The 262,489-nt window shown below is 42.6% G+C and overlaps 1 protein-coding gene across 2 annotated transcripts; it reads left to right on the forward strand.

Annotated features, from left to right (window-relative positions):
* The first annotated feature begins 12,113 nt into the window (after positions 1 to 12,113).
* On the forward strand, positions 12,114 to 199,867 carry STAC (SH3 and cysteine rich domain). 2 transcript variants are annotated; one of them, XM_069958472.1, is made up of 12 exons: positions 12,114 to 12,611; positions 72,286 to 72,562; positions 127,082 to 127,182; positions 134,852 to 134,933; positions 141,895 to 142,010; positions 164,608 to 164,686; positions 169,040 to 169,110; positions 178,450 to 178,532; positions 186,733 to 186,784; positions 188,205 to 188,342; positions 191,900 to 192,043; positions 199,785 to 199,867. In XM_069958472.1, exons 1-11 carry the CDS (start codon positions 12,504 to 12,506, stop codon positions 191,996 to 191,998), a joined length of 1,206 nt encoding a protein of 401 aa, XP_069814573.1. In that variant the 5' UTR covers positions 12,114 to 12,503; the 3' UTR covers positions 191,999 to 192,043; positions 199,785 to 199,867. The 2 variants fall into 2 exon arrangements, with proteins under 2 accessions (XP_069814573.1, XP_069814572.1); XM_069958471.1 differs by lacking the exon at positions 199,785 to 199,867 and having other exon boundaries at positions 191,900 to 198,497.
* The last annotated feature ends 62,622 nt before the right edge of the window (positions 199,868 to 262,489 follow it).

A 262,489-nucleotide genomic window follows, 5' to 3' on the forward strand; every position in this document is an offset into this window, starting at 1 on the left:
CCCCCCCCCCTTTCATAACCAGCCGGGTTAAAAACCTAACAGCAGCAGCCTAGTAATACCCTTCCCAGCCTAAAAATACTGACCTACTACCGTCCAGTCCAGGAGTGCCAATTTTGATGCTCTGGGACTACTGGCATCCCGCTCTTCCCAGTACCCCTGGTGGCATTAAGTAATTTATTTAAAAAAAAACACACACACATAGGATCCCCCCCCCCTTTCCATAACCAGCGAGGGTAAAAACCAAACAGCCACAGCCTAGCAGTACCATCGAAGGGCCATTTATTTAGGCCCTCCCCAGCCTAATAATACTAGCCTGCTGCCATCCAGTCCAGGAGCGCCCTCCAGCATAGGCATGGGAGTTACAGTCTGGAGTTACAAACTGTTGTGGCACTGCATCTGCACCAGCAAGGAAGGGGATTAAGTGCCCCCTTCCTTGCTGGGGCAGATACAGTGAGCTCTCCATGGGGTGGGGGGTGATGGTAAGGGTTACAAACGGCCGTGATTACTACGGAACTTATTTAGTGGGAACATGGCCTGTTTTCCTGACCTGTCCGGTGTGTTCCTTGGTTTTCATGATGCTGTTTGATCACTAATATTCTCCAACAAACCTCTGAAGCCTCAAAGAAATTACACACAGGTGGCCTATTGTCTACTCTAATGGTGATTGATCATACTGGATGTTATTTAGGAGTATCAGAGTATTGGGGATTTTTTTGTTGTTTACACACAGTTATTTATTTATTTTTTTACTTTTTTTTACTGTCCTTCCATTCTCTTTATTATAAAATTCAATGGACTTTTCAATTATAGACACACCCAAATGGCAATTAGTCCATCTAAACTAGAATAATGTACCAACAGCTGTCATTGCACTGACGAGCATCCAAACAGTGAATTGATGGGCATCATTTTGACCTCAAAATAACGGGTGTCATTTTTCTCTTTTCAAAAATGGACAAAAAAAACGTCATGGGAACATAGCCTATATCTGTAGTTCAAGCAGCTGCTTACACAGGGCAATGCAAACATAAGTAAGACCACTATAAAAAAAAAAGTCTCTGTTATGAAATAAGAGGAATCTTTTTATGACATTTCACATATCATACATAACTGTCACAAAACGTCTAGATTTTTTATTGTCTTGTCTGGGCTTTATCTACATTCATAACTAAACCTCTCATCTGGTAATAATTAATTTCTTTTTTTTGGATTTGAAGTCACTGGCAATCATACACACCTGACCAGTCACTGCCAATACACTATACTTTAACCCCTAGACGACCCTGGACGTAGGGTTACGTCATGGAAGTCTGTCCCCAGACGACCCATGACGTAACTCTACGTCCTGGGTGTTTCTCCCGCTATGAAGGAGGTGTTTTTCCCGCTTCATAGGAGGTGGGGGCCGGCTGCAGTGAGCAGCCGGGACCTCACCGGTAATGACACGCTGCAGCGATCGCGCTGCCGCGTGTCATCAACCCCTTAAACGCCGCCTCACCTGCCTCCATGCGGTCCGATCGGTGATCTGCTACACTGAGCCTGCACAGGCAGGCTCAATGAGCAGATCGCCGATAACACTGATCAATGCTATGCCTATGGCATAGCAATCATCAGTGTAGAAATCAAACTAGTGTATGTAAAAGTCCCCCAAAGGGACTTCAAATGTGTAAAAAAAAAAAGTTCAAAACACTATTACACTACCCCAAAACCCCTCCCCCAATAAAAGTTGAAATACCCCCCCCCTATCCTATTATATAAATAAAACATTTAAAAATAAATAAATAGATAAACATATAATATACCGTAGCGTGCGTAATTGTCCGATCTATTAAAATATAACAAGCGTCATTGTGATCGGTGAACGGCGTACACGAAAAGAGGGAAAAAAGTGCGCGGATTACCGATTTTATGTTACATTATATATTAAAAAAAATATATAAAAAGTGATCAAAACGTCCGATCTTCACAAATATGGTATTAATAAAAACTAGAGATCATGGCAGAAAAAATTACGCCCCATAAAGCCCCGTAGGTGAAAAAATAAAACCGTTATAAGCGTCACAATAGGCCCATTTTTTTAATATTTAAATGCCAAAAAAAAGGATTTCATAAAAAAATATATATATAACATTAGAGAATCTGTGTAACCTGCATATGGTTGTGTTCGGGCTGACCTATAGAATAATAGTATCATGTCGCTGTTACCATATAGTGTATTACGTAGACACAGGAACCCTCCAAACATTACCATATTGCATTCTTTTTTACAATTTCACCTATTTATATCTTCATAAATAATATATTTGGAATTCCATCATACACGTTATGGTAAAATGAATGACGCCATTACAAAGTACAACTATTCCTGTAAAAAACAAGCACTCACATGGCTTGTAGATAGAAAACTGAGAGTTCTAGAGCTCTTAGAAGGGGAGGAGGGAAAAACGAAAACACTAAGATCAAAATTTGCGCGGTCCACTGGGTCATTTTGGGCCTGGTCCTCAAAGGGTTAAGTTGTATTGGAACGTTTTCTCAAAAAACGTTTTCTCTCAGAGTTGCTAGCAGGGAATCTGGTTATGCTAGAACAATATGGGGAATACAAAACTCTTTAAAAAATAGTTTATTATTTCTTCATAGAAGCATAATTAACCAATGTTTACTTGAAAAAAAGTTGGCTTCTTCCTCCATGAAAAAAGTTGGCTTCTTCCTCCATGAAGTCCTCCTTGAAGCCAGATGGCTTTTACAAGACATGAGGCATTAAACAGAAAAAGAAAACTATGGAAAGTAAGTGCTTAGAAAAACACATAAATATAAATGTAATGAATATCAGGTATCAAACTCCAAATATATTTCACGTATCATAAAGAAAATTACATTTAGTTACTTTTCTGCTCTCTTAACACAAGTTAATTCAGTATTTGCAACTTCCTGAGCAAAGTGTACATGGTAAGAAACAGGAGAAAAGCATTCCACATACATGGATTAAGATGATGACTTGAGTGTTCCCAGAGCAGATTATGCATGCATACATTAAGGGGAATCTTACTGTAAAGTAAAGATAAATGTCAGTACACAAGTATAGTAGCAACAGAATCCGCAGCGCTTAACAATTCTGGGGGTACAAACAGAGAGAAAAAACTGACGTTACAGAGATTTACGTACAATTATCCATACATAAGGATTGAGGGCCCTGCTCGCATGCATGAGCTTACAGACTATTAGGAGGGGGTGCGAGACAAAAGGGAGGAGGGGCAAAGTGCTTGATTGTTACTATGGTCCAGCCATCTTCATAAATAGGGCAGTGCAGGTAGAGGTGGGTGAACCAGTCACCAACCAATACCTGAAGTTCTTAAGTGCATGGTGTGCTTCTGTGAGTGTGTGTGTGTGTGTGTAGGGGCGGGGGCAGTTCACAGACAAATTAAGGAACCTGATAAGCCTGCTTGAAAAGATGATTTTTGAGGGCAATCTTGATGCTTTGGGTATTGGTGGTAAGTCTGACAGTCTTGGGTAATGCATTTCATAGAACTGGTGCAGCTCGGATAAAGTCCTGAAGACAGGAGTGAGTGGTGGGGATTAAGAAGGATGTTATGCATAGGTCATTAGCAGATCATAAAGCATGTTGGTAGGACGGTAGACAGAGATGAAGGGGGAGATGTAAGCAGGGGCGTAGCTAGGATTCATGGGGCCCCATAGCAAAAAACTGTATGGGGCCCCATAAATCCTGTACGCCCCCCTGCCAAACACAGACATTGACGCACATATACACACACAGAGGCACCATTAACATATATACAGATACGCCACTGACATACACACATATATACGCTGTAATGTGATTACACTAGTACTGATGTATACTCCATGAATAGACTGTACACAGGGAAATCATTTGATTGTAATAAGAAATACTCAACCAGAAATAAAAGAAAATGCTGCAGATATTAATGGTGGGTTCTTTTATTAGAGACCAGCATTAATAGAAGCTGCTGCAGAACATCTTTGGGAGCAAACACACACATATACATCAGTGCTACAGACATTGCTGACATACACACACACACATATATAGCCACAGATACATAAACATACTGACATATAAATATATACACAGATACATATATACACACACTGACATATACATATACCCACAGATACATATATACACTCACTGACACAAATACACAGCACTTACAGCTCCCAGGCTTCCCCCTCCTCCTCCTGTAGTCTGGGCTGATCTTCACATAGGTATTGAGGACCTTTGGGTCATGTGACCCAAAGGTCCTTAATCCCTCTCCTGTGCCGTCTGGCAGGTCCTGCTCCTCTGTTCAGCCCGCTCACCCGGCACTACAGTGAGGGGGCTGAACAAGGCAAGGCTCTTCCTCTCTGGATCCCTGGGGGAGTGGGGTACCTACCATGAAGGCAGGGCAGGCTTCCTCGGGCCCCCTTCATGCAGGTGCCCCATAGCACTCGCCTTCCCTGCCTTCACTGTAGCTACGCCACTGGATGTAAGAAGGTTCAGCATTGTGGAGAGCTTTGTGGGTGAGCAGGCAGAGTTTGTATTGTATCCTGTGCTGAACAGGGAGCCAATGTAGCACAGAGGGGATTGGACGCGGCACAGCAACCTTCAACTATAAATTGCAGCCCCGTCCCTGGCTCCCCTGTTCGAGCCTCTGCATTACTATCCATATTGTGTGGTCCCAGCACACCCGTGATTCCTGCCCGTGGTTCCTGCCCATGGTTTTTGCCCGTCTCTGCTGCCTATGGTTCCTGCTGACTGTGACTATGGCTCTGGTTCCTACAGTGAGTCTATATGTGATTTTGCCTATCTATGTGTCTTCAGCTGTACCTCGCCCACCCCCCCACCCCTACCCCTGGCAGCAACCTCGGGGTCGCAGCAAGTTCAACCCACGAGCCCCCCTTACGGAGCCCCCTTAGATTTTGTTGCCTGTTGCAGCTTTTACCATCGCTGGCGGTGGTTCTGCGGATCCACTACTCCTGACGTTACAGTTATGTTGGATGAGAAAGGGGTATCAGTACTTTGTGTTGTGTACTTCAAATGTGCTGGACTGCCCACCTGATCTGATAGTATGGCCATCACCAATAGACTCTGTAGGCCAGTATTCTGCACTACATATATTACTGGTACCCTATTGAAACTTATCTGTATGCAATTATAATACTAGCATACATCTACCTCATACAAAAAGGCATAGTAATAGTATAAATGGACATTTATGATTATTTTGCTTGTGTGCAACCTCCCCTACATAACTGTGGGGCTTGTATGGTTCTGGTTCCTGATGGAAATTGGTGTTTGAACCTACCCTTGTTTCAGTAAGCATAGCCATTACATTGGATTATGAGTAGAGATAAATGAACCGAACTTCCCTAACCAAGATTCGTTACAAACTTTGCAGAAAATTCTGCGTGTGACCAAACAATATTTTTTGGAGAGTTCATAATGAGTTTGTAAAGATGGTGGCTGCACATGTCACTATAGAGTACAGTGAGAGGGTTTGTGAAAGGGATTAACCATAATGCCTTGCAGCTGGCCAATCGACTGCAAGCCATCCCCCTGCTATGTATGTATATATATATATATATATATATATATAAATATACATATATATATTGTAAGGTTTTCAGCCCTGGGATCTGGGGCAAAGTCCATTCATGAAGAGACACAGACAAGGTTGCAGTCTAAATGCGGTAACCTCCGTAGTTTTATTGGCAGCAGTGGAGGTGCAATGGAAACAGGTACAAAATAACATAAACAGTAAAATAAAAACCTGCTCGTCTGAGCACTACCTAAACAGTGTTAGTTCCCTCACTAGCACTATAGCAAACAAACACAAAACTTTGCAGGAGACACAGGTACCTTCTGTGTGCAGCTCAGCAGACAAACACTTTTCCTTGTGTAGCAGCCACACCCCTCATCCAGCTGACTAGCTGGCTCTATATAGGCTGGACAAACTGTGGCCTGGAACATGGGGAGTAGTCACCCACCCAACACTGACTACTCCCAGTAAGAACCGTCCCGGATCAGCCTTCTACAAACAGCTAAACTAACTATAAAAAGGTGTCAACCACTTACTGCAGCTAACACAGCTGAATTAGCGGTTCTTACTTTACCAAGGCCCGGTACCTCGGTAACATGAATGTAGAGAACCTAGATGGAATATATACCCCATTATATACCTTCCTAGCTGCTGTCTTACAATATACACAAAAAGATCAAGCAAAGGACAGCATCTCCAATACAAAAGTGCTCTTACTTTATTGTGCCATTTATTTTCAAGCATAAGAACATGTAATACAAATGGCCATTTTATATCACATTAACCCAATCACCAAGCAATATCAATTAAAACATAACCAATCATTACAGAGTCGACAGAGAACAACTAGTTACAAACCCATATCCAAAGATTTACCAATTATTTTAATGCAAATACCAAAAAAGAAACACTAAACCTCTAAGTAGTCACTAAACAATGAATAAACTTTATTATTAAAAGCATATACACTAATGACAATCCATGATAAATAAAAAACAATGAACCACGACTGCAAGAAATGTTAAAAACAGCAAACAAGAAAGGGGGGCAGCTACAGATGGACTATTTATAGTGCTGCTATAAATAGTTAGGCGCAAAAAAGATTACTGTCAAAAATCAGTGAGAGCTAAGGGCTATGAGGGACACATACACAATCTAACGATGTATATAAGGATCCATCAGGGAAAAGTTATGAACAACTATAAAAAAGGTGACATTATATAACGCCTGGAGTCGTGGATCCAATGAACTGTCACTAGCGATGGTGGTAACCGCACCAGGGAGCGGAGTCTAAGGGGCCGCGGGTTTTCACCAAAGCCCGCCGCAAGGCGGGATGGACTTGCTGCGGCAGGCGACCCCCAGGTCGCTACCCCTGGCTTGGTTGCTAGTGACAGCAGGCAAGGCGTAGCAGGAGCAATAGGCAGATGGTAATGCAGGAAGAGGTAAGAAGGCGTAACCGCAGGTGGCAGGCAGCACTCAGGAACAATGGGTAAGCAGCGGACAGGGACTAGGGACCGGGACTGAGGACAGGGACTAGGAACAAGGACTGAGGTCAGGAACAACAGGGAGCTGGGCCAAACGCTATGGGAAGCATGTAGAGGCTCCAACACGTGGGAGGGGGCAGGGCTGGAACTTATAGGGGAGTGATTGACACTAGAACCAATTAAGAGGCGCCCTCCTGGGCCGAAGTAGCCGCAGCGCCGGGTCCCTGCATGTGGACACTGGCTGCTGCGGAACTGGGTGAGGAGTCACAGCGGCGGTCCGGAGCGCGGGACGCCGCCGTGGCCCTAACAAATTACCTATATATATGTAAACCACAGTGACGTCCACTGAATGCCCCCGCCCCGACGCATGCTTCGGCGATGCCTTTATCGAGGAGTCTGATGCATTAACCCAATAACCGAGCAATATCAACAAGTTGTATATGCATCTAATCCTCATATCCAACCCTGCAATGGCATCCGATCCTCCCGCAACAGGACTGCACACAATCACACAGTCACAGAGGTTGCGCACTACACATAACTTGATTGGAGAATCCCAGCGTCACATGTGTTCTCCAGATAACATTAGTTTCTTTTCAACATCCCTCCTTCGTTGTCACAGAAACATAAGACACTTTCACCACATCTCGCGTGATTCTCGGAGCGCCATCTTGGTCACCAAGGTAACACATAGGACGCTGTTGACACAAATTACGTACTCTCCAATGCGCCATCTCAATCCGCAACATCTTTCAATCATTGTTTAACTACATCTGAGTTCTAAAGTCAGACAGTGTCCATGATACATCAGGAGTAACTCATACCTTCAGCAGACGCAGAAAACTGACATGTCAGTTTTTTGTGCGGGCTGATGGAAGCCCGGCCGGAGCGTAAACTATGTGTAAATGCTCCGGCCAAGATTCTATTCATGCACACACAACATATGTGTTGTATAAATGTATTTAACTTTAACTATAAATTGTGTAAACATGAACCCCACATACAGCAAAAGAGAGCACTCTGGAGTAACTTGAGTAATGGACACTAATAAAGTCAATGGGAGACTCAAGCATTTAACCAGGTGCCCCCTGCTCATCAGGGGTGATCTGAAAACCGTATCTGAAAAAAGTAATGGAAACGCCACAGAAATGGAAGGGGAACAATAGTATCACTGTTTAAAGAGGACCTGTCACTCTGCGTGCCGGGGTGACAGGCTCCCGACCCCCAGCTAGATCCCCTTATACAAACCTCATCTGGCCGAGTCCCGCTCCCGGAGGACCGAGATATACCGGTCAGAAGCCGGCACGCTGTGGGTAGAGGTCCGGCGTCCATAGAGAATGAATGGAGCCGTGCACAGATGAGTCCGGCTCCATTCATTCTCTATGGACGCGGGACCTCTCCCTACAGCGCGCGCGCCGGCTTCTGACCGGGACATCTCCGTCCCGGGACCGGCTCCAAAAGCGGGACTCGGCCAGATGAGGTCTGTATAAGGGGATCTTGCTGGGGGTCAGGAGCCTTTCACCCCGGCACGGGGGGTGACAGGTCTCCTTTAAATCTCATAGTGCCACACAAGTTGGGTGGGGTAAGGAAAGGGGTAAAAGAAATATACAAAAATTTTAACAAATAAATGTTAGTGCAAGACCCATTAGAACTCCAGCGGTATGCCATCAATGAAATACATCTACAGTATTTAAACTATGAAGTAAAGATAACAGAGAGAACAAGGCAGTTCATTTAAAAAGTCAGCGTGCAGTAAGGGCTGCTGTAATTCCTGAAGTTTATTCATAAAATTTGTGACAGTATGGGAAAATTCATTCAAAGCACTGGTAAGGATTTAGAACATACTGTATAATTAGTCAAATTAGTGCTCCTGATTTGATGTGCTCTGTGCTTTATTCGCATACTTAGCACAGTCCTAGCAGTCCTAGCATGTACCATTCCCATCCCTTTGCCCTCCCAACTTGCTGGCTAATTAAAGTAGTGTGGGGGTTCAGCTCAAAGATAGTCCTTGGGCATGGGTTCCAGTCAAACAAAAGACACTTTATTGTGTGAACTCAGTCTTACAAATAAAAATAGCTTTTCTTCAGCATAATGGAAAAAAACACTTCAAGAAAAAATACACAGTCCTTTCTCTCAGGTAAGCCAGAATAAACAAAAGGCCACGGTCTCACCGTTTAGATGCAGCAGATCCCACAGGCTTCCTTAGCCTTGCAGCTTTGCTAGCGCTCACACTATGGTTCAGTAACACACCATACCCCCCTTCTGCTCTGAACCAGCTGCCTTTTAAAGGGCTGGTAAGACCTGGGCTGGAGTATGAGAGCGACCTTCCCACCCAAGCTCTTTGGCCGCTCCATAAAAAACCCAGACCTAAACTACCAAAAAACAACCACTCAGCAACATAATGTCACTTGTGCAAACTATTGGGTTTTTTATATCACCGAGGCCAGCCACCTTGGTGACACATACCTGCCATCGACAATAGCACCTACTGCCTTTCTACAGTAGCCAAACATGCAGGGAGAAGAATTTGACCAGAGCACCATGGGGTTCTCATTCAAGCATTTTTATTGGTGCTAGACATGGGTGGTTGGGACATTTTATTAGTTTTTTTATTCAATTTTTCTATTATTTTCTATCAATTTTCTAATATTTTTTAAAGTTGTGCTCAAAAGTTTAGCTTTTTTTGTTTTTTACTTGACCATTTCTTAGAGAATATGAATGATAACACAAAAACTTTTTTTTTTCCACTCATGGTTAGTGGTTGGGTGAAGCCATTTACTGTCAAACTACTGTGTTTTTTCTTTTTAAATCATAATGACAACCAAAAACATCCAAATGACCCTGATCAAAAATTTACATACCCCAGTTCTTAATACTATGTATTGCCCCCTCTAACATCAATGACAGCTTCAAGTCTTTTGCGGTAGTTGTGTATGAGGCTCTTTGATTTCTCAGATGGTAACGCTGACCATTCTTCTTGGCAAAAAGCTACAGATTTCTGTAAATTCCTGGGCTGTCTTGCTTGAAATGGGCACAAAGAAAAAGTGATAAAAGCGGTGGCTTCCTTGGCGCAATCAGTCTGGACCAGGAGTCTGATGTCTGGATCACTGGGTCTCCTAAATGTTACCGGACAATGACTCCACGTTCTGGTGAAAGAAGTTCTTTATTTACATTCAGCTACGTGTTTCGAGGAGGCCACCCTCCTCTTCATCAGGCATGCACGCTTAAAATCTCCTCAGAGTGGCTCAATGATTCTGAGGTCAGGAGACTCAGATGGCCATTCCGGAACCTTTACTTTTTTGTGCTGTAGCCTATGACAGGTCGACTTGACCTTGTGTTTTGGATCGTTGTTATGTTGGAACGTCCAAGTACATCCCATGTGCAGCCTCCGAGCTGATGAGTGCAAATTTGCCTCCAGTATTTGCTGATAACGTGCTGCATTCATCTTTCCTTCAACTTTGACCAAGTTTCCTGTGCCTTTGTAGCACCCAGATCCCCAAAACATCAGCGATCCACCTCTATGCTTTACAGTAGGAATGGTGTTCCTTTCATCATAGGTCTTGTTGACATCTCTCCAAAAGTAACGTTTATGGTTGTGGCCAAAAAGTTTGATTTTGGTGTAATGACTCCAAATTACCTTGTTCCAGAAGTTTTGAGGCTTGTCTCTGTGCTGTTTGGCATATTGTAGGCAAAAAACTTTGTGGCATTTGTACAGTAATGACTTTCTTCTGGCGACTTGACCATGCAGCCCATTTATCTTTAAGTGCCTCCTTACTGTGCATCTTGAGGCTATGTTCCCACAGTGTGTGAGACCGGCTGTTCCGTGACCCCGGCCCGGCCGCGGAGCTCTGATGCGGGCGCATCAGCGCACGCCCGCATCACAGCTTCCCACAGCTCACAGTGAAGCAAGCGGCCGGAGCCGCTTGCTTCACTGTGTGAACTGACAGGTCTTTCTGCGGCCGGAATTCACTGAATTCCGGCCGCAGAAAACTGACCTGTCAGTTTTTTCCGGCGCCGCATGGGATCCCGGCCGGAGCGCACACGATGTGTGTACGCTCCGGCCGGGATCCCATTGAAAATAAGGCTATGTTCCACCCCTCAAAACTACGGCCGTAGTTCTGCGGCGAGAACTACAGCCATAGTTTTACGTAGTGTGAACATAGCCTGAAACAGAGAGTCCTGGATTTCAGCTGATGTTATTTGTGGGTTTTTCTTTGTTTCCAGTCCTGACTTTCCTGTAGTTTACCTCTGTGTCCAGCTATCATTTGCAGGCCATGGGGTCAATGAAGTCAGTGGTGTGTAGCAGACAGGATAATTTATGGCCACTCCATAAAATCTGCCACCCCTACAAATCTGCCGCCTGAGCAATAAACTAATTTTGCCCCATGGCAGAAACAGCCCTCCATATTCAACACTAGGCTCAGAAACAGACAGCTATGCTGTTAATGTATGGTTAGTAGCCAAACGGCTTAAGATTTCTTTTACACTGTTTCATTTCCCCCCCCCCTGGTTGCAGTTACACCACATGGGTGTAGATTGAAATTTCTGGTGTTCCAGCTATCATACAGCCCATATACTGTATGATGAGCCCGGTAAGCAAGTGACACCCAAGACTACTACACCAGGTTCTATGGTGCTCTATGCATTTACAACCACGGGCGGAAAATGTTGCTCTAAGGACGATACAAAAAAAAAAAAAAAAAAAAGTGTAAACTTTGTGTAAATGAATAATCATCTTTACCTCAATAACATCATTGTAGAATGTATAATCCCTGTTATGTCACCCATCTTATGTTTTCAGGGCATTCTATTAATATCCCCTGGTAGTTCTTCTATTCTTTCCAAGATTATACATTATCAGTGTCATTTTTGTCATTGTTTCCGCTGGTTCTGTTACTTCTCCCTTAGGCCTGTGATGATTTTTTTAACTAAAATCTTTTATGTTTAAGCAATAGAATACTGCGTGTTAGCCATCTGCGAGCCCATTCAGCACGTTTTTCTTGTGCAGTAGTAAGAAGGCAGCAACAGCAGCACATGCCTATACAAGCTATCCTAAGCTGTCTGGAAATGAGCTCCTCCTTCTCATGCTTCATGTGTAAGCAGCCCAGGCTTTCTGCTTCAGCTCACTTCTATCCTGATCACCAGGGCTGACAGCCACACTTCCATGTCCCATACCTCCAGGCTTTTTTACTATAAAGGGAGAAAACAATTCATCCACACGCTGTGCAGCCCTGCAAAAGCAATTCTAGTCAAAACACAACTTGCCTGGAAGAAGGGACATTTGCACCGGATTATTATAGGGAAATCTGTAGAATGATAAACCAAGCATTTATAAGGAACTTATCATGAAGGCATGTGCCCACAAGAGGAAAAGAAAACAGTAGCAGCCGGCGGTCAGTGAAATGCTACTTGCTCCTCCTTAACTAAAGGTGACATAGTTAATGGCCAGTACATCCTAGAGGAAATGATTCCTCCAAGCAGCACCATGGGAGACAGCGTGGAAAAGGATGATGAACTTGGAAACACTGAACAGCCTCACTCTCCAGCTTCCACCAGTAGCCAAGAATCAAAGGTATTTCCTTTTGTCTTTGGATTTGGAACTCATGACCCTACAGGTTGCTATTCTGAAAAGGGTGATAGCCAGTGCGAACAATTGTATATGTGTACTTAACCCAGTGTCTTTGACTAGCCTGTAACAATGATTTTCTCTAGAATTACCTTTAGGATATTACGTAGAGCTAGCCTTAGTCAATGAATACGTTGTAGGTTATGCTACCTATAGCATCTCTAAATACTCAACTGATGTTTCTCTTTGTAGCAACTAACACTATTATTTTATGGTATTGCCACATTAGCAGTTAATGTAATTTGTGAAATCCCTCTCTTAACAATTTAGAGCAAATCCCATGAAAAGCAGGCAGGGCTAAGGGATATAACATTTCCTAGTGCTGCCGGTGGTGATAAACTTCAGGTACTGTTTATGGCAGCCTGTGTTTAATGTAGCTATTTTACACATATGCTGCCTTGATACCCATTGGAACACAGTAACATTCTCATTAATGGTGCCTGTATTTTAATCATATTGCATACAATGAAAAGGAACCCTCAAGATTATTTTACAGTTGATTAAAGGGGGCATCTTCACTTTCTTAAAGGGGGCATTTCCAATATTAACATTATAAAAGCTATAAGTGGTAGAATGTCAGCAGTTCCATATCTTCAAATAGGGAGTGCAGAAATCCAAACTGAAAATGTATTTTACTGTATTAATATAGTTGACTTGAGCTAGAAATCTCTCTTTCTATATATATAGCAGTGCACATACATATATATATATATATATATATATATATATATATATATATATGATAATGAAAAAAAAATCAATTATGTGTGAGCAAAATCAAGGGCTATTAAATGAAACGTGAGAATAATGGAAAGCATACCTTCCCTATTTTGGAGTTCTAATTCGGAAGTTCAGGTTATTCAATTATACAGGATAGGGCTTGGAAATAAAGCGTGTAGAGCAGTCATATGCAATGCAAGGTGGAATGTTCTGTATGCCAAGGATGTTCTTGACTCCAATCAGCTTCTATGCGCAGCGATGGAGTGCTGTTATCCCACCAACCCTGACTTCATGCTGTGTGTTCATTCTTACTAGTCAGGTGCAAATGTTCGTGTTTATGTTGCCCAAACAGTACATGAGAAGGAAAAGTTCTTGGTACTAAAGGGGCAGTGGAAACATTTTGGAACAAAATCAAGTTCTGCAGTGAATGTATAAACATCACCTACTTTTTCAATAACTGTTTCAAATAATGATGTGTTCAAGGAAGGACTAAAATGTGGGCCTAATATAAGTATAAGCATAAGATAGACTTCTAAATAACGCTCGGAGTGATCAAAAACCCTTTCAAGTTCCTTCAACACTTGACCTTAATTTAACTTGATTGAGTACAAAAGTAGAATGAAAAGAAAGGATATCTAGCTCAGTAGCCGGTGACAGCAGTACAGTTTAAGGCCATGTTCCTACAACGCTTTTCTGCGGCCATTATTTGACACTCAAAATAACAGTCATTTTGAGTATCAAATAACGGCCATTGTTTAACATACTTTGGTGGCCGTTGGTCCATTATTCATGTTTAGGGTCAAGATGGACGCTTTTTAATACTCTTTTGAGTGTGGCTATTGTAAAAATTCCATTCAATGTTGTGTAAATGACGGTAAAAGAATGGTCAAAGAAACAAGTTAACATGAACACTAATTTGACTGTTGCTGCGAACAACGGCCGTTATGCAATACATTGTATGAACTGATGGCTGTTGTTCGCATTGACTTCAATGGGAAGCATTGAAGAATGAAAACACGTTCCATTATTTTAAATAAAACAGTGTGTAAACATAACCTAAAGGGAATCTGTCAGTTGCAATTCACGTTCCATAGCAACGCATTGTAGGTAATTGTTAGTTAAGGGAGACACAAAGTACCTTTCACATATGCAGATGTACTTCCAGAATGTAGAAAAATGCATTGATTGTTTACAACAAAGAGTTAAAGAGGCTTTTCCAAGTTCCCAAATAGCTGCAATCTGGAATGCTTATGATTCACCTAAACTTTCCTTTCATCTATGCATAACCTTAAGAGAATCTGTCAGCTGCAATTTACGCTCCAAACTGCCGTAACATAGGTAATGGGTAAACTCTTCTTTCATCCATGCAATGCCCATTTGCCACCCTTTGGTTGAACCCTATATATATATATATATATATATATATATATATATATATATATATATAGACAACCATTGTATATTGAAACCATTGTATGTTGAGACTAAAACTCTATGGAAAACGGGTAATAAGCAGCTAACTAACATGTATAAAGCAAGTCCTTACATACAACAGTCAGAAAGAGTGACTGGAAACTGTAAATAATTTTCTATGTACAGTAGAAGAGTGTTTTCAGGATCCTGTACAGATCATTCAGTGTCCCAGAAATATAAAATGAAGCCTGATGCCCAAAGCAGCAACTCATCCTGGCACAGGTAAAGAGCAGTACAGGACATGTACAGTAGTATCACACTGTACTGTAGAGAGGAGATACTAGACACACAGCAGTACAGGACATGTAGTATCACACTGTACTGTAAAGAGGAGATACTAGACACTACCAGCAGTACAGGACATGTAGTATCACACTGTACTGTAGAGAGGAGATACTAGACACACACAGCAGTACAGGACATGTAGTATCACACTGTACTGTAGAGAGGAGATACTAGACACACACAGCAGTACAGGACATGTAGTATCACGCTGTATTATAGAGAGGAGATACTAAACACACACACACACAACAGTACAGGACATGTAGTATCACACTGTACTGTAGGGAGGGGATCCTCAACAGCCAATCAGTGCATCCACTTCACTAATACTGGGATTTTACTAGTACTACTTATTGGTCAATCATCTAGTTTTTTTGTTTTTTTTACATGTTCTGCAGATCCTTACTGTCTATAGTATTGTATGTTGAGTTGGGTCTCAAGTTACCATGGTCGAAAAAGGAACATTGTATGTTGAAAATATTGTATCCTGAGGGACCAACCGTAATGTAAAAAAAATTGTGGATGCATATTTTTATCATGGGGTGTAAAGTGTAACATTAATCTGTCTGATATTATTATTCACACGTATTGCATTTATTAAAGGGTTTTTCTAGGCAGAATTCTTTCTTAACTAACTATTCCCATGCTGCCTTTAGAAAAAGAAGAAAAGAAAAACTTGTACTCACCTTCCACTCTCCCCACCAGCCCTTAGTACGGTGCCCTGTACTTTACTTCTTGGTGCTGGCGGTGGCAGGACAAGTTGCTGCTCAGTCACTAACTGACAGGCAGGACACAACATTCAGCCCCAAGAAGAGAAGCGCAACAGGGACCGGGTGCTATAATATAGGTTGTAAGGGAGAGAGGTTGCAGAGAAAATAATATAAAAGCCATACTCACCTAAGACGCTCCTGGGCCTTCTGTGTTGTCTTCATGTCCCCCGCTGAACACTCTGTCCACTACTTCTGAGGCAAGTTTGTCTCAGCAGTGACAGCCCGCTCAGCCAGTCACTGACTGAAACATGACAGCATCGGGGCCAGTGATTGGCTGAGCAGGCTGTCACTGCCAAAGTGAGTCTGGCTCAGGAGTAGTGGCCAGAGGGTTTAGCAGGGAACCTTAAGATGTCACAGGAGAACATCCAGGGGAGTGTGTTAGGTTAGTATGGGATTTTTATCATTTTGTCTACAACCCAAGCAAAAATTTTAAATTAACATTGTCCAGAGAAAGCCTTTAAGGTTAAGTGGAAGAAAATGCCTTGTTATAATCAAATGGAAAAGCTTTAAAAATTCCATTTGAATGTTGAAGGTATTTATTATGATTGCATCACAGAAAACTCAATCGCTGTGCTCCCACCTACATCCTAAAGTTCCATTAGGAGCATGCCTCATACAAGAGCAAGTAAAATAAAATTACATGAATAATATGCTTATGCAAATATCAATTGCATCAGTTGTAATAGCATTAATATACTAATATAACGTCATATTAGTGCTATTTTACTAAGAACACGTGACTTACCTGTTAACTCCCAAGACTATTTGAATGTGTTTCGGCACATTGTATTCTTCTAAAAATAAAAATGAAAAAAATCTTAGGGCGGATTGCAGCAAGCAGGTAGGGACAGAGGGCGGGGTTCAGCGTCAGGGCTCACTGTCTTGTATTGTCCTGCTGTCCGGTTCCTGACAACACGTTTGTTTGGTCTCTATTAACTCTGAATTCTCTAATAGTTTATTTAACAGAAAAAGGATCTTATAATCCAGACAACTAGTTATTACTCAGGGGCCCAAAATTGTAGGTCTAGGCAAAATATTAGCTTGTCTGTGAACATTCATATTTATTATGTTCTATTTAAGACTTTATTTAAAAAAAGAGACATGTACCAATCTTAGCAGGTATGAAACCAATTCTTCATAGAATCATAAGAGTTCACTGAAGTGTTGTATGTGCAGTGGTATGCCTGCAGGTTAACGGAGACAGCCTAACTAGTCCTCTTACCTAATTGGGCTGGAAGGTTGAGGGTTAGAGGTAGAGCGGTTTGATTGAGATGAGTTCTGATTACCTGATGGGTAGAAAAGCTTTTTAAAGCGCTAAAAATAGAGCTGAGTGGTTTTTATGCTTTCTTCTTATGGGCTAATAGCTTTACAAAGGAGAAACAGGTAGCTTAAACCATCTGTTTGGCAATTCCCAATATTACTTCGTTTTAATATCACTTTGCCTACAGCAACATTCTATAGAGAGTAGTAAACAGCAACCTTCATAGTTTTCAATAATGGGCAAACATAGTTTTCTTCTCTGAGTTGCATTGCTGCTACTGTATAGGTATATCTATGTCACTAGAATAATCTATCGACCAGCTGAAAATTAAATTTGCAATTACAATCAGTTTAGAGATTATTTAGTTATGTGGTTCCTGGCTCTGCTAATACTTGCAATTGAATTGTTCCACTCAGCAGATCAGAGCTGTATAATTCCTGCTCCATGGACCATTTTATTTGTCGTGTACATAGAATGATGCCCCTCAGTTCTACAATAGCAGCTGATAAGGAAGACATTGTAAACTTCTAATCTCCTGGGTTTCAGTCTGGTAGGCCATTAATATGTTGAGAGTTATTGATAAAATTGTGCTCCAGCACAGATACTGCACAATACATTGCAGCTTTTATAAGCAGTCTGAGTACAGATAGTTTGCTGACATTGTGCTTTGTAATTCATAGAAGTGCGTAACAGAATTCAAGCCATTTTAGTAAAGGGCAATTTCAGAGGTCAGTAAACCCTGAGCAGTGAGATAACACAACCTGTTTTCATGTGGCATGAAAGAAAACTGGTTGTATCTTCCTGTTAGAGGTGACATTAAAGGCATTAGAAACAGCATCACTCCTGTCCATGGGCTATGTCTGATATTCATGTGAATGGAGCTTATGTGCAATAATAGACAGAGCCCATGGAAAAAAGTGACACACATTCTTGAGAAGAAAATTATGTTTTTTGTCTCCTACTGTACATGAATTCTTGCCTCCCTGCACATGACCATGATATGGCCCTTAACAAGCTTCAAGTTGTATAAAGCTGCAATAGCATCCATAAAGGTCTATAGGTAGGGGCCATACTTTCTCTTTGCCTGCCTCTGATGTTATATGAAAGCTTTTAAATTTCATTTTCCGATTTTGTTTAGTTGTTCATCATACTTCATCTCATCCTATTAAGGAGGCTTATCTGCTGGCTTATCATAGCTGACAGCTGCATTTAAATGTCTTGTTTACACATTGCGGTGGTATAGTGGGCGTATACCCCCCCCCCCACACACACACACACACACACACACACACAATGCAATAGCAGAGGGGCAATCAATGCTAGTTACTGGGGCTCTGCGCTGATCCTGGTTTGGCAATCCATGGCTCTTGGCTCCAGCAGCTCAAAGCAATGGATCACTGATCTTATGTATAGATCATGGCACAAAAATTGACACCTCACACAGCCCTATAAAAGCATTATAAGCATGGTCATAGAGCAATATTAGGAACATTTGGTTTTTTTATAAAAGGTTTTAAGCTGTCAAATAAAATAAAAGTTATACAAGTTGCATATCGTTGTAATCATATTGACTTAAGGAATATATATGTCATTTTTAACATAGGGTAAAAGGCATTTTTTCCCCAGTTTCACTGCATATTTTATGGAAAAATTAAGGTTGTCATTGCAAAGTACAATTGGTTTTGCAATAAATTAGGGATCATGTGGGTCTCTAGGTGAAAAAATGGAAGCGCTATGACCTTTTAAACACAAATAGGAAAAAATTAAAGCAAAAACATTAAAATTGGTCTGGTCCTCAAAGGATAAATAACAATGGCTGTAATCGCGCAAATAACATCCATGATTTGTACGTAGTGTGAACCTAGCTAAACTATGCAAATCTTTACATTATATTTTTTTCCTGTCAGTTCCACTTAAAAAATTAAAAAATAAAAACTGAGCAAAAGACTGACAAAAACTATATGTGAAGTAAGCCTGAAAGCAATAATAGGTTCTCTTTATGGCTTTCACACACACAGTAAAATAAAAGATAATCAGTATTGAAGAAAAAGTAGCTGCACTCACCATTAGGGTTCAAACCCACTTGCCGGATCTGCAACGAGTCTCCTTGCTGCGTTTTTGCAGCGAGACTCGCTGCAGATCCCGGCCCTATACTTTCATTAGCAGAGAAACTTGCAGCAGGGATGTACATCCCTGCTGTGATTTTGTCTGCAGCCCGCCCCATTAACCCTCCAGCCGCTGGACATTATACATTACCGGGTCCCCGCTCCTGCTTGCTTCGGGACCCGGTAATGTATAGTCTGGCCGCCCCCCTGCTGCCCCGATCACTCCCTCAGCAGCACTGATCGCCCCCCGCAGCCCCCGGCCGCACGATCGCCCCCCGCAGCCCCCGGCCGCACGATCGCACCGCACCCCCCGCCCCGCGATCGGAGCTGCAGGGGAGCAATCAGTGCTGGGGGGGGGAAGGTGGCGATCATGCGGCCGGGGGCTGCGGGGGGCAATCGTGCGGCCAGGGGCTGGGGGATTTCGTGCGGCCGGGGGCTGCGGGGGGCGATCATGCGGCCGGGGGCTGCGGGGGGCGATCATGCGGCCGGGGGGTGCGGGGGGCGAGCATGCGGCTGGGGGCGATCGGGGCTGCAGGGGGGCGGGCAGGATATACATTACCTGATCCCGGCTCCTGCTTGCTTCGGCGGCTCCCGGCATGTCCCCGCCGCAGTGCACTGATTGGCCGGGCGGGCCGTGAAGACACCGGGAGCCCCGAAGCAAGCAGGAACGGGGACCCGGTAATGTATAATGTCCGGCGGCTAGGGGGTTAATGGGGAGGGCTGCAGACAAAATCGCAGTCTCGCTGCAAAAATCGAGTCTCGCTGCAAAAACGCAGCGAGGAGACTCGCTGCAGATCCGGCAAGTGGGTTTGAACCCTTAAGTTGATAGCACATTCCTTTATCCAAAAAGACATAAGAAGACAAGGTGCGGACAACGTGAAGGCAGACTCCGGCAAAGTGGAAATGATAGACTGTTTCGAGCTACAGGGTGCTTTCACAGACCATAGAAGGGGTCCATAGAGAATCTGGACTTTTATCTCTCTCTCGCATCACCACCATAGTGCTAGTCTACATTCTGATTTCATTCATTTACAATAAAAGAGAAACAAGACTGGCTTTTGAATGATAATAAAAAATGTGGAAACAGGTCATAAGTAATGAGCAGTTTAATTATTTATAAAATGTAGCCTGTCCGCGCTCCTAAGTATACTATCTTGCACAAACTGCAGCTTGAGATCGCACTACAAACCCCAGCATGTGTGGCATAGACTGCCTGCACTGACCTTATAGCTGAATGGTGGAGGTTATTTCAGACGGAATAATCGAGGGAAGATAATGATAATCGCTTTTGATTCCTTTTGGATACTGCAAGCTTTTCCCATGGTTTTGTAGCTCTGTCCTCCAGATCTTCCAATCCTTACGCCTTTGTATATTTATGCACTTTATTATTATTAAGTAACTTCCTAGGAAATCAGTTTAATTGTCCGATCTGTTTTCCTTTTTTAGATAAAAATGCAGAGAAACTGTTTCTGTCTAAACCGATATACACATGCATTTCTTTACCCAATTTTCTTGATTAGTTATGTTGAGATTTTTTTTTTATTCTGTAATTGTATTAAGCTGCATTCAGATAAGCATTTCTCCTTATATTTTTTTTTATATTTGCAGGTAGGTACCCTTTTCCCTACAAGGCATAACAGGGGGGTGACCTATGCATAGACTTACATTATGTTGTCAGTATGAGAACAAATGTGACAATTGGGCTCCAGGCATCTTTATGTTTGTACTTTCTGAAAAAGCAATTAAGATGCAAATAAGGTGTATTCATTTAACCTTTCATTTAATGGCTTGAATGGCACTTAGATGATAAGAATTCTGACAATGGCTGCCTATCTGTCTTGAGGTCTTATGATCCTTTGTTAAATCTACTGTCATCTTTAAATATAGGGTTCTCCTAATCAGGCAATACTTAAAGGGCAATGCTGCTGATGCTCTAATCTTATTATACGATTGTAAATTTAATGGCGGCAAATACAGGTGGTAGATCAGGAAATAAGGTAGCATAAAAATGATACACCCCCCAAATCCTCATCTGCACTTATGACCATGCCACTTGATATTCCAGCTGCCTTGTTATTTAAATTTGCGACAGCTGGAAGAAAATGTGAAGACACACTTAATGAAAACTATATCACTATGGCTGATTCAATCATCTACTCTATCCTTTATTACTAGCCATTTCCTACAGCAATATAGCATTCAATGTATTTATTTATCCCACTTAGCTCCCCGACTATAGTTGATGTAAAGCTTGTGTCCCTTTCTGTGTCTAAGCTCTTGCAGCCTTTGATGACGTTCAATCTGTGTCTTCAGAGTAAATAAAATTGATAGATGGTAGACAAAGCTCAGCTTTCCTTTTCAGGGATATTTATAGCCTGTATACTCACTTCCTTTTGCATCACAAATGTATTTTCCCCTCTGCGCACTGAACATCAAGGGGCTATGTCATCTAGTAAGTGGATGCATCAGAGAATAATGATTTCCTATTACGCTTTATCAAGTCTGGTAGGGCCGTACAGTTTTATTAAATTGACGATGACAGTACGGTCAAATTTCCATAGAGCAATCTACACCTGTAAGCCAGAGAAATCCTCTCCCTTTGATGTTTTCTGGGATTGCCATGGTAACCATTATGATGTCACAGGGAGAGAATCCACATCGTAAGTGCATAAACAGAAGAACAGATGGATTCCATGGGATGCAGCCTATGTACTGATACAAGGCATAAGTAATCTGAAGAAACACTTGCAGGCTTCCAGCCATATAGGCAAACAGATTGGGATCTGTTTTGTGTTTTCTATGTGCACATTTATTTATATGAAATACAGACCACTTTATGGAAGATGCAGAATTGACTAGTGTATTTCTGATCACATTATTGTAATTGAAATTCCATTTTTTTTTGTGTGATTACATTTGCAGCTGAAAGTGACCCTAGTCTGTCTAGGTATAGTGCTGTTAGCCCCATTCAGAGCAAATTTTCTAGTACCAGCAAAGAGGATTGATTATATTATTGCCATACATTTATCAAAGAATATACACTATACATATCATACATATTACCATTGTACTATTACTTAACAAAATCCACTGTACTGAATTCAACAATGTATAATGTTACTGCAAGAACATGTTACTACACCATGAGTACATGTTTTCACCTCATAATAATTAAATATTATAATCATTCTAGTACTGAATATATCTCAGTATACCAAAGGCAATATTACCAATATGATTGTTATACAAAGGAATAAATAATACCATGATTACATATTACCACTGTCTAATACCGCCATACTGTTACTGAATGAAAACATTATACAACCATCCAATTTTGCACAAAAAAAATCTCTTTTATGGGGGTGGTCTAGTCTAAGTACAAAGTGTAGAAAATGCTGAGTTAAGTGTCTTTTTGAAGCAGGAGCATGTACAGCAAACATGTATACATATATAGTGATGAAACAGCATACAGTCATGTCTTTTATCATGTGTTTAATGAGACAGCATTCATACAGCAAACAATACTGTATTATGTACATCCCGAAATATGGGAAGTATTGTCCAGCTCTAAAACTATTCTTGGAACTGAATACAATATAACATACAAGTACTGTACTGTACTCTGTACACCATTGTATTCTATGACTGGTATCAGCTCTATACACTATTCTATTACATCACTGGTATCAGCTCTGTACACCATTCTATTACATCACTGGTATCAACTCTATACACCATTATATTACATCACTAATATCAGCTCTGTACACCATTCTATGACATCACTTGTATCAGGTCTATACACTACTCTATTAAATGTAGTGTAGCTGTAGTGGAAGCTGCAGGAGTAGCGGTGGGCATAGCGGTTGCAGCTGTAGTGGCAGGCGGCAGAGCAGCGAGGGCCTGCTGAATGTCCTCGATCAGCTGCAGAATCTTAGGCCCACGCCCGAACACCCATTGCGGTAGGGGCGGCGAATCACGCCCTGGAGGCCGCCATAGGCCTGGAGATATGGGGCCCTTGATTAGAGTCTTTCCCCCCGGTTCAGGGTCTGGGGGCAGTGGAGGTGGCCCGTCTATAATTCGGTCATCTTCCAAAGATATGGATCCCCCGGTCGAGAAAGTGAAATTGGAGGAGCCGGAGTGATTGGGACCTGGGGAGATTCTGAGATCAGACGTGGTCTCCTCACCTACTGTAGTTATTTTAAAATTTTAAAATCTGGAAAAGTAGAATAATTCATGAGAAACCAATCTCAGAATTGTTTGGATTAGTTATAGCATCTCAGAGCTATGACATTACAGGATTCCTGCCTGAAATGGCAGCATTCAGCCAGGTGCCATCCTGTGCAAGTGCAGGATAGCCTGACAGTGATGGGCTTGGCACCGTTTTTACACCATAGGAAGGATAGGGTGTGTTAAGTTATCGTGACAGGACGAGGTGATGGAGGAAGACGATGAGATGTGTGAATAATGGCCCCAAATTAGCCTAGGAAACCAGAGTGTTGTGACCTCCATTCTTTGCTGCTGCTGCTGCACTCGGTTAGAGACACAGAGACGCAAGGAGTTGCCAACCTTCTTTTCCAGGTGGCTATGCAGAGCAAGAATTGCCTTATTAACCAATAAATGGCAACTTGCCACTCTCCATCTTGGTTGGGCACAAGCCAGCAGCTCCCTAAATGGTATGGACTGTCCTACCTGCAATGAGAGACACTACACGGACCTGGTAAGATTTAGAAATACAGGGCAATCAACTTAGCCAGTAGTCCATTTAGCTGTAGGGTAGGTGCTGACGTAGTGCTGTCTTATTGTGATGGCTTCACACTGAGACTGTTACTTCAGCAGTGGTGATCTTTTTCCGCTTTTTTTTTTTTTTTTTTTTTTTTTGCCATTTTCTCACTGGTTCTCACGGAGGAGGAAGAGGTAGATGTGGTTGACCTACTGCTTCCAACCCAAGCTGCTGATTATGACTTGCAGAGATAGGGCTGTGCAATGGTAGCTGCAGCTGTTGTTGTGTTTTTGGGCAAGAAATGGTATGAGGGTCCAAGTTCTACCAGGCAATGGGGTGGGGATATCCCATGTTCTTCCATATAGATGTTTAAGCTGGGTTTGAAACCAAAGCTGAACTACTTTATGGTCAAAGATGCGACAGACAGCATTGTGGTTTTTACGTCAATGACACATAAAAACTGCCACTGTACTGATCGCAGTGGCCGGTACTTTGTAGCAGGCTAGATTGTTTTTGAGCCCTACTGGTGCCTTTCTGAACACCAGTCTGATGACTAGCTGATGCTGCACCCTTCTCCCTTTTGCCTTTTGAACCACAAGCTCTCCTCCTAACCTGTCTTCATCCAGTCGCATGCTGTACGATCCCGTACTTTTGATGTAGTTTTCCCCACCCTTGCTCTCCTGACTGCTTTGTGGCCTATAAACCAGTGGAGTCTCAATCCTTCCTTCCAAAAGCTGACTGTCCTGACATTCTTCCAAAAGATCTTAAGGGTAGAGTGGCTGAGACTCTGGGGGGAGTGCCAGGCTTGAAAGAAGCTCTCTTGCTGATGAATCTTTCAAAGCTGACTTGTGGCCGAGACATGACAGGAGACAGGGCAGAGGAAACTTCCTACCCTTGCCAGGAATTGGTGTTGGCACTACTACGTGAGGACCTTTCTATGATTTCTGGCCCCGAGATTGACTGCTGTGGAGTTGGAACTTTGAAGCATCTTTTCCACAATACCAGCCTGGCTAGTATTGGCCTGACCGCTGGGTCTTGCTGAGACCTGCAGCCTTCACCCAAGCCTGTTCCACATCTTTAAACCCATTGAGGGGAGGTTATACTTACAGCTCCGGTCTTCTATCTTCACTATCACAACTCAGCCAATTAGTCCTTCCTCAGCGGTGAAAGTGAAGATAGACAGAAGACCAGAACAGCAAGTAAAATCCCCCCCCCCCTCCCCTACTGAGCACAGTTTGGCCTCCCAGCTGTAGAGGATTCCCATAGGTCTGGAAACCTGTAGTGAAGTATATGGAAGAAGACTTTACTCATGGTAACATTGTGGCATTGCCCAACATTAATTGTGTACGCAGATAGACAAGTGTGACACTAGGCACTAACTCTGACTTAGGCCAGCTAAGAGTTGGGTGTCACAGGAAAGTCCTGAAAAAACTTTCCTTTCTCTCCTGACTTGTCAATTTTCCCAGTCTGGATTAAGAACTAATGGCTTGGAGTGAGGCCTAGCAAGCAGAAACCTCCTTACACTACTCTGGGTAGGGCCAGACTGATTAGAACATTCTAGCCCCTCTGAAAGACGGTTGGACTTGGCTTTTAAGAGATTGGTTCTCCCCTAGGAAAGGGTTGAGCTTGAGAGATTCTTTCCTCAGAGTGCATTTTACATTAAAGCTGCCTGAGTAAGTGTCATGTCGTTGGGTATGGCGAAAAAACAACATCTTTAACCCTGTTTTAGCAGTGTTTGTCAGTAAATGACAAGTAAAATGACAATACATAAAAGAAACACAACGATACACAGACACAATTTAAGACACTTGGCAAGAGAGTTCTCAGTGGCATTACAACTTTAGACCTATAGTAGCAGGAAGACAGGTACTAGGACCAGGGCCAGCGTTAGGGGGGGGAGGGGGGCAAAGAGGGCAGTTGCCCAGGGCCCCCACCCCTCAGGGGCCCCCTACCGTTGTTAAAGCATATGTCACGGGCAGGAGCTCACAGACAGCGTCCTGCAGGCTCTGCCAGTGATCCCCGGCTGCAGCTAATTGCTGCTATCAGGGGTCACACAGAGGCAGAGCAGAGTGTACTGCGTGTGTGTGTTCCCTTAAGACCCCCCTCCCTCCCCCTCTCTCCCTCCCTCCCCCTCCCTCTCTTCCTGTATGGTCTCACCTCCGTCCTCCTGCACTGCGTGGCCTCCGTCCTCCTCCTCCTTCCGTGACTGATGTCGGGACGATGGGGGAGAAGTGTGCAGGCTGTGTGAGGATCCCAGCCTGCTGCTGCCATGGACAAGGACCACTCCTCCCAGCATGCTGCTAGAGGGAGTAAGTATACTGTACATGTAGTGTGTAATGTGTATGAATGCTATGTGTATAATGCATGAATGTAGTATGTATGACATGTCATGTGTGTAGTATATGGACCGGATGGTTTGGATTTTTGTAATGTTTTTTTCATGGATGTGTTAGTGTGTGTTTGTATGTATATGTATATATATACAGTATGTATGTATATCTGTGTGTATATATATATATATATGTATATATATATACTATATAATCCCATTGCTGTCTCAGCAGTGGCAGAAGTGTTCAGGTGAAGTCGCTGTAAGGGTATAAACATGTGTTTTATCCGCAGAAGATTTTACACTGCGAGTTTGCAGAAAAATCGCCTGCAGATTTTGCCCATTCACTTCAATAGGATGACATTCACAGTGGGATTGTCATCGTGCTGTGAGTATGTTATAGTCAGTGTTATTAACCCCCGCAGCCTGGGAACATACTGTGCCGGGTCCCCGCTCTGGCTTGCTTTGCGGGCTCCCGGAGTCTCCTGGTGCTCAGCCAATCGGTGCGGTGTGGCGGGGCAGCTGAAGTGAATGGGCAGGTATCCGGGCTGCGGGGGTTAATGGCACTGACTTTGACATACTCACAGTGGGATGACAATTCTGCTGTGAGTATGTTATCCCATTGAAGTGAATGGGAAGGTACCTGTAGTGGATTTCCCTGCGAACTTAAATCGTAAAATCTGCTGCGGATACGGTACGTGTGTTTGTACCCTCAACTGCATAGGAGCTGCAGCCATTCTCTGGTCTCATCAGTCCTATGTAATTGCTGCAGGTGACCACTGAGGGCGGTGATTGGCTGCAGCTTCTATGTATAGTGTATGATGATGTCACTAAGGTAATACGGTGTTTTATTCAGGAAAAATAAGGTAGTATTCAGTCATTGTGTGGAGGTCACCCTATGGCAGTAATATTGGTCTGTATATAGACAAGTTCGTAAGAAAAAGATGAGGGCACTCACCGCTTATGTGATCTTCTTTTATGTGATCTTCTTTTATTTCATTTCATGATCCGGTGGGTGTCTGGCATCCACGCTGAAGCCCACTATGCCCAGTAATTTATGCACGCAAAGATATGAAATGAAATAAAAAGAGATCACTTAAGCGGTGAGTGCCCTCATCTTTTTCTTACGAACTTGTCAAGTTTACATGCATCTATTGTCGTAGTGAGCACCAACCAATGATCATCGTCTAATCTCTATTCACCTGTGGGGTCCGTATATGTGGTAGCCTAAGTTGAGCAGTGCCGGTGGCTATCTGTCTTTCCAAGGGTCTGTATATAGAGTTATTATGTAGTGGTCACTCTATGACGGTAATATTGGTCTGTATACAGTTTGTTTTGGGGGTTTTATGCGGTAGTCACTCTACAGTGGTAATTTTGGTCTGTATATAGTGTGTATATAGAGTCATTATGTGGCAGTCACCCTATGGCAGTAATATTGGTCTGTATATAGAGTCATTATGTGGTGGTCACTGTATGGTGGTAATATTGGTGTTTTGGGTCATTATGTGTTGGTCATGGAGAGGTGATAATATTGTTCTTTGTGCGCGTTTTCTTCAGTAACAGTATGGAGGTAATTTTAGGTCCTGATATAGCAATATATATATTTTTTTAAACACTGCATATAAACATTTTTTGTGTGTCAGTCTTATACAACACTAGCGGCAGTCCTGGCTTGCAACCTTCTGGACTTACTGACTGTGACTAAGAGCCCTAATAATAATTGTCTGAATCAGGCCGATATCACCCATGTAATAAAGACAACTATCAGCTAAAGAACCGATCCTCAGCTGCCAGCTACATATCACTACATGTATTAGGTAACACGGCCGATGGCAATAAATGGGGGGTTAAAATAATAAAGCTATTACTTACCTGATCACAATCCCCGGTGTCCTCAGGCCTTATCTGTGCAATACCCTGGTCCCTGCAGCTGCAGCTTTCACTACTGGTCCTGTGTCTGAAGCAACAGGCCACTCAGCCTGTCTTGGCTAGTGATTTCTAAGTCAATTCAGAGATGGGACCAGAAGTGAGAGCTGCAACTAGGCTGACCAGGGTATCGCACAGACAAGGCCTGAGGACACCTGGGAATGTCATCAGGTAAGTAATAGCTTTATTATTTACTATATACAGCAAGGGCTGCATGGACATCGCTAATGATGTCCATGCAGCCCTTGCTGCACAATAATTGAGCCGTCCTATGGGTTCTGTATGCAAGATCTTCTAGATTAGTGCTAACTTCTCCAGAGTATCAGACCATGTAATACCCGAACCCGCCACAAGCAGCGGGTACCCCTGACTAAAGTGTATGGGGACCTTATATTATTGCTACAACATTTCAGCATTTGGGGCCCCACCTTCAACTTTGCCCAGGGCCACATTTAGCCTAAAACCGGCCCTGACTAGGACACTGTAGTAAGGGCTAGACAATTGGTTATCAGGTTGCATAATTGAAGGACACCTAGAGTAATTATGATTACCCTGTCATAGTGGATTGTGTTGATTCATGTGATATACTTATATAGAATTTGTTTCAGGTCGTAGTGACACAGATTAGCTTCACTAATTGTGCAATTCTTTGTTGTATTTCAATTCTCGCGCTGTTCTTGCAGCCTCTGGTGAGGGCCGGTGCAACTGTGCGACGGGACCGGCGGCCCACGGATTGGTAATCCTGGCATTACCAATCCGGGCCGGGTCACCACCTCAGGGATTTGGGGGGGTTGGGGGGGGAGATTAGGGTGATTATGCAGGAAGGAGGGGGCCAGGTGAGAGATCGGGGTGATTCTACAGGAAGGAGGGGGGCCAGGGGAGAGAATGGGGTGATTATACAGGAAGGAGGGGGGCCGGAGAGATCAGTCCCTGGCTAACTTCATACAGCAGGTGGGGGGGATGCAGAGCACTGAACCCTGATTGGGTACACGCTACCAAGCCAGTCAGGATTCAGTGCTCTGCTGCTAATAGGAGAGTCGGACGCCGGCCGGGTATAGTGACGTCACCGGACTGGAAGGACAAGAGGATCCGCGAGTCGCAGCATGGATCATCATGTGACCGGACCAGAAATCTCCTTGGGGGGCCAAAAACGGACAGGTAAGTATATTAGGAAAGGGTTAACCTTGGTTAACCCTTTCCATTGCTAATTTATTGATTTTCCCGGGAATACCCCTTTAAGTGTCAGACACCGGACAGCAGGGACATGACAAGACAGTGAGCCCTGACACTGAACCCACCAACTGTCCCTGCCTACTTGCCACAATTTGCCCTAAAATGGCAGCGAGCAACTTGGCGGCTTTCCCAGGCCTGGATACGTGAAACAAAAGACAAGACGAACAAACACAGTAAAGAATAGTCAGCAATCTGAGTCACAACAATCGGGCAGCAAAAGTACAAAATCGAAATCCAATAGGCATAGTCAGAGTAAAGGCAATGTGGAAATCAGAAATCAGCAGGTGAAGTCGGGTGTGTCCACCAAACAAAGTGAGCAGATAAACCAGTGTTCAGACACTACAAAACAAAACACAGAAACAGAATACAAGAAATCAGCGCCTTCTCAGCCACACAACACAAGCCGAGGGGCGCATCACGCTCTGCAAAGATACAATCCTGACAGTACCCCCCCTTTTATGAGGGGCCTCAGGGCCCTCACAGGACTCAACTTCACTTAGAACATTGCCATCTGACTCCCATTTATCAGAAGAAGAGCCCATGGCATGGAGAACAGGCTTACTGACAGGACGAGCAGAAGAACATGATAAATTCTCAACAGATACAGGCAAATCAGGTCCAACAGAACTAGAAATATTTATTTCGCAGGTGGGTACCTGTGCACCCAAGTGACTATCCTGGGAGTCACCTGACTGCTGATGATCCGGGAGCTGCTTTTCTTGCCGCTTGGGACGCTTGTGCAGAAACTGATGAAATGGCCACTGTCACCACAGTAATAGCATAGACCATTGTGTCTCCGATGTTCTCGCCTGGTCCTGGCGTCCAATTGTCCCAGCTGCATGGGTTTATCCTCAGGAACATCAGGGATAACAAGAGGGGTTTTGACAGCATAGGAGACAGGGGTTCTAGAAGGGTCAGAGCCTACAGTTTATGCGAATGGCCAAATTCATGGCCTGCTTAAAGGGGTTGTCCGGCGATAAAAAATTGTTCACAGAATAACACACATTACAAAGTTATACAACTTTGTAATGTATGTTATGTCTGTGAATGGCCCCCTTCCCCGTGTTTCCCCCCACCCACGCTAGACCCGGAAGTGTGGTGCATTATACTCACCGCATGTCGTGTCGTCCACGGTCTCCGATCGTCAGCAGTGACGTCTTCTTCGGGAGCTTGGCGGATCTTCCCGAGTGCCGGCCACCCTCTGCAGCGTCATCCGAAGCTCAGCCGCGATTGGCTGAGCATAACTGTGCTCAGCCAATCGCGGCTGAGCGGCTGATGACGCGGCCACGTCACGATCGGAGACCGTGGTCGGCACGCGACAGGTAATGTATAGCGCACCACACTTCCGGGTACACGGGTGGGGGTGGTGGGACACAGGAAAGGGGGCCATTCACAGACATAACATACATTACAAAGTTGTATAACTTTGTAATGTGTGTTATTCTGTGAATAATTTTTTATCGCCGGACAACCCCTTTAAGGGTGGAAGGATCTGGATGCCCTGTCCAGGCATCCTTAATGCCATCAGATAACCCCTGCTTAAATTTGCATCCGCACCACTGGCGGAACTCGGCACAATACTCCTCCACTGGTCGCTTGCCCTGTCTCAAAGTTGTCAACTGCCTCTCAGCTGCTGCTGCCCTGTCAGGGTCATCATAAAGTGATTCCAATGCCTAAAAAACTGATCCAAAGAAGATAATTCAGTGGCATCAGGAGGCAAAGAAAAGGCCCACTCCTGCGGAGGTCCTTGTAAGAGTGACATAATAATACCCACTCTCTGGCTCTCATCCCCAGAGGACCGGGGACAAAGTCTAAAAACAACTTACATCCCTCTCTGAAAATTCGAAAGGCCCTTCTATCGCCTTTGGATCTTTCAGGAAGCTGCACTGAAGGTTCTGGGTTAAAAGCAGCAGATAGAACAGCATTGTGGCCCAGGAAAGACTCTACCTGCTGCACATGTTGCGCAAGGTCAAGAACAAGCTGGTTGAGAAATTGCATTTGCTCAACCATAGCTATCATAGGGTCCTTAGCCAGGTGGAGAGAAAAAAAAAAGTAAGGCCGGTTATTCTGTCAGACACCGGACATCAGGGACAAGACAAGACAGTGAGCCCTGACGCTGAACCTATCAACTGTCCCTGCCTACTTGCCACAATCTGCCCTAAAATGACAGCGAGCGACTGGGTGGCGTTCCCTGGCCTGGATACGTGAAACAAAAGACGAACAAACACAATAAAGAATAGTCAGCAATCCGAGTCACAACAATCGGGCAGAAAAAGTACAAAATCAGAATTCAATAGGCATAGTCAGAGTACAGGCAATATGGTCAGGGGCAGGTGGCAAGCAAGGAACGATTATCGGGCGAATTTTCGCGATAACGATTGAATTCGAATGATAATCGTACGTGTAAACGCGGCGAATGATCGATAAATCGTTCATTTTGATCTTTTAACATGCTCTTAAATCGTCGTTCGTCGTTCGCAAAAAATTCGCCGATCGTTCCGTGTAAACAGTTGTTAACTGATTTTACCTATGTGTGAGATAGGCTTAAGCGATCGCAAAACGATCACAAAACGAAATTTCTGTATGATATATCGCTCCATCTAAATGCTGATCGTTTTTAAAAAAAAAACGTTATTTCAAAATCGTTAATCGTACGATCGGGCCAATTATCGCTCCGTGTAAACTTAGCATAATGGTGCGTTTACACAGGCATATTTATCTGACAGATTTTTTAAGCCAAAGCCAGGAACAGACCATAAACAGGGAACAGGTCATAAAGGAAAGACTAAGATTTCTGCTTTTTTCAAATCCATTCCTCACTTTGGCTTAAAAAATCTGTCAGATAAATCTGTCCGTGTAAACGCACCATAAGTCAATAACCAGCAATGAGTGCTCAGACCGGGGTTAGTTATATAGGAGGCCAGGGTTCTGATCCAGGACATAATTAAACCATCCCCCTGATCTCCAAGCACAGACACCTGACAACAAACACATCCACTGGCAGGAAGACCTGTCAGTCACAGCAGAACCAAAACACAGATTAACCATGACATGGCCAGACAGAAATCAGCAGGTGAAGTCGGGTGTGTCCACCAAACCAAAAGAGCAGATAAACCAGTGTTCAGACACTGCAAAACAAAACACAGAAACAGAATACAAGAATTCAGCGCCTTCTTGGCCGCACAGCACGAGCCGATGGGCAATCAGCAACAATGAATGTTTTGCTGGATAAACGGATAGCAATCCATAGATAGTCTATAAACAACAGTAGAAAATCACAAACTGTAGATTTTTAGCAGGATTCTTAGTCATGAGTTGCTGCCAAAAACTGCTCTGGAGACATGAGTTGGTGAGTATCTATGGTATGGTATACTGGTACTGAAATGGCTGGGATTGCTGGGATCTGTAGTGTGTTTGTCAGAAAAGCAGTACTGGAATGGCTAGGATTGCTGGGATCTGTAGTACTATACAGTGCCAGTCCAAGTACATTCTACAGACACATGCTTATTTGTGTAGGGTGGAGGTTGTGTAGTAGTAAAGAAAGCGTCTGGTGTCTGTGACACCTCTCACCCGTCCTGATGGAGATACAGCAGCAGAAGCGATCAGGGCCAGCCTGTGGCAATGCGTCCTTGTGTAGTGGCAGGAGCAATTCACACACTCTGCGCGGCAGCGCTCTGGATGTTCTCACCGTCTTCTTTTTGTCAGTTTCTGATGCAGCAATATTCAGGTGTAACCAGCAGTTTGTTTGGAGAAAATGGCATATGTTGAATGGGGCCCCAATGGTTAAAATGGTGTATAGGACTTGCTCTTACACATGTGTGGGAGCATAATGTTTAGCCATACGCGTTTCAGAGTGTCAGGTTCACTCCTTCATCAGTGGCACAGTACTACTACACAACCTCCACCCTAGACAAATAAGAATGTGTCTGTAGAATGTACTTGGACTGGCACTGTATAGTACTACAGATCCTAGCAATCCTAGCGATTCCAGTACTGCTTTTCTGACAAACACACTACAGATCCCAGCAATCCCAGCCATTTCAGTACCAGTATACTGACATACTACAGATACTCACCAACTCATGTCTCCAGAGCAGTTTTTGGCAGCAGCTCATGACTAAGAATCCTGCTAAAAATCTACAGTTTGTGATTTTCTACTGTTGTTTATAGACTATCTATGGATTGCTATCCGTTTATCCAGCAAAACATTCATTGTTGCTGATTGATACAAGGTTGCTACCTTGTGGAGCACAAACTGCCACAACTACGTGACTGCATCTGAACTACTCTAACCAGAAAACTCTGTGGCACTTAGCTGCCTATTATATCTATAGCTACTCTGCCTATTGCTGTTCAGACATCACCCATTACAGACTTAACCCGCAGTGCTGGTATCCAAATATTCATTTATTTATTTTCCCGCCAGGGCCCGGCAGCATTTTTACTAGTACCTTTATTGTATTTTATTGTTTCCATGATCATTATATGTGATTTTATATATTCTAATTAAATCAGCATTTTATATTGTTATTTTATTATGTTTTAATACTATATCACATTAGGCTGCTGTGACTTAGAGGACTATATAATAATTTTTGTTAACACTTCTTGGTACTCATATGCCACTATACGTAGGGGCAGACTATATTTCAACCTCAGTCATTTGCACTTAGACCTGTGAGCTGCACCACTTCCCCCTTTTCATTCTACAATCCTGACATTAACGCGATACATTTACCCACCCGTCATCCGGTAAAACTTACAAAATCAAGGGACACCACACATGTGAGTCAGACTGGATCATCTATGCTCTTTGGTGTCCGTGCTCTGCCCTTTACATAGGGCAGACCACATATGATGCCAAAACAAGATTCAATCAGCACAGGTACACCATCCGCATCCACATTAACCTGTCCCAAAGAATTTCACAGAGAGACACACCAAGAAAGTGATCTTAGAGCTATGATCCTAGATTAAATCCCTGTATCTATCAGAGGTGGGGACAGACTTGCTATATTAAAGCGTAAAGAATTGCGCTGGATCCACAAATTAGACTCCCCTAAACCTAAGTACTTAAAGTATTGCCCAGATATCTGAGGTAGGCACCAATCCTGAACCATGTCCTGTTTATTCTTTCTCTGGTCATACTGGTTCTATGTATATACATGTTTGCTCTACCTAATTACTTTTTTCTATTTTTTGGATATTCCAATCATCCTATTTGCTGTTAGAGCACATATATACCTTGCTATGAGCACATGTTACTACACTGCTTGAAAAAGCTCTTATTGAGGGAGCAAAACATTGCAGATTTTTGGGTGAAATAAACACCACACTTTTTTGAATTTATTATGGAGCCATCTTCTTGCCTTCTATATTAGAGAGAGAGAGAGAGAGAGAGAGAGAGAGAGAGATTGAACACCCTGAATCAGAACATTTCATTTTTTTACAACAGGATTTACAGGTCACCTTTCTGTGGCCCATGTGCTGCATGGCTAAACTGTATACATCCGGGGGCTCGGTTCAGACGTTGTAACTGTGCGGCTGTATTTGCGGCTGTAATTGTGCGGCGGTATTTTTGGTGGTTCGTGTGTATGCTTGGAAGTATAGGATATGCGGCTGCACAGTGCACACTATGTCTGAATCTACGGCCCTATCGTAAACGGACCTGTAAAAAATGAACAAGACCATTGTTTGCGGCTGGACATGCGGCCGAGGATTGACAGGCGGTCCGTACGGAGTACTTCAAAAATAGCCGGCAATGATGCCGAATGCCGATGCCTCTAATAGTTAATATATTAAATTACTAAAACACATTTTCTTTGCAATCAAGACACTTTCGTTGTTCAATAATTTATTTCTAACGAATCCATCATTTTGCAATTAAATATACTGTTAAAATAAATAGATATATAAATAAATGTATATTTATCTATATATTTATTTTTGACAGTATATTTAATTGCACAATGATGGATTCATTAGAATTAAATTATTGAACACCGAAACTGAATTTATTTCCACGAAAATGTGTTTTATTAATTAAATATTAATTAGTACAGGAAGCTCCATAAGCCATTAATTCATATTCCCGGCAATAGAGCATTCTGTACTAATCATCACTTTACTTTAATGAAAACATCAAATGTTTCTTCTAATTATGTTATGACAATAGCATTATTAGAAGAAACATTTAGAATTATATGTGCGCTCAGCTGATTGGCTGTTCGGCTGAGCGCACATATAATGAGCCGGTCCGCAGTACAGTCACTTCATTTTGCTGCGGACCAGCGAAGAGGACACATCGGGGTGAGTATAGAGCTCTCCCCACCCCCTCCCCTGCACTGCACCCCTCCCAGCAAGGAAGGGGGGTCACTTAACCCCTTCCTTGCTGGGATGGATGCAGTCTGACATCAGTCTGGCCCCCAGGGGGTTAAGGGGGATGCAATACATCCTCTCTTAACCCCTTGGGGGTCAGACTGTAAGCAGCGATCTGTAAAGATGCTGCATACTGTAAGGAGCACAACACCGCTCACAATGATGGGTGTTGTGCTCCTGTTTGTGTTTTTTTGTGTGTTTCTCCCTTTTTGTTTTTCAGATATCGGTATCCTGGGGATTACGTCGGATTCCATGGACTACGTCGATGACCAGCGGTTGTTGTTTTAATTTTTTTAATAAAATGGTCAATGAGGGGTGTGGGGGTGTTTTTATTTGAATAAAAAAAAATTTTAACTTGTGTGTTGTCTTTATTTCTTTACTTTATAGACTTAGTAGTGGAAGCCGTCTAATAGACGGAATCCATTACTAAGTTGGGGCCTAGTGTTAGCCGGTATAAAATGGCTAACACTAACCCCCTATTATTACCCCAGTACCCAATGCCACCAGGGGTACTGGGAAGAGCCGGGTGCCAGTGGTCCCGGAGCGTCAAAATTGGCGCTCCTGGACCGGGCGGCAGCAGGCTGGTAAGATTTAGGCTGGGGAGGGCCTAAACCAATGGCTCTTCCCACCCTGGTGTTAACAGGCTGCTGTCGTTTGGTTTTTAACCCGGCTGGTTATAAAAATAGGGGGGACCCTATGCGTTTTTTTTTTTAAATAAATAATTAAAAAAAAACGCATAGGGTCCCCCCTATTTTTATAACCAGCCGGGTTAAAAACCAAACGACAGCAGCCTGGTAACACCAGGGTGGGAAGAGCCATTGGTTTAGGCCCTCCCCAGCCTAAATCTTACCAGCCTGCTGCCGCCCGGTCCAGGAGCGCCAATATTGACGCTCCGGGACCACTGGCACCCGGCTCTTCCCAGTACCCCTGGTGGCATTGGGTACTGGGGTAATAATGGGGGGTTAGTGTTAGCCATTTTATACCGGCTAACACTAGGCCCCAACTTAGTAATGGATTCCGTCTATTAGATGGCTTCCACTACTAAGTCTATAAAGTAAAGAAATAAAGACAAGACACAAGTTTAAAAATTTTTTTATTCAAATAAAAACACCCCCACACCCCTCATTGACCATTTTATTAAAAAAATTAAAACAACAACCGCTGGTCATCGACGTAGTCCATGGAATCCGACGTAATCCCCAGGATACCGATATCTGAAAAACAAAAAGGGAGAAACACACAAAAAAAACACAAACAGGAGCACAACACCCATCATTGTGAGCGGTGTTGTGCTCCTTACATTATGCAGCATCTTTACAGATTGCTGCTTACAGTCTGACCCCCAAGGGGTTAAGGGAGGATGTATTGCATCCCCCTTAACCCCCTGGGGGCCAGACTGATGTCAGACTGCACCCATCCCAGCAAGGAAGGGGTTAAGTGACCCCCCTTCCTTGCTGGGAGGGGTGCAGTGCTGGGGAGGGGGTGGGTAGAGCTCTATACTCACCATCCGATGTCACAATGTTGTCTCTTCGCTGGTCCGCAGCACAATGAAGTCACTGTACTGCGGACCAGCTCATTATACGTGCGCTCAGCCGAACAGCCAATCAGCTGAGCGCACATATAATTCTAAATGTTTCTTCTAATAATGCTATTGTGATAACATAATTAGAAGAAACATTTGATGTTTTAATTAAAGTAAAGTGATGATTAGTACAGAATGCTCTATTGCCGGGAATATGAATTAACGGCTTATGGAGCTTCCTGTACTAATTAATATTTAATTAATAAAACACATTTTCGTTGAAATAAATACAGTTTCTTTGTTCAATAATTTAATTCTAACGAATCCATCATTGTGCAATTAATTATACTGTCAAAAAATAAATATATATGTATAAATATACATTTATTTATATATATATTTATTTTAACAATATTTAATTGCAAAATGATGGAATCGTTTACATTTAATTATTGAACAATAAAAGGGACTTTATTAGACAGAAAATGTGTTTTATTAATTCAATATATTAACCATGAGAGACATCGGCTATAGTGCAGAGGATCGCAAACCCCGGTAATAGCGATTCATGTAAACTGTGTTCCCTGCTTTCCCAGATGCATCCAGAGGTGTTTGCATCACTTTCTTAAGATTTTATTTGTTATTTTTAGTTGAACCAGATTTCCAAGTAAATGACCGTATGTTTTGAGCCGCATGTCTATTTTTTCCCACGGCCGGAGTTTCACCCGCACATTTACAGCCGCATAAAAAATACAGCCGCACAGTTACATCGTGTGAACCTAGCCTTAAACACATTTATGCTCTGTCTCCTAGGCTTCCATTTTACTGCTTTTAGGCTATGTTCCCACACAGTATTTTTGCTTAGCGCTTGCACCTACAGACCCACATGAGGCCTTACTTTTTGCAACACCGATTGTACTTTTGCAGATTGCAGAGTGCAATTGCAGACTCAATTTTTCCGTAAAGTATGCTGTGAAACCATAAAAAAAATATTTGTGCAGTAAAATAAAAAAATGTAATAAAACAGAAATTGTTTTCATTTTTGGGGGGTTTCATCTTTACACCAATAGTCCTATAGTAAAACTGACATGTTATATATGTTCAAGTCAGTACAATTGCAATGACATGTATTTTATATCACTTTTGTTTTATGTGACTGCTTTAAAAAAATGTTAACCTTTAAAAAAAAAATAAAAAAAAACACAAAATGTGTTTAAAATTGTGGTGAGTGAGGTTTAATTTTTTGTGCTGTGATCTTTTTTTCTATTGATATCTTGCTTGCGTATATGGAATTTTTGATCAGTTTTTATGACTTTTCGGAATTTGATGTGAAAAAAATCAGCAATTTTGCACTTTGGAGAGTTTTTTGCACTTACCCCGTTTGCCAAGCAAGATCAAGAATGTGATAATTTAATAGATTGGGGCAACTATGTACATGGCGATACCAAATATGTTTATTTATTTACAGTGGTATCTTAGTTCAAGAGTAACTTGGATTAAGAGCGTTTTGCAAGAAGAGCAGTTTTTCAAAATTATATCTTGGTTTAAGACCATCGCTTTGGTTCAAGAGCTCCCTGTACTGGGTGGGAGGGGGAGTGGGGGAGGGGCATGGCCTGCACAGGGTGGTCTACAGCACTGCACTCTGACTTAGGAAGTCTCCCTTACCTTCCAAATCATAGCAAATCCACTTCTGGCTGGGGCTTACATCAGGGGGCAGGACTATGGAGGTAATCTCTTCATAGCTGTAACCCCTCTCTTCCCAGACAGAGTGTTGCATTTATGTGTCCACATCATCCCTGCTCATTCCTTTATGGTCCCTGGAGTCTCTGTCAGCCTTTGTGTATCCCATTCTCTCCATTCCTGCTATAATGTGCCTGCACTCACACTTAGCTATACACACTGGCTATAATGTGCCTGCACTTACACTCAGCTATACAAACTGTAGCTATAATGTGCCTGCACTTACACTCAGCCATTCACAGTGCTGTATAGAGAAGTTTGTGTCACTGTCCTCCTGCACAGCTCTGTGATTCTCACTTTCTGATTGGTCCATGTTGAACACGCACCTTCCCCATTGCTGTCTTGTGACCACACAGACCTCTGACAGCAGACCTTCTTCTCTATTCTAGCCTGTTTTACTATGCTCCTGATTTATGGGGATCTGCAGCTCCATTCTGTACCAAACCGCTGCTGTATTTTCAGGCTAATGCACATACTATACATTACATACTCCACATGCTGATTGCTATACTGTACAGTAACTTATAATATCACACATTCATCTGTTTGTTTCATCTGTTCTACATGTTATTTAGAATAGAAAATCATTATTTTTGCGGTGTGGAACCAATTGTCTGCATATCAGTAATTTCTTATGGGAAAATTTGCTTTGGTTTAAGAGTGGATTTGGATTACAAGCACGGTCCCAAACGAATTATGCTCGTAATCCAAGGCACCACTGTATTTATTTATTTATTTATTTTTATTTATAAAATGGAAAAAGGGGGGTGATTTAAACTTTTATTAGGGATGGGGATTTTTTTATTAACAAAAAACTTTTTATTTTTTATACTTTAACTTTTAACTTTTATTATTACTGCAGTGATCTCTCATAGAGATCACTGCAGTTTACTTAATACAGTACTGATCGATAAGATCAGTGCTGTATTACTCTGGTCTGCAGCAGAACAGATCTACAAATTGCCGAGTCGGGATCAGTGTCAGTGCGATGCTGAGCCCCGGCCTGGTAAGCAGAAGGGATCACATCGTGGGGGGAGATCCCCCCACTAGACACCAGGGATAGGAGCACACAATAGATTTAAATGCAGCTGTCAGTTTTACCGCACGCGCTAATAATAACATAGTAACATAGTAAATAAGATTGAAAGAAGACAAGAGTCCATCAGGTTCAACCCAGGGAAACCCTACTGTGTTAATCCAGGGGGAAGGCAAAAACCCTTATGAGGCAGATGACAATTGCCCCATCACAGGGAGAAAATTCCTTCCCAACTCCGATGGCAATCAGAATAATCCCTAGATTAACGTATCACCAGAAATCTGAAGCCCATAACTTGTAATGTTATATTTTCCATGAAAAGCATCCAGGCCTCCCTTGAACTTATTTAATGAATCGACCATTACAACATCATGGGGCAGAGAGTTCCACAGTCTTACCGCTCGTAGAGTAAAAAACCTGCGTCAATGCTGATGGTGAAATCTTCTTTCCTCTAGACGTAGAGGATGCCCCCTTGTCATGGTCTCTGTACTGTCCATTCATATATTTGTACATTGTAATCAGATCGCCCCTAAGATGTCTTTTTTCTAGCGTGAATAACCACAAGCTTTATAACATGTCCTGGTACTGTAACACACCCATTCCCTTAATGACCTTTGTTGCCCTCCTCTGCACCCGCTCCAGTTCAGCTGTGTCCTTCTTATATACCGGTGGCCAAAACTGTACACAGTATTCCATATGGGGTCTGACCAGTGATTTATAAAGAGGCAAAACTATGTTCTCATCTTTAGCATCTATGCCTCTTTTGATGCATCCCATTATTTTATTAGCCTCGGCAGCTGCTGCCTGGCACTGATCACTAAAGTTAAGTTTACTGTCCACCAATACCCCCAGGTCCTTTTCGGAAGCAGTTTTATCTAGTGTTTTATTATTTAGCAAATAACTGTACTTATTGCAGGAGATTTATCAAAGGGTGTAAAACTTAGACTGGTGCAAACTGCCCACAGCAACCAATCACAGCTCAGCTTTCCTTTCAGCACTGCCTAAAGCTGAGCTGTGATTAATTGCTCTGGGTAGTTTGCACCAGTCTAAATTTTACACCCTTTGATAAATCTCCCCCATTGTTTCTACTACCCAAATGCATAACCTTACATTTATCCACATTAAACTACATTTGCCATTTCACTGCCCAAGCCTCCAGCTTCTCCAAATCCCTCTCTAATATGATATTGTCCTCCTCTGTGGTGATTATTTTGCCCAGTTTAGTATCATCTGCAAAAATGGAGATTCTACTCTGCAGCCCCACTACAAGATCATTAGTAAAAATATTAAAAAGAACCCAACACTGACCCCTGTGGTACCCCACTAGTAACTAAAACCCAATCTGAATATGTTCCATCAATGACCACCCTCTGTTTTCTATCACTCAGTTACTTACCAATTTGCATACGTTTTCTCCTAGTCCCAGCATCCTAATTTTGTAGATCAACCTTTCATGCGGCACAGTATCAAATGCCTTGGAAAAGTCCAGATACACAACATCCACAGACTCCCCAGGTCCATTCTATAACTGACCTCTTTATAGAAGATTCCACCATAAACTCATGGTGGTGCTGCGTTATAAGATTATTTTCATTAAGATACTCTAGTATAGCATCTCTTACAAACCCCTCAAATACTTTGCCCACTGTAGATGTTAGACTTACGGGCCTGTAGTTTCCAGGATCACTCTTTGACCCCTTTTTGAATATTGCTACTACATTAGCTATGCGCCAGTCCTGTGGAACAATCCCTGTCATTATAGAATCTTTAAATATTAGGAATAATGGTCTGTCTAACACAGTACTTAATTCTTGCAAAATAGGATGTATCTGTTCTGGGCCTGGTGACTTATGGATTTTAATGTTTTTAAGGCGTCGCTCCACTTCTTGTTGTGTTAGGCAGGTGGGATTTTTGGAAGGATTTACATTATCCCTAGTCATGTCGTCTGTTATGGGGTTCTTCTCTGTGAATACAGTGGAGAAGAATGTTTTTAGTAGATTGGCCTTTTCCTCTTTCCCCCTCCATCATTACACCCAGATTATTTTTGAGGGGACCAACATATTCAATTTTAAGTCTTTTGTTATTTATATAGGTGAAGAACATTTTAGGATTTGTTTTACTTATTGTGGCAATCCTTCTTTCTGTTGCAATTTTTGCTTCTTTTATTTGTTTTTTTACACATTCTATTCTTCTGTCTTTAGTTGCTAAATACTTCCCCACTACCATCTTGTTTTAGAAGTCTGAATGCTTGTTTCTTATCATTTATACCCCCCCCCTTTACAGCTGTAGTTAACCACATTAGATTTCTCCTATTTCTACTACTTTTATTCCCATATGGTATGTGTCGTTCACACGATTTACCCAGGATGCTCCTTAATATGTCCCATTTCTCTTGTGTACTTTTATTTCTGAAGGCATTGTCCCAGTCTATATCCCCAAGGTCCTCTCTCAGTTTTTTTGGAAATTAGCCTTCCTGAAATTTAATGTTTTTGTAGCCCCTCTACTAATCATTTTATTGAAGGATAATTGAAAACTTACTATGTTATGGTCACTATTACCTAGGTGCCCCCCCCATCTCGCCGCTCCACCTCCAGTTCCATAATCTAGCCCCAGCTCTCCATGTACTCTGTCTTCACTTTCTGTATTGTAGTTGCCCTCCCCCCCCCCCCCCCCCGGTCCCTAGTTTAAACACTCCTCCAACCTCTTAGCCATCTTCTTCTCCAGCACAGCTGCACCCTTCTTATTGAGATGCAGCCCGTCCCTACCGTAGAGCCTGTAACCAACAGAGACATTGGCCCAGTTCTCCATGAACCCAAACAGCTCTACCCTACACCACCTCTTGAGCCACTTATTTTCCTCCCTAATCTCCCGCTGTCTCTCAGGTGTGGCTCGTGGTACAGGTAATATTTCGGAAAATATCACCTTGGAGGTCCTACTTTTAAGCTTCCTGGCTAAAATCATTTTTAAGGACCCACCACCTACCTCTAACTTTATCATTGGTGCCAAGGTGCACCATGACTGCTGGGTCATCGACAGCCCTGCCCAGTAATCTGTCAACCCGATCCGCAATGTGACAAACTCGAGTGCCAGGTAGGCAACACACTATTCGACGATCCCGGTCTTTGTGACAGATTGCCTTGTCCCCCTAATGATTGAGTCCCCAACTACTATTACCTGCCTGGCCTGCCCTGCACTCCTATTTCCCACCTTACTGGAGTAGACACCCGCCTGGCTTTCAGAAGCAGTGTCCTGCTGCAGAAATGCCACCCCTGAATCAACATCCCCCTCATCTGCCAATTTGGCAAACTTGTTGGGGTGTGCCAGATCAGGACTAGCCTCCCTCACACTCTTCCCTCTACCCCGTTTTCTAACTGTCACCCAACTAGCTGCCTCTTCCTCCTGCACCTCCATGCTATCACCCTCTCCCCCATCTACCTCTTTGAGCACTTGCTTAGTGAGCAGCAGACCCCTTTCCAGTTTGCCAATGCATCTCAATCTTTGCAGCTGCTCATTTAGATCCAGGATCTTGGCTTCCAAACCAGCAACATGCACACATCTCCCACAATGGTATGCACCCTCAATCAGTTGATCAAGGATTTCATACATCGCACAAGATGTACATTGGACCACATTGTCAAACATGGAGCTAATTTTTATGGGGATATAAAGTATAAATAAAAAAACAAACAAACGACAAAAGCAAACAAACAATTTGTTCAAAAGCAAACAAATAATTTGTTTTCCTCTAAACTCCTCGAATCTAAAGTCCCAGAATATTAAAGTCCCACACAAAAACTTGCACGCTCCAAAACTAGCTCACAAATAGCAATATAAAAGAACTTAGCTGCTTCTGGCAGATAGCAGCCAGGATTGTGGCGGGTTAGATTGGGGTCGCCGCATGATCCCTCTCTGAACCCCACCCACATGAGAACTTACATTTACATTCTGTTGCGGGAAGAGGTAAAATGGCGGAAATCCAATAAATTTCGACAGTGTGAGAAGATAGCCTTTCTGTGTTTTAAATCCACTCCTCTTTTTGACTGAAAAAAAATACTGACCAAAATATAGAGCAAAAATGCTGTGTGGGAGCCTTAAAATTGATACATAGAAGCAGTAGGGTTCAACTAATATACGCCCAAATACATGAATTTCTGCTGTGCCTTAGCCAATTAAAATCCCTCTAAAATATAAAGCACCTAAATTTGTTTTATAATCTGCTTCTTAAATGCCTGAATGACAATAGTGAAAAGATTCTTGTGCGTGGGAGGCAGAAATAACTATAATGCATTGAACCTATGAAGCTTGTTATTGAAAAACTCTACTTAGAAAAACCTTTACAATCACAATAAACATCCAGGCCGGTTAGATGAGTCATTTGAGTACTTTTATATTTAGTAAACCAGTGATTTCTTTTAATATAGAAAGGAAAGAAAGTAAATCCTAATTTGATTCTTAACTGATAAAGAAAGTCTACAAATATCCTACACACAATATCACAAAACATACACTCAATATTGCAAAGTCACACCATCAACATAAAAAAACTAAACGGAATATACACATTTAAACTAAAATAATTACAGTCAGGGACAGGGGTACCCTTACTCCTTACTTTTTATTTGGGGGAAAAAAAAACAAGTTTTACTGGTTAATGAAATACTCAGTAGTAGGCAAGTATCTCAAGCAAGCTGTTCAGTAAAGCTGTTATTTCAACCGCACCCTCCTTGTCCCCCTGTTGTCTGGTTGATCATCTGCACCCACACATGAAGGGCATCCCTGCCATCATCCCAGACAGCAATAGCAGAGAGTGGGATCCCATAACTACAAGGTCCACTTCACTGACCTCTAAAACGACCAAGGACTTAGGTGCTGCCACGTCTACAGCAGACCCCCCCCCCAAGGGAGAGAGAGACATTATAGGGAAATGCCAGAGAGCAGACTACCCCCTATGGAAGCCCTCGGAAGTGTGACAAGCCAGTGAGGGTAAAAGGGGTTGTGATGCTCTACAAGCGCCTTCAACCCTCTAGCAGCTTAGTGGTGCTAATGAAATAAGACATGAAGTCCATAACAAGATCACCTTTTCAAAAAACACATTCATACACTGTAGCTGTCTGTGCACCACTGACTATCATTGGCTGTGTCACATAGCCAGTAATCATCTACATTGTTTCACTGCCAGCATAATTGAGTAATAGATCTTTTCTGGACAATATCAGTTGCAATCCATTGTGACTCATACTGCTTGTGTTTATGTTATGAAAGAGGAGCTAGCCAGGCAGATTACAGTGCATTCAGTAATGTCATTTGAGATAGATTGTATGCTTGTCCCATGTGTTAGACTATTACCAACAAGCAAACAACAGCAGACACCTTGTATAGTTCAGGGTTCAGTGAAAGTGCACCTTATTCTTCTTCCTGTGAAAAAAAGAGAAACCTGATGAATGGCTGACAAAGCAAGTATTTGCTGCCGCAATGAAAGGGGATCTCATGGCTTCAGCTCATATAACCTTTCTACTCATTAGGGACGCTCTGCAGAGAAATTAGCTCAACGTGCTTAGTTAATTCAGGAAAGGTACAAATGTCACAAACTAGCTAGTTTTTAAAGATGAAAATATTTCAGTTGAAAAGTTTTCAAATAAAGGGGTTATCCAGTGCTACAAAAACATGGCCACTTTCTTTCAGAGACAACACAACTCTTGTCTCCAGTTCAGGTGCGGTTTGCAATTGGAACTGAGCAGCAAAACCCCGCCCAAGCTGGAGACAAGAGAGGGGCTGTCTCTGGAAGAAAGTGGCCATGTTTTAGTAGTGCTGGATAACCCCTTTAAAGCTCATGGACACAGCCGTGCAATAGCTTGGTTCTATATGGAGAAGTAAGGCCTCATTCACACGTCCATAATGCAGACTGTAATTGCGGATTCATCCTTGTGGACCACACCATGCATGTGCATTCGTAGTTGTCCGCAATGCACAGACCTCTACATAGCTAGATAGAGACCTGAGTCCATACTACCTGTCCTTTGTTTGCGACAAGGATCATGGCCCTTAAACACGTATGGAAGTGTGAACAAAGCCATTCGAATGTATGGGTCCGTAGTGCAGTCCACAATTATGGGCTACATTACGGACGCGTGAATGAGGCTCAAAGCAAGAAAGGTTCTATCGTACCTACATATACCTCAGACTTCATTCAGAGGCATACAGGGTTTTTTTCTACAACATTTGAAAGAAATGTAGCAGAGAAAGAGAAAAAGTAAACAAAGTACCAGTGTGTATACATAACACTATAGGGATATTAGGCCAACGCAATATCTATATAATAAAAATGAAAGTCTGTCTGTCTGTCTGTCCCAAATAGACTTCCAAACGCCTGAACCGTTTGACCCCAAATTTGGCACACAGATACATTGGGTGCCCGGGAAGGTTATTGTGAAGGTCCCGTCCCCGCCAGATGTACAGAAGAGGAGGGGGAGGGGGAAGAGCGGCGCCCAATAGAGATGAATGGGAAAATCTCCTCACTGCACACAGGTGATATAATTAGCTGCAGCTGCCCAGCAGTTGGCAGTTGGGAGCCTTATCAACCAATAGAATTACTACTTTCACAGGGAGCTGGAATGTGAATGGTTGCTAGGGCCAGCTGCCTGACAAAAGATCCACAGAAATAACTGGTAGACCCCCTTCTCCATCTATACAGTACATGTATAAAGGACCTCCTACTCCATCTATACAGGTATACAGGGCAGTATTACCAGCTGCTGCTGCCCTAAGCACTAAACCTGAAGACGACCCATCCTCATTCACCAATTAGCATCAGGATAGGTAGGTAATAGTTCCAGACGTCACATTTAACACCGCCACACCAGTCCTGACCAATACAGCGATACTGTGACTGGATAATACTGTCATACCAGACCTGACCAATAACGCCTTACTGTAACTGGATAACACCGCCACACCAGACCTGACCAATACCGCTATACTGTGACTGGATTACACCGCCACACCAGACCTGACCAATACCGACATACTGTGAATGAATAACAGTGCCATACCAGACCTGACCAATACCGCCATACTGTGGATAACACCGCTATACCAGACCTGACCAATACTGCCATACCCCCCCTCGAAAAGACACCAGATTTTCTGAACGGGAGGGTACTGCCCCTCTGCAAGTTGCTACCCTAGGCACCAGACCATGGGTGCCTAATGGTAAATACGACCCTGCAGGTATACAAGACACTACAGGTATACAGGACCCCAAAACTATACACTACAGGTGCACGGGACCTCCACTAACTATATACTACAGGTATACAGGACCCCAAACTTTACACTACAGGTATACAGGACCCCACCAACTATATACTTCAGGTATACAGGACCTCCACCAACTATATACTAAAAGTATACAGGACCCCAAACTATACACTAAAGGAATACAGGACCCCAAAACTATACACTACAGGTATACAGGACCTCCACCAACTCTATACTACAGGTATACAGCACCTTCACCAACTCTATACTACAGGTATACAGGACCCCCAAACTTTACACTGCAGGTTTACTGGACCTCCACCAACTATATACTACAGGTATACAGGACCCCAAACTATACACTACGGGTTTACAGAAACCCAAAACTATACACTACAGGTATATAGGAACTCCACCAACTATATACTACAGGTATATAGGACCCCAAACTTTACACTACAGGTATACAGGACCCCCACCAACTCTATACTACAAGTATACAGCACCTTTACCAACTCTATACTACAGGTATACAGGACCCCCAAACTTTACACTACAGGTATACAGGACCTCCACCAACTACATACTAAAGGTATACAGGACCCTCGAACTATACACTACAGGTATACAGGACCCCCGAACTATATACTACAGGTATACAAGACCTCCACCAACTATACACTACAGGTATCCAGGATCATCAAACTATAAGCTACAGGTATTCAAAACTGTCACCAACTATACATTACAGGTATACAGCACCAACTATTTACTACAGGTATACAGGACCCGCGAACTATACAGTACAGGTATACAGGACCTTCACCAACTATACACTGCAGGTATACAGGACTTCCCAAACTATACAGTACAGGTATACAGCCCCCCCCAACTATACACTACTGGTATACAGGACTCCCCCAACTATACACTATAGGTATACAGCCCCCCCACTCCCCAACTATGCACTACAGATATGCGGGACCCCTAAAAACTATACACTGTAGGTATACAGAACCCCTCCAACTATCACTAGCAATTGGCAAAAAGAAGGTCTCCAAGAAACTATATACAAATGTACAATAAGACAATCCCAAATGTCAGCTGTCTGTGGGTGTGTTGGTCAGACCAGTCTCTGTGTGTCCAGTCATGTATGTACAGGTCGTCCCTGACACATTCAAGAAAATAATCAGACAACGGTTCACAATGTGCTATCATGTATGAGATGCCAAGTGATCCATAATATACTAGCAATCAGTCAAAACAAAAAACATTTAGGATCCCTGTCGGTCCACTCATCATAATAACCCGTGTCAGTCCAGCAAGTAAGTATTTGACCCCTGTTGTTCAAAAAACCTTGTATGGATTCAGCAAGTAAGACGTAGCAGAGCCACCCTATTAAAGGGCAAACCATCTAAAGTCACATATAGAGCGCTGCCTTGACACCCATTTCCAACGCGTTTCAGTCAAAATGTGGCAATGGCATCATCAGGGGTAATCAGGTGGTATGTCTCAGTGATAAAGAATGGCATATGGTAATTGACTACTGTAACATCCTCCTCTCTGGCCTTCCAGCTAACTCCCTTGATCCCCTCCAGTCTATCCTTAACTCTGCTGCCCGACTAATCCACCTTTCCCCTCGCTTTGCCTCAGCCTCTCCCCTCTGCCAATCCCTCCACTGGCTCCCCATTGCCCAACGTATTGACTTTAAATTGTTGACCATGACATACAAGGCAATCCACAACCTGTCCCCTCCGTACATCTCTGACCTGATATCCCGCTACCGTCCCTCACGCAACCTTCGATCCTCCAGTGACCTCCGTCTCCGCTCCCCCCTTGTTCGTACCTCGCACAACCGCCTCCAAGACTTTGCCCGAGCCTCCCCCATACTCTGGAACTCGCTACCCCGACACATCCGTCTCTCATCCACCATCAAGTCCTTCAAAAGTAACCTGAAAACCCATCTCTTCAAACAAGGCTACAACCTACAATAACTCTGCATCACACTTGAATGGCTGCACTTTACCTCCTGTTTCTCTCCCTATACCCCATAGATTGTGAGCCCTCGCGGGCAGGGTCCTCTTCCCCCATGTACCAGTCTGTCTTTTGCCTTCATGTAATGTTTTCTGATCTTGTATTGTTCCTGCCTGTTGCCTATCTATTGTATAGCGCTCTGGAACTAAGGGCGCTTTATAAATAAACAATAATAATAATAATAATAACAACACTTATTATCAACTGTAAAATGCAACAATCAAATTAATAAGTTCATGGACACTTGTTTCGGACAGGAGTACTCACTGTCCCATGGTGGGTGAACTAGGAACATTTAGAAGCAGTATAGCAGTGGCTATCACCGATATAGGTCCCTAAAATTCCCTTCTAATGTGAGTGAATATCGGTATCAATATCCGGTGGTGTGCCAGCGATGTGTCCTCTGTGTGGAGACGTGCTTTCTCTGCTCTTCTGCAGTGCCAAATAGAAAGACTCCAGCTTTACTGGAGACAGCTCTATCTATTGGTGGCAACTTTCTACTTCCTGAGGGACACCTTTTTATCTAATAGGGGCACCAACCTATCAAGGGGGGCATTATTTGGGATACTATGAGTTGGCAAAGGCGAGGATGGTGCAGGAAAAGTATGGAACCTAAAATTTTTGTCTGACAGATTCTGAACAGATGTGTGATGGCTGGAAAAAATCTTTGTGGTGATTGAAATATATATATATATATATATATAATTTTTTTTTTTTTTATAAAAAAGAAACAAAAGCAGAGAGGATGTAACCTATGAGTCACTGGATCTAACTGCCCTCTAATCACTATATGGGGTAATAGTGGGCTGTGTAGCGTGTTCTTTTTATTCAGCCGCAGTATTGCTTGTATTATTCGGTCATTAGGCAGTGGCAATATGTAGGTAGGATGTGTCAGTATTATGTGTCCCTTGTATAGTGTTGTTATTGGTAATATTGGCTGTAGTATACTGGGTTTTATTCAGTAAAGGTTTGGTGATCATAATTATTCACTTTATAGTGGTAACATTGGTAGTGTGGTGGTATTATTTGGTCTGTATATAATGTTGGTTTCAGTTCAGCACATTTTGTTAAATACCAGCACAGTGGTAATATATTATTATGTGTGGGGCTATATGCTTCTCGTATTGGTGACTGCATAACTATTATCTGACACTGGTTTACTGGTTTACTCCACAGATATTCATTTCATTCAATTGGGGGTGGGGCATCATTTCAGTTTTCACCTCAGGGAGCAGAAAAGCTAAAATCAGCCCTGGTCTGCGCTTATATAATAAATTATTATTATACGGTTACCGACTCCATGAAATAAAAATAAAAACCATTTGAGGCTGACATTGTTATCTCAAAAGCAGAAAAAATAGGTTCCCAGACTTGTTTCTCTCTCTCTCTCTCTCTCTCTCTCTCTCTCTCTCTCTCATTGCAGTGCAGTCAAGCTATCACAATTCACATTAGCATGTCAGACAAATATATAATGTGCATCGCCATTTCTATTCCACACCCAATAATATAGCACTGTATGGTTAAGAGACTAAACAAATGCAAGTTGCAGCAACATAACATACATACACAACATAGCGAAATGTGTTAACACAGTGAACTATAATATGTTGGCTATTTGCTATATTTTAGTGTGTGAAAGGCTGTCAGATAATGGCAAGTGTGACTGCTAGTTTTAAATGGCACAGCGCTACAAAGCCATTACCACCAGCCTCAGGGCATTATCTCATATTAAATCACAAAATAGGGGTTTATAAATATCTTCTTGGATATAAATATATAACTCTAAAGATATCAGTTGTATTCAAAATTTAATCTCAGATAGCTGCAGCTCATACTATGCAGCTGGTAGGCACTTTTAGCACCTGTTTCTATTTTTAGCTGTATAGGAAGTAGGTTACGTGTGTACTACCGCCTATAGTGTTTTCTGATGACTGGTTTTATGTTTTTCTACATATTTCTTAGTGTATGTTTAACATGTATCATGATAATATAATTATATTTTATTTTACAGTTATTCAGTTTTTTACAACCATGATATTTCATCTAGCACACCTAATAATATAAAATATAAAAATGAAAAACATAAAATACTTACATAGCAATTCTTTCATGAAATTTATCAAAGGAGAAGTCCGGCGAATATTTTTATTAAAGTATTGTATTGCCCCCCAAAGTTATATAAATCACCAATATACACTTGTTACAGGAAATGCACATAAAGTGCTTTTTTCCCTGCACTTACTACTGCATCAAGGCTTCACTTCTTGAATAAAATGGTGATGTCACGACCCGACTCCCAGAGCTGTGGGGGCTGTGGCTGCTGGAGAGGATCATGGCAGGGGGACACTGAGGGACACAGGGCACTGGAGGGACACTGAGCATCCCCCTGCCATCATCCTCTCCAGCAGCCACAGCCCGCATAGCTCTGGGAGTCGGGTCGTGACATCACCATTTTATCCAGGAAGTGAAGCCTTGTTGCAGTAGTAAGTGCAGGTAAAAAAGCACTTTATAAGCATTTCCTATTATAAGTGTATATTGGTGATTTGTATAACTTTTGGGGGGCAATACAATACTTTAATAAAAATTTTCGCCAGACTTCTCCTTTAAGAGAATAATCCAATAATATAAAACAGGGCTGAAAAAGTTTCTTGTCTATGGTTTTACTTGACCAATTCTTCTTCTGTTTCGACCTTGCTAGAAATCATTAATCTGCTGCGTATTTTACGCATAGGTCCATGCCCACAGAGTTTAATGAAATAAGTGATGATACATAGCATCATTATTTGCAGTCCAGAGTTCTTGGAGCTCCTCATAATGCAGTTTATAAATTGAATGGCATTAACCCCTTATTATTACCCTAGTATCCACTATTAGAGAGGTACTGGGAAAAGCCAGGTCTTGAGTGTCGAAAATTAGTGTTCCACGTCTGGGGCAGTGGCAGGCTAGTATTATTAGGTTGGGAAGTGCCAAAATAAATGTCTCCCACCCTGGTATTGCTAGGCATCTGCTCCTGTGTGTTTTTTTTTTCCTGGCTGGTTATAAAAGACTGAGGGGTGGGTGGGCTACTTGCTTTTTTAAAAATGAATAAACTGCAGAAAAAATGTAGGAGCCCCCTTCTTTTTCATAGGCAGCCAAGTTAAAAAACAAACAGCAGCAGCTTAGTACCTCCCTGCTCCTGTCTGTATGGCCTGGTATCTTTCACTGCACTGCAGCCTTTAGTGACCATCTAATGGCACCAGTGGCTGCAGGACAGATGAAGATGCACGTCCTTTAGGGCAGGAGCACAGAGAAGTTGATGCTAATACCCAATAAGAAACAGAACATTTTGACAGGTGTTCTGCTTACCTAGAGTAAGCAGTGTGAGTAGAGTAAGCAGAGTGAGCTGGACAGCATTAGAAGAAGGGAGTACACTACAACGTAGGAGCTCAGACCGGAAGGTCGGGTCTTGCAAAACCTCTTAAAAACCTAAAGTGGCTGACCATTTTATACTAAAAAAATATTTACTGTATTGAAACAGCAGGTTTATGTCACTCTCACACACACACACACACACAAATATATATATATATATATATATATATATATATATATATACTGTGTATATATATATATATATATATATATATATATATGTTCGTGCTGTGCCTCGTACTACAGATAGATACTACCACAACCATCTGCTGCCAGGGCCCCCCCAAATTATTGGGGGGACACACGGAATTGCGGCCCCCCCCCTTTTTCTGGGCTTGGGACAGGAATGGTCTGTCCCGTTACTTCGCTCTTCCCCCCCCCTCTTATTCCCTTACAGATGGTGCAGTCCTTCCAGAATATTCGCCTAAGGTCATTAGCTGATTGGTCAACAGACAAGAGCCAAAGGTGAAAGATCAGCTGATTGGCTGTTGAAGAAAAGTGCGGGAAGACGGTTTTGAATTTAAGGGCTGTTTTGCCGACTATAGGCTCAGTCGGCGTTGATCCCTGGGAGAAGCTGGAAGAAGTTTACCTGGTGCTGCAGCGGTGAGGTGAAGCGGCGGCGCGGACAGAGGAGTGAGCGGCGGCAGCGGCGAGGCAACAGGAACAGGAGGAGCTGAGGCGGAGCGCGTCGTGGTCAAGCCGTCCTATCCCGGGAGAGCGTCGAGGTCAAGCCGTCCCAGGAGTGACGAAGCAAGCCTCACCTCGGTATCCGGTTCAGCGATTGGCGGAGGAATCGGTGGGAGGAGTCCCGGTGTCGTCACTAGTTCCCAGCCGCCCTATTTCCGGTCCGGAATGGCGGCAATGGAAGAGCTGCTGGCGGCCCTCATCAAAAAAGCGGAGAGCTCCGGCGGCGAGGCCTGGCTCCGGAGGTGTCTGGAGGATGTGCCCAGAGCTGAAGAGCCCGGTCCCTCAAGAGTGATCTGCCGGATCCTGCCCCCTAGACAGGACGAGCAAGGCGGTGATGCGACCGGCGGAACGGAGGTTGGTGAGGGTGCGCTGAGGGGGGAGCGGCCGGCTAAAAGGAGGCGGAGGGGTAAAAGAGCTACAAATGCCCCGCCTCCGTCGGCCCCCCCTGAAGCACGCCCGAGAAGCAGAGATCGCGGAGACAGGGGAGCCTCAGCAACAAGCCGGCACTCAGAAGGTGGTTCCAGAGACTGCAGGTCAGCAACCAGAGGCTCGGGCAGATCAGACAGGCAGCGCAGCAGCGGGCATTCCAGTAGTCACTCCAGGCGCTCTGGCAGACACTCCTCCGGGCACTCTCGTAGGCACTCCAGGGGTCACGCCAGGTCTCCAGCTGCTGTTGAGCCATCGCTTCCTACATCATCAAATCCAGCACCGCAGCAACCAGGACCTTCATCTTCAGCTGTGGGTGAGTCGGCAGTTAACCCTGCCATGTCCGAATTGTCAATGTTAATTGCTAATCCATCTGTTAAGCAGTTCTGCAGTATATTGGCAAAGGGGGCTTCAGTTATGCCTCCTTTGGCCAATGTGTGGGATACTACGGCTATGCCGACTTTGTTACCTGAGCGAGCTATACCTCCTTCATTTGAAAAAGGTGCTGGTATTTCTGAGATTTGCGCCAAAGAAGCGCTTACATGTGAATTGTCTCCCCTGGGTTACCATTTAAGTATTGTCATTAAGGAAAAAATATGGAAAGGGGAGTTTGTGGATATTATTTCTTTGTTACCATCTGCTAAAGAAACGGTTGTTAAAGCTGATAAAAAAGATAACGACAAGGAGGAGGACCGCAGGCGCGCGCCTCGGTCCATTTTTAATTGGATACAAGGTTTTTCGATTTACAGTGCTGTTTTGGGTGAGAAACGCCCTGAATTGTGTTCTGCCCTATTCCAACATCTGGATAGCGTTTTAGAGGCATACCGTCATTTTGGCGGTATGGCCTGGTATACATATGACGAAATGTTCCGTCAGAAACTAGCTGTTCACCCTACTATGAGGCTTGGTACAAAAGATGTTGGCTTATGGCTAAACTTAATGTTGCCACAAAAATCTGGAACGTTTAAACAACCGTCTAATGCTACTAATTTTCGTAAAGGACATTGCTTCGCATACAATGAGGGCCAATGTAAGTGGGCTGCCAGCTGTAAGTACCGCCATGAGTGCTCGCACTGTGGAGGGCAGCACTCCATGGCGAGATGTTTCAAGAAAGCCGCTCAGGCAGCACAACAGCCCTCCACTAGGGAGGCTGTTACCAAAAGTGTCGACGCCAGTGAGACTACAAAAAATGTCTCCATGGCTAGAAATTTACCCAGACAGACGGAAAGCTGAGCTCATATACACTGGCTTCTCTCAAGGCTTTCATGTACCAGCCTTTACGGGTTCCGGATGTGTTATAGTTGAAAACTTAAAATCAGTAGATCGTTATGTTAACACTGTTAGAGAAATTTTTTTTAAAGAGGTCAGGGAAGGGAGGGTAGCTGGGCCTTTCCCGGCTCCTCCTTTTCCTGATTTCAGGATATCTCCCCTGGGGATTGTACCTAAAAGGGAACCTAATTCGTACCGTTTGATACATCACTTGTCTTTTCCGTTAGGTGACTCTCTAAATGCATTAACGGACAGGAGTGATGCTTCTGTGGTATATGCATCCTTTGAGGATGCTTTGTCCTTATTGAGATGCTGTGGTACGGGAGCATTACTGGCAAAAAGCGACATCAAGTCGGCTTTCAGACTCTTGCCTGTTAATCCACTAGGTTATAATTCATTAGGTTTCTTTTTTGAAGGCAGTTTTTACTATGACAAATGTTTGCCTATGGGGTTTACGTTATCGTGTTTTTACTTTGAAAGTTTTGCATGTTTTATAGAATGGGTAGCTAGTTTTGGGATGCCAGAGGGCGGGATCATTCACTACCTTGATGATTATTTGTTTGTTGGGAAGGCTGGTTCGGATGCATGTTTTAAGTTATTAGAGAGGTTCCGTTTAGTGACATATGAGTTTGGTATCCCCTTAGCAGAAGAAAAAACAGTTTCCCCCTGTAATTGTCTAGATTTCTTGGGTGTAACCATAGATTCAATCAATATGGAGTTTCGTTTGCCACCAGATAAACTGGACAGATTAAAATCGTTATTGTTACAGTTCCTAGGCAAGAAAAAAGTCTTGTTGAAAGAGATGCAATCACTCCTAGGCCTGCTAAACTTTGCTTTAAGGGTGATTCCTATGGGACGGGTTTTTTCAAGGAGACTGTATTTAGCTACAGCAGGGCTCAAGTCGCCTTATGCGCACATTAGACTTAGCAAGTCATTGAAGGAAGACCTTAGTATGTGGCATGAGTTTTTATGTCGCTTCAACGGTAGGTCAGTGTGGCAAGAAGAATTTGTGGATGCAGAGTCACTAGCTTTATTCACAGATGCAGCAGGGTCTCTGGGTTATGGCGCCTTTTGGGATGGGAAATGGTCAGCGGAGGCGTGGCCTGAATCTTGGGTAGCGCATGAGTTAGTTAAGAACATAGTATTATTGGAGCTCTTCCCGGTTTTAGTGGCTATAGTTGTATGGGGTAGGTTCTTTAGGAATAAGAGGATTTTACTACGTTCAGATAATAAAGGCGTCATATTTGCTGTCAACTGCTTATCATCCAAGTCACCAGAAGTGGTAAAACTGTTACGCCATCTAGTATTGTGTTGCTTAACTTTTAATATTTGGCTTAAAGCTGTGTATTTGGAGGGTAAAAAGAATTCAATTGCTGACTCATTGTCTCGTCGACAGTTCACAGTGTTCCGGAATCTGGCCCCTGGAGCGGATCTGGAAGGTGTGCCCTGCCCGAGTCATCTGTGGGACCTCATATGGGAATAGTGCCTAGTCTCTTATGTAATTCGGTTTCCAGCAGAACATGGGCTGTGTATTCAGCTGCATGGCTGGAGTGGAAACACTTCTGTCTAGCCAGAAACGTAGAGTATTTAGAAGGGGATGTTTGGTTGGCTTTAGCCTATTTGTAGCATGTAGCTGCTAGGGGTTGGTCATTCTCTACCTTATCTAAGCACTTAGCGGGTATTTCATTTTTCTTGAAGTTATTTGGTGGTCAGAGTTTGGTGAGTTATTTTCCCGTGTCCCAAGCGTTGAAGGGTTACAGGAAAAGAACTCCGGTAGGGGAATTACGGAGGCCCATTTCTGCAGAGCTATTAGCCAGAATCTGTGGAGTGTTGCAGGAGGTTTGTTTATCTCAGTTTGAGGTCATTTTATTTAAAGTAGCTTTCTGCTTAGCCTTCTTTGCAGCCCTTAGAATTAGTGAACTTGTAGCAAAAAGTAAGACAGTGGTTTCTGGTCTGTTGTTTTCAGATGTCAAATTAGAGAGGGATAGTTTACTGTTATTGATTCGTTTCTCCAAAACGGATACGCAGGGGAAGGGATCACTATTAAGGATTAATCGTTATGTTGGTTCGAATATCTGTCCTGTTAGAGCTATGAAAGAGTATTTAGCAATCCGCCCTCTGGTTGATGGGGTACTTTTATTACATGAGGATTGGTCCTTTTTGACAGCTTTTCAATTCAATGCGGTCCTGAAGAAATGTTTGCTTTCCTTGGGTTTGTCTCAGTTTAAAATTAGCAGTCACTCATTCAGGATTGGTGCAGCCACTGAGGCGGCTGCTTTGGGTCTACAGGAACAAGTAATTAAGCGTATAGGCCGTTGGAGCTCCAATAGATATAAGATATATGTCCGTCCTAGTTTAGTAGTATCCTAACTTTTCTACTTGTTTTCAGGTGTTAGACAGTACAGTGTATGGATAGTCGGACATTCTTTTGTTTACTGGGCTGAAACCAGAGCCGCAGCACGTTCGTATTCAGTATCTTTAGCGTTGGACACTACTGTTTTTAATATTTACTGGTTTGGTTATAGAGGGTTAAATGGCGGGAATTGTACACCAAGGTGCTACGTTTAGCTACTTCATTCCCCCCTCCTGACATCTTATTGGTGCATCTTGGGGGCAATGACGTGAGCCGAGTTAGGACGGAGGTACTAATAGAGGAGATGAAGAGGGATTTGTCAATGATCAAATCTCTGTTCCCTCAAGTGTGTCTGGGGTTTTCTGAAATCATTCCCAGGTTTGAATGGAAAGTTAAACAGTTGATGTATTGTGAGCGCATTCGCAAGCGCATCAACCATAACATTGAGAAATTCATGCCGGCTGTTGGCGGGTTTTCCTTCCGACATTTGGAGCTGGAGGGTTTTTTACCCGGGCTCTATTGGTCGGACTTGGTTCACCTGTCGGAGATCGGCATGGATATATTTAATGCAGATTTACAGTCTATGATTGAGGTTGCAGCTGCGGTTCTTCTTAGAGGGGGGGGCCTGTGACCTTTGGTCGCAGGCTTGTGGGTGTAATCGCCCAGTCTTTGCTGGGCTGGATGTTTAGTTCATGGACTTATGTGGTTAAAAGATTCTGCTATTTATATGTTTATTTAATTATTTATTCTTATTCTTGTAAACCCTTATGAAGATCCGCGGCCATAAATTTTATCCAATGTAACAGTTGTTGCGTCTTTATTTATTAGGTGTAAGTGGGGGGCATGGGGCCTGCACTTCCGTGCCAGGGCCCCCCCAAATTATTGGGGGGACACACGGAATTGCGGCCCCCCCCCCCCTTTTCTGGGCTTGGGACAGAAATGGTCTGTCCCGTTACTTCGCTCTTCCCCCCCCCCCCCTCTTATTCCCTTACAGATGGTGCAGACCTTCCAGAATATTCGCCTAAGGTCATCAGCTGATTGGTCAACAGACAAGAGCCAATGGTGAAAGATCAGCTGATTGGCTGTTGAAGAAAAGTGCGGGAAGACGGTTTTGAATTTAAGGGCTGTTTTGCCGACTATAGGCTCAGTCGGCGTTGATCCCTGGGAGAAGCTCCCGCCCTCCCTCCCTGGGGGTTAATAGATCTCGAGACTGTCGCGGACTTCATAGAGGGGTGTAATCGCCCAGTCTTTGCTGGGCTGGATGTTTAGTTCATGGACTTATGTGGTTAAAAGATTCTGCTATTTATATGTTTATTTAATTATTTATTCTTATTCTTGTAAACCCTTATGAAGATCCGCGGCCATAAATTTTATCCAATGTAACAGTTGTTGCGTCTTTATTTATTAGGTGTAAGTGGGGGGCATGGGGCCTGCATTTCCGTGTGCCGTCCGAACTAATCCTGTCCATGGCATAGCCGTGCATGGAGGAGCATGTCTGAACATGTCTGTTCAACCCTTGGAAGCATTTAGTTTTCCCATAGAGAAAGATGAAGGGTAGTTGATTGTGGTGGTTGAGCACTTAATATTTTGCAGGAATGATTGCCCCCTTTATATTCTTGGGATTGCTGGGGGTCCTTGGGTAAAAGCCACAGCAATCAGCTTGTTATGCCCTTTCCTTTGGAAACAACCCCTTTAAGATTAACCCATATGGACTGACTTTCAGTGAGCTAAGTGTACTATAAATACTCAAAAGTATTAGTACTCATAGCGCACAACCCAAATGTATTTGTTTTTTAAGCTGGCCATACACATTAGATTCAAGTAGGTTGATGGCTAAACAACAGTTGAACAAATTAACTGATGAACAATCATTTTACACATGCAGCCAAAGCAAATTTTATCCTATGGCTATGTTCACACAACTTAAAAAATGGGAAAAAAAAACATCAGTTTTTGCAGCAATTTTACTGACTTCAATGCAATTGCATTGAAGTCAATGGGAAGACGGACGTCCTATGCACACAATGCATTGAAAAACGGACGTTTTTGCCGCGGATGTCAAAATAATGTACATGAACATTATTTTCGGACCTTTTTTGCAAACAGCGGACATTTTTTATTAGTTGTTCACACACAGTTCTTCTTTTGTCACCGTTCTTTCTCCGTTTTTACTATTAAATTCAATGGACTTTTAAATTAACACACACCCAAAGTCCAATTAGTAATCCCAAACTAAAATAATGTGCAAACATCAGTCATTGCACTAAGGGGAGGCCAGGCTGCTAAAAAACGTCCGTTATTTTAGACTCAAAATAACGGACTTAATTTTAAACGGAGCTGAAAAAACGCTGTGTGAACATAGCCTATGAGTGATTATCCACTTTCATCAACTTTAATCTAAGATGTGTAGACACCTTTAGAGGGACAGTTCCTACTTTGGACCTGAGTCTTTTTGTCCCTCTTTGGTTGTTAAATGTGACCCTTCCTGGAAAGTAGGTGTGTATTAATAAACTAACAATATATATCTAAAAACAGCCACCTGCCCTGTTCCTAACCCTATATTTGACTGAAAAGGTTAAGAGGCATGCTTACAATAGTTCAGCTGCAAAGTCCACTGTAAGATACAGTGAGAGAGGTCAAATGAAATCTCCATGATGTGCTGGGTTGAAAAGATAAGAAAAAAGGGAAATTAACAAATCCATTTAGGGAAGATGTCGTCTGTGATTCATTGGGTTTAAATCTTCTGTATTCACAGCATAATTTCATTCTGCAGAGCATGTACAGTATAACTGGTATGTGAGCACTGCATGTTCTATGCATTGTAATTTTATTAATTGTGTAAGTCTGTGGTGTTTATATGTCCGGGATGGTGTTATTTCGTGCCTGTATGATATTTTGGATGTCTGATAAATGCATAGCTTAATGTTTCTGAGGTAAAATATCAAAAACTGTATAAATTACATTATATTGTCATATACAGTATGGTGCAAAAGTTCTAGGCAGGTATGGAAAAATACTAAAATGTGAGAATGCTTTCAAAAATAAAAGTGTTTATTCTTGTCAATTGACAAAATGCGAAGTGAAGGAACAGAAGTGAAATCTGGTTGGCCGGGGTATTGTTCCTCAATGTAGATCATTCACACACTCAATATTTGCAGAGCTGTAGTAACTACATTGTCATGCCATGATTAAGGCTGAAACGCGGAGGCTTTGTTGGGGGCATGCCGCAATGTGTGTACAGTGACGGACACTTTGAATAAATCCATTTGCAACCACGCTGCTGGAAGCTGGACTCATTTTATTACCTGTTCGGAACTAGATTGTGCTAGCATCATGAATGTAGGCTGTTTTGCAGGGAAGTGTTTAAAAGGGTCTGAATTCCCTTCTTTACCAAATCTGTTTTATTTGCCTGAATTCCTTTCTTGAAAATACCGAAACAATATTATGAGATGAATGTTCTAGTTAACTGGGAAAGGGTTGTTGATCCAGGGATTTACTGTCATTCCTATACAGATTGTTACCGATGCTGCAATATCAAACACCATTTATTCACTAAATAAAGCATTATGTAAGAAAAAATTATATTTTTAAATTTTATTCAACACATTGGCTTTTTTTACTCTCACTATGGAATTTGCCCATGACATTCTCTTATAACTTTGACAACACAGTGCAGCACTTTTAAGGATAGGCTATGTTCACACTTCGTTTAACAGCGCCCAGTGCATAGCAAAACTGCTGTCCGCCGGGCTGCATTCAGCTAGTTCCTGCAGCCGATACCTCTGTATCGGTTGCAGGAACATTTTTTTTTTTACATTTGAATTGTGGGCACCATCAGGGTGTGCCCGCAAATCAATTAACCATTCACTTTGTGTGAACAGCTATTTTTTCTGGATGCTGTTCACTGAACAGCATCCTGAAATAATGGGCATGTACATTATTTTATACATTATGTGCAAAAAAGAGAGGACAGAGAAATATAGGGTATAGTAAGTCAAGCGCACTCCTGAAATATTATAATAAAATAGCTTTAATAACACCGGCTGTGATGATCGCCACTCTTAGGTCACGTCACTGGGGTGATTAACACTATTGAGCTCACCAATCTACCACATAAATTCCTATACAATCCCATCTGGATGATAGAATTATGCTATATTACTCATATAGGTTTCCTATACCAAAATATCTTTTACAAATATTCGCTGCCACCACCTATACTTATCAGGTAATAGGGGCCAATTATGGATATCTAACTACATCCCAATACCAAAACTAATTACATTATAACACAATGGTAATGTTTTACTCCCTTTGAAGGTATAAGTTCTATAAGACTACAAAGAAGGACTTATTCATTTTGAAAGTTTAATACACCATAGTGCAATGCAATAAAAAAGATATTGTCAGATAAGAAAACAAAAAGAATACAAAAAATACATACATACAAACAAACAATGCAAACAGATTGGAAAAATGGGGATAAAAAGGATAGTATCTTACTGCTGAAAAGAAGTAGTATCCTGGCTGTGGGGTACAGCAGAAAAACATGGGCAGCCCCTCCAATCATGATGTGGATCCCCCAAAGACTGACATTGGTCCTTGTTTGTGCATAGATTTTAAGCACAATTTTTCCCTCCAAAATTCTGGCAGGTGATGTCACTGAGAGGAGGCCAGTCACATGGTAATAAGGGGCACTCCTCTTTTTATGAATGAACTCTGTGGTATATCAATCCCACAGAGGACAGAGACCTCCTAAAAATATTACATAACCATCAATCATCCAGGCATATCCCAAGCAACCATTTGATACCAAACATGAATGTGTACGTCCACATTATCAGGCAATATCTAATATCCCCTGGTTGCTCTGAGCATATCACCATGATTTTGACATATGTATGGAGGTGCCTTTCCCCAACCATAAACATAAAAAAGAAACAATGCAGTATATTGTACACAGCACATATACAAATGATGATCATACCACCCAGCAGTACTGTGTCCCAATGTAGCAGAGGAGAAAGAAACCCACGGCTATCGCCGCTACATGACAGCTTCGTCAGTACATGTGAGACTTTGAAGTTAGTTTAAAGAAGTTCAGCCCAAAGTATTTTTTAATATGTTATTACTTAAGGAAAGTTATACAAATTACTTATGTACATTAATTATAGGAAATGCACATATACTGCTATTTCCTTTAATTTAGTAGATCAGGGAGGCTTCAAATTCCCTAAAAAAACGTGACGTCGCAAATCAGTTGTAATTCCTATGGAGTGTCCAGCAGGGGGTGCACTATATGTAGAAGTCTACGGCACTGTATTGTCTATGAAAGATGTAATAATAATAATTTTTATTTATATAGCGCCAACAGATTCCGCAGCACTTTACAATTCTCGGGGTACATACATAGACTTGAAGTATGATATAAAATAAGGTATGAAAACTGCAAAATTTACCCTTTACACCTGTGTAGAGAAGTCATAAAGCAAAAAGGGGGTGACAGTGTCGATATAATGTTACATATATTGTTTAACACTGACATTGTAGGCTAAACAAAACAACCAATACATGAAAATGCATAAAAAAAAGTAGTTTGGTCTAATGTTGAAAGGTTTCATGAACAACCAGAAAAAGAACTGCACATAACACTGTAATATACACCAGTAGCTCTGGCAAGTAAATTTATGAGCTTGTACTACAAGTTGGAAGAGTGTGTGCACTAAAAATGCAATAAGTGTTCTTGCACTTGGTAAACATTGCCAGGAAAACATCTGCCAGGGAATGATTCTGAAAAAGGCCGTTTTATATATTATAATGATATAAAGTAGTAAATCGCATGGAAAAGATCTAGTGTAATTTAAAAACAAGTCTGTGCAATGTTTACAGCATGTAAGAAGTATAGCCCTTTAGTGTTGTGAATATGATTAGTAGCCATGCAAAAAAAATGTATGAAATCCAACATAGTTCATTGATACTTTAACTATAAGGTATAATTTTTTTTATTTTATTCTGTGGCGACTTGTGACCTACATGTACGGTATGGCCGTCTGGGCCATACTATAAAGTGAGCTCATGAACTGAGGCAATATCAGCAGCTGATACTCACTGCCAATGGCAAACACACTGATGACAGTAATTTAACCCATTAAGTGCCATGATCAACACTGATTGCCGCACTAAAGATGTTCACTGACAGGTGCTACACCTGTCAGTGCACCAAACAACACCCCTACAGTGTAACATTTGGTTTCCATTTCAGCTGGATACTTTCACTAGATCTTAGTGTTTCCTACATGGTGATCAGATAATAGAGGCTGCCTCAGGCAGACTCAACTAGCAGAGCGCTGATCTGATTGATCAATACCATGCAATTGCTTAGCATTGATAAGTGTAAGCAATCTAATGATTTCAGCGAGCTAAGGAATTAAAAAATATGAAAACAAATTTTATAAAAAAGTTTTAAAAAACATAAAAAAGCAACCCTCTTAATAAAAATGAAAATCACCCCCTTTTTCCATTTTACAAAGAAAAGGCATTATATATATATTTAGGCTGAGGCTTTGTCAAAAAAAAGACGGCAGTCCTTTTGGTGAGCTGAAAGGAGAACTCTGGGCTGGGGTCATTTTTTGGCAGAGTGCTTGGAATAGGGGAGGATGAAAGGAGTAACATGCTTTTACCTTCCACGCTCTAGCGCTGGTGCTGGTATCCCACAGCTCTGGTCCCCGGTCCCTGGTGCTTCTAAGTTTGAGTTGGGGCCTTGGATGTCATGTATTAGGCCTGCTCAGCCAGTCAGCGGCTAAGACAGGACCCCACTATTGCCGCTGACTGGCTGAGTGGGCCTGGACTGTGACGCCATAGGTCCCAACTCAGACCCAAGAGCGGCAGGGACTGGGGGACCAGAGCTGCAGGATACCGCTACCAGCGCTAAAGAGGAGGAGGTGAGAGCAAGTTACTTCTTTTATTCTCCCCAGCACTCTGCCAAAAATTACCCCAGCTAAAGTTCTCCTTTAAAGGCTACAGACACCATTAAAATCCTTTATTTTATTTCTTACTAGAAAATGTACCCGGCTCTGCCCGGGTATAAAGTGTCAGTGTGTTAATTAGATTTGTTCTAAGGTGCCCAGGAGGCCAATCTAAAGGTATTGTTTTATCTGAATTAAAGGGGTACTCCAGCGGGGGGGGGGGGCATTTTTTTCCTGGGACCGGGAGGAGGTGGCTGAGGGAAACGATGTCCACTCACCTCCCTGGTTGCAGCGGCGGGTCCCGCAACGCGGCGCTCCTGTCCCCGGTTCCCGGCCGCTTCCTGGTGTCTGACATGGGCCCGAGACGATACGTCTCAGGTCCACTCTGCCAGTCAGTGACAGAGGCGGGATCTGAGCTGACTTGAAATGGATCCGCTTCCGTCACTGACTGGCTGAGCGGACCTGAGACGTCACATCTCTGGCCCCCGTCAGACACCAGGAAGCGGCTAGGAACCAGGGACCGGAGCGCCGCAATGTGGGACCCGCCGCTGGAATCGGGGAGGTGAGTGGACGTCGTTTCCCTTAGCCACCTCCTACCCGATCCCAGGAAACCCCCCCCCCCCCGCTGGAGTACCCCTTTAATCAGTGGAATTAGTGTCTACCTGTATTGCATAGTTTGAGGGGTTCTGTATACCTACATTGTATAGATTTAAGGGGTCCCGCATATCTGTAGTGCATAGTTGGGGGTAGGGGGGGTCTGTATACCTATAGTGTATAGTTGGGGGGTCCTGTATACCTGCAGTGTATAGTTGGTGAAGGTCCTGTATACCTGTACTGTATAGTTCGGAGGTCCTGTATAGCAGTAGTGTATAGTTGCGGGGGGGCTTTATACCTGTACTGTATAGTTTGGGAAGTCCTGTATACCTGCAGTGTATAGTTGGTGAAGGTCCTGTATACCTGTACTGTATAGTTCGGAGGTCCTGTATACCTGTAGTATATACAGTAGTTGGTATTGTATACCTGCAATATATAGTTGGTGGAGGTCTTGTATACCTGTAGTTTATAGTTTGAGCGTCCTGGATACCTCTAGTGTACAAATAGTGGAGGTCTTTTATACCAGTAGTATATAGTTCGGGGGTCCTGTATACCTGTAGTATATAGTTGGTGGAGTTCCTGTATACCTGTAGTGTATAGTTTGGGGTCCTATATACCTGTAGTGTATAGTTTGGGGTCCTGTATACCTGTAGTATATAGTTGGTGGAGGTCCTGTATACCTGAAGTGTAAAGTTTGGGGGTCCTGTATACCTGTAGTATAGAGTTGGTTGAGGTCCTATATACCTGTAGTGTATAGTTTTGGGGTCCTGTATACCTTTAGTGTATATTTTAGGGTCCTATATACCTGTAGTATATAGTTGGTGGAGTTCCTGTATACCTGTAGTGTATAGTGTGGGGGTGCTGTATACCTGTAGTATAGAGTTGGTGGAGGTCCTGTATACCTGTAGTGTATAGTTTTGGGTTCCTGTATACCTGTAGTGTATAGTTTGGGGTCCTGTATACCTGTAATATATAGTTGGTGGAGGTCCTGTATACCTGAAGTATATAGTTGGTGGAGGTCCTGTATACTTGTAGCGTATAGTTTTGGGGTCCTGTATACCTGTAGTGTAAAGTTTGGGGTCCTGTATACCTGTAGTATATAGTTGGTGGAGGTCCCGTGCACCTGTAATCTACAGTTTTGGGGTCCTGTATACCTGTAGTGTCCTTTATACCTGCAGGGTCGTATTAACCATTAGGCACCCATGGTCTGGTGCCCAGGGTAGCACCTTGCAGAGGGGCAGTACCCTCCCGTTAAGACTTGCCAGAAAATCTGGTGTCTTTTCGAGGGGGGAATATGGCGGTATTGGTAAGGTCTGATATGGCGGTGTTATCCAGTAACAGTGTGGCGGTATTGGTCAGGTCTGGTGTAGCGGTGTTATCCAGTCACAGTATGGCAGTATTGGTCAGGTCTGGTATGGCAGTATTATCCAGTCACAGTATGGCAGTATTGGTCAGGTCTGGTATGGCGGTGTTATCCAGTCACAGTGTGGCGGTATTGGTCAGGTCTGGTATAGCAGTGTTATACAGTCACAGTATGTTGGTATCAGGTCTGGTATGGCAGTGTTATCCAGTCACAGTATGTTGGTATCAGGTCTGGTATGGCAGTGTTATCCAGTCGCAGTATGGCGGTATTGGTCAGGTCTGGTATGGCGGTGTTATCCAGTCACAGTATGGTGGTATTGGTCAGGTCTGGTATGGCGGTGTCATCCAGTCACAGTGTGGCGGTATTGGTCAGGTCTGATATGGTGGTATAGGTCAGGTCTGATATAGCGGTGTTAAATGTGACCTCTGGAGCTATTACCTACCAATCTACCAATCCTGATGCTAATTGGTAAGTGAAAATGGGGCTAATTATATCACCTGTGTGTGCAGTGTGGAGATTTTCCCATTCATTTCTATGGGGCGCCGCTCTTCCCAATCCCCCTCCCCTCCGTGTACATCTGGCGGGGACGGGACCTTCGCTCTAACCTTTCCGGGCACCCAATGTATCTGTGTGCCAAATTTTGGGTCAAACGGTTCAGGTGTTTGGAAGTCTATACGGGACAGACAGACTTTAATTTTTATTATATAAATTTCTAATCGAGTGAACTGGCCTGGACTGGAGCAATGTCAGTCACTTCAGTGAAAGGTAAACATAACAAGATTGGTGAATTATTTACTAGGAGTAAAATGAGATAATCACATAAAGGATTCATATCATCTTGCATTATAATAAATTGTCCTGTATACAATACATTCCATGAGCATTAGTACCACACGTCACATTGATTTAATCCTTTCACTGGTATAAAAATTTCTCTGGCAAATAAAGTGATCAAGTGCATTTTAAAGTTAATCAAGTAACCATTTAGGTTAGGGCCTAAGACACACATTGAAAGATGATTCTGACAGAACTGGAGATGTTTTCCTTGAGAAGCAAGCATCTGGGCAACAAAACATAAAAGATGCAATGTAATTGGCTTGGTGCAACCCTACTAAATTACAGCACATGTCAAATCAATAATGAATGTCATTCTAGACTTCATGATTCTATCATTTTCCCTTCTTAGATGCACTAATGAGGTTTGATTGCTGCATCCCCTGCTAAGCCATTAGAAAAGCCATTTTAGGAGCAAAGTGAATGTGACTCACTGCAGTGGATTCTGGTGAAATTCTTTTATCTTTTATTCATGAAGTCTTACATTACTATAAAGAGACTTTATTCTATATTTTAGTCTTAAAGTGTCACCCTGATGGCTTCATGCAGGGTCAAAAGTAAAATCATCAAAATAATGATCACTTACTAATCAAGAACTTAGTACTAAACCTTTTCTTAAATATTGGACATTGATGACGACAATCTTGACAACATTGGAGAACTATGTAATGTTTATGGCAGCCTATAAATTGCCTGAGCTGAGGTGAGCACTAGGCTTTTTTTGATTTCAACATGTTAAATCCATCGTCCTGACAAGTTCATTGACTTTTCTTCTTCTCTACTCAATAATAATGCACACTGAAGCAGAGATTTAGTACCATTAATAAAAAAAAAAAAAGCTCTTAACATGTCAATGATTTTTATCAGTTGTAGTCTGAGTTACTTAGTTACTTAGTATGGTTAAATAAAAGATACGTCCAAACATGTCTATCAGGGTCAACCAAGGAAGGGGAGACAATATGGATGAAGGGAAAGGTTATGAGTAAGGCTGGTATTACACGGAACGATTATCGTTCGAAAAATCATTAAATCGTTCGGATTTAAACGATAATCATTTTGCGTAATAGCAGACAACGATTAAACGACCAACAAGAAATCATTGGTTGTTTAATAGAATTCGGACCTTTATCGTTCGCAAATTGTTCGCACATCGTTTGGTGTAATAAGAAGTCATAGCTAAAACATATGCAATAGCGATGACAAAACGTACGTAAGAACGATCATAAGTAAAGATCATCATTCCGTGTAATTGGATAAACGATTTTGGGTCGTTTTCCATAGTGGTCGTTTGAGATAGTTTATCGTTAATCGTTAGCCGTCAAAAAATCGCTTGATGTAATAGTACCCTAACTTTAGACAAGAGTTTTATACAGATACATTAATATAAATGTGTTTAAGTTATTTTGCTATAATTCTGTTTTGAAGCCCTTCACTGTTTTTGCTGTGACCAGCTCCTGAGGTAGACACAGATTTCCTGTTCTCATATCTTTTCAGGGGTGTTTACCCGGAATATCTCTTTTAAATATATTTCTTGTACAGGTCATTTATATACATAAGGATAAGTTGATCATGTCCCCCTTAACATCTGTTCTCAAAACTAAACAATTCATTTCTCATAACTAAAATGCTCCATTCCCCTTATTAGTTTAGTTGCCCGTCTTTGTACCCTCTCCAGCTCTAGAACATCCTTTCTATGAATTGGGTTCCAAAACAGAACAGCATACTCCAGATGAGGCCGCACCAAAGCTTTATAAAGCAGTAGTATTGTATGTACCAAGAGTCCATGACTGTTTTAATGAATGACAATATCCTGCTGACCTTAAAAGCAGCTGATTGACATTGTGTGATGTTCTGTAATCTATTCTCGATGAGCACACTTAAGTTGTTTTCTAATGACTCCATGATTTACTCACCTAGGACATATGATTAGTGATGACGGAATAGTATTCGATCGAATAGCTATTAGATTGAATACTACACTATTCTAGCTATTTGTTTTTGTTCGAATAATATTTGCTCTCCCACCCCCCTGGTGCTTTTTTCCAGCCAATAAACATGCAGGGGGGAGGGACAGGCCTTAGGAATAGGCAGGACTTAAAAAAAAAAAGCTTTAACTGTGGTTGGCTGGCTAAACTGTCACCTCCTGAGTATAAGAATAGTGGATTTCAGATTTGTGTCACTTGCTGGTTGGAGCAAGAGAGGGACAGACTGTATACCAGGGAGAATTAGCTTTTAGGTGAAGTTAGGTAGGAAGGGACCCCCAAAAGCCCTTGTTAGGGCTAAAAGTATAAAAACCATAAATTTAGAAGCTGTTGTGAGACAGTGTGTTCAGGATCCTATTAGACAAAGCGATTTTTAACATTTACCAACAAACGATAAACGATTGCAAACAAGATTGTTTATCGTTAACCTGAAATCGTTCACCATATTACACAGAACTATAGTCGTTAGTTCGATCGTTATTGCGAACGTTACTATGATTGTTTACTCCATCTGATCCCAGCAAAACAATGAACAATGTGCAATTACACTGAACGATTAGTGAACAAATGCGGAACTTGAGTGAACAAATGTGGAATAACAGCTAACAATTAGCTAACAATAGTTAGCAAACAATAATCGCCCCGTGTAATAGGGCCCTTGGGTAGGAAGGGACCCCCAAAAGTTAGATGCACCCCGACATGCTTCCGCTGGTGTCCCAGATGCATTCCAGAGGTGTTGGCATCATTTCCTGAGGTGTCAATGTGGACTTGGTAACCTCCAATTGGTCGAATATTGATTTCAAAGTCCTGAGTATTTTTCTCTTATAGACTATAATGGGATTCGATATTCGATCAAATATACAAATATCGGGGGCTATTCGAATCAAATTTTTGAATATTTCACTATTCGCTCATCTCTCTATATGATGCATGCAGGTTATTACTCTCCCTATTGCATAGGGTCAGCTTGTAACATCCGCACTTCTTTCATAAAACTTAAGATGAGTCTTACTGATTTAAATAAGTGAAGTTGTGACCAAGGAATATAAAAACTCTCCTATACTTTAGAGTGGAATGATTGTGCAATTTTGTTGTAACCTGATGGGATTTTTTACTGGCAACCATGTGTCATTGCCCAGGGCTTTACGTGTGCGACAGGCGGGTCCGGTCCCTGCCCCCCACCCCGCGCTCTTGTGGAGTGCCCCCCCCCCCCCGGCAGATAAGTTCCCTTCTTACTTTTATGCTTGGGTACGACAGACATAAGATTACTGAACAAAATACATGAAAGGTGATTAGAACGATGCACTAGTTGAACTTATCGTGAATCCCATTCAGATTGAGTTCTAATTGTGATGATTTGGTTTGGGTTTCTTCGAGGAGGCCTCTTTCCAAGATATCACATGAGGCGATTTATTTTATTTTTTTACTTATTATTTTCCTTTCTTTGTACAATGAAGACACAGGAGAGAACTCTGAGTAACATAGAGAGGAAGATAAATGACATGTGAGATGTCCCAGGCAAGACAGTAGTATAAAGTTTGTCCTTTATTTCTTCGACTCATTTGAGGAAAGCAGTTAAGTAAAGATAGGGGGTGGGATGGGTTTGGGATATAAGAAAGAATACATAGAATTGATTGACCATTAATTGTTAATATTATTAATGCAAAGTGTGTTTTGTATTCTTGATATGCTTAAATAAAAAAATTAAATAAAAAAAAGATTATAGACTGGGGTACAGAAATAATTGAACTGAGACAGACATCTTGGGTGTATTGCATCCATGTTCAAAATGACCAGATCCCTTTACAGTGGAACCTGAACCATGATCCCATTAAATCTGGGTAGTTAAAAACTGTAGCAACCTCAACAGCCCACTGTAATTGTTTATGCAGCTGATCTTCTAACAGTGATGGGGGGTCCTATAGATTATTTCAGTAAAATATATATAGTTTATTTTTCTTGTAAAGAGTGTATAATTCTGAATTTTAACAACTTAGTCATGTGATGAGTCTAATGTCTACAGTTCAAATGTAATCTTCACTTGACTAATCTGTTTAATGTTATTAAATATGTATAGTTATGCCTGCATAAAATGCCACACTTTATTTTAATTTTTCTAATTATCCAACCTAGATTAAGTGCTGGAAAAATGAGACTTGCAAACAGCTTATCAGCAAGGAAATATATAGATATATCATTTTTCACAATGAAATAAATACAACAGACATTTTGTTCTGCATCATCCTCGCCAGCAGCCATAGACCGCACAGCTCTGGGAGTCGGGTCGTGACATCACCATTTTATCCAGGAAGTGAAGCCTTGATGCAGTAGTAAATGCAGGGAAAAAAGACTTTATGTGCATTTCCCGTATAAGTGTATATTGATGATTTGTATAACTTTAGGGGGGCAAAACAATACTTTAATTAAAAATTTTTAATGCAAACTGTCTGCTCTGTTTTCTTCATAAGTCTAACCTCCTGCCTGTGTACATCCTCTAATGGACTTCCTGTGTACACTCTAGTTGGAAATTCAGCCTACTTTATCTATCTCCCACTATTTTGTAGGAGTTATAAGAGAGATATAGAGTTGGCTGAATTCCCAGGTATAGTTATTGGAAGAATTATTCATGTATATGTAAGGCTTATCAGAAACCTTTTTTACAATAGAATCCATGAAGACTTGATGTCTGGTGTTTATTTCACAAACTAACAAACATTTAATGAACATCAGAACACATATGACATATGAAGTGCACTTTCTATGTAGACATGAAAATTGGCTTTTAAAATCAGCATTAGCAGACAGTAATAATGAACCATAGAATATAAAATGTCTTCTTGTTTTTTATTGCAAATGTTCTCAGTACTTTATACATAGACACAGTTATTACAAAAATAATTGCTAAACATCTTATTTGTAATTTTTTCAATATTATTTACAGCTCCAAAAACTGAAGAAATCACTGTCATTCAAGACCAAGAGTGTACGGAGTAAAAGTGCTGACAACTTCTTCCAAAGAACTAATAGTGAAATAAAATTCCAAGTAGAATTGGAGCCAGAAGGTAGTCCAACCAACGCCAGCCACATCCAAAGCTCAGAGACTCAGCCATCAACCCCTACCAAAGTCCCACTGCCACCTGACAGCAAGGCACATGTCTTTCAGGAACACGTTTTTAAAAAGCCCACTTTCTGTGATGTATGCAACCACATGATTGTAGGTAAGGCTTTCAGAAGAGACTGAATTATTTAGAATTTTTGTCATAACATACCAAATAAGAAGTGGTTTCAAATGAAAGAGAAATGTATTTTTCATGTCCAGGATTATAATGAAATGTTAGGTAAAACATTAATAAGACAAAACTAACATTTTGGGTATTATGTGATGCAAATTACCATACCCCCTACACACACACACACACACACACACACACCTTTACTCTGCTGTCATCTTCACCCAGCTCCCCCAGCTCCCTTGCCTGACATAAGCCAGCTTGAGCTCTTCTTTAATTTTGCACTTATGTGTATATGCATTATACACAAAGAGCATAAAGCTGATGTAAATTGTCCTGCACTGTGTGTATAACACTTTCACATTCTTGCCATTTCATGAGTGTCAGGTGGTTGGGTGAAGTGTATTTAAGGTTCTTTGTTGAGAAAACAGGGTAGAGCAATGGATCAGAGGTAAGTATTGTCTTAGGTTTGTGTTCAGTTGGCTATAAAAACTAATAAGCCCAACTCACCCATTTTGATGGGCTGACCATCTAGTGTCTGTGGCCTCCAGATGTTAGAGTGATGCCTCTGTTTTCAATTAAATAGACTGGTCCCAGAGGGGTCTGTCAGTGACACATGCTCATTATTATCATTATTTTTTTTTACATATGTGTAATGTACTTTAGATTTAATAATCCAACACAGCAATTACCAGTAACAAATCTTTTTATACTTTAACGGCCATCATTGCAATGGTGGATGATTGTTACATTATTACAGTTCGAATTAATGATAGCCGCTTTTCACACCCTTTTGGGTGTGGCTATTTTTAAAGGTCTATTGAACATTGTTAAAAAGACTGTGAAAGGACGATGAAAAAATAAACCTGGGTGTGAACAAAATAAAAGCCGCTGTTGCTTAACCCCTTAAGGACCGGGCCTAAAATGGTCTTAAGGACCGAGGCAAATTTTATGAATTTGACCTGTGTAAATTTATTCATTAATAATTTCGGGATTCTTTTACCTATCACGTTTCTGGTAAAATGGAGTCAAAGCTTATAACAAATCTTTATGAAAAAATCCAAAATAACGTGGAAAAATTGCATTTTTCCAACTTTGAAACTTTTCTGCTTATACAGAAAATGGTTATGCCACATAAATTATATATTAAATAGCATTAGCAACATTTCTACTTTATGTTGGCGGCATTTATTAAACTCTCTTTCATTTTTTTTAGACAATAGAAAGCGTAAAACATTAGCAGCAAATTTCCATTTTTTCAGTAAAATTTCAAAATCAGATATTTTTAGGGACCTGTTCAGGTTTAGGCTGGGTTCACACGCTGTAACTGTGCGGCTGTATTTTTTATGCGGCTGTAAATGTGCGGGTGAAACTCCGGCCGTGGGAAAAAATAGACATGCGGCTCAAAACATACGGTCATTTACTTTGAAATCTGGTTCAACTAAAAATAACAACTAAAATGTTAAGAAAGTGATGCAAACACCTCTGGATGCATCTGGGAAAGCAGGGAACACAGTTTACATGAATCGCTATTACCGGGGTTTGCGATCCTCTGCACTATAGCCGATGTCTCTCATGGTTAATATATTGAATTAATAAAACACATTTTCTGTCTAATAAAGTCCCTTTTATTGTTCAATAATTAAATGTAAACGATTCCATCATTTTGCAATTAAATATACTGTTAAAATAAATATATATATAAATAAATGTATATTTATATATATATTTATTTTTTGACAGTATATTGAATTGCACAATGATGGATTCGTTAGAATTAAATTATTGAACAAACAAACTGTATTTATTTAAACGAAAATGTGTTTTCTTAATTAAATATTAATTAGTACAGGAAGCTCTATAAGCCGGTAATTCATATTCCCGGCAATAGAGCATTCTGTACTAATCATCACTTTACTTTACTCAAAACATCAAATGTTTCTTCTAATTATGTTGTGACAATAACATTATTAGAAGAAACATTTAGAATTATATGTGCGCTCAGCTGAATGGCTGTTCGGCTGAGCGCACATATAATAGGCCGGTCCGCAGTACAGTCACTTCATTGTGCTGCGGACCAGCGAAGAGGACACATCGGGGTGAGTATAGAGCTCTCCACACCCCCTCCCCAGCACTGCACCCCTCCCAGCAAGGAAGGGGGGTCAGTTAACCCCTTCCTTGCTGGGATGGGTGCAGTCTGACATCAGTCTGGCCCCCCGGGGGTTAAGGGGGATGCAATACATCCTCCCTTAACCCCTTGGGGGTCAGACTGTAAGCAGCGATCTGCACCCGGCTCTTCCCAGTACCCCCGGTAATCCCCAGGATACCGATATCTGAAAAACAAAAAGGGAGAAACACACAAAAAAAACACAAACAGGAGCACAACACCCATCATTGTGAGCGGTGTTGTGCTCCTTACAGTATGCAGCATCTTTACAGATCGCTGCTTACAGTCTGGCCCCCAAGGGGTTAAGGGAGGATGTATTGCATCCCCCTTAACCCCCGGGGGGCCAGACTGATGTCAGACTGCACCCACCCCAGCAAGGAAGGGGTTAACTGACCCCCCCTTCCTTGCTGGGATGGGTGCAGTGCCGGGGAGGCGGTGGGGAGAGCTCTATACTCACCCCGATGTGTCCTCTTCGCTGGTCCGCAGCACAATGAAGTGACTGTACTGCGGACCGGCTTATTATATGTGCGCTCAGCCGAACAGCCAATCAGCTGAGCGCACATATAATTCTAAATGTTTCTTCTAATAATGTTATTGTCATAACATAATTAGAAGAAACATTTGATGTTTTCATTAAAGTAAAGTGATGATTAGTACAGAATGCTCTATTGCCGGCATATGAATTCACGGCTTATAGAGCTTCCTGTACTAATTAATATTTAATGAATAAAACACATTTTCTTGGAAATAAATTCAGTTTCGTTGGTCAATAATTTAATTCTAACGAATCCATCATTGTGCAATTCAATATACTGTCAAAAAATAAATATATAGATAAATATACATTTATTTATATATCTATTTTTTTTAACAGTATATTTAATTGCAAAATGATGGATTTGTTAGAAATAAATTATTGATCAACGAAAGTGTCTTGATTACAAATAAAATGTCTTTGATTAATTTAATATATTAACTATTAGAGGCATCGGCATTCGGCATCATTGCCGGCTATTTTTGAAGTACTCCGTACGGACCGCCTGTCAATCCACGGCCGCATGTCCAGCCGCAAACAATGGTCTTGTTCATTTTTTACGGGTCCGTTTACGATAGGGCCGTAGATTCAGAGATAGTGTGCACTGTGCAGCCGCATATCCTATACTTCCCAGCATACACACGAACCATCAAAAATACCGCCGCACAATTACAGCCGCACATACAGCCGCACTCTTACAACGTGTGAACCGAGCCCCCAAGTGTATTTGAGGGGACTGTATGTTAGAAAGCCCCACAAAGCACCCCATTTCAGAAACTGCACCCCCAAAACTCAGCAAAAGCACATCCAGAAAGTTTTTTAACCCTTTAGTGGAGTCACAGAAATAAAAGCTAAGTATGTAAGAAATTTGAAAATTTTAATTTTCTGTGAAGAGATTTTATTGTAATCCAATATCTTTCATAATTATAAACCTATTACCAGAGAAATGCACCCCAATATTGATTGCCCTGTTTCTGCAGTTTATAGAAATACCCCATATGTGGCCCTAATGCGCTATTTGACGCAACCACAAGCCTCAGATATAAAGGAGCGAATAGTGAATTTCAATGGCTCCGTTATATTTGGTCATTTTTGACTGTACCACTTCAGGTTGGCAGAGGCTCTGGGGTACCAAAACATAAAAAACACCCCTAAAGGGACGCCATTTAGAAAACTACACCCCTCAAGGAATGTAACTAGGGGTGCGGTGAGCATCTGGACCCCACAGGTGCTTCACAGATTTTCAGAACAATGTGGCTTGAAAAAAGAAAGATTTATTTTTTACACTAAAATGTTGTTCTAGCCTTCAATTTTTCATTTTCACAAAGAGATAAAAGGAATAACAACCCAAAAAACGTGTAGCGCAGTTTCTCCCGAGTACAGAAATACCCCACATGTGGACATAAAGTGCCAAGCGGGCGCAGGACGAGCCTCCAAAGGGAAGAAGCGCCAATTGCCTTTTGGAAGCTGGATTTCACTGGAATGGATTTCAAGGGCCATGTCGCATTTACAGAGCCCTCGTGCTGCCAAAACACTGGAAACCCCCCACAAGTGACCCCATTCTGGAAACTACACCCCTCAAGGAATCTAACAAGGGGTTTAGTGAGCATATGGACCCAACTGGTGACGGGCACAAATGTGGAACAATGTGACGTGAAAGTGAAATTTTTCATTTTTTCCCTTTCACGGCACAAATGTGCCCGTCATCAAGGGGTCCATATCTTCACTGCACCCCTTGTTAGATTCCTTGAGGGGTGTAGTTTCCAGAATGGGGTCAACTGTGGGGGATTTCCACAGTTTTGGCAGCACAAGGGCTCTGTAAATGCGACATGACATTCATCATCCATTCTGGCCAAATCCAGCCTTCAAAATCCAAATGGCGCTCCTTCCCTTCGGAGGCTTGCCCTGCGCCCACATGGCGCTTTATGTCCACATGTGGGAAATTTACGGACTCGAGGGAAATTGCTCTACAAATTTTTGTGTTTTTTTCTCTTTTAACCCCGTGTGAAAATTAAAAATTTAAGGCTAGACCAACATTATAGTGTAAAAAATTTTATATTTCATTTTCACGCCACATTGTTCCACATTTGTGCCCACCACCAGTGGCATCCATATGCTCACTACACCCCTTGTTACATTCCCTGAGGGGTGTAGTTTCCATAATGGGGTCACTTGTGGGGGGTTTAAACTGTCTTGGCAACACAGGGGCCTTTTACATGCAACAAGGCCCTCGAAATCCATTCCAGCCTCCAAAAGCCAAATGGCGCTCCTTCCCTTTGGAGGCTTACCCTGCACCCGCATGGCGCTTTATGTCCACATGTGGGGTATTTCTGAACTCAGGGGAAATTGCTCTACACATTTTGTGTTTTTTTTATCTTTTAACTCCTTTTGAAAATGAAAAAAATCAAGACAAGATCAATCATTTAGTGTAAAAATTAAAAAAAATTTACATTAAATGTTGGTCTAGCCTTGATTTTTTTCCATTTCCACAAGCGGTTAAAAAAGAAAATGAATGCAAATCGTATAGGGTAATTTCCCCTGAGTAGGAAAATACCCCACATGTGGATATAATGTGCCATATGGGCACAGGGCAAGCCACCAAAGGGACAGAGCACCATTTAGAGTCTGGAATGGAGGATGGAGGCCATGTCGCAATTACAAAGCCCCTGTGTTGCCAAGACAGTAGAAACCCCCCACAAGTGACCCCATTCTGGAAACTACACCCCATAAGGAATCTAACAAGGGGTGCAGTGAGCATATGGACCCCACTGGCGACGGGTACATATGTAGAACATGTGCCGTGAAAATTAAAAATACCATTTTTTCATTTTCACGTCACAAATGTGGCCGTCACCAGGGGGCCATATCCCGGCTGCCCCCCTTGTTAGATTCCATATGGGGTGTAATTTCCAGAATGTGGTCACTTGTGGGGGGTTTCTACTGTCCTGGCCGCACAGAGGCTTTGTAATTGCATCATGGCATCCTCTAATGGGAATGGCGGCCATACCTATTTTGCTGGGGAAAAGGGACAATTCTAATTTATTTGGGGGTGTTAGGCCAATTATTAGTTTATAAGGTTGAAAATGACAGGTGTCCATCAAATTCAACCTGTGTTGATCCAGAGGAAGGCAAAAAAACCTTGTGAGGCAGATGACAGTAGCCTCATCACTGGGAAAAATTCCTTCCTGACTCCATATTGGCAATCAGAATAATCTCTGGATCAACGTGACCCCTGAAATAGGAATAAGGGACAGAATTTAGATAATGTAGAACTCCAATGATGTGTGGTATGCCTTGAAGCGATCCAGTATGCAGAGGCTGGGGTGATCAGGACAGGCGTCACACTGGAAAATGGTACAGTGTCTTGGGTACAGTAGCTCGGGCAGCGAGGGACCAGAAGAGGGGGTGCTGGTATAAAAGTTATCTCCTTACAGGTGGTGACCTTTATCCAGCAGTGGGAAGATCAGTTCCCGAACGATCTTCCCACTAACTCCGAGGATGGGGGGGGCATCTGGGGGCTGGATTCGGGTGTCCCTTCCTTCCTACACTCTAAGGGTACGTGCACACTGCGGAATGGCGAAGGATAACCCTTTGTGCATTCCGCAGCTGGCACCCGCCGGCGGACTAATGCGGGTGCGCGTCTCCGCTCGTGTCACACTCCATTCTATGCACGGGCGGATTCCGCTCTCCGTCCAAAGAATAAGCGTGCATAGAATAGAGTCTATGACACGGGCGGAGACGCGCGCCAGCATCAGTCCGCCGGCGGGTGCCAGCTGCGGAATGCACAAAGGGTTATCCTTCGCCATTCCGCAGTGTGCACCTACCCTAAATCTCTAAGTGTACCCTGAGGTACTCTCACAGAGTTTGTAGAATTTCACGCCATACCGTCATCTCTTATTGGGACGGTACTGGCGGAAAAGACGTGTCTGGGGGTGAACGTACGCTACGCTACCCCCCAGACATGTCACTGAATGATGAGGATGAGGTTGAATGGAGGAAAGAAGGATCCCCCCCATTCATCCTCACTGGCTGTTTCGGTGTCGGAGGCAATAATAACGTGTGTGTCCGACACCGAAAACACCCTGGGGGGCCATTTTTATAAAGGGACAAGTATATGGGGTATGTAGATGTGTAGTGGTGTAGTGTAAAACTTTATTTCGTATAGTGTAATAGTGTTTTTTACGTGTCTTTTTAACATTAAGTATAAAAAAAATCTACGCCAAGAAAGGAGTTGCTGATAAATGCCGCACTTATGTGCGGTACTTATCAGCAAAACGTGGCTGTAGGATATAGAAAAAAACATCCTACGCCAAAAAGGAGTTGCCGATCAGCGGCGCACTTACATGCAATGCTGATCAGCACTCAGCAGCGATAGGGTGTGGAAACTAAAAAAAAAAAAACACCTTTCTTCAACCCTATAGCTACTGATATGTGTATTATATACACTTATCAGCCGCTAGGGGGCAGTAGGTCCCGAATTCTGGAAATTGCCAATGGGAGCCGAGGGGAGCCGAAGCCGGGACCGGCGGAAATACCCGAAGATGCGATGAGGAAGAGGACGCGATCGGGACCTGGAAGAAGCGATCGGAACGCCGGGATCAGGTGAGTATGTGCCAATACCTGCTGGGGACACCTCAGCTACCTAGCTGAGGTGTCCCCAGCAGGTATTTAACACTTTTTGGGGACTTATATCGCCGTGATCGGCTTGTCGGTCCCGGCCGGCTGATCACGGCGATCGGGACGTGGCACCTTGGCCACCATTACTTTTAACAGTTATGGCGGTCGGTGCCGTCCTCGGACAGCACCAACCGCCAAAGCTTCAGATTGCCGTTATTGGCTGATCTGAATTAATCAGCCAATAGCGGCGATTGTCAGCACAGGAGGGGTTAACCACCCCCCGTGCTGACAAGCTAGGATGGCCTGCTATACATTATAGCAGGCCATCTACCCCGATCGCTGCGTGTGTACACACAGCGATCAGGGAAACCGCGGCCGTAAATGTACACCCTTTTGCGTTAAGGCACGGGTCTTGGGGGCGTACACTTACGCCGCAGTCGTTAAGGGGTTAATAACGGCTGTGAATAAATGTCATGAACATTAATTTGACGGTCTCTGAAAACAATGGCCATTATTCACTACATTGTGTAAGCTGATGATTATTGTTTCATTTGACTTCAATGGAAATCATTGAAAACAGTGGCCATTTTTTCTAAATAAAATTGGCAGTTGTTTTAACAAAAAAGACAGTATGTGAGCATAGCCTGTAAACAATCCTTTCCAACCAAAGAATACTTACATGTGGAGCTCTCACTTAGCATTTGTTACTTTGCCACAAACTGCATATTTTCTATCAATGGAGCAATTGTGCAAAAATTTATGACAATTTGATGAAAACAATCATTTGTATATGCTTAGTATTTTAAAAAGTAAGTAAACATATGTAATTTCATAGATTGTACCAAAATGTACATGAGGTACTCTTGTCTCTAACAATAGATCCAGAGCCTTTATATCATCAGATATAAAAATTCAGGGCCAAGGCCATGACAAGCCATCTGGTATTGTAGTACAAACAACTGAAACCATGAAACAGAAGCTGTTTAATAAATGTGTCATGATTTACTGCCACGCAGAAGAAATTTACAAGCTCAGGACAAAATGTTCAACAACAGCATGCAATGCCTTGGGCAGACATATGCTTCCCGTTCTTAATGGCTGCCCTGATGCAGTTCTGCACAAAATTTGGTCACAACAAAGACAATTTTACCGCAATTTTTCATGAATATGCAGAAATGCTGAAGAGAGGCTATTCGACAAAATTCATGCAAACTCTACAGGACATGTGACTATTCATGCAAACTCTTAGACATGTGACTATGATGTCACCACAAAATAACTCAACTAATTGAATGCCCAAATGGGTTCTGTCTTATATAGCTTGAACTTCAAAGAGATAAAGTTTATGGATATGTTCCCACAATGTTATTTTAGTTCAAATCACAGTATTTTATTATTGCAGCCTTAAACAATAATCATAATCATTATAACCTCTTCACGACCAATGGTCATTGATGCACAGATGTCCAGATCACATTGAAGCAATATACCTCCTCGCCTTCTTAGAGCTATAACTCTTTTATTTCTCAACCTACACAAAAAAAAAACAAAAAAACAAATTAACACAAGGGATAAAACAACAAAAATAACGACTATACTAAATTACTCTAAAATGAGGAAATACCAGAAAAACTGCTAGAAACTGGCAGGTTTTAGGGTGTTTTTGTGGGTTTTTTTTCAGCCCTAATAAAACATAAGACCTTAAGGTGTTTGTGCTTTTGTTTGTCTTGCCCATTTTTTATTTTTTTTTTATTTATTTTTTGCAAGACCTACAGGGCTTTCAAATTATTAAGAAAATTTATGTTATTCCAGATTTGTTCCTCCTGCCAACAGCTTTGGGTAAAAGTGTACATAATGCTGTGCATATACATCCACATTAATTACCAGGTTACAAGCACAAAGACCAGCTCTGCAGTCCAATAATTAATGTGGTATAGAAGTCATGGGGTTAAAAAAAACTTCCTGACTAAAGAAGAAAGGATAATTGTGTTAATGAAAATGTGGTGGTTTTTGTCAAATGCTATGTTCACACAACGTTTTTTTGAGCTCAGTTTAAAATGGCGTCTGTCAAATCCACGGTCGCATCAAATCCAGAAAAATTGTAATAAAAAGCGATCAAAAAGTCGTATATGCGCAATCAAGGTACCAATAGAAAGAACATATCATGGCGCAAAAAATGACTCCTCACACAGCACCATAGACCAAAGGATAAAAGCGCTATAAGCCTGGGAATGGAGCGATTTTTAGGAACATAAATTTGTTAACAATGGTTTGAATTTTTTACAGGCCATCAGATACAATGAAAGTTATACATGTTATATATTGTTGTAATCGTAACGACTTGAGGAACATATATAACAAGTCATTTTTACCCCAGGGCATACGGCGTAAAAACGAAAAAAAAAAAAGAAAAGAAAAACTTTTTTTTTTTTTCAATTTCACCACACTTTGAATTTTTTTCTGGTTTTGCAGTGTACTTTATGAAAAAATTCAGCCTGTCATTGCAAAGTACAATTAGTGATGCAAAAAATAAGGGCTCATGTGGGTTTCTAGGTGAAAAAATGCAAGTGCTATGGCCTTTTAAGCACAAGGAGGGAAAAACGAAAACGCAAAAATTGAAATTGGCAGGGTCCTCTAAGGGTTAAATTCATAGATTTATTCCAACTTTTGTTAATATTGATGTTGTCACTACTGGATGTATGGATTTATGTATGGATAAATGGATTTTCCTAAGCTTCCAATATTGATATTTCATTGTGACCAGATCTGTAATCTTTATTATCTGAAGTTATAAAATCAAAAACTTACATGTATTTAGAAATAAATTAGGTGGGACATATACTTTGGAGTCTAATTTGTGTGACTAATAAGGATTTGTGTATATTTTGTTCCAGTATCTTCTGACTTATTTATTAAAATGTAGCACTGCTATAAGGAATGTGTCTAAGTAAAAAAGTCGCAGAAAAAGTTGCAAAAAACTGCACAAGTATATTCACCTGGTACTGACCAGACGTAGGCCTGCATCCGTTTGTGCGACTTTTTTAAAAGTCTCAAATAATAAATTGGTTGCTAATCCCAGATTATGCTAACTTTTGGGGAATACTCAAAACAGGCAGATTTAAAAAAAAATGTTGCATCTAAAAAATATTTTCCTGTCGAATACTGGTTCATAAATAGAACTTAGACCAAAAATGAGCGAAAAATCCAATTATTCACCTAAAAATAGGTGCAAAGCTCAAATTTGTTTTGCAAAAGAGTTTTTTTGTATTGTACTGTTGCCTACTTCTCCCTCACCTGGTTTTGTTTTTTGTCACTACTCGTTGAGGCCCCATGCACAGAAAATCCAGATTTCATTACCAATAGGGCTGTATTGGCATGGACACCCTTTAGGATTTTTCCTGAAGGCTGTCCTTTCCAGAAAATACAGTAGGTCAGGTTTTTATAGATCCTGTCCTATTTTTGATGTGCATCTACAAACCTGCCAAAATTCTGGATGTGCTTGTAGCCAACCCAGGCCAGCATCAGCATCTGCTGGGTGCTATGCCTGGCCCTTTAACTGTACACTTCCCCAATGCGTCCTAAAGCTATATACAAGTAAATGCTGCTCTGTTTTTGACATGGTGATAGCCATTGGCTCCCATCCTGTCAGATACTCTACTGGCCATTTCCTAAAGGCTCCAGAAAGACTTCCTGATCAGTATTTCCTGACCGTAAAAATGCCACAGACGTGTGCATGGGGCCTGAAAGAAGCACTAACTACCCTATTACTGGAGTTATATTCTAGCCACACCATTAATTCTCTATGATGTAAGATACTCCCTAACTGTTGATGAGACACAGCTAATTGGAAATGTTGAGAGAAGGCGCCTTTATCTTTCTGGCTTTTACCACTATTGAGGCCAATGCATCCAAATATCATTGAGCAGTACTTCTTTATGGAAACAGGTATCTATTCAAGTTTCAAAGTCAAAAGGCCACTATCAGTGTAGCTGGCATATTGCCCTAAAGAAACTGAGAGCCTAAGATGATCTCCATGCTATCAGTAACATAACACCTTGGGGGTTTCAAGGTGCCCACAGAGGTTTACTCAAGTGGAGCTGGACTCATGGACTCATTCGATAATATCGGTGATGTGGTTTCCAATGAGCGTGGCTGATGTTGTTTAGAAGCCAAAGTGAAAAACAGTTGAGGATGATTACAAGCCGCATTTTAATTTTGAGCATACTTACACTTGTTTATTATAAAATGCTCTGGAGACTTTCATTCTAACAATATTTTATAGCAATAGTGAGTAATATAATTTAATTTAGTAGTCCATAGAACTTTGTGCAATATACCACTCTGCATATGGAACTTGGACCTGTTCAGGATCATGTGGCAGCAAATATTATTCTGAGCTTTAGAAGTAAATACAAATGACTAAAAAATCATTGACGTAAAGGTAAGTATATTTGACTGTTCCAGTCAGTGCATTGCAGTTATTATGGTACTCTGCAGATTACTGTGTAAGTTAATGATTCTTCTGATTTCGTGTTCTGGCCGCAAAGGATTTCTTTTTGGAGAAACTGTAGATTTCTGTAATAAATATGAGCTTGCTTGGAAGTCAGGTTTAGCTAGAAACAGATGATTAGACTCCCAGTTCAATTATTCTGCAATGGTTTCTTCCAGCAGTTTCAATTACAGTTCTGTGGTATATTGGTCTGAGTGGTAAATAGTATTTGGTTCTCAGTCATCAATCTGAATCAATGTAAGTCTTCAAAATGAGTAATATAAACCCATTTGTATCAATGTTTTGCTGAAAGTTTAGTTTAATATGATGTAGAAAGTGAACTCAGCATGAAATAAATGGATATTCGAGTTTTAGACATGGTTTATGTCACATTAATATCATTCTACTGTAGCAAAATTATCCTGTTCTGGTCTTTGTGGATATATAAAAGTATTGGCATATTTGCTGTAGTTTATGAAATTTAATAAACTGCAATATAGTGAAAAATCATAATGATTACTCATAAGTAACAGTATTACAACCTAAGGCCATGACCACACAACATCTTTTTATGGCCGTCTGTTTGGACAGCTGTAATTTTGAGTCAAAATAACGTTAGTTATTTTGAAATAACGGATGTGATTTCGAAATAAGGTCCATTATTTGAGTTCAAAATGACAGCCGTCTAAACAGATGACTGTTGAACATCCCAAAAAATATGTTGTGTGGTCATGGCCTCTCTCTTTTTTTAACTTCATTCCATGCACCCTCTAGGGCTAGGCCTCCTCTAGTACTGATGGGGAGACTCCCCGTCTATTTCTCTCCTAGGCCACGAGTGAAATGATTAGAAGCCTACATTCCATAACTTATACTGGAAATTAAGCATTGTTTTGTTTTTAATCCTCTTTTTTTTAAAAGCATTACTTTTTTATTTTTCAGCCACAAAACATGTTTTTTGTTCATTGGGTCATATTTTCTAAAGTCATCCTTTTGGGGTATAAGTCATTCATTTTAAAACTTTTATTATTTTTATTGTTATTCTGTGATTTTTGAGGGTTTTGTTTTTTGAGTTTTAATATTTCAGTTTGTAATGTAAAAAGGGATAATTTTTTAAAGATTCTAATAGTTTCCGGTAAAAAAAAGACATACGTTCAGTAGGTTAGAAGGATCTAACAGGCTATGTCCCTATTGAGCATGAGGTGCTGAAGGTGAAGGTTAGTTTCTAAGGGCAGTAGGACACATTAATAAATCTGTCTGTTTGTAAACCAGATAATCTTAGTAAATTAGGGCCTATATTCTTTTTTTTTTCTAGCCCATATTTTTTGTGGCTGCCTGAAATAGACTGAATTACTCATGAAGAAATATCCTACCAAATTGATTATCTGATGTCTTTATTTCAGTGATAATAAAATGATATGTTGTTTGAATTCTGTGGCCCTTTCTTGTAGTCTTGTAGACTAAACTTTTGCGTACAGTAGTTATTGGTAATGTGATCTCAGATTGCAAAGAAAAAAAGTTTTAAGTGGCAGTATGAAATAGGTAAGAAGCATTAGTATACTATTAGTAGGCAAAATAACCATAGAAAAATTAAATAAAAAGACGTACTGCTTGTTTGAGAGCTGCCTGGAAATCCAAAAAAATGACATCTTTTAGTTTGGTAATTCAAAGAAGTAAGTTGGAAAAAAAATTATACTGTGAAAATTTGAAAATCTACTGTTCTGTTCTTTAATATAGGTTTCATTATCTTTATCAAATTCCTTCTAGTGTATGTACTAATTTACTTAAATTGTTGTATTTTTATGCTGCATTTTATTGTCCTCAAGGGTAGCATACAGAAAATAGAGTATGCTTCAGGATATTGCAAAACATTTCTTCCCTTTTATTAATATAATTTTTCAGTATACAGCAAATAACTGTACATTACCAAAACTCCACTGAATATGGTCTGCATAGCGTGGTTTATAGCACTGTACTCTGACCCAGGAAGTCTCCCTCACCTTCCAAATCATAGTAGGTCCACTTCAGGTTGAAGCTTACATCAGGGGACAGGACTGCCCACATACAGTATGCCCAGCTCATTCCTTCATGCTCCCTGCAGTCTCTGTCATCCCTTGTGTTTCCAATCCTCTCCATTCCTGCTATAATGTGCCTGCAATCACACTCAGCTATAATGTGCCTGCACTCACGGTCAGCTATTCACACTGCTGTAAAAAAAATTGTTTCTCTATTCTGCCCTGCTGTACTACACTACTTCATTTTGGGGATCTGCAGTTCCATCCTGCTGCAGTTTATTCAGGTTTATAAACTTACTACTACAGAGGAGAAAGGAGCCGCATTTCTTCACAGGTGTAGCGGGTGCAGTTGGATGAAAATCCCTTGGCAAGGGGCAGGGGCGTAACTAGAAATGGCTGGGCCCCATAGCAAACTTTTGATTGGGGCCCCCACCCCCTCAATCGACCACTACGCCATCAACACACTCAGCTCTACACAGGTTCTGTACACCATATAAATTACAGTACAGTTATATTAAGTGACTCACAGGGGACGTCTTCTCTGATCGGAGTTGTTTCCTTCATTTTCTTCTTCATCCTTCCTGGGCCATTAGAACTTCTCCGAGCCACGAATCCACAGAATCTGCCAGAGAAACATATTAGGCTCCTCACTATGGCACCATCCTCATCTCTATACAAACTGCACATCTGTATTGGCCCCTTTACCCCCTTGTTTAGTGGATAGCCCTGACACTATGTGATCCCCTTATAGTATATGCCCCTCTGTGTATTCCCCCTTACCGATGCCACCCTTGTTGGCCCCTTATAAATTACCCCCGTGTTGTCCATCCCCCTTAAAGATGGTCCCCCATGTTGTCCCCCTATAGATGCCCTCTCATTTGGTCCCCTTATAAATGCCCCCTCATGGTGTCCCCCTATAGATGGCCCCTGTATTATCCCCCTATGTATACCTCCCTGTATAATCCACCATAGATTGGCACCCCTGTATAATCCACCATAGATTGGCACCCCTGTATTATCCCCCATAGATGGCCCCCTGTATATGCCCCATAGATGCCCCCCCTGTATATCCCCCATAGATGGCCCCCTGTATATTCCCAATAGATGTCCCCCCTGTATATCCCCCGTAGATGTCCCCCTGTATTATCCCCCATAGATGGCCCCCCTGTATATCCCCATAGATGCCCCCCCTGTATATCCCCCATAGATGGCCCCCTGTATTATCCCCCTATATATACCCCACTGTATATCCCCCATAGATGGCCCCCTGTATATCCCCCATAGATGGCCCCCCTGTATATCCCCCATAGATGGCCCCCCTGTATATCCCCTATAGATGTCCCCCTGTATATCCCCCATAGATGTCTCCCCTGTATATCCCCCATAGATGGCCCCCTGTATATCCCCCATAGATGTCCCCCCTGTATATCCCCCATAGATGTCCCCCCTGTATATCCCCCATAGATGGCCCCCTGTATATCCCCCATAGATGTCCCCCCTGTATATCCCCCATAGATGTCCCCTCTGTATATCCCCCATAGATTTCCCCCCTGTATATCCCCCATAGATGGCCCCCCTGTATATCCCACATAGATGGCCCCCTGTATATACCCCATAGATGGCCCACCCTGTATTATCCCCCTTTGCAAAGCAGATAGAAAATTAAAAAAAACACAACTCACCTAACTCCCCCGTCGGCTGTCTTCTCCTCTTCTCCCGGGGGGGCGTCCTGGGGATTCCCAGGCAGCACAGGTGTCGGGCTCAGAGTGGCTCAGTGTCCGCCGGGGCAAGTACTTCCGGCGCAGGGTGCATCTCTAACAAGTGCTCCTGTGCCGGAAGTACAGGCTGGGGGCGGACGCTGAGCTCACCGGTACCTGTGCTGCCGGGACAGCAATACGGTGGCAAGGGGGGGCAGCATGCCCGGAAGCACCGGTACCAGTGAGCTCAGCGTCCGCCCCTAGCCTGTACACAGGAGCGCTTGTTAGTGCTTGAAGTCCCTGTGCCAGAAGTACTTACCCTGGCCCCCGGCGGACGCCAAGCCACTCCGAGCCTGTCACCTGTGCTGCCTGGGAATCCCAGGGGCATAGCTAATGTCTCCTGGGCCCTGGTGCGAGAGGCCAACTTGCCCCCCCCCTCCTTTCACGACCAAGTGATGCTATTGGTGTGTGTGTATATATATATATATATATATATATATATATATATAGACACCAAGACAGATATTACCATTAACACCAGCATATTGGAAGAGAAAGTATTATCACCATACATATTACCTCCATACTGTTACCGACCAAATCCTGTATACTGAGACCAATATTACCAGTAATACCAGTATATAGGAAGGAAACATTACTGCCACACCACAACCATCACCACCATATTGTTACTGACCAAACCCAGTATACTAAATCACCTCATCCAGTCCTATAGAGGTGGCCCCAGCTCTACACAGGTTCTATACACCATATACATTACAGTGCAGTTATATCAGGTGACTCACAGGGGAAGTCTTTTCTGATCGGAGTTCTTTCCTTTTCATCTTCTCCATCCGTCCTGGGCCGTTATGAGAACTTCTCCGAGCCACAAATCCACAGAATCTGCCAGACAGACATATTAGACTCCTCACTCTGGCACCATCCTTATCTCTATACATACTGCACATCTGTACTGTCCCCTTTACACCCTCATTTAGTGGGTAGCCCTGACTCTATGTGACCCCCTAATAATATATGCCCCCCTCTGTGTATTCCCTCTCCCCCTATGTTGCCCCCCCAAATAGATGGCCCCTCTCCCCCCATGTTGCCCTCCTTATAGATGGCCCCCTCTCCCCCCACCCTCCCTTATAGATGGCCTCCTCTCCCCCCTCCATATAGATGGCCTCCTCTACCCCCTCCCTTATAGATGGCCTCCTCCCCCCTCCTTATAGATGGCCTCCTCTATCCCCTCCCTTATAGATGGCATCCTCTCCCCCCTCCTTATAGATGGCCCCCTTTCCCCTCACCCTCCCTTATAGATGGCCCCCTCTCCCCCCACCCTCCCTTATAGATGGCCTCCTCTCCCCCCTCCTTATAGATGGCCTCCTCTCCCCCCTCCTTATAGATGGCCTCCTCTCCCCCCTCCTTATAGATGGCCTCCTCTCCCCCCTCCTTATAGATGGCCCCCTCTACCCCCTCCCTTATAGATGGTCCCCTCTCTCCTCACCCTCCCTTATGGATGGCCCCCTCTCCCCCCACCCTCCCTGATAGATGGCCTCCTCTCCCCCCACCCTCCCTTATAGATGGCCTCCTCTCCCCCACCCTCCCTTATAGATGGTCCCCTTCCCCCTTCCCTTATAGATGGTCCCTCTTCCCCCCCCACCCTCATAGATGGCCCCCTCTTCCCCCCCACCCTCATAGATGCCCCCTCTTCCCCCCACCCTCATAGATGCCCCCTCTTCCCCTACCCTCATAGATGCCCCCCTCCTCCCCCCCACCCTCATAGATGCCCCCCTCCTTCCCCCCACCCTCATAGATGCCCCCCTCTTCCCCCCACCCTCATAGATGCCCCCTCTTCCCCCCCACCCTCATAGATGCCCCCTCTTCCCCCCCACCCTCATAGATGCCCCCTCTTCCCCCTCACCCTCATAGATGCTTCCTCTTCCCCCCCACCCTCATAGATGCCCCCCTCTTCCCCCCACCCTCATAGATGCCCCCTCTTCCCCCCCACCCTCATAGATGCCCCCTTTTCCCCCCCACCTTCATAGATGCCCCCTCTTCCCCCCCACCCTCATAGATGCTTCCTCTTCCCCCCCACCCTCATAGATGCCCCCTCTTCCCCCCCACCCTCATAGATGCCTCTTCTTCCCCCCACCCTCAAAGATGGTCCCCTCTCCCCCCCACCCTCATAGATGCCCCCTTTTTCCCCCCACCCTCATAGATGCCCCCTCTTCCCCCCACCCTCATAGATGCCCCCCTCTCCCCCCCCCACCCTCATAGATGCCCCCTCTTCCCCCCCACCCTCATAGATGCCCCCTCTTCCCCCCACCCTCATAGATGCCCCCTCTTCCCCCCCCCACCCTCATAGATGGTCCCCTTTCCCCCCACCCTCATAGATGCCCCCTCTTCCCTCCCACCCTCATAGATGCCCCCTCTTCCCCCCCACCCTCATAGATGCCCCCTCTCCCCCCCACCCTCATAGATGGTCCCCTTTCCCCCCACCCTCATAGATGCCTCTTCTTCCCCCCACCCTCATAGATGCCCCCCCCCCTTCCCCCCACCCTCATAGATGCCCCTTTCCTTCCCCCCACCTGCATAGATGCCCCCCTCCTTCCCCCCACCCTCATAGATGCCCCCCTCCTTCCCCCCACCCACATAGATGCCCCCTTCTTTCCCCCCACCCTCATAGATGCCCCCCTCTTTCCCCCAACCCTCATAGATGCCCTCCTCCTTCCCCCCACCCTCATAGATGCCCCCCTCCTTCCCCCCACCCTCATAGATGCCCCCCTCCTTCCCCCCACCCTGCAGACTGATAAAAAACAAAACAAAACTTACCTCACCTGACAACGCGCTCCCACGTTAATCCTCTCTCCTCCTGGTCTGTCCCTGGCTGCTGCGCGGCTGCCGGGGGTGTCACGTCTTATCCCCGGCAGCGCGCATCCCAGAGCTCCCTGCGCGCCGGAACCGGAAGTCAGGGCCCAAGGCGCGCAGGGAGTTCTGGGATGCGCGGCTGCCGGGGATAAGACGCGACACCCCCGGCAGCTGCGCAGCAGCCGGGGGAAGACAGAGCCGGACTCTTGTGACCGCAAGCAAAACAATGCTTGCGGTCACAAGAGTGATTGATCGGGAGGGCCCCGCGGGCCCTCCTTCGTGGCCACTGCCTGGACCCCAAACAGCTGTAGCACCCGGGAGGCCTGCTCGGCCGTCGGGTGCTACAGGCTATGTGAGCTCCAGGGGCCCGCGCCACAGGCCCCCGATACGGCGGGGCCCCGTAGCGGTCGCTACGGCTGCTACGGCGGTAGTTCCGCCACTGGCAGGGGGGATCCCCAAGTATCACACGAAAATCCAAAGCACTCAAGCATAAGGTGAAAAAAGGTGGTGGTTTATTACAAAAATGTGCAAAAACACAGGATGAAACGTTTCAGTTCTCTCAAAGAACCATTATCAAGCATGATGAGCGAGTACTAAAATGCTCGGGTGCTTGTTACTCGAGACGAACCCCATTGAAGTCAATGGGGAACTTGAGCATTTTTGCAGGGGACCCAAGGATGATGTTTCTCTACTGCTGTTACCTTTCACTATAATCCTGCTCATTAAAAAGTTATAAATGCTTGAAAGTCATGTGTACAGATCACTTAAAGAGGCACTGTCACATTTTTTTTTTAATAAGAAGTTGTGATTGCAAGCAGTTTTGCTTTATACTGTCTTCATTTTTTTATATGTTTAAATAAGTGTTATATATGTGGCCAATAGGTGTCTCCCTTCCTGTCAAACTGTAGTCCATGCTCCCTCCAGGCTGATATTCCTTTGCTCACAGACATGGCTTGGTGTTGATTGACAGCCATCCCTGAGTGGTCACGGAGCAGGACAAGTCTTTAATACTGTGCATCCACATTCAGAAGCAGAGATTACTGGGCATGCTTGCTTTGTATGGTAAACTCTCCTGACAGCACCAAAACCTCTGTAACCACACAGTGATTTATGCCGAATTTAGACTGAATTTTTGCATAACAATGAGCATTGTCTCCTGGTAAGGTTATATTCACAAGTAGCATTTAATTAGCATTCAATTAGCACCATTTGCCTTGAATTGCACAGTTCACCGTAAAATAGTGCTACTTAGAAGGATTCATGACAAAAATAGCATTACATTTACGTGATTGTGCAAGGCACAGTAAAGTAGCACTAATTAAACACTATGGAGGAAATTCATCAAGGGCTTTGTGCCTATTTTTAGGTGAATAATTGAATTTTTCGCCCATTTTTGGTGTAAGTTCTATTTATGAACTACTACTTGATGGGCAAATATTTTTAGATGCAACTTTTTTTAATCTGCCTGTTTTGAGTATTCACCCAAAAATTTGCATAATGCAGGATTTGCACCAAATTTATAATTTGCAACTTTCTAGAAAGTCGCAAAAACTGATGCAGGCCTATGTCTGGTCTATACCAGGTGAATAGGTTTGCACAATTTTTTGGTGCGTTTACACAGAAAGATTTATCTGACAGATTTTGGAAGCCAAAGCCAGGAATGGATTTGAAAAGAGGATAGATCCCAGTCTTTCCTTTATGACCTGATCCTTGTTTATAGTCTGTTCCTGGTTTTGGCTTCAAAGATCTGTCAGATAAATCTGTCTGTGTAAACGCACCATAAGAGTATTCAATTCACAAATTTATGAATAGTTTGTTAAATTAGCCTAAGTTAATTGCCCTCAGTTCATATACTTTCTTTGTGTGACGATGTACACACAACTTTTTCCCTCCATTTTTAAAAAGAAAAAATGATGTCCGTCATTTTAAGGTTAAAATGACATCCATGATTTTGCCATTTGGCCACCCGTCAATGATGGCAGCTGTTACATTATTGTACTTTAGGTGGACTAATTGGCCTTTGGGTGTGTCTTTAATTAAAAAGTACATTGAATAGTCCTCCAAAAATAATTGACATGATCATTATTTTGACATCCGCATAGACAACATCTGTCATTTTATACACTGTGTGCATTAAACGTCTGTCATTCTATTGACTTCGATGCATTGCATTTAAGTAAGTTAAATCGTGGCAATAATGGACGTCTTTTTAAATAGAAAAATGGTCCGCCTTTTCTCTTTTTTTGATGTTGTGTGAAAAAAAGGACTGGGACTTTCTGTGTTTGGTCTCTTGGACGGAGGGGTGTTACAATCCTAGAGCAAACACACTCTAGGCTACGCCAATTTGACACAGGGCTGAAAGTTTAAAAGTTGTCTTTTAGGACAATAACTGCATTACCTGCCAAACAGATGCCAGGACAGATCTTGGATTACAAGCAGCTATCCGAAGGTCAGGGGTGATTCTAGCCTCTCTGCTGCCCGAGGCGAACTATAGAATGACGCCCCCCCCCCCCCCGTCAATCCGCCCACATTATAATCCACTACTGCCCCCCCCACTGCTGTCCCCAATAAACATAATGTTTGGTCCCTTGCTGCACAGAGGATGTCAGGAGAGGAGGGGGCTGACTTTATAGGAGAGGTCCCAGCAGCACAGAGGATGTCAGGAGAGGAGGGGGCTAATCCTATAGGAGAGGTCCCAGCAGCACAGAGGATGTCAGGAGATGAGGGTGCTAATCCTATAGGAGAGGTCCCAGCAGCACAGAGGATGTCAGGAGAGGAGGGTGCTAATCCTATAGGAGAAGTCCCAGCAGCACAGAGGATGTCAGGAGAGGAGGGTGCTGATCTTTTAGGAGATGGTCCCCCTCTTCCCCCCTTATAGATGGTCCCCCTCTTCCCCCCCTTATAGATGGTCCCCCTCCCCCCCTTATACATGGTCCCCCTCTCCCCCCTCCCTTATAGATGGTCCCCCTCTTCCCTCTCCCCCTCCCTTATAGATGGTCACCCTCCCCCCCTTATACATGGTCCCCCTCTTCCCCCCCCTTATAGACGGTGCCCCTCCCTTATAGATGGTCCCCCCCTTATAGATGGTCCCCCTCTTTCCCCCCTCCCTTATAGATGGCCCCCCCTTATAGATGGTCCCCCTCTTTCCCCCCTCCCTTATAGATGGTCCCCCTCTTTCCCCCCTCCCTTATAGATGGTCCCCTTCCCCCCCCCCCTATAGATGGTCCCCCTCTTCCCTCTCCCCCTCCCTTATAGATGGTCCCCCCCCCCTTATAGATCGTCCCCCTCCCTTATAGATGGTCCCCCTCTTTCCCCCCTCCCTTATAGATGGTCCCCTTCCCCCCCTATAGATAGTCCCCCTCTTCCCTCTCCCCCTCCCTTATAGATGCCCCCCCCCCCTTATAGATGGCCCCCCCTATAGATGGTCCCCCTCTTTCCCCCCTCCCTTATAGATGGCCCCCCCTTATAGATGGTCCCCCTCTTTCCCCCCTCCCTTATAGATGGTCCCCCTCTTCCCTCTCCCTTATAGATGGTCCCCCCCCTTATAGATCGTCCCCCTCCCTTATAGATGGTCCCCCTCTTTCCCCCCTCCCTTATAGATGGTCCCCTTCCCCCCCCTATAGATAGTCCCCCTCTTCCCTCTCCCCCTCCCTTATAGATTGTTTCCCCTTATAGATCGTCCCCCTCTTTCCCCCCTCCCTTATAGATCGTCCCCCTCTTTCCCCCCTCCCTTATAGATGGTCCCCCCCTCTCCCCCCCCCCCCTCTCTCCCCCCCCCCCCCTGCACAGCAGATAAAACAAAAAACAGCACACAACTCACCTGCCCTCCGTTCCCCCGTCGAGCCTCTCTGGTCTGGTCCCGGCTGATGTGCGGCTGCCCGGGGTGTCCCGTCCTGTCCCCGGCAGCGCGCGCATCACAGATCTCCCCATGCGCCTGCGGCTGTGACTTCCGGCGCACGGGGAGCTCTCTGATGCGCGCGCTGCCGGGGACAGGATGGGACACCTCCGGCAGCCGCGCATCACCCGGGGGACTAAAGGCTGCATTCCCACGTTCCGTGAGCCTGACGGATCACGGACGTGGAATGCATGTACTGGAACCCCCCCGCCCCCGGGCAGTATCTGTAATGAGATGCTGTGAGCGGGGGGGACTGTATTCATAAGCGCCGCACTGTAGTATCAGCACGGCGCGGCTGATTTAGTACAGCGCGGCGCTTATGAATACAGTCCCCCCCGCTCACAGCATCTCATTACAGATACTGCCCGGGGGCGGGGGGGCTCCAGTACATGGTACAGTCAGTGGCGGATTATAATGTGGGCGGCCGCCGAACCGCTCATATTATAATCTGCCACTGAATGCCGCCCCCATGGTGACAGCTAGTGGCGCCGCCTGAGGCAGACGATTCAGGTCGCCTCATGATTGCGGCGCCCCTGCCGAAGGTACAAGCGGTTTGGGGAGGCAGATTGTGGGTACAGAGTCGCTTTAAGTCCTTGGATGAAATGGGCGCAGAAGGTGGGCGCTGTGGGTTACGTCTGTCCGCGATAGCCAGGCATTAGCTAAATTGCTAAGCTTGGATTGTGTCTGTTAACTCTATAGATGCTGCAAACAGTGCGATAGCAGCATCTATAGGGAAAAAAAAAGCAATAATTCTGCCGCTGATCACCATCGGGGCTGTGCTAAGTGATCAGAAAGCCCCACTGGTCGCCAGTGGAGTAGCTACTATAGAGGCAGGTGTAGGCAGTTGCTATAGGGAATCGTACAGGAGGGGGGCCCAGGGGAGAAGGTAAGACTGTGTGTCCTTCTGCTTAACCACTCATGTACTGCAGTGTGTAAGTGACCCAATGTTTACTTACATGCCACAACACAAAAAAGGGTTAACAAGCAGAAGACAGAGATCTCTGCTTCACTGCATTGATAACCTCTGACCTCTGTTCTCCAGATGAGAAATCAAGTAGGAAAATGTGCAGACCTCCTGCAGAGCTCCTGCTCCTGATGTCAGTGTCCCTCCAGTACCCTGTGTCCCTCAGTGCCCCCTGCCATCATCCTCTCCAGCAGCCACAGACCGCACAGCTCTGGGAGTCAGGTCGTGACATCACTATTTTATCCAGGAAGTGAAGCCTTGATGCAGTAGTAAGTGCAGGGAAAAAAGCACTTTATAAGCATTTCCTGTAATAAGTGTATATTGGTGATTTGTATAACTTTTGGGGGAAAATAGAATACTTTAATAAAAGTTTTCGCCCGATTTCTCCTTTAATAATCATGATTATTAATTCCTGCCATAGGTAGCATTAAACAATAGCCGTTCGCGTGGAACCGCTGTTGTTTATACAGCGCGCGAACATTGCCTAAAGCTGAACATATATGTAAGAGCACCCTGAGTGGGGAAGAGATTGTAGATTCCTAAAGCCCCCAGGGGTCAGGAAAGCTCAAAAAAATAACATGTCTATAATTAGACAACAGTTCAGTGGAGTTAATGTTTTGCTTTTTGTTGTTTTTTTTTTCCTTCTGTTTATTGGAGCTCCTCAGGGTTTTGCATTATCTCTGCAAGGTTGAATTTTTAGAAACCAGTCCGTGCTATCATGCTACTTAAGGTATCCAGGGACATACATACTGTATATAGACCAAAAAGTTAGATTTTCCTTAGCTATCCTGGGAACTATAAATCTAAAGAAAAGCATTTGTTTGTCCACATATGTATCATTAGGGATCAAGAGAGAGGTAAATTTAGACAAGTACAACTAAATCTGTGTTGCTATTTCCCTATTTGTCTCAATGAGTCCCAACAGAGAACATTTACAGGACTTTATTTGTAAACCTTTCTTGAAATATTCGGCTTGTGAGATGAAGTTGTCAGACAAACAGAATGATGAAAAATAGCTTAATGCCAAAACCAACATTTACTGTATTTGCAAGGGTTTAGAAAACAAGGGGAAAGAGTTTGTTTTCAGTAAATTGCATTAGTCTGTTCCCACTCAACTGTTCTCCACTGATACTGATGACATCTAGTACCAATGATAGATAGTATTTAGTAATTAGATAAAGAAACAAGTATAGGAAGGGAGAGATGTAAAATTTAGTGCAGACAAAATAAAGAAAGATATCAGGGAAGGAAAGTTCCAGAGATTTCCTTCTTGACCAGCAAACTATCCATATATTGCAGATGGTAAAAAATGTAACCAAGCATAAAAACAGTTGTTGGTCTCTAGATAGGTCATTTACCCCCTAGACCAAGACTCCAACACATTTTGGGTAGGAAATTCATCTATATCTAAGTGTTTCTTTCAAATATAAACTGCATACAGAGGACTGATCTGCTTTTAGAGACACTGGCTGACAGCTGATCGAGGAAGAAGCTGGGCAGCATTAATTATTCATGAAGAAGAGGGAGGAGGAAGCAGTGGGGAGGCGTGCTAGAATGTGAAACATATGCTGACCCACATCTCTTCATCGACTCTTCAGTAGGAGATCACAACTGAAGCAATATTTTGTTTTCCAGCAACCACTCAGTGGCCCAAATTTAAAACTGTCTAAGGTCGTGTCCCTTTTTTGAATGAATCACGCCCCTTTTTCATGCCAGCCAGAAAAGTGTCTAAAATGCATATTAAACATGGAGAAAAGTGCCGTCCGACAAAATTAGTAGACACATGTCAGGATCGGACGATACAGACACGACAAGACAGTGGGCCCTAGGTCTAAACCCACCCACTGCCACCTGCCTACTTGCCTCGATGGGCCCTAGGCGGCCGTGGACAACCTCAAAGACGTTCCCTAAGCTGATAAAGTGCACACAGAACGAGACGGATGAACAAACATAAAAGAATGGTGAACAAGTCGGGTAAAATCCGCACAGGCAATGCAGTACAAAGGGATCGTCAAATAATCAGGCAGAAGGTCAGATAACAAGTCGACTCACAGAGGGATTTGAAGAGGGGTTCCCAGGAATAGACGGGGAGCTGGGACCAGGAGTTAACCTAAATAGCCAGCGCTAGGACTCAGCCTCAGCTTTGCTTTATGCTGACCAAGAGCCCGGTCTGGATCCCCATTGGACCGGCGCTCTGATCTCCCAGGTACAGAGAAACCTGTCAATCACAGCAACAACACAGGTGTAAGATCAAGTCCAGAAGCTTCTTAGCTTAACTCCTGCATAGCCAGAAGCTGAGAAGCAATCGGGTGTGGCACACAAAAGCAAAACACCAGGTCCAGTTCACACAGGCTGCTGCAGATTCCTGACAACACATTAATAAATCTTGGCCATTGTGTTGTGGATTTTGACTGATTTCATCACTTTCTCTGTACATGGGTAAGATCCACAGGGGATCTGCAACAAAATCCACATATAACCAATGCAGTTTATAAGCCTTAAGGGCATTCCATTATTTCTACATTGATGGAATATCCTTAGGATCTGTGAGGGTTTAGGTGAGCTGATTATAAGGTCCATGGCACTTGGGCGAGTGTAGTATGCTAAAGTTTGGGCTTAGATTGGCTTCTGTTCATAAGTTATAATGTATTAGAAAATGTACCCGGTGCTGCCCAGGTATAAATTGTCAGTGTGTTAGGGTGCGTTCACACCTACAGGATCTGCAGCAGATCTGCGGCAGATTTGATGCTGTGTTCAGTTATTTAAATGAAATCTGCTGCAGAAAATCAGCTGCAGATCCTGTAGGTGTGAACGCACCATTAATTAGATTTGTTCCAAGGATTTTCAGGAGGCCAATCTATGCCCCTTTTTTGTTTAAGGGGAAATTGCCATGAGTCCAATATAGCCCTAAATACCCTGACAGTTCTGCAATGTTTATGTAAATTGTAGCTTATGTACATTAGAAATTAACTAAAAACTTTAAACATCCTAAATACTTTAAAGCCAAACTGAGATGTCATGTGATCAGACTGTATACAGAGCCTGGTTATATACAACATTGGCAGTGTTATATACAGCCTGGTTATATACAACATTGGCAGTGTTGTATACAGCCTGGTTTTATACAGCATTGGCAGTGTTATATACAGTCTGTTTAAATACAACATTGACCGTGTTATACACAGGCTGGTTATATACAGCATTGGCAGTGTTACATACAGCCTGGTTATATGCAACATTGGCAGTGTTTTATACAGCTTGGTTGTATACAGCATTAGCAGTGTTGTATACAGCCTGCTTATATATAACATTGGCAGTGTTATTGCCAGGTGCATTGACATAAAGATTTTTACCTGATACAACTCTGGAGCCGGTATACCTGTAATGTATAGTTTGGGGGGTCCTGTATACCTGCAGTGTATAGTTTGAGGGGTCCTGTATACCTGAAGTGTATAGTTGGGGATCCTGTGTACCTGTAGTATATAGTTGGTGAAGGTGTTGTATACCTGTAGTATAGAGTGGGGGGTGGAGTCCTGTATACCTGCACTGTATATTTTGGGGGTCCTGTATACCTGTTATGTATAGTTGTTGAAGGTGCTGTATACCTGTAGTGCAGAGTTGGAGGGTCCAGTATAACTGTAGTGTATAGTTGGTGGAGGTGTAGTGTATATTTTGGGAATCCTGTGTACCTGTAGTATATAGTTGGTGAAGGTACTGTATACCTGTGGTGTATAGTTTGGGGGGGTCCTGCATACCTGTAGTATATAGTTGGTGGAGGTCCTGTATACCTGTAGTGTATAGTTTTGGGGGACCTGTAAACCTGTAGTGTATAGTTTTTGGGGTTCTGTATACCTGTAGTATATAGTTTTGGGGGTCCTGTAAAACTGTGGTGTATAGTTTTGAAGGTACTGTATACCTGGAGTGTATAGTTTTGGTGTCCTGTATACCTGTAGTATATCATTGGTGGAGGTCCTGTATCCCTGTAGTATATAGTTTTGGGGTCCTGTATACCGGTAGTATATAGTTTTGGGGGTTCTGTATACTTGTAGTATATAGTTTTGGGGGTCCTGTATACCTGTAGTGTATAGTTTTTAGGGTCCTGTATACCTGTAGTATATCATTGGTTGAGGTGCTGTATCCCTGTAGTATATAGTTTGGGGGTCCCGTATACCTGTAGTGTATAGTTTTGGGGGTCCTGTATACCTGTAGTTTATAGTTTGGGGGTCCTGTATACCTGTAGTATATCATTGATGGAGGTCCTGCATACCTGTAGTGTATAGTTTTGGGATCCTGTATACCTATAATGTACAGTTGGAGTAGGGGGCCTACCGTTTATTTCTGTGGATCTGTTCTCAAGCAGTTGGCCCTAGCAACCAATCAGATTCTAGCTCCCTGTGAAAATGAAAGTAGCTAAGGCTTCCAACTGCCATTATTGCTGGGGAGCTGCAGCACTAATTATATCACCTGTGTGTGCAGTGTGGAGTCATTTCTATGGGGCGCTCTTCCCCCTCCCCTCCTGTACATCTGGCAAGGACGGGACCTTTACTCTAACCTTCCTGGGACCCAATGTATCTGTGTGCCAAATTTGGGGTCAAACGGTTCAGGCGTTTGGAAGTCTATAGAGGACAGACAGACAGACAGACTTTTTTATTTTTATGATATAGATTGCCATCTTGTGTAAATTGTATTTACTTGTAACAGTATAGTTGACAAGCTTAGAATGAGTTACAAACTGTCACATCCACACACACACACACACACACACACACACAGCTGATAGGTAGCAGTGACACCAGCAGCCTCCTAAGGGAACTGATTTTAGTAAGGGGCGGAGCTTTGTTTTCAAGCTCTCCATGGAAACCGGGTTGTGACCAAAAAGGAAGTTAGTGGTCAGTTGCTTACTAGCTGCTGTGGAGTTGGAGTCAGAGAAGTCTGCTCATGTAATCAATAAATAGGACAAGGAGTCTTTTTCTCATAAGATTATAAAAGGGAAAGATCAAGAAGAATAAGCTGAGAGCCTAGACTTGAGGTAAGTTAATAGAAGGGATTGAAGGAGTCTCCACCTAAGCATCCACACCATTACCCAGGAGAAATCATTAAGTTTATTTATAGGATCTGTCCATATTGGCTTCAGGTCCGGCCTAGATATCCATGAAAGCCCAAGTCTCACTGTATAGTGGATCTCTTAGCTGAAAGACATAAAACACAGCAAAGTAACCGATCTGAGGCTGTCAGCCATAACATCTGTATAAAAAGAACTGAACTGTGTAACCTTGACTACTCAAGCCAGCTTTAAATAAAGTTACAGTTTTTCTCAAATACTACTATACTCATCATTGTCTGCACCTCAGCAACACCAAGGGTGTCCCTGCTATAACCGGACAATAGTATCAGAGAGTTAGCCCCAGGGGAACTACAAGGACCATCAGTAACCACCTCAGACCCCTGCAGACCCCTCACAACCTCTATGGCAGACCCCTAGGAGTGAGAGAGAGAGCTCAGAAGACGGCCCTTGCAAAGAATCCTCTGTCATCCCTCTTATAGTCTAGTCTGCTGCACAAGTACTGCAGCCTTTCTTTATTTCCTACTAGGCTTTACCTTTAGAATCAGTAGGAAATGACAGCATTGGGCATCTGTGCAAAAATCAGTTTGGGTTCCTTCACCTTAAGTGGCAACATAAAATTTAAAAAATGCGTGTGCGTCATACTCACAACACCAGCACAGCACCCATATGCTGGATACATACCACATATGGACCACTCTCACCCAGAAAAAATGCTGCATATACATTACCCACACATGATACAAGCCAGACGTGTGCCCTGCACCCCCAGAACTCGTACTACACATAACTAATACTGGACACAGTGGCATAGCTACCATAGAGGCAGGGAAGGCGGTTGCTATGGGGCCCTTGGAGGGAGGGGGCCCAGGGATGCACAGGGAAGATAAGAGCCTCCTGTGTCCTTTTGCTTAACCCCTTATGTACTGCAGTGTGTAAGTGACCCAATGTTCTCTTACATGCTGCAACACAAAAAAGAGTTAATTTGCTAAAGACAATTAGCTCTCTGCCTCACTACTCTGATAACCTCTGGCCTATGTTCTCTGAGCTCCTGCGGAGCTCAGGGGTTATCAGTGCAGGAGTAGTGAAGGAGAGAGCTAATTGTTTTCTGTATTAACCCTTTTTTTTGTTGCAGCAGAGAGCACTAGGTCACTTACACACTGCAGTAAATAAGGGGTTAAGCAAAAGGTAGTCTGCTCCTGAACCCATGTATATAACCTTGAGGCTCCTAATAGGCTGTCATAGTTAAATACAGTGGATGGACAGAACAAGTAGACATTGGCTTCTTCCTCCACCACTCACTGTTGTGGCTGCACACAGGATTCTGCCTCTGGCCACAAGAGAATTTTTTGTGTATGTGTGTGTATATATATATATTCATATATATATATATATATATATATATATATATATATATATATATATATATATACATATACATTTTTTGTGTATGTGTGTGTGTATATATATATATATTCATATATATATATATGTATATATATATATATATATATATATATACATATATACATACATACATATATATATATATATATATATATATATATATATATACATATATTATAGTGTGTAGGGGAGGTGGGCCCCATACAGTTTTTTGCTATGGGGCCCCATGAATCCATGCTACGCCCCTGACTGGACACATGCACCACCACCAGGCTGGGAAACAAATGTATTATTTTATGCCCCAATCCTCCATCATGTCCGTCCCAATGGTGCCTGACTCCAGCTAAGCAAAGCCATCTCTGTTTGTTTTGTTAAACAAAAAGTGCCTGCTAAGCAAATCACTGTGGCATAGATTCTAATGAAAAGGTCGATAATCGCTTCATGTAATCGTTATTATAGAAAGGCAACGCTCAGCCGACATGCACAATGTCAGCTGATCGTTGCCTTTCCGCATAAAAAAAAAATCCCAATAACGATTGTGATGGTCTGCTGTAATAGGAGCAGCAGCAGATCTAAAGATCCCCCCCAGCTCCCAGCACCAATGCACCCATCCCCCCCACCGACGCTTGCTGTTGGTGCGTGTAATTGCACCGATAGCAAGCAGGGAATGCGTAGCAAGCAAGCGCTTTACTATTATTCTTGTGTTACAACTCATTATTAGAAGCCCAGCATTATTTGTGCTTTCCCTGTTAAGCCTATGTTCCCTTACAGTATTTTTGATCAGTATTTTGGTCTGTATTTTTCAACTAAAACCAGGAGTGGATTGGAAACACAGAAAAGCTATGGTCACACACTGTTAAAATTGAGTGGATGGCCGTCATTTAATGGCAAATAACAGCCGTTGTTTTAAAATAATGGTAATTATTTGCCATTAAAGGAAGGATGTATAGTTTAGTGTTGTCAGTAACACTAGGTACTCGAATAATCCTTAGCAATATAACTAACAATAACAAAAAAAGGATATGCTTAATCAAAGGGTATTTATTTAGGTGACACCTTCACCAATATATACAAATATTTACAAAAAGGTTCAGTTTTAAGCAATGATGCACGTTGTTGTGCCGTTCTTTCCCTATGTCGGGATCGTCCAGTACAGTCCAGAACCAGTAGTGGTCTATTTAAGCTGTAACTAGAAGCTACTCCACACCGTGATGGAAATGCCAGTAAATTACTCTATCTATATAACCGAATGAGTATGGCAGTAAGTCCAACCAGTCACGTATTGAGTGGTGTAAGTCCAGAAAGTCATAACATATGCCTCGCCCAACGCGTTTCAGTCACCAATGATCGTGACCTCATCAGGGGCGTCGAGGCTATCAATAATTTTGACAGTGCAAGTCAATTCATTAAACACATATCAAAGGAGAACTGTTTGTAATAACAGGACACAGCAGTATGGCTACTCACTATACCGTGATCGGAAGCAGTGAGAGGGAAGGTCTTCAGTGGCAGTGGCTACAATAGACCCTGTGGAAAATGGATATGGCTATCATTATGAATGTGCTCTTGCCACCTTGGAATATAAGATTAAAGGCTAATATACTCACAGTTATCCCTCTATGCTACTGTGTTTTAGTGAGTGCCCAAAATCCCTCCGGGTATCTGTCCGAAGGGAAAAATTGCCGTACAGTAGTAAGTACCCCATAATAAGTACCCCACAAGCATGATAATTGCATAGTTGCATAGTTACATGATAGCAGAGTATGTCGGGAACTTACATGATTGTTCTGTGTCAGTGTGAAGTTATCCTCCCGCAGTCCTGCAGTGGCAGATAGATGGGAGTGCTCGCGGCCGTGCGCTCAAGTTTAAGGGCCGCGCGGTCACGGCGCGTCTGACGTCATCGGGCCGTTTGGGAGCGCGCCAAGCCGCCGCTCCTCCCCGTGCACGCCTATCGGGGAGTGGTCACTCTGTGTTAGTAAACACAGTTGTGATGCGTCTGGAAGTCAGCGCTCCCGCGTGCCCGAGATAGGTGCAATACACAGGAGTATTGTGATCCTGTGCTGCATGTAAACGGCTTCTGGAGGGTAAAAACTGGCAATATTGGGCAGGTGTTAGTGCAGAGACCTATATTAAATAAGGTCATGTGTTAAAAAGCAAAGCAAGGATGGAGTGATGTGCCGATATCATACAAGAATAAATGATCCTGAATAATTATGCTACATGTTTAAGACTCAAGTGAATGTAAATGTATAATATGTATAATGGTACAGTGGATACCCTTCCAGCCCCCCCACACTGTTATTACAAACAGTTCTCCTTTGATATGTGTTTAATGAATTGACTTGCACTGTCAAAATTATTGATAGCCTCGACGCCCCTGATGAGGTCACGATCATTGGTGACTGAAACGCGTTGGGCGAGGCATATGTTATGACTTTCTGGACTTACACCACTCAATACGTGACTGGTTGGACTTACTGCCATACTCATTCGGTTATATAGATAGAGTAATTTACTGGCATTTCCATCACGGTGTGGAGTAGCTTCTAGTTACAGCTTAAATAGACCACTACTGGTTCTGGACTGTACTGGACGATCCCGACATAGGGAAAGAACGGCACAACAACGTGCATCATTGCTTAAAACTGAACCTTTTTGTAAATATTTGTATATATTGGTGAAGGTGTCACCTAAATAAATACCCTTTGATTAAGCATATCCTTCCATTAAAGGAAGGCCATCCACTCAATTTCAACAGTGTGTGAACATAGCCTTTCTGTATTTCCAATCCATCCCTGGTTTTGGTTGAAAAATACTGAGCAAAAATACTCAGCTATTTTCCCACACAGTATTTTTGATCAGTATTTTGCAACCAAAACCAGGAGTGGAATAAAACAATGCCAGTTGTTTTGAAATAACTGTAATTATTTGCCATTAAATGACGGCCATCCACTCGGTTTTAACAGTGTGTCAACATAGCCTTTCTGTGTTTTCAATCTATCTCTGGTTTTGGTTGAAAAATACAGACTAAAATACTGAGTAAAAATACTGTGTGTGAACATAGCCTTAACAGGGAAAGCACAAATAATGCTGGGCTTCTAATAATGTAACACAAGAATAATAGTAATTGTTATATAACTATGTGGTGACCTCCCGCGGTGGTATGGAGGAGGTACGGCCGGTAACTTGCCAGATGGTTAGGCATGACGCCAGTTCTACGGTGGTTGGCCGAGATATAGCCGTTCCCAGTGATGTCATGTCATGACGCCAGTGTTGGTTGGGCACACAGGTATGGTGGCACACCTGCTTTTTTTTAAGGGGCCAGCTATACCTTGTTTCCCTGTGGACAGTGTCCTGTCGGGTTGTTGCAGGGTCCCTTGGGTACTTATCACGGTGGTCCGGAGTGGAATAGTGACCCACCTGGACTATTGGTACTGCCACCCACAGTAAGGGGAGATGACCCAAGGAGTGTGTGTGTGTGTGTGTACTTTGTCGGTGCTTGATGAGGAGTCACAGAGTCTCTTTAGCATAAAGAAAATCTGGTTTACTCTGAAGATACTTGGGGTAGGCAGTAGATCATACAGCTTTGCCTTGATACAATACTTTACACTTGATAAGACACCTAATACTTTAGGATCCAGATCTGTACTGAGAGTAGAAGGAGTGGTACGGTCGTGCTGACGGAGCTGCGTGCTGAGAGGTATGAAAGAGGATCAGAAGAGTAGAGAGGAGGATGGTGAGAGAGTCCCATCCCAAGTAGTACTGTGCTCTGCCGGAATTTCGGAGGAAGAAATAGAATAATACTCTTTGGTCTTTGCACCACCTATTGCCCTCCAGTGTTGAGTGACCAATCCTAGAGGGTGACACAAGCCCCAGACTTTGTTACCTGGGATGAGCGGAATGCTGAGGGTTCCCTGCTTACACCCGCACTGCGATAAAGATTTCATAGGCTTCTAGCAACTTTGCTCTATCCGGATCAGTTCTTTTACTTTCTCTGTGGATACTGTCCTGCACTATGTCTCTCCTTGTCCACGGCGTGGGTTGAGATGATCCCTGTCTTGTCCTCTCTAGTGAAGGTTCAACACTGCATAGTGTTAAGTGAGGTTGCTTGAGGAGAAACTGTGTCTAGGTACATTTGTTCTGTGTCCAGACCACAACTTAGACTGGGGACGTGGCAGGGGCCAGGGCCCAACTGGACCACTGTAGAGAGCGTTCTGGCTTGTGTCCTTCCTCTACAGAGTCTAACGGCAAAAGACACTACTCTTCTTCTACCCATGTCACTTCCTTCCTACAGCCCCTGTAAGGTGTGCTGTGAGTGGGTGAGAGTGTGAATGTGAAAAGTAAAGAGAGAGATGATAGGTGAGAAGAGGAAAGAACTCTCATTAGCGAACAGATCCATGTGACATACAAACAATAACCCCTTATGTACTACAGCTATGCAATAACTGTATATACACACTTGCAATACCAACACCTTGTGGCGAAACTCTGGTACTACTACATCACCACTTAAACTTAAATAGTACAGGCTTTTATGAAGGGTGTAACCAATAGCAACACCTGTGGTGGGACACCACAACTGCAGGTTTAAAAATATTTAATAATGGTTTGGGAGTTGTTCTAACATTGTAGTATAAGCTAATATTTATTCCTCCTGAGCTGGGAAGTGTCCAAAATACACAAAAACCTATATACATACAGAAATACTTACAAACAATAATATATATGTTTTTTAATCCACAATATATTTTATTTATCAAATTAAAAACACACAAAATTAAAATAGAAAGCAATTGGTGCAAAGACCAGAAAAAATGGGAAGAGTGAACTTTATCACAATAATTTAGTTGATTAGCAAGAACAGTATTAACAATCCAATATGACAGTCCCAAAAATTTTAAAGGGTTAGTTCATAAAAAAATCTTTCAAATTAACTGGTACCAGAAAGTGCCAGAGATTTATTTGTATTAGAAACTCTCAAGTTTTTCAGTACTTATCAGCTGCTGTATGTTCTGCAGGAATTGCTGTATTTTTTCAGTCTGACAAAGTGCTCTTTGCTGACACCTATGTCTATGACTAAAGCTGTTCAGAGCAGCAGTAGCAAATCCCCATAGAAAACCTCTTCTGCGCTCAAGACTACAGGGCATACAGCAGCTGATAAGTACTGGAAGACTTGAGATTTTTTTAATAGATGTAAATGACAAATCTTTGGCACTTTGATACCAGTTTGCACTGAAAGATTTTTTTGGGGGTGAACTACCCCTTTAATAACTTATATTCAAAATAGCTAGAAGCAATTGAAACTTTAATTTCTTTTTCGCACCTGAAAGCCCAATTATCATAGACATTATTATGTAATCATCAAAAAGTTTAATTGTTCAGTATTTAAATGAATGCACGGATGATATGTTTTATCCTGCATTAGAAGTCAGATTCTCCTTAAAAACACTTGGGATTCTTTTCTTTTTACTGTTTCTGACAGATAAAAGGGTTCAGCCTCATATTTAAATGATGATTTATTTATAGATTGGAAACTGCATAAAACATTCATATTTCATGATGACTAATAGGTGTAGCAGTCACTGTGTATTTTTGTATAGTTTTTCTTGTATGAGGGAGCATAAAATCTTAGCCTAAAAGGACAAATTTATGCGCTGTTACATCCTTCGGCTTGGTGTTGCACATTTAAAGTCTATCTATCTATCTGTCTATCTCCTATCTATCTATCTATCTATCTATCTATCTATCTATCTATCTATCTATCTATCTATAACTTGAAGTAACTTCAGTAGCACACAGCAAAAGCAAATCGCAACTTCACTTAAATATTTAGGTAATTCAACGGCACTCCAGATTAGATGAAAAAAAAATCGTATTCTTTATTTCATGATTTCAAGTAAGCAAAGCAAACTGAAAAAGTGTAGGCCTACACTTTTTCAGTTTGTTGTGCTGCACTTGAAATCATGGAATAAAAAATACAATTTTTTTGCACCTAATCTGGAGTGCTGTTGAATTACCTAAGTATCTGTCTATCTATCCATCTCCTGTTTTAGTTTATTATTAGTTTATTAGTTTATTTATTGGTTTATTCTGCTGACATGTAAACCTCATGCTGGCCTTAAAGGAGAACTGGGGGCAAAATTTATTTTTTAATATGTCATTGCATAAGGAAAGTTAGACAAATTCCTAATGTACACTAATTATGGGAAACATATATAGTGCTATTTCCCTCATTTTAGTAGTCCAGACAGGCTTCATTTTCTTTAAAAAAGTGTGATATCTCGACCTGGGTGTATATACCTAAAGTTTCCAGCAGGGGGCGCAGTATATGTAGAAGTATAGACATAGAAGTCTCTATAGAAGTCTATGTAGAAAGTATATTTAGTGCTGCCCGGTGCACATGCGATCACTCACCCTTCCTGTTCTGCTTGGTGCCCCTGCGATCGCCCTCCCTTATCTGCCTGGTGCCCATCTCCCTTCTCCCTCCCCCCCTTTCCCGTATTACCCAGGGGAAGGGGTGACCTGGGAGCTGATGCAGGAGGGACGAGTGCGGCGGAGCCTCTTCCTGCCACCTGGTCAGTGCACACATGGAGCTGACAGTATACACCTACCACCTTTTTCCCTCCTTCCGCGTGCTACCCCGCTGCACGACACCAAGCAGTATGGGGTGGGAGGGAGAGAGGGAGGTGGGAGGTGTATACTGTCAGCTCCACGTGTGCACTCACCAGGCGGCAGAAGAAGGCTTCCCCTGCACCGGCTCCCGGGTCACTCCTTCTCCCATGAAGCTCCTCTCCTGGGTGGTGACAGCCAGTGGAGCCCCAGGTGGGCAGTGGGCCTGGTGCAGCGAGAAGGACAGCTGGAAGAGGCTCCGCATCCCACATCAACCTCTTGTGAGTAGCTCCAGGGACCACGGGGGTCAGCAGATAAGGAGCGAGGTAAGAGGCAGATAAGGAGCGGTCACCTTGCTGCCTGGGCACTGGGCAGTACAGGGAGGGAGAAGGGAGATCGATCTCATGAGCACCAGGCAGAACAGGGAAGGAGGGAGGTCGCAGGGGCACCGGGCACAACATAGAGGGATGGAGATCACAGGGGCACCGGGCAAAACAGGGAGGGAGGGTGATCGCACAGGCAGCGGGCAGTACATATACAGTACTTTCTGCAGACTTCTACAGAGACTTCTATATTTACTGTGCCCCCTGCTGGACACTTCAAGTACATACACCCGATTGTGACATCACGTTTTTTTAGAGAAATTAAAGCCTGCCAGAACTACTAAATTGAGGGCAATAGCACTATGGGCCACATGTATCATCCGGGGTACGGATGATTTTTGGCGGAAAGTGCCGATTTGCGTATTTTTTTATACGCAAATGGCCGATTTGTGAATAAAATATTCGCAAATCGGCACTTTCCGCCGAGTACGCCAGGGGGGCGGAAAGGGGGCATGTAGTGGGCGGAACGGAGGGCGCGGACTCAGAGTCCGCGCCATTTACCATCCGTTCCGCCCAAATATATGCCGAAAACCTACTCCAGTCCTCAGCTGGCGTAGGTTTTCGGTGGTGCGCACCGGCGTGCACGGGATTTATGTAGAGGCAATCCGCCTCTACATAAATCTCTGTAGCGCTGGAGCTGCGGGGGCATTTTTAAGTCCGGCGTAAAAAACGCCGGACTTAATAAATGCCCCCCTATATGTGCAATTGTTATGTGCATTTTGCTTATGTAATAACATATTCAAAAATACACTTTGCCCGGAGTTCTCCTTTAATGCATTACAATAAGGGTAGAATGAAGCACTTATTTGTTCCAGTAACAGAATAGTATAATCTAAAGATGTGGCTGTAACTATTATATGCCTGTGGCAGCAGGTAGGACAGCAGAATTTAGTTTCCATATAATGTTTCAGCCATTGCAGATCCTACAACAAAGAATATTGCACTGTACCATGGAAGCAGGAAAAAACACATAGAGAAATGAGCCACTTACACTGAGTCTTATGAATTACTTTCTTAGTCAAACTGTAGTCTATCGTTAGTGTGCTTATAATGGACTTTTAATTCATTTTACTGCTATTTTATTATGAGACTGGGGATTATTTAATTGGTCGCTGGGAAAGGTCATTCTTATTATGTTCATAATCTGTCCACATAGCGTAAGAATATCATTATGATCTTAAAGTGTTGCAGTAGTTTTAGAAAAAGGCATTTAATCATGGATATATTTACTTAAGAGCGTTTTAGCTTTCACTTTTAACTTAAGAAAAAGTATAAAATATGTCATTCTTCATAAATAATACTTTGTAATCATTAAAAAAGTCACATTCTTTTCTTGGTTCAATTACCAAATGAACATTGAAGGCATCAGAAATAGATAAAGAAATAAAATGCTATACATTTTTTTTTACAAATTTTATATTTCAAAGTAAAATTAACCTATAGCTGCACCAGGACGTTACTGAACGTCCTTGTGCTGCTAGGGTAGTTCAGAGGGGGGGTCGCACGGCAACCCCGCTCTGAACTGCCGCGATCCCGGGTGCTATATGCAGTCCGGGACCACGGCTATTAGAGGGCACGGTCCGATCGCCGTGCCCGCTAATTAAGTATTTAGATGCAGCTGTCTATGAGAGATCAGAACAGTCATACTAGAAGTCCCAAAGGGGGAATTCTAGTATGTGTGTGAAAAGAAAAAAAAAAAGGGTTTTTATTACCACAAAATCCCCTCCCCTAATAAAAGTAAGAATCACCTCCCTTTCCACATTTTATACATAAAAATAAATAAGTAAACAAAAATGTTTGGTATCGCCGCATGCGTAATCGCCTGAACTATTAAATTATCACATTCCTGATCTCGTATGGTAAATGGTGTAAGCGTAAAAAAAAATACAAAGCGCAAAATTGCACATTTTTGGTCGCATCGAAATTTGTATTAAAAAGCAATCCAAAAGTTGCATATGTGTAGTCAAGGTACAGATAGAAAGAACACATCATGGCGCAAAAAATGACACCTCACACAGCCCCATAGACCAAAGGATAAAGGCGTTATAGGCATGGCAATAGAGCAATTTTAAGGAACCTACATTTTTTTTAAAGGTTTTAATTTTTTTTTAATTTTACCTCACATTAAATTTTTTTCTGGTTTCACTGCATATTTTAGGCAAACATTATGTCTGCCATTGCACAGTATAAATAATGGCTATGGCCTTATATACACAAGGAGGAAAAAACGAAAGCGCAAAAATGACAACTGCTTTAATGGTGTTTAATGAAAATGCCGGTTGGTTGTCCTTTGTTTCATATTTAGCATTTGTGGATACTGAGGGAATATCTGCAATGTCCTTCTCTCTCATCACTTTGAGCTCAGCAACAGACACTAAAATAGCTCCTCTTTCTATTGTGAGATTCATCAGATTCTTTCAGTAAGGTACTGCAAAAAGAAGCACAGTAACATAGAAGATTATAAGCAGAAAAAAGACCACTTGGTCCATCTAGTCTGCCCTTTTAGTATTTCCCTTCTTATTACCTTAGGATAGATATATGGCATTTTTAAATTCAGTTATTGTAGTTTTACCTACCACATCTGCTGGAAGTTTGTTCAATCTACTATTTTTTCAGAAAAATAATATTTTCACATTTTGCTTCTGATTCCCCTTGTTCTTGTGTTCAGTTTCTTATTGCAAATACTTCCCTCCTGGACATTCTCTTGGCCTCTATGGGGTAAAAGGAGCCCTAATAAAGGGATATGAGCAGCACAATGCAGAGTCCTGGTGCTCATACCTCCTTATATCAGTGCACTCAACTACCTTTGGGTTACTGCAGTTTTATTAGGAGGACAGACCAAACCTGTCACCCCCTGTGCCGGGGCAGAGCCCGGCCAACCCCCCACTAGAGACCCATATATTTACCCCGGAGAATGAAGTCCCGCTCCTGGAGCCGCTCCCGCTGCCAAGACATCACTGTCGGAAGCCCGGCGCGTGCGCATAAGAGATGAGTCCGCTGCCCATAGAGAATGACGGCCCCATTCTCTATGGGCATCGGACCTATCTCTGATTCGCGCACCGGGCTTCCAACGGTAATATCTCAGCAGCAGGAGTGGCTCCAGGAGCGGGACTTCGTTCTCCAGGGTAAGTATTAGGGCCTCTAGCGGGGGGTCGGTCGGGCTCTGCCCTGGCACGGGGGGTGACAGGTTCCCTTTAATAACTGTTGGCCGGACTGTTCATTTGTCTCTCATCTGCCTTTCCTGAGGTCCCTATACACATGAGCGTCCAACGTAGTCAAATGTTTGTGTTGTCTATGGGGAAGCGAGGGGTGAGCCACGGGAGACCCCTCTCACGCCATCTTATAACTCCTAGAATAAAAGGGTCTAGCAGTAAAAATCCAGCATGCATGGCCGTTCTCTCTACTGACATCATCTGTCAGTGGTGAGTTGGGAGGCCCCCTTGAAACTTTACCCCTGACTGAGGGCATTGGTGCCAGGATGTCCAGGTCAAATTGAAGCAATGTTCCTCCTCGCCTTCTAAGAGCCATAGTGCTTTAATTTTTCCACCTACAGAGCTAGTTGGAATGCGCCATGATCTCTAGCTTTTATTGGTATCAAATTGGTGTAAGAAATTTATTTTGATTGTTTATTATAAATTTTTTATAATAAACATTTTTCGGATTATTCTGCACTCTACGATATGTAATATGTTTCTTTTTTTATCTTTTTTAAATATTTTTATTTGTATAATGGGAAAGGGGGTGATATAAATCTTTATTGAGGCATTTTTATTAGTTTTTTAAAAATATGTTTTAAAACTTTTTTTTAATTTTTTTTTTTTTTTTACACATTTTGCATTGCATATTTAAGTCCCTAAGGGGACTTATATATGCAATGCTCTGATTGCATACACTGATTAATTCTATGCAGTAGTATAGCATTTATCAGCATTATGGGCGATCTGTACATAGAGTCTGCCTGAGAGCAGATCCGACAAGATGGAGGTAAGTGGCTTACCCCTGTCTGTCTGTACAAGTGATCAGGAACTGATTAGTCAGTGACAGGTCCTTGTTCTGTCATTGACTACCTTAAACACTGCGATTTCTGTGCATCCCAGCGTTTAAGGAGGTTAATGACAGGCATCTGGGGGACTGTGGCTGCCTGTGATTCCCGGGTCTGGGCACAGTAATGTGTGCAGGGCAGATCGCATTGAAACGGCCCTGCACATATTAAAACCCCTTCACTATCGGGAACGTTTATATATGGTCCTGCTGCATGGGGTATTTGCAGCAGGAATGTATATAGCCGTATGGCTGACGTGAAGGGTTAAGGAGTTGGCCTGTGGCACTTTTACAATTATTAATTTCTCAACAAAAGTCTTTTAACCATTATTTCAGTGTCACACCTTTGTTGACCAAAGATCAGATTTCCGTAATTTGGGTTTCCTTTTTCGTGTTTTTAAGAAGCTATAGAAACACTTATGCTATCTATTATCTCAACTTAAGTGATCAGTAAGAAATGTCCCTTTGAATATTATCATTTATTGGCATTTGCAGATGGACTATCCAGATGGCATATTACATTATTGCAATACTAACAACTTGATAACCTTATTACATTCATTGAATTGTGTCTGCTGCTTTACAAGTAGATATTTCTTGATAGAGGATTCATGCAGCAGATGTTTGTAGAACAGGATTTTATTGCATAGTAATAAATTGTACAAATGTGATCCTGGTAAGCATATTTGATTTTGATATTTCAGGGGTGAAAGTTAGAATGTCACACTAAACTGTATTGTTATGATCTGCTTTACTTAATTTTGGAGTCTGATCTTGGAGGATCTGGAGAATAAAGGGGCTACGCTCAGCACTGCAACCCCTTTGCAGTCTAGTCACCTGCTGTACTGGGGAATTGTATCATAATTTAAAGGGGTTATCCAGCACTACAAAAACATGGCCACATTTTCCCCACTCTTGTCTACAGTTTAGGTGTGGTTTGCAATTAAAGGAGAAGGAAAATGGAGAATATGTTTTATTAAAGTATTGTATTGTCCCCCAAAAGTTCTACAAACCACCAATATACACTTATTACGGGAAATGCTTATAAAGTGCTTTTTTCCCTGCACTTACTACTGCATCAAGGCTTCACTTCCTGGATAACATGGTGATGTCACGACCCGACTCCCAGAGCTGTGCGGGCTGTGGCTGCTGAAGAGGATGATGGCAGGGGGACACTGAGGGACATAGGGCACTATTACTCAATGATTTTAAAGTGACACTGTCACCCCCTTTTTGCTTTTTGACTTCTCTACTCAGGTATTAAAGGTAAATTTAGCAGTTTTCATACCTTATTTTATATCATACATCATGCTGCTTGTTCAAGTAAAAAGTGATCTGTTATCAACGTCAGATTGTGCTAAGTGGGTGGGGCTTCACAGCAACGGCGCCACTTAGCCCCACAGCGCCAGCATTGGGCCCCGCCCCTACATGACGTCATATGCACATAGGCCCCGCACCCTCGTCAACCATTGAAACAGGCTGGCCTAAACGTCTAGGCTAACCTTGACACCCCAGCTGTTGCAAAACTACAATTCCCATCATGCCTGAACAACCAAAGATATGGCTTTGGCTGCCCAGGCATGATGGGAGTTGGAGTTTTGCAACAGCTGGAGTGTAAAGGTTAGCCATCACTGGTCTAGGCCCCACCCCCTCTAGGTCAGCCCATACCAATGGCCGTCAAGGGGACGAGGCCTATGTACCGATGATGTAACGGAGGGACGGGGGCAACAGTGGCGCAACGGTTAGCACAATCTGCAGTTGATAAAAGATCACTTTTTACTTGAACAAACACCATGAAGTATGACCTGATTTGGCCAATTATGGCTCGGTGTAATAGGGCCCTTAGCCCATAAAAAGGCAATTAGAGAGGAATTATAGAGGATGATGAGGAAAAACAAATATATTAAACATATTTTTCTCCACAGAGGAAGATAAATTGCCAGGTGACTTCATCAGTGAAGAAAGTGCTTTGTTCAGATGAGATCTCGGCTATACTCACATGATTTATTTTGTGGCTGTTGTTTGGATACCTTAAACAATGGCAGTTGTTTTGCGTAACAAATAATATTTCTACTTTAGCATCTTTCAGCACCCATCAGTGCAATAACAGCTGTTGGTATATTATTCTAGTATGGGTGGAATGATTGGGTGTGTCTTAAAGGGGTACTCCGGCCCGGGGGTATTTTTAAGCTATGGCCGGGGAGGGGGTGGTACCCCCAGGCCAGAGTACCCTTTTAAACTAAAAAGTCCATTTAATTTAACAGTAAATACATTAAAAGGACAGTGAAAAAAGAAAAATTTGCTGTTTGCAGTAGACCTCCACAAATTGAACGTCTGTCATTCAATTGACTTCAATACATTCCATTGAGGTGAATTAAAATGCTGTAATAACGGGTGTCATTTTAAAAAGAAAAAAAGGATCACTTTTTTTTTTTACTTAGTGTGAACATAGCCCAAAGGTGAACTTATTGGCACAAATGCAAAACACCATCTTAGAACAGATAACTGTTTATCCCAGACATGTTAGAATTCAGTTACTGTAGATTTGTCACATCTGATGGAAGTTTGTTAGGGCCTTATTCTACCGGATGATTATCGTTCAGATTATCGTTAAATCGTTCGAATCTAAATGATAATCGTTCGGTTGAAATGCAGTTAACGATTAACGACCGAACGAGAAATCGTTGATTGCTTTATAAGACCTGGACCTATTTTTATCGTTGCTCGTTTGCAAATCGTTCGCATTGAATAAGACATCGTTCGGTCGTTCGCAATAGATACGAACGCAATAGCGAAGAAATAGCGAAGAAAAAACGATCGCAAATACGATCATAAGTAACGATTATCGTTCCATGGAAATCAGTAAACGTTTTCAGGTCTTTTGCAATAGCGGTCGTTTGAGATTAATAATCGTTAACGATTATGCAAACGATAATCGTCCGGTGGAGTAGGGCCCTTAGAAGCATCTCCTCCCAACTATTTTTCAGTAAAGAAATATTTTCTCATGTTGCTTCTGACCTTTCCCCCAACTAACCTCAGATTGTGTCCACTTATTCCTGTGTTCCTTTTCCTATAGAAAACAGCTCTCTCTCTCTCTCTTGATCCTTATTTAGGCATTTAACATATTTAAAGGTTTTTATCATGTCTTCCCTTTCCCTTCATAACTCCAGACTATACAAATATAGCTTCAGGTCCATTCACCATTCTTTAGCCCACCTATGGACCTCTCTATATTATCAAAAAAGTTACAACCTTTAAATATTTTAAAATGAGAGACTTTTTGCCGTTATAAAATATTGAGGATAGTTATGATTTTGAGTGATTGTTTCTATTGCAGCAAATAATGAAATTATCTCAACAGAAGCATTCTGGCTAAAAATAATCAATGTACTGTATGAGCAGAACACAAAAGCGAAAAGACAAGCTTTACACTGTGCTGGCCTTTTTGGATACATTCCAGTTTTGAATATGACTCCATTGATATGAGATCCATGTTTCTATTATCTGCAATAGCATACACCTTGTAACACTGCAATGTCATTGATATCATTGTATGTTCTTCCTGAAAGGAGCAATTTTCTGCGTTGACTTGTTATTAAGTAGGTTTAATGCCATCCGTCTCCTTAGATATGGCTTTCACATCCAGACTTTCTATAAACCTCAAATTGTTGTCCATGCTATCAGTGTGCTTCCAACTGCTTTTTCTGTACAATCCTAAAATTAGAAAATTCATAAGTTGAGGATGAATTTTATCTTCCTTGCCATATGTTGCTCTCTTACTCACTTTAATGCTAGTAGAACATAATTAAGCATGGTCATTGTTAAAGGGATGATGCTTAGTACAGGTCTGTAAATGTTTTTGTACATGCTAAGCATGTTTTTTTGTGAGATGGGTTTTATGCAAATGTAGATATATGGCATAGACTGTTTCTATAAATATCAATGTAATAGAAATGCAGATGTATTCACTGCCAAGTCTAGTACTATGCATTTTACCACGTCACATGAGGCTAGTGCCATAGAAACATATGAAGGAAATCCTCTGATAAAAGAGCACATCACTCCGCAGCATATACATCAGCTTAGCTTCTATGTTTATAGCTGTGGTCTTGGGACTGATGTTTTTTTAAATCCAATTGTCCTGTTTTATTAGTAATGGATATATAATCCCATACTAGATATAAATTCTATTAACTCTCTAATGGCATAATAAATAGACATCTAATCATAAGCATTTGACTTATAAACAATGATCAAGGGATTACTCTTTTTTGGGGGGTAATTTTTGGGGTTTCAGCAGTCTCACTATTTACCCGTCACTGGCATGTATAGCTGAAGGGTACAAATACACAGGGCGGATCTGCAGTTTATTTCTCGCTGCAAATTCAAAGCAAATTCCGCTGCGGATCCATTGCCTGTAGTTTCTATGAGAATGCATACTCGAAGCGGGATTGACATCTACCCCGTTAACCCCCCGCCGGCCGGAGCATACTGTACCTGCTCCACGGTCCACCTTGCTTCGGGGGTTCTCGGCTGGACATCCCACTCGGCCAATCAGTGTGCTGCCCCACCGCCGTGCACTGATTGGCTGAGCATGACGTCCAGACACTGGGAGCCCCAGAAGCGAGCATGGAGCAGGTACAGTATGCTCCAGCCGGCGCAAGGTTAATAGGGCGGTCTCCTAACATACTCGCAGCGGGGGTCTTTTAAACTTTTATTGGGAGGGGTTTATAAGGGTTTTTTTTATACTTTTAAAAACTTTTTTAATATACTTTTTTTAAACACTTTTATTTACTGTAAAATATGCAATCATTAGATTGCATAAACTGATCTATGCTATGCCATCAGTGTTATCGGCGATCTATGTATAGAGCCTGCCTGAGAGCAGACTCTATCCATGGATCGCCCACCTGACAGGACGGAGGAGCTTACCCCTGTCTGTCGGCAAATGTGATCAGGACCCCCACAGCACGGCTGCGCGGGTCCAGATCACTCAGTGACAGATGCTTGATCTGTCACTGAGCACCTTAAACGGCGCGATCGCTGTAGATCGCGGCATTTAAGGAGTTAAAGAGACTCAGTTACGGGATCGCAGCTGACTCTCATTACCTGCGGCCCCAGAGATTGATGTGAGCAGGATCGCTCTCTCTGCAGCACTCTCGCTCACATCAATAACCCTGTCAGTACAGGGAACATATATATACATTCCTACTGCACGGGGTATGTGCTGTAGGAACGTATATATACATATACTGACGGGAAGGGGTTAAGGGTACCGTCACACATACTGGATTTCCAGCCGATTTCACGCTGCGAGTTTGCAGCGAAATCCATTGCGAATCCATGTAGTCTGAGGGTCTATGAAGTTACATATCCGCAGCGGAATTTTCATTCCACTGCCGATATGTAACCCGGCCCCTTTAACCCCCCGCTGCCCACAGCCCGCGGCCCAGAACATACATTACCTGCCATGGCTGCAGTGAGGCTCACGGCAGCACTGATTGGCTGATGGAGACCAACGGGTGCCGGAAGCCTCACATGCAGCTGCGATGCTGAGCTGGTAATGTCCGGGCCGGAGAAGGCGGGCAGCGGGGGTGGTTAAAGGGGCCAGGTTTCATATCTGCAGTGGAATAAAAATGCGGATGCGGATATGTAACCTCATAGACCTTCACACTACATGGATTCGCAACGGATTTCGCTGCAAACTCACAGTGTGAAATTGGCTGCAAATCCGGTATGTGTGACGGCACCCTTAGGCTTTGTTCCCACACAGTATTTTTGCTCAGTATTTTACTGAGTATTTTGCAACCAAAACCAGGAGTGGAATAAATTTAATGGATTACATTTAATGGCTGTGATTTAATGGCACATAATGGCCTTCTTTTTTTTTTTAAATAATAGCCATTATTTGCCATTAAATGATGGCCATCCACTACATTTCAAGAGTGTGTTTTCAATCCATTCCTGGTCTTGGTTGCAAAATACTGACCAAAAATACTGTGTGGGAACAAAGCCTAAAATTGAGCATGCCTCTCGCATCCAATCCTAAGAATAAAATACATATTTACAGAGCATATATATTGATTTATTTATTTTTAAATAAGTCATGGAATGGCCTCATAACCATATACAACAGTACATTGTAACAGAGGGACTAGTGTACACATTAATAAACATTAACAGTTAACACAGCACCACCTGCTGTCAGTTCAAAATACTTCCCTCTGCAATTAATAAGCCTTGTAGCTGTTGCTGATATTCCCACACCCAATCTTAACAGCATTTCCTTCAGAAAATTGAACTCTACATTGATATTTTTGGTTCTCATGTTAGTGCCTGGTGATCGTAGCCAATGCAAGGCATCCTTGGTTTTCCTTGAGGATCATGGTTTGTTGTTAAACCAAATTCATCAATAATAAAAAAAAAAAACTCTTGATAAAATATAACTTTACTTCATGTCCTATAAAATGCACAATATAAATCACACAAGATCCCAACACAACACATATGCAGTGAACTCCTGCAGTGGTCTGGAGGAGGTACGGCAGGACACTTGCCAGATGGTAGAGTGTGACGCCACTCTGGTGGTGGTTGGCTGAAATATAGCCGGGCCCAGAGATGTTGTGACGCCAATGCCGGTTGGGCACACAGATATGGTGGCACACCGGCTTTTATTTTGGAGGGCCAGCTATACCTTGTTCCCCTGTGGTTAGTGACTTGCCGGGCTGTTGCAGGGTCCCTTGGGTTGTAGTCATGGTGGTCAGGAGTGGAGCAATGACCCACCTGGACTATTGGCACTGCCACCCACAGAAAGGTGAGACCCAAGGAATGTTCGTGTACTGTGTTGGTGCGGGGTGCGAATTCACAGAGTCTATTTATCATAAATAAGATCTGCTTTTCGTGGAGAATACTTGTGTGCAGCAGGTCATACAACTTTGCTTTGGCATAGAACTTCACACTTAATAAGACACTTGATAAGTTAGGATCTAGATCTGCAGTGAGCGAATAGGAAGCAGTACAGTCATATGGACTGAGTAGCATGCTGAGAGTTGAGAATCAGAAGAGTAGAGAGGAGGATGTCGTGAGAGTACCAACCCAATTAGTATTGTGCTCTGCTGGTATGTTGGAGGAAGAGGTAGAAGAATACTTGTGAAGAAAGAGAGAATACTTGTGCCTGTGTTTTGACCTTTGGGTCTTCACACCACCTATTGCCCTACCAGTGTCGGGGGACCCGTCCTAGTGGGTGACACAAGCCCCAGACCTTGTTACCTGGAATGAGCAGAATGCTAAGGGTTCCCTGTCCAAATCCGTGCTGCGAGATAGAGTTAATAGGCTTCTAGCAACTTTGCTCTATCCGGATCTACTGTTCTGCACTGTGACTCTCCTTGTCCACGGCATGGGTTGAGATGATCTCTGACTTGTCCTCTCTAAGGAAGGGTTTAACACTGCACAGTGTCGAGTGGAGTTACTTGAGGAGGAAAGGTTAACTTCATGTGCCTGAGTCTTCTTCTGGACTGCACACTGAGACTGGGGACCTGGCAGAGGGCCAGGGCCCAACTAGACTGCTGTGGAGAGCGTTCTGGCTTGTGTCCTTCCTCCACAAAGCACAGTGACAAAAGACCTCTACACTTCCTCTACCCATGTGACTTCCTATCTACAGCCCTCTATATGGTGCGCTGTGACTGAGTGAAGAATGCATACAGAAGAGAGAAGTGATAGGACAGAAGAAGAGAACAGGTTCATTGGTCTACAGATCCATGTGACATACCAATAAACAATAATTCTTACAGTTCTACAGCTGTGCATCAACTAAGTATATACACTTACAATAGCGACATCTTGTGGCAAAACTTTACCACTACTTCATCACCACTGACACACAAAAAGTACAGGCTTTTGCGAAGGGTGTAACTAATAGCAACACCTGTGGTGGGACACCACACATAATAACTATATCAAAGGTATTACAGACTGGTTATGCCATCAATAATCCCCTGAAGTACAATGGTACAATGTTTCCACCTAATTATTATTCCGGTACTCACAGTGATGTCAGTGTGTGTGCATGGGGGGCGGTGGGGGTGTTAATACTTCTTGGGTTTCCCCAAAAAAATGCCTTTATAGTGTGTTTTACAAAAGTAAGTAAAAACTATGGGGGAGATTTATCAAACTGGTGTAAAGTAGACTTATCTTAGTTGCCCATAGCAACCAATCAGATTTCACTTTTCATTCTTCTCAGATTCTTTGAAAAATGAAAGGTGGAATCTGATTGGTTGCTATGGGCAACTAAGACAATTCTACTTTACACCAGTTTGATAAATCTCCTCCTAAGAGTTTTTTTTAAGTTAAACCGTGTGTATGTCAACCTTCCATTTAAAGGAGAAGTCTGACGTTGGACATTTTTTTCAAAAGGGGCAGGGAGGATGTGGCTGAACATAACAACATGCATGTACCTCCAGCTCCAGCACTGGGGTCCACTGTCCTCTGCCCCAGTTCCTGGTCCCCCGGTTGATTCCTGGGTATGGACCTGGGTTGTGACTTGTCAGGCCCGCTGACGAGGCAGGACCAAAATACAGCCGCTGACTGGCTGAGCTGAAACATCATGCAATTTTTTATTATTTTTGTTAACTTATTTTATGTACAGTGTGTGTGGTTTTTTTTAAGCAACAAAAAAATAAATTCACTGGTATGCCAAATGTATATAATCCCAGAATACATGAGAATATTCATGTGGTTTGTGGTTTTGGATTCTTAAAACATCTACTACATAGATAATTTACATGGTATGAACAGGTCCACAACAAGATCCAGGAATATGCCTTGTTTATAACTCTTTCATTACCTTAGCAGCTCCATTGAGTGACATTTTAAATTCTAGCTTTTCTTTTTTTTTTTTCTTTTTTTTTTAAGATTTACCATTGAAATAATTTTTAAAAATTATTGAAATGAAAAACATCCATTATAATGTATCATGCTTTTCATTTTGATTTATTAAAAGCAGATCAGTTTAAGATGGGAGTTTAATGTTCGTATGAACAGAGTCCAAGAAAGAAGCCTTTAGCATTATAAATTCACAGGAAGTTAGTCATAGTTTTCTATGTCATTAAAGTGACGTGATCGCTGTGAATGTCTCTTTTTATAATTTTAGCACCTCTGCTGTATAGCAGCAAAGTCACCCAATAAATTGTTGAATAAAAAGACACAAAATTACAGCTAGCAAAGATAAAAAGTGGAAAATGAGAAGTGTGCTGGCAGTGTAGTTTAATGTATTAGCATTTCATGTTTACAAAGACAACACTTGCATTCCAGTGAGATTATTACTTGACAAGCCATAGATAATATAATAGTTATGCAAGCCATTTAAGCGAGTGGAAAAACTGTCATCTTGTTATATACAATCTTTTCTTTTAGTGTTCATCTGGTGTATGTTCTTACTTTATTACTATCATGGAAATTGCTTTAAAGGACATTGCTTATGTGTGTCTTGTTAATGCTCTGAAGACGTCAGCCGGCTTGAAAATAGCAGGCTTTGTACATAAACAGTGAAGACTAAACCCACATATAAAAAAAATGGAAAGACGATGATGATAATTTTAAATATTACAGGCTATTACATGCTCCAAGCTGCAGTTAGTGGCTTTTCTTTTCAGTGATGGTTTGTGGAGATTTAATACTGCCTAAGGCATTAAATTAGTTTTATGGATAATTTGGTAAAATTACAGAAATACAGTGGGTGGAATCAGGACAGAATTGCTCTGACCTGGCCAGCAAACACCTCTGCCATACTGTTTAAATGTAATAACAAGTAGCGCTGCACTTCTTTGTATTTGTTTTACACAGGGACCCTCCCATGAACCCATAAGTGGCTGAGGCGGGACATTGCTGCAGCCACTGATTGTCTGAGCAGAACTGCGTTCATATGACCAGGGCTGCTTATGCCATGAGGCAGAATGAGGATTCCACCTCAGACGGCAGATCCTGAGGTCCCTGAGGGGGCGGCAACTTCTGCCAGTCAGTCTGACCTTCCTAAATGACAATGACTGACTTAATGGAGCAGCGCCCTCACTCTGGCCGGCCTTACAGCTGAGCATGATCTGGTTCAGGACCTCTGTGTGCAATGAACCCTCACACACCCTGCTCCAGAATCAGATGGAAGCCCAGCAACTGCAGACAGTGACAATGCATGATTGGTCGGCCTCACGTCTGTGACAGTGCAGACCTGCTGACCACTCTTCCAGCCAGCACACGCGCTGGGGAAAGGTGCTGGCTCTGTTAGAAATCCCTGAGGTGGGCACTGGCTTGAAAAAGAGAAGAAAATGCCCTGGGCCCCTAACCCTAAAGAGTCAACACAGAATGGCTCTAGCACCTCATCTACGTTAATGCACTTTGCAACTATTTGCACAAAATTGCGATAAAATGGCCGCGATTTTGCACAAATTCAGCAGACTGAAATAATGTAGATGTAGATGTAGATGTAAATGTAGATGTAAATGTAGATGTAGATGTGTCAGAGCTGTTTATTAGTAAGTGGGAACTATATGTTATGAGTAAATTTGGGAGAGAAGCCATGGGAGCAGTGTACATAGGAGAGAGGGGCCTATTAGCATCAGAATATGGGGGGGTTGTTATAAAAGGCAGTATAAGGGGGGAGGTGGTCTCTGAGGATGGCACTATTAAAGGGTCTCTGAGGCAGTATTATTGGGTCTGAAGCTTGCAGTATTAGGCGGTCTGAGACCTATACTATTAGGTGGTCTCTAAGACTGGGGTCCCCATATGTCACCACCACTAAGACCAGCACTCATATATGTAGTGTATGCACTTCTGTCATATAGTTCTTTATGCATTATATGTACTGTTGGAATATAGTCATGTAAGCAGCATATCCACTGCTGGTATATAGTTATGTTTGTACAAGAAGCTTTCATTTTTGCCTAAGGCAGCATAAAACCTAGAATCGGCACTGCATAAGATTTGGACACAAGCGAGTGCAGTACACAGTGGGGTCCAACACATAGATAGCAGCAACAGAGGGGGAGAGAGAAGGGTAAGTATTGTTTTTTTTCTATTTAATTGTGCCCTTAACCCAATCTCAGGAATACACCTTTAAGGCTGGGTTCACACTACTTATATTTGAGGCTGTATGTTTGAGGCTGTATAGCAACCAAAACAAGGAGTGGATTGAAAACACAGAAAGGCTCTGTTCACATAATGTTGTAATTGAGTGGATGGCCGTCATTTAATGGCAAATATGTGCTGTTATTTTAAAACAACGGCTGTTGTATTGAAATAATAGAAGTTATTTACCGTTATATGGCGGCCATCCACTCAATTACAACATTGTGTGGACAGAGCCTTTCTGTGTTTTCAACCCACTCCTGGTTTTGGTTGCTATGAGGACCTGACATGAGGACCAAATACAGCCTCAAATATACATAGTGTGAACCCAGCTGTAATTTGAATAAATAGTTATTATAATGTATGCGAATCTACGCTGGAGAAGGCGGGCTGGGACCTGTAGTACCACAGTTAAATGGATTAGCGGTGAGGCAACAAAGGGTATGGGTTTCACCCATGGTGTTTTTGGCTGCTGTAATTTCCATCTTATATTTCTACAGGTTCTGGTATTCTGCACTACTGTACATCTGATTTGTAGATCCGCAACTAATGTAGTGTATAGTGTTAGCAGTGAGTTGTGCCCGTGGTTGCACCGGGTCACTTGTTCAGTTACTTAGGTTCTTGTTAAGCCTGATTCTTATTAGTAGATGACAGGCCCTTCCCTACCCCCATGCAGAACCATCGTCCAGCTTGTGGCGCAACTAGGATTTTGGCTGTCTAGTGAGACAGCCAAACCCATTGTTCACAGATCATGAAAATGGACCCTTTATTCACACACTATGGGACTGTTCATGATAGCTGGGGTGCTGTATTCCACCATTTTATTCACTATCTTTGACACACTCTTAGAGCTTGAATGGAGTATGAGTGCGCATGAACAAGCACTATTTATTGTAACTTACACATGGGCGCTCAGGACCACTATTTTTGTAATCAGTGGGGTTCCTGTGGATGGTTGGTTAGTTGTAGTCTTGGGATAAACTTTAAGTGTTTTAAAATAATAGTAACATAAATTTGATATCTTAAAACAGGCCTAAATTTATTGGGAGGCATCACTGATGACACAAGCGGGGTGCAAGATTTGAAATTTAAAGCAGCATATCTAGGAAAAATAGCAATTTGCACTTTGCACCATTTGATGTGCATTAAGTTTATGAAAAGACCTGTGGGTGTAGGGTAAAAATGTTCACTACACTCCTAACTAAATTGGGGTGTAGTTCCAAAACTGTACTGTGCTTCTTCTCTTCTGAGCTCTGCTGTGTGACCAAACAGCTGTTGATGGTCACATATGGGATACCGCTATACTATGTTTTACAGGGAAAAAAATGGATTAAGATTGAAAAATGTGCAAAAATTTATCTTTAATCAGTAATGAAAAAGAACTATTTGTGATGGGAAAAAAATCTTAGAATAACTTGGATAAGTTAGATTTTAAAAATAAGCCTTAGTTCTTAAAGTGAATTTGTGCTTCCAGAACATGAAAAAAAATGCTTATATTATCCAGTGAAAGGTGTCAGAAACTGTCCAAAGCTGGAGTAAATCCTTATAGAAAACCTTTCCTGCTCTGGACAATTCCCGTCATAGACAGAGGTGGCAGCAGAGAGCACTGTGTCAGACTGGAAAGAATACATCATTTCCTGCAGGACATACAGCACCTGATAAGTACTGGAAGACTTGAGATTTTTAAATAGAAGTAAATTACAAATCTATATAACTTTCTGACACCAGTTGATTTGTAAGAATTCTTTTGCTGGTTTCCCCTTTAGGGTGCGTTCACACCTACAGGATCTGCAGCAGATCTGCAGCAGATTTGATGCTGTGTTCAGTTATTTAAATGAAATCTGCTGCAGAAAATCAGCTGCAGATCCTGTAGGTGTGAACGCACCATTAAGGAAATGAGATAAGTATCTGTATTCCTTCTATAACTTGTAGCGCTTAATACAGCTGTAACAGAGTGCATTGTGTATCAGTTACATGAACACAATATATCCAATTACATTGTTTATGTTGTGCTCACCATTAAAGACTATTTACAATTTATATAAATGCATCTACAATATGTATATTGTTAACACATTATTAAAGCAGGCTTATTAGCAAAAATAGATAGGGTTTCTCATTATGATCTCAGAAATACCTTCTTTTTTATCTCTATAGTCCTTTCCAATACTGAGATTTAAGTCTTTCTGATAATATGTAAAGGAGTCTCAAAAGTCGAGGGGGCGTTTCCTAGCATAGTAAAAGTCCAACCCATGTTCTCTGTACAATACAAAAAAATCATGGTTACACCTTTATTCAGATATCTTTATAGCAGTAACCGAACAATAAAACTTTTAGTATTATATCTAATTTGTTTAAATAAATGTTGATTTGGCACTAATGGGCTAAAAGAATGATAGGTTATTACTGCTTTATCTAAAGAACAGTTACTGTACTATATATTGTATGTTTTGATATTGTGTGGGGCAAACTACATCATTGATGTTACAATTTTTGCAAGAAAACTGTCAAAAATATTGTACGGTTAAATATATCAGCTTTAAAAAGGAGACAAATGGAGTGTATTCACTTTTCAGGCAGTTCACTTGTCAGATTCATGGGAACTATTGATCTAGGTTAATTAAAATCTATGTTCGTTGACAGGAACTAACACAAAACATGGCCTGCGATGCAAAGCCTGCAAAATGAGCATTCATCACAAATGTGCGGAAACAATTGGTTCACAGCGCTGCATGGGAAAACTGGTAAGTCAACAAATGATGTTTGGCTGAATTTCTAGGAAACGTAAAATATCCTAAATTATCTTTATCTCTCATGGAAACATTGTAACCAGTCTATAAATCTCAGCTCTGCTGTGGGACTAATTAGGTTAAAAGGGGGACGTGTACAAAAATGAGATACAAAATGCCTTACAGAATATGGAGCAACATATCAAATGTACAATTATACTTGGCTTCTATTTTATAATGTACTTAGAGAAAATATGTTCTAAAAAAAAAAATTAACAGAACTTCTAGAGGATTTTAAGCATTGACGGGGGTGACACTGCAACATTGCCCTTTTTACTTGTGCTGTATAAGGCGATGTTCACACAACATATGGTTTGTATAAATCATGTCTGTTGTCACAATTTGCAACAACGGCCGTAATTTATACAAACCATACATTGTCTGAATGAATGGAATCATAGTATATATTCCGGCCGGGATTCCATCCGGCTGCGCGATAAACTGACATGTCAGTTTTCTGCAGCCACTATTCATTGAATAGCTGCCACAGAGAACCTGTCAGTTTACACAATGTGTGACACATTGTGAGCAGCAGTGAATTAGGATGCGGTTGCACTTCTGTGCTCCCGCATCCGAATTCAGCAGAAGTGAAGGATGATCTTCAGTAAAACTGGACGTTCTGTGACCCGGCCGGTTTATACAATGTGCGAACATGGCCTAAAGCTGAGCTGCAATACCAGAAACAGCCCAAGTAAGTGTGATGCTGTTTCTAGTAAAAAAAGAAACAGATCCTTTCTTCAAATCTTGAATACTGTATCTTTAATATTAAAACAAAATTCCGTTTCTCTTAAAATGTTGATATTCATTTAGTGTCATATTGTACAAAAACATGATCAATAGAGATGAGTGAACCTTTTAAAGTTTGGTTTGATTGGTTTACCAAACTTTACCACGAAGCTTGGCTTTGAACAACCCTTAACTAACTGCATTATAAAAGCAGAGGGATTACCGTTAAATTAGTGGTAGTATTACAGAGTATAGGTCGTAAGGCAGCAGTAGCTGCTACAGTAGAAAATAATGGAAACTCCATAGTGCTCAAAAGGTCAATTCTCAGTCAGGGCATTTAGCTTTCACCATATCTGACACATGTTACAGCATTGATGCTGTCAGTAGCAGATGGTACTGACTGTTTTGGTGGATAAGTGTTGAAAAGTAATGCTTTCTGTCAGGACAGCAGTGGATGTGGTGGATCACCGACATAAAAAGAAGTTTTCTCCCAGGACAGAAGTTCACATCACTGGATCAGCAGCGTAAAATTGTATTTTCTCCCAGGAAAGCAGTGGATGTTAGGGAATCAGTGACCCAAAATGATTTTTTTCCCTGGACACCAGTGGACGTTGGTGGATCAGCAGTGTTGGGGTTGATGACATGTTTCTGAATCGATTTTGGGGATTTTTTTTAAAGGATAATGAGATAATTTAGGGTCTAAGGGGGAACATTACTTTATTTTTTTTTTTAAAGATTACTTTTGGTTGGCACATATGGTAATGAGGACTTGGATAGATACTGTCTGTCATGTGCCTGAATGCTTGGTGTTAAATTAGTTCTTTTACATCAGGCACAGGCGTTTTAAAATCCAATGCTATCCTGGTTGTGATGAAATGCCTCAACCAAGTGACTGCCCAAAAGTTCACAGAAAGTGGAAAAATGCAGGCCCAAAAGTTCATGGTAAGTGGAAAAATGCGGCCATTTTCCGCAGGTATCAGGTATCAAGCAGAGTGGCCAGCCAATAGTCATTCCTCCTTCGGATTGTGTCAGTGCGACTGTCGGACCATGTTGCCATTCGCAAGAGGGTCACGGACTGTCTCTATTTCCCATTCTTTCCGGTGTTTTAAGAGACTGGCTGTATAAATCCTCCTCTGCCTCCTCCTTCTCCACCCCCACTTGATCCATCTCCTGACTCAGGTTAAAGTTGAAAATTAATGGACTGGTCTGGGTCCTCTCATTGACCACGTTTAAAAGTGAAGTTTCCAGGACATTAAGCAAGGTAATGACATTCATTCATGCCATAGTCATTCTGGCTGACGAAAAGAGTGGCACCCTCAAAGGGTGCAAGCAATTTACAGGCATCATGCATCATCTGCCAATGTGTAACATGGAAATTGCAGTTCAGCATGAAGCTGCCTGAATTTCTCATGAGGACGTCTGACACAGCAGATCTCTGTTCGTACAGCCAGTCAGCATGCCACAGATCAGTCGACATTCTAGTAGACTGCTCTGCCATTGAATTTGGAGGAAGGTGTTTCGTGCAGAGTATGAATGGCTGAAATGTGTGCAGAGCTTGCATGACAACTTTATCAGCAGTCTAGTGAAGGAAGATATAAACCTTTGAACTATCAAAAAACCTTTGAACTATCAAAAAACCTTTGAACTATAAAAAAAAAACCTGCCAAACTTGAGAACTGTATTGTCAACCCTTAGTGGCAGGTGAGGTGTGTACTGGCTGTTGACTTCTGCCGCTGCCTGGGGGTAACGGTCTCCTGGATGGGTTTTCCTGACTGAAATAATTATAGGGATTTAGCTCACCTTAATGTTTTCCACTTGCCGCAGCTAGAAGGGTGGAGGGTGCACAGGCATCCAGTGGCTAGGCACGAGTAACATCAGAGTTCAGCAAAAATCAGGGTGTGGATCCCGGCACTCCAGACATAGTTGTTAAAACATAACTTTAGTAAATATTAGTTAAAACATGGTGTTTACAAATGGACCAATGCATTTCACGCGACTGCACTTAAAGCGACTCTGTACCCACAATCTGACCCCCCGAAACCACTTGTACCTTCGGATTGCTGTTTTTATTCCAAGATCTGTCCTGGGGTCCGTTTGGCAGGTGATGCAGTTATTGTCCTAAAAAACAACTTTTAAACTTGCAGCCTGTGCCCAATGGGAGTATCTGTGCCCTAACTTAGCACCACCCCTCTGTCCCTCCTCCCCACCCTCTTCATCATTAGGAATGCCACTGGAACATTTTCTCCTGTCTGAACATTGCACAGGTGCCTTAACGATCCAGCCCATGTTCAGTATTCACACAGCTGACGAATAGGAGATAATCTGCCTGGAGCATTCCCAGTGTGAGGAGGGACAGAGAGATTGTGCCAGCCTAATGCATAGACATTCTAAGCCCTGGCCGTTGGGCACGGGGCTGCTAGTTTAAACGTTGTTTTTTAGGACAATAGCTGCATCACCTGCCGAACGGACCCCAGGACAGATCTTGGATTAAAAGCAGCTATCTAAAAGTACAAGAGGTTTGGAGGGGTCAGATTGTGGGTACAGAGTCGCTTTAATCATGATCACCACTACTGTACTGTACTTCTGTTAATTTCCCAGATGGCAAGAAAAGACTTTATTGGTTGATATGACACTTAGGACAGTGCCACAATTTATCCAAACAGGGAATGGATGTAATATGCCACATGCCTCTGTGGGTTAACTTCACCCTAGATGGCCAGAAAGGACATTATTCCTTTATATGACACTAAGGGCAGTGCAAAAATATATTCAAACAGGGAATGGACATAATATGCCACCGGCTTTAGTGGGTTAAATTTACCAAAGATAGACAGCAAAAATGTTGTTGGGAACAGTATGCACAGTGTCACACACTAATCACTGAAAACTGTTGTAACCTGAAAGTGCCTCAGTCGGTCAATAAATAAACAGAGGGACAGCTTCTACACTAAAGCAGTGCTGCCTCACTGCAGCCTACTCTAAATTGCCCTGCCTGAACCTATAACGTTCCTTTCTCTCTCTTTCTCTCTCTCTCTCCTTCACTGCTCTATCCATATTCTTCTCCAGCAACTTTCTGTTCCCTGCTACACTATATTGAAGGGGAGTGGCCATCTATAAAAGACTTTTAGAAGAAATTACACTCAAAAAAGGGATTAGGGATAATCTCAGGCTCATGCCACTGTCCGAAAACAGTTTAAAAACATAGTTACGTAGTTACAAAGTACGGTTGAGAAAAGACACTTGTCCATCAAGTTCAACCAAGGAGGGGATAGATGGAGGGAAGGGATGATGGGTAGATACTATACATATGCATTTATCTGATTCTGTTCTAAGAGCTTATTTAAGCCTGTTTTGAAGCCCTCTACTGTTTTTGCTGTGACTAGATCCTTGAGTAGACTGGTTCTTAGTTTCAATGTTCTCATGGTAAAGAAGGCTTGTTGACTCCAGAGATTGAACCTTCTTTTCTCCAGGCAGAGGTAGTGCCCTCTTATCTTAGGGCCATTTTTACATTTAAATAAACTAATCATATTTCCACATAAATGTCTTTTCTCAAGACTAAACAAATTTAGTTCTATTAATTTATCCTCATAACTAAGATGCTCCATTCCCCTTATTAGTTTAGTTGCCCATCTTTGTACCCTCTCCAGCTCTAGAACATCCTTTCTATGAATCGGGCCAAAAACTGGACAGCATACTCCAGATGAGGCCGCACCAAAGCTTTATAATATTATATCCGCTGACTGACGTTGTGTGCTGTACTTTAGTCTATTATCTACAATTACACCCAGATCCTTCTCTATCAGCGACCCTTACAGTGTAACTCCCCCTAGGACATATGATGCATGTTATTAGTACCCAGGTGCATAACTTTACATTTATCCACATTAAACCTCATTTGCTAAGTGGACTCCCAAACACTCATTGGGGTAGATTTATCAAACATGGTGTAAAGTGAAACTGGCTCAGTTGCCCCTAGCAACCAATTAGATTCCACCTTTTATTCCTAAAAGACTCTTTGTAAAATGAAAGGTGGAATCTTATTGGTTGCTAGGGGCAACTGAGACAATTTCACTTTACACCATGTTTGATAAATCTCCCCAAATGCTGTTAATTCAATCCTCAATATCATTAATAAACAAGTTAAACAGAAGGGGGCCCAGTGCTGACATTTAGGGTACACCACTTATGACCGAGGACCATTCAGAGTAGGAATCATTGACCACCACTCTCTGGGTACTATTATTAAGCCAGTTTTCAATCCAGTTACAGATTAAACTTTCCAAACCCATAGACCTTAAAGGGGTATTCCCCCCAAGAGCTAAAAAAATTTAATGCTCCCAAACCTAGCTGGCCTTACTCACCAAGTCCCCCTGAGTATTTTGAGCCGTCTCCCATCTTTCTAGCTGCTACCGTTCTCAAGTTACAAGTTTTTCTAAAAGCCGATCTATAACCAAGATAGAAAACTACATTTCCCATCATGCAATGCTTCTGCCTGATGATGGTGAAGTAGCAGAGCTGAGACAATGATGGAGATGATGACAGTGTAGCAGAGCTGAGTTTGCGGTGAAGCGTAGCAGAGCTGAGTTGGCGGTGACGGCGTAGCAGAGCTGAGTTGGCGGTGACGGAGCTAGCCGCGGGCAATTGCGGGGGGGGGCGAAGCTAGCCGCGAGTGTTTGCGGGGGGGGCGGAGCTAGCCACGGGCGATTGCCGGGGGATGGGGGGGCAGAGATTGCCGCGGTGGGGGGGGGGGTGCTGAGCTGCGGGATGCCGCGGGGGGGGCGGTTGGTTGTGGGCCAGGGGGCTGTGTGCTCCGGGTGAGTGCTGCCAGGAGGCTCTGGACACAGGGGGTGAGCTCTGGGCTGGGGGTGACCGGGTGGCTGCTGTTAGAGAGGGATGCAGTCACAGCTGCACTGATCACTGTCTCCCTCTGTAACAGCAGCCACCGCATCAGTGTTCTCAGTCACTTCACTGTGCTGGGACTGAGGACACGTGATGCCGACACGGAGGGTGGGGGCCAGGAGCAGGGAGCTGTGTTGGTGTGGACTGAGGTCTGATGATTCTCTGCAATCCATGGAGGTGAATGCAGCTGGATAACAGCAAAACTGTGCAGAATCCGTAATAACTTTATATTAGAAAGATGGAAAGCTACGGGTGAGCAGCGTATTAATGCAAAAATAATTTTGGGGGGAATACCCCTTTAACTTACCCATCAGATGCCCATGAGGGGCCGTGACAAATGTTGTTGCAAAATCTAGGAACACTTTATCCACAGCCACCCCCCTATCCAGGCTTCTACTCACCTCTTCATAAAAACATATTACGCTGGCTTGACAGCTTCTATCCTTAGTAAAACCATGTTGGTTTTCACTTATAATACTATTACCCCCTTCATATTCCTTGATGTAGTCCCTTATAAGCCCCTCAAATAGTTTCCCCACAATGGACGTTAAGCTTACAGGTCTATAGTTACCTGGGGAGGACCTAGAGCCCTTTTTGAAGATTGGCACTAAATTTGCCTTACGCCAGTCCCACGACATGACACCAGTCACCAAAGAATCACTGTATATTTCATACAAGGGTAAAAAAATTACAGAACTAAGTTCCCTAAGAACTCTGGGGTGTAATCCATCATTCAGTAACTTAGCTTTTTCCTGATACCCAGTTATTAACTCACCGTCACCATTATTCAGGAGTTCTACATGCTTTGCCCTAGGTTTTATGCATTTATAAAATATATTATTATCATCATCATCATCATCATCATCATCATCATCATCATCATATTTAAAGAATTTGGGGGGGGTTTCTTTTGCTATCTATGGCCACCTTCCTTTTATTGTAAATTTTTGCTGCTTTTATTACCTTTTTACATATTTTGTTAAGGTCTTTGTAATGTTTAAAGGCTACAGCTGACCCCTCTGATTTGTATTTTTTTAATGCCCTTTTTGTCATTTATAGCCCATTTTAACCTCAGCTGATGTGGGATTTGATTTTAATAGTTTGTATTTGTTACCCATAGGAATACATTTAGCAATACAGTTATTTAATGTGGATTTGAAGATTTCCCATTTATCTGTATCCGTATTTCACAGCAGCTGCTCCCAGTCTATGCCCTCAACTTTTGCCCTTAACCCAGGAAAATTGGCCATTTTAAAATTAAACATTTTTGCCCTCCCAACATGTCTATGTTTTCTATACTTCAAGCAGGGGCAGGTTAATTTTACCATAGGCCCCAGGCTGTTCACCAAGCCTGCCCCCCCCACCACCACCACCACCACCTCACTGTAACTATGACAGCACTAGCGTAGTGTTCATAGTACAGGATAGATAATATTATGATTTGTGCAAAATTGCAGTAAAAAACTGTTTTGTTTTGTTTTTGCAAATCATGGCAGAACTGTAGCCAGGAGATACTGAATACATCACTGAAAGTCTGTTTGGGTTGCCATGGCCCCCCCCCAGAAGCTCAGGGCTCCGGGCTACCGCCTAAAATGGACCTATGTATTATAGTTCGCTACTGACTTCAAGCTAAAATTCACTATATTGTGGTCCCTTTTACCCAGGTGTTCATGGAAAGTGACATTCTCAACCAGCTCTGTTTTAAACGTTTTAAACCAGCATTTTGTTAAAGGCTCAACTAAACTGTCAAAAAGTTTGGTGCATTAAGGAACCAAACTTTTGCAGAAGTTTGAAACAAACCCTGGTTCAGCTTTTTTGGTTCGCTCATCTCTAATGACAATTGAAAATAATGGCATATAGTACCTAGTGCTTCACATGAGCATGACCACTTAACTTTCTCTTTAAACTTGTTGCAACTTTATTACATTTTGGTTTTAATCTGGAATAACTATATATGTTTTTTTTCCTTTCTTTTTATTTCCGCTATGGCTGCATTTAGCCAAAAGGTTTTCGACGCTACTACAGTTCTCCGTTACTTATACACGAGCAGTTTGGATGTATCAAAGAAGTCATGCCTATTGGTGAGTATTCCTTTTGTATTGTTTCTATACTGCATCTATTTGTATCATTTGTCTTGTAACGCAAGAATATATTTTATGTTACTGGGGGAAAAAAAGGCTACTTGGATTTGTGCTGTCTATTTTGTCTGCCAAGTATCTCTCTTTTCAGAGGGGCATTTAATTATTTGGCCCAAATTCCTCTACATATGGCTGTGTTCATACAACGTCAAAAATAGAGAAAAAACGTTGGCTCTTGCAATGATAACGTCCGTAAGGGTAATGATAAGGGAACGCTAGACAGCTAAATTACACATCTCTACTTATAAAATTACTATTTTTACTTTAGGCTATGTTCACACACATGACAGCAAATAACAGCCATGGTTGCAAAAATAAATAAATAATGAAATTAATATGTTTGCATTGATTTCAGAAAAAATGTCCGCTTTTGCAATGATAACGTCCGTTATTGCCGCAATGTAACTGACTCCAATGCACACAATGTATTGAATAACGGACTTTATCATTACAGAGGTCAAAATAATGATCATGACAATTATTTTCTTCCAATTAGTAAACCCAAACTAGAGTAATGTACCAACAGCCATCATTACACTAAGGGAACGCTAGACAGCTAAATTACACATCTCCACTCATAAAATTACTATTTTTACTTTAGGCTATGTTCACACACATGAGAGCAAATAACAGCCATGGTTGCAAAAAAAAATAATAAAATAATGAAATTAATATGTTTGCATTGATTTCAATGCAACAACAGCTATAGTGTATACACACAGTATACACTACAGCCGTTGTTAAATTGTGGCTGTAGAAAATAATAAGCATGTCTATTTTTACAGACGCAGTTCAGTGAACAGTGACCATAGAAAATAGTTGTGCACACAATATAAAGTACAGCTGACGACAGCCAGTGGCGGATTATAATGTGGGCGGTTTGGGCGGCCGCCCGGGGCCCGAGGCTCCGGGGGGGCCCATGCCGCGCCGCCCACATTATAATCCGCCCACGCCGCTGCGGCCCGGCCCACCACTGCACTCTTGTGACCGTAAGCATTATTTCGCTTGCGGTCACAGGAGTCCCCGGCTGCCTCCGGCTGATGTGCGGCTGCCGTGGGTGTTTTGTCCTCTCCTCGGCAGCGCGCGCATCACACAGCTCACTGTGCCACCTAAGCCCTGACTTCCGGTATTAAGAGCGCACGTTAGAGACGCTCTGTACCGGAAGTCAGGGCCCAGGCGGCACAGTGAGCTGTGTGATGCGCGCGCTGCCGAGGAGAGGACAAGACACCCCCGGCAGCCGCACATCAGCCGGAGGCAGCCGGGGACAGACCAGGAGCCGAGAGGATCGACGGGGGAACGGATGGCAGGTGAGTTGTGTTTTTTTTATTTATTTACTGACTGCTGTGCAAGGGGGGGAAGCAGAGGGGGACCATCTACAAGGGGGGGGAGCAGAGGGGGACCATCTATAAGGGGGGGAGCAGAGGGGGACCATCTATAAGGGGGGGAGCAGAGGGGGACCATCTACAAGGGGGGGGAGCAGGGGGGGACCATCGATAAGGGGGGGAGCAGAGGGGGACCATCTACAAGGGGGGGGAGCAGAGGGGGACCATCTATAAGGGGGGGAGCAGAGGGGGACCATCTACAAGGGGGGGGAGCAGAGGGGGACCATCTATAAGGGGGGGAGCAGAGGGGGACCATCTACAAGGGGGGGGAGCAGAGGGGGACCATCTATAAGGGAGGGGGAGCAGAGGGGGACCATCTACAAGGGGGGGGAGCAGAGGGGGACCATCTATAAGGGGGGGGAGCAGAGGGGGACCATCTATAAGGGGGGGAGCAGAGGGGGACCATCTACAAGGGGGGGGAGCAGAGGGGGACCATCTATAAGGGGGGGAGCAGAGGGGGACCATCTATAAGGGGGGGGAGCAGAGGGGGACCATCTATAAGGGGGGGGACCATCTATAAGGGGGGGGGGAGCAGAGGGGGACCATCTATAAGGGGGGGAGAGCAGAGGGGGACCATCTACAAGGGGGGGAGCAGAGGGGGACCATCTATAAGGGGGGGGACCATCTATAAGGGGGGGGGAGCAGAGGGGGACCATCTATAAGGGGGGGAGAGCAGAGGGGGACCATCTATAAGGGGGGGAGCAGAGGGGGACCATCTATAAGGGGGGGAGCAGAGGGGGACCATCTATAAGGGGGGGAAGCAGAGGGGGACCATCTATAAGGGGGGGGAAGCAGAGGGGGACCATCTATAAGGGGGGGGGAGCAGAGGGGGACCATATATAAGGGGGGGAGCAGAGGGGGACCATCTATAAGGGGGGGCAGAGGGGGACCATCTATAAGGGGGGGGAGCAGAGGGGGACCATCTATAAAGGGGAAAAAAGAGGGGGACCATCTATAAAGGGGGAAAAAGAGGGGGACCATCTATAAAGGGGAAAAAAGAGGGGGACCATCTATAAAGGGGGAAAAAGAGGGGGACCATCTATAAAGGGAAAAAGAGGGGGACCATCTATAAAGGGGGGAAAGAGGGGGACCATCTATAAAGGGGGGAAAGAGGGGGACCATCTATAAAGGGGGGAAAGAGGGGGACCATCTATAAAGGGGAAAAGAGGGGGACCATCTATAAAGGGGGAGAGAGGGGGACCATCTATAAGGGGGGAGAGAGGGGGACCATCTATAAGGGGAAAAGAGGGGGACCATCTATAAGGGGGAAAGAGGGGGACCATCTATAAAGAGGGGGAGCATCTATAAGGATTAGCACCCTCCTCTCCTGACATCCTCTGTGCTGCTGTGTCCTCCCCTATAAGATCAGCCCCCTCCTCTCCTGACATCCTCTGTGCTGCTGTGACCTCTCCTATAAGATCAGCCCCCTCCTCTCCTGACATCCTCTGTGCTGCTGTGACCTCTCCTATAAAATCAGCCCCCTCCTCTCCTGACATCCTCTGTGGTGCTGTGACCTCCCCTATAGATCAGCACCCTCCTCTCCTGACACCCTCTGTGCTGTTTTGACCTCCCCTATAGATCAGCACCCTCCTCTCCTGACATCCTCTGTGCTGCTGGGACCTCCCCTATAAGACCAGCAGCCTCCTCTCCTGACATCCTCTGTGCTGCTGTGTCCTCCCCTATAAGATCAGCCCCCTCCTCTCCTGACATCCTCTGTGCTGCTGTGACCTCTCCTATAAGATCAGCCCCCTCCTCTCCTGACATCCTCTGTGCTGCTGTGACCTCTCCTATAAGATCAGCCCCCTCCTCTCCTGACATCCTCTGTGGTGCTGTGACCTCCCCTATAGATCAGCACCCTCCTCTCCTGACACCCTCTGTGCTGTTTTGACCTCCCCTATAGATCAGCACCCTCCTCTCCTGACATCCTCTGTGCTGCTGGGACCTCCCCTATAAGACCAGCAGCCTCCTCTCCTGACATCCTCTGTGCTGCTGGGAACTCCCCTATAGATCAGCACCATCCTCTCCTGACATCCTCTGTGCTGCTGTGACCTCCCCTATAAGACCAGCAGCCTCCTCTACTGACACCCTCTGTGCTGCTGTGACCTCGCCTATAAGATCAGCCCCCTCCTCTCCTGACATCCTCTGCGCTGCTTTGACCTCCCCTATAAGATCAGGCCCCTCCTCTCCTGACATCCTCTGTGCTGCTTTGACCTCCCCTATAAGATCAGCACTCTCCTCTCCTGACATCCTCTGTGCTGCTGTGACCTCCCCTATAAGATCAGCACCCTCCTCTCCTGACATCCTCTGTGCTGCTGTGACCTCCCCTATAAGATCAGCCCCCTCCTCTCCTGACATCCTCTGTGCTGCTTTGACCTCCCCTATAAGATCAGCCCCCTCCTCTCCTGACATCCTCTGTGCTGCTTTGACCTCCCCTATAAGATCAGCCCCCTCCTCTCCTGACATCCTCTGTGCTGCTAGGACTCTCCTATATGATTAGCACCCTCCTCTCCTGACATCCTCTGTGCTGTTGTGACCTCCCCTATAAGATCAGCCCCCTCCTCTCCTGACATCCTCTGTGCTGCTGTGACCTCCCCTATACGATCAGCCCCCTCCTCTCCTGACATCCTCTGTGCTGCTGTGACCTCTCCTATAAGATCAGCCCCCTCCTCTCCTGACATCCTCTGTGGTGCTGTGACCTCCCCTATAGATCAGCACCCTCCTCTCCTGACACCCTCTGTGCTGTTTTGACCTCCCCTATAGATCAGCACCCTCCTCTCCTGACATCCTCTGTGCTGCTGGGACCTCCCCTATAAGACCAGCAGCCTCCTCTCCTGACATCCTCTGTGCTGCTGGGAACTCCCCTATAGATCAGCACCATCCTCTCCTGACATCCTCTGTGCTGCTGTGACCTCCCCTATAAGACCAGCAGCCTCCTCTACTGACACCCTCTGTGCTGCTGTGACCTCGCCTATAAGATCAGCCCCCTCCTCTCCTGACATCCTCTGTGCTGCTTTGACCTCCCCTATAAGATCAGCCCCCTCCTCTCCTGACATCCTCTGTGCTGCTTTGACCTCCCCTATAAGATCAGGCCCCTCCTCTCCTGACATCCTCTGTGCTGCTTTGACCTCCCCTATAAGATCAGCACTCTCCTCTCCTGACATCCTCTGTGCTGCTGTGACCTCCCCTATAAGATCAGCACCCTCCTCTCCTGACATCCTCTGTGCTGCTGTGACCTCCCCTATAAGATCAGCCCCCTCCTCTCCTGACATCCTCTGTGCTGCTTTGACCTCCCCTATAAGATCAGCCCCCTCCTCTCCTGACATCCTCTGTGCTGCTTTGACCTCCCCTATAAGATCAGCCCCCTCCTCTCCTGACATCCTCTGTGCTGCTAGGACTCTCCTATATGATTAGCACCCTCCTCTCCTGACATCCTCTGTGCTGTTGTGACCTCCCCTATAAGATCAGCCCCCTCCTCTCCTGACATCCTCTGTGCTGCTGTGACCTCCCCTATACGATCAGCCCCCTCCTCTCCTGACATCCTCTGTGCTGCTGTGACCTCTCCTATAAGATCAGCCCCCTCCTCTCCTGACATCCTCTGTGCTGCTTTGACCTCCCCTATAAGATCAGGCCCCTCCTCTCCTGACATCCTCTGTGCTGCTTTGACCTCCCCTATAAGATCAGCACTCTCCTCTCCTGACATCCTCTGTGCTGCTGTGACCTCCCCTATAAGATCAGCACCCTCCTCTCCTGACATCCTCTGTGCTGCTGTGACCTCCCCTATAAGATCAGCCCCCTCCTCTCCTGACATCCTCTGTGCTGCTTTGACCTCCCCTATAAGATCAGCCCCCTCCTCTCCTGACATCCTCTGTGCTGCTTTGACCTCCCCTATAAGATCAGCCCCCTCCTCTCCTGACATCCTCTGTGCTGCTAGGACTCTCCTATATGATTAGCACCCTCCTCTCCTGACATCCTCTGTGCTGTTGTGACCTCCCCTATAAGATCAGCCCCCTCCTCTCCTGACATCCTCTGTGCTGCTGTGACCTCCCCTATACGATCAGCCCCCTCCTCTCCTGACATCCTCTGTGCTGCTGTGACCTTGGGGGGGGGGGCGCGCAACATCAGGGTGAGTTGGCAATATGTTTATTGGGGGCAGCGGAAGTGGGGTGGGCAATGCTTACTGGGGGTAGCAGCAAGGGACCAAACATTATGTTTATTGGGGTCAGCAGGGAGGGGAGGCAGGCAGTGTTTTTTGGGGACAGCGTGGGGGGGGGGGCAGTAGCGGATCATAATGTGGGCAGATTGACTGGGGGGGGGGGAAGAGGGCCCAGGTTGGGTGGACAGCCCAGGGCCCAGGGTACATTTAATCCGCCACTGACGACAGCAGCTGGCCAAGATGATGACCATTCCAAAAAAACGGCCATGATACCGAAAATAAAGACATTGGGGGACATTTATTAAGTCCGACGTTTTTAAAAATACCTACCGAGATTTATGTAGAGATTTATGTAGAGACGGACTGCCTCTACATAAATTCAGTGCGCGCCAGGGCGCACGGCAGGAAACCTACGCCGGCTGAGAGCTGGAGTAGGTTTCCTGCTTATCTTTACGAGAAAACAATGATGAATCTGCGCCCCCCCCCCCCCCCCCCCCCCCCCCCCGGCGTACCCGTCGGAAAGTGCCAATTTGCGAATATTTTATTTGCAAAACGGCCATTTGCGAATAAAATCATGCGCAAATGGGCACTTTCCGCCAAAAAAACTAATTTCATCACTTGATACATGTCCCCCATTGTGTGAACATAGCCTAAAGGGGTTTTCCCACAAACATCTTCGAGGTAGAGATGAGCGAGTAGTGAAATATTCGACTTTCGAGAATTCAAATCGAATAGGCACCGAGATTCGACTATTCGAATGAATATTCAATCTCATTATAGTCTATGGGAAAAAAATTCTCAGCACTTGGAAATCAAAATTCGACCACTTGGAGGTCACCAAGTCCCCCATGAAACCTCCCTAAACGATGCGAACACCTCCGGAATGACACTGGGACATTAGGGGGAGCATGCCTGGGTGCACCCAACACCCCAAAAACGCAGTATAATGCCACTCTCCGCAGTTGCAAAGGAAAAATATTTGCGAACGCTTTACGGCAATGTTCACCCATTTCGGTCGTACATGATTCCAATGTGCATCTGTAGAGCATATGATGTGCCTTTTTGTGGGCTACTGGAACAATATGTATCACATGCCTTTTACTGGGCTACTGGCACAATAGGTATCACTTGCCTTTTACTGGGCAACTGGCACAATGGGTATCACTTGCCTGAATTTACCCTGAATGGAGCACACATAATGCATTCAGTAAGACCCATCAGCAGAACCAGACAGCAAAAACACTGCATGCTTTCCAGATAAAACCTTATTGTATTGTATTTTTTGTTAATGAAATAGGTTTTGTTTGAGGTCAGCATATGAAAAGATGTTTTCAGACTAATGTAGCATAATATATTTTGTGTTTTACAGCTTGTGGAAACAAAGTGGATCCTGTGTATGAAACCCTCCGATTTGGAACCTCTTTGGCACAGAAAAATAAGAAGAGCAGCTCTGGAAGTGGGTCCGACTCGCCCAATAGGAGCTCTGTAATAGTTTGTTTCAATTAATGTTACTATTTCCTGCATAGTATTTTGCCTAATATCTTGTAATGAATTAATTAGCACTTTAGATGATAAATTTAGAAAATCAGTTTTATATAGTATTTTATAGCCGATCTTTACCATTTGGAGCACATTCTATATTTGCTAACTATACTGATGTTTTGGTCTTTGAGGATATATTTTTCTAACAGCCAGCTGTTAAGGCAAACTCACCTAGCAAGAGTCAAGGGAATTTCTAGTCATGTGGCAAATCAATAAACTCCCACTTTAGTTGCTTTGTGGTTTTGTATATCTCTAATAAAATACTACTTTACGTAAATATACCATTTTAGAAAAAAGTTACATTAACTCATCTATGTATCTATCTATCTAGATTTTTGCTAGCCGTACGATAGCTCGTTTTGTGCTTGCAAAAAATCTTTTAATTTTATAATATTTTGATTTTTACTTTATATTGGCAGAAAAAAAGCATAGCAATGAAATAAAAAGATAATAATGAGTGAACAAAGTTAGCACACTTACTATATTCAGAAGTGGCAGTGTTTTATTCTATGACATTATATAGTCATTTAGGAGTATTTAAAGGCCTTCGGGATAATCCTTACACAAAGTGATCAACCGCATTTGGTCGATTATTGGCCATTGAGGCCAATAATCGCTTTGTGTAGTAAAAGACAGCAATCAATTGACATGCACGATGTTGGCTGATTGTTGTCTTTTAAAGTCTAATGATTGCATGGGCAACCCCCCGCAGCTCCCTACGCCGTTCTGGCATAAGAGGAAGGAAACCCTCTATTTGATAACACTATTTGTGAACCCTATCGAATTCTCTATATGGCTGGGTTCACACTATGTATATTTCAGGCAGTATTTGGTCCTCATGTCAGGTCCTCATAGCAACCAAAACCAGGAGTGGATTGAAAACCCAGAAAGGATATGTTCACACAATGGTGAAATTGAGTGGATGGCCGCCATATAACGGTAAATAACTTCCATTATTTCAATATAACAGCCGTTGTTTTAAAATAACAGCAAATATTTGCAATTAAATGACGGCCATCCACTCAATTACAACATTATGTGAACATAGCCTTTCTGTGTTTTTAATCCACTCCTGGTTTTGGTTGCTATACAGCCTCAAACATACAGCCTCAAATATACGTAGTGTGAACCCAGCCTATTTCTGCATAAATTTGACCTAAAACTGTATGAGATACTAAAAAGTACTAAAAGATCAAGGGAACTAAATCAAACAAATGAGTAATAACATTAGTCTTGGTCATTTATCTATAGAGAATTATGATTCAAAATCACATATACTGTATCTAAGCATGTAAGAATGTGAATCTTTGCTTTAAGTATATGGACCACTTATGTGACCAAAAACTACATCTAAATGTTTCTGGTTATTGCTGATTCGTCCTTCACATGGGCTTGAAGGAATTTAACCCATTTATCTGTACAAAACAGCCTCCTAACTTTCCTCCCATGAACTTCTCTCTTCAGGTTATTCTACAACCATACTCTTCTTTAACCATTGTTTTGTAGAATGACTTGTGCTTAGTCGTGTACACGGTCTTGCTGCATGACCCATGTTTTTTGATGGTCAAATGTACTGACATAATACTTTATTTATTGGTTCCTTTTTAACCTCATTGACCTCATTTATTATATTAAGGCTATGTTACCACAGTATTTTTTTCAACCAAAACCAGAAGTGGATTAAAAACACAAAAAGGCTATGTTTACACAGTGGATGGCCATTATGTAAAGACAAATAATTACTGTTATTTTAAAACAATGAGTGTTGTTTTAAAATAATGGCCGTTATTTGCCGTTAAGTGGTGACCATCCATTAAATTTCAACTGTGTGTGAACATAGCCTGTGTTTTCAATCCACTCCTGGTTTTGGTTAAAAAATACTGAGCAAAACTACTGTGAGGATTAATGGTAACCTAATGGTATAAATGGTCTTTAACTTCCTCCATTTGTACACAATAGGTCTGACTATGGACTGATGGGAGTCCAAACTCTTTAGAGAAGGCTGATGTTTTTAGCTGAAATGTATGCAGAAGTATAGATTGTCTCACAGAAAAAAAAAGGAAAAAAATTTGGTCAGCTCTCCTAGAACACTGTTCACACTAGGCAGGAGCACGTTGCCATGGCTGAAATTGCAAACACACAAAAACACAGAAAAATGCAACAGCTCACCGCAACAGCAAGATACAGACCCACCATGGACATGAAAATAATTAAAAGCAGCCCCCCCAACTGGCCAAAAAATTCCCACAAAAATAATGAGTCTCTTGGTTACTATTTGCAAACAGCGTAAACTGCCTCACCACGATAAGGTGGACTCATATCGAGGCAGACCCTACACTGTATGTACACTATGGCCTCTCCATGGCGTATAATACGCCTATGCTCTGGCCATGCAAGATCCGTCTAATACCTGCAAAAATAATTGCACCACCTGGGTGAGACAGGTGGAGTGCACGACCAAATAGAGGCAGCCACTCCCCCAACTGGAACACAGAAAAAAAAAGGAAAAAAGCCACCCAGGTGGTGCAATTATTTTTGCAGGTATTAGACGGATCTTGCATGGCCAGAGCATAGGCGTATTATACGCCATGGAGAGGCCATAGTGTACATACAGTGTAGGGTCTGCCTCGATATGAGTCCACCTTATCGTGGTGAGGCAGTTTACGCTGTTTGCAAATAGTAACCAAGAGACTCATTATTTTTGTGGGAATTTTTTGGGCAGTTGGGGGGGCTGCTTTTAATTATTTTCATGTCCATGGTGGGTCTGTATCTTGCTGTTGCGGTGAGCTGTTGCATTTTTCTGTGTTTTTGTGTGTTTATAGATTGTCTCCCCTAATATGAACGAATGACAAGGGTCATCACTTTGTAACGTCCCTACCAACAACAACCTACTTTGGAGCCACCATTAGGAATACATTAAAGGGGTACTCCAGCGGGGGGGCTATTTTGGGATCTGGCCGGGGAGGAGGTGGCTGAGAGAAAAGACGTCCAATCACCTCCCCGGAACCAGCGGCGGGGCCCATATTGCGGCGCTCCAGTCCCCGGTTCCCGGCCGCTTCCTGGTGTCTGACGCGGGCTCGAGATGTGACGAGACGTCTCGGGATCTGAGCGGACTTGAAACGGATCCGGCCTCTGTCGCTGACTGGCTGAGCGGACTTGAGACGTCACGTCTCGAGCCCGCGTCAGACACCAGGAAGCGGCTGGGAACCGGGGACCGGAGCGCCACGATACAGGACCCGTCGCTGGATCCGGAGAGGTGAGTGGATGTATTTTCTCTCAGCCACCTCCTGCCCCCTGCTGGAGTACCCCTTTAAGCAATTTTACATAAAAGCAGCTCTGTGTTATTATTTGATTAGAATTTTATAAAACAAATTACAATTGTATTATTATAGAATATTAATATTGTATTATTATACTGTAGTTGGACATTAATGTTCACCTTCATTTATTTAAACATTCTCATATACATTCCAAGGTGTTGGCAAAGTTGAAATTTTTGGAGCACAGCTGCTTTATAGTACTGAGCTTATTTATATGTTTGAATCAATACTGCACTTCTGTGGACTTAAAACCTAGCACATGTTTAAATATGAACAGTTATGGAGAAGATGCGCTAAAATAGCAATCTTGATGTGAGTCTATATTATTTATTTATGAAAATGGGTGTGGTTAATTAATTTATTATTTCCTTCAACACATCATAAAAAGGGAAAGTGACTTGTTATAATGGCTTTCAGGAGGACCTACATATGTGATATCGGAATTACTAAAACATATTTTACAGACATTGCAGACAATACTTCTGTAACATCATCAAGTCATGGACGTTCCAATTCTATGGGAGAATCCATGCTGCAATTACAGTTCAGGCTATACAGTAATTTTTTAGGCAAACATTACAGATCTTTTAAACTACACACAACCCAATAGAAATCAATGGGCCCTAAATTTGCAAAACGTGTGACCTAGGCATAAGGTTGGGTTCACACATAGTATTTCTGTCAGTATTTTTAACCAAAACCATGAGTAGGTTAAGACACAGAAAAGCTGCTTCCATTATCATCTTTCACTGTGGGTTCTACTGACCAAAATACTATAATGAGCAATATAGGCTCAGAGAGGGATGAATAGGAAAGAAGCCTAAGTATTCATCGGGAGGATATTGAAGAAAGGAGGTACAAAGGATAGTTATTTGAGGAAGTATACTTTTACACAATGTAAAACATAAGTGCCTTTAGAGCAAAAAATTTAATAAAGCTGCATTTAAATGTATGATGTGGCCCTTTCCCTGGTGTCTAGTGGGGGGATCTTCCCGCCCACCGTGAAGCGATCGCGGAGGGGAGATCCCTTCTTCTTACTGGGCCAGGGCTCAGCGTCGCAGTGCCGCTGATCCCGGCTCGGCAATCAACATATCTGGTCTGCAGTAGACCAGAGTAATAAAGCGCTGATCTAATCGGTCTTTGCTGTATTACGTATACTGCAGGGATTTCTTGTCACATCAAATTAAGAAAAATTGTAATAAAAAATTATCAGAAAGTCGCATATATGCAAGCAAGGTACTGATAGAAAGAACCAATCATGGCACAAAAAATGACATCTGACATAGCCCCATAAACCATAGGATAAACGCGTTATAAGGATGGGAATAGAACAATTTTAAACACATTAAGTTTTTTTTTAAAGGTTTTAATTTTCTCTCCTCACCTTCACGACGGCACCACAGGAGTTAACTCTTACCCTAGGGACAGGAAAAGCACACAGCGAGAGGTTAAAAGCCCCTCCCCTTCCCCCAGACACCAGTGCTTTTCCTGTCCCTGAAGGGCAGGCACGAGAGGTGTGGGGGATCCGTGTGAAAGTGAGGAGGATCCCCTGAAGAAGCAATTCCCCTTACCAGCGGGATCGATCGGGTACATCCCCTTCCTTTCCTAAAGGCATCTGGATGGGGTAAGGAAAGGCCCGCTTTGCGCGCCATTTCTGTATGTGACGGGACACGTGGGGATCGCGGGGCCATGGCTCAAGCCTTCCCTGTGGCAGCGGGTCCAGTCGGGCTTCCAGGAGGGCGTGTGGCCTACTCGAGGTACGCCGCGGCCTACTTCCGGTCTGCACTGATTCCGCCGCAAGTGGGGCATGGGGCCTGACGTGCGTCACCACGTTACGTACGTGGCGCGCTGACATCACAGACCGGAAGCGAGCGCTCCGGCAGCCTGGAGAACGCTGAGCGGTGCATTTAAAGGACGGGCTCTTCTCTGCGGGTCGCCCGTCCTGAGGTCTGCTATTCACCATGGATTCAGGCTCCACATCAGCAGACAAGCCTTCGCATCCGCCAGCGGCGGTAAGTGTGCCAAAAGATTTTGCTACACTGAGGGTTGTGGTGCAGTGTTTTTCATTCTACCTAGTCCAACCCTCTCTCTCTCTCTGGGTGCTCACCTGCTGTGGTTCACCAGGTGTGGGGCTTCTCTAATCTCCTGCCATGTGGCTAATTCCTGTTTCATGCTAGGAGAAAGAAGCCACTCAGAAAGAGAAGGAGAAAGCTAAGGCTCCCCCTCCATCTGCTAGGAAATGCAACAACTGTAATGCTAGATTGCCATCTTCCTTCAAACGGAATATTTGTTCAGCCTGCATTAATGAAGTGATAAAAGAGGACAGATCATCCTTTTTATCTGACATAAGACAGCTGAATATAGAGGAAATAAAGGGTTCTATTCCAGCCCCTCAGGCTATGGCTCCAGCTCCCGCCCCAGAACCAACAATAAATCTTCCTCCTCCTGCTAATCCTCCTCCTCAGGCCCGGATTTTGCCTCCACCAGTAGACATGTCTCCTGATATGGCAGTACCTGGATGCTCGGGTTCCTATGTGTCGTCAGTTATATCTAAGAGACACCGGTCCCCATCTACCTCCTCAGTCTCAGAGGTGGAATCAGGACAAATATCAGACTCAGGGGCTCGGTCTGAAGCTTCTGATACTCAGGAAGCAAGAAGGAAATACTTCTTTCCATCTGATCATACTACGCCTTTATTAAAGGCTGTAAGGAGCGCATTAAGTATTGAGGAGAAGCAGGAGAAGATCTCAGCTGCGGACCAATTATTTGCAGGACTTAGAGCAAAGAAAAAATTAGGCTTTCCTATCCACAAGACGATTAAGGATCTAATAGCCGACGAATGGGAAAAAACCTGAAGAGAATGGCAGTTCCCTCAGACATCAGACAACGTCTCCCCTTTGATTCTGAGGAAACTGAAGAATGGGAGGTTCCCATGATTTGTTTTTTTTTTTTTTCAATCATTCTCTCCTTCGAAGACTCCACACAAGAGCTTATTGAAAAAGTCCTGGGAAACAGTCACCTTTTCTACCAAAAATAACATAGCTGCTACTTGTAGCTAGAGCATCCCATGTCTGGATTACCAGTTAGAGGAACATCTAAGGAGTGGAACTTCAAAGGAGAAGATAATCGACTCCCTTCCTCTTCTAAAGGACGATATAGGCTTCCTAGCAGATGCCTCAGCGGAAGCCATAAAGGTCGCAGCCAAAGACGGAGCCTTAATTAACTCAGCCCGACGGGCCCTATAGCTGAAGGACTGGACAGGAGATAATACCTCTAAGTCCAAGCTTTGTGGGCTTCCATTCGATGGAAAATATGTGTTTGGGTCAGCCCTTGATAAATTGTTAGAAAAATCATCTGACAAGAAAAAGGCTCTCTCAGAGGAAAAAGCCAGAAGAAAAAGGAGCAGACCCAACGTCCCAAGTATCAAGAAAGATACAAAGGGAAATTTAAGAGAGGTCGTTGGAGTTACTCAAAGGGGGTAAAAAATTCTACATTTTTTTCAAGCCCCGAGATACTAAGGACAAACAATGACACAGCCCCAGTCGGGGGGAGACTGTCCAAGTTCTGGGAGTCTTGGATAGAAGTCACAAAAAATCAATGGGTTATAAATGTGATCCGAGATGGATACAAAATAGAATTCGTCCAATCTCCTTCCGAAAAATTCAGAATCTCCCAACAAACCTCTCTTTCTCTTCAGTTGGAGCTTGTCCAAAGTGTCAGGAAATTGATAAGCTCCAATGTAGTGATCCCGGTACCAGTGAAACAACTGGGGAGGGGACACTACTCGAACCTATTCTTAGTTCCCAAACCCAATGGAACTTACAGACTAATCATAAACTTGAAACCTGTGAACAAGTATGTGAGATACAGAAGGTTCAAGATGGAATCCATAAAGAGCACGACTCCCTTGATCCCATCAGACGCCATGATGGCGTCAATCGACTTAAGAAAAGCTTGTCGTATCCGAGAGGCAATGTCAGTTCTGGGGTCCATGACCGCATGTATTCCGGCCGTGCCCTGGAGTCAGGCACATTCCAGAACACTCCAGTCCCAAATTCTATCCTCCTGGAACAAGCAGAAATGGGGACTAGACAAGACAATGCAGATTCCACTTCTAGTGCGTCAGTCCTAGACTGGTGGTTGAACCTACCAATCTAAGGGAAGGGGTACATTGGGACCCGGTTCCAAGAAAATCCTAACGACGGACGCAAGCATGTCCGGCTGGGGCGCGAAGGTGGACTCTCTCCTGTTACAAGGCACTTGGACTGCAGAGACAACCGGAAGATCATCCAACTACAGGGAACTCCTTGCAGTATGGATGTCTTTACAGCAGGCCAGAAATACCTTGAAGGCATCTCACCTACATGTGCTATCAGACAATACCACGGGGGTCGCTCACTTAAGGCACCAAGGGAGTGTAAAGCAGAACTCTCTCAGATACATCTCAGACAAGATCTTTCAATGGGCAGAAGACAATCTTCTCTCCATCACAGCCACTCATCTCCAGTGAATAGAGAATTCCCAGGTGGATTACTTGAGCAGACATGTCCTATCGCCAGGAGAATGGAGCCGGAAGGATTCGATCTTCAGAGTGATCATAGGGAATTGGGGCCTACCACAAGTGGACCTCTTTGCGAACCACAAAAACAAGAAAATAGCAAAGTTTTTTTTCGCTACAACCAACAAGGAATCCCTTGGGGATAGATGCACTGGCCCATCCTTGGACCTTCGACCTAGCCTAGGGATTTTTACCAATTCCTCTAATACCCAGAGTATTACAGAAAATCCTAAAGGAAGAGGTGACGGTGATCTTGATTGTCCCCTTTTGGCCCAAATAGGCTTGATTTGGGATGCTGAAGAAGATGGCCCTGGAACCTCCTATTCTTCTTCCCACAGATCCAGATCTCCTACATCAAGGTCCTCTTCTCCATCCAGGGCTAGCAAATCTGAAACTTTCAGCCTGGATCCTGAACGGGAGATGCTTAGAAGCAGAGGAATTTCAGATGCAGTAATTTCCGCCATCCAGAATAGCAGGAAACCAGTCACCTCAAAGATCTATTAAAAAATATGGAAAGTCTTTAATTCTTGGTGCCCGACACGATCGGCCTTTCCTGCTGATCCCAATATCCTGCTTATTCTTAATTTCCTTCAAGCAGGATTAAACAAGGGCTTAAAACCAGCTATACTCAAAGTGCAAATTTCAGCCTTATCGGCAATATATGATTACAACATTGCTGGAAATAGATGGGTCCAGAGATTCATGAGGAGTGCAGTTAGACAAAATCCTACAGTAAAGAATTTACTTCCCCCCTGGGACCTAAATATTGTCCTTGAAGGTCTGACTCAACATACTTTTGAGCCCTTATCCGATTGTGACCTAAAATTTCTTTCTTACAAAGTCGCCTTTTTGGTGGCAATAGTATCTGCAAAAAGAGTGGGAGAGATGCAGGCATTCACAATTGGAGAACCCTACTGCCTGATACAAGAAGACAGGATTGTCTTAAAAACAGATCCAAATTTCTTACCCAAAGTGGTAACATCTTTTCACAGATCTCAGGACATAGTCCTTCCCTCCTTTTGCTCATCACCAAAATCTAACTTAGAACACAAGTTCCATTCCCTCGATGTGAGAAGAGCGGTTCTACACTACTTAAGAACCTGTGAACCATGGAGGAAGGATCAAACCCTTTTTATCCAGTTCCAAGGGAAGAACAAGGGGAAAAAAGGGCGATAGCAACAAAATGGGCAGAGAAGGCATGTGCATCTATTGAACAGATCTGCAGAGCAGCCACCTGGTCCACACCACATACCTTCACAAGACACTATCGACTACAGCTGCAACGCAACTAAGATCTTGCGTTCGGTAGGAAAGTTTTACAAGCTGTGGTCCCTCCCTAAGGTAATTTGTTGGTATTACTCCTGTGGTGCCGTCGTGAAGGTGAGGAGAGAAAGACGTATTAGTCTTACCGGTAAGACGGTTTCTCCGAAACCTTCACGACGGCACCAACAACCCTCCCTTTATTATATATTTAATTTATGATACTCACGTGGTGCTAAGACTTGGTTATAATGCACTGGTGTCTGGGGGAAGGGGAGGGGCTTTTAACCTCTCGCTGTGTGCTTTTCCTGTCCCTAGGGTAAGAGTTAACTCCTGTGGTGCCGTCGTGAAGGTTTCGGAGAAACCGTCTTACCGGTAAGACTAATACGTCTTTTTAAAAGCAGTCAGATAAAATAAAAGTTAGATAAATTACATATCTTTGTAATCATACTGACTTGAGAAAGATAGATAACATGTCAGTTTTACTATAGAACTAATGGCATAAACACGAAACCCCCCAAAATGAAAACAAATTCCTTTTTTTTTTAATTTCACAGCACCAATAATTTTTTTCTGGATTCAGAGCATATTGTATGGACAAATTAAGTCTCATATGGGTCTGTAGGGGAAAAAAATCCAAGCGCTATGGCCTTTTAAACACAAGGAAGAAAAAATGAAAACGCTAAAACAAAAATTAGGCCCGTCCTGAAAGGGTTAAATGCGTTGTTGTGATCAAGTTAACCCTGTCTACAACTCGTGATACACCTGGCTACATCTGTATATATATATATATATATATATATATATATATATATATATATATATATATACACACAGATGTAGCCATGGTTAACAGGACAGGACTTTGCACTAAAAAAAATATATCTATACTGTATGCAGAATTGGCAAAAGTGGTAAAAAAGCTATAAAAAGTATCTGGGGGAAAGCATCCATAAGCACACACATTTGCCCAGGTTTATTAATCTGTGTAAGGCTATGTTCACACACAGTTTTTTGCTCAGTATTTTGGTCAGTATTTTTCAACCAAAACCAGGAGTGGGTTAAAAACACAGAAAGGTTATGATCACCCACCATTAAATTAAGTAAATGTCCATCATGTAACGGCAAATAATGTTTATTTTTTTTTAGAAAAGATAACAGCAATTATTTCCCATTAAATGGCGGCCATCCAATAGACATAGATGTTATTTTAACTGTGTGTGAACATAGCCTTTGTGTGTTTTTAACCCACTCTTGGTATTGGTTGAAAAATACTGACTAAAATACTGAGCAAAAAGACTTTGTGGAAACATAGCCTAGAACGTGAATTACAGATGGCAGATTCACTTTGAATTACAGTTATAAAGGCTATCTTTGTTTATATTAGGAAGCATGATGTTCCTGCACCATAGACTGGAATTTTGAACACTGTGGACAAGTGATCAAGGTTTTACAAATACTCTACAAATACAAAAAACATTATTCAGATTGATAAAACATCAGCTATGCTTGTTTTGTGGATTTTTCCAACACATGTATATATTAACCTTTTACTGTGTCTGTATGATAGGTCATTCATTTATTATGACAATTTTATTTTTAGAAAGGTACAAATATCTGTATGCATATTTGCAACAGCATTGTACAACCCCCCCCCCCCCCCACCCCCTGTATATTTTAAGTACTTGTCATGTGAATTGATATTGATATTTGCTGCCTACCTTAATGTGCTTATTTTTGTATCTTCTATGTATGTTTTCGAATAAAATGCATTTGAAGAAAACATAAGCGTATATTGCTAATTAAAAAGTAGGAGTGATATTAAACAACCAGTTCATTCTGATATACTTTCTTTTCCTAAAATCTGCAATATTACCTACCCATAAGGCCAGTTATTAATAAGCAAGTTAGGGCATGCTCATGGTCAAGGCATCAGTTTAAGATTTCATTTATTGTCAATTAAAACAGATTTCCTGGATATCCTTTCTTGAGGCTTAGTCTATGTGTCCCAGTTGATGACATAAGTAGATAGTCTCTAAACTTGTGTTGAGTTACTACTTGCTGCGGACAATCAGAAAAAGCAGAGAAAAACATGGATGAACATATTGCCATGGTGCCAATGGAAATTTACATGTAGTAAAAAATATAGTTAAAAAAAAAAAATAGGAAATGATTCATATGGCAGACAAGAGTTAAAGCCTACGTGCACCTTTGAAAAGCATTCATATTGTCCTTTTGTTGCTCACTATTGATTCTATGGCCTCTGCAACTTGTAAGATCTCTATTTTCTCTGGATGTCTGTACGCAGCCTAAATGATTCTCCTCTCCGACAGCCTTGTATCTGCTGCACCCTTTATCTCCAGCCCGTGTGAACTGTCCTCCAATGACACTACTCTTTGAGCTGTAACCGCCTCAAGGTCCCTTTATTTGAGTGGCAGCTAAATGGTAGGGAATTTGTAATAAAGTCTATTTAGAAAGTTGCTTTGTCTACCAGGAAACAAATCAACAATAAAAAAAATTAGTGGAAGGTTATGTTCACACTATGTTTAACAGCGTCCGTTGCATAGCAATGTACGCTGTTAGACTGCTGGCTTCCGGGCAGCATTCAGGACGTTCCTGCAGCCAATACAGAGGTATCGGCTACAGGTAAGTTCTTTTTTTAACATTGACTTGCAGGTACCGTCGGTTGTGCCCTAAAATCAATTAGCCATTCACTTCAATGTAATGTGCGGCTGCTGGCTGACTTTACATTGTGTGAATAGCTAAATAATAGGCAGGTACACTATTTTAACGCCCGTTCTAAAGAAGAGGCATTAACATAACGATGTGTGAACACAGCACTTCAATGCAATGCCGTCCCTGAAATAAAGAACGAAAGCTGATTCCATAGCAATCAGCGTCCGTTCTTTACTGAAATATTATGTTATGTTGTGTGTTATAGCCCAAAGGTGTGCATAGCTTTTGGGCTGAACCTATTATACTGCAGTGTTTAACAACCCAATGAGAGAGTTGGCATTTTTTCCCATGGGAAGAATATAATTTTAAAATGCATGCCTTAAAGTGGTTATCCAGCACTACAAAAACATGGCCACTTTAGCCCCACTCTTGTCTCCAGTTTAGGTGTGGTTTGCAATTAAGCTCTATTTACTTCAATGGAACTGAGTTTGAAACCCCACCCAATCTGGAGACAAGAGTGGTGCAAAAGTGGCTATGTTTTTGTAGCACTGGATTACCCTTTAATTACAGGGTTTTGCTGTCTTATGGGAATGATGTCTTCCTGGCCTGTTTGCGGTTGACAGAGGTGGTTGGGAAGGTGAAAAAAGCGGAAGCGCAATTTTCATAACTTCCATTGGCTTTATAGGAGTTGCACAGTTGCTGCAGCCCCACAAGTTGCGTTGTTTATCTAGCTCCGGAAGTTACTTATTCATTGTAGTTCACAGGACCATGTCATTTGTGCAACTCCAATTAAAGTTAAAAGGAATTATGCAAATTGCGTAACTCCTATGCTTTAGCTGTTTTTGTTTTGTACTAGACCACCTCTGGCAGCAGGAAACATGCTGGAGGGGGTCAGGAAGCCATCTTTACAAGATATACAAGCATATACAAATGCAGCCATAGCCTAATCTATACAGCTATAGACACACCCACACCTGTACACTATGCTTACGCCATCTTAGCCTCTAGGACAGTCATGTCAAACTCTGGCCCACGGGCCAAATCTGGCCCGTGGTGCCATTATTTTTGGCCCGCCAGACAATTCAGAGTTGGAATTACATCTGGCCTGCCATGGCTTCTATATGAGACTATGGGGCAGGGCTGGCTACTATATGAGACTATGGGGAGGTTTGACTACTATATGAGACTATGGGGGAGGACTGGCTACTATATGAGACTATGGGGGAGGGCTGGCTACTATATAAGAGACTATGGGGAGGGCAGGCTACTATATGAGGCTATGGGGGAGGGCTGGTTACTATATGAGACTATGGGGGAGGCCAAGCTACTATATGAGACTACTGGGCAGGGCTGGCTACTATATAAGAGACTATGGGGGAGGGCTAGCTATTATAAAGGAGACTACGGGGGAGGGCTGGCTACTTTATAAGAGAATATGGGGAGGACTGGCTACTATATGAGTCTACAGGGGAGGGCTGGTTACTATGAGATTACGAGGGAGGGCTGGGTACTATGAGACTACAGGGAATGTCTGGCTACTATATGGGACACATGGGGGGCTGGCTACTATTAAGGCACTATTGGGAGGGTTGGCTAATATGTGGGGCAATTTTGGTTGGGTTGCCTACAACATGGGACAATATTGGGGGGGTTGGCTATTACATGGGTTTGAGTTTAATCATATCATAGCAATTTATCATGTCATTTATAATAGTGCACAGTGCTGGGAGACTCACACCCCCGGAACCCCTGCTCTAGGACCTCTAGCCACCAGACATGGGCTGATCTATAAAGCTATGCTCTGAATCCACAATCAGACGGTGCCAAGGGGGCATAATCCAGCCCCAGGGTACTCCTGAAATGAAGAGAGCTAGAGAGGTGCCACTTCTTTTACTCACATTCAACTAGAAATCTGCCTTGTATAACTTAGTAAATCGTCTTTCTGTTAAAAAGGTTGAGAACAGCTACAAAAGAGAAAGCTCAAAGTGAGACATTTAGACCAATTATTTTGCTAACACTTTCAGCAGTGGACAGGGGTCAGCAAGAGAACGCTGACCCATACTCTGCAGGCTGCTGATACCTTTCTATTATACCTAAAATTAAGGGGTACTCCGGCCTGGGGGCTTTTTTTTTATATGGCCGGGGAGGAGATGGCTGAGGGCAATGACGACCCCGCCTCTGTTACTGACAGGCTGAGCGGACTTGAAACGTCACATCTCAAGCCCGCGTCAGACAACAGGAAGCGGCCGGGTAGCAGGTACCAGAGCGCCTCCTCCCCAGCCATATAAAAAAAATTCCCCCAGGCCGGAGTACCGCTTTAAAGCTCTTCAGCAGTTTGTGCTACAGAAGCTCTTCCTTGAGACTAGACCAAACCAGAAGAGCAAGCTATCACCACCTCTCTGGCACATCAGTTTGCCTTGGGCACCTATGACTAATTACTAACCAATGTATACTAGGAACACCCTACAAGACATTGTAAAACCCAACTGTCTAACCATCACAATCACACCGTCGCACCCAGTCACAGTCAGTTCCTTACACTTACACTTTATGCTGTTTCCAAGATGTCAACTTAAAGAACTGTTTATAAGACTATTTGTTTACATCACTTGTCAGTGGTTTAATGCGATGGCTGATCAGTGCAAGCCTTTAGATCAGTGATTTGCAACCTTTTTTGAGCCGCGGCACACTTTTTATACTTTTAAAAAAATCCCGGGGCACACCACCAACCAAAATGGCACAAAATGACACTAAAACAGTACATATTATACATATAGTTAATAATATAGATTCTAAATGTATTTATACTCACTCAGTGTGAAACCTGGGCCTGTTTTCTTCTCCCCCCTGTGCTTCTCTCCACCATACTTCTCCCCCCTACTTCTCTCCTGTGCTTCTCTCCACCATACTTCTCCCCCCTGCTTCTCTCCTGTGCTTCTCTCCACCATACTTCTCCCCCCTGCTTCTCTCCTGTGCCTCTCTCCCCCATGCTTCTCTCCTTTGCTTCTCTCCACCATACTTCTCCCCCTGCTTCTCTCCTGTGCTTCTCTCCACTATACTTCTCCCCCCTGCTTCTCTCCTGTGCTTCTCTCCCCCCTGCTTCTCTCCTGTGCTTCTCTCCCCCATGCTTCTCTCCTGTGTTTCTCTCCCCCATGCTTCTCTCCACCATACTTCTCTCTTGTGCTTCTCTCCTGTGCTTCTCTCCCCCATGCTTCTCTCCACCATACTTCTCCCCCCTGCTTCTCTTCCCCATGCTTCTCTCCTGTGCTTCTCTCCCCCATGCTTCTCTCCTGTGCTTCTCTCCACCATACTTCCCCCCCCTGCTTCTCTTCTGTGCTTCTCTCCCCCCTGCTTCTCTCCTGTGCTTCTCTCCCCCATGCTTCTCTCCTGTGCTTCTGTCCCCCATGCTTCTCTCCCCCCTGCTTCTCTCCGCTTTTTCTCTCCCCCATCCCCAGGTTTCTCCCCCCCCCCCCCTTCCTCCTCACCTCCTCCGAGATGGTCACTGCTGCTGTCCGCCTCACCTACTGGGCGCCCGTAGGGCCCTGACGTGCTCCTCCAATCAGCAGAGACTGGGAGCGTGGTGCGCTGCGGCGGGCCGTAGCGCACACGTTGATTGGATGCGTGCATCACGGCCCGCCGCAGCGCACCACGCAACCGCCCACATTATAATCCGCCACTGATCGCTGCGCATTGCCGGGGAACAAAACACAGGGGCACCATAGTTTGGGGAACTTTCCCCGCGGCACACCCGACCAGCGGGCACACTGGTTGAAAATCACTGCTTTAGATTATTCAATAGGACCAATGTCAATTAATTGTAATCACCTTTTTCTTAGTTACATTTGTTTCTCTACAAAGATGATGACTGGCATTATATCATCTCACTATTTTACCTCACTATATGGAAAATTAGTTTTTCCAAGTCCAGGAAATCTTTGTGGTTGGATAATGGTTTGAATAAGTAGCTTTGAAAGTCTGGAACAATCCCACACATGCATTTAGAACAATATATTTATTGTATTTTCAATTTATTTGAAAAAAAAAAAAAAATGGGCCAAAAAACTAACTATGTGAACTGCCACCAGGGACTTGAAGAAAATTCTCGGCTGGGGTGATTTTTAGCAGAGTATGGGGGAGGGGGAGGATTAAAGTGTGTACTGAAATAAGCGCCGGAGTGGGGAAGGTGAGATCATTCTACTCCTTTCCTTCTCACAAACATTCTGCCAAAAATTCACCCCAGTTCATAATTCTCTTTTAAAGGGATAAAATTATGCAAATGCTACAGAAACATATAGCTTCGCTTACCTGTCTGCCAAAGTTTTGAAACCACTAAATCCATTTGTTTCTGTCACCACTTTATGGTTGAGCAATTTCTCAGTAATACAGTTCCCAAAATGCCTTGCCTTTCATCAGCTCTCTATCACAACCTTCCCACGCTGCCTACTCCCCTCCTACAACACCCCTACCAGTTTCCCACCCAGGAGTGCTACAGGACATTGCTCTACACAGCAAGTTTGCAAAAGTTCTCCACTGCGATCCTGTGCCCTGTTTTTTTGTATGGGTTTACATACATGCAGTGGATTTTTTTATTCTGCTGCAAGTAACTAAAGCCCCATACTTTACCTGTCCGTGCTCCGGCCTGCTTCTGTGGCTCCCAGCTACCTGACGTCCCGCTCAGCCAATCAGTGGCTGTAGCAGGACAGCGCACTGATTGGCTGAGCCGGGCAAAAAATCCGCTGTGGGTATGTAAACCCATACAGTATTAAAAAAGTAACAGCGGTCAGCATGGGCAGTGCAGAGCAAAAGGCAATGCTAGACCATTTTTATGAACAAGTACAGGTAATAATTAGGAAACAAAACCTAAAAATTATTACATCATTTATAATTGTAAACCTTTACAATGAAGATTTTAGAGGAGTTTTTGATAATACTTAAAACGAATGTACCATGAGGAACATCACTTTTTTTTTTCTTTACATGCTGGTGGTGCGGTTCTGTTTTTTTTTTTAAACCCCACTCGATTCCAGCGCTCAGTGCAGTTCTTTTGCTTAGCACTGGCCCGACTCTATGCTCTGTGCAGTATGACGATATCCCCTCCCCTCAATCAGTGGAGCCGCATCACAGTGGGGATATCTCCTCCTCACTGTGACGCAGCTTCACTGATTAAGGGGAGAGGAGCCTTTCTACACTGGCATTACCACTCTGGCGCTGATCTGCTTATGTAAAAAAAAAAAAAGTGATGTACCTAATGGTAAATTCGCATTAAAGGAAATGATTAGTTTTAGTAACTATAACTAAATACTAAAACTGATTATAATTTAATATATTTCAATTTGGATATTGCATTATTTTAATGGCAACCATATTGTCGCATCTCTGTGTTCTGCTTTGTTAGCTTTAATTACAGTTAAACTTTATACAAGCTGCATGGACATGAGAAACAGCTAACTGAAGGGGACTCTTTAACTGCTATAGAAAAGTTTTTAAAATTTCCAAGGCTTGCTGTATAAGGCTTGCAATCCATTATTTTCATCTGTTCTTGCAAAAAAAAAAAAACTAATGGTAAAATGGATGCATTTGTGTGCATCCTTTTTAATCCGTTTGTCCATTACCTTCCATTAAAAAAAAGGATCTATGATAGCATACACTGCACACGCAGAAGAGAGGACTTTGTTGTTCTATATATTTGTAGTACACATTAAGAAGTTGCAGGATCATGGATGACATTTTGAAGCAGTACTGGGGAGTTTAAGTTGTGAATCAGACCCTGGAGTGAAAGTTAACACTCACGGACTTACTATATGCTTATATACTTTATTTACATTTTCTCTCTTTGCTTTTGGGTCTCTCTAGCCACTCCCCTTGACAGATTTCAGAAACCATAACTTTTTTTTTTCTTTTTCCATTGACAAAGCTACTTTCATCATTATTTTTTGGTACCATTGTGGGATACATATAATTTATTGGTTAACTTTTATATAAGGGGAACTGTAAGCTAGAAAAGACATCCTAACATGCTTACATAGCTATATAGCTTTGTAGGCAGTGGGACTATGTATACCTTTATTGTTGTTGTCCAAATGTTTTTTTTTGCTCCTCTTGAGTGCCATAGAGGTGTGGCTAGATTACTGAACTCCAATGAAATGTCCTTGTCACACTTCTATAACATGTCACAGAAACAATAAAAATATTTTTTTAAAGCGATTGATAACTGCAATAATGGTATGATATGCATAGTCTCAATGCTTAAAATGCTATGTAGCCATGTTTTTCTTTAAATGCCTTGAGATGATAGCATGGGCACAGAAGGTATGGTGTAATTGCAGTTTGAGAAATTTACAAATTTTTTATTGATAAAAAAAATCCTCCCTAATAAAAGTTTAAATCCCATTTTATAAATGATTATAAATAAATAAAAAATAAACATATTTGGTATTGTCACATGTGCAATTGTCCAAACTATTAAATTATGGCATTCCTATTCTTGCAGTAAACGGCATGAGCGTAAAAAAATGGCAAAGTGCAAAATTGCTAATTTTAGTCACATCAAATCCACGCATGGTACCAAAAGAAAGTAAGGATCATGGCGCAAAAAATGACGCCTCATGTAGCCAAATAGAGCACAAAATAAAAGCGTTATAAGGATGGTAACAGAGCAATTACAATCAAATAAAATAAAAGTTATTGTTGTATATTGTACTGCATTGAGGAACGCTTTTACCATAATAATTTACCAAAATAATTTACCAAAATAAAAAGAATTGCACTTTTTTTTCAATTTGACTGCACATAATTTTTCTTCCAGTTTCACAGCATATTTTATGTTAAGTCTATCATTGCAAAGTATAATTGGTGTTGCAAAAAATAAGGGCTCATGTGGGTCAGTGGGTGAAAAATGCAAGTGTTATGGCGTTTTAAACAAAAACGCAACAAATGAAACCACAAAAATGAAAATTGACTTGGTCCTTAAGGGGTTAATATAGTGTACATTGCATGATTGTCTGATCTAATAGGATATAACAATTTATTCCCGTACGAAAACAGCGTAAACAAAGAAGACAAAAAATGCGTTAGGATTGCAAATTGTTTTGTCACATTATCAGAAAAAAAATTATTAAATTATTATATTAAAAATAAAAAAAAATAAAAATAGTAACACATATGAAACGAGGAAGACGAGGAAGAAAAAACTAAAATTGGCTTGGTACTTAAAGTTAGAGATTAGCAAATTTACAGTAGGAAAGAGGCCCTTAATTCCTATCTGCATTCTGTTCATCAGGCTGTGGGCTTTGAAGTCTGCTCTGCTCCGTGCCGCTCCTTTCCGGGTGCTGGGAATAGATAGATCCAGTCCTGGGAAACTGGGAGATTCGCTTATCTCTACTTAAAGTGTACATGTCATAATAACTTTCAAAATCATGTTGTAAAACAAAGCTATACTTATCTAAAATCCAGGTCAAGTCTCCTGAAGGCAGCTTACGAGACTAAACGCATGAAGTCCCGGCCAGTACAAGGTGTCACGGCTTAATGTGTCCGTCAATCAAATGATTAATGCCTTCTTTGTGCATAGATGACCAAGACCCCCTGTGTTTATGGTGCGTTTACATGTAACGCTTATCGTTTAAATTTTCGCAATAACGATAGCATTTGAGCGATAATCCGCTCATGTTAACAAAGTGAACGATCAAGCAATGAGCGAGAAACCGTTCATTGTGATCTTTCAACATGTTCTCAAATTTGTTAGTCGTTCGCTCAAAATTTGCAAATCGCTTCATGTAAACAGCTTTTCAAAGATTCATCCTATGTGTGAGAGGGGCTTAAGCGATCTTACAAACTATCACAATAATGATTTTCTAACCATTTTTCTAACAATTTATTTGTCTAAACGCCGATCGTTATAAAAACCAAATTGTTGCTTCAAAACCATTAAACGATTGATTGGGCAAATTATCGCTTTGTGTAAACAGACCATTAGTTTCCTGTATTTCCCATGATACTTAAAAAAATAGTTAGTGTAAATTGCAAACTTGCTTTACATCACATCCCCTGTTGGTTTAGATTTTAAAAGTTATAAAGACATTGACACTTTAACCCCTTCCCTCCAGGCTCATTTAAAATTTTTCCCACTCGTGTTTAAAAGCGCATGCATTTTTCCCCTACAGACCCACATCAGCCCTTATTTTTTGCGCCCCTAATTGTACTTTGCAATAACAGACTTGATTTTTGGATAAATTATGCTGCAAAACCAAAAAATAAATATATGCGCTGTGAAATTGAAAATAAAATATTTTTTTTATTTGGGGTGGTTTTGTGTTTACGCCAATCGTCCTATGATAAAAATGACTTGTTATCTATGTTCATCAAGTTGGTATCAACTTATATCAATTTTAAAATTAAAACCTTTAAAAAAAAACTATTAATTCCTTAAAATTGCTCTATTACCATCATAATAACACTTTTATCCTTTGGTCTATGGAGCTGTATGAGGATTAATTTTTTGTGCCATGATGTCTACTTTCTATTTTATTTATTTATTTTTATTTCTAAAATGGGAAAAGGAGGGTGATTCAAACTTTTAGGAGAGTTTTTTTTTTGTTAATAAAAAACTTTTCTTACACACATTATTAAGTCCCATGGGGGCTTTTAATACAGCTACACTGATCTCTCATATACTGTAGATCAGTGTAGTCTACTTACAGGGGCAACCCTGGTGTTTCCCTATTTAGGTCCCAAAGCTCGCAACAGAGTGAGGACCTGAGGGACTACGTATCAGGGTGGTTTGGTGCTCTCCCCACTAGGAGGCACCCCTTGGCAATGGGCTTCCTTCTCTGGAGAGAGGGATATCTGGCAATTCCCGTGTTTTGAGACTCGTAACTGAGGCTCCACGGACCCCTTTTTTGCATATTCAATTTTTGTATGGGACAATCATTGGAGACTCGTAAATGAGTACTCCATTGGAATTTTTCACTGTTCTCCCTGAGTTCAGTGATTGTTGTGTTTTGTTGGTCTATTTATCATTGCCCCAGTAGCCAGAATCCTGCTCCACACTGACGAGGGGCAAATACCCCGAAACTGCAGTCTGTGGATGGATGCCTAGCCTTGGTAACCCTTGTCTTATCTCGTTATGCTCGCCACAGAGTTAGACTTTGAATTACAGGGGCCACCCTGGTGTTTCCCTATTTAGGTCCCAAAGCTCGCAACAGAGTGATGACCTGAGGGACTACGTATCAGGGTGGTTTGGTGCTCTCCCCACTAGGAGGCATCCCTTGGCAATGGGCTTCCTTCTCTGGAGAGAGGGATATCTGGCTATTCCGTGTTTTGAGACTCGTAACTGAGGCTCCACTGACCCCTTTTTTGTCTACTTAATTAAGCACCAATCCATTAGATCAGTGCTGTATTACTCTGGTCTGCCGCAGACCAGGTATATAGATTGCCGAGCCAGGATCAGCATCATCCACACTGAGTCCCTGCACTGAAAACAACAGATCCCCCTCTGCGATCACATCATGTGGGGGGGGGGGACCAGACACTAGACACCAGGGAGAGTGGCTGTAAAGGACAAGTAAATGCAGCTGTCCATACAGAGCAGGGCAGCACAGCCTGAGGTACACAGGGAGCTGCTGTCAGTAACTGCAGTGAGTACACTTATTAACACTATACACTGGACTATTTTACTATAAAGTGACCAACCCCTTTAGGAGGTTAAGAAATAATTTCAGGAAACCTACTGAAATTTTTATTAAAGTATTGTATTGTCCCCCAAAACTTATACAAATCACTAATATACACTTATTACGGGAAATGCACATAAAGTGCTTTTTTTTCTTGCACTTACTACTGCATCAAGGTTTCACTTCCTGGATAAAATGGTGATGTCACGACCCAACTCCCAGAGCTGTGCGGGCTGTGGCTGCTGGAGAGGATGATGGCAGAGGGATGCTCAGTGTCCCCCTGCCATCATCCTCTCCAGCAGCCACAGCCCGCACAGCTCTGGGAGTCGGGTTGTGAAATCACCCTTTTATCCAGGAAGTGAAGCCTTGATGCAGTAGTAAGTGCAGGGAAAAATGCACTTTATGTGCATTTCCCATAATAAGTGTATATTGGTGATTTGTATAACTTTGGGGGGGCAATACAATAACAATTTTTGCCGGACTTCTCTTTTAAACAGAGAGGTGGCCAGGGTGGGAGACACATTACAACCTTTTGATTTTAATGGGCACCATGTAATTCTTAATTTACACTTTTCTTAGCACCAATTTAACACCTACTGCAAATTCTTCTAATAGGCTGTACAGCTGTTTACAAGGCATCCCAGTAGGTCACTTTGTCAAAAGACAATTTATTGACTAGTATTTAAAGTAATTCAAATATCTACATTTATTAAAAATGACAATGTAAAAGACTTCTGTGATAGATCTAAAAAAAATTGTGAGGCAAAGCCCAAACCATGACCATTATCTCGACGATCCTTCTCTAAAGAAAAAATAATATCTCATAGGCGAGTTATGGTTACAGTGAATTGGTTTCTTTATTCTAAAAGCTACTGTACGTTCTCTGTGCCTTCTGCATATACATTTTATTTTCTACTTATTCCATACAGCTAGGAATTTATTCTTGTTATATGCAATATAAAGCGGAGAGAATAATAGCATTATAATGCACTCATATGTCACATTGTATAGTATATAGTTTATCTTGTTTTATGTATTTGTTTTTTTTATTCTTATAGACGACAGATTTACTGGAAGTTCCTGAAGAAGGAGATAATTCGTATTTATTGGAAATAGGCAGACAACGTAGTGATAGTGGTGAGTATTTGTCTACCTTCATTCCACATTTTGAGGTTGGGATCACACATTGCATGTTTCCTGCGTCTTGTGTGGCTTTCTTGCGCATTTAAATTGTAGGGAAAATGCATTTGAAAAGCTATACTGCAGTTTCACAATGCAGTTATATCCCATGCAGTGTTTAACTGTGCCATTCTGGGGAACATACATTTTTATGGTAACAATTCCTGCTCTCAATCGATGCCAGGCTGCAGCTGTTATTTGTATGGGCATAGTCCCTGTGCAGTTAAAACATCACATCAATGTATAAGCACAAAAGCAAAAACTCATGCCGTTACTAAAGCTACGTGCACACGGAGCAAATGTGGTTGAATTCCCCAGCAGAATTCTCTACTGCGGAATGCCACCAGCCTCCTTGTAATAATGACAGTCTATGGGAGGCTCCCATGTTCATTCTTCAGCATGGGGAGAGGAGGAGCGCGAGCCTTCCATATTTTGTCATTATGACAAGGATGCTGGCGGCATTCGCCACGGAATTCCGCTACATTTGCTCTGTTGTCATAGCAGCATGATCAGGGCACCAGAGTGCACTTCAGTGCCCTGGCCACTTGTCTATGACACTTTGATGCTGCAATAGAAAGCATATTTTTATGTAATTGCAGCCTCAGACCATTACAATAATGTATAAAAACCACCCTGACCCTGGGACACAAACCACCCCACCAGCTTACATAACGACATTAGAATGTGACATAAAATGTAGGTTTAGAAAAATGACCTAGAATGTAGGCTTAGAATATTGACATAGAATAGTAGCGTACAATGTACATTTAGAATATTGACATAGAATGTCAAGAACAATACTTGATTTGCTGACTGGGAGGAGAAGAGCAGCCCACAGATGATATAGGCCCATCTGGCCTTTGTCAGAATTGCCAGATGGCCTGTCCGGCCTTGCAATAATGGTATAGGCTCACTGCTTACATACTGTAGCTATATAGTCACTTAAAGCGAATGTACCATCAGTACATTCGCTTAAAGTTTTGGACATTTAGTGGCACCGTCACAGGGAAGCTGGTTCCGCAGTCCCTTTTTTTAACTGCGCCTGGTTCCTGCGCAAGGTTCCGGTCTATTACCGAGCACCGGCCCAGGATAAGTCCGAGTTCACACTGAGCAAAACTAGCCTATGAGTCTATGGGAGGCGCGCGCTGCTGTTCTCACAGCGTCCCTCCGCGCTGAAGAATGAACATGTTCATTCTTCAGCGCGGACAGAGCAGGAGCTGTGCACGCTGCCGAGTAGTTGACATCATCAGAGGGCTGACACCCCCCTGCAGAAGAATGAATAGCAAGTGTATGAGCAGCACTCTGGGTGCTATATCTGGCTGTGAAAACATAAGAAAGGCACCAAACTTGAATGGAAGACTGACCAGGGGGTGCTCTGTCAGGTAGCAAATCATGATTTTTAACTAGTGCAACGACAATGACTCTTTAAACAAGCAAATAATGATATTAGTTATTACTTTCCCAAACCTAATATCCTAATGCTGTCTTAGTGAAAATGTAGTAGAGGGAAAAGATGAAGCCCTGAATTCTGGTGCAAGGCCTCCTTGAGAAATTCACTTGGTTAGCCAATCAAGTATGATTCCAAGGTAATAAATAAAAAACAGCATAAAGCATTTTCAAGCAATTTTCTTCTCTGCAGTGTCAGAATGGGGTGTCGGGGGCCCACCAGAGGAAATTATCCTGGGGGCCCACCAATGAAGAACAAGTGAGAAACAACATGTCAGTTAGTGGTAGTGCAAGTTCTAAAGCTGGGGGCCCACCGGAGGATCCTCAGGTCCTCTGGTGGCCCAATCCGACACTGTTTCTACGCATATGACGAAGGAGTTGTTAGCCCCAAAGAATGTAATGCTGCTTAAGGCTATGTTCCCACTAGGTGGTTAATACGAAAGAACATGATACCTTGCTGCTTATGGGATCCCGGCTGGAGCGTATACACATAGTATACACTCCGGCCAGAATCCCTAGCAGCACAGCAAACAACTGACGTGTCAGTTTTCTGCGGCCGCTATTCAGTGAATAGCAGCTGCAGAAAACCCTGTCAGTGCACACTGTGGAGTAAGCGGATCCAGCCGCTTGCTACATAGCGTGCAGTGAAGTATTCTGATGCGGGCGCGCATGGATGCGCCAGCATCAGAACTCTGCAGCCCTAAAGATTATTCAGCGCACTGATTGGCAGAGCTGGACGTGCCGGGAAACCCTGAAGCAAGCTGGAGCGAGGACCAGATGATGTATACGCTTTGGCGGTGGTGGGTTAACAGGGCGGGCTGCTGACAAACTCGTAGCGGGATGTCCATCCTGCTGCGAGTTTGTCTGCCCATAGAATGTACAGGGCAGGGATCCGCAGCGGATCTTGCTGCGAATTTGCAGCAAGAAATCCGCTGCGGATACACCCAGTGTGTTTGTACCCTTATACATATTTTATTTATTTATCTAAATAAATCACCATAATTGACGAGCTTCGAGGTTTTCTGTATAAGGTTTTCCTTGGCTGTTGGCAGGTTTCCCACCTGTACGAGGTTTTTATTGGCTGTTGTGTCTCATATACAATAGCATAAGGCAAAAACTTTTCAAACATTAACCCTGGCCATTTTCAGTATTACTATCCTCTATAAGTAGCTTGTGCCACTTTTATGCCGCAATCTGAACTCTTGGTGAAAAGACTACTGTGTATAATTTCAGATAATTTTATTATCCCTTTCTTCTACATCCCTCTGAAGGGCTTGGCAAGATGGTTCTGTTAATGATTTTTCCATTCACAAGTTTCACATAGGGATCTAAAATCTTCTTACTCTAGTGTCACTGTTGAGTCTTGTTTGCCAGGAAAATTTCTTATTTCCATTACAAACAGTCCGCCACCTTAATTCTAAATTTGGCAGTTTGGCAAGTGAGTGTGCCAAAATAAAGTGATTAAAGAGGTAAGATCCTCAGCGCAAACAAGACTAGAGTGCACTTTACTTTTTTGAGAGACATCCTAAAACATGTATATGCTGTGACACATTGTAAATTATAGTAATGTGCCACAAAACATATCCATATTTGTAATTTATAAGGAGTTTAACTTTTATTTCAAAATTCAATGCCAAATTTTACCAAATTTTATAACAGTCTCCTTGTAGCCTGCTGTAATTGAATTGAATGGAAACCATAAGGGCTTGTTCACACAGACAAATACTGCATCAATTGCTGAATGTATAAACATCTCCTATTAAAAACCATGACATGTCACTTTTCAGGGTTCTCCCACAGCAAAACTCCCATTAAAATCGATAAGGGCTTTAAAAAAAATGTGAAAAGCCACATCAAAATCAGAAGCAAAATCTGGGCAGCATGAACCTATCGTAAGAGGATTTAGCATAGTAATAGGGATGATGCATCTGGTTTGCCATGTACAGTAATCAGTTTTATCTTTTTGTCTCTTCCCTCTACAGTTTCTGTTTGGGTTCACACTATGTCTAACACAAAACGTCACAGAACGGCTGATGTTACCGGAGATCATCCTAGCCGATACTGTAGTACTGGCCGGATGATCTACATTTCTGCTGAATTTGGATGCAGGGGCACCCGTTTGCATCCGAATTCATCGCTGCACACAATAAAGTGTGTGGTCGGAGTGGCACGCTCCATTGTGTGAACTGACATATCAGTTTTTCATGCGGCTGGATGGAATCCCGACCGGAGCGTATACTATGGGAGACATGTATCATGTGGCGTATCTTTTTTTTTCGTCGGAAAGAGCCAATTTGCAAATATTTTATCAGCAAATCGGCCGTTTTGCAAATAAAATATTCGCAAATCGTCTCTTACCGGCGGGTACGCCAGGGGGCGGGGAGGGGGTGTGAAGGGGGCGGAACGGGGGGCGCGGACTCATAGTCCGCACAATTCAGCATTTTTTTCACTTAAAGATACGCCGAAAACCTACTCCAGTCCTCAGCTGGCTAGGGGATTTCTGCCGTGCGCACCAGAGCGCACGGAATTTATGTAGAGGCGGTCCGCCTCTACATAAATCTTCGTAACGCCGGAGATGCGGGGACATTTTTAAGTCTGGCGTAAAAAACGTTGCACTTAATAAATGTCCCCCTATGTGTATACGCTCCAGACGGGATTCCATTCATTTGCATACAATGTATGTTTTGTACAAATCACCCCCGTTGTTGCAAATTGCAACAACGGCCATGATTTATGCAAAACAAATGTTGTGTGAACATAGCCTCTATTTGTAAGAAAACCAGCTCTCCTTAGGTTCCCACCAAATGTAATATTAACAATTGTTAATTGGAATCTATTTAATAACTGCAATACTTTTTTTTTCAGTTTTTAGTTACTTAGAAAACGGTTCCGAAAATGTAAATGAAGAACAGCAGGAAAGCGAAATCAACTCTACGGTATTTATTGATATCTATGAACTGTATGCATACCACATAGCCAAGATTTGCTTAATACAGTTCACACAACATCAAAAAAAAGAGAAAAGGCGTCTGCTTTTTCTATTTAAAAAGAGTCCATTATTGCTGTGATTTTACTGACTGCAATGCATTGAAGTCAATGGAATGACAGGCATCCAATGCCCACAGTGTATAAAATGACGAACATTATCTGTACGGACTTCAAAATAATAATCATGTCAATTATTTTCGGACGTCTTTTGCAAACAGCAGATGGTATTTTTTAGTTGTTCAAACACAGTTCTTCTTTTTACCGTCCTTTCTTTCTTTTTGCTATTAAATTCAATGGACTTTTTAATTAAAGACACACCCAAAGGGCAATTAGTCCTCCTAAACTAAAATAATGCAGCTGTTATTGCAATGACGGGCGGCCAATCCTCAAAATAACGGACGTCATTTTGGACTCAAAATGACGGACGTCACTTTGGACTCAAAATGATGGACGTCATTTTAAATGTTATAAACGGACAATAAAAAACGTTGTGGGAACATAGCCTTAGACTATGGTTACACACAGTGAAAAATTCTTTTGGGTGAAAATAAAACAATGTGTGAACAGTTTAAAAAAAACAACCATATTTTGCAAAAGTGAATGTAACTAAGGAGCATGTTTTTTATTTGGATGGCCATTACAGCCTTTATTCTATACAGAGTCTTCACTGCCAGACTATTTCCCATTGACTTTAATGGAGCACATTATTGTCAAAATTCAATGTTTTGTAATGTTAATCACAGTTATTTGTGATATTCTATGCATTTATGTCACCCATGAGTTACATTCTGCCAAGAAAAGCAGCTCGTATAGATTTGGCTCAGTTGTGCAGAGTTTAGGAAGCTGTACAGTAGATTATCTGGCTTTAATCCCCCCACTTCTCCCACTCAGTAGTGTGTCAGCGGAAAACAGTAAACAGGCAATTTAAAAGAGTGCTCCATCATCTAAGCATTCCTTTCAAGTAGGAAGTAAACTGTGCCCAGTACTTCATTATACATCTTGTAGGATAGAATAGCTTGCACTTCAAATGGCAGCTAAACTGACATGTTGCAGAGCTGAGTTTGTCACTTTGTTATATAAAAAAATAAAAATAAATAAAGCTCAAATAAAACCTAGCCTGAACTCATCAACCGCTGGCTGGTAATAACCATTTAGCCTCCCCCTAAGAAATGTAGTTTTTAGATAAAATGAGAGTTCTACACAGTATGGGCTTTGAACTAATATATATATATATATATATATATATATATATATATATATATATTTATTTATTAATTATTATTTTTTTTACTTATTATTATTTTTTAATCCTCTCCCTGCTTTGATGTATATATACACTAATACAGGTATTGCTGTGTATTGTACTAGCACCCTAGTGGTGAAAAAGTAAAAAAGTATAAAAAAAATAACATTTCCCATTTTCATTATAAAAAGAAAAGCAAAATAAATAAAAAATAATTGATTTTGCCATGTACATTTATTTTCATAATATTAAAATATTTTATTACTCATATATCATCAACAATGTCGAAAAAAAAATATACAATGTGAAAGTTTCTTTTCAGTTCTCCTTGACCCCCCAAAAATTTTATAAAAGTTTCTTTAAAAGATGTATACTGTACATCACCATGGTGTATGGTAGCAATAAAAAAAAACATGGCTCTCTCCACAGAAAACAAGCCTTTACAAAGGTCCATTGATGAAAAAACAAATAACTTATTCTTCAGAATATAGCAACATAAAGCAAATTAAGAAAAAAAATTGAAAAAAAAAAGAAAAGATTTTATAATATAATTTTTTGCAGCTATGGCTATGCTCCACTAGGTCTTTTTTAAGTAAAATAATGGCCATTGTTTTATAATCATGATCATTATTTACGGCCGTCCTCAATCAACTGATGCTTTTTCTCCTTAAAAGATGGAAGCACGGCCTAAAACTTAATTGACCCACACAATAAAGGTAACATGTTATTTACACAACATGATTAGGAAACCTAAAAATTATTTTTATTTTCATTCCACCCCAATGTTTATGTTGTTTTCCAACACATTGCATTGCTGATAATTCAGGTGGTCCCACAGAAACAAGCCCTCATGTGGCAATGTTGATGGATAATTTTAAGGTCTTCTGCCCCTGCGGTGTGTATTATTCAGGAGCTTTGTTCACTATCCCTTTAGGTACTGTTAACACCTGTGTTTAGAATTTATTGCCTTACAAAATTAACCGACAGCTCATATGGCCTAGAATTATTATTGCATTTTACAATGAGCATCTGATGTGTATTATAAGTGTCATAAAAACAAATTCTATTTGACATTGAAGTTGACATACATGTCACATCGCAGTACTTGCTGACGGATGAATCCAAGGATGATTAACTTAGGCATCATATGAGGTATTTAGACAAGAACCACCTAGAATATGGTCACTCCTAATGAAACTACTGAGAGGACTGATGTGTTCAGATCTGGCATTTTCCTGTGCAGATAAGAAATGGGTTTGGTTACAATCGGTTGGAAGCCTAGTCTCCTCAGCTAAACATTATTAGATATTTGGTTCTCTAGGGACCTCCATATGACTAAAGAATTAGCAATAATTTTTAGCATTATCACATTTTATATTGCTTGTTTTATGCAAATTAAATACTAATGTTTTTATCTTATGTTCCTATTTAAAGAAAGAAAGTAGATGATTCACACAATGGCTATCATAATAATAAACAATGCCATCACACATGACCACTGCCATTACCACAATACTGTTACTGAATAAAATCCTACACTGAACTAAAACCAATATCCCTCATACAGTAGCCATGGATTGGTAGATACCAGCTGCACACAGGCCCTGCAGACGGTACAAATGATGACAGTACAGCTACATCCAGTGACTCACAAGTGATGACTTCAGTCATATGATTCGTTAACTTTCACTTTCTTTTCCATCTGGTCCAGATAATGCAAACCGACTAGAACAGTCTTTAAAGGGCTGATTATTAAATCTGGCATATCTGAAAGCTGTCTAGTCTAAATTGTATGTTTAAATTCATAATAAATGTGACATAAGTCACGTAAGAGATTCTGTCAGATTTCTGGCATGTTTGCAATAGTAAACCTGACCTTTTGTCTACATAGAAAAAGGCTCTAAGCTACTATAATAACACTGTTACAATCCATGCAAAACAAGCAAGGAGAAGTAATGTTTTGTGGGCAGCTAGTGTGCCAGCACAAGAGTAGCCATAAGAGCCTCATAACTAAACCAGTGCCACAGAGTTGGCTGTCTTAACTATAAGGACATTGATAGAATTTTCCAAAAAAATCAAAGGAGCAGTCAGCTTTGTTTAAGTAAATTGACCCTTTGGATAAGCTTGTGTCGTGAACCAAGTAGATATCCTAAACAACTTGATAAAATTATAGTTTGTTGACATGGGATCTGTGAGGGGGATAAATGCTCTGCTTTATTTTGTAAGAACAGAAACACATTTTAAAGCTATACATGACTTAATATTGTGAAAGACAATCTGTATAGACTTCTGAGATAAATGCCGTACTAGTCTAGTGCAGGTTACTTTGCCCAAGCAATAAAGCAGTTTCCCATTGGCCAGAACCAATTGCTTTTCATGAACAGCACTTGGACGCACTGTAAACAGGAAACCGCAGGCTACTCTGCACACATGCGATCGCTATATAACTACGGTACCCCTTCTCTGCTCCTGAACAGAATGTCCTCTATTACAGGACAGGAGGTCCTCTATTACAGTAAGGACTGTGGAACAAATCATTTTGTGGAAAAATGTCTTCCTATACAATTGACCTGGATTACAAGCATGTTCCCAGTTTCACTGTACTTTGTATTCATACCAGGAACAGGAGGGTTCAAGGTCAAAAGTGGATAAATGGCAATTGTGTTCCAAAAGACAGATCCATTTTATGGAAGAGGCTTTATTTAGCTTTCAATAAAACAAATAAAGTAAAAAAATAATCAGTAATTTTTGATGTTTAAAGCTATATAAAGCCTCTTCTATAAAATGGATCTGTCTTTGGAAACACAAATAATATTTAGCCCCTTTTGAACCTTAGTAATATTTATCACAAAAAAGCAGTTCTGTTAGTTATGTTTTTTATTTGTTTGGTTGTTTTTTTCAGCTGAAGAGCCATGAGCCACGAGCTACATAAATAATATTCGTTTTTACTACTTACATGATTACATGATGGAAATATGGGTGCATAAATATTTTTCACCTTCTTAACAATATAAATGTTCTGAAAGAGCAGATCAAGAGTCACCTCCCACAGAATTTACAGTATCTTCTCATGTTTTTAATCCCACACACAAATGTGATTCAGATGTTACAAGTCTGACAGCATGCACTGTACAGAGCACAAATAGCTTTAAACACATCAGATTAGAAAACTGTTTATTTTATTCAATATGTTAGATGTAGCATGAATAAGGGGAAAGGGTAGCATGTTAGGGCTATGTTCACACTGCGTATGATTCTGTCCGTAGATCCTACGCCGCCGTACATGTGCGGCTGAAACTACGGGTGTGGGAAAAATAGACATGCAGCCAGATGCGTATGAACCGCGAACATACGCCCGTAGTACAGTTATGCTTCCCTAGCTTGTTTCGAAGCAATCTGAGGCAGGTCCTTTACTTGGAAATCTTCACCCAGCCCCGTAAACCACACAGAACCTTTTGGATCGAAAAATCAAGTTCAATTTGGCTAAAATAAGTACTTCGTATGGGACCGCATGGAAATCCACGGCCAAAAGTTTAAACATTTCCGTCCTCAAACAATGGTCTTGTTCATTTTTCACGGCGCCGTATACGATCCGGCCGTAAGCTCATACGTAGTGTGCACTGTGCAGGCGTATATCGTATACTTTCAAGCGAACGCATCAACCTCAAAACTACGTGCGGAATCATACGCAGTGTGAACATAGCCTTACTGTGTCCTGAAATTCACAGTAATATATTGGTACCATTTAGGAGGCTCAGCATAGAAGCATTTGCCACTATACTTACTACTCTGGTTATCCTCACTACCTTCGCCAATATACTTACTACTCTGGTTATCCTGGTCACAAGGAACAAATCTACACTGTGTTCTAAATTATTATGCAAAAAGTGTTTAGGAATGATAAGGTAAAAATTTTTTTGTTAGTCAGTTAAATTCATTGATGGTGGTGTGTGTCAGGGCTCTTTATATCACTGAAAGCAATTGCAGACACCTGTGCTAATTATTTTGGCAGATGTGTCCAATTAAAGGCAAGACTACTTAAGAAGTAAGTCCCACATTATTAAGCAGCCTACATTTTGAGCCAAAATGAGAAAGAAAAAGGATCTGTCGGCTGCTGAGAAGCAACAAATTGTGGAGTGTTTAGGTCAAGGCATGACTACAATCAACATTGTCAAGACACTTCATGGTGATTATCGCACAATGAAGAAGTATGTAGCTGATTCCCAGCACACACGTGTGCACGCTGATATGGGAAAATTGAGGACTCTTTCCAACAGGCAATTACATCAGGTTAAAAAAACAGCTGCAAAAATGCCTTGTCATAGCAGCAGAGAAGTTTTTGAAGCTGCTGGTGCCTCCAACGTCCCCCGAACTACAAGATGCAGGGTCCTTCAGAGGTTTGCAGCTGTGCGTAAGCCATCCTGTTGACCTCCTCTATCCACTGCACACAAGCAGAAACGGCTCCAGTGGCCAAACAATACATGAAAAAGTACTTTAAAACTGTTTTGTTCCCCGATGAGTGCCGGGCAATGCTCGATGGCCCAGATGAATGAAGTGGAGGATGGCTGGTTGATGGACACTCCATGCAAACACAGCTACGGCCCCAACAAGGAGGAGGTGAAGTAATGTTTTGGGCTGGAATCATGGGGAGAGAGCTTTTCGGCCCCTTTAGGATCCCTGAAGGGGTAAAGATGAACTCCATAATGTATGTGGAGTTTGTCAAACAGCACTTCCTGCCATGGATCAAGAAGAACCGTGCATTATGCAGCAAGATATTTTTCCTGCATAATGCATAATTCACCGTCTCATGCTGCAAATAACACATCTGCATCCCTGGCTGCTATGGGCATAAAAGGAGACAAACTTATGGTGTGGCCCCCATGCTCCCCTGACCTCAAACCCATTGAGAACCTCTGGAGCATCATCAAAAGGAGTGTCTATTATGGAGGGAGGCAGTTCACATCTAAGCAACAGCTCTGGGAGGGTATTCTGTCCTCACGCAAAACAATTGAAGCAGAAACCATTCAAAAACTGACAAATTTCGAACAAGGGGCCCTATGTGCAAATGTATCATCACCTAGAATAAATTTTTGACTTGAAAACTGTTTGATTTCAGTTTGTAATAATCTGCTAATGCTTATAATGTCACAAATGACCATTTTTTTGTTCTTAATTAAAATGAAAAGGTTGAAAACTCTGCTGTGCATAATAATTTAGAACATGCATTTTGAGTGTTTATTTTTTTTAATATACTGTTATCATAGGCAGTTTGTTCAAAAACCTTTCAATTATACTCGAATAGTTGATGACTGGAAAATTACAATGACTGAAATTAATACAGGTAATTTTGAAAAATATGCCAAAATATTATAAATTAATAATAATTTGGAACACAGTGTACACTGTGTAGTTTCTGCCTCACTTCTACAAATGTATTTATACAAACCTAGAAATATTGGTTAAATCATCAGTCTGTCCTGCCTTAGCACTTCTGCTTCTTCAGGGCTGACCCCCAAACAAAAATTATTTGTTTTCTTGTTGTTGTTGTTATTATTTCTGCCCCAAACACACACACATACACAGAAACACTAAAGGGCACATTTATCAATGTGGATCCCAGGTGTACCCCACAGAAAAGGCACAGATTTTGCGTGGCATATGCCAGGTGTAAGCCCTGCTCCCCTAATGGGCAGTTGGGGAGGGGGGGGCGCAAGACAGGAAGGAGTGGCCATGGGAGGAATCTACACCTGCTCCAGTAGCATAGAACAGTAATGTTAAAGAGTCTCTGTCAGTATAATTCATTTTGACATGTCATTTGATTTCCCAGAATCACGTATAAAATCTAACTTTTATTAGATATGCATAAAAAGTAAAAAATGTATTAACCCCTTCAGGACCAGGCTAATTTTCGTTTTTGCGTTTTCGTTTTTTCCTCCTTGTGCTTAAAAGGCCATAGCACTTGCATTTTTACACCTAAAGACCCACATGAGCCCTTATTTTTTGCGTCACTAATTGTACTTTGCAATGACAGGCTGAACTTTTGCATAAAATATGCTGCGAAACCAGAAAAAAATTATATGCGCAGTGAAATTGAAAAAAAAATTTCTTTGGGGGTGTGTGGTTTTTACGCTGTGTGTCCTATGGAAAAACTGACCTGTCATATATGTTCCTCAAGTTATTACGATTACAATGATATGTAACATGTATAACTTTTCAATAGGGATAGCAATGACCCTCAGAGACCGTCCTTTGGGGTTCAGGTTGGATACCACTATCCTATGATGTCACAAGCCACATGCAAATATGATAACATGCATAACCTCTACAATAATCTATGGCAATCTATGGCAATCATAGAGGTTATGTATGTTATCATATTTGCATGTGGCTTGTGACTTGTGGCTTGCTATCCCTATTGGCCATACATACAGTTTCTGACGTGTAATACTGCAGCCATAAAAGTGTACTCCTGATTGTGTGTGGTTTGTCTGTGTCTTGGGGTTATCCTGGCCTGTCGCTCCAAGTGCTTATCGGAGGGCGGGCCAGGGTGAACACTCGACGCACACAGTATACACACTAAATATATCCCCACTTGTCTCCTACCCTACTATTCCGCTGATTTTTCTATTTATTTAAACACAACTATTCTATATAATCTCTAAACAGTAACCATTGTGTTTTGTGAAGGTCTCCTGATGATCCCTGGGACATATCTGGGTGAAACGCGTAGAGACTTGGATTGAGACAGAGATACTTGTTTATTGCAATTTTTTCTGAAGTCTGGTTTCATCTTTATGCATTTGGGTTAATCTATCCCTAAGTATACCAGTCTATCAGAGGGTCAACACCCTAGATCTGTTGTGAAGTGCCGATTTCATATGTGTAGAACACTTGTTTTAATACATTTTTTACTTTTAATGCATATCTAATAAAAGTTAGATTTTATACGTGATTCTGGGAAATTAAATATAATTTACACGTAATTGGACCGTGGTTATTGCACGCCCATACGAGGTGGTGCATCTGTCATTTCTTTGACATGTCATTAGCCATGTAAAAAGTTATTGCTCACAGCTGGTTTCAATGCCGGCCACTCGATAATTGGGACACTTTAGCCTCATTGGCTATAATGAGGCTAATGCTGCGTTTACACGGAACAATTATCGTTCTAATTTTCGCATAAACCATCGCATTTGAGCGATAATCGTACCGTGTAAAAACAGCAAACGATCAAGCGACGAGCAAGAAATCGTTCATTTGATCTTTCAACATGTTCTTAAATTGTTGTTCGCTGAAAATTCGCAGATCGCTTTGTGTAAACAGACTTTCACCGAAAATTTACCCTATGTAAAAGATGGGCTTAAGTGATCTTAAAAACAAATTTTCTAATGATTTTTCTAACAATTGCCTTAAAGTCAAGGCAATGCTGCCCGCTGTGTTCACACATCGTTATTTTAACGCCCATCCTTTAGAATGGGCGTTAAAATAATGAACCTGCCTATTATTTCAGGACGCTGTTCAATAAACAGGTTCCGGAAATAATAGCTGTTCACACAATGGAAAATGCGGCCGGGCACACCCACAGTGCCCAAAAGTCAATTGTAAAAACAGAACATTCATACAGAGGTATTGGCTGCAGAACGTGCTGAATGCAGCCCAGCGGCCGGCAGTTTAACAGCATCCGCTGCTATGCAACGGACGCTGTTAAATAAAGTGTGAAGATAGCCTAAGTCCCTTTAGGAACCTTTAATAAGCAATCTTCTGATTGCTTATTTAGATCATTGTAATGCATATTGGCACTCTGCTGATACAGTCTGGCAGACAGGCAGACTTTACCAGCTGAGCAGTCACAGAAGGCCCCAAAGTGTAGCAGAGGCATCAGAATGCCCTGACTACCAGTCAATAACCTAAGATTCCATCAAGCCACTTCACTTGTTATCCAAACGGCAAACATTTTATTTCCTAAAATAAATGTGTAATGTCAAACTGGTTAATAAATATTGGTTTCTAATGCATTTTTGTTCTCCCGTTTCTTTCACTATAGATTCCACTATTTAAAGATGCAGTAGATACTTTTATTGCCTTGTACAAATTTGTACCACAAGAAAATGAAGACTTAGCAATGAGGTAACTGGCTTTTTTTTAAATGCTATTGAAGAACAACTCTAAAAATGTTGTAGCGTTTATGCATTATTTCTGTTTTTCAGTCTAATATTCTTCTGTTATGTAATTCAAAAGTATCATATACTAACTTATTCTACATTCTAAGTAACTGCTATTTTGTATGACACTGTGACTTTGCCATCGTGTGTGTGTGTGTGTGTGTACATAAAAGATAACTTATCTGATCAATAGAGTGATCCCTTAAATCACAATATTATTTGGTCGCCGGACAACCATTATAAGTTGACGGAAAACTAGTAATGCTGAACACAAGGTCCTGTTTCTGGGTAGCATCAAGACCTAGTGCTGTGGCACCAGGAAGTGAAGAGGTATCAGTGAGGGGCAGTAAGTAAAGGGCCTTTTACACAGTCCGATTATTGGCCAGAAGCATTGCAAGAAATGCTCAAGAGGCCAATGATTTACCTGTGTAAAAGTGACAGAGATCAGCCTGGGAAAATGCCTGATCCTCAGCTGATCGTCTATTTAGAGCATGACTTTAATTAAGGGTTCTAGCTCGATATTTAGTTTGGTTTGGGGCCTGAAGCTGTTTAGTAGTCTTTCTTTTGAGTAACTTTGGAGGACTAAATTAATTTTGAGGCAAGGTCTTAATTAAGTTTAAGGTTCAATTGTAATGCATTTTTAGGCCTGAGTTTTGAATTAAAGGGATGGTCTAGGACAAGAAAATACATCTGCTTGAAAAAGAAAAAAAGGACCACCCCTGTCCTTACATTGTTTATGGAGTTCCAACTTGAAGGGAATCTATCGGCTACCGGGCCCTATCTGAGCCCTCCTCTTCATAAATAATCAATGCTGCCCACCCTTTTGATCATTCAGCTGTCAACCAGTGTCTCTGATTGCAGATCAGTCCTCTGTAGGCAATTTATGTCTGAAAGAAAGGAGCTGTGGTCTAGGGGTAACTCACCTGTAACTGTAACTCACCTGTAACTCACCTGTCTGCAGACCTGCCTGCAGTTCATTCTTTGGTGTATTTTTTAAGGCTAATTTCACACAGTGGAAATAGCCTTATTTTCACATTTTGGTCTTTATTTTTCAACCAAAACCAGGAGTGGATTGAAAACACAGAAAGGCTATGTTCACACACTGTTGAGTTGATGGCTGTGATTAAATGGGAAATAATGGCCAGTATTTCAAAATAAAGGCAAATATTTACCATCCACTTAATTTTAACAGGGATTTTAACCAAAGAATAAACTGCTGGTGGTTTGTAGAAAGGAGAGTAACCCCTAGACCACAGCTCTAACACACTGTGGCTCACAAGTTTAACTAAGTGTTTCTTTCAGACATAAACTACAGAGGACTGATCTGCAATTAGAGACACTGGCTAAAAGCTAAGCAAGCAGGAGGCCGGCCAGCATTGATTATTCATGAAGAAGAGGGAGGAGTGGTAAGGTGTGCTAGAGTGTGGCACAAACAACTCCTCTTTGACTCTTAATTACAGTAGGAGACCTGAGATTGTGCATAATCCACTCCACTGACAAATTACCAAAAGGTACCATGCTCACTATGGAGACTGCCAGCTAGAGCACACTATCAGCACCTCAGGTACGGCCCAGGTGCTGACAGATTCCCTTTAAATCGATTCACTTTATTGGAACTAAGCTGCAATACATACACAAAATGAGGATGATTTTTCTCTACTTTTTTCTGTGTTTCTTATACTCCTAGTCAACCCCTCAAAATTTCTTTTTAGGTCTTAGCTGATAACTGGGGAAAGAGGCATCTTTCTCTCATAAAATATATTACAAACCTTGTTACTTACATTTGTTCTTTTTTTTTTTTATAAAGAATTTAAAAAATGCATAGGGTCCCCCCTATTCTCATTACCAGCCAGGTTAAAAACCAAGCAACAGCAGCCTAGAAACACCAGGGTGGGAAGGGCTATTTGTTATGGCCCTTCCCAGCCTTAATATTACCAGCCTGCTGCCGCCCAGTCCAGGAGCGCCAATTTTGACGTTTGGGACCACTGGCACCCGGCTCTTCCCAGCACCCCTGGTGGCATTGGGTACTGGGGTAATAATGGGGAGATAGTGTTAGCCCATTTAATACCGGCCCTGACTTAGTAATGGATTCTGTCTATTAGACTTCTTTCAATTACTAAGTCTATATAGTAAAGAAATAAAGACAAGACACAAGTGAAAAATATTTTTTATTCAAATGAAAACACCCCCAAACCACTTGTTGACCATTTTATTACCAAAAAAATCCCAACAACCACTGGTCATCGCCGTAGTCCATCGAATCCACCGAATCTGCCGTAATCCACAGAATACCGATATCTGAAAAACAAAAAGGGAGAAACACACAAAAAACACACAAACAGGAGCACAACACCCATCATTGTGAGCGGTGTTGTGCATCTCACAGTATGCAGCATCTTTACAGATCACTGCTTACAGTGTGGCACCCAAGGGGTTAAAGGAGGATGCATTGGATCCCCCTTAACCCCTTGGGTGCTATACTGAACAATCTGGCCCCCAGGGGGTTAAGTAAGGGTCCCCAATTAACCCCTTGGGGGCCAGACTGACGTCAGACTGCACCCATACCAGCAAGGAAGGGGTTAAGTGACCCCCCTTTCTTGCTGGTATGGGTGCAGTGTCGGGGAGGGAGGGGAGAGCTTTCTACTCACCCTCCGATGTCTTGATGTCTTCTCTTTGCCGGTCCCCGGAACACTGAGCTCAGTGTGACGGGGACTGGCTCTTTATATGTCTGCTCAGCCAATCAGCTGGGCGGACATATAAATCGAAATAATTCTTCTAATGTTGCTATTGTGATAAAAAAAAAATAGCATCATTAGAAGAAACATTTGCTGTTTTAATTAAACTAAATTATTAATTATTACATTGAGCTGTATTACCGACAATAGGAATTGCCGGCAATAATACAGCTTCCTGTAATAGTTAATGTTAATTAATAAAGCACATTTTCATTCTAATAAAGCTATTTTCATTGTCCAATAGCATAATTAAAACAAATACATACTTTTGCAATTAAATATACTGTAAATCTATATATATATATATATATATATATATATACATACACACACATATATTTATATTTTTTTTTTTTTATTAACAGTATATTTATATGCAAAAGCATTGATTCGTTTTAATTAAGCTATTGTTCAACGAAAATAACTGTTTTAAAACAAAACTGTCAGGACTGGTAGACACGAACAGGACAAGACAGTGGGCCCTAGGTCTGCACCCACCCCCACTGTCCCTACCTACTTGCCTCGATCGGCCCTAGGTGGCCGTGGACAACCACAAAGACGTTCCCTGTACTGTATACGTGGAACACAAAACCGAGACAGACAAAGACAATATGGGATAACAACCAGGCCAAGTCAAAACCAACGGGCAGCGCAGCACAAAATCAAAAGGCAATAGGATAGTCAAAGGTCAGGCGGGAGGTCAGATAACACGGCGAAAGCAGTCAGTGGGAGTAGGAAGGGGTTAACAGGAATAGACACTGGGGAGCTGGGACCAGGGAGTTAACCTAATAGCCAGTGATCAGTAAATGACCGCTGGCTCTTTAAATACCAGACCAGGAGCCCAGACCAGGATGTGATTGGTCCGGACTCCTGAGTGCTGACAACAGACAGCTGCAGTGCTGCAGAATGAGTGACAGCGACGTCTGTCACTCACTCTGAGCACTGATGCCGTCCAGCTGAGCACAACACCGCTCAGACGGGCGGCCGTACGTCATTGGAGCCCGCAGCGCTCCTGGTAACCAGGGACGCGTCGGGTCTCCGTGACTTCACGCGGCCCTCCGACTGACAAGGACGACGCTGGAGCGCGGTCAAGTAAGTTCCTGACAAAAACTTTGTTTTAATAATTAAATATTAACTATCACAGGAATCGGCATTATAGCCGGCAATTGCTAATTGCCGGTAATACTGTGCCCTGTAATACTGCTTCCCTGCTTTCCCAGGGAGCATAAACTTTATTAAAACAGCTAAAAAATTGTTTAGCTGTTTTAGTAAAGTTAATTTAGATTCGAATATTCAATCACATATTCGATCGAACTCGAATCTTTCGAATAGTGTAGTATTCGATCGAATACTATGCGCTCATCTCTATTCATCTATCACAGCGTTTTGCGATTTTCTTGACACCCATAGACTTTTCAGGTGCATATGAGTGATCTTTTGCAGAATACAAAATTAAGTCTGCCACCTGAAATTTTTCACAGTTTATTTATGGCCCAAATGTTACAACCATGACAGATAAGCAACCTCCAAGTAGGCAGCACTGAAAACTTGTTTCCCACAGACCAGCTGAGGCTTTTCATCACTGCTTGACTCCGAGGAGACAGAAAAGCATTATGTAAACTGGCTTAGGAGAAACCAGTCCCTAAAACTAATTATGTTTGCCAACTAAAACAATATCTGTTACAAAAAGAAGGTAATCATCATGCTTTTGTTTGCATGTCACGTCACGTTTAGACAGTGTTACATGATATTGTTTTAGACAAAGCTGGAATTTGATAAAAAAAAAAAAAAAGTATGAAGTTCACATTAAAGCCAGGATTAGCAAATTTAGTTTTTCCTTTCTATCTGAAAATTCTTTGAATGCTTTCTTTTAGTTGAGTCATGCGACCTCCTGGTGACTCCCCTGAAAAATGTATCTGTTTCTGTACACACAGTGGGGTCAACATCTCAGAACCTCCTATAAGATCAACCTGCATAGAATGTTCCACAAAAACATTCTAAGGGGGTTTGAGAATGAAAAATAGTAGGCTTACCTGTCTCCGCTTCTCCGGTGCCATCTTTTGTGTCTTGGGACAGCGCACCGGACAGCGTCATGGTTAGTTATTGTCCCGAGCAGGCTGTGACTCTAAAGAGTGACAGCCTGCTCAGCCAATCACTGACTGAGTGATTGAGATGGGACAGTGCCACAGCCAGTGATTGGCTGAGCGGGCTGTCACTCTTGTGTCTCGAGAAATGAAGTTGATCCCGTGGGCTCTAGCAGCCCATAGTAATTGAGCATTGATCCCATGGATCAATGCAGTACGTATGTATTGCATTGATCTCTATGAGAGATCAGTACAGTTATAATGGAAGTCCCCCAGGAGGACTTCTAGTTTCAGTGTGGAAAAAAAGTTCTTTCTTCAATATAAAATCCCATCCTATAATAAAAGTTTAAATCAGCCCCGTTTTCCATTTTATTAACAATAACTAAACATTTTTTCAATTTCTGCGTGCGGAATCATACAACCTATTAAATTATAGAATTCCTGATCTCAGACGGTAAGCGGCATAAGCGTTAAAAAAAAGGCCAAAGTGGAAAATTGCTGACTTTTAGTCACATCAAATCCGTAAAAATTATAATAAAAAGTGACCAAAAAGTTGCACATATGCAAGCAAGCTACCGATAGAAAGTAAAGATCATTTCGCGAAAAATACCACCTCAAATATCCACATAAAACCAAAAAATAAAAGCATTTTAAGGATGGTAATAAAGCAATTTTAAACACATTTAGTTTTCTTTAAAAAGGTTTTTATTTTAAGTAGCCAAATAAAATCTTTCAAGTGGATTTTTACACTTGTGTGCATTCAATAAGGAGATTTTTATGGGACTGAGTGCCTCTCATGAACCTTTTTTGGTTGGATTGATCATTGCAGCCTAACAAGCTCTTAGGCGGGGAGTGCACCTCCCAAGTAGACATGACCAGAACAGGTATGCATGGGGATTTTTATACAGCATAATTGTTTGGTTTGATGCAAAGAATTCTTATTTTTATGACATAAATAAAATAAAAGTTGCATATTATTGTAATTGTACTGACTTGACGAACATAGATAACATGCAAATATATAAATATATTTTTGTTTGTTTCGCAGCATAAAATTAAGTCTGTCATTCCAAAATATAATTGGTGTTGCAAAAAAAATAAGGACTCGTATAAGTCTGTTGGTCAAAAAATGCAAACGCTATGGCCTTTAAGGGCCAGTTCACACTGAGTAAATGGCATAATTCCGCGGCGGACCTCTCCGTCATGGAATCCCACCATGCTCAGTGCTGCTGTAAGTGAATGAGAGGGCGCACTTGTCCGCTCCCTCTCCTCTCCGCTCAAAGAAGTAACATCAGACGAGCGTGCGCTCTCTCATTTACTTACATCAGCACACATCAGTGTGAACTGGCTCTTAAGGAGGGAAAAAACTAACATGCAAAAATGAAAATTCTCCTTGTCATTAAAGGGTTAATAAAAAAAGATTGTGTGTGAACATGGCCTTACAGTATATTCTCAAGTAGCAAAAAAAAAAAAAAAAGTCAAACTTTTTTTGTGCATAGAAAATGAACAGAGGATCACAGCACATTTCATTTGGAAGAGTTAATGAATCTTATCCACAAGCAACATTTCTACTCAGAAATAGACCAGGGGTATGGATAACTAAATTCACAGCATGTCGGTTTCTGGCCAGAAAATGATTTATCGTTTTCCTTTGAAATTTATTTAAGAAAAAGAAATCTGCAAGTACATCCTGTTGTTTTAGATTTTTAATCCAGGAAACAGGTATAGGCTATGTTCACACTACGTAAGTTTCCGGCCGTATCGCGTTCCGTGAATAAGCGGCCGGAGACTTACGTAGTTTGCGTACAATGGAAAGTATACGATGTACGGCTGCACAGTTCACACTACGTACGAACTTACGCCCGGATCGTATGCAGCAGCGTAAAAAATTAACCAGACCATTGTTTGCGGACGAAAATGCCGTAACTTACGCCTGTAGCGTTACATGCGGTCCCGTACGTAGTGGTGATTTCTTCATTTTTGCAGCTTTTTGTGCCGATCCAAAAGGTTCTGTGGGTTGTCCGGGGCTAGGCGAAGATTTCCAAGTAAAAGACCGCTGTCAGATCGCTACGTAGGGCGCTCAGGAAGCGTAAGTAGACTTCGGGCGTAAGTTCGCGGTCCGTATGTAGCCGGCCGCAAGTAGCGGAAATCTCCGGCCGGAGTTTACCGCGTATATGTCCGGTCGCAAAAATATGCGGCCGGACATATACGCAGTATGAACATAGCCATGAAGTGTAACTGCCTAACAAGGCAGAGGTAACAGAGTTAATATACACAATACCAGGCATGACTGTGGGCATTAAAGGATTAACACACAACACTGCAGGATCTTGCCTGAAAATAAGTGCTGTAGACTCAGTTGTAGCACCTAATTCACGAAAAATTACTCCTCACCCCAGAAAATCAACTGTAAGGTTTGGGCCATAATCTACTGCACATTGCCTGTAATTAACAGCATCCACAAGTTGGATTGGAAGAAGTGAGAGTGCTTTATGTGTTGGTGGGGGCCTAGGCTGTGTACCTCCAGATGATCTGTAATGTCCATTCAAGGAAGATGCTTTTTTTTATTATTTCAGCCTCAGGGATTATTGCAACCGTCTGCTTGTCTTTCTGCTCCTAGCACCTTGCATAGCCTGGTGCGTCAGTAACCTCTTCTTTCTTCACATGCCATCTGTAGTAGTGTACTGTGGAAATAATCAGTCCAGTGCGTTTTCACCATCTCTAAGCCATGGCTTAGAGAGAAGAATGCGATGTGTTATGCTGTGAAGTACAGGGGAATATAATTATAGCTACAATTACTGGAACCGCATGCTCTAGGGGCAGTGTAAGAAGTCAACAAGACCTCGAGCCCCAGGGATCAGAGAAACACAAGACAATGATGAGGCCCATAAATCAAATTTATTCTGTCTGGTTAGACCCTAGTTTAGAAAAAAATGAGAATTTATGTTTTATAATGTTTAAGGCTATGTTCACACTACATAAAAGTACGGCCGTTGTGGCCATCGGCTACAACGGCCATACTTTGTATGGGGTGGAACACTGCCTATTCTTGTATGGGATCCCGGCCGGAGCGTTTACACATCGTATACACTCCGGCCGGGATCCCATGCAGTGCCGCAAAGAACTGACAATTCAGTGAATTGCGGCGGCAGAAAGACCTGTCAATTTACACAGTGAAGTGAGTGGCTCCGGCCCCTTGCTTCATTGTGTGCTGTGTGAAGTTCTGATGCCGGGTCACGGAACGGCTGGTCTCTTACGTAGTGGGAAAATAACCTAATACTGTATATATGTATTGTACTTTGCACTGTATTTAAAAAAAAATCTTTTTTTGTTTCTTTTTCTGTAGACCTGGAGATAGAATAACTATATTGGATGATTCAAATGAAGATTGGTGGAAGGTAAAGTTCATAGGATGCTAATAGGATTTAATATGCTTTGTGTAATGACTAGAGATGAGTGAATTTCGAGAAATGTTGCTGGCTTATCCTGGGGATAGGTAAAATAATGGACTGAGGATTGATGGTAAGGCAGAGTTGAAGCTTTTGTTCCAAAAGATCAGATGGTGTTTTCTATTGGGGAAGGGGGGGACCTTTGAGAATGTTGTTAGCCAGTTTTTTTTATTTCCTCCAATAAAGTTAATAGAAAGAGCATTAGTGATTACTAGAGATGAGTAAATCTCAAGAATGCTCGCGTTCGTCCGAAGCCGGATCTGCAACATTTGATGACACTTTGGCATGCTCGAGATTCACTCATCTCTAGTAATGACTGTGTCTTTTTCTATTAACTAAAGTGGGGGGGGGGGGGAATAAAAATTGTCTAATAACATTCTCAAAGGTTGAATCCCTAATGGGAAACACCATTTGATCTTTTGGAACAAAAGCTTTAAGTATCTTTTGGACAACTGGCTTCAACCCACCCTCCTCCCATGAAGTTGTGGGCCAAATGAAATACCATCGTTGTATGGACCAACTAGATTCAGAACAACACAAGGAAAAGATCCTTCTTTGCTAAATATAAATATTTTATATGCGCTTTTCTTGACCCTGCAAAAAGTGCCCAGGTGGAGACACCGTTTCACCATACATAATGGTATATGAAGGCAGATTTAGGTGGATCTCTGGGGGAAGTGCATATCCCATGAGGGGTGTATTATCTCAGGCTAGATGAATCTCTTACTTTCCTCCTCTGTTCCATTCCCTTGCTGTTAGCAGTGTAGTCCTTGGTCCAAAGCACCATTAGGAGCACTGCCCCACTCCTTCTAATAATAATGAATGAAGCAGGCCGGCTTGTATGATGGGGGTGGGGCAGTGCTCCCAATGGTGCTCCAGACCAAAGATTACACTGCTAACCGCTCCAAGGAGGAAGGAAAGAGACAGACAGACAGACAGACAGTTAGATTAAGAGCAAGGTTTATGTCGTTTAGGTTTCTAAACTATTTAGAAATCTCTAAAGGCTTTACTAGCTGACAGCCTAAACAACGCTATCAACATTGTCTGTACTACTCTGTGAATTCCTTGTCATTGTGTTTTATACAACAGTTGGATAGGTTTTTGTGGGAAAGCCAGACAATTTTGCTGTTAGATAGATTTATTTATTCCACCAATGTATATACACTCAGTCACAGATCTTTTGTTATCAGTTGCAGAAAACCTGCAGCAGATTCACAATGTGTAAATGTACCCTGAGTATAATATTTCCAAAAATGAATCAAGCGCATTACTCACATAATACTTTAGAAGAGGCAATTGGAGGGAAATATGTCACATTGTAATTATGTAAATCTTCTTTTCTCATAATTTACAAGATGTTTCTTCACAGGGTAAAATCGAGGACAGGATTGGATTTTTTCCTGCTAATTTTGTACAAAAAATCCAAAGCAATGAGAGACTTTTTCGTTGTACTAGAACATTCATTGGGTGCAAAGAACAGGGACAGATATCACTTAAGGAAAATCAGGTAAATGCCTTATGTCTGTGTGTTTACAGTCTTATCTTCATTATAGTGAAGATGTGTCACAAATTGTGGCGTAAAATGCTGTTCATAGCAGCATGTATTAAATATATTATGGTAATATATTATGTATATTATGTTTTTACAACTACCATGAAGTTTTGACCACAGTCCACACAGAGTAGGTAGACTGGGGTAGGAATGGGATATGCCATCCATAAAGTAACTCTTTCATTGACCATACAAAAGTGGGCAAATATTAGTGGCCCATCCTAAAAAGGCCAGTCCACCACCACTGCACCCCCCACCCCTACCCTCATCAAAATATCCTTATCATTAAATGATGGTTTAAAAATAATTTGTCAACTATACTGTATGTGCTGTGCAGAGCTGAAGGTCCTGGCTGATAGGTGTTGGGAGGATAACATAAGCCATATCTTTTTGTTAGCAGAGGAAGCATCAAACCACCAGTGCTGAGTTGCAGTATGCCTCTCCTCTCCGCCTCGCATCATTGATGCACTGGGTTCAGCTTCCAGCCCTCTATGTCAATCTGTAAAAGCAGGGCCAGAGGGGAAGGGAGGAGGCAAGCTGCTGCAACTTAGCACCACCAGTTTAATTCTTCTGAAGATATGACTATTTTATCCCGCTAGCACCTATCTGCCAAGATATGGTTAATACATGTGAGGAGTAATACAGTGGCACTTTACAGCAAAACCATATTTTGGAGTAGAATTCCCCCAATAATTCTTGTGGACCTGTACTATTGATTGTTGAAGATGATAAACCCCATTAAGGTCTAAAGTGGTAAAAATTTTAATAGTAGCACTGACCTGTGCAAACATAAATGTCTATTTCTCACCTATTCCCGCCCTTAGTTTCCACATCTAACATAACATAAACAACAACTAGCAAATACAATACAGATATTGGATATTGAATGGTGCCTATGGCACAATCTGCACATGTGTCCATCCTGCTATTAGGGCATTACCACTACCAATTACATTGTAAACTAGATGAGACATATCAATCTCAATAAACATAGTTTTCATCTGCATTTTGTTAAAATTTTAATCTGATTTATGTTAAAATGCAAGAACATATTTTAAACTACTGTTTAATTGTTTAAACTAAGTATATTATTTCAAATTCCAGAAATGGAACAATACATTGCCTGTTGATATAAATCATGATAGGTGGCTGCTGTTTTTTCCATTACCTCATGTCATATTAAACATCACCATGGCTACTTGATGAAAAGTGTTAATTTAGCACTGAGTGTGTAAAAGGAGAATCCACATGATATCATTTCAACAAAGAATGAGCTTATTTAACTTTTATTGCAGTTACCTCTTGTGTCCAATGTCAACAATATTAAGTTAATAAATATGACTTTTCTATAGATGTTGTGGGTATAGTTGTGACAGACAGATCTTGTTAAAAGGCGTCTGTCAGCACTCCTGATGTGTTTGCTGAAGCATTTGGCTATTACTCTGTTATTCCTACTGGAAATGTATGAACAATTTGGTAACTGGTTTCCATTAACCTTGGCAATAGGGTGTCTCCCAATCTTTTCAGTCCTTAATGGACAGAGCCTGTTTGTGTGAGCAACTTAGTGATAAAGAGAATTGTAATGCTAAGGCAGCAGGATATTACTAAACACCGGCGTGTGAGTAAATTCTCCCCATAGTATATATATTATATATATTATATATATACTGTATATATACACACATGAACAATATTGTTGGTACCCCTGGTTTATTGAAAGAAAAACCTGACAAAAGTAATAATAAATAAATAAAAATACTATGAAAATGAACAAATGAAAGTCAGATATTGCTTTTCAACTATGCATCAACAGAATAAAAAATTATGATGGTATCCTCAGTTTAATATTTTGTTGCACAAATTTTTGAGGAAATCACTGCAATTAAACAATTCCTGTAACGGTCAATGAGACTTCTGCACCTCTCGGCAGGTATGTGGACCCACTCCTCAAGAGCAAACTGCTCCAGTTGTCTGGTGTGTGTGAAGGGTGCCTTTTCCAGACAACATGTTTCAGTTCTTTCTGAAGATGCTCAATAGGATTTAGGTCAGGGCTCATCGAAGACCACTTCAGAATCGCCCAATTCTTGGGTTTTTTTAGTTGTACGTTTGGGTCATTATCCTGTTGCAAGACCCATCCATAACCTGCAACTGATACCAAGATTTCTGACACTGAGCAGCACATTTCTCTCCAGCATCCCTTGATAATCTTGAGATTTTATTGTGAGCTTATGTGCTTTGCCAGAAAGTTCCATTTATATCTTATCTGTCCATAGGACAAACAACGACGGATGGTGCAATCTGACACTGATGTTCCTTGAGCATGAAGTTCTCCTTTTATCTCTTTAGAAGTTTTTCTAGGCTCTTTTGTTACCATTCTTTTTATCCGTCTCCGTCATCAGTTTTCCTCCTGCGGCCACGTCCAGGGAGGTTGGCTACAGTCCCATGGGTCATTCATAATTAAAATGTGCAACTGTAGTCAAAGGAACATCAAACTGCTTGCAGATGGTCTTATAACCTTTAAATTTAACCTGCTGGTCTATAATTTTCTTTCTAATCTCCTGAGACTACTTTTCCCTTCGGTTCCTCTGATCCATGTTGAGTGTGGTACATAACCATGTTAGCAAACAGCACAGTGAGCAGCTGTAGCCCCATATACAGGCACTAGATTGTAGACACTTTTGATACTAATAAGTGGACATTTTTAGGGGTACCATCATTTCTGTCCAGGCCGATTTCATGAGTTTTATTTCATTTTATTTTTATTCTGTTGACACATGGTTGAAAAGCAATGTCTGACTTTTATTTGTTCATTTTCATAGTATGTTTATTTATTATTACTTTTGTCAGATTCAAGTTATTTCTGAGCCCATTGTCAGTTTTTCTCTCATTAAACGAGGGGTACCAACAATTTTGTCCATATGTTGTGTGTGTGTATATATATATATATATATATATATATATATATATATATATACTATAGCTATATATCAATCAATCAAAAGACTGCTTTTAGAGCAGAGTAGTTGTCAGTAACCTAGACAACAAGCTGTCCACAATGAGAGGGAATCAAAAGAGCAAGACAAGTTAAATAAATGAATGAATTTGCAAAAAAGTTTAAGTATATTAGTTTAGATAAAAAATATATATCCTTTTAACCCCTTCCCAATCTTCACCATACATGTAAAGCACTGTTGGGAAGTACTAGCAGTGATGGCTGCTGAGTCTGAGTCTCAAGAGCTTAGTTCACTTCACCTGTAAAAGGTGTGCACTTTATAATACAGCTGACACCCTGCTGCATGGACAGTCCAAGACAACGTCTTTGATGGCATTTATCTGATTTTACCACTATCCTGTATTTTACGCATTTACTGAATGACAATGAAGGCTAAGATGTGACTGCTCTATTGTATTGCACAAGAAACCATCATCCCTGAAATATATGAGAAACTATTAAAAATGCAAGGAATGTTTTGTTGGTGACTATATTCTTATGTGTCAATTTTTACTTTCAGATCTGTACCAGTTCTGAAAAGGAGAACAATGGATTTCTTAAAGTCATCAGTGGGAAGAAAAGAGGATTTGTACCCATTGATGTTTTGGAAAATATCTGATTCTAGGATTTGTCCGTTGCCATTACTCAAGCTTCCTAGGAATAGGTGTGTGAACCATGTGGTGTTATCAGATGCAGAGAGGCTCACACAAACCAATATGAAATGAATACACAGTTGTAAGAGGACTGAAACAGAAGACTTGGACTGTTAGAGCAAGAATAGATACAATTACTGACTGCATACAGGAATTTCAGATTTCTCGGTCTGGAAAAAGTTAAAAAAAAAAAAAAAGAAGAAAAAAAAAGAAAGAAAATGCTGCAACAGTGATCATGAACATTAGTAATGAAGCTATAGCCTCTGTCTATGTCTTAAAAAAACTTCTCAAGTCAGTGTTTGCGTTTTTTTAAGATCAGGGTTCAAGAGGTATGTCATTGCCTTTACTGGGACAAACTTGTTTCCGTAGCCCACCCTTTTTGTAATATTGGAGCAATTACTTTAGCTCCCTATAAACAGTACAGTAGACTCTAAGCTCTATAGGGCAGAAATTGTGCCTGCATCATTTCTTGTTCAGTGATGTGTTATTTTCTGTTACACAAAGCTGTGTTTTATATTTCAAAAGGGTTTCAGAAATCTTAGGATTAATTTAGTTATTTCTACCACTTTCACAACGATGCATTTACTATTCAGCTGTTCATCCTATTTTGGTTTTCAGTAATTAATTTATTGAATAAAAGTAAAGTATTACTTTTAATTAAAAATATTAAGAAAACATTAGTGATAATGTTTCACTTCGATTGCTTGAAAAATAGCTATATTATAAACGTGGATACGTTTAAGAATTCTCTTTATTTTCTTATGTTATATGAGTTCATTATACAGAGGTCCCTCAACATACAATATTAATTGGTTTCAGGACTACCACTGTATGCTGAAAACCTTTCAAGATAATTCCTTGGAAAACTGTTAATTGGTTCTAAAAAAAAAATAAAAAAAAAATGTCACCCCAAAACATGCAGCAATTAAGCCATTGAAAAAGCAAAAAAAAAAAAAAAAAAGGGGGGGGGGGAATGTCCATTTGTGCATAAAAAAATACAGTTTTTTAATGCCTGAAACTATTTGCCCTTTTTTTACTGTAAATGGGCTAAAATCATAAAATGTATTGTGAGCAAAACAGCCCATTGAACTATTTTGTTTACTTTGATATTGAGTTTACTAGTTTTTAAAATGATTGTTGGTTTGGGGCTTTTTTTTTTGGCCTTTGTTCACTCACATAAAGCAGACCTTTGAACCAAACGAACAAAAATACATTGTGAAAACATGATCTAACAAGGAAGAACTGTATATCCCAACCAGTCTAAAAGATCTGCAGCTGTCAGGCTATGGTGGAAATTTTTGGTTTTCTAACCCAGGGGTAATGAGGTTTGTATTGAATGTGTGATGTGAGCCATACTGCACATCACCTATATAAGACAGGGTCTGCATTCTATGTCTGGCTTTCCCACAGCAACCAGTGAGAGCACAGCTTTCATATTTTAAAAGCAACCAACCCCCATATTTTTGTATACAAAGGTAAACATCCTTCCTAATAAACCGCCATCCACTAGAGGCATGGATCTGACATACTGAAGCGGGTGGCATCATAAACAAATGCTGTATTCAACTTGGCATCTAAGAGACCATTGTTGAATCAAGTATATGTCAGGGCCATCATATGTCAGGGGACCACTGTATCTTATTTAAAGCACTGCTTAGTTATTTGTTCTCTTTTTAAAATTTGAATTTTAAATTTCTTTTGCATTTATAAAATTTTGATTGAAAAAGTTTTTCCATCCTTAAATCAATTAGCAAAAATTTTGGTATATTGGTTTATGTAAGAGGTTGCTATCGAGCTATCTTTGATGTCAGAAAGTTACATTATATATATATATATATATATATATATATATATACACACACTACCGTTCAAAAGTTTGGGGTCACATTGAAATGTCCTTATTTTTGAAGGAAAAGCACTGTACTTTTCAATGAAGATAACTTTAAACTAGTCCTAACTTTAAACAAATACACTCTATACATTGCTAATGTGGTAAATGACTATTCTAGCTGCAAATGTCTGGTTTTTGGTGCAATATCTACATAGGTGTATAGAGGCCGATTTCCAGCAACTATCACTCCAGTGTTCTAATGGTACAATGTGTTTGCTCATTGGCTCAGAAGGCTAATTGATGATTAGAAAACCCTTGTGCAATCATGTTCACACATCTGAAAACAGTCTAGATCGTTACAGAAGCTACAAAACTGACCTTCCTTTGAGCAGATTGTGTTTCTGGAGCATCACATTTGTGGGGTCAATTAAACGCTCAAAATGCCCAGAAAAAGAGAACTTTCATCTGAAACTCGACAGTCTATTCTTGTTCTTAGAAATGAAAGCTATTCCATGCGAGTAATTGCTAAGAAATTGATTTCCTACAACGGTGTGTACTACTCCCTTCAGAGGACAGCACAAACAGGCTCTAACCAGATTAGAAAAAAAAGTGGGAGGCCGCGTTGCACAACTAAGCAAGAAGATAAGCACATTAGAGTCTCTAGTTTGAGAAACAGACGCCTCACAGGTCCCCAACTGGCATCTTCATTAAATAGTAGCCGCAAAACACCTGTGTCTACATCTACAGTGAAGAGGCGGCTGCGGGATTTTGGGCTTCAGGGCAGAGTGGCAAAGAAAAAGCTATATCTGAGACTGGCCAATAAAAGAAAAAGATTAAGATGGGCAAAAGAACACAGACATTGGTCAGAGGAAGACTGGAAAAAAGTGTTGTGGATGGATGAATCCAAGTTTGAGGTGTTTGGATCACAAAGAAGAACGTTTGTGAGAGGCAGAACAAATGAAAAGATGCTGGAAGAATGCCTGACGCCATCTGTTAGCATGGTGGAGGTAATGTGATGGTCTGGGGTTGCTTTGGTGCTGGTAAGGTGGGAGATTTGTACAGGGTAAAAGGGATTCTGAATAAGGAAGGCTTTCACTCAATTTTGCAACACCATGCCATACCCAGTGGACAGCGCTTGATTGGAGCCAATTTCATCCTACAACAGGACAATGACCCTAAACACACCTCCAAATTGTGCAAGAACTATTTACAGCAGAAGCGGGCAGCTGGTATTCTATCGGTAATGGAGTGGCCAGCGCAGTCACCAGATCTGAACCCCATTGAGCTGTTGTGGGAGCAGCTTGACCGTATGGTACACCAGAAGTGCCCATCCAACCAATCCAACTTGTGGGAGCTGCTTCTAGAAGCATGGGGTGCAATTTCTCCAGCGTACCTCAACAGATTAATAGCTAGAATGCCAAAGGTGTGCAATGCTGTAATTGCTGCAAAAGGTGGATTCTTTGATGAAATCAAAGTTTGATGTAAAAACAATGTTCTTTCAAATACAAATCATTATTTTTAACCTTGTCAATGTCTTGACTCTATTTTCTATTCATTTCACAACGTATGGTGGTGAATAAGTGTGACTTTTCATGGAAAACACACAATTGTTTGGGTGACCCCAAACTTTTGAATGGTAGTGTATATACTGTATTATATTTACTGTTCAAAAATCTTTAAGTACTTATCAGCTGCTTTATGTCCTCCAGGAAGTGGTGTATTCTTTTTAGTCTGACATGGTGCTCTCTTCTTTCATCTTTGTCCATGACAGGAATTGTTCAGAGCTGGAGCAAATGCCCACAGAAAATCACTCCTGCTCTGGACAATTCCTGACATGGACAGAGATGGCAACAGAGAGCAGTGTGTCAGACTGGAAAGAAAACAAACTGGAAAGTACTTGAAGGCTTGAGATTTTAAAATAGAAGTAATTTACAAGTCTGTATAACTTTGACACCAGTTGGTTTGAAAAAAATATTTTTTTCCAGATTACCCTTTAAACTTATTAACTCTCCAGTATAAATTCAAGGGAAGATACTGCACTAAATAACATTGTACTGTTTTTCTAAATCACTAAATCATTCAGTTAAAATTAACATCAGAAAGTAAGGAACTTTTTTACCACTTTAACACTATGTTCACATGACTTTTTTTTTTTTTTTTATATGACGCCTGTCAGTATTGAGTTCCAAATGATGCCAGTTATTTCGCTTTTTGGGCGCCCATCGTTACAATGATGGCTGTTGGTACATTTCTCTAGTTCAGCCCCTTTGGGGTGTGTTTCCTTTTTTAAAGATCCATTGAATTTAAAAGATGGTGAAAAAAATGTATGGGAACAATAGAGAAGAGCGAGTACTAAAATGCTCGATACTCGAGACAAATATTTCCCGATGCTTGGGTGCTCGTTTCGAGTAACGAACCCCATTAAAGTCAATGGGAAACTCGAGTATTACTGCAGGGGACCAAAGCTCTGCACAGGGAAGGTTGCATGAAAACCTGGACACCTCAGAAAATGATGGAAACAACATGGAAATAAACAGGAAACAGCAGGGGTAGCAGGCACAGTGAGGATAGGTATAGCCGAACTACAGCTCCCAACCAGCCTAGAGAATGTCAGCAACAGGACAAATTGACTACTGACAGCAGTGTTGGGGGTAGTCGTATAGAGTGTGTGGGTAACTGGTGTTTTGGCACCCGTTGCACAGGACACTGCACAGTGAGGATAGGCCAGCCAAGGTAATGTCAACAACAGGACAAATGGACTACTGACAGCTGGTAAAAGTAGCAAAAAATATATGTTTTAAAAATTTTAAGCCTTTAGGACTTTTGAGTTCTTCGTGTCAGATTCCTGCCTAACCGCACACTAATTCTCTGCCTAACACTCTCCCTGTAAGACAGCAGCTCTCTACCTACTGTATGCTCATCCAGCCTGCGTCTGAAATGAGCATCGCAGGATCGGATTCATATATGCCCAGGTCATCTGATCTGGCCAGCCAATCACTGCTATCAACATGTAGGGTTCCCACGTGATTCTAAGAGGTCCCAAAGACTCTCCTGCATGATGATTGGCTGAAAAAAAGCCGCCAAACATGCAGAAAGAGGAAGTTGCCATTTTCTCGAGCGTCGCAAGATGCTCATCCGAGTAACGAGCACCATCGAGTACCCTAATACTTGAACGAGTACCAAGCGTGGAGGAGCATGCTCGATCATCACTAGTGAATAACTAAAAAAATATTTAGATGTTTTCAAAAAAGTCAGTGAATAATTGTAATAAAAATTAATTTGACATCCCTTATTTAATACAGTACGTGTATTGGGATGCTCTCATTCTATTGACTTAAATTAAAATACGGTAATAATGGATATTATTTTTTTTTTAAACTGACGTTTTTTTTTACTTAGTGTGAAAATACTGAATTTTTTTTATAGGAAAATGCTCTGCTAATAATGGTTTATGGATATATTATTATAAGGGGATCATATAAAAAAATAGGGAGTTGACCTGCTCACCTGTGACCAGCACTCTTTGTAGGTCAGAAAATCTTCATATAAAAATGGTACACACCCTGAAACATCAAAGGAGGAAAATCATCCCATGAAATTAACCATGCTTCTTTTCCATTTCATGGAAAGATTTTTCTATTGTTATGTTACAGGGACAAAAGTTTTGACTCTACAGGATGTCACTGCTAAGACCCCAACCGATCAGGATTAAGAGCCAGGTGAAGCATGCAATAGTGCAATTCATTCCCTGGCAGGCAAGCAATCCTTAAGCAGTGTCTAGGCAGGTTCATTATAAGTCTATAGAGCTGCCTGAATGGACTGTTATGCTTTAGCCTTTGTTTAATTGGAAACTGACACCATGGACATGCATATATCCATGCTGCCAGTTACCAGTTATCTATTTTACACCATAGCATAGCTTATAGCGCTGTCTGTGATCTGGCATTTTTGTAAAGAATTGACTTTATTTTGCTGCAACAGTGTCAAAGAGGCAGGTTCCTCACACAGTCTGCACCCGCCCCGATCTCTGGCCGCCACTCTGGCCATCTCCAGGGCACCCCTGCCTTCTCTAACAATGAATGACAGCTGGCTCATCTTTGGAAACATTTGACATGTCCCTGTGACATATAAAAATTAAGATTACTCCATCAGATGCTTTGGTTCTCACTGCTCAATCTTATTTTTCTGATGTTTTGAGGTTCTAGAATACTGGAAGTTGGATTAAAGGAATTTACGGCGTAATAGGTTGCAGAACATGACATCAATGGCAAAAACCGTTACTGTATTAAAACAAGAGTAAATGGATTCTCTAAAACAGTGAAAACTGCTTTTCTTACACGGGCTATGCCATTATTTTGTCATATATCTTTTCATCATTTGGCTGTAGAATAGAATAGTATTTGTCCTTTGTTATTTATATGTAATCCCACCTCTATTTAACTATTGTAAACTTGACATATTTATTGGATGTATGTTCTGTATGTTTCTTTCACATCTTTAAGTCTTTATGTTTTGTATCATTATACCAAAAAGACAGATTATTTCTCTTTTGCTTTCCTGTTCATGCCTTTTATATGTCTCTACCACAATACCAGCCTGTATTGCTTATATTTTGCAGACTTATTTTTATCTCTTTACTCTGGAAATGTAACATATCTAATGAATAGATATGGTTGTTTTAACAATATAGAATAAAGAGTGTATTTCACTAAAAGGTTTCGATACAATGTGATCCATGTACGGTACAACGGGGAGCTAGCGGGACATATGGTACATTATTATAAAAATGGAGATACATACTGTTTTGATAGGCAGCGAAACTCAAGCCTCCAATGCAAACATGTATCAATCCAGTAAAAGCAACACTCCAAAGTGTGCACTATATAAACGTATTAGTCACTTTACCATGTTTATTCTTTAATATACTTCCTTTGCAATTGAGATATTTTCTTTTGGTATAACTTAATTTTATTTCCCTATAGTAAAGACAGACATCAGCGTTTTATATAAACACACAAATTCATGGAAATGATATTATGTTAAGAGTGCCTGAGGGAGCAAAAGCAGCTTTTAGAAACCAGGCAAATTTACATTCTGTGTGCCATAGATGGATGATGTTTAATTAAAGAGGTATCGCTCCATTTTTACATTGAGTGGCAGCACTAAAGGTTGTAGGTCACGTTCTTCCGCTATTTACAAAAATTGGGAGGCAATGTGGGGGTCTTCTTCCTTTCCCTGCTCTGGCCTTCCCAGCCTCCAGGTAAATCCTCCCTCCTCCTCCCTGATCCCTAGTCTTCTGCAGTTCCATATATCATAGTACATAGCAAGCTGTACAATTCCATTCACAATCCTTTGGGATTGATTTGACCCTAATTGAGCTTAAATTATCATTTCTGAGAAGACAGGAGGGGCTGTAGACCGTGCCATTGAAAACTCTGCCTGATCGAGATGACTGTGAGCAGCATTTTGCAGCTTATTATGTATTGTGTTTAGAGATGAGCGAACCAAAGTTCCTAAACTTAGATTCTGTCCTGCACTGCACGGTATTGGAGAAAAGACTCTGTATTATTTTCTCCACCACAAAAAGGAAACATACAGTAAATAGCTTTTGCTGGTTAAGTTAAACAGAGACTCTAAGGTTTCTTACACCTACACCTGCATTACAGATATGTTCTATTTAAAAAGTGTTTTGTTGAATGGTACATACCACTCCTGGCCACCGTGCTTTACTGGCTCCCCTGGGTTGCCACAAATTTTGGCCCTGAAGACTCACTGCAGTTGGATAGTATATGCTCTATACCATAAATTATAGAGAAAATGAGAAGCCCCATCAGAGTATAGTGCAGATCATGGTAAGAAATCCCCCTCTGGAAAGAGCATGTTATGTCTTATAGTAATCAGATTCCACTTTTCCATTGTAGGAAAAACCTGGACCAGAACCCGAACAGTAACAGATTGACAATGATGACCTTGTATATCCTGAATGATGGAACATATTATGGACTATGAACTATTTTTGTTTGTACTATAGAAAAAATAAAACAGTAAAAAAAGACGGTAATTCTAATTGTAATGTCACTGTTAGAGGATTAAAAGGGTTTGCTATAAGCTTTCTTCCCACATAACTTATTTGCATTGCAATTTTTTTGCCCTAAAAAAAAGCCTGCTCATGAGAAATGTAGGCAGCATTAGAAAATCCCTTCAGTGGGAAAATATGAATCAATGTGTCTAAAATCCCACGCCTTCCACATCAGTTAAAACACAAAGCATAAGACATACACATAAACCTCTGCATTATTCTCAAATAATAGCCTATGCTGCACAATATATACAATATGGTACAGTAATTGTTTAAAGGGAACCTGTCACCTTGTCACCCGGGTCAGAACCTGCACTACCACCCTCCCCCCTCCTTCAACAAAGCCCCCAATACTTACCCCTTGCTACCAGTCCCACGCATATTTCTTATGAACATCGGATTCATCTCTTCTCATTTGCATATTGAGCACGCAGGTGAGCGGGCAGCGATTTTTCCATGTCGGGACCTGCCTGTCAAGTGGTTGGGTGGGTTCTTCCCCAAGTGGCAGGTTTTAATGCACTTATGTTATAAATTACTGCTGATATATAGTAAGCAGAGCCATTCATGATCAACAAAGGATTATGTGTAGGTGCACTGGCAGCTACAATCTGGTAACCATTTACATATGCATAAAAGCCTCTATAGTGTTTTGTGGTTTTGTTATTTTCCACTCATTAGCTATGAAATAGGGCTTTACCTCAAACTGTGGCTAAATTAAACAACTTAGAGTAGCATTCAGGAGGAGTGATATCAGTGTTCACAGCACAGAGTACGGAAACGGTTCTCCAGAGAGGCCGAACCAAGGAGTGATATCAGTGTTCACAGCACAGAGTACGGAAACGGTTCTCCATGGAGGCCGAACCAAGGAGTGATATCAGTGTTCACAGCACAGAGTACGGAAACGGTTCTCCAGAGAGGCCAAACCAAGGAGTGATATCAGTGTTCACAGCACAGAGTACGGAAACGGTTCTCCAGAGAGGCCGAACCAAGGAGTGATATCAGTGTTCACAGCACAGAGTACGGAAACGGTTCTCCAGAGAGGCCGAACCAAGGAGTGATATCAGTGTTCACAGCACAGAGTACGGAAACGGTTCTCCATGGAGGCCGAACCAAGGAGTGATATCAGTGTTCCGGGCGACGTTTAGGTCCATCTCCCCACCGAGAAGTGAGTAGAATTATATGCAATATATCTCATGCTTTAGAGTCGGTATTAAGAAAAAGAGATCGCTCCACATTTCCTGGCTTTTTTTTTTTGCTTTTTTTCCTCTACATAACCATACCGGAGAGTAGTTGTTAATAAGAGGTTTTAACCCTTTGAATCACTTATCAGGTGTCATCTTTAATGACAGAAAAAAACATACATGTTAACTAAAGTGTATAGTAAAGACTGTAAAACTAGAGAGTAATTTATTCAGCGCTGTGAACATCATAACAAAAATTCCTGTTCTGGTAACATTGCCTCCAAAAAAGCCAATTAAAATGATAAAAAATCAAATATACCACAGGAATGGTACCAGTAAAACAGCTCACCCTATAAGGTTTACGTTTTTTTTTTGTTCCTTATCTTCTATTGAGTTTACTGTGCAACAGTAGTAAAACATAAACAAAACTATATAAATTGGGGATCACAGTAATTCTACCGACCTGCAGAATAACATTTCAATGTCATTTTATTACACAATGCCGAAGAGGCTCATTCAAAAGTAGTATTTGCACATAGCAAATAATGTTCATTAGAGTCTCTGTATAAAATAGTAACTAAACATCTTCCTTTGTTTATAAAAGACACCAGAAGTAATCACTGTAGTATCGTGTTTTTAACACACTAAACCCCAGCAAAACTACCCCACCCCCCCTCAATAACAATAGGTAGTATTCTTGCAACATACATGGTACATGGTGTATAATGACCAGGCACTTTTTTCAAAATGTTACATCATGTAGCCAACATGGCACAACTTAAATACTTGGCCCAACTAGGCATACATAACAAACAATAGCTGCCTAAAGGCTGCACCGCTGGCTTCTATGTCCTGGTGTCAGGCTCAGGCCCTCGGGCGTGACAACCATGCCTTGACATTGATGCAAAGGATCTTTCTTGTCACACTCATCCAACTTCGTGAGGTCAGAGGAAGGCTCTGGTAGCAGGACGATTAGACAAAGGTAGACATGGGGAAGTTAAAGTTAGAGCAGTTGAGGATCAGCCTCTAAAGATTCTTTCAGGCTGTTCAAGCCAGCATAACGGCTCAGTAGGGCTGCTGCATGCTCAGGAAAGGTGGACAGCCTCAATGGGTCTGCTGCATGCTCAGGAAAGGTGGAAAGCCTTAGTGAAATTGCTGCCCACTCAGGAAAGCCAGATGGTCAAAGTAGGACTGCTGCACACTCAGGAAAGCTGTATGGCCTCAGAGGAACTGCTGCATGCTCAGGCAAGCCGGATGGCCTTAGTGGGACTGATGCACCCTGGTTTCATGGGGTGCCACTTACATTAGTGTCCATGCTTCATGTTGACTGCCAGTATGATGGTGGTGGTGGATCATGTGGAACTGGACTTGATAGCTTCCCAGTAGCTGGTCAGTGGTGGAAAGGGTCATTGTGGCATATCCTCTTCCATCTTTTAATCAGAGAAAGGTAGACGATTGTCAGAAGAAAGCGACCACTTGGTGCATATAGTCAGCCCTTTTATTAATAATATAAACAAGTTCAAAATTCTGTGCTAAAATATAGTCATATCTTTTTGACACAGATTACCAAATGCTCTGCGTAGACATAAGGAAAATTTATCATTCCCAGCACAGAGTGACAAAATTGTGCACATTTTTTGCAAAAACAAAAAATGTGCAAACTCTCACTTGCAAAATATGAACTTGCACTAAATTTTTCCAGCCTGTTTTAGAGCAGGGAATTCATCCCATAGATTTTAAGTATAAGGTTCTGGTAACCTGAAATTTCCACTGCTTTGAGCTTTTTAGTTCTAAGTGGCTGGAACATTGGAGAAGGATAATCCAAAACTGTCTAAAGGAGGCCATGCACCTTCAAAAACTGACTGCCAAATCATTGTTCAGCCAATAATCTCCAATGTCTAGTCCCCATCCTCTACATACACAGGAACGTTCGGCACAGTGGACTGTTCCTGTGAGCTCTGGCTCTGGCTTATCTCTGTGGCTTATCCTAGAACAAAGTGGGCCCCTATCATCACCATCTGTCATTGAACGGTTGGAAGATACACCTTATACTGACGGCTGAACTCCCCACAAGTGGCAAAAAAATATATGTTTTATGTAGGTCTTACAGCTTGGTTTCCACAATTGGGTTTGAGAGCTGCAGAGAAAATGCATTAAAAAATGCATGTTTTTTTTTTATGTCGACCTTAATAAGCAGCAAACCATGATTTAGTAACAGTCTATATAACAGTCTATATTATATCTGATGCTCCTGGCAAATACTGATCACATTACAGATAGACAGACAATTTAGCTTCCTATTTTTTAAACAAAGAAACGCAAACTAAATTGCAAATATTGAAACACAACCTAGTAGTAAAACTATATGTAATCCTATGAGCAAAAAAGACCTTGTGTGTAATAATTCACTGAAGTAAGATTAAACTACAAAAGGTATTACAATCCATAACTTTATTGGTTAACCCCTTCAAGACCAAGCCTATTTGCACCTAAAAGATCAGGCTCATTTTTCAAAATCTGACCTGTCTCACTTTATGCGCTTATAGCTCAGTGATGCTTTAACGTATGCTAGCGATTCTGAGATTGTTTTTTCGTCACATATGGCACTTTATATTAGTGGCAAAATTTGGTCACTACTTTGTGTGTTTTTTGTGAAAAACATCAAAATATCATGAAAAATTTTAAAAATCAGCATTTTATGAACTTTGAAATTCTCTGCTTCTAAAAAAAGAAAGTCGTATCACATAAATTAGTTACTGAGTCACATTACCGATATGTCCTCTTTATTCTGGCTTCATTTCATAAACATATTTTACTTTTTTAGGGTGTTACGTGGCTTAGAAATTTATCAGCAAATTACCACATTTTCGTGAAAGTTTCCAAAACTGATTTTTTTAGGGACCAGTTCTTTTTTTAAGTTGATTTAAGAGGCTTGTATACTGGAAACCCCCATAAGTGACCCCATTTTGGAAACTACACACCTTAAAGAATTAATCTAGGGGTATAATGAGCGTTTTAACCCTACAGGGCCTGGAGGAAAGTATTCACCATTAGGCCGTAAAAAAATGAAAAATTAAAGTTTTCCAATAATATATACGTTTAGATTAAAGTTTCTCATTTTCAAAAGGAACATGAGAGAAAAAGCACCCCAAAATTTGTAACGCAGGTTCTCTTGAGTACTACAGTACCCCATATGTGGGCGTAAACCACTGTATGGGCACACAACGGGGCTCAGAAGGAAGGGAGCGCCAATTATCTTTTCCATTGCAGATTTTTCTGAAGAAGTTTCCGAGCACCAGGCGCATTTGCAGTGCCCCTGTAGTGTCAGTAGAGAGAAAAAAAAACATAAGTCACCCCATTTTGGAAAGTACACCCCTCAAAGAATTCATCTTGGGGTAGGATGAGCATTTTGACCCCACAGGTGTTAGAGGAAAGTATTCAAAATTAGACAGTAAAAATGAAAAACTCTAATTTTTCAAATAATATGTTCATTTAAGTCGAAATTTCTCAATTTCACGTGGAATAAGAGAAAAAAAGTACCCCAAAATTTGTAACGCAGGTTCTCCTGAGTAAAAAGGTACCTCATATGTGGGCATAAACCACTGCATGGGCACACAGCGGGGCTCAGAAGGAAGGGAGCGCCAATTAGCTTTTTCAATGCAGATTTTGCTGAAGAAGTTTCTGAGCGCTAGGTGTGTTTGCAGTGCCCCTGTAATGCCAGCGGAGTAAAATATCGCCATAAGTGAACACATTTTGGAAAGTGCACCCCTCAAAGAATTCATTTTGGGGTGTGGTGAGCATTTTGACCCCACAGGTATTAGAGGAAAGTATTCAAAAGTAGACAGTAAAAATTAAAAACTCGAATTTTTCCAATAATATGTTCCTTTAGTTTGAAATTTCTCAATTTCACAAAGAACAGGAGAGAAAATTCACCCAAAAATCTGTAACGCAGGTTCTCCTGAGTAGAACGGTACCCAATATGTGGGCATAAACCATTGTATGGGCACACAGCCGGGCTCAGAAGGGAAGAGACGCCAATTAGCATTTTCTGTGCAGATTTTTCGGAAGAAGTTTCTGAGCGCCAGGTGTGTTTGCAGCGCCTCTGTAATGTCTACAGAATAGACCCCCCCAAAAGTCACCCCATTTTGGAAAATACACCCCTCAAAGAATTCATCTTGGGGTAGGATGAGCATTTTGGCCCCACAGGTATTAGAGGAAAGTATTCAAAATTGGCCAGTAAAAATGAAAAACTTGAATTTTTCCAATAATATGTTGGTTTAGTTTGAAATTTCTAAATTTCACAAGGAACAGGAGAAAAAATGTACCGCAAAATCTGTAAAGCAGTTTCTCCTGAGTACAACGGGACCCCATATGTGGGCATAAACCACTGTATGGGCACACAGCAGGGCTCAGAAGGGAAGGAGTGCCAATTTGCTGGAGCAAAACCGCAGCTAGTAATAGTTATTAGAATAGCGCAGTTACTAAAATAAAATAAAAAATGAGATTAGAGGTAATGTGGGGTGGTTTCGGACAGTCTGGGGTTGTTCCGGGTAATCTGGAGGTGGTTACGGGCAGTCTGAGGTGGTTCCGGGTAATCTGGGGTGGTTATGGGTAATCTGGGGTGGTTATGGGTAATCTGGGGTGGATACGGTCAACATGGGGTGGTCACGGGAAACCTGCTGTGGTTACGGCAACCTGGGGTGGTTACAGGCAACCTGAGGTGGTTACGGGCAACGTGGGGTGGTTACAGACAATCTAGGGTGGTTACGGACAATCTGGGGTGGTTACGGACAATCTGGGGTGGTTACGGACAATCTGGGGTGGTTACAGACAATCTGGGGTGGTTACAGACAATCTGGGGTGGTTACAGACAATCTGGGGTGGTTACAGGCAACCTGCTGTGGTTACGGATAAACTGAAGTGCTAATAGGTAATCTGAGGTGGGTACCTGTAATCTGGCGTGGTTACGGGCAATCTGGAGGGGGTCACTGGCAATTTGTGGTGGTAAGAGGCAAGGTGCAGTGGTCAGAGGCAAGGTGCGGGGGTCAGAGGCAAGGTGCGGTGGTCAGAGGCAAGGTGCGGTGGTCAGAGGCATGGTGCGGTGGTCAGTGGCGACGTGCGGTGGTCAGAGGCGACGTGCGGTGGTCAGAGGCAAGGTGCAGTGGTCAGAGGCAAGGTGTGGTGGTCAGAGGCGACGTGCGGTGGTCAGAGGCAACCTGCGGTGGATGCGTGCAATCTGAGGGGTTACATGTAATCTGGCATGATTACAGGCAACCTGGGGTGGTTATGCACAACCTGCAGTGGTTACGGGCAACCTGGAGGGGTTACAGACAATCTAGAATTGTTACGGATAGACTGAAGTGCTTATAGGTAATCTGGGGTGGGTACATGTAATTTGGGGTGGTTACAGGCAATCTGGGGTGATTACGGACAATCTGGAGGGGGTCACTGGCAACGTGCGGTGGTTACGGGCAATGTGCGGTGGTTACGGGCAACGTGCGGTGGTTACGGGCAATGTGCGGTGGTTACGTGTAATCTGGGGGGTTACGTGCAATCTGCCGTGATTACGGACAACCTGGGGTGGTTACGGGCAACCTGCGGTGGTTACGGGTAATCTGGGGGGGTTAGGGGTAATTTGGGAGTAAACTGCAATTATTACTATAATAAAAAGTGTGTGTTTTATTTCTTTGTATGTTTGTCACTTTTTGTACTTTACACATTCATTTTCACTGTATTACTATGATTACTGTGATATTTTCTATCACAGCAATCATAGTTCAGTGACAGAGACCAAATTGGTCTCTGTCACTTTAAATTTTCAGAGTTGGCTGGTTGTGGAGCGCATGCTCACTTCATAACCAGCCAGGACGTCGAGGAGGAAGGAGCTCCCAGGATCAGGTGAGTATATGGGGTAGGGGGGGTGACTGGGGGACGGGGGCACATCACTTTTTATCCCCTGTCACCAATCATTCATGGTCACAGGGGATAAAAAGTGCCGGGGAGCACATGGCACAAGCGATCAGCGGTATATAGTATATACCGCTGATCGCTTGTACCGGGACCCCACAGGGGGGTCCCCGATCACTGCCCCATGCTCTCCGCTACCTCCGGTGGCGGAGAGCATGGGGCTTTCATTCATTTTTACTTTAGATCACTGTGAACAGACATTTGTCTGTTCACAGTGATGGCGGCGGCCATCTTGGATCTGTTGGCCGCCGCGGGGAGGGGGGTTAGTGATCGGGGCACTACGGGGGCTGATCTGGGGTCTGATTTTACTTATTTCATCTCCCCCCACCGTGGATTCACGGTGGGGGGAGATGAAATACAGTGGCGGCACCGGCCCATTAGTGACCGCCGTATCAGCGATCACTAAGGGATTAATGGGGGTCAGCTGCGGGATCGCAGCTGATTCTCATTATCTCCGGTGCTGTACACAGATGAGAGCAGGATCGCTATCCCTGCAGCGATCCCGCTCTCATCATAAACCCCGTCAGTAACAGGAACGTATATATACATTCCTACTGCACGGGGTATGTGCAGTAAGATCATATATATACATGTTACTGACGTGAAGGGGTTAAAAATATATATATAGCAATAGAATGGCAGTAAAAAATGTCAGAAAACCACACATGGAAAACAGCACACCAGATGGGAGCAGGTCAGGGTAGCCTAATGGTACAGGCTGCACCACGCTGTCAGTGTTTATAGACTAGTCAAACAGTACACAATGGCGAAAGTAACAGGTAGTATAGCTAAAATGCTATGGTAGTAACCTATTCAGCCATCTAAGGTAAAGTGACTTGGTGCTACATTGAAATAAGCAAGGTGCAGAGCATACCCATGTACAGTTCACTGCTCGTCCTGGATCCCGCCAAGCCCCGACGTGTGTTTCGTCTCCTTCATCAGGGGGTGACGTCATTACAGCAGGAGTGACCTTATATATCTGATCCTCATCAACATGTGATGGAAAACACACCTGTGGTCCATAATCGGCGGCGTGCAGTGTGCGGTCTGGGTCCACCCCGCCGGATGTGACGTCACCAGACGCGCGCCGGGGGGAAGGCCGGTTACGGGTCACCGTGACCCGTCTTCCTTGCAGCCGCGCACCCAGTAAAGACGCCCACCATGCGAGGACAGTCCCTTTCTACACACCACATGCGCACTACCACCGGCTGGATCAAAAATAATTAACAATGGCATGTAATACTGAGATGGGTATGGATAGATAAAACATGATATTGAGATGTATTAAAAATAAGTAGTTAGATGAGAAGTACATGATAATGCATTAGTAAGGTGGTGGGAATAAATGAATATCTTGAATAAATTAGGTAGGCAACGTATCTCATGATAGGGGTCACATAAAAATTACATATATATACAGCGTGAGTGAAAGGTGATAATACACTGTAAATGATGTGATAGCGGTACAAAAAAAAATACAGCAAAACAAGCAATTGGTGAAAAGGCAATGAAAAAAACGCTAAATAGTGTAAATGACTATGTGCAAATGTAAAGTGCATACAGTGCTACTCTGGTGCAAAAAAAACGCATCAATGTGCAAAACAGCGCATGCTAATGTGAACATGGTCCTAGATAAAAAAAAAAAACTAAGAAGGTTCAAGAATATTTTTGTATAGGCAAATATAAGGTGCTGCTGTGCAAGACGAAGCCAAAAAGTTCATGAAAATCCGTAAAAAGTGATGGTATGTATTTGAAAAGATGAATTAAAAAATAAAAAATGTTAAAAAGTGAACCATGTCCATTTTTAATTTAACCTCCCACTTTTGCTTTCTCTCTTCCTACTTCATTTTGTTTGTAGACATCCATTTCAGAAATCCATCCGTCCATCTCGCCTAGGTCCAACCTTTATTTCAGATGTTATATGGACACATTTTGGTAGTGCTATAATGATAGAAAAACAGTATGTTAAAAACATGCATAAAAACAAACATTAAAAACAACCTGCTGAGAGGTTTTAAAAAGTGCTCAGAGAAATGGCGCAAAACTCATTACTTCATTTAGTCCTTGGGGGTGTAATGCCTTCATTGACCCAATCTTTTAGTAATGTCACCTCCACGTATGTCATTTATGATCCGATCAATCCCCTTTACTCGGAATAACGTGGGGTCGCAGTTATGATGTAGTTTAAAGTGTCTTGCCACTGGTTTTAACAGTTCTATAACATCTTCATTTTCTGCACTCATGATATCTCTCACATGTTCACGGACCCTTACTTTTAGTTCACGTGTTGTCATTCCAATGTATATCTTGGGGCATGGGCAGCTGGCATAGTATTCTTATTAGAAAATTATCCACTGTGTAGACAATGATCATAGAAGAAATGCTCGTAGTTTTGATGCAAGTGCTCTTGTGCACAATTTTATTTTTGCATATAGTGAAATCACAGACATAAATCTGGCGTTTCAGTGGTGACACCTTTATCAGGGGTCTATGGACATGAAAGATATATGATATTACAATGAGACATAGTTACAAAGTAGGTAACGTGCAAGAGGGGCTGGGGTGGGTGCATGGGGAGGATGGGGGGTATGTACAGAGGGGTCATGGAAAAACATCCTCCCCATGCACCCACCCCAGCCCCTCTTGCACGTTACCTACTTTGTAACTATGTCTCATTGTAATATCATATATCTTTCATGTCCATAGACCCCTGATAAAGGTGTCACCACCGAAACGTCGGATTTATGTCTGTGATTTCACTATATGCAAAAATAAAATTGTGCACAAGAGCACTTGCATCAAAACTACGAGCATTTCTTCTATGATCATTGTCTACACAGTGGATAAATTTCTAATAAGAATACTTCTACTTTCCACTTGGAATTGAATAACTGAGTGCTACTCCTTACGCCTACACAGCTAGCATAGTATATAACACCTTTTTTGTTGCACGATATTGTTTGGGTGATCTTTAATGTCTTTTCCCCTGTGGAGTCAACAAAATCCTCTGCTCTAATTATATTGGGACATCCAACACATTTCCCACATGGGTTACAACCCCATTTTGGGCCCCTGGATCCGAATATCTCACCTGGTTTAGATGGTCTGTAGGTTAGGTTTTTTCCCCTTCTTGCTGTTATAGCTGGTTGTGCTGTCAAGTATTTTTTCAGGGTAGGATCTGTTAACAGCATCGGCCAAAACTTAGCCAGTTTATCTTTCATTCCATTCCATCTCAAATGGTATTGGGTGATGAATCTTACCTTTTTATCGTCTTTTCTCTGTCTCTTCACATGTATCAATTCCTGACGGCTTGTTTGTTGTGCTAGTTTGTACGCTTTTTTGAGACATCTTTTTCCATACCCCCTTTCTTCAAATCTGTGTTTTAAATCAGTTGCTTGTTTATTGAAATCATCATCTGTAGAACATATCTTTCTCATTCTCAAGTATTGACCAATTGGGATTGCATGAATGGTTTGTTGTGGATGAGCTGAGCTAGCATGGAGGAATGAGTTCACTGAGGTTTCTTTCCGGTACACGTCAGTCTGCAAAAAAACGGACATATCTTTTTTAATAATAATGTCCAGAAAATCAACGCTCTCTTTGTTGCTCTTATGTGTAAGATGTATGTTTCTGTCGTTTTTGTTCAAATCTTTCAAGAATGTTTTCAGATGATCTTCTGTCCCCTGCCAGATCATGAAGATGTCATCGATGAACCGTGCCCAAAATATGACACGGTCCATTGATGCCACATGATCTGACAGGAACAGGTCCCTCTCCCACAGCCCCAGGAATAGGTTGGCATAGGCAGACACAAGGTGCCCCCATCACCACCCCCTGGAGCTGCAAGTAGAGGGACCCACTGAAGGTGAAAAAATTGTGTTTCAAAGTAAACTCCAATAAATTCAACAGCAGTTCTATCTCTCTTCCATCCATATTACTGATTGTTAAAAAGTATGCTATGGCTCTCAGGCCGTCCTCATGCTTGATATTAGTGTAAAGCAATTCAACATCGCACGTTACTAGTAACATGTTGTCATCGAGCTGGATATTTTAAATTTTTCTCAGTAGATAAGCTGAATCCTGTATGTACGATGGTAAGCATTAGACAATCGGTTTAAGTTTGAAACCTATGTACTTACCGATTTTCTCTGTCAGGGATCCTCCACCCGACACGATCTGTCTACTCGGTTTTACATTTTGGCTTCTTACATACTGCCTTCGTATGTACTTTCGGAAGAAAGTATAGGGTTGGTGTTCTCGGTTGTTGAATCCATAGTGCATTGTATAATTCTTGAGAAATGGTCCCATGCTCTTTAAATGTTGTGAGAATCTTGCATAATTCAAGACTGAAAGAAGAGGTAGGGTTAAAAGTCAATTTTCTATAACATCTGCCATCTGCCAGTTGGATGAGTAGTAGTAAAACTATAAGAGAAAACAGATCACTGATCTCGGGGAGCCAACGTTTGTCCATTCGTGCAGGGCCCTTTGCACTGGCAGCTGAAGTTCTAGAGATCGTATATGTATGAATCGATCCGATGTACAAGTATTCCAAACATATCACATAATCCTTTGTTAGAGTTTCTCCACAAGTATGTGTACAGGTAGGATAGTTTTGTAGCATTTAGTGCTTGTGCAAATACTGATCTGTAAACATATGCAATGATTCTGTATTTGAAGCGTAGTGGTGGATAGTCCACCTATCACCAAGTCTCTGGCAGCTTTGTCAGTTCAGCGGGGAGCTAGGGGCCGGGTAGAGGGCTCGTCACGGTTATCCACATTTTACTGAGAAAAGAAGCGAGCAGACTCCTGAAACGTGTCTGAGAGAGGATAACAAAGCCAAACATACATTTATTCCATCATCAGCCATACCTTCACCAGCACAGATCTCCAACTGCAATTTTAAAGAGCGTGCACTCCCCAGCATGTGGACGCTATGACAGCTCTAATGGGATTCTACACAAGGCAGGAGATGCAGATGGCACTGCAACCCTATGTCAAATTGGCGTGGCCTAGAGTGTCTATGCCCTAGGCGTGCACCGCCTCTCCGTCCCTCCTCCCTGCCCTCTTCACACCCCAGGCATGATTTCTCCTATTCTTCCCCTGTCTGAACACTGCACAGGTACCTTAACTATCCAGCACATATTCAGTGTTCAGACAGGTGATGATTAGGAGAATTCCTGCCTGGGGCATGCCTAATGTGAAGGGGGCAGGAAAGAGGGACGGAGAGGTGGTGCAGGTCTAGGGCACAGACACTGTAGGCCACACCAATTTAACTCAGGGCTGCAAGTTTAAAAGTTGTTTTTTAGGATAATAACTGCATCACCTGCTGAACGGACAGAGCTTGGATTAAAAGCAGCTATCTGAAGGTGCAAGTGGTTTGGAAGGGGGGAAAGATTGTAGGTACAGAGTCACTTTAAGCAGGAAAAAATTTATTAATTTAGCCATGCCCCTTCTTTAGGGGAAAAAAAATAAGAATTTAAAAATGTTGATAAAGTGACACCCAAACAGGGTATATTATTAGCAAATGGTGTGCACCATCTACCATGGTAATATCAATTTTTATAGGCTATGGCAAGTAACATCTACACACTATAATGAAAATGTGTCGCTTTCCACTTCAGTTACCAACAAATGTAATATTTTACTGACATGAATGCGTGGTAATCTAGTTAACCCAATGGAAAACTGTGATTCAGCCTTCTAGCATTTTCTGACCTTTTTCATAGCATGCTGATGACAACAGAGAGGATATTTAAAATGCCACCAAAATGTAATACAGATATTGTTATATCTTATATGTGAATTTCCATTTCACCAATGTCATCCTTCAGAAAAAAAAGGTCTAATAAACCACAAAAAGACTCAGCGGTTCAAAAAAAAAGGACCGTGCTGCTGGCATCCCCGCAAAGGCGTCAGTCTGTTCATGTAAAAAGCCCAAAGCGGTGTACCTGGTGGTGCATTCACTTTAATAGGAATATATGCTGGTATGAGCCCATCAGAGTCAGCTCCTTATCTTTTTTATCTACTTAAAATAATATGTGCTTCCCTCGTGGATTGTGGTAGTCTCCATCTTTCACAGGAACCATTAAGAACCTTCAGCAGCATGGGCAACACAACACTCTATAAATTTTTCTATACATGAAAAGGCAAAGAATTGTCTGAAAAAGATCTCAATGATTCATTTAGTTTCAATAGGATTATCTCACTACTAACATTCTTTAGACAAAGTGGGAAGGTCAGTTTCTTAAAAAAAAAAAAATTGTTGTAGGGTTTTTTTTTCTTTTAATAATCAATATTACTTGCAGATATCAGGCGCAAGTATGGGAGCTAAATTCTCGCCCTCTTATGCCATTATTTTTATGGCATGGTGGGAGAATCAGTATCTGTTCATGAATTCTGAATTTGCGTTTTCAAGTTCGGTGGTGTGGTATGGCCGCTACATCGATGATCATCTTTGTGTGGTCGGGCGATGTGGCGGCCATACCCACCTTTGGCGAATATCTAAATGCCAACTTAAGTTCACATTAGAATGGAATTCACAAAGTATTTCTTTTTTGGATTTGACTTTAACTGGTAATGTTTACACACAGACAGTGGAAACTAAAACTTACCGCAAGCCAACGGCTGGGAAAACCATTCTGTCTGCGCAGTCCTGCCATCTGCTACATACTATAAAGGCAGTACCAGTGGGGGAGCTCATAAGATCCAAACGGAATAGCTCCAATGACTATGCTTGGTCACAAGAAAAAACACTGGTACTTGATAGATTGTCTGAACGCAGCTATAGTAAGTGGATGCTGGAACACCAGGAAGGTCCAACAAGTGGGCTGTACCACTGGGGCCCTGAAAATTCGTATCCGCAGACACATGTCTGATAGCTTAAATACCAATGCATTTAATGTGTCATTTTTCGTTAGTACATTTTGGAAATCTAAGCAGTTTCTCTAGCACAGGTATCGAACATATTTCCCAACATTCACGCAGCGGCGACAGACGTCACATGCTCCTCAGCCGCGAAGCCTTTTGGATATTTACTTTGGGCGCCAGATATCCTGACAGCCTCAATCACTGTCATGAAATAATGTACCAGTACTGAATAATATCCATATATGTGATACCTTGCCCTTTTTTCTCTTTCTTTTTTCCATTTGTTACATGTATTTGTTTTATACATTTGTATTTTTACATGTAATATTCTATGTGCATAGTCAATTTTTTCTGTTATTTTTTATACATACATGCATATATATATTTATATACATATATATATATATATATATACACACTCACCGGCCACTTTATTAGGTACACCTGTCCAACTGCACGTTACCACTTAATTTCTAATCAGCCAATCACATGGCGGCAACTCAGTGCATTTAGGCATGTAGACATGGTCAAGACAATCTCCTGCAGTTCAAACCGAGCATCAGTATGGGGAAGAAAGATAATTTGAGTGCCTTTGAACGTGGCATGGTTGTTGGTGCCAGAAGGGCTGGTCTGAGTATTTCAGAAACTGCTTATCTACTGGGATTTTCACGCACAACCATCTCTAGGGTTTACAGAGAATGGTCCGAAAAAGAAAAAACATCCAGTGAGCGGCAGTTCTGTGGGAGGAAATGCCTTGTTGATGCCAGAGGTCAGAGGACAATGGGCAGACTGGTTCCAGCTGATAGAAAGGCAACAGTGACTCAAATAGCCAACCGTTACAACCAAGGTAGGCAGAAGAGCATCTCTGAACGCACAGTACGTCCAACTTTGAGGCAGATGGGCTACAGCAGCAGAAGACCACACCGGGTGCCAGTCCTTTCAGCTAAGAACAGGAAACTGAGGCTACAATTTGCACAAGCTTATCGAAATTGGACAGTAGAAGATTGGAAAAACGTTGCCTGGTCTGATGAGTCTCGATTTCTGCTGCGACATTTGGATGGTAGGGTCAGAATTTGGCGTCAACAACATGAAAGCATGGCTCCATCCTGCCTTGTATCAACGGTTCAGGCTGGTGGTGGTGGTGTCATGGTGTGGGGAATATTTTCTTGGCACTCTTTGGGCCCCTTGGTACCAATTGAGCATCGTTGCAACGCCACAGCCTACCTGAGTATTGTTGCTGACCATGTCCATCCCTTTATGACCACAATGTACCCAACATCTGATGGCTACTTTCAGCAGGATAATGCGCCATGTCATAAAGCTAGAATTATCTCAGACTGGTTTCTTGAACATGACAATGAGTTCACTGTACTCAAATGGCCTCCACAGTCACCAGATCTCAATCCAATAGAGCATCTTTGGGATGTGGTGGAACGGGAGATTCGCATTATGGATGTGCAGCCGACAAATCTGCGGCAACTGTGTGATGCCATCGTGTCAATATGGACCAAAATCTCTGAGGAATGCTTCCAGCACCTTGTTGAATCGATGCCACGAAGAATTGAGGCAGTTCTGAAGGCAAAAGGGGGTCCAACCCGTTACTAGCATGGTGTACCTAATAAAGTGGCCGTTGAGTATATATATATATATATATATATATATAGTATGTATATATTTTCTTTTTCATGTGTATACTTTTGTATGTATTTTCTCATGTCCAGTTAGGGGTTAAATACTTACTACCCTTTAGTCAGATAGCCGCCCCCATTTTTAGGGGTATGGCCAGGACAACAGGTGTTTTTCATTTCTTTTGTATGTTTATATATCACAGAGAGACTTGTTCACACCTATGCTATGACTAAGGTCTGAATAGACCAAAACATGTCAGCGATTGTAAGGATTTTATTGTTTGTTGTTTTTGTTTTGTTTTTTTGCTATGCTACAATAAAGGAATTGGATTTGGACGACTGAGTGCTGAAACTATCCTTGCTGCCTGTTCCTTGGTGATTGCTCTCACCTCCGTGCACCAGCAGGAGGGGATATACATGTAGGTGTGGTCAGCTGATCATCCTTCCTCCTTGTGTTATACTACTATCACTTCATATCATGATAAGATTGAACGCCACAATATGATTGATCACGTTTTATTCTATATGTTTACATTTTTCTATTAATTGATTGTTTGATGAATTGTAATCATGCACACATGTATTTAGTTCCAGAGAAAGAGTCGATAATCCAGCACTTAAAGCAGAGAAGTTTGTTTATTTTTCCATTGCCAAATATACAGACAACACCTAAGTGCAGTGACCCCACAGGATGCCTTTCGAGCGCATGAGCGCTCTTGATCACCCAAGTTTCCCTTGTGAGCAACTTCCTTAAGTAATCACCTCCACAGGTGTACATAGACAGGTGCACATGATAACTCTTAAAAATAACATAACATTTGTTGCGGTAGCAATGATATAAATATATACAGAATGAAATAAAGAAAATAAAATAAAATGAAAAAACACAATACATATAATTCAAATGACTCACATATATATATGATATATTGTACATGTCCATATGTATACATGATATATTGTACATGTGAAAGTCTCCCAATAGCATAATACATTACAATTAATACTATTATTAGGATGTTGCTATCTTGCTAAATATACGTAATATAGCTTTTAGGGAGACAAATAAATTATGTGTAGAGGGAAAGCATTGCTCCTATGTATAATGTAACTATAATTTACGTAATGAATAGTAACAATTTCTATTTCTATATGTCATTATAGGAATAATGCTGGACATGATATATAGTGAACCAATTTAATGTAGTACTACTATGTAAACTAAATTAGTTACGTATGGTCACTAACATGTGAAAAAAGCGCAAGCAGTGCAACTATAGATGTTACAAATTAATGTGAACACTTTCTAATGAAAGGACTGAATTAGTCGCTGATAGTTGTTACTAAGTGGAAAAAAACGCAAGTGATATAAATGATGATGTTATAGCTCAATGTGAATAAGCTCTAAACTGAACAGAGAGGCACTACTGCTAATTTACACTTCAATGATGGCTATTTAGTAATGATACATAAGTTCTCGACGTATGTTCATCCCATCGGGGGTTCTTGTACCCAAGATGTACTGCCAATAAGCTTCACGATATCTTAAATGTTTTTCTGTATAACCCCCCCCCCAGCTTTTATATTTATTTTTTATATACCATAAATTATAAAGCTGTCACATTTTTTATTATGTTGGTTGATAAAGTGCACCGAAGCTCCTGATTTATGACGGAATGGATTGCCAGTAATGTCATTCAGGTGTGCAAGTGCACGTGTTTTCATTTTTTCTAGTGGTACAACCTACATATTTAATTTTGCACTGTGAACACTCGATGACATAAACTACATTAGTGGAATTGCAATATATTCTTTGTTTTATACTGTAATGTCTAGTGTTCGAATGCTTGGAAAAAGTAGTGCAAGGTTTAGCAAACGAACATGATTTTTAATAATCTATTTAATCTGATTAAACAATGGAGTGTAAACCATAGATAATACTGGTTTGGTCACAATTGTATTGTTGGAATTGTTTTTTTTTGGTTTGATTAGATCGTCACGATTTTTCTCAAAGACTATGGGGGAGATCAAAGGGTGTAAAATTTAGACTGGTGCAAACTTGCCACAGCAACCAATCACAGCTCCTCTTTTCTTTCACCAGAGCTGGAAGCTGAGCTGTGATTGGCTGCTGTGGGCAGTTTGCACCAGTCTAAATTTTACACCCTTTGATAAATCTCCCCCTATATGTTTGGCCTTAGTGATGTGATGATTGGCATGTATTTATACTGAGCTTTTGGAGTATTCTGTATCACTGCTAGAGAAAGGATACACATAGTGTGAACTTTTTTTGAAGTGCGGTCTCCATCTTCATATATACATATATCTATCTGCAAAAGTAAAAAAAAAAAAAAAACACAAATACATAATACATACATTAATTATGCCGCCTGATTAACGGCATTAAAAAATAAATAAACACTAACCAAAATTACATTATTTTGTTAATCTCGTTCCCTAAAAAATATAGATAAAAGCTATCAAAACGTCACGTTCCCATAAGGTGTACCACTAAAAGCGTCAGCTTATGCCGTAAAAAAAAATCCTTCACATAAATCCATTGGTGAAAAAATAAAAATATTACTGCTCTTACAATATGCAAGACACAAACAGTATTCATCCAGAAGCACACACATGCAGATTGCACAGATATATGATCAGAGGCTCAAACACACACTCTCACACACACTCACTTTTTATCCTTGAGGCCCCCAGTGATACAGTGCTCAGATACAGATTATAAGTGACACGTCTATAGCTCAGATACGGATATTAGTGACACGTCTATAGCTCAGATACGGATATTAGTGACACGTCTATAGCTCAGATACAGATTATAAGTGAAACGTCTATAGCTCAGATACAGATATCCGTATCTGAGCTATAGACGTTTCACTTATAAATCTGTATCTGAGCTATAGACGTGTCACTGATATCCGTATCTGAGCTATAGACGTTTCACTTATAATCTGTATCTGAGCTATAGACGTGTCACTGATATCCGTATCTGAGCTATAGACGTTTCACTTATAATCTGTATCTGAGCTATAGACGTGTCACTGATATCCGTATCTGAGCTATAGACGTGTCACTGATATCAGTGACAGGTCTATAGCTCAGATACAGGTATCAGTGACACGTCTATAGCTTAAATACAGATATCAGTGACACACACACACACACTCTCTCACACACACTCACTCTCTCACACACACTCACTCTCTCACACACACTCACTCTCTCACACACACACACTCACTCTCTCACACACACACACTCACTCTCTCACACACACTCACTCTCTCACACACACACACTCACTCTCTCACACACACTCACTCTCTCACACACACACTTTCTCACACACACACACTCTCACACACACTCTCTCACACACACTCTCTCACACACACTCTCTCACACACACTCTCTCACACACACTCTCTCACACACACTCTCTCACACACACTCTCTCACACACACTCTCTCACACACACTCTCTCACACACACTCTCTCACACACACTCTCACTTTTTATCCTTGAGGCCCCAGGGGGGTCACTAGTGAAGTCTCTGCTCCCAGTCAGCAGCCTGCAGCCTCTCCTCCTTTGCCCCGACTGCAGAGCTGTATACTGGAGGGAACAGACGTCACAGCTGGGAGGGAGGGGGAGGCAGGAGAGAGGAGAGGGGGCCCGCTCCATCTTCCTGTCATCTGGCAGACCACACAGGCCGGAAGTGACCAGCTCCGCACCAGCCTGGGAGCTGCTGAGGAGGGGGCTGGTCCATTGTGGAGGGAGGGGGGGGATTCTGCAGCCAGGTCCACAGACAGTGCAGGGGGGAGGAGGGCCAAATGATTTTAGTTAAGTAGAAGGGGCCCCTTGCATCTGCGGGAGCTCTCCCCTCTCCCTGCACTGTCTGCATACCAGGCTTCTCACAAAGTGAAGTGTGTGGGAGACCCGGGCCCCCCCATAGGCCGAGTCCCATACACCTGTACTGCCAGTAATGCCCTGATGGCGGCCCTGATGATGGGTGTGTGCATAATGTGTGTACGATGGATGTGTGCATAGCTTGTGGATGATGGGTGTGTGCAAAAAGTATGGATGATGGGTGTGTGCACAGTGTGTGGATGATGCGTGTGTACATAATTTATGGATAATGAGTGCATAGTGGATGGATAGATGAGGAGTTGTCACAAAAGCGCCAGACGTAGGTAGGGAACAGGACAAGACAGTGAGCCCTAACCACTAGTACCCACCTTCTGTCCCTACCTACTTGCTTCAATGGCCCTAAATGGCCGCGGACAACCAGGGTGTCAGTCCCTGTCTTACACCAGGTGATACAAAAAACAAGACAGACGTAACAAACACAACAATGAAGAGTCTACGGTCCGGGACAGCAACAGCGGTCAGCGAGGTACAAAAACGTAAGGCAGAAGAAGAGTCAGAGACAGGCAAGGAGGTCAGGGCAGGCAGCAGGGTAAAGCAGGTTGAGAGATCAAGCAATAGGTCAGGCAACAGAAGTAACAGAACCAGGAGAGATGAAGCGCTTAGCTGAGTAACACTCAATAGCCAGCAGGGAAATGAAGAGTCTGCTGCTTTTTATCTGGAATCAGGGACTGGGTCCAGGACTTGATTGGATCAGCCCTGATCCCAGCACCCAGCTCAGCTGGACAGGTCTTTAGAAGGAGTAACCCCCGCACTGCCAGAGCGTAACAGGCAATGCGGGTGTGGCTGGGAAACTAAGGGCCCTATTCCACTGGACGATTATCGTTTGCATAATCGTTAACGATTAACGATCTCAAACGACCGCTATTGCGAAAGACCTGAAAACGTTCAGTCATTTCCATGGAACGATAGTCGTCACTTATGATCGTAATTGCGATCGTTTTTCTTTGCTATTTATTAGCCATTGCGTTCGTATCTATTGCGAACGACCGAACGATGTCTTATTCAATGCGAACGATTTGCGAACGTTTTGCGAACGAGCAACGATAAAAATAGGTCCAGGTCTTATAAAGCGATCAACGATTTCTCGTTCGGTCGTTAATCGTTAACTGCATTTCAACCGAACGATTATCGTTTAGATTCGAACGATTTAACGATAATCTGAATGATAATCGTCCGGTGGAATAGGGCCCTAAGACAGCATTCAGACAGAACTGCAAACAAAAAACAACCAGAGGCTCAGCGCTTCCTCGGTCGCCCAGCACGGACCGAGGAGCGCAAAGTCACATTCCTGACAGGAGTCTTCTGAGGTTCTGTCACCTAAGGGCCCACAAAAACCTGTAGCCAGCTCTGTTGCCACAACTGCCAGGAAACTTGTTCGGAATGCAAAGTAAAACCCAGAAATGACATCAGCTAAAATACAAGACTCTTGGAAAACTAACAGTGTGGCTGTTGCAAAGCACTTGAAGAAAAATGTGCTGCATGGTCGAGTCACCAGAAGAAATCCATTACTGCGTAAATGCCACTAAGTATCTCACCTAAAATACGTCAAACAGCACAGAGACAAGCCTCAAAACTTCAGGAACAAGGTGATATGAAGTAATAAGTTAAAAATCAAACTTTTCAGCCACAACTATAAACATTACATTTGGAGAGATGTCCACAAGGCCTACGATGAAAGGAACACCATTCCTACTGTAAAGTACGTCAGTGGATCGCTGATGTTTTGGGAATGTGGGAGCTACAAAGGCACAGGAAACCTAGTCAAAACTGAAGGAAAGATGAAGGCTGGAGGCTTTTTGCCAAGATGAATGGATGGTAATAAGAACTGAGATATGTAAACTTTTCATCAGGGTTATTGGGATGTTTTTGTTGTCATTATGATTTAAAAAGAGAAATCACAGTAGTTTGACAATAAATGGCTTTACCCAACCACTAACCATGAGTGGGAAAAAGTTTTTGTGTTATTCATATTCTCCGAAAAAAAAGGACAAGAAAACTAAAATTCTGCTGGGTATGTAAACTTTTGAGCACAACTGTATGTATGTATATATGCAGCGTGTGAGTGTGTGTGTTTGTCAGTGTGCATATAGAGGTTTATGTGTGCATATGGATGTGTATGTTTGTGTATATGCTGTGTGTGTCAGTGTACATATAGATGTGTCACCCTTGCATATGCATAATGCTGTAAAGGTATAGTATATATTTAGGGAAACAACAGGAAGAAAGAATAGTGAACCCCAGATCAGCAGAACGTACATACATTTAGCATATATTAGCAGATTTTTGCACAAATCAGTAAGTGGGCCTTTACACTTTCAAATGCAAGGGCTGAATTTCAGTCCCAGTCCAGCCCTTCCACTTTTGAAACAGTATAAGGCCATGTTCACACAATGTATGTTGTATATAAATCAAGGCCTTTGTTGCAATTTGCAACAACGGACGTCATTTATACATAGCATACGTTTTATTGCAATAAATCGAATCCCAGACGGAGCATATACACATAGTATACACTCCAGCTGGGATCACTAGCGGCACCGAAAGAAACTGACATTTCAGTTTTCTGCCGCTGCTATTCATTTAATTGTGGCCGCAGAGAACCTGTCAGTTCACACAATGGAGTGTAGCGACGAATTGGGATGCGGGCACGCACAGGTGCACCAGCATCCCAATTTATCAGAAATGAAGATCATCCGGCCAGTACCGCAGTACCAGACGGGATGATCTTATCTGACACCGGCCATTCTTTGACCCGGCCGGGATACAAAGCGGCCGGTGTCTTATGCCATGTGAAAATGTTCACACATACCGGATTGCAGTGGATTTCAGGCTGCAAGTTCCGCAGCGAAATCCTTTGCGATCCTGTATCCTGTCATTTTGTATGGGTTTACATTCCCCTTAACCCACCGCTGCCCGTTTAATACATTACCCATCCATGCTCTGTCCTGCTTCTGTGGCTCCCGGCTCCCTTACATCCTGCTCAGCCAATCAGTGGCTGCGGCGGGACAGCACACTGATTGGCTGATTGGAACGTCAGGGAGCCGGTAGCCACAGTGGGAGTAAGCCTTGCTCAGTTATTACCAACCTTTCATAAGCATGCACAACTGACTGGACTCCAAGCCCAAAATAAGTCAAGATTTACATGAATAAAAAAAGGTTATAATGAATCTTTTTAAACAACACTATGACCTAGATTAATCAATCGGTAGGGGGAAAAAACTGTATAGTTTTCCTCTAGCAACAAATCACAGCTCAGCATTATATCCTAGAAGGCTCCAGTAAAATAAAACCTAAGCTGTAATTGGTTGCTGTGGGCTAAATTATTTGGGCCTGAATATCAGTTTACTCAGCTCCACATAACAGATCAGCCTATTGTTCAATGTTACAGGTCTCCCTTAATGTTTAAAGGTCATCTTCTGAAGTGAAACACAATTAGGAGATCTTTTCTACTGTATTTTCTATTGTTATTAGTACCATACTTGAGCCTAGCAGTATTGTGCTTGCTATTACACTTATGATATTTAAAAAAAAAAATTGTTTCAATGTATAGTCTATTATATTCTGACCATATTACTACTTTACAGTGCCATTTGAATGACAGCGTGTATGCAGATACTGCAGACACCGATAATGGAATAAAGTACTTCTCCAGCATACGTTTATTTGTACAATACTGATACATAATTCATCTTTGCTTTCATTCATTGTTTTATGACCTGTAATTGTCTGCTAAGTGCATTTCTAGGCCTCGGATTTTAACCACTAAGCGAATGGCATGAAACAACACAGCAGGATGCCCTAAGTAAAAGCAGCAGATCAACCATAATGGCTCTAAAGCATTTGGGTTGTCCCTTCTAATGTGGGTAATTTCATCCATTTGCATTTTCCTAGGCAAAAACGAAATGTTTATCTGGCAACAAAAATGTTTTTCTCTGCATTAGTAGCTTTGTCATTATCATGATACAAGCATCTGTTCTCCTGAGCACACAAACAAATTAGGTCTTATTTATTTAACACTGACTCATTCGACCATTTGTATCTCCTCAAAATGGACAGAAGATATTTTTGATGATCGGCTTGTGTCTCACACGCAGAAAAGTCTACCTAAAAATAGACATTGTAGATTCCTACTCCATAAATGATGCAGTTGGACGGCAGTAAATGGAATTTTTAACACATGTGCCATGACTTAGTGCAAAGTTATGAGCTAAATATATTTCTACATTTAAAAGTACACTGCAAGACTTAATAAAATAAAGTTTATTAAGTTTATGGTGCAGAGGCCATTAAACACTAGACTAAACCATGGAGCCATTTAGGAAAAATGCAGTTTTTTGTGTATTAGTTCTTACATTTTATCTAGATTTTTTTATCCAAAAGAAAATGCTGTAGCAAGATGATAGTTGAAAGCTAGAGAAATATAATAAGCATCAGATTTGGTGTATATTTGGGGGGGGGGGGGGGGTGTTCTTTCAGCATGCTGTAGGAATGACATTTATTTTTTCTTTAGACTTTTCTTTAGGACTAATTAACACCTAATAATGCTACCCAAAGCCTGCTTACAAGTCAAAACAAGGCATAAGATATGTGTCCAATAATACCAAAATATGGATGTAATTTTGAGTGAATAGTACGGCTGTTTTTTTAATGTAAACTGTGTTCCTTCTACAGGGTTTTAGCGTCAAATGACAGCCATATATTAATAATGAGGTCCACAAACAGTGATTAGTATAGTACTGTATCAGTACAGTCCCATGAAGATTTAAACACTTTCAGAGCACCAGGCATCATAATGATACATGATGGCGGGAGGTCTATTATTCCACTTCACAACTTCATGCTCCATAGCTTCCATTATTTACAGAGCGTGTGAATGTGCCCTAAGTCTTTTAACCCCTTGCCTCCGCAGCCTGTTTTGGCCTTAATGACCAGGCTCATTTTTCAAAATCTGACCTGTCTCACTTTATGCGCTTATAGCTCAGTGATGCTTTAACGTATGCTAGCGATTCTGAGATTTTTTTTTCGTCACATATGGCACTTTATATTAGTGGCAAAATTTGGTCACTACTTTGTGTGTTTTTTGTGAAAAACATCAAAATATCATGAAAAATTTGAAAATTTTGCATTTTATGAACTGAAATTCTCTGCTTCTAAAAAAGGAAGTCATAGCACATAAATTAGTTACTAAATCACATTACCAATATGTCCTCTTTATTCTGGCATAATTTGGGAAACATATTTTACTTTTTTAGGCTGTTATGGGGCTTAGAAATTTATTAGCAAATTATCACATTTTGTGAAAGTTTCCAAAACTGATTTTTTTTAGGGACCAGTTCTTTTTTTAAGTTGATTTAAAAACCCCCATAAGTGACCCCATTTTGGAAACTAGACACCTTAAAGAATTAATCTAGGGGTATAATGAGCATTTTAACCCTACAGGGGCTGGAGGAAAGTATTCACAATTAGGCCGTAAAAAAAAATCGAAAATTTTCATTTTCCAATAATATATATGTTTAGATTAAAGTTTCTCCTTTTCAAAAGGAACATGAGAGAATCTGCACCCCAAAATTTGTAACGCAGGTTCTCTTGAGTACAACGGTACCCCATATGTGGGCGTAAACCACTGTATGGGCACACAGCCGGGCTCAGAAGGGAAGGAGCGCCAATTAGCTTTTTTAATGCAGATTTTTCTGAAAAAGTTTCTGAGCGCCAGGTACGTTTGCAGAGCCCCTGTAGTGTCAGCAGAATAGAATCCCCCAAAAGTTACCCCATTTTCGAAAGTACACCCCTCAAAGAATTCATCTTGGGGTAGGATGAGCATTTTGACCCCATATGCATTAGAGGAAAGTATTCAAAATTAGACAGTAAAAATGAAAAACTCGAATTTTTCCAATAATATGTTCGTTTAGTTTAAAATTTCTCAATTTCACAAGGAACATGAGAGAATCCGCACCCCAAAATTTGTAACGCAGGTTTTCCTGAGTACAACGGTACCCCATATGGGGGCATAAACCACTGTATGGGCACACAGGAGGGCTCAGAAGGAAGGGAGCGCCAATTAGCATTTTCAGTTCAGATTTTGCTGAAGAAGTTTCTGAGCGCCAGGTGCGTTTGCAGTGCCCCTATAGTGTCCGGAGAAGAGAACCCCCCAAAAGTTACCCCATTTTCGAAAGTACACCCCTCAAAGAATTCATCTTGGGGTAGGATGAGCATTTTGACCCCACATGCATTAGAGGAAAGTATTCAAAATTGACAGTAAAAATGAAAAACTCGAATTTTTCCAATAATATGTTCGTTTAGTTTGAAATTTCTCAATTTCACGAGGAACAGGAGAGAAGCTGCATGCCAAAATCTGTAACGCAGGTTCTCCTGAGTAGAACGGTACCGCATATGTGGGCATAAACCACTGTATGGGCACACAGCCGGGCTCAGAAGGGAAGGAGCGCCAATTAGCATTTTCAGTGCAGATTTTTCCGAAGAAGTTTCTGAGCGCCAGGTGCGTTTGCAGTGCCCCTGTAGTGTCAGCAGAAGAGAACCCCCCCAAAAGTCACCCCATTTAGGAAAGTACACCCTTCAAAGAATTCATCTTGGGGTGCAGTGAGCGGTTTGACCCCACAGGTATTAGAGGAAAGTATTCAAAATAAGACAGTAAAAATGAAAATGTCGAATTTTTCCAATATATGTTCGTTTAGTTTAAAATTTCTCAATTTCACGAGGAATGGGAGAAAAAATGTACCCCAAAATCTGTAACTCAGCTTCTTCTGAGTAGAACAGTACCCCATATGTGGGCATAAACCACTGTATGGGCACACAGCAGGGCTCAGAAGGAAGGGAGCGCCAATTTGCTGGAGCAAAACCGCAGCTAGTAATGGTTATTAGAATAGCGCAGTTACTAAAATACAATAAAAAAAAATGAGATTACAGGTAATGTGGGGTGGTTACGGGTAATCTGGGGTGGTTATGGGCAACCTGCGGTGGTTACGGGCAACCTGCGGTGGTTATGGGCAACGTGGGGTGGTAACGGGCAACGTGGGGTGGTTACGGATAAACTGAAGTGCTTATAAGTAATCTGGGATGGGAACCTGTAATTTGGGGTGGTTACGGGCAATCTGGAGAGGGTCACTGGCAATTTGGGGTGGTCGGGGGCAACGTGCGGTGGTCGGGGGCAACGTGCGGTGGTCGGGGGCAATCTGGGGAAATTACATGTGATTAGGGGCAACCTGGGGGGGTTACAGACAATCTGCGGTGGTTATGGGCAACATGGGGTGGTTACAGACAATCTGGGGTGGTTACAGATAAACGGAAGTGCTTATAGGTAATCAGGGGTGGGTACATGTAATTTTGGGTGGTTACGGCAATCTGGTGTGGTTACGGGCAATCTGGAGGGGGTCACTGGCAACGTGTGTGAGTTAGAGGCATCGTGCAGTGGTTAGAGGCAACGTGAGGTGGTTACGTGCAATATGGGGGGTTACGGGCAATCGGGGCTGATTATGGACCATCTGGAGGGGCTCACTGGCAATTTGGGGTGGTTGCAGGCAACGTGCACTGGTTATGGGCAATGTGCGGTGGTTATGGGCAATGTGTGGTGGTTATGGGCAACGTGCGGTGGTTATGGGCAACGTGCGGTGGTTATGGGCAATGTGTGGTGGTTAGAGGCAACGTGCGGTGGTTATGGGCAGCGTGCGGTGATTACGTGCAATCTGGGGTGGATACGGGCAATCTGGGGCGGATATGGGCAACCTGCGGTGGTTACAGGCAACCTGGGGTGGATATGGGCAACCTGCGGTGGTTACGGGTAATTTGGGGGGGTTAGGGGTAATCGGGGAGTAAACTGCAATTATTACTATAATAAAAAGTGTGTGTTTTATTTTTTTGTATGTTTTTAACTTTTTGTACTTTATACATTTGTACTTGTACTTTATACATTAATTTTCACTGTATTACTATGATTACTGTGATATTTTCTATCACAGTAATCATAGTTCAGTGACAGAGACCAAATTGGTCTCTGTCACTTTAAATTTTCTGAGATATCTGATTCTGGAGCGCATGCGCACTTCAGAATTAGCCTGGACTTTGAGGAGGACGGACCTCCCTGGATCAGGTAATGTATGTGCGGTAGGGGGGGTGACTGGGGGACGGGGGTGACTGGGGGGCGACTTGGGGGGGGGGCACGGTGACACTTTTTATCCCCTGTCACCAATGATTTATGGTGACAGGGGATAAAAAGTGCTTATCAGCACTGGGAACAGTCGATCGGCGGTATATAGTATATACCGCCGATTGCCTGCTCCGGGACCACACGGGGGGGTCCCCGATCACTGCCCCATGCTCTCCGCTACTTACGGTGGCGGAGAGCATGGGGCTTTGATCACTAATTCATTTCCATCACTGCGAACAAACATCGTTTGTTCGCAGGGATGGGGGCGGCCATCTTGGATCTGATGGCCGCCCAGGTAGGGTGATCTGGGGTCTGATCGGGGGGCTGATCTGGGGTCTGAGGGGACATTTTTCATCTCCCCCCACCGTGGGGGTCGCCGATCACCGTGGGGATCCGCCGGTATCGGGGGACGAGGGGAGGGGGCCGGGGGACACATATTGAGTGGCGGTGGGGGGAGGCAGCGTTCTGCAGCCTCCCCCCACCGCCCGATCGGCGGGGGACACAGAATCTCCCCATAGACGCTACGGTCGCATTGACCACAGCGTTTATGGGGTTAACTGCCCGGGGGGAGCGCGGCTCCCCTCTGGGCAGTGGCAGCAGGAGGATGCTGTGTGACACAGCCTCCTCTTGCTGCTCGATCTTAGATAGGGTCAGCGGGGGGAGACAGGGAAGCCATGACGTCCAGGGACGTCATGATGCGTTCTGCCACTGCTTTTCATGACGTCCCTGGACGTCATATTGGGGGAAGGGGTTAAAGAGGTTTTCCAGGGAGCAAAACTCCTGGACTCCTCACATGACTGGGCTGTCAGTTTTCAGGGATTCACATTGTTCAGAAGGGACCGAGTGGGCAGAAGGGGAGGAGGAGTATGTCTGTATGTTAGAAATTATATTAAAGTGAGTGTTTAAAATGTAATAGCAGGTGATGACTGTGATGATGTGGAAGCATTGTGGGTAGAGCTACAGAGTCAGGTAAACGGTAAAAAAAATTATTCTTGGTGTAATCTATAGACCCCCCAACATTACTGAGGTGATAGATGGTCAGTTGCATAGACAAATAGAGTGGGATTCCCGGGAGGGGACAGTAGTGGTAATGGGTGATTTCAACCATCCAGACATAGATTGGGGTCACGGTTCAGCAAAAACCACAAAGGGGAGAGAATTTCTTAACCTCCTGCAGGATAATTTTCTGGGCCAGTTTGTGGAGGAGGCAACTAGAAGTGATGCCTTGGATCTGGTGATTTCTAACAACGCTGAGCTGGTTGGGGATGTCACTGTCCATGAACACCTGGGTAATAGTGATCACAATATAGTGACTTTTAGCTTAACCCCTTAACGACATCGGGCGTACCTATACGCCCCCGCAGGGTGGGCCTTAACGCAAACGGGCGTATAGGTACGCCCGATGTTTCCCCGATCGCTGTGTGTTCACACACAGCGGTCGGGGAAGATGGCCTGCTATAAATCATAGCAGGCCATCTTAGCTTCACGGCACGGGGGGTGGTTAACACCCCCCGTGCTTACGATCGCCGCTATAGGCTGATCAATTCAGATCAGCCAATAGCGGCGATCGGAACCTTTCCGGGTCATCGGTGACCCGGAAAAAAAAATGGCGGTCGGTGCTGTCCGAGGACGGCACCGACCGCCATTACTGTAAAAAGTAATGGTGGTCACCGTGCCACCGGCCCGATCGCCGTGAACGGCCGGCCGTTCACGGCGATCGGGCCGGTGGCACGGCGATCAGAGTCCCACAAAATAGTAAATACCTGCCCTGGACCCCTCAGCTAGGTAGCCGAGGGGTCCAGAGCAGGTATTTGTACATTACTCACCTGTCCCGGGCTCCTGATCGGCGTCTTCCGGGTTCGCGGCGTCCTCGTGTTCGTTCGGGTCTTCGGCTTCCTCCATGACGTCACGTTCGGCTTCTCTCGGCTATTTTCGGCTCCAGCGTCGGCTTTTTCCATATTTTGCGCTCTGCTGCCCTCTAGCGGCTGATATGTGTAATACACTTATAAGCAGCTACAGGGATGTTCAGAAAGTAGAAAGTTTTTTTTTTTTTTTTCTGTTTTCCGCACCCTATCGCCGCTGAGTGTTGATCAGCATCGCACGAAAGTGCGCTGCTAATCAGCAACTCCTCCTTTTTGGCGTAGGGTGTTTTTTTTCTATATTCTACTGCCACGGTCTGCTTATAAGTGCCGCACATAAGTGCGGCATTTATCAGCAACTCCTTTGTTGGCGTAGGTTTTTTTTTTTATACTTACTGTAAAAAAAACACGTAAAAAACACTACATTACACCACACTACATTGAATAAAGTTTGACACTACACCACTACATACCCCATATACTAGTCCCCATATAAAGATGGCCCCCAGGGTGTTTTCGGTGTCGGACGCATACGTAAGGATGAATGGGGGGGATCCTTCTTTCCTCCATTCATCCTCATCATCCTCATCATCCAGTGACGTATCTGGGGGTAGCGTAGCGTACGCTGCCCCCCAGACACGTCTTTTCCGCCAGTACCGTCCCAATAAGAGATGACGGTATGGAGTGAAATTCTACAAACTGTGTGAGCGTACCTCAGGGTACACTTACAGATTTAGGGTACGTGCACACTGCGGAATGGCAAAGGATAACCCTTTGTGCATTCCGCAGCTGGCACCCGCCGGCGGACTGATGCGGGCGCATGTCTACACCCGTGTCATAGACTCCATGTTATGCATGGGCGGATTCCATCGTCCGTCCAAAGAATGAACACGTTGGACGGAGAGCGGAATCCGCCCGTGCATAGAATGGAGTCTATGACACGGACGGAGACGTGCGCCTGCATCAGTCCGCCGGCGGGTGCCAACTGCGGAATGCACGAAGGGTTATCTGTCGCGATTCCGCAGTGTGCACGTACCCTTAGAGTGTATGTAGGAAGGGACACCCGAATCCAGCCCCAGATGCCCCCACAATGCCCCCCCCCCCCCATCCTCAGAACAAGTGGGAAGATCGTCCGGGAACTGATCTTCCCACTGCTGGATAAAGGTCACCACCTGTACGGGGATAACTTTTATACCAGCACCCCCTCTTCCAGTCCCTCGCTGCCCTGTAGCTTGCGGCACGATCCGAACATATCAGAAGTAGTAATAGAGCCCTAATATTTAGCAGCCATGGAGCGGACCCAGCGCTTCTGGATATGTGGGACCCCGTATCGCACCAGGGCAACATTTTCCAGGTGACGTCCCCCACACTGGAGAACGGGAGACCCCAGAAGAAGTGCAGATTGTGGCGTAACAGGAAGGACACCATTTTCCAGTGTGACACCTGTCCTGATCACCCCGGCCTCTGCATACTGGATCGCTTCAAGGCGTACCACACGTCACTGGGGTTCTACATTATCTAAATTCTGTCCCTTATTCCTATTTCAGGGGTCACGTTGATCCAGGGATTATTCTGATCGCCATTGAGTCGGGAAGGAATTTTTCCCCTGTGATGAGGCTACTGTCGTCTGCCTCACGAGGGGTTTTTGCCTTCCTCTGGATCAACACAGGTTGAGTTTGATGGACACCTGTCATTTTCAACCTTATAAACTAATAACTGGCCTAATACCCCCAAATAAATTAGAATGGTCCTTTTTCCCCAGCTAAGTAGGTATGGCCGCCATTCCCATTAGAGGATGCCATGATGCAATTACAAAGCCTCTGTGCGGCCAGGACAGTAGAAACCCCCCACAAGTGACCCCATTCTGGAAACTACACCCGATAAGGAATCTAACAAGGGGGGCAGCGGGGATATGGCCCCCTGGTGACGGCCACATTTGGGACGTGAAAATGAAAAAAATTGTATTTTTTATTTTCTCGGCACATGTTCTACGTAAGTGACTGTCACCAGTGGGGTCCATATCCTCACTGCACCCCTTGTTAGATTCCTTATGGGGTGTAGTTCCCAGAATGGAGTCACTTGTCGGGGGTTTCTACTGTCCTGGCAGCACAGGAGCTTTGTAATTGCGACATGGCCTCTATCCTCCATTCCAGCTTCTAAATGGCGCTCTGTCCCTTTGGTGACTTGCCCTGTGCCCATATGGCACATTATGCCCACATGTGAGGTATTTTCGTACTCAGGGGAAACTACCCTACACGTTTTGTGTTCATTTTCTTTTTTAACCCCTTGAGGAAATGGAAAAAAATCAAGGCTAGACCAACATTTAGTGTAATTTTTGTAAAATTTTTACTCTAAATCATTAATCTTGTCATGATTTTTTCATTTTCACAAGGGGTTAAAAGATAAAAAAAAGCATTTATTGTGCAGCGCAATTTCCCCTGAGTACGGAAATACCCCACATGTGTACATAAAGCGCCCTTCGGGTGCAGGGTAAGCCTCCGAAGGGACGGAGCGCCATTTGGTTTTTGAAGGCTGGATTTGGATGGAATGGATTTCGAGGGGCCATGTTGCATTCAAAAGGCCCCTGTGTTGCCAAGACAGTTGAAACCCCCCACAAGTGACCCCATTATGGAAACTGCACCCCTCAGGGAATGTAACAAGGGGTGTAGTGAGCATATGGACCCCACTGGTGACGGGCACAAATGTGGAACTATGTGGCGTGAAAATGAAATATTACATTTTTTACACTATAATGTTGGTTTAGCCTTGAATTTATCATTTTCACAAGGGGTTAAAAGAGGGGAAAAAAACAAAATGTGTAGAGCAATTTCCCCCGAGTCCGTAAATACCCCACAGGTGGACATAAAGCGCCATGTGGGCGCAGGGCAAGCTTCCCAAGGGAAGGAGCGCCATTTGGATTTTGGAGGTTGGATTTGGCTAGAATGGATGATGAACGCCATGTCGCATTTACAGAGCCCTCGTGCTGCCAAAACACTGGAAACCCCCCACAAGGGACCCCATTCTGGAAACTACACCCCTCAGGGAATCTAACAAGGGGTGCAGTGAGGATATGGACCCCTTGATGACGGGCACATTTGTGCCATGAAAGTGAAAAAATGAAATTTTTTACTTTTACGTCACATTGTTCCACATTTGTGCCCGTCACCAGTGGGGTCCATATGCTCACTGCCCCCCTTGTTAGATTCCTTGAGGGGTGTAGTTTCCAGAATGGGGTCACTTGTGGGGGGTTTCCAGTGTCTTGGCAGCACGAGGGCTCTGTAAATGCGACATGGCGCTTGAAATCCTTTTCAGTGAAATTCAGCTTCCAAAAGCCAATTGGCGCTCCTTCCCTTTGGAGGCTCGTCCTGCTCCCCCTTGGCACTTTATCGCCACATGTGGGGTATTTCCGTACTCAGGAGAAACTGCGCTACACATTTTGTGTCTTTTTTTGCCTCTTATCCCTTTAAGAAAATGAAAAATTGAAGGCTAGAACAACGTTTTAGTGTAAAAAATAAATTTTTCTTTTTTCACGCCATATTGTTCGGAAAATCTGTGAAGCACCTATGGGGTCCAGATGCTCACAGCAACCCTTGTTACATTCCTTGAGGGGTGTAGTTTTCTAAATGGTGTCCCTGTAGGGGTGTTTTTTAGGTTTTGGCACCCCAGAGCCTCTGCCAACCTGAAGTGGTACAGTCAAAAATGACCAAATATAACGGAGGCGTTGAAATTCACTAGGCGCTCCCTTATATCTGAGGCTTGTGGTTGCGTCAAGTAGCGCAATAGGGCCACATATGGGGTATTTCTATAAACTGCAGAAACGGGGCAATAATTATTGGGGTGCATTTCTCTGGTAATAGGTTTATAATTATGAAAAATATTGGATTACAATAAAATCTCTGCACAGAAAATTAAAATTTTCAAATTCCTTACACACTTAGCTTTTATTTCTGTGACTCCCCTAAAGGGTTAAAACACTTTCTGGATATGCTTTTGCAGAGTTTGGGGGGTGCAGTTTCTGAAATGGGGTGCTTTGTGGGGCTTTCTAACATACAGGCCCCTCAAATACACTTTAAACCTGAACAGGTCCCTAAAAATATCTGATTTTGAAATTTTACTGAAAATTTGGAAATTTGCTGCTAATGTTTTAAGCTCCCTATTGTCTAAAAAAAGAAAGATAGTTTAATAAATGCCGCCATCATAAAGTAGACATGTTGCTAATGCTATTTAATATATAATTTATGTGGTATAACCACTTTCTGTATACGCAAAAAAGTTTCAAAGTTGGAAAAATGCATTTTTTCAAATTTTTTCACATTATTTGGTTTTTTTTCATAAAGATTTGTTATGAGTATCGACTCCAATTTACCAGAAATGTAAAGTATAATATGTCACGAGAAAACAATCTCAGAATCAGCGGATAGGTAAAAGCATCCCGAAGTTATTAATGACTAAAGTGACACAGGTCATATTCATAAAATTTGTCTCTGTCATTAAGGCCATTTCAGGCTCTGTCCTTAAGGGGTTAAAGTGTGAAAAAACAAATACATGTTGGGAGGGCAAAAACGTTTAATTTTAAAAGGGACAATTTTCCTGGGTTAGGGGCTGAACTTCAGGGCATAGACTGGGAGCGGCTGCTGTCACATACGGATACAGCTAATAAATGGGAAATCTTCAAATCCACATTAAATAACTGTACTGCCAAATATATTCCCATGGGTAACAAATATGAAAGCTTAAAATCAATTCCCACATGGCTTACAACCCACGTTAGAAAGGTTATAAATGACAAAAAAGGGGCATTCAAAAATACAAATCAGAGGGTTTAGCTATAGCCTTTAACCCCTTCCCGTCAGTAACATGTATTTATAAGTTCTTACTGCACATACCCCGTGCAGTAGGAACGCATATATATATATATATATATATATATATATATATATATACACGTTCCTGCACTGACTAGGTTACTGATGTGTGTGGAACCGCTGCAGTGAGAGCGGTCCCGCACACATCAGTGTGTTCGGGACCGGAATGGATGAGAGGCAGCTGCGATCTATAGCGATCACAGCGTTTAAGCAACTCAGTGACAGAACAAGCATCTGTCACTGAGTGATCAGGACCCCTGCAGCCATGCTGCGGGGGTCCCAATCACATGTGCAGACAGGCAAGGGTAAGCTTCTTACCTCAATCCTGTTGGATCAGCGATCCATGTATAGAGTCTGCTCTCAAACAGGCTCTATACATAGATCACACTAATCTATGCTATGCTATGGCATAGCATAGATCAGTACATGCAATCTATTGATTGCATGTTTTACAGTAACAAAAAGTGTAAAAAAAAAAGTTTAATAAAAAGTTTTTTAAAAGTATTACAAAATCCTTATAAACCCCCTCCCAATAAAAGTTTAAAATACCCCCTTGCCCATTATAAAAATAAAAATATTTAAAAGTGATCAAAATTTTTTTGTTACACCAATATGATATAAAAAAAACTAGAGATCATGGTGCAAAAAGAAATTACATGCCAACCAGCCCTGTAGGTGGAAAAATAAAAGTGTTATGGCTCTTAGAAGGTGGGGAGGAACATTGCATTAATCTGACCCGGACTTTTGTGCATGAAAGGGCTCTGTCTTGTAGGGGTTAAGCATTACAAAGAAGTCAACAAAACCTGTAATAAAAGCAGCAAAAATTCACAAAGAAGGCAGGTGGCTATGGATAGTAGAAGAAACCCCCCAAAATTCTTCAAATATACTAATGAAAAAAACCAAGGTCAGAGCATGTAGGACCCCTAAATAAAGGTGACGGGGAGTTAATAACTGGGGATCAGGAGAAAGCTGAGTTACTTAATGGGTTCTTCAGTTCTGTATATACAAAAGAAGAGGATGGAGCTGAGGTGGGTGGGGCTATTGTCGAGGTGGGTGGGGCGAGTGCTGATAACACGTGTAATGAGCTGAACTGGCTTACTATAGATATGGTCAAAGATAAATTAAATAAACTCAATGTAACCAAAGCACCAGGGCCTGATGGATTACACCCCAGAGTTCTTAGGGAATTCAGTTCTGTAATTTCTTTACCCTTGTATTGGAACAAGCTCATGCAGCAAGCCAGGGCTTGTGTGGAAGAGAGTAAGGGGAATGAGGAGAGGATGATGGTGGTAGTAGTCTATGACTGTTAGGTGGTTATGCCTCTCCTGAGTATAGCGCTGAGCTCCCAAGTGAGGGGATGCACTGAGTGCTGCAGAGTGAGAGTGTGCTGTACCTGCAGGATGGCTGGTCTTGTGGTGCACCTCAGCCTTGGGCTCTGACTTGTCACAGTCACATATGGGCTTAAGGGCTTCCACAGGTACACGTTACTCTCTGGCGCATCTCTGAATTCTCTCTCTCTCTCTCTTCTGTGGGCTACTGCAGAGGTTCCTGTAGGGGGGCTGCACCTGTGCATAAGGTGGTCAATAATGTGGACCTGTAGTTCCCCCGGGGTCAACCCCAAATACTGCTGTCCGGTAGTATGGCCCTGGATGGTTGTGTGGTGCAGATAGACCAGGACAACAGAGAGACAAGGAGGGAGGCAGTATAACAATAACTCCTTTACTGATGAACTTGCAGGTGTTTTTACAGTCCTGTGGCATACAGCTGTTAATACTGGCGGCCTTGACTGGGTTACTGTGCTGGTGGAGAGTCTGATGGTGTGTGGAGAGGTGATCTGCCTCAGATCCTGGTCTGTCAGTACGTGTGGGACACTGGTGTGCCCTGTGATGCTACATAGTAACAAAGTAACATAGTAAATAAGGTTGATAGAAGACAAGAGTCCATCAGGTTCAACCTACAGAAACCCTACTGTGTTCATCCCGGGAAGGCAAAAACCCCTATGAGGCAGACAACAATTGCCCCACCACAGGGAGAAAACTCCCTCCCGACTCCAGTGGCAACCAGAACAATCCCTGAATCAACGTATCACCGGAAATCTAATGCCCATAACTTGTAATATTATATTGTTCAAGAAAAGCATCCAGGCCTCCCTTGAACTTATTTAATGAATTGGCCATGACAACATCATGTGGCAGAGAGTTCCACAGTCTTACTGCTCGTACAGTAAAGAACCCGCGTTGATGCTGATGATGAAATCTTCTTTCCTCTAGGTGTAGAGGATGCCCCCTTGTCATGGTTAGAGGCTCAGGAGTAAAAAGACCACTACAAAGATCTCTGTACTGTCCATTCATATATTTGTACGTTGTGATTACATCGCCCCTAAGACGTCTTTTTCTAGTGTAAATAACCCCAAGCTTGATAACCTGTCCTGGTACTGTAACCCACCCATTCCCTTAATGAACTTTGTGGCCCTTCTCTGCACCCGCTCTAGTTCAGCTGTGTCCTTCTTATATACCGGTGCCCAAAACTGTACACAGTATTCCATATGTGGTCTGACCAGTGATTTATAAAGAGGCAAAACTATGTTCTCATCTTTAGCATCTATACCTCTTTTGATGCATCCCATTATTTTATTAGCCTTGGACCTCTTCCCCAATGGTGCTTGAGTCTGTTTCCCCTCCCTGTCAGCTAGGGAGCTTTCTGCTTTAGTTACTAGGCCGGGCCTTAAGCCACAACTTTTGGGTCCTAGAGGTATCCAGGGGTTCTTATAAATCTTACCCCCTGAATTCAGAAAGATGGCTTCAGAGACCTAAGTTAAAGGAAAATTCCCACGGGACCTGAAAAAAAAAAAAAAACACAGACACACACGCACACCATACTTACCATCCCTCCGGTGACGATCACCACTTGAATTGCCCGCCGTCCGCGTCTCCGTCACCTCCGGCCGCCGTCTTCGGAACTCCCTCACTTCCGGGTCCATGGGAAAGAAAACGCTGCCAGTGTTCTTGCGCACCTGCAGCCTTTTCATTGGCTGGAGCGCATCCCATGGCTTCCAGCAAGCTCAGCCAATCAGGGCTGAGCAAGCTGGAGGCCATGTGAAAATCATGGATATAGTCATTGGCTGTATCCATGTTTTCCAGACAACCATAGAGCTTTATCCAACTTGAGCAGCCCCAGCTAATCAAATACCGAACGTTTGGGTTCGGATCGACTCGAACCCGGTTCGCTCATCTCTAAATATTACTTTTATAAAGCTTTGGTGTGGCCTCATCTGGAGTATGCTGTCCAGTTTTGGAACCCGATTCATAGAAAGGATGTCCTAGAGCTGGAGAGGGTACAAAGACGGGCAACTAAACTAATAAGGGGAATGGAGCATCTTAGTTATGAGAAGAGATTAAAAGAATTACATTTGTTTAGTCTGGAGAAGAGACGTTTAAGGGGAGATATGATTAATTATAGTGCTTGAAAAGCACTATATTGTAATCCGTATTCTTCTTCTTCTTCTTCTTAATCTTCCGTTTCTTCCAGCCATTTTTCTGCGCGTAATACAGCCCAAACCGCTTTGCGCACAGACTCCGTTCAAACTGCGTTTCGAAGCCCTCGCCGGTGTGAGGTGTGCTATCTATTTTTTGTTTCGATCGGATTTGTCGTTTATAAGAAATATATGTTTAAAGACCCCTAATTTCCCATAGAAAATAAAGGCCCATTGCAAATAGTGGCCACACTCTAACCGCTAACAGCCAATCACAGCACATATGCAAATAGCTGAAATATAGCAGCCAATAGGAATTCTAAGGTCTTGTCAGGCATGTATCACACCATCCACAGTCACATGTCCACTATTGGCCAATAGAAGATGTAATATATGGAAGATCCTTAACGATTTTGTCTCACTGACATGAATAAAATTGTCATGGTAACCGAGCAATGATCTTTACCATAAGTAGCAGAGTTCAGTCAGTAAAATAGCAGAGCTGAGGCAGCCTGGGTCCTTTTAAGAGCGAAATGGGTCCCTTAAAGAGCGACCTGGGTCCCTTTAAGAGCGAAATATGTCCCTTTACGAGCAAAATGGGTCCCTTTAAGAGCGACCTGGGTCCCTTTAAGAGCGAAATATGTCCCTTTACGAGCAAAATGGGTCCCTTAAAGAGCGACCTGGGTCCCTTTAAGAGCGAAATATGTCCCTTTACGAGCAAAATGGGTCCCTTTAAGAGCGACCTGGGTCTCTTTAAGAGCGAAATATGTCCCGTTAAGAGCGACCTGGGTCCCGTTAAGAGCGACCTGGGTCCCGTTAAGAGCGACCTGGGTCCCGTTAAGAGCGACCTGGGTCCCGTTAAGAGCGACCTGGGTCCCGTTAAGAGCGACCTGGGTCCCGTTAAGAGCGACCTGGGTCCCGTTAAGAGCGACCTGGGTCCCGTTAAGAGCGACCTGGGTCCCATTAAGAGCGACCTGGGTCCCGTTAAGAGCGACCTGGGTCCCGTTAAGTGCGACCTGGGTCCCTTTAAGTGCGACCTGGGTCCCTTTAAGAGTGAAATGGGTCCCTTTAAGAGCGACCTGGTTCCCTTTAAGAGTGACCTGGGTCCCTTTAAGAGCGACCTGGGTCCCTTTAAGAGTGAAATGGGTCCCTTTAAGAGCGACCTGGTTCCCTTTAAGAGTGACCTGGGTCCCTTTAAGAGCGACCTGGGTCCCTTTAAGAGCGACCTGGGTCCCTTTAAGAGCGACCTGGGTCCCTTTAAGAGCGACCTGGGTCCCTTTAAGAGCGAAATGGGTCCCGTTAAGAGCGACCTGGGTCCCTTTAAGAGCGACCTGGGTCCCTCTAAGAGCGACCTTGTCACTTTAAGAGCAAAATTGGTCCCTTTAAGAGCGACCTGGTTACCTTGCTTTGGTCCTACATAGCAAAGTCCTTTTCAATCTGGCAGGTTTAGAGCCCCACACAAATTTGATCTGCACTGAAGACAAGGCCCTAAAGAAGGCCTTTGGTATTTTTACGGGTATGCATTGGAAAGAGTAAAGGAGCTTGGGTAAAAGTGTCATTTTGAATATACAACACCTGCCAAACCAGGTGAAGGCACCCGATCCCCAGGTCTGGCAACAAGACTGAATGTGAGCGAGGATGGGGGGAAAGTTTAGCTGGTATAGGTCATGCAGGTTAGAGGGTAGGGAAATGCCAAGGTACTTAATAGCTTTCGCGGCCCATCGGAACCGGAAGGACGACTGGAGGGCCGAGACCACACCAGGCGGGAGCGACACTTTAAGAGCCTCGAATTTGGAGTAATTTATTTTGAAGTTTGAGAGCGAGGCAAACGTGCCCAACTCACGCAACAGGATGGGCAATGATGTAGTAGGAGAAGTCACGAAGAACAGGAGGTCGTCTGCGTAGGCGGCCACCTTGTGTGTGGTCCCCCCCCACCCGAACCCCCCCCCCAGATCCGACAGGGCGCGAATTTGACAGAGGAAGGGCTCAAGAGTTAAGACAAATATGAGAGGAGAGAGGGGACACCCCTGGCGGGTGCCATTGGCGATCTTAAAACTCCCAGAGAGGATACCGTTCACCCGGACCACCGCTGAGGGATTTGAGTACAGAGCTAGGACCCAAGAGAGAAAGTTGGGGCCAAGACCCAAAGCCCGGAGGAAATGGGTCTCTTTAAGAGCGACCTGGGTCCCTTTAAGAGCCACCTGGGTCCCATTAAGAGCGAAGGGACCCAGGTCGCTCCTAAAGGGACTCATGTCGCTCTTAAAGGGATGGGACCCAAGTCGCTCTTAAAGGGACGGCACCCAGGATTAAAGTTTCTCTTAAAAGGAAGTCACTGGTAAAGGGGCGCTCTTTTCAAGCACTATGTATTTTCCTGGAAATGCAAATCTAGTTTATTTAAATATATAAATGGCCCCTACAAGAAATATGGGGAAAAGATGTTCCAGGTAAAACCCCCTCAAAGGACAAGGGGGCACTGCCTCCGCCTGGAGAAAAAAAAAAGGTTCCATCTCTGGAGGCGACAAGCCTTCTTTACAATGAGAACAGTGAATCTGTGGAACAGTCTACCCCAGGATCTGGTCACAGCGAAAACAGTAGAGGGCTTCAAAACAGGGCTAGACAAGTTCTTAGACCAAAATAATATAAATGGATATGTATAGAACCTATCATCATCTGTCCCCTTCCCTGTATCCATCTCCTCCTTGTACATGTTCACACCAATGGGAGACAAGGCCCGGTCTCTCCTATAAAGCTCCCTGATGGTTCCTGAGAGGAGAACCAGTTTAGTGGTCTAAATCGAGCTAGTTTGTGTTCCTGTCACAAGATGATGCACTGCTAGAAACCACCAAGGGACAAACCTTGTCTACGTCTGAGGTGACCAGGTTTTACAAGTTGCTATTCAAGATGTCCTTTAGCTGACCAGACTGTCTACAGTAGAACAAAGAGCAATGAAGCGAGCATACACTAATCCTCACTCCATAATCTTGAACGGTTGGCTACACTGAGTTGTGCAAGCCCAGAGCCTGTGCTAGCAGATCTGGCACTCCGTGATCTCTTCTAGCAATAGGCGGTAGTCTCCTAAATCATGAGTATGGGTTATTCTTCTATCAAATCTTCTACAGCCAGGTCACCCTGACAGATTTCTGTGCTACTTAGGCAAGGTACCCAGGGTAGTTCCCTAACTCCTATCTCCTATCGCCTGAAGTAACTCCAAGTATTCAGATATTGTCCTTAAAGTGGTACATAACATCTTGTCCCAGCTACACAACATCTAGAAACCCTGGGTTACTGCAATAATGCTTTCCTGTGAACCATATAGTAATAGTGCCCTCCTGTACCTTATATGGTAATAATTCCCTCCGTGCCCCAAATGGCATTAATACCGCCTGTGCCCACATGTAGTGATAATGCACTACTGTGCCCTTCTCTAATGGTGCCCACAGGTAAAAGCGTCACTCTTAATCTGCAGCTCATCATCATCCCCTTGCTCCCGAGTGGAATGGTACACACAGGAGAGAGACCTAGCCACCTACAGCCACCTCTACCACCACAGACCAAACATCAGGCGCGCTGTAGAAGCTGCAGTCAAACCTTTTACAGGCACTTTATCAGTGTCGTGCCTAGTCCTAGCACAACTAACCAGGGTGTGATTCTTGCAAAGACTTTTCCTGAAGTCTGGTCAGTCTATTTTTAACCAAAACTGAGCTTTTGTCATTAAGTGACTTGAATATAAGTCTGTATTTACATGTGACTGCAGAAATTTACTATAACATCTTACATCCAACTACAGCATTTTTGGACAAAAAAAAAACACAAAAGAATGCCAGAAAAGGGAGGAAAAAGCTGTGTTTTTGTGTTCTTCAGCTAGAAATGGGACACATTTAAAAGAATATGCATCTATGTTCATCAATTTTAAGGCTATGTCCACACACAGTATTTTTGCTCAGTATATTGGTCAGTCAACCAGGAGTGGACTAAAAACACAGAAAGGCTATGTTCACACACTGTTGAAATTAAGTGGATGTCATTTAATGGCAAATACTGGCCGTTATTTTAAAATAACAGTTATTTACCGTTAAATGACAGCGATCCGCTCAATTTCAACAGTGTGTTAACACAGCCTTTTTTTTTTCAATCCACTCCCGGTTTTGGTTGCAAAATACTGAGCAAAAATACTGTGTGGGAACATAGCCTTAAGTTGAAATTTATGTCAAAATCATTTATTCACACATAACAATTAACATGAATAAACTATTTTTTAGGGTACAAACACACACAGCAGATACGCAGCAGATACGCAGCAGATTTGATACTGTGTTCAGTTATTTAGATCTAATCTGCTGCGTATCAGCTGCGTATCTGCTGCGTATCTGCTGCGTATCGCAGCAGTAAATACGCAGCGTATAAGCCGTGTGTGTTTGTACCCTTTGTGGGGATGAGTTCAAATGGCAATCTAAAAGTCTTTCTCAATATGCAGTTTAGCCAAACAGCAGTCCTTTTATTTTCAGCATAGAAGGGACAGCAAACTAAAACACTAATGGCTTGACTTCAGCAAAACAGAATATAAAGTCCAAGTGGACGTCACAAACTCACAAGTCCTTTTCAGTTGCGGGTTCACCCGCTAGGATGTGGAAAGGTGGGATGGCACCAGGGCCGTCTTAACAAAACGATGGGCCCCTGGGCATAGCTGTGAACTGGGCCCCCCGACCCAAGATCAAGTCCCCGCATCCCCCCTACCCCCAACCTTGTGCTGTGCAGCCCCATGTGGGTGTATATTGTACTGTATAGTTCTGTATGGGTGTATATTGTACTGTATAGTTCTGTATGGGCGTATATTGTTCTGTTTGGGTGTATATTGTACTGTATGGGTGTATATTGTACTGTATGGTTCTGTATGGGTGTGTATTGTACTGTATGGTTCTGTATGGGTGTATATTGTACTGTATGGTTCTGTATGGGTGTGTATTGTACTGTATGGTTCTGTATGTGTGTATATTGTACTGTATGGTTCTGTATGGATGTATACTGTTCTGTATGGGTGTATATTGTACTGTATGGCTCTGTATGGGTGTACTGTATATTGTACTGTATGGTTCTGTATGGGTGTACTGTATATTGTACTGTATGGTTCTGTATGGGTGTGTATTGTACTGTATGATTCTGTATGGGTGTATATTGTACTGTATGGTTCTGTATGGGTGTACTGTATATTGTACTGTATGGTTCTGTATGGGTGTATATTGTACTGTATGGTTCTGTATGAGTGTGTATTGTACTGTATGGTTCTGTATGGGTGTATATTGTACTGTATGGGTGTATATTGTACTGTATGGGTGTATATTGTACTGTATGGTTCTGTATGGGTTTATATTGTACTGTATGGTTCTGTATGGGTGTATATTGTACTGTATGGTTCTGTATGGGTGTATATTGTATTGCATGAGTGTATATTGTACTGTATGGTTCTGTATGGGTGTGCATCGTTCTGTATGGATGCATATTGTTCTGTATGTGTGTATCCTTCTGTCTGGAGCAGTTTTGAAGCATCTGTGGGGGGGGGGGGGTTCATTCCTCTCCTTCAATGCTCAGGAGCATAAAAAACAAAACAAAACCACAAATAGGTACCAAGCCTAACATGTGTAACGATATATATATATATATATATATATATATAATCTTTACACATGTTAGGCTTGTTTTTACATAGTGCAAACCTGGCCATACATGCAGTCTGGGGGGGGGGGGGTACAGCAGCCTCAAGTGTATGGGGGTACAGCAGCCTGAAGGGGAGAACACAGCAGTCTGGGGGGGAGGGGGTGCACATTGCAGCTTGGGAGGTACAGATCAGCTACAGGTGGACAGGGGCAAAGCAGCCTGGGGGAGAGGGGGCAGCTATGGGGGAACAGGGGTAGGGGGGTGTGTGTGTGTTCTTCTCTCAGCCCAGATCTGCAGACTCCCACCTCTTCTCTGTCCCGACCTCCCTGCTATCTACAGCCCCAGGTACCTGACATTTCCTGCAGTGGAGCACAGGACAGGAGGGGGATGGTCAGGAAGCTCTGTAGCTGGAGGTTAGCAGCCTGTAGCCTCCTGCTCTCCACACTGCTGGTCTCCTGCTATGGCAGCACAGGCTGCAGCTGCTGTGAGGCCCCACACATAACCATCCCAAGGCCTGCTGGGGGCAGGAAGTCCCAGGCCAGGAGGAACATGGGACCAGTCCACAGGGGGCGGGGCTTAATGGAGGGGGGGAGCTTCAGCCGCCCACATCACAGACCGGCCCTGCAGCCTATTTCTGTGAGGAGAGGAGAGCGCTGGGGCAGTGCGCAGCGTCAGTGCGGCCCTGTAATGTACTGGGGAGAGGGGGGCACAGGGTGGCTTATCAGCTTCCCTTCCTTTCTGCAGGGTAGGCGGCTGCCACTGGGGCCCCCCATGAGTCATAGGCCCCCGGGCAGCCGCCTACCCTGCCCAATGGGAAAGACGGCCCTGGATGGCACAGCTTCCAGACACCCACCAGCTTCCCAGCTGACACACTCCAGCACTGCAAGTCCCACAAACTCCAGAGTTGGGACCACACCCCCAGCTCTGCTGAGCTACTTGGATTCTATCCAGCCACAGAAAACCCAGCCTGGAATACGTGGGAGCAGTCATCCCACCCAGCTCTAAGACTGCTCCAGTGAAAGGCCGGCCCGGATCAGCTGTGCAAACAGCCATACTATTCAACAAAAGTGTCAGTAACCTAGGGTTACTGACAAAAGCTACCAGCTCACTTCACCGAGGCCAGGCACCTCGGTGACACGTATCGGTCATCTACTATGACCCCTTGTACCTTCTCACATACCACCCCCCCCCCCCCTCTGTCCAAAGCCAGGGGCTTGGGCACCTTCAGCCACCAGTCTATGCACCATTGACAATGCATCTGCATTTCCCTGCATTTTTCCTGGTCTGTGTTCTACTGAAAAGGGGAACTCTTGCAGGGTAAGGAACCAGCGGGTAACCCTGGCATTATTTCCTTTTTTATCTCTCATCCACTTAAGTGGGGCATGGTCCGACACTAGCCTGAATCTCCTTCCCAATAAGTAGTACCTAAGGGAGTCTAGTGCCCATTTTATAGCTAAACGCTCTTTTTCGATGATGGCATAATTTCTCTCTGCTGGGGACAGTTTTCTGCTAAGGTAAATTACTGGGTGCTCCTCCTCGTTCACTACCTGGGACATCACTGCACCTAGACCGACATCCGATGCATCAGCCTGGACCACAAACTCATGGGAGAAATCCGGAGCCACCAACACTGGCTGTCTACACAGAGACTGTTTTAGTTCCTGAAAGGCCCTCTCTGCCTCTGGGGACCACTTCACCATGGCCGACTTTGTGCCCTTTGTAAGGTCAGTCAGGGGAACTGCTATCTCCGCAAACTTGGGGACAAACCGCCTGTAGTATCCCACAATACCCAGAAATGCCCTGACCTGTTTCTTCGTGAGTGGGCGGGGCCAATTCTGAATAGCTTCCACTTTATTCAATTGGGGCTTAATTTCTCCTCTGCCAACTATGTACCCCAAGTACCTGGTTTCTTCCATCCCTAGGGCACATTTATTTGGGTTTATAGTAAAACCAGCCTTCCTTAAGGCGTCTAAGACAGCCTGAACCTTAATGAGGTGACTTCCCCAATCATGGCTGAAGATGACAATGTCATCTAAATATGCAGCAGCATACTTCCTATATGGACGTAGAACATGGTCCATGGCCCTCTGGAAGGTGGCAGGAGCCCCTTGCAACCCAAATGGCATCCGGAGGTACTGAAACAACCCCTCAGGTGTGGAGAAAGCAGTCTTCTCCTTAGCTTCTTTGGACAGTGGGATTTGCCAGTATCCCTTAGTGAGGTCCAGGGTGCTGATGTACCTAGCTGGCCCTAGTCGTTCCACCAACTCATCTACCCTTGGCATGGGGTAGGCATCCACCGTGGATACTTCATTAAGTCTGCGGTAGTCATTACAAAATCTCCATTCACCATTTGGTTTTGGCACCAACACTATTGGGCTGGACCACCCGCTTTTGGACCTCTCAATCACCCCCAGTTTTAACATTCTCTGGACCTCTTTGGCAATGACCTCCCGGCGGGCCTCAGGGATCCTATATGGCTTTAGGTTTACCCTCACTTGGGGATCTGTAAGGATCTCATGTTCTATTACACAGGTGCACCCGGGAGTTTCCGTGAAGAGATCTTTATTCTTCTGCAGCAGTTCCCTACACTGTTGTTTTTGGGAGGGGGACAGGGTCTCTGAAATTTTAACTGTCTCAAAGGTGGTCTCTGGTTGTGTCACCAGGCAAGAAACTTCAGGGGGGGTTCTTTCCTTCCACGGTTTTATCAGATTAATGTGGTAGATCTGAAAGGGCTTCCTCTTCCCTGGTTGATGGACCTTGTAGTTGACCTCCCCTATTTTCTCCACTATCTCGTAGGGACCCTGCCACTTGGCTAGGAACTTGCTCTCCACAGTAGGGACTAACACTAGTACACGATCTCCTGGATTAAACTGTCTCAGACGAGCAGACCTATTATAGACCCTGGACTGTGCCTCTTGGGCTTGCATAAGATGCTCTTTTACCATGGGCATCACCTTGGAGATCCTTTCCTGCATTTGGGCTACATGCTCTACCACAATTTTGTAGGGCGTGACCTCACTTTCCCAAGTCTCCTTTGCTACATCTAAGAGACCCCTGGGGTGCCTGCCATACAACAATTCAAAGGGGGAGAACCCTGTAGAGGATTGGGGCACTTCTCTAATGAACAACAGGTATGGTAAAAGACAATCCCAGTCCTGCCCATCCTTCTCCACTACTTTCTTTAGCATCGCCTTCAGGGTCTTATTAAAATGTTCAACAAGGCCATCCGTTTGTGGGTGATAGACCGATGTGTGCAAATGAGTGACTTTCAGTACCTTGCACAGTTCTTTCATTACCTTAGACATGAACGGAGTTCCCTGGTCTGTTAAAATCTCTTTAGGAATGCCTGTTCGGGAGAAGACATGGAATAACTCCCTGGCGATGTTTCTGGATGTGGGACTTCTTAGGGGGACAGCCTCAGGGTACCGGGTGGCATAATCAACAAGTACGAGGATGTATTGATGCCCCCTAGCTGACTTCATCAACGGCCCTACCAGATCCATTCCTATCCTCTCGAAGGGAACCTCAATAATTGGTAATGGGACCAGAGGACTACGAAAATGGGCTACCGGGGAGGTGACCTGGCAGACAGGACAAGATTGACAAAAATCCCTAATCTCTCTGTAACATCCTGGCCAATAGAAACGCTGTAGAACCCTCTCAAGCGTTTTGTCTGCCCCTAGGTGACCACCCAAGACATGTGAGTGGGCCATATCCATTACCATATGCCTATATGGTCCTGGCACCAGTAGCTGCTCCACCACCTCATCTCTTATCTTGGTCACCCGATATAACAGGTCACTATTCATGGCAAAATGTGGGAACCGGTCGTCTGCCCTAGGCTCCTGGGGAACCCCATTAAGGACCACAACATTCTCTAGGGCGCCTTTCAGGGTCAAGTCTCTGAGTTGGGCTGTACCGAAATTACCCCGGGACACCTCCAAGTCAGGGACATTATCCTCTGGGGTAACCTCAGTCTAATTTTCCCCTACTAGAGCGGTCATAGGGAACTCCGGGTTTACCTCCTCTTCCCGACCCCCCAGGTTGTCTGAACCCCCTGGACGATTTGGCATAGTGGTCTTTTCCCACAGGTCCCAGAACAGGGGGCAGTCACGACCAATAATAGCTTCATGCATCAGTTTTTTAACCACTCCCACATTATGTGACAGGGTACCCCAGTCTGTCTTCAGAACCACCTGTGCCACAGGATACACCTTGGTGTCCCCATGGATACATGTGACCCCCAGATTTTTCCCAGGGAGCAACACATGAGGGAGAGAGGCTGAGATAAGTGTGACCAGGCTTCCTGAGTCCAATAGTCCTGCGGCAAGAGTCCCATTAACAGTTAGGGTACACATTTGGGGTCCCTCCCCATTGGTGGGAACAGCGCTGCATGCTGGCTGCGCAAAGAGGGAACTGCGGCGGCCTGCAGAGCAGTCCATTGGCTCTGTTGTGAGTGGGCACTGGGCTGCCATATGACCTGGACCCGACATCTCCAGTAAATGATCTCCCGAGAAGGCCCTTTGGTTATGGGTTCCGTCCCTCCCCTGGTCTTGGGACAACCCTCTCGAGAGGATTTCGGGCCAGATAACTTACTGTCCAAGTCCCTCTGGGCTCCCCAGTAGAGAGACTTATGGTTCTCTGGTCCCCTCAGGGATTTCTCCACAGTGTGAAACCTCTCCACCAGTCCCACCAGGTCATCTGCAGTCTGGGGGTCACCCTGTGCGACCCAGCACTGGATAGGTCGGGGAAGAGAGTGCATGAACCTGTCCATGACTACATGCTCCACCATTTGGGCTGGGGAACATAGCTCAGGCTGCAACCACTTCTGAACTAAGTGTAACAGGTCAAATAGCTGGGATCTTGGAGGTTTGTCCATGTGGTAGGCCCAATGGTGTACCCTCTGAGCCCTGACAGCCAATGTGACACCGAGCCATGCCAAAATCTCCGCTTTCAACTTGGGGTACTCTTTAGCGTCCTGCAAAGCCAAATCATAATAAGCCTTTTGGGGCTCCCCGGTTAAATATGGGGCCAGGACTTCAGCCCACTGATCCGGCGGCAGCTTTTCCCTGTCAGCCACCCTCTCAAACACGGTAAGGAAAGCCTCGATGTCGTCCTCTGGCGTCATCTTCTGTAGAGCTTCCCTCACAGTCCTCCTGACTTTATGTCCCTCATCCAGCATGGCTCTGGGTGGATTTTCCCGAGCACGAATGGCATCTGACAGCACAGCCATCTGCTGGATTAACAGTTTGTTAGTCTCCTGCTGGGCCTGCATTGCCTCTGTATGCGCCCTCTGTTGTTGGAGGTTGGCTTGCATTAGCTGTTTGATCACCTCCTCCATGGCTGCTGGTGTGGTCTGGCTCTGTACTGCAGCCTTGACCCAGGACATACAGAAAGTTCACAGGATTGCTGCCCGCATCCGAAACACCATATGTGGGGATGAGTTCAAATGGCAATCTAAAAGTCTTTCTCAATATGCAGTTTAGCCAAACAGCAGTCCTTTTATTTTCAGCATAGAAGGGACAGCAAACTAAAACACTAATGGCTTGACTTCAGCAAAACAGAATATAAAGTCCAAGTGGACGTCACAAACTCACAAGTCCTTTTCAGTTGCGGGTTCACCCGCTAGGATGTGGAAAGGTGGGATGGCACAGCTTCCAGACACCCACCAGCTTCCCAGCTGACACACTCCAGCACTGCAAGTCCCACAAACTCCAGAGTTGGGACCACACCCCCAGCTCTGCTGAGCTACTTGGATTCTATCCAGCCACAGAAAACCCGGCCTGGAATACGTGGGAGCAGTCATCCCACCCAACTCTAAGACTGCTCCAGTGAAAGGCCGGCCCGGATCAGCTGTGCAAACAGCCATACTATTCAACAAAAGTGTCAGTAACCTAGGGTTACTGACAAAAGCTACCAGCTCACTTCACCGAGGCCAGGCACCTCGGTGACACGTATCGGTCATCTACTATGACCCCTTGTACCTTCTCACACCTTATACAAACAACCCAAAAGAAAGTCCTGCCTAAACAACATACAGTGCAACAAAACCATATAGAAAACCGAAAAAAATTGCACAATTATTTAGAAGTATAACAAAGTCCTTTATTTACATTTACAAAAAATTGATAAAAACTAGGGAATTTCATGGGAAAAGACACAGATAACACAAGGCCAGAGGGGGAGAAAGATCTCAGTGTGGTAAATCAATATAAAATTAGAAATTATAAGTGCTGCAATATTATGTATACCAATTGCAACACTACCATCTAGTGGTCACTGAAATTATAGCAATGACAAGTATTTAACCTGCAATGCAGTGACAGCATAGATGTAGTGTAATATGATATAGTATAATGGAGGAGAGACTGTTTGTAACCCCTCAGCGGCCAGCCAGGTAATGAATAGAGCACCACAAGTAAGGCCCTACAGATTCCAATTCCTATGCGACCGTACAAGTGAAAAACAAACCAACACTGAGATCTTACCCCCGTCCGGCCCACCAGCCTGACGCACGTTTCGCTAACTTCATCAGGAGATCTCCTCCATTATACTATATCATATTACTCTACACTAGATGGTAGTGTTGCAATTGGTATACATAATATTGCAGCACTTATAATTTCTAATTTTATATTGATTTACCACACTGAGATCTTTCTCCCCCTCTGGCCTTGTGTTATCTGTGTCTTTTCCCATGAAATTCCCTAGTTTTTATCAATTTTTTGTAAATGTAAATAAATGACTTTGTTATACTTCTAAATAATTGTGCAATTTTTTTCGGTTTTCTATTTTTTATACAATGTTTAGGCTGAAAATAATTTTTCTAAAACATGATGGAATATTTTCGAATTTACAACATGAAAATAGAACAGTGCTTTAATCTAAAAAGACGCCAACAGATGTGCTTTACTCCTTTATTGTGCTTGTAAGTCCAATCTGCCACCAAAAGATTTTGTGCAATGATAGAAGGAGAATTTGATCATTCATTTTACTTAAAGCTTACACATGTGACAGCTGGGCAGCACCATTCAATTTCACAGCTACTCTGAAATTGCAATTGCAATATCTTTTTTAGAACTCCCTACTTGTTTTTAGGTAATTGTGTGAATACATAAGAAATGTTATATTCAGCACTAGAAATGAGTGAGCCTCAAACACGTTTGGGTTTGTCCAAAACGAGCGAGCAGCATATTATTACCGGAGGCTGAAGTAGTTGGATGTAGCCTTAAAGCTGCCTGGAAAATATGTATAGAGCCATAGGCTGTATCCATGTTTTCCAGGACTGCCTAGGGGTGCGTCCAACTTAGCCCCTGGTAATCGAATGCCGCATGCAGGGGTTCATAAAAACCCAATGCGGCAAAGCAGTATGGGTTGCTGTTGGCTGGGGTAGCTTTGGTGGTGTTGTGGCTACAAAGTGGGTATGGGTCACTTGGGCACTTCTCATGGTAGCCTGGAGTGGCATTGTACCCACTCCTGTTCAGACAGGCACTGCTTCCGCAGGTTTGGTGAGAGGAAAAGAAGAAGATACTCATACTCACATATCTGACCACCTTATACCCTACACTGTCGAGATACCCATCCTGTCCCGCTGGGTTCAGTACCAAACTCTGGTATACTGTCCTGTACCTTGGTGAAAGTATACCTGGTGTGGACAAGGTGATCATCAGAGGGCATCCTTTCCTCCTGATGGGTCTAGCACTGCATGCTAGTGGTAGTTAATTGCATAAGAATAGGAAAAGTCCTTAGGTACCTGACAAGGGTCCTGGCCTGAGCAAGGCCCTGATTTTACTGCAGCAGGAACTGTCTCTGTGTTTCTCTCTCTCTCTCCACTGAACTGGCTAGAGAACTCCTCCCACCAGAAACAACCTCCTTTTATAGTGGAAAACTAGCTTACTTATGATTGGTGGGGCTGTATGGTGCAAAGAGAGAGGAAAGAGTATAGGCAGAAAAGTGAGGGAAAAAAGGCCTGCACCTGTAATTGGAGAACAACAAAAATGTGACAAACACAGTAAACCCAAAGCTTTCTTCAGCTGTGCACAACAGAAAGCATACAAAAAACATAGTAGTGACACATAGTGGGAAAAACACAAAATACACTTGAACCATCGCATCTTGGCGATCATGTGTATGTAGTTACAGAATGATCTCCAAAATTATAAAACATAACTTTTAATAGATACCATAAAATCATAAAAAATCCCCCCAACCAAACAAATCACAAGGCGTCAAAAACCAAAACACATACAAACGAGTATACAAAAACCAGATCTGTGTACCAAACAAGCCAATATGTCTGGCACCAATTCAATCACAAAAATGAGTGTGTAGCTCAGGTAAAATGTCTATACACATATATGAGACGTATCCACCTGCCCAGATGTCTAGGGGAGCACCAGACCCTATAAGTCCCTATAAGGTGCACCACTCTACCCCTTCTCGCTCAGGAAGTAGCGGGATGATCGTCCTAATAAGGATGGCCCCTGCCCCTTTCTACCCCTGTCGTCTTAGCCCTACACTCTAGATACTCGTCAGGGGAGTCAGCACTAGGTGAATAATACTGAAGTACCAAGCATAAGACAACAAATGAAGAAAATTAATAGCGTCCTGACCGTGGCCAGAGACAGTGGCCTGGGTCGTATGTGGCAACAGCGTATGGCTCCAGCCAAGACATCCCGCGGTAAGGATCTAAATATACCTGGAGCTGCACACCTGCAGCGCGGCTACCCTCAGTTACGGTTCGGTGGAACGTATAATGCGGTCCACTGACGTAGGTTGTGGGGGACACAGCAGCAGATTATAATAGGTCCTTTTCGGGCGGAAGCCTGGGGCCCAGAGCTCCAGGAGGGCCCATGGCCACCCAAAGAGACTTGTACTTTCAGTGGTGTGTTGTCTCCTGGCTAAAGTTCTGCCATGATTTGCAAAACAAAAAGGCTGCTTTTTTTTACTGCAATTTTGCACAATTCAGGGCATCATGACATTATCTATCCTGTACTATGAACACTCCGCAAGAACTGCCATAGTTACAGTGGGATGGGGGGCCCAGGTTTGGTGAACAGCCCGGGGCATATGGTAAAGTTAATCCGCCCCTGGGGGACGCACACAGTGTCGGTGCTCCTAGCGTAACCAGGCAACAGTTCACAGTTCGCCACTTGTGTAGTAAATTGGTAAATATTATGATTGGTGCAAACGTGAAACATTTACATCATACACAGTCTGTTATACTGCCGACTTACATTCCGGGCCAGTACAATAGGGTAGACAATACAACAACAATCATAGGTATATCAGAGGAAATGGGAGGGGGGGGAGGGAGAATGGGGAAGGGATACAGATACTAAGGGACACCACATCAAGGGATATGCCGTCCTTAAGGGGGGTATTTTAACCCCTTAGTGTTGCAGCTAGTTTGGTCCTTAATGACCAGGCTCATTTTTCATATTATATGTTATACCATATAGGAGGGGGAGCGCACAGGGGGGCTATATAAGGGCTGGTGAGAGAGAGAAAAAAGTCAGTTTTCCCACAAATTTTTGTTGTCAAAACAGAAGTCCATTGTATCACTGTATCAAGTATTTCTAGAGTAAAAGAGAGTTTATTTATGGTAACGGCACTCAGTGATTATTGCTTAAGCACTTACACAGTAATAGCACCTTCCTTGGGTCATTTCCTCTTTCTGTGGGTGGCAGTACCGATAGTCTGGAGTGGGTCACAACTTCACTCCGGACCACAGTGATAAGCGCCCAAGGAACCCTCTCACAGCCCTGCAGGTCAACAACCACAGGGGAAAGGGGATAGCCAGCCTCCCTAAAATAAATGCAGGTGTGCCCCCATACCTGTGTGCCCAACCGGTACTGGCGTCACAACAACCTAACATCTGGCTGAGCTATATCCTGACCAACCACCTTTGTAGTGGAGACACACCATCTAGCAAGTGACCGATCGAGCCTCACAGGAGTGCACCACACATGCTTATCTCTCCACCCTCCCTCGGTGTCCTCCTGGCTTATATCTGGGTTCCCTGGTGACTGCAGCCACCATGGTCACTTCCGAACCGGTCTCTGCATTCACAGCCTTCAAAGTCAATCATTGTCTGCTGCGTTGTCCTGTCTGGGTCAGTGACTGCCTGGGGGCTCTGTCACGGCAGAGATGGGTTCAGAAGTTTCAGAAGTTTCAGCAGCTGCAGTCAGTGGGGAGCGCAGATACAAACCAGGAGGACACCCAGGGAGATTTAACTGATCAGAAAATCAATGCTGGATCTACCTATCCCAAGACATTTCAAAGACATGAATCACGGCATCAGCCAGTTGTGTTTCTGGGTAATTGACCATGTCCCCCCTTAGCCCATTGGGGCAACAGACAGGGACTTCTTATCAAGAAAGAATCCAAATGGATCTTTTAACTTGACACACTACAACCAAAAGGACTGAATCTAGAACTTAAATGGCTGGTTTAACTATGTTGGTGTACTGTTCTAAATATGTAAAAGATTTTCTTCACAAGAGGTCCATGAACATTCATGTATCCAATGTTTCTCTTTCTCTGTATAGTTAGATTTTATATTATATGTGGGGTTTTTAGTCACAGTGTGGGTTACACTGTTTCACCTTACACTTATTACACTCATTTATTGTTGTTTTCCACTTTCTTCCAGATCATGTCTTTCTCATCTCAAGGGATACTCCAGACTGCCATCTGGTGGATAGGATTGCTTATCACAGACCAAAGTGTACCTACAGCACCAGACTTAATCTTTTAGCTTTATTCTCCGCACTTCTGATCTATATTTCTTTTTCAATAAATGGCAATATTTAGCAGAGAAGTGCGGTTGTGGACATATTTTTTTGACAATATGATATGTTGTAGTATGGTTGACCACAGACGTCTTATATGGGTCCAAGAGACTGTAACAATGTTGGGTAGAGGTGAATGTTTGATTTACTGGGGAGATACATGTGCTACCACACTACTGACTTACTCCACTGAGTGACGTGTGTATTGGGACCCGTCAAGCATGTGGCACACAGGCTCTGCACACTTGCTACAGGCGGATCTGTTTGTAACCCCTGCAGAGAATGACTAGGTACCCCGTGAGGTGCACCTGTCAAGACCCTCCCTGGCTGTCTCCAGATCGCTCATGACTGAGATACCTCTCTCCCTAGCTCCTACCCAAAGCATCTGTACGGGTATCATCCTTAAACCATGGACATTAACCGTCTATGATTGATTTATATGCAACAATAGTTCTCTAGTCGGCCATGCCCACCATTAGACCGTTGGATATTCGATATGCTCTTGTCTAACAGTAGTTTCCATGTCCATTGTTGTTAATTCACAGTCTAATATTTTTTTCAGACACAGGTGTGGTGACCCCCTGGAATGTTGTGTCAGAGGATTGGCCAGTCACTTGCTAGATGGTGTGTGGAGTGTGACGCCACTCCGGTGGTGGTTGGCCAAGATACAGCCGGACCTTAAGGTGTTATTTTGTGACGCCAGTGCCTGTTGGGCACACAGGTGTGATGGCGCGCCTGCTTTTATTTTACAAGACCGGTTGTACCCTTTTCCCCTGTGGACAGTGTCCTGCTGGGTAGCTACAGGGTCCCTTGGGATAATATCCCAGGTGGCCGTAGTGGTGTAATGACCCTCCTGGACTATTGGAACTGTCACCCACAGAAAGGGGAAGTGTCCCAAGGCTATAGTGTCCACTGTGTCGGTGTGGGGTGAAGACACAAAGTCTCTTGATCATAAATAAGCTTGTTTTTACTTGAAAGGTACTTGTGTGCAGCAAGTTATACAGCTTTGCTGTATAGGTTTTTCTTGAGAAAGCACTTGATTATAAACATGATAATACTTGTAGACAAATACTTGACAATACAGCAACCAGATCTGTGATGTAGTAGAGGGTACAGTCATGTGAACTGAGTAGCGTGTTAAGAGACACAAACAATCAGAGTAGCAGGGAGGAGGATGTCGTGAGAGTCTCAACCCAAGTAGTACTGTGCTCTGCTGGGATGTTGGAGAATGAGGTAGAAAAATACTTAGAAGAAGAAGAGAATACTTGTGCCCGTGTATTGACCTTTGGCTCTTCACACCACCTACTGCCCACCTGTGTCGGCTGAACCGTCCTATGAGGGTGACACAAGGCCCCAGACCTTGTTACCTGGGATGAGCGGAATGCTGAGGGTTCCCTGCTGACAATAGCACTGCAAGAAAGAGTTCCTAGTCTCTTAGCAACTTTGCTCTATCCAGATCAGTTCCTAGCTTACTGCTGTCTGTGGATACTGTTCTGCTCTGTGACTCTCCTAGTCTACGGCGTGGGTTAAGGTTGTCTCTGACTTGTCCTCTCCCATGAGGGGTTTAACACTGCATGGTGTAGTGTAGCATTACTGAGTAGAAACTCTTAGCTGTGTCTTGCTTCCTACCCATACGGGGTTCTAAGACTGACCCGCTTGGAGGTAAGGGACCTTGCAGAGGGCCAGGGCCCAGAGAGGACCACTGTAGAGAGCTATAGAGCTTGCGTCCTTAGTCTACAATGTCCAACACAAAAGAGCTATGCACCTCCTCTGCCCATGTGAGTTCCTTCCTCAGCGTATCTAAAGTGCGCTTTGAGTGGGTGAAGAGTGCAACAGAAGAAGTAAAGAGAAAGATGATAGGAGAGAAGAAGAAAGGATTCCCATAGGTTCACAGATCTATGTGACAATCAGATAAACAATAACCCTTTACATACTTCAACCGTGCAGCATCTAAGTACATACATCGAATACAGCGACATCTAGTGGCAAAACTTTACCATTACCTTCATCGACACATGTATACAATAAGTACAGGCTTTTACGAAAGGTGTGACCAATAGCAACACCCGTGGTCGGACACCGCACAGCACCATATCATTTTCTCTCTAACTTATTCTGACTTATATTGCTGCTTTTCTTTTATCAGTTTTTGAGCCTAATGCTGTGGACTTCTGACAAGCGCCGAGAAGTAGCGATGCTGCCTCTGTGACGTCATCACGCCTGGCACAGCGGTGTCCTCCACGCCGCAGCATTCCTGCTCATCAGGGTCTTTACATAGCTGCAGGTAGACCAGTAGGTCACTGCAGCCCTGCGAATCTCTCTTACTCCATCCCACCCCTGCTGCCTGGGAATCCTGGTAAGAGCTCCAGTAGGACACATTGATATTTATTATGCAAATGATTCATCCTATCAATAGTTTCTTCCATCTGGCATTCAGTACATTGCTCTCTACAATACTCTGATGGCCTAGCACATGTTCTTTATTGATGCTTTGCTTATAGTATTCGCACATCTAGTTCTGTATATGTGCACATATGTTGTTGTTATACACTTGATACACTATATCCTGTCCACTTTATGATGATGTCAATGCACTGTGATTGGCCCCTTGGTTATTGATATTAAATATATACCCTGGTTACCTACATGTAATATAGGCTTGAATAACACCCAACTATGTTAAAACATTGCCACTGTGCATGATGCTTAAATAAACCTTCAGCACATCTTTTCTACTGAATGCTGTCGGATTACTTCTTAGGGTCCCTTTACATAGAGAGATTTATCAGACAGATTATTGAAGCAAAAGCCAGGAATGGATTTGAAAAGAGGAGAAATTGGAAAAGATTGGTGTTCTTAGACTTTTGATATATGGTATGACTCTATAACATGTAAAAAGTTTTTTTATAATGACAGATACAGCTTTACGCTATATTCCCACAATGTTACACTAAGGGCAAATAACGACTGTTTTTATAACATTATTTGCCCTTGTTTTCACATTGTGGAAACATAGCTTAAAGGTCCATTAAATTTTGTTGAAAAGGTGATGAAATGACAGCCAAAAATCTGTGGGTGAACAACTTTAAAAAACGGCCACTGAACATTTGACGGCCATTGCGCATAACGGACGCTATGTATTAATTATCTGAACTAATGGCTATTGTTTCAATGCACTTCAATAAAAACATTCAAGACTGAAAATAACGGGCGATATTTTAAGTATAAAATAAAAGCCATTATTTTACTAAAGAACATAGTGAGTGAACATGGCCTGTAGCTGTTTTGTGCCATGAGGGAAACTACACAATATGAGATACTATATTAGTTTTTAATTTTATGGCTGATCATTGCAGATGTTTGAGAACCTGGTAGGTGTCTTATATATTCAGGGGGTAGTCTCACACAAGACTATTCACAATTGATTGGGGGTTGTCTGAAGTTGTTGTAAGGAAATAATTGACAACTCTGCTGTTTTAATGAATGAATGGCATAGGGCTACATTAACAAACCCATTTCTCATCTAACCATTTACTGTCTTGAGTTTAGAGAAAATACAAACACAAGTGATGTCAGTACAAAGTTAATGAAGCTATACTACAGTTTCCACATGCTTCAATTAGCATTCTCCATCTCACACAACTGATTGACTGTATCATTGTTCTTGTAATTAAGGGAAACAACATGCAAGAGCTTTTTCATTTGCACTAAAAAATGTTTTGTTTAAATGTACAAAACGAAACCAGATGAAACCAGCAAAAAGGAATGTAGAAATAAAGGGGGTGAGGGTCATTTTACACGTACAGATAAATCGCTAAAGCTACCGTTTATTGAGTGAGAGATGATAATTTGTTTTATTCTTATACTTAACAAATTAGGCATAACATAAGAAAATATAGGAGAGAGTCACCAGTAACAGGCTTCAGAGTGTGAGTAAAGTCCTTCAGACCTTGTGAGAGGTCTGGATCTCTAGCGGCACCGCAAAAAGCTGACACGTCAGTTTTCTGCGGCTGCTATTCATTGAACCTGTCAGCAGGACCGTATTAACAGCTGCTGCTGCCCGAGGCACTAAACCTGAAGACACCCCATCTTGGGGAGTGTGGGGGAGCCTGGTTTCGGCCACATGCATTTCTCTACATGTAGAAACATTTTCTGAATCGCATTTTTCATAGTTTTTAACAGCTCAAAAAAAAAATGTCCACATTGAATCAATGATTAGAACAGTCTGCATATTGTCTGAAGGAATTCTCACCATAGGATAGGATCCAGTCACAGCCATACCAGACCTGAACAATATTGCCATACAAGACCTGACCATACCCTCCCCCCCCTACCCCCCTTAAAAAGATACCAGATTTACTGGCAAGTCTGAACAGGAGATGGGAGACTAAAAAAAAAAAAAGTTGTTTCCTTCCCCCTGCTCCCTGGTGCTGCCCCCCTGCAAAGTGCTGCCCTAGGCACCGGACCACGGGTGCCTAGTGGTAAATACGGCCTTGCCTGTCAGTGAAAACAATAAAGCGAGCAGCTCCGGTTGCATGCTCCATTGTGTGCAGTGGGGAGTTCTGATGCGGGCGCACACTGATGTGAACTCAACGGCTCTACATCAGAACTCAATGGCGCTAAAGATCATCTGGCCAGTACTGCAGATCCAGCCGGAATGATATTATCTGACACCGGTTGACACGGAACGCCCGGTGTCATACAATGTGTGAACATAGCCGAAAGGTGTATCATTCAGCCTAACTTAACAAGAGTGACACAAACTTATAAGCTAAAAAAAAATTAAAGGAACCCATGCCCATGACCTCCGAGGAGGGATTAGTACCAGGAGTGTGCGGGTAGTATCCAGCTAGTTTTTCATAAAAACTAGACATAACATTGCAGATGCAAGTTAGATGCATGAGTAGCTGCTACCGGGGAGATCCTTTGGAAGAGAGGATAGATGACTGGGGGACCCAAAGAGAAGCATTAGGCCTTAACCCTTTTAAGGACCAGGCCCAAAATGACACATTGGGCCGCGCAAATTTTGATCTTTGCGCTTTCGTTTTTCCCTTCTAAGAGCTCTAGCACTTTCAGTTTTCTATTTACAAGGCCATGTAATGGCTTGTTTGTTACAGGAATAGTTGTACTATGTAATGGCGTCTTTCATTCTACCATAACATGTATGATGGAATCCCAAAGTTATTATTTATGATATAAAAAAGAATGCAATATGGTAACGTTTGGGGGGTTCCTGTGTCTACGTAATGCACTATATGGTAAAAGTGACATGATACCATTATTCTATAGGTCAGTCCGAACACAACCATATGCAGGTTTACACAGATTTTCTACTGTTATATATTGTTTTTAATGTAATACTTTTTTTTTAGGCAATTAATTATTAATAAAATGGGCCTATTGTGACGCTTATATTTGGTTTTATTTTTTCACCTACAGGGCTGTATGGGGTGTAATTTTTTCTGCCATGATCTCTAGTTTTCTTTAATACCATATTTGTAAAGATCAGACATTTTGATCACTTTTTATAAATTTTTTTTATATATAATGTAACATAAAATCAGTAATTCAAGCACTTTTTTCCCTTTTCGTCTACGCTGTTCCCCGTTCGCAATGACGCTTGTTATATTTTAATAGAGCGGAAAATTAAGCACAATACTGTATATTATATGTTTATTTATTTATTTTTATATGTTTTATTTATGTAATGAGAAAGGGGGGTGATTTCAACTTTTATTGGGGGAGGGGCTTTGGGGTAGTGTATTAGTGATTAAAATTTTATTTTTTTTTTTTACACATTTTAAGTCCCTTTGGGAGACTTTTACATACATTAGTTTGATTTCTTCACTGATCATTCCTATGCCATAGGCATAGCATTGATCAGTGTGATAGGCGATCTGCTCATTGAGGCTGCCTGTGCAGGCTCAGTGAGCAGATCGCCGATCGGACCGCACGGAGGCAGGTGAGAGACCTCCGTCAGTCTGTTTTAACGACTGCGGGGGTCCCGATCGGTAAGTGACAGAGGACTCCCCCTGTCACGTACACTTAAACACTGCGGCATTTAAGGAGTTAATGACACGCTGCAGCACGATCACTGCAGCCTGTCATTAATGGTGAGGCGCCGGCTGCTGACTGCAGCCGGCCCCCACCTGCTATGAAGCTCCGGAGCGCACTTCATAGCTCAGGACGTAATGGTACGCCCAGGGTCGTCTGGGCACAGACTTCCACGGCGTACCGGTACCTCCTAGGTCGTCTAGGGGTTAAAGGGAACCTGTCAACAAGACAATGCTATCTAATATATCACCATCATGTTATAGAGGAGGAAGAACTAAGCAGATTGATATATATATCTTTGTGGGAAAAGTTTCAGTATTACTTGTAACATGTTGATTATTCTGAGATAATGAGTCCAGTAGACAGTGTCACTCAATGGACTGGACTCTTAAGCAGGGAAACATTAGAGATTTTAATCAATAATTTAAAAGATACACTGAATCTTTTCCCATGAAGATATATATCAATCTGCTCAGTTCTTTCTGCTCTATAACGTGATTTTGATAACTTAGCATTTTCATGGTGACAGGTTCCTTTTAAGAATGGCTACAGTCGTTCTAATGTTGTTAAACAGATCGTTATCAAGTTTACACAGTACAATACAGTAAAGATAATTGCTGTAGAAGGTTAAAAAAAGAGGGGGTGGGGGAAAAGCTGTTATAAGGGCGCGTTCACACCTACAGGATCTGCAGCAGATCTGCAGCAGATTTGATGCTGTGTTCAGTTATTTAAATGAAATCTGCTGCAGAAAATCAGCTGCAGATCCTGTATTCTTCCTCCTAATGTACCCACACGGCTGTACAAACCATGTGGTTCCAATTGATTACCAGGAAGTTTTGTTTTTTTTGTTTGTTTTTTTACACTTCCCGACTTCACACACAGTAAAACAAAAGAAAAATATTTGTCTTTTTTCTAAATGTGTGTGAATTTAGCCTAGCACCAAGTTAACAAACTGTCTTATTTAGTATAATAACATCCATTATTTGATACTCAAAATAAGGCTGCAAACACACAGGTTATTTTGGGAAAACTGCCACTGCAGTTTTTGTGCCAAAACCAGAAAAGGATCCAACATAAAAAGGAAGTACAAGTCCTCCCTTTATATTGTCCATCCCATTTCAATCCACTTCTGGTTTTGGCACAAAAACTGCAGTGGCATTATTCCCAAAATAACCTGTGTGTGTTTACAGCCTAACGGCCATTATTTTCAGTCTTTAGTGATTTCGATGTCTATGCAAACAAAGACCGTTAGTTCACACAATGCATTCAATAACATCTGTTGTTTGCATTGGCCATCAAATTAACGTTTAGGATATTTATTGGCGACTGTTATTAATGAGCAACACACAGTTGTTGTTTTTTTAGTCGTCCTTTCACCATTTTGGTGGACCTTTAATAATAGGTGGGGGCTCGTACGAAGTATTTGTATTCTTTAGGTACATTGAAGGTACATACTCCTTAGTTACCTGAATATGTATGGAGGATGTAGCAGACATGCAGAACATGCTCTCTAACCAAATTCCCTTACAAGACATGCTTATTTTTAATGTCCCACATGCAAACACAATACTGAGTTGTGTACTTTCCTTCTGAGCTCATCAATTATCAGGTTTCTAACTGATAGCTGTTAGGACAAGGAGACACACACGAGAGTTTAACCTGCTGATAGACCCCTACTATGCAGTTGGCGCAGAGGAGGACAATATGTCTCTTACTTTCCTCCTCCTCTGTTCCTGTGCTGTTAGAAGTAGAGCATTGCCCAACTGCATAGCTCCATTGATTATCATTAGAAGGAATAGGCCTCCTCAGAGCCCTGTGCGCAATAGAGGGCTATCAGCAGGTTAGATTAGTCCAACCTGGTGATAGTTCCCGTTTAACAAGGACACAAGATAAAGCTTTAGGCCTTTTGCCATAATTTCTTGACACAAGCAATCTCAATGTCAGGCGGGATCAGCCTTTTAAAGCAATCTGGTAAAAAAGAAATAAAACAAATTACAAATCTAGCAAATGTCCAAATGCTGAGCAAATAAAATCAGCAGCATCTGGACAATCTCATCTTGGTGCTGATTAGATGTACTGTAGGAAACAAAGAGACTTCCCCAGTG

This window comes from Dendropsophus ebraccatus, chromosome 2 (assembly GCF_027789765.1).
Source record: "Dendropsophus ebraccatus isolate aDenEbr1 chromosome 2, aDenEbr1.pat, whole genome shotgun sequence".
NCBI lineage: Eukaryota > Metazoa > Chordata > Amphibia > Anura > Hylidae > Dendropsophus > Dendropsophus ebraccatus.

Excerpts from the sequence above, each read along its gene's own strand:
- STAC (XM_069958472.1), top strand. The coding sequence starts at position 12,504 with ATGATTCCTCCAAGCAGCACCATGGGAGACAGCGTGGAAAAGGATGAT. Across the intron at positions 142,011-164,607 it reads ACTCGCCCAATAGGAGCTCT|ACGACAGATTTACTGGAAGT; the intron begins GTAATAGTTTGT and ends TTATTCTTATAG. Across the intron at positions 186,785-188,204 it reads CAAATGAAGATTGGTGGAAG|GGTAAAATCGAGGACAGGAT; the intron begins GTAAAGTTCATA and ends GTTTCTTCACAG.